The sequence below is a fragment of the Vicugna pacos genome, chromosome 19 (genome assembly GCF_048564905.1).
Source record: "Vicugna pacos chromosome 19, VicPac4, whole genome shotgun sequence".
NCBI lineage: Eukaryota > Metazoa > Chordata > Mammalia > Artiodactyla > Camelidae > Vicugna > Vicugna pacos.
The window spans coordinates 28,901,150-29,189,507 of record NC_133005.1 but is presented as its reverse complement, the minus strand read 5'-3'; the positions used below and the strand labels follow the sequence as shown (position 1 = coordinate 29,189,507).

Here is a 288,358-nt window from a genome sequence, read left to right as displayed (position 1 = left end):
CTGACAACACCCATCCCAGCCAGAATTTCTCTTTCGAGTCCTTTTGTCCTCTGACTTAAAAAGCCAAGAAGATTTCCATGTGATCTCAGTATTTTAAAGTATTTTTCTCATCAACTTTGAAATTTCTTTAAGTTTTCCTTTGAACTCTTTTTAAAAGCTGTTTTTAAAAAATCAGTGGATTCACAGATAAAGAGAACGAACTAGTGATGGAGGAGGGGCAATACAGGGGTAGGGGAGTGGGAGGTGCAAATTATTGGGTGTAAAACACAGGCTCAAGGATATATTTATTGCACAACATGGGGAATATGGCCAATATTTTATAATAACTGTAAGTGGAGTGCAAACTTTAAAATTGTATAAAAAATTTTTTAAAGAATAAAGAAAAGAAAAAAAGCTGCTAAAATATGTTGTTTCAATGCTTCTTAAACTCAGTGACTAGGAAAGCCCTGTCTTCCTTCCACTGCATCATCCTTGATTTCAGTGCTGCTGATTTCAGAGCACTCAGTTTCATGTCTGCAACTCAATTCTGCACCCTAGGAGATAAATATCTAAGGATTTTGTGTTGGGGGGGTTATTGTTTTGTGTTGTGTTTTAAGAAAATTAACCCCCAAAAGAGTCATAATGGAGAAAAGGCACCCCCACAAATAATTGATGATGAACAAATGCCATCGTCACACGGTTCCAGGCAGCAGACACCGAAACAGGAAAGAGCAGCCCTAGAAATGCACCCAGCCAGGCACGGTCTCTAACGCTGCCATCAGACCGTATTTTAATATTAAAACAGAAATGGGTTATATCTGCAAAAGAGGCTTGAAAATGATTTGACACTATGTAGACAATCTAATTCAAATCATGGCCCCTAATCGACATTTAATTGATGCAATAATGTTTGTTCATGATGGTAAATAAACAAAATATATAAACAGAAACATCTTCTTTGATGTTTAATGACCGCTTACCAGCTATTTGGGTCAGAGCTACTGAGCCCTAATAAACAAACGTTTAATAATCAATTGAAACGCATATCTCTGGTTATTGCCTTATTAAATCAGGATCCAACTGTGGAATGTTCCTTCCACTAGGAAGAAAATGGTTAGAAATAGAAGAGGCTGCCACGACAGGTCCCCGTGTACGCTGTGAGTTAAGAGGAGGTTTTTCTCTCTCCCCTCCGACAATCCGCCAGAGCTCAACAGGAAATCTCACTCCAACCTGTATCTACCCTGGACTTTATTGCCCTAAAAGAGAGTCGGTCTCCTTTCCAGGCTTGATTTTTACAGGGGAGCCCACGTCCATCACATAATCCGTGTCAAGGGCTTACAGCAATGCCTGGCGTGCAGTTAAGGGCACAGCAAATGATTTTCATCATTATTATCACCCTAACTTGTCACTGCTCTCTGAACACTTGTAAAATTCTCCCTTGGTCACCTCACCTGAGTTGTTTTTTTGGTTTTTTTCCATCAAAGTCAGTGTTTTCAGACCATACTTTGCCTTCCCAGCCAGCAGCTCCGTCAGGGCCACAGCAGGCTGCAGCTGGGTCTGCCATCATGGCCACCTCCAGCTGGAGCTCTGAGCCTCCTGGTGGCTGATGACATCCTTCTCTGTGTCACCTCTGGCTCTCACACTTCCAGGAGGTGAGACTTGTGTTGGAGGCCCCAAACCGGGCTGCCAGATTCCCATGGGACTCTCATGCAAGCTCTGTTTCCCATTCCTAAAGTTTTCCCAGAGCCCAGCTCCAAATGGCTGGGTCCATGGAGAACCAGGCCCATAAGACATCCCTTCCTTATCACCTCTAGCCCCTTGGCCAGCCTCTAGTTTCTCTCCACTCCCCTCCTCCCCAGCACAGCCAACAGGACCGGAGCCTGTCTGCCGGGGGTAAGCAAGAGACCCAGAGGTCAGCAGCATAGGTACAGAGACCAGCAAGAGGAGAATGGGGGCAGGGGAGGCAGGGAGGTCGACAATGATGAGATAAAGCAGAGACCATTTGGTGCCAATGGAACATTTAAGGAAGAGACTCAGAGTGACAATGGCCCAGAAGCCCACTGGGGGAGACGGGGGCATGTGCTTGGTGGTCCCAGGGCGCCATCGTGTGTCTAGTTCATGTAATGACCAAGAGGCCTCCTTCTAATGATAGTCTCATCTTCTGAGGTCCCTGATCCTTAACCCGGGACTACAGTTGTGCTCCAGCCCTTCCTGAGACCTCAGATGGACCCCTGTTCACCCTCTGGGGGGGATGGGAATAGAGGGAGAGCAGAGAGGAGAAATAGAAGTCAGAGGCTCAGAAAGCGTGCCCAGGGAGTCTGAGAGACCTCACAGACAAAAGCTGATCTGAAAAGACCAGCAGCTCCTGGAGGAAAGGGTGTCAAGAGAAAGAAAGTCTCGTGTGAACCGAAGTACAGTTACAAGGATGGACACCCAGATGGCCTCTGCTGGAGCCCAGATTCCCAAGACACCTTGGTGCTGGGAATCTGGAGAAGGGGAAAGAGAGTCCATTTCCAGAGGAGAGGGCTCCAGACCGCTCTGCGGTCAGAGAGCTCCTCCCCGACCTCCTCTTTTTCCTTATCTCCTTCCCCTTCTCCTCTCCCACCAACCCCACACAGGCTAGCAGGGTACAGCTGATGGGATGGTGAGAAGTCTCAGAGACAGAAAGAGTGTCCGGTCCCCATGGCCCTCCCAGCTCTGAAGAGCCATCACCCCTGCGTTTATCCCCATGATCTTGCCAGTTTGCAAAACTCCATTTCACTGATGTATTTATTTATTTCCTGTGCATATGCTGACTTTGGGGAGGTTGTTATCAAACACTCAGGTTTGGGAGACTGCCTAAGTTTCTAGCTCCACTCTATACCTTTACTGGCTGTGTGACCTTGGACTGGTCAGTCAACCTCTCTGAGCTACTATTTTCAGACCCACAAAATGGTGAGATTATAGTACTTTCCTTCCAAGGTTATCATGAAGGTGAAATGGGATAACCTACATAGTGCTAGATACTTTCACATACAAGAGCACATTCCACAGTGACATGGGTACTGTTGTCTCCCATTTTACAGATGAGAAAACTGAGGCCCAGAAAGGCTAAAATAATTGGCTGGCAATCACACTGACAGTAAGGGGCAGAGATGGAACTTGAGCCCAGCTGTGTCTAATTTTAAAGTCTGAGTGTTCATTGACCGTCTCCCCCATCAGACTGAGCTTGTTAAAGATACTTATTTCATCGCGACTGTGTCTGTTCTCCCTTGCACTACGCTCAGTGACTGGCACGTGGCAGGCACAGGCACAGAGTCACTGAGCACACTCTGTTCCTTCAGGCCGCCCTGAACCTTGCAGCTTCCTGAAATACACCAAGCCCCTTCCGGTCTCCCAGCCTTGGTAGGAACTGTTCCCCCTGCTGAGAATGCCCTTCCCTCTTTTTTTTTAATTGAAGTATAATCGTCACCATGTGTCAATTTCTGGTGTATAGCATAATGTCCCTGTCATGCACATATATACATGTATTCATTTTCGTATTCTTTTCCATTAGGGGGTATTACAAGATATTGAATATAGTTCCCTGTGCTATAGAGAAGAAATTTGTTCTTTATCTATTTTTACACATAGTGGTTAACATTTGCAAATCTTAAACTCCCAAATATATCTCTTCCCTCTTGACTCAGCCTAAAACACAGAGACCCCGGCCAAATCTCCCCTCTTCTGCAAGGGCTTTCTCTGCCCTTCCGGGCCCAGCAAGGCTTCCAGGAGAACCGGCCTGGAACTTCATTAGTGCATAGATCACACAGCAGCACTGTCACCTGTCCACCCACCCAGTGCCCCACGAGGCAGAGAGCTCCCGGGGGGCTGGGGCAGAGTCTCTCCCGCAGCTACGTCCAGCTTGGAGCACTGAGGAGGTCCTTAGTGAATGTGGGCAGGAGGCTGGAGAAAAGGAAGGGCAGTGGGGAGAAGGGGAGAGGGAGGGAGGAGAGGAGGGAAAAGAAGAAAGAGGGAAGGGGGAGGGTAAAACAAAAAGAAGGCTGGAAGATAAAGGTGGGAGGGAAGGAAGGAAAGAAGGGAGGAAGGGAGCGAGGAAGGAACGGAAGGATTCAGCTGCCCTACTTCTCAGTCACCTTATGGGGGCCTCTTTCCTTGGCAGGGGGAGGGGGCCACTCCTGGCGAGGCAGGCGTGTGCAAGCGCGGTGCCAGCCACCTGGTCCTCTCCCAGCGCATCCTTCCCACCAACTCTCTCCTGCACCCGAGGCCAGTGCGTGCACGCCTGACTCCAGATTCTCTCAGAGTCGGCATTTTTCTTCCCATGCTGGGGCACAGGCGCAGTCTTGGGGAGCGAGCACACCTGCCACGCCTGTGCTGACACACAGCTTTTCAGAAAACGAGAGGACTGGATGATGCTTTGGTGGGGGGAGCGGGGCGGGACTGGGTCCTGCCAGCTCCCCTAGGCTGGCCAAGAGTGTTCTGGGGTTGCTCTAACGGTGGCACCCACTGAGGACCCAGGGGGTTTCTGCTGCTCCTGCACATTGAAGGAGGTGACGATGTTTGGGGCGTGGGTGCTGGCAGGAGAGACAGACGGAGGGAGGGGAGCACAGGAAAGAAACCCGCGGCACCCTCCCTTGGACAAATGTCAGGGCAGCCCCTTCTCCTCAACTGCAAACAAACCCTCCAGAAATACTGCAAAGAAACGGCAACCAAAGTTCAGCAGCACTAAAGCAATTTGACAAAATAAAATGTCCTTTTAAGAACATTCTATTAGCTTGCTGGTCCCTCTCATGGATGATTTATTTGGGTTTTGTTTCTGCTAAAACAAAGTTGGTGTCCTATCTTCCTTGAAGAGATGAAGGAGAGCTTAGTTCCAGCAGCTCTAGGGGAGGAAAAAGAGAATGTCCAAGTCCGTACTTTGCACCTCAAGCTGAACCCCAGAACCTCGGTCCCAATCAACAAGGTGGGAATAACCAGAAGCAAGCACAGTCTCCCATCCTGGGCAGTTAGTACTTGCCACGCACTCCTGAGCCAAATACTTAGATCATTTAATCCTCCCAAAAGCCCAGCAGAAGGCTGTTATCCTCATTTTACAGAAGACAGCTCAGAGAAGTGAAGTCACTCGCCCAAGGTCACACAGCGAGTAAGGGATGATTCAGGATATAAATGCCGCCCACACTCGGATTCTGAATGCTTCGTGCTTTTTTCTCTTTTCCTCTGCAAAAAAAGCCCGTTGGTGGGAATTGCCAAAGACAGGTCTAGGGACAAGGTCTCAACAGTAATGAGGAAGGCTGGGAGGAACCCAGGGGAAAAGGAGACCAATTGACTCCACCTGGAGGCCACAATAGGCGGATTGAGGCGATGGCTGGCTACAAGAGCTCTGCCTTTGGCTAGGTCTGATCCCAGCCCCCTCTCCACCCAGCCAAACGGGCAGCCCCACGATTCTGCCACCCAGGGTCTGATTGGAAACAAGAGGTGGGCGTGAAGCTAGCAAATAATGGCCTTTGGGATAGAACCCATGAGGTCAGCACCCATCATGATGTCGGGACAAAGCAGAGCCTACAGACTCGGTGGGGGATGGGGGAGGGAGGGGAGGGGGTAAGCTCAGGCCTCCCCAAGTGGAGAAGCCTCCCCAAATGGAGAAGGGGTCAGGAGAAAGTTGTGACACCCCCCAGAAACTATTCTCTTGGATTTCCTTGGACGCACCACCCAAGAATCAACGGCACCACAGATCAATGGCACCACAGATCTGATGGCCCCTGGGCGTCAGAAGGATCAGAAGAATTGGACTCCCAGGTAAGCAACCCTTCACACCTAGGGCATGAAATCCTGGCTTCTTTGGTCTAAGACAATACAATCTCATTTAAAGTGCACACATGCTACCTTGGAAGGGGGTGTCGTATTAATTCTGGGATAGAAATAAATTTTATTTTCTATGTCATCTGTGATCTATTGCTAATGACTGCCTAGAACAGGGACTATAAAGGGCATGGGGAGTTGCACCAAGATCAATTAGTGATGTCTGCCAAGGATGCAGAAGATGGGCCATCCCTTCACCAGCCATGCATCAATCACCTCTTGCCCATTATCTTATCAGAGGGATGGAAGGAAAGGGACGTTTTGATGAGATGGAACATGAGGGTCTCTAAGGCCAGCCATGTCTATTCATTGGTTGAAAAGTGGCTCCTCTAAGTCCCTGTGTCATCATATCACCAACTTACCCAATATTCTCTCAATAAATTCCTTTGCTGCTTCCAAATTAATTGGAATTCATTTTTTCCTCCCTGAACCTAAGTAAGAACTCTAACTTACATGTTTTCTCCTTCCTTCACTCCTTTAAGACCATTAATACAAGAATACAAGGCAGTTGTATATAGGAGTCTTATTAAAGGCTTATAGATAAGAGAACAAGAAACAACTTCAAATTTAATTCTGAACATGATGATTCCTAAGAGTGCATTTCTCTCTCTCTCTCTCTCTCTCTCTCTCTCCCCCCTCCCCCTCCCATCCCCACGCACATCTTCCTTCTACTCTTTAACAGGGAACACCTGCTTTTTCTTCCTCACGTTGCTTCCTGGGACTGTCAGCGTGCTACCCAAGCTGAGCAATATAATCATCTTTTTCTGCTGCCGTCACCCAACCAGACCTGCCCAGGGGAGGTCTTCACCCATCTCAACCATGAGGACCGCACAAGTTGCTGTCCACAGCCTCCCACATGGAAGATGATGGCACCCCTTCCCTAGAATGCAGCCGTTTTATTTCTAAATAAACTCCTATATAGCTCCTCTTCTTTTCCATCCTGCCATCCTAGCCTGTCACCTGGGATGAACACTATAAATCATCATCATCATTATTATTATTGAGCAAGGGGAAAAGTGGGCTCAGGTGTGACCACTGTCCCAGAAGCACCTCTCTCCACACTGGTGGTTTGAATCTCAGCCACAAGCTACAATCTCCTGAGTGCCGGGGCCCCGCTGCCAGAGATCCTGATATAAGTAGTTGGGGTAGGAACCCAACAGCTGCCCAGGTGGGTCTAATATGAAGTCACAGTACAGAACCTCTGCGCCATACCGTCACTGTCACTCAAAGCAAGCAGCCCATGGCACCAGAACCCATTTCCTCTACGTGGAGGGCATCCAGGTAGACCGTATGTCCCAGCCTCCCTTGCAACTGGGTGTGGCCAAGAACTGACTTCTGGCCATTGGAATGTGAGCGGAGTGACCTGCACGTCTAAGTCTGGCCCATAAAAACCTCCTGCCACGGGCTCTACACGCTTTTTTTTTTTCTTTTTGTATTTTTTTTATAGAAGTATAGTGGATTTATAATGTGTTCATTTCTGGTCTACAATCTCTTTTTACTGGTTGCCAAGAGCCTGTAAGATGGCAGAGCTACTCAGTGGAAGGCACTGGGTCCCTGCCTTCAGTCTATGGGAAGCCACTTGCCACACTCCCAGCTGGACTCCATGTGAAACTCAGACATCTGCCCCGTTAAGGGACTGAGATTTGGAAGGTCTCTGTTACCGGATCTAGAATTACTTCAACTAATGTTAAGGGAATACCCTGTCTGGACTATTCCCTTAGAGACTGGGCCCAGAATTTCATTGGCTCCATGGCAGATATTTTGGTGATTCCTTGGATGTGTTAAGAGCCTTGATCTCCAGACTCCCCATCCTAACACTCTCTCCATGGGAGGGAATTCAGACATGGAGCATAAACGCTGGTCTGGGTCCCTGCGTCCACCTGAGTGGAGCCTCTTTGGGATGTTTCCTGAAGCTTCATGCCCCTGATCCTCCAATTCCAGGGGCATTCCCCTGGCTTCTTGGATGCAAGGTTTTCTTTCCTGCCCCTGGGTCTTTGCATCACTGTTTTTTCCCGCTTAGGACACTCTCGCCCATACTCTTCCCATGGCCATCATCTCCTCCTCCAAGTCTCAACTCAGTCACCTCCTGAGAGTCCTCCCCTCTTTACCTTGTCTCAGTTGACACCCCAGTCCCCTATTTCCATGACAGAATCCTGTTTATTTCTTCATGGCACTGGTCTCAGTTTCTTCCCCCTCATCTGTCTCTTCCCATAGACTAAATGTTCCTCCAGGAGAGAGGGATGTTTTCTTCTCACGGCAGTGCAGCACTGGGCACAGATTTGGGTGCTCAGTAATTGGTTATTGAAAGAAGGAAGGAAGGGAGGGAGGGAGGGAGGTCCTGAAGTCGGCATAGGGATGCAGGCTTCAGAATTCCAATTCTGGAACTCACGATGGCATGACAAGGTCAAGAGCATGCAGACCACAGCGACCCTCCCACTGGCGAGGGCACCAAGGCCAGAGCCAGGGCTTGTGGTCAGAGCCAGGGCAGACCCAGGACCCACACAGGGCATTCCTGCCGCCTAACAACCAGCCCCAGTAGCTCAGTGTAGCTCCCAGGTCTGTGCTCACAGGGCTGGTTTTGCTCCTGCCTGTGAACGCTGTCCAGGTCTGCTCCAGGTGGCTCACACTCCGGGACCAGTGACTAGCTGGAGTGTCGTCTTCTCTTGACGAATGGAAGATGCACAAGACAGTTGCACAGAATAATATAATCACCACAATCCTGAACCCCAACTCCACCTCTGGCCCCCAAGGCTCCTCTCCCGGCTCGTTGGTAGCCCAGTCAGCTCCTTCCTCTCGGCCACCCAGTTCCAGTAAAGATGTCCTCTGCCCTTGACCCAGGTCATCCCTTGTTACCCCTTCCCACGGACCCTGCCCTCCTTCCTGAACTAAAATCCTGCCCCCAAGGCCACCTCAGGAGAAAGCAAGGCCCAGTAGGCTGGCTCTGTTCAGTGAAACCCGTACGTCCAGGTGACAGAAATGAGAAAACACGGTTTACCTACTCCCACAGCACTCAAGGAAGTCTCAAGCATGCCTGGGCCCCCACCCGCAGATCCTGACCCTGGTCCCCGAGCCCCGTGGATCAGTCCTTTGCAGAGTCAGGGCTCCAGGACGGGGCACGGGATGGATGTGCAGCACTGAGAGCCACACGCTCAAGAAAACATCAAGCCAGAAAACTTCTTCTTGATGTGGGTACAAGGTGGGGAGGGGAGGGGGGGCGGGAGGGACCTGCCTGGCTTCCCGGGTCCTTAATTTGAGGCTCCAAAAGAAAGAAATGATAACAACAGTAGCCCTCCCCGCTGCAGCCGCAGCACCTCCTGCCCGTTGAGGCGTCCGAGAAAGTGCTGACGGGGACGCTGGCAGGCCGCGTGCGCTGCAATTCACACCCTAGCAGCGTCTCCAGGGCTCACGGATTTCTCATTGAAAAATTATGTGATGTCTTTTTGGAAACCCAATACTGAGTTATTGACATCGTGAAGGCAGCAGACTCACCACTTCCAGCTTATTAGCTTTATACTTTCTGAAGGACTTTTTTTTTTTTTTTGCCCCTCTAATTTTCAACTTAGTTTTCCCTTTTGGGTTTAAATTGGATCATTGTGCTTGAGTGAGTGTCTGCGAGCGTGTACCTGGGGAGTGGGTGTTCTGTATCCCTGGGAGTGGGTGCCCTTAGAAGCACGTCAAGATGTGTGTGATTGTGTGTGGTTTTCCACAAGGGTGGGAGTGAGTGTGTGTAGCTGGGTGCTTAGCTGTGTGGGGGGTGAGGGGTGGGGGGACTTCCAACTCTGCACACCTGTGATCACTGTCCCACTCAAGACACCAACAGTGCCCCCTGTTGAGAAACACTTTGAGGGACTAACCTCCTTTTATAGCAGGGGAACTGAGGTTCAGAGGTCAGGTGAGTTCTAGGCACACAGCAGATGTTCAATAAATCAATGTGAAACGAACGGATAAACATGACTTGGACACGTCCTTGACCCCTGGAACAGCTCTGTACCCCATCCCTGGTCACCTCCCCAGAGACCCCCAGCATCCAGAGGACACCTGGGCTGGAGTGTCCCTTGGCCCCCTCTATACTAATGATCCTCATCTCCACCCCACAATCACAACTGAACCCCAAACCCCCTTGCCTGCCCACGGCCTTCCCGCTCCTGCTGAGGGTGGAGTGGGGGAAAGAGGTGCTCAACTTAGAATCAGAAAACCTGGGTTCGAATCCCAGCTCCTTAGTCACATAGCCTTGGGAAAAGCTTTCCATTCTTTCCTTCATGCTTTCATTCATTCATTCGTTCATTCACTGCAAACATGAATGTAGTTGACAGCAAGAGTTCTGGGCTGAAACAGCCCTGAATTATGTCCCTTATCTGCCACTTACTAGCCGGGTGAACTTGACAAAGTTCCCTGACCTCTCTGAGCCAATGCGTCCTTTTTCAGAAAACGGGGTAGTAACGGGACATATACCCCTTCCCTGCACTGGACTGAGGGTTCAGTGAGATGCTCTGAGTAATGCCCTGAGCCCAGGGTTCATCCATCAGCCTGCAAGTCAGACATTATTTGGTGGAGTCTACAGTGTACTGTGGGCTGGGGGTACAGCATGAACAAGGTAAGAAATGAAGCCACCCCCAGGGAGCTGCCACTCTAGTCGGGGGGCAACAAAACAGCCCCCACAGTTCCCCACTTACGGCAGGAATGTTGGTTCACACTTGGCCCTCCCTCCTGCTTATCCCCCAGGCATCCTGTGCATGATGGAGGGACCTTCATCACCTTGACCCCTAATGGGAACAATGGTGAGTGGAAATCAGGCTCTTTGACATGAACATGGAAGATGTGTTGAAGCCAGGAGGTCAACAGGGTCCAGAACTCCCAAGTGTGGTCAGCCCTTCAGTATAGATGCCCAGACCACGCTCTGCCCACACCCTACTCAGAACCCAGGAGGGATGGACCCCGACACAGCTCAGGGTCATTTCTCCTTCCCACCCCCCAGGATCTTAGCATCAGGGCTTCCTTAGCAAGCCGGGGCAGCCAACACCCCCAAACATTCCAGACTCAACAGCTGTTCTTACACTCAGATAACACAGCACAAACACCAAGTTGGAAAAAGAAAAATGTCTTTTCCTTGGATTCCCACTGATACCCCAGATGGAAGCGTGCGCACGCACACACATGCATACACACACACACACACCATTTTTCTTTTTGCATCTTACAAAGAGAAAGGCCCCAAGCATTCTGTTCCAACTCCTTTCCACAGAAAAGGTGTTCCGTGCTGTGCCCCAGTGGGTCTGTGTGACTGAGTTAAAATGTGTTCTTTTTTTATTAGATGAATTGCATCATTAAATTACATTATAAAAGCTAAAAATGCACCATTAATTTTCAAAAACAATAGTAAATACATCTCATTTCTAATACATGATTCTGCATTTAATTTTTGCCCGGGGCCTTGCTTTTCTTCCTTTCTAGCCTCACTGTCTCCCTTTATGCAGACTATATAAATGGAGCTAAATTGCCAAAGAAATTTTTGCCAAATGTCCGTAATGTGAAAATAAATGAATTTCTAATTGGCTGTTGCAAAAAGAAAAATTACTTTTTGATCTCAGCTCAGCCAAGCAAAAATCTACCTAGCCAGAGTAATAAGATGCAGGCACATCGCGGGCAATGAACAGAGAGACAAAAGGCCGGCAAAGTGAGTGAAATTTCTTCTCTCTCCCCCCTGCCTCCTTCCAGCCCTCCAGGAGGTCTGGCCTCGAACACACCCGCAGGAGGGCCAGGCCGGGATCCAGCCCTCCAGGAGTCTAGCCCTCGGCCTTCTCAGGGACCCTGGGACCCAGCTGAAGCATCACTCAGCACCCCCAAGTTTAAGCCCCATCTGTTCCCTCTCTGGCTCTGCAACCCTGAGCAAGTTACTTGACCTCTCTCAAGCTCCATGTCCCCGTTTGTAAATAATCATCATTTTTACCTTCTGTGGGCTTGTCAGGAGCTGTGATGGGTTGAATTACATTTACCCCAAAATTCATACATTCATTCATTCAGGTCCTAGCCCCAGCATCTCAGAATGTGATCATATGTGGAGACGGGGTCTTTACAGAGGCAATCCAGTTACAGAGAAGTCACAGGATGGGCCCTAATCCAACACGACTGGGGTCCTTATAAGAAGAGGAAATTTAGAAGCAAAGACACACACAGAGGTAAGACAGTAGGAGAAGACACAGGGAGAAGACAGCCATCCACACGCCAAGGAGAGAGGCCTCACTCCTTTCGCAGGAACCAGCCCTGCCGCCGTCTTGACTTCGGACTGCAGGACGGTGAGAGAATGTATTTCTGTCATGAAGCCACTCGTGTGGTGCTCTGACACAGCAGCCCTGGCAGCCAGACCCACGAGGTTGGAGAAACTGACAAACACCGCAGACACACACCAGCAAGTGTGACACCTGCCTATCCCAGAATGCTCCCAGGACGACCCCAGAAGGAGGATGGAGGGAGGCGGGATTGAGGTTCAAGGCTTCATCTGAACCCCTGGCTTTTTGCCTTTGTCCCCAGGATCAAAAGCATCTCTCGGGAGCTGGATTACGCCTTAGGCACTAAAGCCGTCCAGCTCAGGACCTTCTCCGGTCCCACTCATAAGCACCACACCTGACCACACTGTCCCCCTCCCTGGGTCAAGTCCTCACTGGTAACTAGCTTGACGTTTAAACCCCTTCAGATTCAGGCTCCACCCACCACACCCAGCCCCCTCCTACACGGGCCCTCCCGCATCACACCACAGCAGGTTAATTCTTTTAGATACTGATTTTTGTACATGTTCCCACTTTTTCTTTTTCTTTTTTTTTTTTAATTTTTTCTTTCTCTGCATTTTGAACCTACACCCAGAGCTTTTTGTATGTCCCCTGCCCCCCGGGGTTTTGTAGAACAAATAGTTCCTGCCCATTGCCTTCCTGGCTTCTATAAGGAGCTCAGAGCCTTAAGGAGGCTACAAGGAGATGACCTTAGAGCAGCAGAGGTGGGAGGAGAGGATTTCCTCTCAGGCTGCAAAGAGGAGACAGGTGTGAGGACTCTGATGGGCACCCCGGGTGGGAGTCAGTCATGAGGTTTCAGCAACACCTGTGAGCCCAAAGAGGACGTCAGCTGTGGTGGCCACATGGAGAGTGGATTTGAAGACTTGTCCTGGTTGTCAGTTGCCACCTGAGTCCCCTGGATTCTGGTAAGACCCCAGAAGGAGCAAGAGCTTGGTACTGACTGAAACTGAGTCTCCTGCCAGGTTGCGGAGCCGGGGGGTGGGGGGAGGGATCAGAGTCAGATTTAATTGATTGAAAGAAAAGATCTAATTAAATATTCTCCATACCTGAATTTCTGCTGCAAGCTTCAAAACAACACACCCCTCTAGGGCCACACCTTAACTCCTCGTCCCTTGAATACACAGTTAATTCTTTCCCTCCTACTTTGCACAGACTGTTCTCTCTGCCTGGAATAATATCCCTTCTCTTTGTCTCCACTTGAAGAACTCCTATTCACCCATGAAGCCCCATCTCTAATGTCCTCTTTTCTGTGAATGCTTCTCTGGTTGCCCCAGGCTGAGTCAGCTACTCTCCAGACTTCCCAAGGAGCTTCTAGAAGGAAGAGCTGAGTCCAAGTTACCAAGTTATTCTGCCTTTCCAGTAAGGCTTTGAGGATCAGCAATGCTCCCCACTTCCACTTTCTTACTTTTCCCCTTTTCCATCTTCCTGAGCACAGTCACAATATCCACCTCATTTACATTTGAAGGGGAAAAAAAAAAAAAGACAGGAAGCAGGGTAAACAGGCAGAGGCAACCAGAACAGATCCTGTTTCCAATCAGAAGCCCAAGGTTCCAATTCCCCTCCCAGGAAGCTCCCACCTGGGAGGATGGCTCAGATCACAAGATCTGGGGGGAGTCCATGGGGAGCAATAATGCAGGCGGTGGCTGGAGTCGTAGGCTCAGCGTTCCCGGGGAGGGGTCTGCCCAGGGCTGTGCAGGGTCTGGATGGTGGCTCTCCAGCCCGACAAGGTCTGTAAGCAGAAGGCAGGTCATCTAGGCATGGCGGCACAGTGCTAGGGGAGGGGAGGTGGCGGCGGGTCAGTGCAAGATGGAAAATATGCCTGGATGTCCGTGGGCTTCTTCTGGCCAGGATGGGGTCTAGAAAGGCTGAGCCCCGCCAAGAAACCTCAGGAATAACTATCGTCCCTGCAGGGGAGCTGCCGAGGGGAGAGCAAGTGGAGTTTGCATGCTGACCTTCCATATAAGAGAATTTTGGCTTCCTGGAAAGGCTTCTCAGTAGGGGCAACTCCAAGGAAGCAGAGAGGAGCAGGGCTGAGAGGTAAACCAAGAGAGAAAGACTTGATGGTCCTGAGTGTCCATCCCAACCCCTAGAGCCGAGTTCCTGCAGCATTTCCTTCAATCCCGGGAGATCTGTTTTGAGTTTCTGTGTTCGATGTGTTCTGCCCAGTTCTCCGACGCCCGACTTTCAGATGTGTCCTGCTCACCGTCTTGTCCGTGTAACACCCCCACGCTACTCAGGCTGCCCAGAGGGGCTGTTACCTGCAGCACAGACGCTTCAGGGCGGACCCCAGGCCACCCCCTGCCTCCAGCCCCTTCCCGACAGCCCCCAGCCCTCAGGCCGGAAACAGGCTGGCCACCGGCCTGAGGACCCCACAACAGCGTGGCCCGATTTTGAGCCCCAAGCCTGGCAGTCAGTAAAAACAACCTCTTTTCCCTTTTGTGTGCATATTAACTACCCTGAAACAGGTGCAAAATCAACCTCGTTTATTACGATTTCTTTGAGCCCGTAATGGCAGTTGCTGCAAATAAATCCCGTTAACCCAGGGAAAGGATTTATGGCCCCAAATTTACACCCGCCCTTTAATCATAGCACCTTTGCCGCAGACAGACTTTCTCGAGAACAATTTGCCTCACGATTTGTCAGTGGGAAAATGGCCTCATATAAACGTTTGGAGGAAATAAATGCTAATCCACAGCTCAGTCTCTCATTCTCCTAATTGCCCAGGGAATTTAAAGGAGACAAACTTATTTACTCACAGCAGGAAGTGAGCTGTAATAAACCATCAGCCTTGTGGGCTGCAATCAGTCCCCGACAGGGCAGAGGTGGGCGCCTGGGGACTTACCCGGGGGAGGCCACTGGGCGAGGGACAGCCCAGTGGCTCAAAGACTTTACTGCATTTTTTTTTTTAATGTTTGATATTTGTTTCCTTTTTTAATTTTAACAATTTTTAAAATTTTTTATTTGTACAAAATTTTTAGAAGTTACTTTCCATTTACAGTTTTTACAAAATATTGGCTGTATTCCCCGTGTTGTACAATACATCCTTGAGCCTGTCTTACACCCAATAGTTTGTGCCTCCCGCTCCCCCACCCACCACTGGTAACCACTAGTTTATTCTCTGTATCTGTGAACCTGCTTCTTTTTTGTTACATTCACTTGTTTGTTGTATTCCTTAGAGCTGAGTCAGATAAAAGCCTGGGCCAACACATCAGTCCCTCCCTCAACCCACCGGGCCTCCGTAATCTCCAGGTTGGCTGCAGGAAAGGTTCCTGGGAAAGGGGGTCCGCCAAGCTCTCCTGGGAAAAAGAGGAGGGAGACAGAGACCAACCAGGAGAGCTTGCAGGGAGAGGTACCCACTGGGCTGGAGGCAAGGCCCTGAGAGCCAGCATCCCGGCAAGGAGGCCAAGCTCCAGCTCCCACTCCCAGAACTGGGCATTGGGGACCTCAGCCTCGTGTGCCTGGCAGCGGAGGGCAGACTATCAGTTGCTTCGGAGCTGGCACCGTGGCGCAGGAGAGACCCAGGGTATCCTGCTGGGGGAGACGGGGCTCACACCTCCACGTCATTCTTACTAGGAGACTCAGTGGCCTGCTGTGGGCTGTCCCTCTCTGATCCCTCTCCTCTGGAGGGGCCCAGGGGTCCTTTTCTAGGATAAGAAAGACCCTCTCCACCCCCATGGCATCAGAGCCAGGACTGCTGAGAAGTCCTCCCATAGCGGAGGATGGAAACCACGTATCCTACACAGTGCCAGTCTCATGAACCACAGTGTGAAGGATGCCATCTAGAGCTGTGCAGTGTACAACCTGTGCAACTGTTCACCATGGACTTGTCAGATACTGTCTTGGGACCAAAATATTCAGAAAGTTTCTTGTCAGTCCTCGTCTCCATCCTCTCCTCTTTCCCTGGGCATCAAAGTAACTTTCCAAAGAAAAGGGATGCCAGGGTCCAACCTCCAGACTTCTACCCTCCTTACCCAGCCTCTGGACTTCCCTTCCTTGTTCTTACCCCACCCCTACTCACCCTCAAACCGATTCAATCATATTCTTGTAGATCATCCTTGGAAGGGAAGAGTGCCTGGGTTTGAATTCAATCACAGGCACGAACCAGCTGTGTGGCCGTGGGCACTCTAATCAACCTCTCTGTGCCTCCATTTTCTCCTCTGTAAAAAGAGAATTATGATATCACCCAGGGTGGCTGTGAGATTAAAGCAGATAATGTGTGTGAAGTGCCCAGGCACGTCATGATGCTCGATGCATGGTTATTATTCTGTAAACGAGAACGAGGGGACCCTGGGGCTTAGCGAGGAAGATGAAAAATTCCTAGAGCAAGTGGAGATAACATCTCATCAGGAAAGCCAGACAGCCCACAGCAAAGGGCAATGAAAGGCCAGGATGAAGACTCAGGATTTTGGCTGCTCAGAGCAGCAGTGCTGTGACCAGAGGGAGAAGCCACATCTTCTGAGAGGTCACTCGGGACAATACAGAGGACACCTGGGCGTTGAAGGGCTAGGACCGGGAGGTGGAAGTTAGCTCTATTCACCCGATCCAGTAGCAGTTTCACGAAGCCCAGATATGGTCAAGGCAGTGGGTGATGGCTGCCACCTTCCTAAAGCACCCACTAGGTGCCAGGTGTTTTATTGCTTCATCTCCAGGCTCATGACAGTTCTCTGTACAGTCATATGTTTTATTTCTGTCTTTCCCACTAGACAATCATCAGCATAAGACCATGGACTTTGTCTTGTTCATCACTGTATCCCTAAAACTTAACACAGCGGCTAAGAATAGACAAATTTTTTTAATTATTTTTTAATGGAGGTACTGGGGATTGAACCCAAGACCTCATGCATGCTAAGTGCACGCTCCACCACCAAGCTACACCCTCCACACCCAAGCCTGTGCGGGGACTAGAGTGGGGCATGAGCAGGGGCGGCAGTGGGAGGTGAGGAAGATCATGTAGGGCCTTGAAGGAAAATCAATCATGCAGGGACTTGCCTTACCCTGAACGGGAGTGGGGTAATCCATTTCCCAGGATTCCTCTATGTCTTCCACGCTGCATGGCAGGATCTCCTTGGCTGGGGCTGGGGGCTCTGGTTTAAGGCAGGGAAGAGCTTCCTCTCTGCCCCACCCCAGCCAGGGCTCCCTGGCCCCCACCTCCCCAGCGCACTGGGCTCCCAGCTCTCTCTCCCACCCTCCCTCCCCCTCCTCCCTGGAGTCACTCACTTCCCAAGACAAATGGCAGTTTCTTCCTGCCCATACATCACTGCTCCCGGGCCCATCCATTAGCAGCCGCTCCCCCATCCTGCCCCCAGTCCCACCGTCCTTGCTCAGGGACGGGGTCCATTGATCAGAGGCCCATCTGCCGCTTGTCACATCCTGGCAGCCCTGACAGCAGGAGACAGAGCTGTTGTTGGCCAGGCCAGCCTGAGGCCAAGGGAAAGATGAAACTGTCCCGCCCAGGACTGGGGCGAAGGCCAGGGCCCCGACTGGGAGGGGTGGGCTGGAAGGGTCAGGGGAAGCCCGCCCCAGCCAGAGGCTGCTGTTCGGGGTCCTCTAGGGCAAAGTGGAAAGTGAGCATCACAGGACGGGCTTGCAAAGGCTCCCACCCCCGCTGCACACCTGGGTCTGCTCCAACCTGGATGCACAAGGCCCGGGGGGCCCCCTATCAAAATGTCGAGGGCCCTCCCCTCCTGAATCCAGCCATCCGTCTCATCCTCGGTGACCTCCATCTTCACCCTCCTCCCTTCCATAGCCAAATCCCTGCACCGCTCAGCCCAGAAAGCTCTGCTTGATGATCAACTAGTATCTGTGTCCTGTAAGTTCCTCGAATTTTCTCAGCAAAGCCCTCCAAGCTTCAGGGAACGGGTCAGCTCCCTCAGACACGTGGTCCAACAGGGGACGTGACCACAGAAGCAGCGAGTGATGCTCCTTGAAGTTGGAGGAAGAAGCCACAGGCAAAGGAATGTTCTAGTTGCCAGAAAAGACAAGGAAACATTCAACAGTCTTGCCTAGAGCCTCCAGAAGGAACAAAGCCCCGCTGACCCCTTGATTTTAGCCCAAAAGACCCATCACAGACTTCTGACCTCCACAACTGGAAAAAGATACGTTTGTGTTGTTCTAAACCACTAACTTTGTGATGATTTGTTATAGCAGCAATAGGAAACTCATACAGACTACATTCTTCAAACACTCTCTTCTCCAGACTAAACTCACTCAACTGCCGTAAACCAGGGAGTGTGATCCTGGGAAGGGGGGCAACCTCTCAGAGTTTCCATTCCTTCCCGGTGGTGCCTTTGTATGGATTAAATAAGTTTTTAAAAAAGAGGTGAGCACGTGTGGAAATACTAAGCACCCAGAAACCATTAGCAGATATTATTATCATTGTTGTTGCTTGCTGTTTCCAACCAGGGGTGATTATAGCCCTAGAGAGACATTTAGCAAAATCTGGAGACATTTTTGGTTGTCACACCTGCAGGGACACTGCCTCGTGGGTGGAGGCTATGCGTAATACTAAACATCCTACCTTGAAAAATACAACCCCCCCCAGCAAAGAGTGATTCTTCCCAAAATGTCAATAGCACAGAGAGTGAAAAACTACTGGAGTTGTTACTATTTTAGCCCATCTATGCATCTATCAAAAAAAAAAAAAAGTTTCCAGTTCCTACTCCTGCAACTCAAGTTTCTACCACAAGGTGGCACTAGAGCTAGCGCGTCTCTTTCCTGTACTGTTGGATAATTCAGACCCCAGATTAACAGATTCTTCTTCCATTATACTTTCTTATCGAAATCCATGCCCTGTAAAAAAGCAAACTGTTCAAAGAGCTATGTGGATCTTCCTCTTTGTATAGCATATCACAGAGGACATCTGCCCACAACCTCCTCCTTTGTTCCTCAAAACATTTCTAAGGCACATTATTATTCTTCCCATTTTACAGAGGAGAAAACTGAGACTCAGAGAAGCAGTTCTCCTCACAAACGAAGTGCCTCCCTCCTGGTGGTATCACCTGGTTGTTGTCTGGGGCCTTCCTGGCCTTGAGGTTCTGGCTGATTTAAAGCCCCGATTTCACAAAATCTGAGACTCGACGACCCTCCCTGCATTTGGGGAATCCCCCAGAGCCGACCTACCCTGGCTTCTCCCCGGTGTGTGCCCTGCATTCACCCACCTGGGCTGCTAGAGGCTTAATACCTGCTCCCTGTGGTTCCCAAACATGTCTGCACATTGAAATCTCATGGGGAGCTTTAGAAAGTTCTGGTACCTCTGTCCCACCCTGAGAATGTGAGTTAATCTGGAAAGTTTTAAAGCTCCCCAGGTGATTCCACTGTGCAGATAAGCCTGAAAACTGCTGCCTTCACTGGCATCCTTGAAAATAAATTCATTCTTCCAAGCATTCCACTACTTAGCAATTATACTGAAGAGTTCAAGGGAGGGATGGAGAGGTTTTCCTCCATCTCCAGGACCTGCAAGCTCACATCTGTTTCCGCCCCCCTCCTTTCCCCGGGGCAGGCAGGGGCCCCACCTCGGCCTTGTCCCCACAGAAGCATTCGCTCCACTTTTAAAGTCTGTCATGGTCAGGCTTGTCAAGGAAGTTGCCGTTTCCATAAAAATGCAGTGCTTTTCCTGAAAAGAATTGTGATGCATCAGATTTCTTCATTTTTTCACAATGATTTATAAAGTAAAACACCATCCAGAACAGAGGGCCTCAAACCTGGCTGGGCATGAGCATCACCTGGTTTTAAGGAAACCCTGCTGCCCAAGCCGGGCCCCAGACCAATCACATCAGAATCTCTAGGTTTGTTAAAGCCGATCCAGGTGGGTTGGTGTGCGGCCAGATTGCAGAAACGGTGCTAGTTTAAGAGTGGTCCCTGGGCCATGAGCATCTGCATCGCCTGGGAGCTGCTCAGAAAAGCCGAATCTCTGGCGGTACCCCAGACCCACTGCACCGGAATCTGCACTTGAACAAGATGATTGCTGTGCACATTACAGTTCCAAAAGCATCACTGTACAACCACAAGTAAGTCGATGAACATACCCCTTTACCCACAAGTGGTGGGGCAGAATTACCAGTTAAAAACCGGTGGAAGGGTCTTTGTCTCAGGCCTCCTCTCTCCTCTCTATAGAACCTCACCCATCCGCAAAGGCACCTGAAAGCTCTAATAAGGCGAGGGCTGTAAGGTCCCGCGGATTTTTAGCAGGGCGGCTGTATTTCACAGCAAGGCATCATTCACACTGAAGCCCTTGTGGATGGCGCCCCCTGGAGTTGTGTGACTGTACACAGAAAGAGATGTAGACTAGGACATGGGGTGTAGTGAAAGAAGGCAGACAGGGAAGCCAGGTTGAAGTGTTTGATGACTGGATGGCAAAGAAGGGAGATGCACATCTCGAGGGCAGACTTAAGATGGACTGTCAGAGGGGCCAGAGAGACTGGGGTTTGAGAGAGAGATGTGGGACTAGAGAGAGACTTTCTTTAAGTTGGAAGAGTCTTGAGAATGTCTAAATACTGAAGGGAGGATCCAACAGAATCCTCAAAAGGCTATAAAAACCAATTTTTGTATGTATATGTATGACTGGGACATTATGCTGCACACCAGAGATGGACACATTGTAACTCACTAAACTTCAATTAAAAAAGCGAGAGAGAGTCCTCAATAAATCAAAGTCATAAGAGAAACTAGCAGATTATTGGGATTTAATTTATATTTCATTGACAACTAGTTTATTAGTCAGGGTTCTCCAGAGAAACAAAACCCCTAGGATCAGGAGGTCTAGATATATATAAAACAAGACTTTATTGTAAGGAGTTGGCTCACATTTTCGTGGAGGCTGACAAGTCCCAAGATCTGCAGGCAGCTAGCTGAATGCAAACCCAGGAGAACCAACAGTATTGTTTCCAGTCTGAAAGCCAGCAGCTTCAAGACTCCAGTAGAGTGGATATTTCAGTTCAAGTCCAAAGGCTGGGAGAGAAAAATTATGTCCCAGTTCAAAGGCAATCAGTCAAGAGGAGGTCCCCCCGACTCTCTGGAGGGCCAGCCTTTTTATTCTATTCGGGCCTTCAACTGGCTGGATGAGGCCCACCCACCCTGGGGAAGGCAATCTGCTTTACTCAGTCTACAAATTCAAATGTCGGTCTCACCCAGAAACATCCTCACTGACGCACGCAGGGTAATATTTGATCATGTCTGGACACCCCATGGCCCAGTCAAGTTGACACATGAAATTAATCATCATAGCTAGTATGGTTGGAAATGTTCTCTTGAATTTCAGAGATACTTACATTTATTCCTTGATGAATTGTAGGGTTGTAGCCTTTGCCCATTCTGTTAAGTGCCAGTGATTTTCTTTATCAGTTTCCAGACATTAACCTTTTGCTGTCACCTATGTCAAAACTTTTTTTTTCAGTTTGACTTTTGACCTTTGCTTAGGGGATATATCTTGAAATACAGGCATGTAAACATTACGGAAGCTACATCTGTCTGTCACTTTCCTTGGCAGGTCTATCCAAGGTCATGGATAAAATGCTCCCATTCCAGAGAGCAAATAATTCTCCTTTTATACTGTCTCCTAGCCTTTTTAAGGTTTTATTTTTTAACTTTCAACTGTTTCCCCCATCTCGTTTTTATTTTTGGGAGTCTCGAATGAGATGAAGATCTAAATTGACTGTTTTCCAAATACCCAGATTTACAGACAGCTTTACTGAATAATCGATCCCTCTTCTGTTGCTATGAGATCCTTCATTTCTCACCAGTTCTTATTCAAGACTGTCCACTTCGTTCCATCGATTTGTCCATCTAGTCTCATGCCAGTAACATACTGGTTTTATTATTGTAGCTTTATAATGCATTTTAATACTTGGTAAGGCAAGCCTTTCTCCAAATCGATTTAGCGGTTCTCATCCTGGGATTTTTTTTCACATGCGCTTTAGAATCTGTCTTTATCCTCTTTTTGCTTGCCGTCCCAGGGGTGAGAATCTGGCATCCACAGAGGGCGGTGATTGTCTGAACATCACCAACAGGCTCAGCTTCCCCGACCCCCCTAACGGAGGGGCCGTTCCCCCCGGCTGAGAGCAGCCGGTGTGTGGCTCGCAGGCTCACAGGGAAATACGGGCGATGGTGGCTGAGAAAGTGAGGGCAGACCTGTGTGTTCCTTCCCCCGACTCCTTTAGTGTTTCTCCTAAATAAAAGTCCATTTTTATTCTTATAGGAGGTGAGCGGGGAGATGTTTTACACCCCAGTTCTCACCCACTGTGATCTATGTCCCTTTTACAAACTTATCTCTGGGTTTTTGCTCAGTTTATAAGCGAGGTGCAATCTTTCTTCCCTAAAGCCTCCTTCCACCACAGTCTGGAGGAACCTTGAGATTTCCTGCCGATGATTTAAAGGGCTATAACACTCGCAGGCTAGATTTGTTTTAGTGTCCATAAAACTCAAAAATTTCATAAAACAATTGGTGAAAATAAAATTACCAAAAAATGATATAGTGCCGGCAGACTGTATAATAGTTACGGGAGAAATGGGGACTATGATTCACTGGGGGATAAAAATGACAATGTATTTATTGCAGTGCACTGACAAGAAACTAATTTGTCCCTTTTACTTTTGAGACAGGGCAAGAATTCCGATTTTTCTCTACTTGCTCTGACTCTGACAGGGGAGCAGATGATGGTAGCAAATGGTTTCTCGGCTTCAGGGACTCGTGTGTGTGTGTGTGTGTACCAGCACCAAGGATTTCAATAAAAACAAAACTGTGTTTCTTGCTTCACTTTGGTCTATGTCTTTCTGAGCCCCAGAAGTTTTCTTAACCTAAAATATATGTGTGTGTGTGTGTGTGTGTGTGTGTGTAAGTTTGTGTGTTGCACCTATGTGTGTGAGTGTATGGTGTGTGCAACATGTAGGTGTGTGTAGGTGAGCGTGTTTGTGTCCGAGTGTTGTATCGGACCATTATCTGAGATGGCTGAAGAAGGTGAGTGGTAGAAAGATGAATATTGTTTTGCCAGAGAGATGTGCGCTCTAAAGAAAAATAGAAAAAAGAAATGTACAAGCAAAAATAAAATAAATGAAAACTTGGGCTGAGGGATAAGGATAGAAATCAATCCAGTGCTTGTCTGACAGGGAGTGGGAGGGTAGGAGATTAATTACAAGGGAGCTCGAGGGAAACTTCCGGAGCCCTGGACGAGTTCTGGGCCTTGTCTGTGGTTGGGGTTCCACAGGTGTGTACTTTTGTCAAATGTCATTGACCTATAAACCTAAAATATATGAATTTTATTTTATTATTCCTCAATAAAGTTGAATTTTTAAAATGGGAAGATAGTTGCTTCTAACCTGATGGATAACCGTCACACACACGGTGTGGCACCCCGTGGGGCCCAGAGGGCAGTCCCTGAATGAATGAATGAATGAATGAATGAAGGGCCAAGTTTAATCACCCCCAAAGACAGAGTCCACTGTTGAGGATGCAGTCAGCTGTGGACGGCGGCCTTTGGGAAGGTCTTATTATCCCCACTTTGCAGATGAGGCAGTTGAGGCTTAGAAAGCTCACCTGGCTTGACAGATCACAAAACTAATGAGAGGCAACGAGAGAACGTGACGCGACTTAGATAATTCCCTATCCCAGCGAAGGGGGCTGGGGTTAGCTTAGGGTGACCCCTGCTGGGTGACCGGAGTCCTTCCCGATCACAAAGCCTTGCACAAACTTGCTGGTGCCCAGGGGGCGGGGGAGAGTCAGGACTGGGCCCCCCGCCTGCTCCCCTCAGTTGGCTCCCTGCAGGAAGTCACCCTTGGACGGCCAGGTGGGGCAGCTCGGCTGACCTGGGCTGGCTCCCCAGGCAGGGCCGTCGGCTGTAAGACCGTCTAGGACGGCTCTGCTGGGATCGCTGGGCTCTTCCGCGTCTGGTCGCCAACATCCCTCATCCTCCAGCGGGCTGACCTAGGCAGCTTGGCAGAGTTCTAAGACAGCTAGTGGGAGCTACAAGGCATCTTAAGACCCAGGCTCAGAACAGGCTCTGTGTCCCTTCCACCTCCTTCTATAGTCCAAAGCCAGTCTCGAGTCCAGCCCAGTTCGAGGGGGTGGAGAAATAGACTTCACCAGCCGGTAGGAGAAACTACAAAGTCACATTCAAAGGACCTGGATTCAGGCAGAAACAGGAGTGAGGACCTTTTAACATCTCTCCCAGCTACCAAAATGGGTGGTGGACAAACCTATGAATTCACCCACACCCTGTCTGCTTCTCATGTATCCCTGACCTTGATCTGAGGGTCTCTTTTGTGCTTTTCATAGCAATGTACACGATGTGTCCACATGCAGACATGAGCACGGTCTAGTGAGGACAAGTTCCCGTGTTTGAAACGGCATGTCGCCCATGTACACACAGAGACACATAAAGACACAAACACATTTGATAGCTAGGTAGTCAACATGCACACATGCAGACGAGCAGACACACGCAGGTTACCCTCTGTGCTTGAGATGTGTACACCCCTAGGCTGTCACACGCATGCATGCGAGCAGGCACATCTAGGTTAGACGGCTCGGTATAAAGGATGCACGCACATGCAGATGTACACAGACGTGCACACACAGCTTGAGGAGCTGGACACAGTGAGCACACGGTAGCCGCTGGCACACACGGGTGTCTCAGCTGGGAGAGGTCTGTTTGCTAGTCACTTACTGTGCAAACCATCCCACACTGCGATGCCACACATGTGTTCCAGGTGGGGGACTCCCGACCAGCGTGTGAACACACAGATCCACACAAGAACCGTGGAATTCGTCTCCACTGGGCAGATTTCTGCTTCCAGAAAGACAAATGTCCTCCTCTCAAAGATGAGTTGCCGACCCCACAAATCACTGCTTCTCGGTTTCAGTGCCCTCCCACCCCTCGACCCTCCCCCATTACTCATCCAAAAGGGAAATGCAAAGAGTAATAATAATTAGACAAGGACAAATCACTGGGCTGGGTTGGGGATGGCTCCACTCAATAAAGGGCCGTTTCCCTGGCAACCAGGGCAGGTGCTGGGAGGCAGGGGCAGGGGCCCTGGGGGGCCCGAGATGGGTGGGGGCAGGGAGCTGCAGGCCAGGGCTCAGTCCCTGCACTGTGTCCAGCAGGAGAAGTTTCGGGACCTCAGACTTAGACAGGCAGGCAAGTCCAACCCCAATCCCAGGCAGACTCATCAATTTAGTTTTCAAAGCACACGTGCAGTGAAACAGATTGATGACAGTCTGTCACATCTCGTATTCCACATTAAATGGTGCAAATCTTATCATTTTTTCCAAGAGCTTATCTTCTGCTTCTAAAGAGTTAAAATTTCTAAGAAAAATATTTTAAGACCTTATTACATGCACTAGATGCTTATTTTTAAATTTTTAAATAATATGAAAGAACACAAAATAAAAAGGGAAAGGCCCTCTCTTGTAAGCACAGCTCTACTCCCCTGAGGTAGCACCATTACCCTAGAACTTTCTACGGGCACATCCAGCGATAGATGCATCCAGCAAGGTAATGACAGAGCTAGCCCTTCCATGGCACTGACAAGGCACCGTGCTCTGTTTAAGCATTTTCTGTCCATTAGCTCATTTAATCCTCCTAAAAACCGTGTAAAGTGGATACTACTATATCGCATTTTCAGATAAGAAAGTTGAAGCACAGAGCCCAGTGAGGAGGAGAACCAGGATCCAAACCCAGGCAGTCTGGCCTGGAAACCAGACCCTATCTACCCCGCTCTACTGCACCTCCACAGCCCTTAGGGGCTCCCCGGATTCTGCCCACCCTTCTCGAAATCGTCTCTCCCTCAGATTCTCTTAAATTAAACCCTAGCGCTTTATATACATCACTTTCTTGCCAGGATCTTGACTGTTTCAATTTGATTTCCCCAAAATGGGGGCATGGCGCTCGGGACACCACAAGCAGGGCTGTTAATTGGGACAACCGCTTTGGAAAACAGCCTGGCAGTATCTGGTCCAGCTGAAGATATGCAGCTACTGTGACCCAGATCTCCTCTCCTGGGAATTTGCCCCAGAGAAGTGTGGCCCCTGGACGTCAGGCCACATGTAAGAAAAATGCTCCTGGCAGCATTGTTTACAGCAGCCCCAAACTGGAAATGATCCAAAAGTCTATCAAATGTAAAATGGTTGAACTATAGCCATTGTCATCTTGTTATTATAATATAGGGGAGCCATCCAATGGAGCAATATTCAGGGGGGAAATGAACTGCAGTGGCACACAAACACAGATGAATCCCCCAAAAAAACATAATGTTAAATTTTAAAAAGTAAGATGTGAAAGGACATATATGATTTTATTCCACTGATACAAATTTCAAAACAGGCAAAACGAAACTATTTTGCTCAGGGATATATACTTAGGAGAGAAAAATTATCTTAGAAAAACAAATTATACAAAATTCCTGACCAGGACTGTTCAAAAGCTTCAAGGTGATGAAACGCAAGGAAAGACTGTGAAACTGCCACAGGTTGGAGTAGACTAAGCAGGCAGGACAACTGAATGCAGTGTGGGATTCTAGACTGGGTCCTGGAACAAAATTTTTATTAAAAATAAAAGAACATTAGCAGAAAAAAATGGATAAAATCCAGATAAAGTCTGTAATTCCGTTCATAGTATGGTACCGGTATGAATTTCTTCATTTCATAAGCATGCCATGGTTATGGAAGTTGTTTTTATTAGAAAGCTGGGTGACGGGTATACAGGAACTCTCAGTATGGCTCCTGTAATTATTTTACCAATCTAACGTTATTTGAAAATAAAAAGATTTCTTTAAATCAATAATGATTGCTGTAGAATTAAGGCTAATAGTTACCTCTTGGAGGAACTGCCCGTGGAGGAGAACAAGGAGGGGGGAGGAGAGTGGGAGGGGCGGGGGAGGGGTTGGGGGGGTGGCTAGAACTCTCCAATGTCTTGACCTGGATGGTAAATGCACGAATATTTGCTTCAAACTGGACGTTTCTGTTGTATGCACTTTTCTGTGTATTTGGTATTTCTCACAATTTTTAAAATGTTGAGTGTTAAAGAAAAGAGACCACGCAGAGCAGAGATGTGGATTAGAAACCCACAGCTAGTGAAAGAGGAAAGAACAGTGAGGACCTCTGTCTGGTAAAGAGGTAGGGAGGGAGGGAGCGCGGGAGGTGACATTGCCTTCACCGCCAAGGTCCAGCAAGTTCACACCTGCTCCACATATACACATGTTTTCACACGAGGGGGAGGTGAGACCACGCGTTACTCCGCTCCCACGACAATACCTCGTCAATATCTTCCACAGCAGCGCATGCTCGGACGGAGCTCGTTCTGAATACCCCGCCCCCCATCCCCAGATGGATACCCAGGTTGTTCCCAGTGTCTCGCTGCCGCCACCAGACTGCTACCAGCCTCCTAGCTCATGACCCGGTACACCATGGCGAGGCTTTCCAGACACTTGGTTTCCCTGGATGGAGGATCTGTTCAGGGTGAGATAGCTGTTGTCAAGTATCCATCCATATGGGACTTTTCTGCTCTGTTGCTTTTTTTTTTTTTCACTATTTTTTATTGGAGTGAAATACATACGCCGTTTTGCCCATTTTTGAGTGCACAATTCAGTAGCATTGATTACATTCGCAATCTTGTGGCCAACACTCACTACCTCCAAAGCTTTATCCCCCCAAAATGAAAACTCTGTGCCCATTAAGCAATAGCTCCCCATTCCCTCCTCTGCCCAGCGCTGGTGACCTCTAGTCCACCTTCTGTGTCTAGGAATCTGCCTGTTGTAGATACTGCATATGAGTGGAACACAAGGGGCAAACAGCAGGTGAACCCACTTGCTTTTAATCACCCCGTCCCCCCACGGGGACACACCATCCGGGCACCAGCCAGCCGCAGCGAGGGTGCGCGGAGCAGAGGAAGAAAACCCAGGCGGGAAATTCTGGGTTTTAGGTTCAAGAGGGAAGGTGGGAGGAGCGTGCCAGTGGAAGGAGCTTTTCTTCCTGCACCCAGGGAGTTAAGACAAGGACGATGGTCTGAGCTACAAGGAGGAGAGAGGTCAGAGAGCGGCGGGGAAAGTTAGAAGCCGACGAAGCCCTCCGGGAAAAGGCAAGCGTGTTGCGCTGTGCTCAGGGTCAGGGCTAAGCATGGGACGCGGGAAAGGAGCGATGGTACCTCGGATGAGATTGCGGATCTGAAAGCAAAGGCCACCTGGGCCCCATTTCCTGTCGGCCATCCTCCCTCATGCGAGCAGAGATGACAGAAGGAGATAAATATCAGCCTGTCTGTCAGCCTAAGGCCACAACGTTTCATGGCTCCGGAGCCACGTAAAGGAAGAGTCTAGTGTTTCTGTGCTTTCGAGAAGCTCAGACAAGTGAGCTGAGACACAGGAGGGGGTCTCAGGGCGGCGTGGCCATGAGAAAATTCGAAGACAGATCCAGCTCCGGCCCGCAGAGGCTGCCACAGACACCAGCCTGGTGGGAGGGGTAACAACCCAGCAGAAACTCCATCAGCACCCACCACCCCCAAATACAGTGCCCCCCGAGGAAGAAGGGGGTAAGAGAAGAAATTTTAATTGGCCAGGGCCCCCCTCGAGTGGTGAGTTCATCTTGAATTAACTGGAATTAATTTTCTATCTAATTGGTGAATTTTCTGCCTAATTGGGAGGGAGAGGGAGGTACTGAGACAGAAAACAGCTTCAATGACAATCACTTGCGTGTCCTGCCCAGCTGAGTTCTGAAGACTAAGAAACCCAAAGCCAGAGCTCACGTTTTATATCTCAGTGGCATTTTTGAATTTTTCTCCATAAGCGTTGTGCCGGCTTGTGCTCCCCTAATGAACACGCAGGTGGGACACTTCCCCACACCCACGCCGACACCCATTGCCAATCTGAAAGTACATGTCAAAAAAAAATTAAGTTCACTTCTTTCTGCCTGAACGATGAGTCAGTTACATGCGCCAGTCCCTGGCATGCTGAATTCTGTCCACACCAGCTCTCGGTGCAGAAACGGGGACAGAATATCAAACCAGCATTCATGGATTTGGAACAGCAGGTTTCTGGTTGGGAAAATATTGTGGTTCAGGGAGAGGTGTTGTTGCTTCAGGGGTGGTGAACATTGTGTCCAAGGCAACATCCATATGGAGATGATGTCACCGGAAGAGAGCTGGGAGGGGTCCTTGTGGGATGGTCTGGGAGGCTCCCCAAGGATGGAGCCCTGCAGACTCTTCAGAGCCCGGGAGATGCCAAGCCCGAGAGGTGCCCTGCCCGCCCAGCAGCCAAGCTCCCAGCATCCTCCTCTCCCACAGACCCACTTCTCTCCCAAGGACTGTCACCGTCTATCAGGACACCTCCCCGGGTGCCCATCAGTCTAAATCTCTACCTCTTTCTTTGTACCAATGCACAGATTCTCAGGGCTGGAGGAGGGCTCACAAACGGTCAAGTTCAGCTATGTAACAGAGGCTTAGACGTCTATGGCCGTATCAGTGATGGAGTGCTCCTTCCTGCCCACTCCACCTCTGAAGGCCCTGGCTGGAGAAGGTGCTCATCACTGAGAGCTGGAAGCTGGGCGTCTGTGAGTTCCACATTTCTCCAGGGGCGCAGGTGAGCGGAAGCCCCTTTCACACATCAGTGCTCCTTTCTTCGAGGACAGCATTCTACCCACATATGTCAGTTACCTAGGGCTGCCTTAGTAACGTACCACACACCTGATGGTTTAAAACAAGTATTTTCTCACAGTTCTGGAGGCCAGTCCAAAAGCAAGGTGTTGGCAGGGCTGGTTCCTTCTGGAGGGTCAGAGGGAGACTTTGTTCCATGCCTCTCTCCGAGCTTCTGAGGGCGGCTGGCAATCCTTAGCTTGGGTTGAAGGTGTGTGTCACTCCAATCTGTCTTCAGCCCTCTTCTCCTCTGTGTCTCCTCTTCTTATGATACAAGTCATTGGATTTAGGGCCCACCCAGGTAATCCAGAATGACCTCATCTTGAGATCCTTACCTTAATTACATCTGCAAAGGCCCTTTTCCCAACTAAGGTTATTAGTCTGTTTGGGTGGTTGTAATGAAATGCAGGAGACAGGGTAGCTTCTAAACAGCAGAAATTTCTTACTCTTAGTTGTGGAGGTTGGAAGTCTGAGATCAGGGTGCCAGCATGGCCCAGTGAGGGTCCTCCTCCTGGTTCATAGCCATCACCTTTTCCCATGTCCTCATATGCTAGAAGGGGCCAGGGAGCTCTGTGGGGTCTCCTTTATAAGGGCACTAACCCCATTCATGAGGGCTCCACCCTCATGACCTAATCACCTCCTGAAGGCTCCACCTCTTAATACCATCACCTTTGGGGGTTAGGATTTCAGCATGAATTTCTCAGGGGGGACACAAACATTCAGACCATAGCAGGTCACGTTTACAAGTTCCAGGTAGATATCTCATTCAGGGTTCCATTATTCAACCCAGTACACACCAAGGCTCTTTAATTCTGCCAACAGAACAGCCTCTGTCTTCCTGCCATTCCTCAAATGTCAAGTCCGTTCTAACCCCCTTGGTACTGGCATGTCTACCTAATTGCCCCAAATACCAGTAGAATTTCTCTCCTTGCTTTTTCTCTCCCCCACCTCCTTCCTTTCCATGTCCACACTTTTCCTCTCTATTGTACATATTAGTCTTTTAGGTACAGTTTTCCAGTCTCCACTTCTCTCTCCACTCCCCCCATAATAATTATAACTGTCATTACAAATGTTGCATCTTTGGGGCTATGGAGAGAAAAAGTGGTAATATTAGTAAAAGAAAAAAATGCAGAAAAAAGCATTTGACGCACAAGCACACATGCTCGTCCCTCAAATGCACAGGGCGTAGGCTGTAGCAGGCGCACACGCACACACACACATGCACAGGCACATGTCTGCACGCATGAGTGCTGTAATATGCACATATGTGCACTTATGCCGCGTGGCCATGATACAGCCTTGGTGCGTGCACATGCACGCACAAACACGCCCAGGCACGTTTGTACACGTGTGCTGTAGTGCATGCATGTGTGTGCACACACATGCCACATGTTAACAGTATGTGCCATAGCCAGTGCATGTGCTGTGTGGGCTCCGGCGTCTGTGGTCCAGGCCCACGTCAAGCCAAGAGAGGCAAGCCAAACAGCAGCCAAGCCAGGCCTCCCCCAACCCCAGTCAGTCCTCCCTCCCACTGGCCTCAAGAAACAAAGACAGTTTAGCAAGAACTCCCCAGCTAAGCGGTTTTTTTAAGACCTTCAGCCAGCAGCCGCCTAGCTGAGCTGAACGTCTCACTTTATTAGTGAGTTTGGCCTTGGGTGTCTGGCTGTTTGATCAATCCTGCCGGGGGTCCGTGATATTTCCTCCCGGCCCCCCGCCCCCGCCCCTGCGTCTCCACGCACCTGATGAACAGCGGTGCCCCTGGACCGCTGATCACCTATTGATTTTCCAGCTGGAGGCTGCGTCTGCCGCCAGCTGCCATCTCCAGCCCTGTCACCAGGACCACTTGGTGACTAACGGATCCCCTGGACCCCTCCCCAACCCCCCTCACTTCAGACCCAGCTCCCCTCCCCACAGGCCCATCCTGCCCGTCTGGCTTTGTCTGTGCCCAGGCCCTGCCCTGTGTCTTGGGACTGAGTACTAGGGCCACACACACCAAAGTCAAGGGCTTTTCCCAGTGACTTTCCCCTCCCCCACCACCTAGGCGACCTAGCTCTAAATCCCAGCTGCATGACCTTGGGCAAGTCATTTCAATCCCTGGTGCCTCAGTTTCCTCATTTGTAAAGCCGGGGCATTTTAGAACCTACCCATCCTGTGTATAAGCCAGCAGTTTCCAAAGTAGGTCCTGTGGCCCCCTGGGGGTCCCCAAGACCCTTCCAGAATGTCTGTAATAGTTAAAACTATGTTCATAAATACTAAGGTGGTTTATTCTGCTCTCAATTAAAGATTTTCTTTTTACTCTCGGTGCGGTGTCCCAGAGACGCCACGCGTGAGATCTCACAACCTTCGACGCAGAAGCAGCTATAAAAGCCCAGCTGCTTCCTATTCAGCCTGATCGCTCAGAGATTTGCAAAGGCGTAAAGCAATGCCACGCCTCCTTCTCCCTGCAGCTTTAGGGTTGGAGAATATGGGGTTTTTTTCATAAAACATTTATGTTCACACGTCATGTGTTTCTTATGGTGATTTTAAAGAAATTATAAACCAACATTACTACGGTTTTTTGGTTTTAACTCCTCGGATGGTAAATAGTGACAGAAACAGCCCACATTAACAAGCGCTCTGAGAGTTTCCATAATTTTTATTGAGTGTAAAGTGTTCTTGAGGCCAAGAAGTTTGGGGACTGCTGATACAAGATGCTAGCAGAGCGCCTGGTCACTGCGATATCATTATTATTATTATGAGTAAGTATCATTGGGAGTAATTATCAATGGGAGATGTCCCCACTCGAAATGGGGGTTCTCAGGGGTGTGGGGCGGGAGGGGGAGTTGCTGGAGACCCTGATTGAGGATTTAGTGTCTGTAGCCAAACAGCTAAAGTGGGGTCCCCTCTTCTGGCTCCGAGAGCCCTCCGTCCTCCCCAGGCACTCATTGTTGGCTTGGGGTGCCCAGCACCACGGTCAAGGGACGGGAACACCAGCTGACCTGCGACCAGGCACCTGGCAGTGGCCGTACCTTGTGCTGCAGCTGCACCCAGAGTCACCCAGAGGGTGGCGGTTGGTGCAAACCGGGCAGAGGAGTTGTAATAATAATAACTACTCCTTGCTTAGCATCCACGTGTGTCAGGCACTGTCGTAAGCATTTTTGAAAAGTTAAGTCATTTGATCCCTGCAACAATCTTATGCGGTTGTTTTTAAATGGGCCTGGGATTTTATTGTAATCCCAGGTAGCCTGGCAGACACAGAGACTACTTCCTTGAAAGGGGAGTTTCCTAGTCACAGCTTCCAAGAGGAGACGGTATATCCCCCACCCAGGGTCACATGGAGAAGCACCAGAGTCAGTCGGGAGGAGGAGGATGGGGCGGGCCCTGTATCGTGGTTTGCATGGGAGCCACGGGCGGGCGAGTCAAGGTAAGCAGATCAGGGCCAGCTGGTGTGAATAACTGTAGTGGGCTCCAGGCTCCAGGGGTCATCGCTAGCTGTCTGGCACCTGCACCTGGCCCTGGGGTGATGCAGGGCAGGGGGAGTATTGGCTTGATGTGTGAGGAAGGGAAAGGAGGTGGCTGGGGGCTGGGCTTGGATCGGTGTGTTTGTAGGTGAAAGGTGTGCTCAGGCTGGCTATTTACTTTCCCTAGGAAGTACCCCGCCCTGGGAGAGGCAGCCCCTTTCTGGGCCTGCAAGGTACCAAGATGCCAAGGCATCAACAAACACAAAAAATAAAAGGCATCAGTAATACAGAGATGTACTATGATTATCGTCGTCTTAAAGCAAGGGGCTGAGTGTCCTGCCCGAGACCCACAGCTGGGAGGTGGTGACAGCAGGGCTCGGACCCTGGCACTGTGGCTCAAAGGCCAGGCTATTAACCACCTGCCATGTTGCCTCAGGCCAAGGCTGCCTCCCCGGCAGGGCTGCCCACTGGCTGGTCTCTAACACACGGGGGGCTAGACTGCCTGTGGCCATGGCCTCAACCTCATGGCCCTGGCACAGACAGGCAGTGCTCTGCGGTCAGGCTGGAGAGCTGAGCACCACGACCTTGGGCAATGGTTCCTGGTAGGTGCCACTCCTCCCGTTCCTGGGCCACCTCCCAGGCACTTTGGCCACTTAAGTCTGCAGGAAGGATGGCCACAATGGACAAAATGCAGGTCTGGGGTGCCCTGGGAGGGTCTGGACGTCCCACTGGCTCTCAGATTTACTATGGCCCACCTGTTTCTTCCACCAGGTCCTCAGGTCTGCAAGGGCCCTGACGGTGGAGTAGGGGGCTGTGAGAGCGGCCACCTCCCAGAGGCTGGCCTTACACCCCTCCTCTGCCTGCCCCCAACTCCACCCCAAAGGGTGCCGGCCAGGCAGGTCAGTAACTAGAACTCCATAAAGGTTAGCTGGCATTACTTGATTTCCGTTGTATGTTAGCATCATGAACTGGACCTTAAACTGGGGAGATTCATGCCTTCCTCCAGGAGGTAGTCAAGATTTAAGGACCTGGTGGTCAAGTCCAGCTCGGAGCAGCGTGGGCAGAGCAGGGGACTCAGTCATGAGCAGTGCGGGGAGGCTCCTTCGATTATGGGGCACTCACGCCGGAACCAGGAAAGCGGCGAGCTGAGCACTCGCCTCCTTCAGGACCGGGAGCCTAAAGGAAAAGAGTCCTGGCCGTGCAAACGCGGGGCGCCAGCGCCCCCTGCCGGCCTCCCTGCGCAGCACCGGCCGGAGTGAACCGTCTCCTCGACCTGCGCTTGGGGAGCGCGGGACCGGGGGCTCTGAAACAGGGGACCGGCCTTGCCTCACGCAGGGACCGCGGCTCTGCAGGTTTGCCCACCGCCGAAAACACAGGCAAGCGACAATCATCCGCCGTGGCCAAGGCCCCTGGCCATTTGAGCTTCGATTCCTCCTTGCAAATAACAGAGGGTTGGGGGCTCATCTTCCTCCCACCGGCAGTGTCCCTGCAACCTCGTCCTTGACGGTGTCCCTGCCTTCCTTCTGGCCCAGCCCCACCCGCCCACTTCGCCACACCACACGCCTGACACTTCCTGTGATGCCAAATCTCAGTGTGTCACTCCTCTTCTTAAGACCTTTCAGGCAAAATGATTGTTGGTAACCCTGCTTTCCTGTTAGAATAAACATGGGTCAGACAGACCCAGCCTGAGGGAATAGGGACCTGACCAGCTCAGGGGAGCCAGTCCCCTAGGAATCGGGGGATGGAGGCCCCCAGAGCTCCAGGGCCCCTGTCCAGCCAAGCAACCTATTCTCTCAAGGAAGCAGCCTTACCAAGGTGGCTTCCATTTCCAGAGCAGGCTTCAGAAGCCCATGTAGCCGCCATGGCCTGGATCTCATGTGGAAGCTTGTCATGATGGTCTGGGGGCTGCACAACCATCACCCCAAAACTTGGCGGCATAAAACTAGCACTTTATTACGCCCACAGATTCTGGGGGTCGGGAATTCGGTCAGGGCATAGTGGGGATGGCCTGTCTGCTCTCTGGGGCCTCAGGTGAGGGTGGTTTGAAAGCAGCTTGCAAGACTTGGGGCTGGAGGATCTGCCTCCAAGATGGTGCCTTCATATGCATCCTGGCTCCAGGCCGGGATGGCTGAGGCTGGGTTCCATGGGCTCTTTTTCAGAGCCTGTGCCTACTGGCTGACCCCCCTCCCCCCAGCCCCCAGCATCCTGGCTTCAGGGAGTTTGTCTTCTCGGACGTCAGCTAGATTCCACCTCAAATTCAGGTTGTGGGTCCCTCCAGCAGGAAGTTGGCTGAGAAGGAATCCCCTGGACCAGCTATAGTAGTTGGGGGCCATGAGGATGGTGCCCTGGGAAGTGGATGCTGCAGGAGACGGCTCAGAAAAACATCACAATTTGGTTCAGCTCTCACTTTTAAAATCCAGGTACTTACAGGGAATAGAGGGCATGCAGGAAATGACAAGGACAACGGGGCACTGGGACAGAGTTCTTCACACTGGCCTGCCCCTCCAGATTTGCTCTACCAGGTTGCGGGAAGCAAGGGACCAAAAGCACAGTCTCCTTCCTCTCAGCCCATTTGCAAGGCTGGGACCGCGAGTTGGAGGAGGCATTGCCTCCCTGTGGCCAGCAGAGGGCAGCACAGCCCCACTCTGCAGCGACCGACACTGAGCAGATTGACAGCGGACTCTGCCACACTGAGGACCCTCCCCATCCCTGGCTAAGGACGGGGTGCAGCCTGATGTGCGATCATCTTCCAGCTTGTGAACTCCAGGGAGCAAGGACTTGGCTGTGTTCACTGCTGTATGTCCCAGTGCCTCATATGAAGAAGACGACCACTACGTATTAGCGTGTTGGGGTGAGTGGGGTGTGTTCAGATCTCTGGTAAGTGCTTCTGAGTGTGCCAGATGTCCATGAGTCTGTGTAGGGTCTGTTCCTGGGAGGGTCTGTCTCTGATGCCACCATTCATCCGGAGTGTCCAGCAGCCCCCACGCCTCCAGCTCACACTTGCTCCCCCTGGGAAGCCCCAGGGTCCAGAGCCCCACAGCCAGGGAGGCCCCACTGCAGGCCTCTGAGGATGCTGCCACACACATCCCTCCCCTCTGCTCAGGCTCTGGCCACCTCTGCCCCTCTAGGGGGCCCTCATCACTGCATCCTCTTCTTTCCCGGGGTGTCTTCAAATCTCTTATTTAAGTAAAAGGAGTCTTCCTTAGGAAGGCATGGGGACCTACAGATCATGGCACCAGGGAGGCGAGGACAGGTGTGGGGGCAGCAGGGAGCCTTCTGTGACATAGTCATGCTGAGCAGAGCAGAGGCCCCCGGTTAGTGAGCAACTCCTGGCCCTACGCCTTTCTAGAACCACCCAATGGCGCTAACGCAAGCACCAGTACACTCTTGATTGACTGAACGTTGTAAGTTATTACCCTCATCAGACAGATGAGGAAACTGGGATGCAGACAGAAATCGCATCATGCCAGGAGTCACAAAATTGTCTAATTGTAAGACTGTCTAGTGAGACTGGGGCTTAAGCCCAGGTCTTCGCCAGACACAAAAGAGCATATTTTGAATTATTCCATGTGTATGAAACTCTAGAAAAGGCAAAACTAATTCACAGTGAGAGAAAGCAGAAGAGCGATGCTTGAGGCCAGGGGGTCTGGGTGGGGATGGAGGCTTGGCTACAAAAGATCATGAGAGAAGCCTCTGGTTTTCTGTGCTCGATTTTGATGGTCATTTAGGGTGTATATATTTGTCAAAACTCATTGAACTATCGAAATAAAATGAGTGCACTTAATTATGTGTAAATTATACTTCAATAAAGGTTTTTTTCTTTTTGTTTTTTTTTAAATGGAGGTACCAGGGATTGAACCCAGCACCTCGTGCGTGCTAAGCATGTGTGCACTACCACCAGCTATACTCTCCCCGCCGCTTTTTGCTTTTAATCCGGGGCTTCTGACTCAGATTTCAGTGTGCCTGTCCCCACTACTCAGGAGACATCGAGGCGCGCTGTCGTGAATATGTGTCCTTGTGACCTGCAAGAGTTCTTCGCACACCTGATGGATGTCGGAGTGTCATCTGGGCAAAAACCAGGAGAGCAGTCAGGAGAGAGTCAGGATGGAGGCAGGGCCCCGTCACCCTAATCCCAGCTGGAACGATGGACCCATCCATTGGTAAAAATCAAATGTCAACATTTGACTCCATCTGGGCCCACTCAGAACTGGGCCAGGCATCATCATAGTTCGGGAGATCTGACCTTGGTTTAGAAATTTGGGAACAGGGAACCTGCCCTCTGTCCTGAGAAGCGGGGATTTCCATGAACCCCTCGCCACCGGGACAGGTAACTCTTTCAGAATCTGAGTAACTGAGACAGGTGACTGTTTCTCCTTCTGAGTCTGCAGTCCAAGTCAGGAACACCCAGGATGATTGTGAAAAGGTTAAAGTAAGACAAATTTACTAAGCTCCCCGGTGGCCTCTTGGAATTTCCATGTTGCCTCACTAACTTGGCCCTGATTTCTCCCAACTACAAGGCAATTCTTGGAAACCCAGACGTCAGTGCTCATTAACTAGTTCTAAATAACCAGCAGACCAGTGATAAAAAGAGAGGGAGCCGCACCTCGGGGCAGTAAACTGCTGAAGTTTACAAGCATCTCAGGTTATAACTGAGGGGGACCCTGTGGGACTTCCCCGGGCAGACTCCTCCCCCGTATCTTCTGCTGTAGCTCCTCCCTGAAGGACCCGGAAAGAAGTATCTCCTGCATACTTCCTGCGTGTTTCAGATGCTAAAAACCCAGCACCACGTGGAAGAAAGTAACTATTTGATGATCCTGAGCTCAAAGCGCTCAGACCTTCTAGCAGCCTCACCGATCTGAGAATTAGACACAGCTGATCACAGACCCTGGGACGCCCCTCCCTCACCTAGCCTCCGAAGATGCTCAGCTGAAACCCTTCAGGGAGTTCAGGGCTTTGAGGGCACGAGACGCTCGCGAGTCGCTCATTCTCCTTGCTGGGCCCAGCACTGAACATCTCTCTGCCCAGAACTCCGACCATCCGGTATCGTTTGGCTTCATGGTGCATGGGGCACATGAACTTGCGTTCAGTAATAATTTTGGCAAAACCAGCCCAGGGGTCTGTCCCCGTGGCAGGTCGACCCTGGCTAGGGGCAGCCCCTTCCCTGGGTCCCAGCAGCTGCCGGAGCTCACTTCACTCTGTGGAACCAGCAGGGACTCTACCAGACAGGCACCGTTGCCCCGGCACAAGGCTGCTTGGAGCCGAGAACCACCCGGAGCTACGGTCCGCATCCGTGTCGCCTGGGTGTGAGTCACTCCAGCTTGCACAGGCTGGGAATTCTTTCCATCCATCTGGGCTCATCCCCTTGTGGGAAGTGAGCAGCTCGGGGTCTGCTCTCGAAAGGGGTCCGTTCTCTTTCAGGAGCCGGGCCCATCTGTTTGCAGGCCTCCGTTTGGGAGTGGAAGTGGAATTTTTAGACTACACTTCCTCCGGTTGTCTGATATTTGTAGTTTGTGTTTCTGTGTGTATCCTTTTGGGCTGTGCCAATCCAGCTTGCACAGGATGGGAAAATTCTATCCACTCTACCTACTTCCCAGAAGGGAAGGAGTCATTCTGGGCTCATTGGGAGCCACTCTGGGTCCATTCTTTTTCTGGAGCCAGGCCACTCTGGAAGCCTCCATCTGGGAGTGGAGGTGGAACTTTTTGGCTTCACGTCGCCTGATGTTTGTACGGGACTGTGTGTGATGTTTGTACGGGACTGTGTGTGTTGTTTATACGTGTCAGTGCTTGCACTGGCCGGCTGAGATGGCTTTGGTGAGTAATGGGGCTCGTGTGTGATGCCGCCAGGGTATCCTTCCCTGTTGCACAGGCTTCACCTGCAGCGGAACGTTGGCTGGGATTTTCCCTTTGCGGACTAGCCTTGATCATTTACTCAGTTTCATCTTGGCAGGACTTGGCATCTTGGTTGGGGTTCTCCCCTTTTGGATTGATGGGCCATTGGCTGGGGAACTGTGACCCCGAGAGGGCGTGGTGAATTGTTGTTTGCTTGCTGTTTGGTAGCATTGGCAGTGAATAATTAAGCATGGATGCTCAGAGCTGGGTTCCATCTTACAGTTGCTCCAGGGTGTATCTTGTAAAACTGGGAAATCTTCAGCTACAATTCCATAAATGAAAGAAAATGGTATTTTTTTTTTACTGTAACTCTGTGTGGGCTCAGTGCTCCCTGAGGTCTGGAGAACAATGACCCCAGTGGCTCTGCTATATTAAAGTGGGCCTTTTTCAGTTTGGCTTTTATCTTGCAGGCAGTGGAGAGGCGTGTGTGTGTCTCGGTACCTGAGTACAAACCCGGTTCTCTCTTCTTGTTTTTACTGGAAGTGAGGCAGATGAACATGAGTGAATGATACATATGCATTTCTGTCTATTGCTGTTATTTCTTTAAACTGGAGTGGCTTATTTGGGAACTGAAAAAAAAAATCCCTGAAAATAGATGAGATGGTTCGGTTTTGTAAAAGCAGAGGGGAAATTAACATTCCTTTTCGTGTGCCTTTGAGGTGGAAATGATCTAACTGAGCTCTCAAGGAGGAGAAAACAAAAAACAATTTTTTTAAAAACTCAAGCAGAAAAACTGAGATCTCTGGTTCTGTTTTTACTAAAAATTAACTTGTAAATGAACTCTATTTAATTGACTTAAAAGTAAGTGCTTACAAAGAAAATACATCGAAGTACAAAAGACAGAACAAATTTCAGGTTTATGTGATCCAGGAAATGTTCGATATTGGATTGATACCTGATATTAAAGCTACCCTAAACTTGGTATAATCAATGCAGACATGTCTTTTTACTGTACCTGGGTTTAATGAAGGTCAGTAATGTCATGTTCTTCCTGTTTCAGAGTTTGTCAGCAGAAAAAAAAAAATTAACTAACTTGATATTATAAGATTGTTATAAGTGAATTCAATGCAAAAAGAGATAAGAGCTTTTGGGTGAACTCTTTAGAAATAATTATGTTTTCGGAATGTTTACTTTAAAATGATCTCTCCAGATATTTGTTACCTTGAAATTTCTTTTCCTTTTTTTATTAAAGTGTAGTCTATTTACAATGTTGTATTCATTTCTGGTATACAGCATAGTGATTCAGTTTTGTATATATATATGTATATATATATATATATATATATTCCTTTTCACATTCTCTTTCATTATAGGCTATTAGAAGGTATTGAATATAGTTCCCTGTGCACTACAGTAGGACTTTATTGCTTATCTCTTATATCTAGTAATTAGTATTTGCAAATCCCAAACTCCCAATTTATCCCTCCACATCTTCCCTTCCCTGCCCCACACCTACCCAGTAACCATAAGTTTGTTTTCTATGTCGGTAGGTCTTTTTCTGTTTTGTAAATAAGTTCATTTGTGTCTTCTTTTTAGATTCCACATATAAGTGATATCATATGGTATTTTTCTTTGGCTTTCGGCCTTAGTTCACTTAGAAGGGCTTTCTCCAGGTCCATCCATGTTGCTGCAAATGGCATTATTTTAGTCTTTTTTATGGCCGAGTAGTATTCCATTTATTTATATTGAATGTGTGTATATATATACACACATTATAATGTATAATAAATAATGTGTGTATGTGTATATATATATATACATACATACATACACACACACACCAAAATTTCTTTATCTAGTCACCTGTCAGTGGACATTTAGGTTGTTTCCATGTCTTGGCTATTGTAAATAGTGCTCCTATAAACATTGGGGTACATGTATCTTTTTGAATTAGAGTTCCCTCCAGATATATGTTCAGAAGTGAGATTGCTGAATGATATGGTAAGTCTACTCTTAGTTTTTCAAGCAATCTCCATACTGTTTTCCATAATGGCTGCACATTCCCACCAGAAGTGTAGGAGGGTTCCCTGTTCTCCATACCCTCTCCAGCATTTATCGTTTGTGGTCTTTTCGGTGATGGCCATTCTGCCTGGTTTGAGGTGATACCTCAGTGTAGTTTTGATTTGTATTTCTCTGATAATTAGTGCTATTGAGCATTTTTTCATGTACCTGTTGGCCATTTGTATATCTTCATTGGAGAAATGCTTGTTTAGGTCTTCTGCCCACTTTTGAGTTGAGTTTTTTGGGGGGTTTTCATTAAGTTGTATGAGTTGTTTGTATATTCTGGAAATTAAGCCCTTGTCAGTTGCATCACTTGCAAATATTTTCTCCCATTCTGTAGATTGTCTTTTTGTTTATGGTTTCCTTTGCTGTGCAAAAGCTTATAAGTTTAATTAGGTCCCATTTGTTAATTTTTGCTTTTATTTCTATTGCTTGGGTAGACTGCCCTAGGAGAACATTGCTAAGATTGATGTCAGAGAATGTTTTGCCTGTTTCCTTCTGGAGAGTTTATAGTGTCTTGTCTTATGTTTAAGTCTTTAAGCCACTTGAGTTTATTTTTCTGTGTGCTGTGAGGGAGTGTTCTAACTTCATTGATTTGCATGCTGCTGTCCAGTTTTCCCAACACCACTTGCTGAAGAGACTGTGTTTTCTCCATTCTATATTCTTGCCTCTTACAGTGTAGATTAATTGACTATAAGTGTATGGGTTCATTTCTGGACTTTCTGTCCTTTTCCATTGATCTATGTGTCTGTTTTTGTGTGAGTCCATACTGTTTTGATTATTATAGCTTCATAGTATAGTCTGAAGTCTGGAAGCCTGATTCCTCCAGATCTGCTCTTCTTTCTGAAAATTGTTTTGGCTATTTGGGGTGTTTTGTGTTTCTATACAGATTTTAACTTTTTTGTTGTTGTTCCAGCTCTGTGAAAAATGCCATTGGTAATTTGATAGGGATTGCAATGAATCTGTAGATTGCCTTAGGTAGTATGGACATTTTAACAATATTGATTCTTCCAATCCAAGGACATAGTATATCTTTCCATCTGTTTTTGTCATCTTCATTTTCTTTCATCAGCATCTTATGGTTTTCAAAGTATAGGTCTTTTGCCTTCTTAGGTAGGTTTATTCCCAGGTATTTTATTCTTTGTGATGAGATGGCAAATGGGATTACTTCCTCAATTTGTCTTTCTGATATTTCATTGTTAGTGTATAGAAATGCAACAGACTTCTGTGTATTAATTTTGTATCCTGCAGCTTTACTGAATTCATTGATGAGCTCTAGTAGTCTTCCTGCAGTCTTTAGGATTTTCCGTGTACTGTAGCATGTCATCTGCAAACACTGACAGTTCTACTACTTTTTTTCCAATTTTCATTCCTTTTATATCTGCTGCTTCTCCGATTGCTGTGGCCAGGACTTTTTCAAAACCGTGTTGAACGAAAATGACAAGAGAGGGCATCTTTGTCTTGTTCCCAATCTTAGAGGAAATGCTTTCAGTTTTTCACTGTTGAGTTTGATGTTAGCTGTGGGTTTGTCATATATGGACTTCATTATGTTGAGGTATGTTCCCTCTATGCCCACTTTCTGAAGAGTTTTTATCGTAAACGGATGTTGGATTTTGTCAAAAGCTTTTTCTGCATCTATTGAGATGATCACATGGTTTTTATTCTTTAATTTGTTAATGTGCTGTAGCACATTGATCTGCAGGTATTGAAAAATCCTTGCATCCCTGGAATAAATCCTACTGGATCATGGTGTCTGATCCTTTTATTTATTTTTTTTAAATTTTTGTTTGTTTGTCTGTGGGGGGTTAAGTTTTGTTTGTTTAATGGAGGCACTGGGGATTGAACCCAGGACCTTGTGTATGCTAAGCAGGCATTCTACCACTGGGCTATACTCACCCCCTGTTTTTGACTTTTGTTTTGTTTTGTTTTTTTTTTTTTTGGAGAGGGGGAGGTAATTTGGTTTATTTATTTACTTTGACTTACTTATTGACTCCCTTGCACCACTTTAAATGTATCGTGCCACTCCCTTCCGGCCTGCAGAGTTTCTGCTGAAAAATCAGCTGATAACCTTATGGGAGTTCCTTTGTTTGCTATTTGTTGCTTTTCTCTTATTGCTTTTAACATTTTCTGTGTGTCTTTAATTTTATCAATTTGATGACTAGGTGCCTCCCCGTGCTCCTCTTTCGGTTAATCCTGTGTGGGATTCTCTGTGCTTCCTGGACTTGGGTAACTGTTTCCTTTCCCAAGTTAGGGAAGTTTTCGGCTATTATCTCTTCAAATGTCTTCTCAGGTCCTTTCTCTCTCTCTTCTCCTTCTGGGACCCCTATAATGTGAAGTTCGGTGTGCTTCCTGTTGTCCCAGAGGTCTCTTAAACTATCCTCATTTCTTTTCATTCTTTGTTCCTTTTTATGTTCTGGCATAGTGATTTCCACTACTGTCTTCTAGCTCACTGACCCGGTCCTCTGCCTCACTTAGTCTGCTCTTAGTTACTTCTAGTGTTATTTCAGTTATTGCATTCTTCACCTCTGGTTATTCTTTATGTTTTCTGTCTCTTTGCTAAAAGCTTCTAATTTCTTGCCCTGTGCATCCATTCTCCTGAGTTCTCTGATCATCTTCACAGTCATGACTCTGAATTATTTCTTGGGTAGATTGCTTATCTCCTTGTCAATTCGTTCTTGTGGTATTTTATGTTTCACCTTTGCCTGGAACATAATCCTCTGCCATCTCATTTTGTCTAAATTTCTATTTGTATTTTTATGTATGTGGTAGGTTAGTTATGTTTCTTGACCTTGGAGAAGTGACCCTCTGTAGGTGACATTCTGTGCATCCCAGCAGTGTACTCCCCTCTCATCACCCAAAGGCCAAGGGCCAGCTGGTTCCAGAGGAGATTCTGGCCTGCATTTGCAGGCTCCTTCCACGGTCCATGGGATTGTTTTCTTACTTCTGGTGTCTGCTCCCTAGTGGGTGAGGCTGGACTAGAGGCTTGTGCAGGTTTCCTGCTGGGAGGGGCCAGTGCCTGCCCCCTGGTGGGTGAATCTGGATCCTGGCCCTCTGGTGGGCAGGGCTGTGGGCTCAGGAAGTCTTTAGGCAGCCTGTCTGCTAATGGGTGGGGCTGTGTTCCCACCCAGTTAGTCGTTTGGCCTGAGGCATCCCAGCCTTTAAGCCTATAGGCTGTTGGATGGGGCCAGGTCTTGGTACTAATGACCCAAGCAAGGAAAATTCATGCAGATGAATACCCCTTGAATGTCCGCTGCCAGCTTTTATTTCCCCAGAGTGAACCGCTGCTGCTTTACCTCCTCCCCAGGAGACCTTCCAGGACAGCAAGCAGGTTTGGCCCAGGCTCCTATGAAATCACTACTTCCGCCCTTGGTCCCAGCGCACGTGAGATCCTGTGCGCACTGTTTAAGAGTGAAGTCTGTTTCCCCCGGTCCTGTGGAGCTCCTGCAATTAGCCCCACTGGCTTTCAAAGCCAGGTGTTCTGGGGGCTCCTCCTGACGCCAGACCAGACCTCAGGCTGGGGAGCCCGACGTGGGCTCAGACCTCTCACTCCTGCAGTATAATTATTCTCCAGCTTGTGGTTCGCCCACCCAGGGGGTATGGGACCCAATTATATCAGGCGTGAGCCCCTCCTACCATCCCGCCGTGGTTCCCTCTTTATGTCTCCAGTTGAAGGTTTTTTGGTAGGTTCCATTCTTTCTTATCGGTGGTTGTTCAGCAGTCAGTTGTGGTTTTGTTGTGTTCATGGGAGGAGGCGAGCTCGTGGTCCTATTACTCCGCCATCTTGATGAGATTCTCTCTATTGCTTTTTGTGTGAATGTATTTTTAGTGTCTGTGGATGGAATTGTCACATCTCACTGATTCTCTTCTTGCTCAGCTATATTGAAGGTCTGTGTTATACTTTGTCTGTGGCTTGAAACTGCTCTGTAGTACTCCATGGCTGAGTGGTGTCATCTCCTGAATCTTCCCTGCACATTCCCCTGGGGATGGATATTCCTCCACCCCTGACTCCACCACTACTGCCCTCCCAACCACAATCACACTGGGTGAGCATCCTTATACACGTCTCCTTACAAACCCAGGTGAGACTTTTGTTGGGAACATTTACACAGACATGGAATTTCCAGACTGGGGGGCATACACATACTTCATTTGATGAGTTGTGCCAGGTGGCTCTCTGCATCAGTGCACCGAGGTCCCCATGTCTCTGCCAACACTTGGCATTACCCATCTTTGCAATTTGTGCTAATCTGATGGGTGCAAAGTGATGTTGAATTACTGCTTGATCGTTGATTTGAACTGCTTCCACAGGCTTGGTAGACTCTGGGGTCGGTTCTATAAACTGCTCGCTCCCTGTACCCATTTTTTTTCTGTCGGGCCATCCTTATTATTGGTTCATAGGAGCTCCTGGTCTGTTCTTGATACATAATCCCTTGTTAGTTTCAGCGATTATAAACATCTTCCCTTCTGCTCTCACACCTACAGTTAGGCCTTTTGCCAGGCACGGAAACAAATTAAGCAAACTAAGATATAAGAGAAAGGAATAACTGAAGTAAAATGAAATGAGTAGTAAATTGTTCAGGTGAGTTTAACATTAACAGATTAAAATCAGAAAATAAAACACACAAAAGAAAATATTTACAGAATAAAAACAAAAAGTTGAGGCAGGTGGAGGGTATAGCTCAGTGGTAAAGTGCATGCTTAGCATGCATGAGGTCCTGGGTTCAATCCCCAGTGCCTCCACTAAAATAAATAAATGAATAAATAAACAAACAAACTGAATTACCTCCCCCCGTTAAAAATTTTTTTTAATTTCTTTAAAAACCAGAAAATTGAATGAAGTTTTTCTTTGTACCTAAAGTATAAAACAAAAGTTAAAAACAAGTAAGTAGAGTTTAAAGAAGACCAAGAAGTTAGAATAAAACGTGAAGGTAAAAATACTTTTTAAAAGAGTATCAACATGAGGCAAATCACACCTTGTTCTTTTTTAAACTTCATGGTACAAAAAAGAAATAATGCAGAAGCCAGAGAGATAAGTTAAAGGGACAAAGCAAACGCACACGTGGAAACAAATGAACAAATAAGAGCTAAGAGTAAACACAGTGGCAGCAGGTACGAAGCAAACCCAAGTGCACTTCAAAACCAAAAACAAAGCAAGTGGAAATGGAGAGGAAAAGGCTCAAAGGAACCAACTGAAGGCAAACTGCTAAGTCCTGACCAGCCAAGTCCTGCTCTCAGGGTCCCTGGGGTCCAGATGCCATGGGCCAGAGGCAGGGAGCCTGGGCTACTTCGGATCTGGTGACGGTTCCGCCCCATCAGTCCGGGGCAGGGAAGAGCCTGGCCAGGACCTTCGTATTCAGAGCTTCTGCCCAGGCCATGGTCAACACACAAGCTGAGGGCAGCGGCCCCTGGTGGGCCTTCACCTGGCTATGGAGATTCTGGGGCATCCCCACTGGGCCTCTCACCAGTCCACCAACTCTCTCGTGGACCTTCCAGCCTCGCTGGCTCACTCACTGCCTTTAGCAGAACCCACACAAGAGGCCAAGGCCGAGGCCACATACGCCGCAGGACCAGGGAAAGTGATGCCCTGGGAATCTCTCTGACAGGCAAGGACGCAGCCTGTTTGAACAAGCTCAGTACCTCCAAGAATGCTGAAGGCAGCATCTCTGTGATTCACCGGAGGTGCCAGAACATCCCCCTGGATCGCCAGGCAGAGCAGTGACCGGGAGGACCCCAGGACAAGCCGTCTCCAGGACACCTACCATGCAGACTGGCTACTTTCCCCCGAGTGGCCAGCTGTGTGTGAAATGATTGGCTTGGCTATTTCCAGTGCCAGGTGCAGAAAAGAAATAGATTAAACAGACAAGAAATCCAGAGTTCCAGCATCCTGTTTCAGCACATGTTGGAAGGTGGACAAAAAATCCTGATGAGTCATTGGAGAGTGGAAAAGATCTGATCTTATCTAAAGGTGAGGTAAGGGATCTGGGGGCTGAGTCCTGCTAACTTGAGTCCTTCCAGTTGTGTAAAGACAGGGAGTCCTCCTGCTGCTCCAGAAGTTTGCTTGCAATTCAGTTGCTTGGCAGGGCGGCTCCGTCTCCCCACAGCTATGATGCTCGGTGCAGATGTTGCCAGCTGGCCCACAACCCAGTGGTTCCCGGACTTGGGGATCTCATTAACCAGTTTTTGGCCTTGTTTTAAATTGGTTCTTAATTGGAAGACTGATGTAAGATTGCTGATATTTTATTTTTCTAAGGAAAACTTTTTTTTTAAACTACCAATAACATCACCATCGTTTTCAAAAGGAAAGAACATTTTAGCACAAAAGAAAAAAATTGCTAAAGGATGGGGTGATCTTTTATACAGAATAACTTTAAGCTTTACAAAATGCTAATTATTATATGTTCCTCATTTGAGGAGGGCAGTCAGGAAAACTCTTGGTGGGCTGACACTGGTGACCCGCCCAGAGTTGAATTCGAACCCCACCGACCACAGTGCTTTGGGGGAACGGGCCAGTGGACTCAGGGTGGGATCCAGGTACGTGATAAGAGTACAACTGTATAAAAACTGTCACTCACATCTGATGCTCCTCTTGACTGCCCAGCTGATGACACACCTCCCTCCCTGGGTTTGATGTCCTTATGACCTGTCTCCTTTACCACTGGTTCCCAAATCACTACATCATTAGAATCATCTGGGCTGGAGCTTTCCCAGGTCCCACCACCAGAGATCTGGTCCAGGATAGGGTCCCATGGTCATCTGAATTGAGGCATCTCAGCCTCGTGCCCCTCACCTCCCAACCCTATGAAACCAGAAGCCATCAGCCCGGGGTCCTACAAAGTGGAGCTGAGAACAGGGACAGAAGGCAGGGGACCCAGGACTGAGGGGCAGCACCTAGGCCACCAAGAGAAAGCAGCCCTGGTCGCCGGCTGTGCTGATGCCGACGCCAGAACATGGAGCTGGGGGACTGGGCGACACTCCACATTCACAGCTAAAGTGAAAGGCTCAGCTGGGAGGGGACAGGGCAGTGGGACGTCAGCACGATCTGTAATGGATGTTCACAAGAAAAGGGTCTATCAGGGAGCTTCTTTTGGATGTTGCCTGGCCTCTAACTACCGCCCGCCGTGGCCTCTGCAGTCTCTCTCACTGTCATTCTTGTCCCCTGCCTCCGTGCGGTTCCACTCACCTGGTCACCCATCATCAAACATCTCCACCCACCTCCACGCCATGCATGCGGCCCAGGTGCTCAGCCCACACCTGCTGACTGGACTCAGACCGGCAGGAGCACTGGCTGGACCAGGGACTGCTTGTGATGGCGTCGTCTGGCCTGCAGGGAGACCAGCTCCAGGGCAGAACCGGCAGGGTGGGAGCCATAGGCACACAAGGCGCCCGCTCCGGGCCCACAGGACACCACCACTCACCGCCACCTCCACCCCGTTTCCCAGCGCAGACGCCCCTCCACGTCTGCGCTGAGCACCTGGCTCAGTGTCAGGGAGACACGGCAACGCTGTGGAAATTTGATATTTGAAAACCCAGGTGGAGTTTGAGGGGACTCGTTCCTGTGGAACTGCTTGGGGACAAGGTCTTGTGAGGCCCTGCCAGTCTCTCTCAGCCAGGCCGGGTCATGGCTCCTGCTGAGGTCATCTGGTTCTTCAGACACACATGGAAGGGCCCCTCGGCCAAGCCATGACTGTGCGGCTGCAAGCCTGACCGTGGAGATTCCCCTCCATACGCCATGGGCTGCGATGTAACGTGGGGTAGGAAGCTCGGAGGCCTGCCTGGTGGGGGCTGCCTAAGGGGCACAGGTCCTGCGGCCCAGACGTGCTGGAAGAGGTGGCCAGTGACACGTGCTGGCTCCAGGCTGCACCCCCGACTGTTTCATCTCCTGTTTTTGCTCTGCAGTTTCAGCCAGAGGTGAGGATCCTGCACCACCTCCTCCTTGCATCCCAACAGAAGCTCACTGGGACCAGCCCCGGCCCTAAATTATAAAAAAAAGTATTTCTGATCTTTCTTCACAAGAATGCCAGTTGGAAACTGGCGAGAACTGGCACTTCTTTGGGACTTCGTTTAAACAGCATCCCTTGTTTGCTCTAGTAGTCTTTTTTTTTTTTTTGGTTTGTTTTAATGGAGGTACTGGGGATTGAACCCAGGACCTCATGCACACTAAGCATATGCTCTACCACTGAGCTACATCTATACCCACCCCCTGCCCCCCAATAAGGTCTGGAGGCCATTTGGTCACATGATCTTGCTGTATGGGGCCTCCCATGTCCATGTGACCCCCAAAGCTGCTGTATGCCAAGCATCATTGGAAGAATTAATTGGACCATCTTAAAATACAGACCACGAGAACCATGGGTGGGAGGGAATACGTTTACTTTAGGTATAAAGGTTTATATTATTAACAAGTTATCACTATTATTTACATGTTTATAAAACAGAAATAAAAATGACACACGTTTGGTGCCAAAAGTGGCGCATCCAAACGAATATCAGTACAAAAATAAATTCTCAAGCTACGTGTTTTTAAGATAAACATCATTGAAACAGTTAAGAGGAAACAATCTGTATCGGTCACGTGTTGAAATGCAAATGTCATCACAGCAAAGCAGCACTGGGGGCGCTGGTGAGACCAGCGCCTGATGGGGGAGCCCCCGCCCCGTCCCCGCGTTCTCGCCAGAACCGGGCACACAAAAAACAAACGTACGAGTTACGTTCCTGAGCTACAGAAGTCTAGAGCCTCTCAACGGTGAATTTCTGCTACAGAGGCTCCCGGATGGGGTCTGAGCTGATGAACACTCACTAGTGGCATCAGGACATGGGATCGTATGCGGAGGGGAAGCGGAGCCCACTTGTGAAACAGAGAGACGGACCCTGTGCACAGAGCACACAGCACAGCACACCGGGTCCTCTCCGTCAGTCACCAATCCTTGCAAGTCTCCTGGCTGCCAACAAACAGGGACACAGGCAGAGGGAAAACAGAAGCTGCCTGGTTTGGGAAGCCCTGTGCCCAGCAGGCATGACCCTCGGTGATGCTGGCGGAAATCCACAGTGTTTCAGGGTCTCAGACCTTCGCGGGTACACTCTGCTCGCACGTGGCCACACATCTCACTGGTCAACAGAGCCGCGGCCCCACGGGGAAAGCAAAGCCAGCCCAGCAAGCCCTCGGCCCACCCAGCCTGGTGCTTCAGCTGCAGTGGCCTGCTGTGAACTGGGCCAGGACGGGCCTGCTGGAAGTGGCATGCCAGGTCAGGGAGGGTGCTGGGTGAGCCAGGAGCATGGCCCTTCCAACTCCCACATGGCGGGACGCCCGTCCAGGCACAAACTCCTCTGGGACCCCAGCGAGGGAGGCGGATGCTGAGGGGACTGGGCGGGCAGGGGCTTCGAATGGGCTGCGGAACAGCTGAAGATTCCACACGAGCCGACGCCGGCTCACCCACCCTGGGCGGGGCGTGGCCGCGTGGAGGAGAGGATAGTAGCAAGCCGTACCTGCGGCCGCAGCCCAGCTCTGCTCACTGGTCCTGGACCTTGGCCCTCTTGGCTTTGAGGGACAGGTGCTGCAGGAGAAGAGAAAAACATCATCGTGGGGCGTGGCTAGACAGAGAAAGTGGACCTCCGTGTAATTCCCATGTAAGTGACCACATCAACGCTTCCACCTGGTCCACGCCGTCTCAGTAAATGCCCTGCCCCTCAGGCAAGAGTTTGGAGGAAAAGAGCCCAAGGGACCCACAAAGGAAGTGGCTTTAACAAAGGACCTCTGCTCACAACTGAGGTATCCTCGGTACCCCTTAATAATCAGAAGCCAACGAGCAGGCGCTTGCCCGGGCGTGCCGCCCTAACACGCAGCGGGATCTTCACACGAGGAACCCCCAGCCCCCGGCATGCTCACAGCCCAAACCCCATTTCTTAGCACACCTACAGTGGCCTCAAGACAACCATCCGATCGCTGACAGAGAACTGCAGGCCCTGAAAGAATTCCAGGCGCCAAAGACGACGCAACGCGCCACCAGGCGTGGCGGGAAGGAACTGAGTGAGCGGGACACACGTCTGGACGAGCTGCCCGAAGTCATACTTTCTATCCACTCAGGCCTGAGAAAGGACCAGTATAGATTCTTGCCGAGGCCCTGGTTAACATTTCCCTAGATTCCAAAGGTATCTCAGCATGAGGAGAAAAAATCTTAAGGACTTGCAAGGCAAACCTCTGAATGGGTCCCCCGTGCTTCCTCTTTCCAGCGGCGGGTCTGGCTGGAGTTCTCCAAATTCTCTCCTCCCCCCTCTTCACCTGACGTGACCCCTCTGAGTAACGGGAGGCACTCAGAGCCTTAGCTGGGGAACAGGGGTGAGGTCATCGTGCCCGTGGGACCATTTTTGGTGCTCATTTCTGAGGAGAATGTTGGGTATAAACAAAGCTAACTCTGGATTTTTTTCAGGCCTCTTTACAGGGTGAGAGCAACTCTCTGAAAAACAGTGGTAATGGAAAGTCACCAAAGGTGCCAGGAACAGAGCCGGGGGTGATCTGTGGGCTGTGGACGGTCGCGAGGTGCTACACTGTGTTCAACAAAGGGCCGTCTACCACCCACGGGCAGCCACTGGAGATCCGCAGGGCTCTTGGTGAAATCAACCCATTTTGGACAAGTTCATAGACGCGCCTTTGGGCTGCTTAGTTAAGGAGGGGCCAAGTTTCTCCAGGCCAGGGTGGGTGGGAGGCACAGGGCACAGGGTTTAAGGCCCTTGGCTGTACAGTGAGGCTGTTGAATTAGGTGATTTCTGAGGTCCCGGCTTCTCTGAAACTACTCTGATCACAGGCAGTCATCAGAGTGGAGCTGCTGAGCTGAAAAACAGGCATTTGGAGAAAAGAGGCAAATGCAGACATTTGGAATTATCTTTTTTTTTTTCTTCAAAATTCTAGGGCTATGTGTTCTTTAACTTTGTGGGTTTGATGTAGAGAAAATGTCATTCTGAGCTGAGAATGGAAAATGCCTCCACATCTAGGGTAATTCTGTTCTCCAAGGGTCTACATAATGACAGCACGGGGCTGTAATCCCTGAGAAAAAGGACACACTCAAGGGGAGCTTTATATTCATCCCAGGGCTCTGCACAGCTCTCCAAACCTTGTCACAGGGAAGCAAATCCTATACAGAGAACAACAGTATCACTGGGCAGAGGAAACACAGGTCAGAGCTCAGAGCTGCCGGGCCAGCTGGAGTATGCAGGACAGGGCATCAGAAAGGAGGAGCCCCAGGAAGCGACACGGGCTGAATGCTGAGCTGCGCACGCGCAGGCCAAGATTCCAAACGGCTGGCAGAGAAGACATACCGGAGGGCTGTGCCTGACAGGGGGATTCGGAAGGTGTGAACAGTGCTGGAGACGCTGGGGTTTTGACCAAGCAGAGCGCAAAGACCTCACTAAACATCCCAGACTTTAGGCTGTAACATGAAAAAGCCCGTGTCTTAGGAGCAGGGCTCCTCAAGACCTGCCCCATGAAGAGTGAAATCAGGTCTCGGTGGAATTGAACTGTTTACCAGAAAAAAATTTTCAATATTCTTCAAAGACGACAAAATCAACTTTTCACAACAAAGTACCTAATAACGTCCAGCGCACATCAACAAACCACCACACAACAGAAGCAGGAAAATGTGACCCGGAACGAGGCGGGAAAACAGTCTAAAAACAAAACAGACTAGAGGTGGCAAAGATGTTGTATTAATGGGCATGACATGCTCTTTCAAACAGCTATATAAATATGTTCAAAGACTTAAAGAAAAAGATGAATATATTGAGTGAACACATGGAAACTCTAAACAGAGAAATAAAAACTTAGAGATCAAATGAAAATTTTAAAATGGAAAATATAATATCTGAAATGAAATATTTTCTATAAGGGCTTAACAAAAGCGTGGACACTGCAGATGTACTGACTGCTAAACAAGAAGACAGGTCAAGAGGGAAAAAAGAGATCGGAGCCTCAGTGACGTGTGGGACAATATCAAGTGCTCTAATACGTACATAACTGGAATTCCAGAAGGAGAGCAGAGAAGGATACTGGGATCAGAAAAAATATTTTAACGAATAACAGTCGCAAATTTTCCAAATGTGGTCAAAAGAAAGTCCACAGATTCAACAAGCTCAATGAACCCAGGCAGAAAAAACACAAAGAAAAGCACAGCATAATTCAAAATGCTAAAAAACAACAAATAAAGGAAAAAATCTTAAGAACAGGCAGTAAAAAAAGAAAAAAAAACCAACAAAAACTAAATCAGACGAATAGGAAACAAACAGCACCACCTCTTGATAAGGAACTTACTGTCCCTTGTTGATAAAAGTGCGGAGCCAGCTCCAACAGCCAAGCCGATTCAATAGCAGTCACGTCCCTCATGTAATACTTGGAGGTCTGTATAACTTCATTGTAGATGACCCTGAAACAAGACGAGAACACAAGCTAGTTTCCTTTCTCTTAGGATGAGACTCAGAACCACAACAATTAGAGCTGACAAGATTCTCTCCCCTTTACCTGTAACGGGCACCTGTTCTGTGTGCCAGGCACTACCCTAAACATACGCGTTCATGTTGCTCACATAAGCCTCGTGATCTGAGTGGTAGGTAACAGTGTGTCCATTTTACAGGTGACACTAAGTCCTACGTGATTTCCAGAACATCTCAGTTATCAGGACAGGGCCTTCTGGATCCTTGTGCTTGTATTTACAGGACTCGGAATGGAGCCTAATGACTTTATTAGGAAATGCAGACATAAAAGCAAAGGCTTACTGATTCTGAAAGGAGCTGGGAATTAACTGTAAAGAGACACAAGGGCACTTTCTAGAGAGATGAAAATATTCTATATCTTACTGGAGTATTGGTTACATGGATGCACACAGTTGTCAAACTCTTCCAACCTATATAAAGTATCCTTCTATTTAAAAAAAAAAAAAAAAGAAGCATGCCTGAGGCTGAGGTAAAAGACACCAAAAAGCCAAGGAGATAATTTAAATCCCCACATTTATGGAGTGCACATATTAGATACCGGTGTCAGCTTCCAGAGCCAGTATAGCCTCCTCCCTGAAGCCAGCCCCGGCTCTCCCTGGCACAGAAAGTGCCATCCACAGCCATCTACCAGCTACACTCTTCTGTGAAAGCCTTTCTCCCCAGGTACTGGAATCTGTGTCCCTCTGTCCGGCTGCGGGCTGGGACCTGAATTCATCCCTGCAGAGCTGTGCCCGGCACAAGGATGCAGCATCTAGTCCGAGGGTGAATGTGAATGTCGGCTCAGTGGATGAGTGAACAGAGGAGTAACACCGTTCGCTTGGAGATCGTTGATAGAGCAGAGATTCTGTAGCTGACTCAGAACAAAAGTCAACAAAGGTGCCCCAGGCACTGGTACTCCAGGCGCTGTGCTGGGCGCGGGGGGGCCCCGCGGAGACCAGGACCTAGGCCTCGCCTTCAGCGCACTTACAAGGCTAAGACGCAGGAGGGGGCTTACCAGCGAGGCGGCTTCTCTGCATAGAGGACCGACGCAGGGTGGATGTGCAACTCATGATCGTCACGGATGGTCCTTGGGGCACAGAACAATTCTGCCTCAAGTACACTTTAAGCACTCAGAGTGAGACCTTCCCCCAGACGTGTGTGCCGTCACGACAGTGCACGCAGGCTGCACTTCACACACACACACACACACACTCTCCTCTCCGGCGTCTCCTGGGCCCTTTGTGACCCCTCCCCCGCGGCCGCCCCAAAAGTCAGGAATAAGTTGTGCAAAAAAGGCAGAAGAAAAGCAACATGTGGACATTCAAAAACAACGATTTAGAATATATTGCTCCACCCTATGTTTATGTTTATCTTCTGTGGGTTCTTTTTCAAAAATTTCTTTGGGGACAGAAATATGATTATTTCTATAATCTTTTCTATTAAACAAAGTTAAATAGTAAAGATAAAGACTATGGGGGAGATGATAACGGGAGAAAGAGAAAGCTCAACACTGGACCATCCATTTCTCTCAGATAGTATTTCAAATTCCAACTCAGATCTGATGCAATTTAATAAAAAAAAATGTACTGAACACAAGACTACTGGTAAGATCAGCTCACAAGAGAACAATAACAGACTAGGATGCTGCTGCCCAAACCATAATTAGAGTGTTTCCGCATGTGTTCAAATGCCATGACCCAGCTCCTCTCCACGGCCGGGGTCCTGGCTGTCCTACCGGGCAACTGACACTGAACTTGGTCTGCAAAGGACCGACCATCACAAAGCCTGTTTACGTAGCCTGTATTTCTGCTGAGGACACTGGTGAAAGGATTTTGTAAATGCTAGTAAAAATTGCTAATTAATACTCTTGAGGAGAGTGGGGCAATCAAAATGACGACAAAATAACGGTGCTCACTGGAGAAGCTCACGGGCCTCCCCAGAGCTGCCGCAAACAGGGACAACTCGGTGTCGGGAGGGGGAGTGCATACGATGGGCAACAGACATGCTGCTGACAGGACAGACTACTGGCCTGGAGTGACACAGCCCACACTGGAGATAAACGTAAAGTGCTGTCCATTGGCTCAGACAGTCAGCTACTAGGATACTACATGGAGGAGACCTGGCTGCCAAAAAAAACCACAAAAAAGCTCAGTGCAACTCTGGGCTCATTAACAAAGCCCAGTGTCCAGGACAAGGGACATCACAACGACCTCAGGATCACAGGACTGTAACATTTTCTGAGGGGGAAAAGCTAATGACAGTATATGGAGGAAATGCAAAGAGAAGCTGGGGAGAGAGCCTCCTGAGGGCTCCTGACTGAAGAAGGGCCTGCTGTCATCACCGCACGCTAACTGGCTGCAGGGAAGTTCTGAGACTTAGATGAGCTCAGAAACAGAAACGACAGACCAAAGGTCACAACTCAAAGAACTGGAATGATTCCATTTGGGAAGAAAAGGGCTGAACTCTGTATTAGCTTTTACCGTATTTGAATACACTAAAGGTTCTCAGAGAGCATCAAGGGTCAGTGATGTTTCTGTGCCTAGAAAATGCAGCTGGAGGAGACAGGCTGTAATCTGTAGCAGGAGGAAGGACAGCCAGCTCAAAGAAGCACCTGCCAACATTCAATGTGGCCAAAATGCGTCAGGGTAGGTGGCGGCTTCAGTTCTATAGATCTCTACAAACAATGTGAACTTTCCCAACGGCAAAGGGGACTTCTCTAGGAAAGATCACCTTTAATGGTTCCTTTCAGTCCTATTATTCTATTAGACTAGAAACATCACCAGCCTCCAGACTTTTAATTGTCATCCTTCTACAACATGTGGACAGCTGAACATTTGAGAATCATTTCCATAAGTTATTTCACTTAAAGCTATACAGCTAACCTCAATGCACCTTTAGAAGGAGGCTTGACAATTTTTTTAAATTGCTTAATCTCTTTCTACTTTCCCTCCACATCCACTTGCTCTGGGGTTTGGATCATTTTTAAGATTTCCATGACTTAAATAACTTCCGAAGTATTATGTTACCTATAAGCTCCAGTAGAGTGAAACCTTGCTGCATTGGCAAAGAATCCGGAAACAATGCACCTCAGGACCGGATCTGGATCACCTGCACAAGGGAGCAAACAGAGTGATGGATGAGACCTCGCCTGCCCCATGCTCTGCGTGCTCAGGCCTGTGCTGTGAGGCCCACCCCAGGCTGCTTCGAGCCACCTTGCAACCATCTCCTGAACAGGTCCCAGCCCCACGCTTCCCGGTGCTGGAGGCCTGCCCTGGCGCCATCTGTGGAGGTCCCCACCCTCACAATGGCTGCTGAGGGAAACATGCTGGGCTGTTCCCTTAAGCTGGGACCCCCAATCCCCCCTGGACCACAGATGACCAGACCAAGGCTGGGCACTAGAACCTACAGAGCACCTCACAGGCTCCCAGTGACCCTGGGAAGTCCTTTTTAGGAGAGCATTTTGCAGGAATGATGTTCCATCCATAAGGCACAAACTGGGACACTAACACTACAACATCATTTCTGTGGTTATAAGCTACAGTATGTAATTCTTCAAACTTTTCAAACATCTCATTTTAATTGGTATCTGTGTTGCTATAGTAAACATCTTCCACAGATAAAGCCCGCCCACTTATTGGATGATTTCCACAGGATATATCCACATTATTGAGCCAAAGGATAATATCATCTGTGGCTTATGACATACCATATTTCATCAATTCTAAGAACTGATGAGAATTCTAAACTGTCACTTTTTTTATGCTTTAACTCACTGAAATTAGGACAGCATTTTGTAATTATAACTGGCAGTATTTTTTTCTCTAAATGATGTGTGCCTTACAAATGATGGTGTCTTAGATCCAGCAAACTGCAGTATGTTGGTAAATAAGTTCCCCCGAGGCGGTATAATTTACACAAAGCCGTCAACAACGCATGAGGATGTCAGTTTCACTGTATTCTTACCAGCCATGTTTTGGCCAAAGGGTACCCCCTCTTCTACTGTACATTTATTTGATTACTATCTGTATTTCTTCTTTTGTGAATTTTCCATTCCATTCCTTTGCCCATTTATCAACTTGGAAACTAGTGGGATTTTTTTCCCCTAATATGTTAAACTCATTCTGTAATAAAGTTTTAAAGTTTTTAAAATTTTTATCTTATGTATGCTGAAAATATTTTTCAACTGTTTGCTTTCTTTTTCCTTAACGTCTAGAAGTTTTAAATTTGCGTGTAATTGAGTTTGCATGATTTTCTCTATTGCTCTTAAGCACAGAAATGATAAATCTCAAATCTACCTTTCTAACCACAATCTGATCCTAGATTCAGTCCCCTCTCTCCAACTACCTAAAAGAAATTTCTATGGAGGACGTGCATTCTTATCCGGATGAAACCACTTCCAAAAGGGTGAAAACTGGCCCTTGAGGGTGGGGTAGTGGGCAATGGTAGAGATGACAATGACTATGACCCTCCAAAGATCAACCCTACCTTTCAAAATCTTATTCCTTAGTACTTGATTTCTCTCTTGAGGAAGAATTTAAATTCAATGTAACTTTTCTCCTGGGCGAGGGGTTGACAATGAAAAGCAGGTTAAGAAATGAACATGAAGACGTACGGCTGTCATCCATCAGCTGGGCGACGGGTGCCAGATCAGCCTCTACCCCATCAGCTGTCCCTGCAAGCTTCCTCCTTCTACCGATGACACCAACTGTGCCCGGTCACCCAGGTTCCAACTCCTCCCTCTCTTGTGAGCTCAGTCATTCATCAGCACCCGCTGGGCATCTAATATGCTCCGAGCTCTCTCCCAGCACTTGTCTCCACAGTCCTCCCTGCCCAGCGTGCCCTCTCCCCTCAACTAGATTCTGCCACCCCTCGGAGCCTGCTGTGTGCCCTCCAGGCCAGCCCCCGTGTGATTCTGTCACCCCCGTACTGACTACAGCTGCCACTGTGGTGTCCCGATTCCCAAAGCATCTACTCTGCTAGCTTCTGAGACACGGATGCTCTTGTGTTGTGGTGGTCGTCTCTCTGCAGGAAAGCTCTGGAGAAAAACTGCCTGAGCTCTGATTCCCCTGCACACTCACTGTGGGCCCTTCGAGCCGCGAGCTCCTCGCTGTGTCTCGGCGCACTTTTCTCATCCATAGGACGGGGATAACAGCGGCATGTACTTCACTGGAGGGTCGTGAGCATTAAACGGATTCATGTATGGAAAGCAACACTGCCAGGCCTGCGACACGCACTTCAGGAACGTGAGCGAGTACGAGTGAGGCCAAGAGTGGGACTGAGTGCCCGGCACACACGAGGTGTTCAAAGGCAACTGCTGAGTGAACGAGCAGGTGTGTCGCCTCCTCAAAATGTGGGTCTGAGCCACACAGACCTGGCTTTGCCGGTCACCAGCTGTGCTGTCCTGAACTTAAAAGTAGCTTCTCCCTGGGATTTTACAGGTCCTCTGTAAAACGCGGATGACATCGCCTACGCCTCAGAGTAGGAGACTAAGGGAGAGAATATTTGTGGAAGCCCTGCCGTGGGGCAACCTAGTGTGTCCTCCATTACCAGTAATTGCTGTTGCTGCCAGAGGCCAGAAACCATGCCTTAACCCAGCACTGTCTCACCCCAGGGACTGCGAAGGCTAACCACACGGCACTTGCTCTCGTAATATCTGTATTTGAAAATTAAATGCAATTTATGTGAAATGGCCATAAACACCGCCCACTTAACAGACATTTTTCTTGCAAAATCTACATGGAAAGATTAACCATGTAACGTACAATGATGTGAATGTTAATGATTTTTAAGTGTTGTCAGGGCTTGTTAAATTTTTTTAATAAGAATAGTCCTCAGAAATAGAAACAGACCTCCTTGGGAAAAACTATACTACTTTTCACCAACACAGGCAATTCAAATTGTGGGGCCGGTGTAGATCCAGGGTTCACTGGGCCGCACACGGCGGCCCACATGCGAGCTCGCAGAACGCGGCCACACGGGGCAGAGGGGGTGTCGCTGGCGGTTCACTCTTACCTTCACTAGATTTCTTGGGCACTTGAAACTTGACGAGTAGCTTTTTCAGTTGCTCTCTCACTGTCGCAGCTCTGACGAGACCCTTGTAATTCAGGAAATGCTCCTGACACCACTGAGAGCTCTTATTGTGCTGCAGGACAACCCAGAGAGAGGGACAGTGAGAAAAGCACAGAAATGTTCCTGACTGAGATCACTCACGTCTCTTCCCCATCTGCTCGCTCAGTGGGACAAGATCATCAGATCATAACTGGCCCTTTTTGGCCGCAGCTCTCTAAACAGACGTTGACAACAATACTCGCCACCTGACTGCTCTCCGACTTCACTCTCTGAGCTCAAGGGCAGATGAGAACTTAATAGCAAGCAGAGTCGTTTCCAACCTTTAATACCTACGGGAGTGGCGAACTGTCAAGAACCACTTCCCTGCAGCTCTCTGTGTACCAACTAGCCCTCCCCGGCAGGCTTGAGTTCGTCACTTTATTTGACTACAGGCAAGGAATATGACACTTGCCAATTTAGAAATAATTTACAAATTACTATTCTATATCCCCAAAGTATGACTTTTCTATCAACGGTGCTTAATTTTGTTCTATTTACAATCATTAGGTCTTAAATTATTGCTGTCCTCTGAAATTACAAGCCAGGGAGGAAAGTGTTTTAAATAAAAATATAATTCAAGGAGGACTTTCTCAGATGGCAACTACAGAATAATACACTGTAGCCCTGGGCCTGCTCTCTCCTGGCAGAGGAAGCTTCAGGCTGGAGATGGTACTCTGTGTTTGCACAAATGAATTTTAACTGACTTAACCCATAGTTAATAATCTCAGTAAGAGATGGGGTTTCCTGAAAACTGTTCATTAACTAAATCTCCCATCAAATCTCTGGTAACACAAAAACTTAGTTATTTCTCCTCTTATAAGAAATTATTTGAGAAATGAATACAAGATACTGAAGATCGAAAATGTCTCGTTTCCCCCTTACATCCTTTCCTTTATATAAGAAGTTTCTTTTCGCACTGTTTCCACCATCTTTAGAGCTCTCTTTTCAGCAATTTTTAGTGAGGACTTTAAGCTGTATTATTTGCTCTTCGTTTCACAGACTATTAACAACAATAAAAATGAACATCACCTATGGCTAAATGTGGGTAGGACACGTGAACATACACGAATCATCGCCTGAATGTCTTCCCAGGGCCTGTCTGGAGTGGGAGGAGCGGTGGCTATATGAAACCTCAAGAGCATGAAGACGGCTTTGAAGATTCAAGGAAGTTACTCTCAGCCTCATTTATTTGCAGAAAATATATCAGAACTTCCTATCCAATTGTCAGACAGTGCTGTCCAGCAACACTGTGTGAACACTGGGCAGATATGAGACAGAATGAGGAGACAGCGGGCCGAGGAGAGCTGAGCGCCAGCCGCTGCCGGGGGCCCACACCTCTGGGCCGGGGAAAGCAGAAAACCACCATGGATTAGAAGCCCTAGCAATAAGTGAACAGGAAAACAAAGAGGTCTCCAGGCCATTTTATGGAATGAACTTCCAGAATCCTCGCTCCTAGATCGCTGCTAGTGGACGGGTGTGTGGAGGGGCCTCCGGAGCGGCGCCGTGCTTACTTTGATGAAGGCTTCATACACGTTGAGCATGGTCAGATGATCGCCCTCCTCTACAGCAAATTTTCGGTGCACTCGACTCTGCAAAGAATAAAGCAATGTTTAGAAGTTGACTCCTGTGAGCTTCTTGTCCCAGGAGGCAACACCACATGCTGAACAGCTTGTAGAGTCAGAAAGACTTGGTTTGCATCATTCTGGCTGTGTCATTTCTCGAAAGATCTCATATTGGGCATTTAACCTTTCTCGGCCTCAATGGCCTTATCTGTAAACTGGGATTTTAAACCCACCTATCAAGACCGCAGTGGGATGAAGATAACCCCCTTTTCTGGAACCTGGCACAGGTACTAGGTAAGTGGCAGTGTTCTGTCTCTCTCTTCCTCTATCCAGACAATAGCATCTCTTTGAGAACTCCTCCCAGCCCCTAACAGAATGTGAGCTCCAGGAGGGCAGGGGGCCGACTGTCTGGAGCATGGAAGACACTCTCTATCACTAAGCTACCACTAGGAATCTGAGATCCTGGACAATGACATCTGCTCCCACGGGATCAAGGAGCCACAGATCCAGTCCATACACAAGTACACAAATAGACTTACTGACTTCAGAATTTTCTCCTTGCATCAAATACCACATAATCAATCCTCCTCCCCTTCCATTCACTCAGTAACAGGTATTTCCTGAGCACCTACCACAGGCCAGGCACTGTTCTATGCATCTGGGCTGTAACAGTGACTAAAACTGGTGGGAGAAAAACAGCAAACAAGATAAATAAGCAAAATATACAGTCCTTTAGGTGGTAAGAAGTGCTAGGGAGAGAAATAACGGGGGGAGGGGGGTGGATATGTTGTGACTCTAGACAGAGTGGTCAGAACTTCACCTTCCTCATCAGTTTGCCTGTCCTGAGGGAGGACTATTAAAAAGGCTAATGGAAAAGCAAACAAACAACACAAAAACTCTGTAACCTCTAGTCATATAGCTGTCAGGAAAGATGCTAACAGTCGGTAAGAAAGTCTCTCTCCTCCCTGCTCATTCACCTTCTGCTTCTGCTTCCCTGACCCTTCCAGCAGGAACCAACTCTGGGCTCATCTTGGGCCTCCTTCCATCAGGACGCCTCACCTCCCCGGGGTTCAGTCTTTCCAGGGTTCGCTCTTTGGGTCGTTACTGATGCCTGGACCTTTGGTAGGGCCCTGTCAGCAACCTGACTGTGCCGGGCACTGACTCCTTACGTCACTAATGTGCCCACCAGGGTCACTCCCAGAGCAGCCTTAGTTAAAAACAAAACAAAACAAAACAAAAAAACCTATCTTATGGGAAAGTCAGCAGGACAATGGTTAAGATGATTTAGGGCTTCTGGACTGTGAAAGGCAACTCTAACCAATTTCAGCTATGCAGCCATGAATAAGTTACCTAACCTTTCTGTGCCTCCACCTCTAAAAATGATTATAGTAGAACCTACCTCCCAGGTCTACAGTGAAGACAAAATGAAGTGATGCAGGTAAAATGTGTGGCACAGTGTCAGGCACACAGTTAACACTCAGAGTGTAAGCTGCTCCGTCCCGAGCAGTCCCTGGGTAGTTTAACGAAGGAAAGCCCAAGATGAACGAGACTCGAGACTCATGTGAACAGCTAGGGGGAGGAGTCGGACTCACAGCCTGAGACTTCTGGTTTGAGGGGACCACAAAGACATTCTGGATCTGCATCATGGCTGCAATGCTTAGAATTTCCTGAGAACAGCCAAAATTTCCTATAAAACAAAAAGCATGTTTGATTTCAAACATACAATGCGTCAAAGAGAAGTAAACGACATTTTCTGTTATTTTCCTTACATCATCGGAAACAAAAGTGTTTACTGAATTAATGAATGACACTGATACTGAATCACAAGTTGGCAACATGCCCCCAACCAGACAGCTTTAGATGAAAGCTCCTTCACCCCTTGAACTGTATCATGCCCTCTTCCCTGGGAGCACTGAATTTGAGAAACAACTCCCCTGACCAAATAAAAGTCAATGAGAACTGCTGGTCTCCACCTACCTGATTCAAGCAGCATTTTTGCAAACATGGGATTCAAAGGAAACTCTGCTATTCTCATGCCAAGCGGTTCAGTTAGGTGACAGTCTTTGTCCAGACCTGCCGTAAGAACAACAGCAAAAATCAGAAGGCATGTACTGCTGTGTTGAAGATGTACAGTTGTTGAGAGAATAAAAGATGACGAATGCTAAAAAAAAAAGGTATCCAACAGATGAATCACGCACTCCCAACCTCAATCTGACCCCAAGTGCTTTAAGAATACAAGAAAAGGTCTCCTCAGAGCTGTTGAATATTCAGTTTTGCAAAACTGATACTTCTAATGGCTTCTATTCAAGGACTTGATTATAAGGAAATGGCCCCGCAGCCTCCTCCTGCTCCCACCCTCTCCTGGGCTGCTTACCCCCAGAGACTGCTCTTTTCAAAGGGCTCAGCAACCAGATAGTGCCAAACACAAAAGGCACTTTCCTTGGGGTCTCCAGCAGCCTTTGACCACAGCTCCCTGGAAGCACTCCTCCCCGGGTTCCGTGATCCCCACTCTCCTGCTTCTCTGCCACCTCTCTTGCTCCTCTCTCCCCGTCACTCTGGACCTCTTTCCGGGTCGAGCTTCTGACATGCGTAAACACGTGCCCAGCTGGCTCTTTGGTGCCAGAACCAGGGCTGCTTATCCAGTCACCTCCTGGGCAGTTTGCTGAACGGGGCTGACTCCTTCAATTCCCCAAGTCCCTCCTTGCCTCTTTACCATCAGCCAATTCCCAGGTATTGGATTCCCAAGATACAGACTGCTGTTTTACTGTGGTTTAAACTGTTCCCATTAAAACACATGCTGCAGAGCTCAGAGTAAAACAGAAAAGGCCACTTCTCTTTGGTCCCGATATCATCTCTTAAAAGGTGATAATTCAGCTAATAAATTAAGTTGGGTGTTTCCCTCTAGCTTTTCCAGCTTATTCAGGGCAGTGAAAAATTAAAAATATTTTAAATTTCATTCGTTTGGGGAAAATCAGTCCAAATGAAAAACCTTTGTGTAGTCAATGTTCTGTAATGCTCATTGCAGATTATCTCAAGAAATAGTGCTTTCAAGTTCTGATTACATGCTTGAAAACGGGGGATGGAAACCCACTGTGGCACACGCTCACCCTGGGCTGACTTGATGTAGACCCCAAAGGCCCCTTAAATCACTGAAGATTTTTTAAATCAATAACTGGCCATCCCTTCACAGGACAGTACCATAAATATAATGAATGAAGAAGGACCTCTACCTCACCGTACATAAAAAAAATTAATTCAAAATGGATCCCAGACCTACTAAATGTAAGAGCTAAAACTATAGCAACTCTTCAAGGAAAATCTAAGAGAGCTCTTCATGCCCAAGGATTAGGCAATGATTTCTTAGATAAAGACAACAAAAGCACAAGCAACAAAAGAAAAAATACACAAATTGAATTATGTAAAAAGTTAAAACTTTTGTGTTACAAACAACACCATCAAGGAAGTGAAAAGCCAGCCCACAAAATGGGAGAAGTATTTACAAATCACAAATCTGATAAGAAACATGTATCCAAAATATATACAGAACTCCTTCAACTCAATAATAAAAAGACAACATCCCAAGTAAAAATGGGCAAAGGATTTGAATAGACACTTCTCCAAAGATGATACACAAATGGCCAATAAGCATATGACAAAGTGCTCAACATCAACAGTCATTAGGGAAATACAAATCAAAACCACGAGATACCACGTCATATCCCCAAGGATGGCTTCCGTAGAAAAGACAGATAACAAGCACTGGCGACCTGTTACTGTGTGGGGAAACTGGAACCGTCGTACATGCTGGTAGGAACGTCCACCAGAAACCTGCACACGGATACTTACAGCAGCATTATTTATATGAGTCAAAAAGGGGAGACAACCCAGGTGTCCATCAACTGATAAATGGGTAAGAATAACGTGGTATATTGACACTATGGAATATTATTCAGCAGTAAAAAGAAATGAAGCTACAACATAGATAAATCTTGAAAACACGCTGAATGAAAGAAGCCACTCAAAAAGACCACACATTATGTGATTCCATTTATCTGAAATGTCCAGAATAGGCAAATCTACACAGACAGAAAGCAGATCAGCAGTTGCCTAGGCTGGGGGCAGGAGAGGAGAGGGGACGGGGAGTGAGTGTAATGGTTCAGGGTTTCTTTTTGGGGTGATGAAAGTGTTCTAAACTTGTAGCGATGGGCACAACCCTGTGAATATACTAAAGAACGCTGAATTGTACACTTTAAATGGCTGAACTGTATGGTATATGAATTATACCTCATAAAGATGTTACAAACAACAGAAAAAGACATTATATTCACCGAGGCCACATTCACGGAAAAGACACATACTTCCTGAAGAGGTGCATTTAGGCCACAGATTTCTCTATCTTAAGAGAAATACCACATTTTCAAACAAGAGAATAGAAGTTCCTCTGCTATACGGTGTTTCCTTGCCCCAACACTACCACGGGCTAGTCTTCCACCCAGTTCTCCACAGTGAACTCCAGGAACGGGAGGAAGAGGGGTTAGGCAGGGAACGCTGAGCCAGGTTTCAGAGTTGGGTGGAGGGACAGAGAAAAAGGTCCAGAGAGGTCACACCTGAAATACTGGTAGAGAATCTTGTGGATGTCTCTTAGGAGTGTAGCTGCGGTCAGGGTAATTAACAGCTTTTGCTGTATTGACGTGCTTTGTAAATTCATTGTCACTACTGGACTCTATGATCTAATCATGGCCCCACCTCATTTCTATAAGCTCATTTGTCAGGAAGAGGATTATATACATGGGGAGAACCAATCCCACCCCTGAAGATACTAAGAGCCCTCGGGTGAATACAGCCTGTCTAATATCACATAGTAACAAACAGATAAGGAAACACATAATAAGAGATGGTGTACCTCCCAAAGCATAGAGTAACTCCAACGCCTGAACCATCGACTGTGCCGGAGGGGGCTGTAAAAAACATAAAAAGCCTCCTAATTAATTTCATCAGGTAACAGCCATAACAGTGTGACTACTTCCTGCTCACATCCGCTCTTCCCCCTAAAATGCCCCATACTTCCCAACCTCTAAGCCCCTTGAAAGGCCCTTCCTCTCCCTCCCAGCATCCTTGGTCCTACTTGGTCTTTAATCTCAGCTTGATTAAGCACTTTCTTTGAAGCTTTCCCTCTTGCTCCCCTCCATCAGAAGTGAGGGGTCCCTACGTTGAAATAATCTCCTTGCTTTCCCTAAACTCTCATCAAACATTTCTAATTTTTACTTCATAGCCTCAACTTCCTAAGAAGCTGCACGATACTGCAGATGCTGCAGGGTTAACGGATACTGCAGTACTGATTCATCTCTGCATCACCCAGAGCCCTGCCTGTAGGGGGTAACAGACATAAGTTGAATCTGAATTTCCAAAAAGAATAGAGACTGCAAGACAATCTGAAGTTAAGCAAAGCTGATATTGTCCCCTTCAGTCTGATTCTCTGAATTCTTACTGTGTCTCTCCTTTCATGAATCTTTACTAAGCATCTACTACGTGCCAAGCATCATTGGTGTTTTCTTCTAAATTATTTCACCTATAAGCCACATAATAAAATTACAGTCCCTTTGCAAACTGTACAGTTTTTCTTCCTAAGTGCTTTCACAACAAATGTATTTGAAGTATCACACTGTTTTACAGATGAGGAAAGTGAGTAACAGTAAACAAGACATTCACACAGGTTCATGGGAGGCAGTCAGGTGGTGGCAAAGCCAAAGGCTGAACTAAATTCTCATTCTTTCCACTCTACCCCACCCACTGATGGCCACGGAACAAAGCTGTCCTTTCAAAAGCTGTGCCGACTGCACACACACGCTGATGAGTGTAGGGACTAGACCTGATTCACTACACACAGGATAGTCAATAAATCACTGCTGACTAAATCATGTAACTGATTCACCGGCCCTTCCTCGGTGCCCACGATATCCTACTTTACAAAGAGGCAACATACACAGCACCTAAATGAAGAAGTTCATCCCGCTGGGACCTTTATTACACTGAGATTACATGACTAACAGGAATGGCTCGAGCACTGAATGGGGTTCTGAATAATTCAGAACAAAACTGACAAACAAGCAAAACAAAAAGAACAGAGCAAAAAGTCAAAACTCTTGACTCTTTTCAATCCTTGGCCCTACTTCCAGTCAATCACCAAGCCCTATGAATTCTGCTCTGTGAATGTATCATCAATCAAAATAAACCCAAACTTGACCCATCCCCTGCCCCCAGTCACATCCAGAGTATTTTCACCTAAACACATTTACTGTTCTTCCTCTATGGTCTCATCTGATTCAGGATCCTATGCACCCGTTGTTTTAATGTAGTTGGAAGGACTGCATGTGTATAATTTTAGTTTGTTTTTCTCACTGTATGGTTTTCTGCTTCCACTGTTTCTCGTACTTACAGACACTTCAACGTGATTACTTGGGATAGTAGCACATTATTCCAGCAAGGTCATACTCTGTAAAATCAGCAATTTTTCTTACTACTGGACATTGAAGTTGTTTTCAGCTCTTTACTACTACAATCAACACAGCTAAATATACAAAATGACATGTATCCTGTGATATTAACTGTTAAAAAAAAACAATTTCAGGGGAAAATAACCAGAAGGGAATATATGAAGATAAATTTTGATATATTTTCCTCATTTTTCAGTTGTCCAAAAGTTTATCATTCCCATTATTATCTTTTTAAATTTAATATAAAATGACACTATAAACATTATTCTACATGTGAGTTCTTTTCTTCTTCTGAATTATTTTTTTCAGGAGAAAGTCCCCTGAGAAGAAATACCAGGCATTTCTACAGCTCATAAAATGTCAGAAAGCCCTCCATGAGGACGGAAACAGAATATAAAACCACTTTCCCCTAACTGTGTCAGCTTTGGGGTTTATCGCTTTTCTTTATGTTTGCTCATTCAATTACCGTAAAGTGGTGCCGCTCTCTCAATCTGCACTCATCTCTTCTGGAGAAGCCGAACATGTTCTGTAACACGTCACTATTCATGCTGCTTCCTTTCCTTTACTTTTGCCTTCAGTGGACATTTGATTTACTCTAAAAGATGTCTGAAAACTCTTTTGTAGTTTTTGAGATGTTGATCTGTCATTTTTACCATTATGTTTTGCTTTAATCTGAGACGTGGAGCTTTTCCTAAGCTTTCTATTTCCATAAATGTTCATCTGTTCTGTGTAATTTCTTGTACCACACACCAGTAATCCAAGAGCGTATTTTCCCCATACTTGTGATAACATACATATTGTTTTCTTTGAAAGGGAGGATGACAGTTTGACACACTATTCTTTCATTTGCTTAGTGTGTCATGACATACAACAGTAGGGGCCTTATTATCCAAGAATCTGGACTTGTTACACACATCATATACCAATACAGCTGGGACAGAATAAACAGTTAAAATGCAAGTCTTCAAATCATAAAAATTCAAGAAAACATGAATGAACATTAACTGACCTACCTCTGGGGAAGTGCTTCAAAAGCACAAGGATAACAGAAGAAACCACAGAGGCAAAGAAAAAGATTTTACTGTGGAAAGTTTAGCACGTCTGTCTATATGTTAAAAAAAAGGCCAACATTTAGGCTGTTTCCATGTCTTGGCTATTGTAAATAGTGCTGCTATGAACATTGGGGTGCAGGTGTCATCCTGAAGTAGATTTCCTTCTGGATACAAGCCCAGGAGTGGGATTCCTGGGTCATATGGTAAGTCTATTCCTAGTCTTTTGAGGAATCTCCACACTGTTTTCCATAGTGACTGCACCAAACTGCATTCCCACCAGCAGTGTAGGAGGGTTCCCCTTTCTCCACAGCCTCCCCAGCATTTGTCATTTGTGGATTTTTGAATGACGGCCATTCTGACTGGTGTGAGGTGATAACTCATTGTAGTTTTGATTTGCATTTCTCTGATAATTAGTGATATTGAGCATTTTTTCATGTGCTTTTTGATCATTTGTATGAGGAAATATACACAAAATGTTATGATAACTCACAGAAAAAAGTGAGACAATGAGTGTGTATATGTCCATGAATGACTGAAAAATTGTACTGAACACTGGAATTTGTCACAACATTGTAAAATGATTATAAATCAATAAAAAATGTTAAAAAAAAAGCCAACAAATAAACAGTAAAATAGAGAAAAATTAATGTCTTTAAAGTTAAAGGACTTCTAAAAATCACTAATAAACACTAATTCTAACAGCTAAACGGCTTAACCATTCAGAAGAGATATAAAGTACCCAATAATTTTTTTTTAAAAACTTTCTTATGAGAAATCAAAGAGGATAAGATACAGATAATATTTTTCCTCCTTCCCCCTCCCTCAGTCAAATTAACAAACCCCAAAAGAAAATGTGAGTCAGGCATTCACGCACCACTGGAGTTTATACCTGTGAAGCAGCGTGGCCTTGTACAAGGACCTACGACGTGACTATGGCCCTTTGACCCAATAATGCCACTCCTGGAGACCGGCATTAGGACCTGAGCAGAAATGCAGTCAGCCACAAGGATCTTCCCTGCAGCTCCACCAAGGCCCTCTTGGCTCCCCTGAGTCGTGACACTTCTGCATCTAGGCCTACACACAGGCAGGCTATCCCGGGTCACTGCACCCCTCCTGACCTGCCGGGATCCTACTGGGGTTTCAGGCCTTGCCTCAGATGTGACTGACTGGGCTGTGGGCCTTCCCTGTCTCTGCGAGCACTGGGCACACACACTGTAATTACCCACTGACTTGTCTCTCTCCCCCAGCAAACAGGAAGAGAAATTGTGTCTGCCTTGTCTGGCTGTATTCCCCTGTACCCTGCACACAACACATAAGCTAACTCAAAAAAACCAGAAAGGTGACACGCTCTGTAATAATGTCCTGCCGCTCCCCTCGGAGCACCCCGCCCCCCCCCCCCCCGCCCCGGATGCCGCAGACAGAAGGCAGGACTTACAGACATGAAGTGGAACCTGAGGACGTTGTCGATTCCCAGCGCTTTCAGCTGCAGGATGACGGGTGCCAGGTTGCTCCGCTGCATCTCCGGAACGGTGGACTGAGGCAGCTTCTCAAAGGCTTCCTCTGTGGATAGGAAGTCAGAACTGTTTGGGATCAAATGTCACAGTCACATTCAATCACAGTCCTTCTCTAAGTCTACCAAGAGGCTCTAGGATTCTGGGCTCAGATGCATATGATACTGCCATATTCAGTTGTTTCACCTTGAGGAAAATCATTCTATTTTTTAAATACCTTAGATAAATATATTTGGACAGTATCTCTTTATAAAAGTTTGCCCTTTTACTTTAGATTGCTTTTTTAAATGTGCTTTTTGTTAGCAAAACATCGAATCAAAGCAACAGGTTATTTGCTGAATCACTGTGGACACTCAGTTACCATTCCCTCTGCTTGGGACGGAGTAAGTCAAGGAAGCAAGAACTGCACATAAAAGCAAAGAACAATTTCAAAATGAACCACCAAATATAACCCAAACACAACCAGAGCATCACCAGAATATAAAAAATGACCGAACTGGGGGAGGAGGGTAGAGCACATGCTTAGAATGCACGAGGTCCTGGGTTCAATCCCCAGTACCTCCATTAAAAAAAAATAAATTGTATACAGAGCAAAAACTGTCCAAATCTAATTTTTTAAATCAATGAGCCAGGCAGACATACAACACACCCAGAATCTGATGCTGCCCCCAAAGATTACTGAATGCTTACATGCACCACCAGGAATAAAAGGTGACCTCAAACAGGAAAAAGCACCACAAGGCTCAGAAGTGCCAAGGTGAGGAGGGGGCGGAGAGGGGGACGGGAGGGCAGGAGACTCTGGGAGGCCTTTTTATAAAAGCTAGGTAAAAAGGGTGGGGGAAAAAAAAGAGGGAGGAAGAGATGAAATCCTTCTTGTGTATATTTAGAAAGCTTATGATTACATGCAGAAGGATTACATACAAACTCCTCCCACATCAGTCAACATTTTAACCGTGCACACCCTCCTTTCACACAAGGGTGGCCCAACTTCCATTCAGATCATAAATCTTCAATTAACTAGAAAAAAAATCAGAACAAAGCAAAATGTATCTTGAAGAAGTAGCACTATCACTTAAGGACTTCAAAAAGGTTTTCTTTGAGAAAATAGACAATAAATATTTGGTGGACTGATTGATACAAATTGCCAAATGCATGGGTCCAACTGGAAGTTTCTGGGTAAGAGGCAACAGCAGGAAGTTCCACATGGGATATTCCCTTTGAATTTCAAGAGCACTTGGGGATAGCTTTTTGGCAGGATAAGCACACTCTCCAAGCACACTGCTGACCAAGGGAGAAGCAGCAAAGCTACCAGCTAAGAGGACAATCCTGCTGAGAAGACGACAGGAAGCAGGTGCTTCCTAAGAGTTCAGTGACACTCAAAGTCTACTGAGGACTCAAGCGCACAGGACATTAGGCCAAGAGCTGCAAGGACTATAGGCCAACAGCTTTTTAGAAGCTTCAGTGATATGAAGGGGCCTGGGACCAAGATGAGGAACAGGCTAGGTCCCTTTGAGGGGTCCCCCCACAGAACTGGAGGCTCAGGGAGGGAGGAAGGACAGCTGGTGGAAGAAGGCATTTAAGGGCACTGCCATTTGAGACAATTTAAAGGATAAGGAGCATCTGCTGGGCAGAGGAAAGGGAAAGATACCAAAGAAAGGTGTCAATGGTATGAGAGGTAGATGTGGGAAAACAGCAGGTATGTCCAAGAAGTGTGTAGTTCAGCAGGGATGCAGTGCAGGGTAGGAGTCGGTGGACAGCAGGAGAAGACAAGCTAGAAAAAGTCTTGTAAGGTTCTGGGAAACTTAGTGAAGAGGTAGCACCCTGCTCAGGGCTGCATCCTCTGAGAGCTCATCTGGAAGCAGGTTAGCAGAGAGAGCCTAGAGGCTGGACCCCACTACTGTCAGGTGGCCTCTCCCTAAACCCACCTCCACTAAAACTGCTCATGCTGAGGGAGCCAGTGACCTTTTAACCTAATCCACCTGCCTATCTTTAGTCCAGTCTACTGTTTGATTTCTTTGGAGTATGAGATGATGCTGGCCATTTCCTCTTTAAAAGTAACTTGAGTTCCTCAAGTTAAACAAAGAATTACCACATGACTCTGCAATTCCACTCCCAGGTGTATATCCAGAAGAATTAAAAACAGGTACTCAAACAAGTACATGTACATGCAGGTTCATGGCAGCACTATTCACAATAGCCAAAAGGTGGAAACAACCATCAACTAATGAACAGATAAACAAATGACGGTACATCCATACAATGGAATATTATTCAGCAATAAAAAGGAACAAAGTACTGATATAATGTAAATGAACCTGGAAAGCATTATGTTAAATTAAAGAAACTAGACACAAAACATCTTATTATATGAAGTATCCAAAACAGAAACAATCATCCCTTGGTATCCATGGGAGTTTGGTTCCAGAACACCCCTCTCCCCTATTACACGTACCAAAATCCGAGGATGCTCAAGTCCCTTATATAAAATGGCATGGTATTTGCATGTAACCTACACACACCCTCCCACATACTTTAAATCATCTCTAGATTACTTATAGTACCTACTACAATGTAAATACTGTGTAAATCGTTGTAAATATACTGTAAATGGTACATAAATAGTTGCTGGTGTGCAAGCAAATTTAAGCTTTGCTTTTTGGAATTTTCTGGAATTTTAAAAAATATTTTGAACCTGCAGATAGAGGGCCAACTGTCAATCCAAAGAGACAGAACAACGATTAGTGGTTTCCAGGGGCAGGGAGAAATGAAAGAGAAACTGTTTAATGGGCAAAAGGTTCCTCTGGAGGGGTGAAAATGTTTTGAAACTAGATAAAGGTGATGGCCGCACACTGTGTGTGAACATAATAAATGTCACTGAGTTGTTCAAGTCAAAATGGTTAATTTCACATTATGTGAATTTCACCTCAATAATTTTTTTTTAAAGTTTCTCAACACTTCCTCCCCCCGTATTTCAGTTCGCCTTTTAGGTCTGGTTCTCCTCCTTCCACTTTACTCGTTCTTCTTAGCACCTTCAGGGGAAGACCCTTACCTCCCTGGCTTCAGGCTCTGCCTTCTCACTCCCTCCCATGAATCCTCCTTACCCTCTTCCTCGCCTCCAAGTACTGGTACATCCCTTCACCTGGATTAACTACTGGGCTGCCAATGAGATCAGGCTCAAATATTGAGTGTAGTGCCCTCTCCAGCTCTCTGCTTCCAAAGCTCAGACCCATTACAGAGACACCATAATATGCCGATCTGTGTGTGAGTCTGCCTCCACCCAGGGCTGTCAGCCCTAGATCTCTAAGCCCTGGCTCCATGCCTGGCACGGAGCAAGAGCTCTGTAAACATTTGCTACAAGAATGAATGATGCCAAGGACTGAACAAAGACAACAATCACCAGAAAGGAAAGAAGTAGTAAAGGGTAAAGGCTCTGGATCTGGTAAGTGACTGCAGATGGGTACTGGACAGAGGAAGGAATTAAAAATGATTTGAAAAATAAGTGTGGATCATTGAGAGAAACCTTGATACTATAGCCCATAAAAGAGAAGTACAAAGAGGGAAAAAGCAGCTCTGAGGACATCATTTTCTGCAGGTAAGGCTGTCGTCTAGCTGGAGAGAAAGCTCCTTAAAGGCTGGGACAGTCTTTACTATAATCTCATTTGATTCCCCTGGAGCCTAGCACGGTGCATGGCACAGAGCAGGAACTGACCAATTAACTGCTTTCTATCAATGAGTCTCAGGATAGATCCAGCCACTTCAGCTCGCAGAGATGCTCTGAACCAGGGGTAAAGATGGAACCCAATGTGAGGCCGCACAGGATTCAGGGATCCCAGAACAAGAAAACAGCACATGAAGCTAAGGGAAAGGTAATAAAGACAGGACCTGAGCCGCAGGGCCCTAGCTACACGTCATGTGGCTACAGATAGGCTGAGGCCACGACATTAAGTTAGAAAGGGGATGGCAAATAATTAGTAATTCATGGTCCAGCTTTGGCCAGTGGGGAGCAGTTGCAAAGCAGTGCCACATTTAGAGTGAGGAAGGTTGGGGGTGTGGGGGTGATGACAGAGGGCCTCGTGAGGGAAGTCTGGATCTTATGCAAAGTTCTGTCCATTACAGGTAGATATTTGTTATATTCTCCGACGCACAGGCTCATATAACTATGAGAAAGCCACACTTACCTGTATAAAGGCGGTAACATTTTCCTGAGCGGCTGCGGCCACCACGTCCTGCTCGCTGGTTGGCTGATGCCTGGGACACTGGGACCACCACCAAGCACTCAATAGCTGTCCTAGGGTTGTAGGCTCGGAGTTTCACGAAACCACAGTCAATCACATACACAATCCCGCTGATTGTGATGGAGGTTTCTGCCACGTTGGTGGCCACTATCACCTAGGTTCCCCACAGAAAGGAGAGCAAGGATAACAGTTATTTGGTTCTCTTCACTTTGAGTAAACGAATCAAAATCCTAAGAGACTTAAAGATATTTTCGGCAGTGTAGCATCTGTGAGAGGCAGTTTGGTATGCTGGATAGAACATGATGAGTTTAGGGTCAGAGCACCCGGGGTTTGACTTCTCCCTAAGCATGGGGCCTTGGACAAGTTACTTAACCTCCTGAGCATGACTGCTCATCTACACAATGTTTACCCTCTCCTGGGTTCTTGAGAAGATTAAATGTGAAATATGCCTGAAGTGATTAGATCTTGGTACTTGGCCCAGAATAAAGATTCAACAAATGTCAGTTTTTACCTTTTGCACAATTCAGTAAATCACCACCTTGGACGTGTCTAGTCATTTATTTGCTCCCATTCTAACTGTTTTCTGAGGGTCTGCACTTTGCCAGGGCCTCTTCAAGGTGCCAGGAATGTATGATGAACAAGACAAGCTCCCTGCTCTCCCAGAGTCTACATTCCAGTGTGAGTGTCTGGGTGGGGAAGTACCGAACATAAACCAGAGTGACAAATACTAGGAAGGAAATGCAACAGGGAAATATTTAAACGTTATGGAGTGCTCAGTGCATACATTATTTGCAATATTATAATAGTGGAGCCTGCTACTTCAGATTAGACGGCCAGGGAGAGCCTCTCTAAAAGACGATTTCAGGCTGAGACCTGAGCAACAAGCGGCAGCCAATCCTTCAGAGATCCAGGCGAGGAAGGAGAAACCGCCAACGTGGCCAGAGACCAGGGTAAAAACCAAGATGAGATTAAGAGGGAGGCAGGGACCAGATCATGCACGGTCTCTGGGCCACGTTTAAGGGGTTTGCATTTTGTTCCACAGGCACCAGGCGCTGCCCCTGGAGGGTGTGAAGCAGCAGGAGACATAAATGGCACTCAGAACATTTTCCGAGAACTTTCACATCAATCATTTCATAAAAATCTTCCTACCATTTTTACGTAGAGGAGAGTCAGGATTTTATGCTATAAAACCAGCTATCTACAAGTTATCTTATTCATGTTTTACAGCTGAGAAAACCGAGCCTCAGGGTCGAGTAACTCATCCCGGGGCTTCCGGTGAGTCGGGGTACAGAATCCAGGCCTCTTGACCATTGGCTGCAGCTCATGTTTGACGGGACAGACTTTTGAGTTGCTGCAGCCCAATGGCCAGGAGGCCGTCCCTCACTTGCTGTGTTCTCTGCCACCTGCAAAACAAACAGCCACTCTGAGCCAACTTCGGGTCACAGGAGGGAAAGCAGAGCAAGGCCCAAGGAGACCCTGAACAGGAAGCAGACTCGCTGCCAACTGGCTCCTTCAAACCGATGCTTCTCCCCATGCCTTTCCCCACTCCAGTTTCAAGGTTAAATATTTTTAAGCCACACCTTGAAGTAATTGACTTAAACCCAGCTCTCTAAGCAAACTGATGCTTAAAACAAATGGTTTAGCAACCATTTTGTAGTAACTAATCTAAAGCTCCTGACGAATTATGATTACCCATCAAGACAGTCCTTTAAGCCAAGGTCATGCTGTGTGATGGAGAAACATGAGGCATGAAGAAAGGAAGCAGAGAGAAGTTATCTACTCTGACAATTACCGAACCTTCTGTGGGGCAGGTTTAGAAATCTTTGCAACTCATTATTTATGGCATGCTTCTAGATCTGCTGCACAGAAACATGGGCCTAAAATTCTCAAAGAAACCTTCCTATTTAGCAAGTTTTACTTTGATTTAAAATACATCTTTCCAGCAGATGTCAAAGGGACACCAACATGATTACAGACGGCTGCAAACACCCTCAGCCCTCAGGGTTAGTCTCACCTTTCTGACACTGCGTGACACCCTTTCAAACACCTTCATCTGCTCAAAGGAAGGCAGACCTGCATACATGGGGAGAACCCGGAGGTGTCTCTTCATCCCAGTCCGACCCAGTGCTCGAGCCTGCTCGATCAGCATAGACACGACGGTTTCCACCTCTTCCTAAAAACATTGACCCAGGAACCAAAGAAACCAAGACCAAATTGAAGCATGTCATTTTACCATACAGCAAGAAGATGAAAGCTGGGATCAGGGTTTTAAATGTGGTCAGACTCACGGCTTTCAGAGCCACCACGTTCCACATAAGGGTGGTATTTAATCAAATGCTACCAAACAACGGTGTCAATGGGGTGAAAATTCACAACAGTCAGATTAATTATTGAAATCTATACTATCTGCAGTCAATAGAAGAATCCCCAATAAAACAATGACTATTTTACTGAGCTTTTTTAACGCACTGTGTCAAACAGCGTGTCGTACATATGGACAAGCTGTGGCATATTAAAATCGCTGTAAGTTTTCCCTAGAAAAGATTACTGAACAATGGAAAATGTTTGACAGTGGAAATGATTACAGCTAGAGGGTAATGCTGAACAGAGCTACAACCTTGAGTCAGCCTTTGGGCTGTGTTTTCCCAGTGATGTGCCTACTTGTCCCCCCAGGACGAGCTGTAAAGGTGTCACCGGGAGAAGGGTATGCAGCAGCAACACGGATGCACAAAATGTACCTGATGCAATGTTCAACTCTGGCATCAAAATGGCCCATTGACCCAACTTCCTAATTTACTTTGGAATTAGCTAATAAATTTAAAATACATTTAACCCTCTGCAGACAGAATGGGCAGGAGCTAATGACTCTCTGGCAATTGAGTCACTAGAAGAATGACATCAAACTAAACAACTTTTTATGCAATTAAGTAATCACAAAGTACAATAAAACATGAAATCAATGGCTAATAAAGTAACAGGCCTCTACAAATTTTGGTGCTGTCTTAACATGTCTGTTCATCAGAGAAAAGGCCCAATGGAATTACCTGGCCAGTAAGAAATGCTAGTATGTCTCCATCTCCCTCTGTCTGGTGAATTTTCATCACAGTTTCTACAGTTGATTTGATATAATCTGGAACAGGACTGAAAAGATGTATGAGATAAATTCATCGCTAGAACGTGCTCTTTAATTATAAGTCAATTACCCTAACAATCTGGCAGCGAAGCCTTGTGAAAGGTAGTTTGGGCCTGCCCAGCAGATAATCAGTATAGGAACAATCAAAACAAATATTCATTCTTTTTTTTTCTTTTTTTAAATGCAGCATTCAAAAACAATCCATAATTACACATAAACTATGATTTTTGGCTTCATTGGCTGAGACATAAAAGCAATAAACCCGTGCAAATAGATGTGTTATCTTTTTTGGGGCGGGGTAGTTAGGTTTATTTATTCATCTATTTATTATTTTTAACGGAGGGACCAGGGATTGAACCCAGGACCTTTGCACTCTACCACTGAGCTATACCCTCCCCACCAGATGTGTTATCTTTAGCATGCAAAGATGCCTGGCCCATGAAACAGGGGGCTATGGTCCCAGTGCTGATCCCACGCTCTTCCCAGTCCCCCTCCTGACCGCTGGCAGCATGTCTGAGATGGGCAGGTAGAGCTGATGGGGGTCCCGTCCTGCCAGAACGACTCAGAAGTCAAGCCCACAACTCTCTGGATTTATCCACCACTGGCCCAAGCTCCTGGTCTTTGTCCAATGACTGGGCACAGGAACTAGGATGACCCCCCGGCCCCTGTCTGGGGAGGCTCCTCCCAGAAATGAAAACCAGGTCTTGCCAAGATGTAGAACTGAGAACCAAATGATTCAAATCACCAACGCTGCCCCAGCTGACAGTCTGGAAAGTCCAGTTCTGAAAACTACAGAGCCCTCTTCCCTGTGACCTTGTTAGCATTTTGCTCTTTCCAGCTGAGCTGCTGACCACAGATTCATAGAAACCTGCACTGTCAGTATGGGGAGTTTAAATTCAGCAGTGATACTGAGCAGAGTTCCAGAACATCCTACCAAGGACAGGAAGGACAAAACATGTCCCTCCTCACCAGCCTGGCACATCGCCCTTGGAGCCGTGAGCAGGTGCAGTTGCTTCTCGTTCCACAGAACAGGCCTCCTTGTCTAACTGCCCTTGTTAAAGATCCCAGCGTCATCAAACCTTTGCAGATAAAAGATGTCCACTGGAAATGTTCGCCCTTCCACCGTAAGGATCACACACGTATCCCTGGTTGGGTCACTGGTGTCATTCTGATTAAAGAAATCCCGAAATTTCTAAAAGAAAAAAAAAAAAGAATCAATTCTTCACTCCTCTCAAAAACAACAGCAAAAAAGGTCCACAGTAATTCATGGAAAGAAAGAAAATGATACAAAACTGGATGAGCAGAGGATAGGGAGTAGGGCCTGGATACCTATAATACAGACTAGGAGCTACAAATAATCATTAAAAATCGTATTTTTATTACTGTGATTGTGGAGAATCACATTTCAGTGATGGCCTCTTTACGGAAGATTTAATGGAAATAATAAAGGTTAGACTTTCAAACTGCATTTAGCAGTGTATCTGAGTCAACATGAAGCTGTGGTATACTTACTCTATCCCACACCCCTCCTGTATTTTATTCAACTGAAAATTAGGTCAAAAGGCGTGATTCAAGTTAAAATACACGTTAAATCAAGTTGGTGCGTAGTTCTGATCTGGAAAGCACAGCTCTGATCACACAAGTTATCAGTTTATAAAGGAAACTTGTACGTCTATGAGCAGTAAGTACACTCCTGGTACCACAGCTGCAGAACTATATTGACTCAAACTCTCCCCGTAGATTTCAGGTCATTTGATGGCAGGGATGGGGTCCTCTCCATCTGTACATGCCCTACAGGAGGTAGCACAACACTTTGTATGGGGAGGATCGCCAATTATTCACTTCTCTGACACTCCTACTCACAGGGCCCTGGCTCTTGGCAACTATCTTGAATGGGTGGCCGTGTCCTTGTCTGTGGACTTGACCACCAGGCCTGCAGTCTACAGGGAGGCCTGGCATGAGAGCTCTGGCCAACAATGGGGGAGAGAGGCTCCACCGAAGATCTCTGCTTTGGGGAATGTGACCCCAAGACAGAGAAGCTGAGACCGAGAAGAACTGAGTGCCCATTCTGGTGGGAGAGTGTGTGCTGGAAGGGCGCTGATGCCCAGCTGCGTGGGCCCACACAACCTGGTAGGCGGAGGGCGCCATTATCTGACTCAGTGACCTTCCCGTTCCCGAGACCTGGCTCAGCATTACTTCCTCTTCTCCTAGGAGGCCTGGTTATGTGATCACGTGGCTGTCTTCTTTACTCCCCCAGGTACCTTCCCTAAACATGCCCACAACTGCTCCTGGAAACCAGGAGCCGAGGGGTGTACTGAGGAACTGCATCAAATACAAAGTGAAAGGCTAGGAGGAGTACTTCTAAAAGAGTGGACTGGGTGGAACTACAGAATACTTAAATGCTTGCTACATGTTAACCTCAAAGCTGTGTTTGAGAAGAGGAAGCAGAGACACAGAAGTGCCGCAGGCCAACAAAAGAACCGCGCTGTGCTGGGAAGAGCAAGCACCACACGGCACCTCTCCACTCCTACTTTCGGGTAAATTCCCTTCAACTGACTTCAGCCTTCCTGTGTCTTACGGGGTGCACAGCACCGCACACTAAAAGCACTGCACAGACAGGGGAGAAGAGACTCCACCCCACCCCCCAAAAGTGTGAATAATCCAGGGAGGAAGACGTGCAAAGAACCAGTCACAACATAAACTGAGGCCCAATGACTGGACGACCAGAAAAGAGCTGTGAGTTACAATCAGAGAGAAGGAAAGGCCAGTGCTGACTGGCTGTCGGGAGGGCTTCCTGGAGGCGACAGTCTCCACTGGCTAGGCCTTAAAGACTGAGGAGGATGATCACTGGCTGGGAAGGAGAAGAGGCAGCCCTTCCTAGGATGACAGCAGAGTGGAGACGGAGGTGTAAAAAAGCCCCTGACAGCGGCCGGAGCCCAAGGTCTGAGGAGGCCTGCCTCACCTCGGAGCTGGCCCTCTCACTGACAAAGTGACAAACTGCTCTCTACACCCTGCAAGGCTGTTGTTCCTCAAAAGTGTGGGCGACTGCGCTTGGCACAGGTCTGGCCTCAATGGCACTCAGCAGGCAGTCACAGTGGTCCCGCTGAAGTGGCCCAAACGTCAAGGATTGGACCCCCAGCAGCCATGCCCACCCTCAGCCTGTGCAGAGTGGCCCCAAGTGGGTACCTGACCCCAACAGACCCCAAATTCCTTCTCTAGAAATCTGGAAAGAGAAATTATTCTTTCTTCAAGTAGCTGGACCTGTGACAAAAAACTATGGGCGGTGTCAGCCATCATATTTTCTACCATGTGAATGGAAGCCAATAAAAGAAAAATAATACCATGTGGTGCGATGGTCGATGGTTGACAAATACTTCGAACTTACACCCGGTCACGTTCTATACCTGCTGGCTTAACTGGGCTGACGCTAACAAAGCAGCTCACCCACTCAAGGCAACTATTTGATCGGCCCCCATCAAACTCTGCCTCTACCTCCCAGCCACAGACACTGGTGTCCTCACCTGCAGGCTGGGCCACCTCGCGCTCAGAGTGAAACCAGAGCAGGTGGCATCTATCCCTCCAGGCAGCGGAGCTTGGAATGAGTCTGTCACCCACAGATCCAGCAGCTGGAGGACCGGGGATGAGTTCTGGCCACCCTGGGCCTCTGGGTCAAAATGCTACCTGAGCCACACCCTGCCCCACTCCCACACACACGCTCCCTCTCTCACCCACGGCAGTCCTTCCTCCCTCGTCCTCGCTCTCTTACTCTCATGTGGGAACTCACATATCACGTCCCACTGGCACCCACACCCACCCAGGTCCCCCCCCACACACACTGAGACCTCCCCTCCCCCACAGAGGCAGTGCTGTGTGAGGAAGGATGAGGACATGAGTGGCCTGAGCCCACCCCAGGCCCCGCTGAATGCTGCTGACATCTCAGCAGCCCTTGCGTCCTAGCACACCCAAGGGATGACACGTCAACTCCGTCCCACTTTCCCACTTGAAAAATCACTTCCAGGAAGTCCACCTCTGTCTCCCTTCTGTCTGTAGGCAGAACGGAAAGAAGCTGTTTTTAGATCTCTGTGCCACACCAGAGACAATGAAAGGCAGCTGTAAGCAACAACCAAGTATTAACAGTGACTCTAAGAAAAGATTTGAACATTATAGTTTTCAAACACTATAAAAACTATCGGGAACAATTTTTAAAAGGGGGGGTAGTGATGAAGATGAGACATAAAATGGAGATGTTCTGGGCAACTTGGCCATGGAGAAGGCAACAAGAGATGAGGCCAGGCTCAGTCCTCAGAACAGCCCCCCTGCAGGGCTCCTGGGGAAGAGGCATGGGAATTCATTCAAGGGCGCAACAGAGAGCTTTAACGCAAAACTTATTACGGGCAGACCTAAGACAACAGACTTCTGCAGCCCGTGAGAAGGTCTGAGAAACAAGCCAGGGGACACGTGCAGACACCTCTCTTAGCCATGCTGAGTTTTTTCTCCCTCCAAGCTGCTGTACATCCCAGAAGCCACAGGGAGACCAGGAGCCAGGCCCTTTCAATATCTCAGCTGCATGACAGAACTGGCCTTCTGACTGGTCTTTCCACATCTGTTCTTGGTCTCTTCCACACAGCACCCAGAGTGATCTTCCTAGAACTCAAATATGATCAAGTCACTGCCACACCTCACACCCTGCTGGAGCTCCTGCCCAGGTGCGGGGTGGAGGCCTTCCTCCTTTGTGTGGCCTGTAAGGCCTTCTGTAATCTGACCACTACCAGCCTCTCCATTTTAATCTCCCATTGTTCTCATTCCATCAAAGTTCATTCAAACCAAAGCACCCTCTCTGTGCCAGACACTGTTTTAGATGAAAGGGATAAAATAATGAGTAATACCAACAGCGACCCAATCTTCATGGTGCTCACACTGTAGTGATGGGAGACACACAACAAATGAACACTCGGATATGCATGTAATGCTAGCTAGTGGTAAGTGCTGAACAGAAAACGCACGGAGAGCAAGAATGGAGAGCGACAGTGGCACTGTTTAGGACAGCAGTCAGGAGAGGCTGCTCTGAGAGCTACTGTCTGATCAAGACTGGAATGAAATGAGTGCAGAGCATCTGGGGGAAGAACGGTCTAGAAAGAGGGTCCCCATCCACCCCTCCCAAGAGCAGAAGCATGCTTAGCTTTTTCTGAGGAACAGCAAGCCGAGGCTGCAGGATAAGGAGATAAAGTCAGAGAGGTGACTGGGGGCAGGTCACCCCCCATAGGGCCCTGTATGCGAGGGAAGACGCCCACCTTCCACCCGACTCACAGCCCTTTGAACACACAGTTTCATGCCCCCGTGCTTCTGTGCAAGCTCAGGATGCCCTTCCCGACTCCTGCCCATCTGGTGAACTTTCGTGCATCTTTCAAACCTGGGTAGGATGTCCCTCCTCTGTGAAAGCTTCCAGACATGCCTCAGCTGGCTAGAGTGAAGCACCCCCTCCCTCCTTGGCTGTCTCAGCACCTTGAACATACTCAACCATAAACATTTATTTACGTGTCTGCTTCCCTGTGAAGTTAGGGAATGTGTTTCTGTGCTTGGTGTGTGTGTGTGGGTGGATATATATAACAAGCGGTCAATAGTGTTGAGTTGAACTGCCGTTTGAACTAAACTAATAGTTGTTAAGAGAAAAACGTAATATAAACTTAGCCATAAAAAAATTATAGCCTGGAAATGATTGTATGTACAGGGAAAACTTCAGCTATACCCCAAAAATCTAACTATAAACGCTATAGTCATAAATTCAAGAAATATAGCCTCATTATAAAAAGAGTAATAAAAAGCAGCCGCCTATGTGGGGAGAAACACAGTATGTAGAGAAACAAGACAAGTAGGTAATAATGAATGCAATTAATTACAGGCTCATTTCCACCCACAAGCTGAAAAGGAGTATCCTCTGATCACACAGAATCCAGGACATCAGATGGCCCCATAAGGAAGGTAGGCCATCGTGCCAAAGACAAGCTCTCGCTAGAGGTAACTCCCCAAGGCCACATCCAACAATTCCAGTGCTTACGGTGGACAGGAGGAGAAGGGGAAATGCTCATACCTCTGCATCCAACGTGGCTGAAGCCACAATCAATCGAAGATCCCCTCGCTTCTTCTGAATCTAAAAAAGAAGGCATTAGGAAACAATGATAACAGTGCAGCACTTACAGAGGAAATTATTTGATATCTGAAATTTATTACAAAATAATTCAGTGTATTTTTTTGTGTGGTGGGAAGGGAGCTTACAGATGAAATCAGACTGACCACAAGTTGATAACTGCTAAGTCACTGGTGAAAAGGTAGTTTATTATACTATTCTAATTGTGTGAGTGATCAAAATTTCTAAACTAAAAAGCTAAAAAAAAACCACAAAAAATGTATAGAGAGTATAAAGAAGCTTTAAGACCTCAATTTGAATTTGCCAAAAGTAAAACCATGTTTTCCTGACATTTAGGTCTCTGGAGAGTTGGAATCTCGGTTAAAGTATGAAAAAATACATGAAAAGCAAACAAACAATAAATGATAATGCCAAGACAGAAATACGGACAAAACATATTAACAGTTATTCAAAGAAACAGATGATCAACAGGCATAGGAAAATGATCAAATAAACTACAGCAAAAATATGTAACAATAATGAGATTTTTTTTTTAGATTATTTTTTTCATCCATCACATTGGAAGGATTTATTTTCAGTGTTGGCAAAGATTCAGTCAAACAGGGCCCCTTATTATATTGTTTCTGAGAAGGTAGTAACCTCATGGGACAATTCCTCATAAGTATCAAAAAGTCTAACTCTTTGGCCATAAACTTGGCCACTATTTTGGAATAAAATAGTAATGAAAATAACAATAATGATAGCAGCTAACATATACTAAGTTATATGCTATTTCAGGGTCTCTGCATACAGTTGTGTAGTATGTGCACTGCACAAAGATGCCTGACTGAGGTGGCTATGGGCCTTTGAAATCCAACCCACCCTCCCCTCACCCAGCTGTGCACATCTTCCCAATGGGGGCATCTTTTTCTAATTTGCACAAAGGTACCTAGTCTATTTGTGGCCCTGTGCCAGGCGCCATTCTAAAAATTTTACATTATCTTATTTAAGCCTCACAACAAATTATGATATAGGGCAGCAGCTCTGTCTAAGAGAATTCTCTTCAGTGATGGAGGGGTTCTGTCCAATGCAGTAGCCATTAGCCACATGTGGCTATGGAGCCCTTGAAATATAGCCAGTGTGACTAAAGAACTGAATTTTGTATTTTATTCTATTTTAACTAATTTAAATCTAAGGATGAAACAAAACCGGCCATGGGTTGTAATTGCCAAAGACGCACGGGCAATGGGGGTCATTAAAGCCTGCTCTCTACTTTGGGGAATGCTTGTAATCTTCTATAATAAAAAGTCAAAAAAACAGGTAAGAAAAGAAACGGAAAAGCAACAGATTTAATTACAAGGGCTCTCCATGCAACATTATTTAAAATACTTCAAATCTGGAAGTTGTACAAATACCTAACAGTAATGGAAAAGTCCATTACTGTATAATCATGATTATACAGCCATTAAAAATAATGTCTTCAAAGAATATTTGATGACACAGGAAAATGATCTTGATGTAATGTTAAGAGAAATACGCAAGATACAACTTAGCACATATAGTCCAATCCCCATGGTGCCAAAACAGATGCATGTACACACAACAAACAGACACACAAACAGAAAAGAAGGGAAGGAAACATACCAACATTCCACCAGTGATTTTCTCTGAATGAGTAAAATTATGAGTGATTTTAATTTTTTAATTTTGTTGGATTTTCTAAATTGCTACAATGACTTTCCTAATCAGACAAACAAAACAGAAATACACAAAAGAAGTCTGGCAACAAAGCTATACCTTTTTCAGCAAACCAATGGCAATGTCGGTGTACAAGGTCCTCTCGTGGGCTTCGTCCAGCATGATGGCACTACAGTCAGAAGGAAGATCTCAGTGAGCATCAAACCATCCACCGTACAAGCCCATCCAGACCATCAAAGGGACTGCTGGGTATTCAGCCCCAGCGCGATCACCTTGTATCAACAGTAAAGCTAAGTTAACTTCCCTCTGACAAAGAGGTAACTCTTAAGTTAACAGAAATGGTGACAGCAACATATCTTGGTGAAGAAAATGGTGTATGTATTGCTATTTTTAAAGAGTTTTCCCACTCACACTGGATTCTAATAGTATATAATACATGATTTTAAATTATAATATAACACATAACCCCACAGAGCACATAAAATCAGAACAAGGCCCAACTGCCGGAATATTGTTAAGCTGCAGAAAACAGCACAAAGAGGCACGTGATTGCAGCTGTGTCGCATGTGAAACAGGAGTCAAATGTGACATCCTTTCCCAGGATATCACAGCGCCTGAGTGGGACAACTGTTAACACCATGAGGGGTGGACAAAGACAGTCAAGAAGAGGAAACGGTAAATAATTATTTGGGCTCTGTGTTTTACATTCAACAAAACACTGCCCAGTTCTGTGCTGTGACTCTGGTAACCATCCATCCTGGAGCATAACAGACGCGAGGTAAAAACAAGACAATGGACTGTACAAACAGTGACGGAGATTTGCATGTGCCCAGTTTTGACTGCCTGTAAATTGTGAAAAAAAAAAACATCAAAGGTCACAACAGCCAGAGTCAGGAGAAAAGCTCTGGGAAAGCCAAGCGTGGTTGCGAATCCCAGATATCAACACACCTACTTTTCAACCGATTTGTGCACTTTTGAAACTTTAGAAAAATTATCACAGGAAAAACACATTTACCTATATTTTGTTAACAATGGATCAACCATCATCTCCCTGACCAGCATTCCATCAGTCAGAAACTAAAACACAAAAACACAAAGTTTTAGAAATAATTCATTTACACTGTGTATGAATGATTTTTCTCTTCAAAAAGTTCAAGTGCAACTAAACAAATACAATCTCATCACTAGTGTGTGGGCAAGACAATTCCCACAAAGGACTGTGAAAAAATGCCCCAACACTTTGGTTATCAGCCAATGGAATTGTTCGCAAACAAGATTTCGAACATGGGACCCTCGGCTAGGGCTTGCAAATCTGTTAGCAAAATTTGACCTGCATTTGCTCTGTGAGCATAGACTAAGCCCCATTTCCTCTGAGCTGTACCACTGGTATTGCTGACGAACAGGCAGTGAAGACAAACCTGTCTGCCCAGGGCTATGCTATGAGTCTGAGATCACTGTTCCTAAAAGGTCCCAAAGGTTGCAGACTTGCAGCTCTTGAGGTTACTAACTTCAGTTTCCACTGATGTTATTTCAGGGAGGCTGGATAGGGTTGTGGTTAAGAACACAAGCCGTTGTGTCTGGCTGCTGCGAGTTCAGATCTCAGCTCTACATCTTACTAGCTGTGTGAACCCTGGGCAAGTTACTTCCCTCTCTGAGCCAGATTCCTCACTTGTAAAATGGAGATGATAAAAGCATCGACCTCCCGGGGTTACTGTGAGAATTAAGTGAGACAGGACATGTAAAGTGTTTCGCACAGGCCCCAGCACACAGAGAGGGCTCAAGAATGTCAGCTATTAGCATTAAGGAATAATGAATGTTTATAAAATGCCTTTCAAAAATGCAGTAACAACTAAATGCTGTTACTCTCATCCAAAAACAATTCAGTACTTTAATAAAGCTAAACATTTTCTTCACGTGCTGTATGTTAGTATTTTTACTCTGTTTCCTTTTTTAAAGCAGGATGCATTTCCATCGTATTTTTCTTGGCCCTGACACAAGCTGCCACATATACACGTAGGAGTGAAAGTGAGAACTTGCCACCAACGACAGACCACCGGGCAGGAACACCAGCCAAGAACCGAGGGCCTTGAAATTACCACCCAATGGAATACAACGCTTTTCACGACTCTCTAGAATCATTTGGTTGTGTAATTCACTGAAAATTATCTAAAAATTAGCTAGAGTAAATACATTTGACGGTATAGAATAATCCCTTTACTTAGCAAAATGAATGTCTAAGTTAACAAAATACAGAAATTCAGAAAACAAGGTCCACATGTTTATAAATCAGTATGTTGTTCATTTAGCTCATTTAGTTATTTTCAGCTTTCCTCTGCTGCAAACTGACAGGTCACTGAGATTCTATTGACCAGTGTTCATTTCAGAGCATTTTCATTCATTGTTTACAATACCATCTGAGGAGACCTTGATTCCATCGCAGTGGTAACAGTGGACACTGCTGAGTTGACTGTACACTGATTACTACTGATGCTAATTATTTAAGTAGTAGCGATGAAGCCAAAGAACACACACATAAAACCCATTATCATGTGAAAATGGGAAAGTTCTAATCAGTGAAAATAACACTTGGGAATTCTACACCTTACCAATTTATACTATTTGTCCCTGTTTTTAAGTCTTTTACAGGTAAGCGCCTATATTTAGACAGCTGTGTGGACTGGTGGAAACACAATAAAACACACAGGAGAAAGGATTGCTTTGAGTCCTGGTTCTATATCGCCAATGGGCATATAGCCTCAGGCAGGTCATTCACTCTCCCAAGTCTTCAACCTCTTCATTTGTAGAACCAAGGGCTCAACCCTACTTCCTCTCTGGGCTAAGATGCGAGGACTCCGAAGGAGCTCTGTACTTCCCAGCAGACTAAATTCCCTGAACACCAGGATTTCATACACTTTCTGCCACCATATCAGTGCCTCAGCAGCGACGGCTGCAGGTTTTCAACTCCCCCCTAATAATCTTCCTTATTTACAACAGGAAAAGCAGTTCAGCAATTCACCTTAATTCTCGTAGCCAGCGGGTTGGTGCAGTCGTCAAAGCGGATGCAGTAGCCCACCTCATGGCCCAACACCGCACCCCTTTCCTCAGCTACTCTCCCTGCAACCTTTGGGAAGAAAGATCATGCTGAAAATAGAGACATAGAAATTACTGTCCAGAGCATTTACTATGGAAAATCTAAAGGTCATATTTTTTAAATAGCATGTGAACACAGTGGAAAATGAGAAGAAAAGGGGTAGGTTATTAGAGAAATAGTGTGATAACCTTTGCAATCTATTAACTTTATATATCTCACCCCCTTGGATAATTGACTTGAGGCAACTTATAAGAACAATAAATATGGAATAAAAATGGAATCACGTAAAAATGTTACAGATCAGGATTAAAGAAATTATAGATGAAATTCAAAAGACCAAAGCCAATAAGAAAATTTTAAAAATGTAAATATGCCAAAGTTATTTAAGTTGAGCCACCAATTCAGCTTTAGATTTCCTGGTGGCCAAAGAAAAAGGGAAGCAGAAGAAATTACAAGATTCACCCTGTTCCTAAAGCTTTCTTTAGCATACCAGCTGGGACAGATTTTCGTGTCTTCATGCCTTGAAATAAAACACCTTCCACTGGACCATGAAGGCAAGGGAACAAGAATGATCAAATTCAATACTAGGCCATGCATGTTCATTTTCTCTTTGGAGGCAAAAGAATAACATTTCCAGAGCAAGATAATCTAAAACAATTTACGACAGTGTCCCAGTTACCAAAACTATTGAAAAGGGAAATAAAGACAAGAATGCAGGTTAAAAAAGTGTATAAGGTAGATGAGAAGATTAACAAAGGATCCAAGTTAACAATAATAAAGTTAAAGTAGAAAACAAAATACATATTATGAAGACCACAGACTACAGATACACTTTTTACCTACCAATATTAGACAAATAAAATGTGAGGGTAGGAAAGAGAAAAAAGAATCCAATGGCAAGATCTCCCACTACTTCAGAGAGCCATTCAAAGTCTATTAACTCATTAATAGAAAATGTCTGAAATAATGAACAAATATAGAGGTGGAAGAGCAATACTGCTTATAATTTAGTTCACCTTGAAAGAAGATTAAGAATTTAACGTTCATGATGTAAACTACTTAACTGAAAAGAAGCAAAGGGAAGCAAAATTACAGGCGTTTCCTGGGGGCCTGGCACACCAACCAACCCTCATGCTTCCCATCTCCTCCTTTCACAGGTGAGGTGACCTCCCCACAGAGTCCCTCATCCTGAGTTTGGAACGTGAGCTGACACAGGTGTCCGGAGGCAGAGCTTCCAGCTACAGCCATTGGGACTGCAGCAGCCCTAGGCCCAAAAGCCCAGAGGCTCTCCACACTCAGCTAGTGAGCCTAGTACGTCTGCCATGTTATCTGATCATCAGTGTTTAAGAAATTGAAGAGCAGACGAGGACCAGAAGTGGCTCTGCCCAAAAACCTGAAATTACAGATCTGGTTAGCCAAGACAGACTCAGCCATTGAGCAGCTGGCGTACACCACAGAGTCTTTCAAAACACCTTGTGAAACTGGTAATTCACCCTACGCTGCTCTACCTCTGGAGGTTCTATTTCCCCATAACCAGTATTTCACCGGGACAGTTGTTACTGTTATGTTTCAATTTCAACCCTACAGATCATTAAATTAGAAATGTTGAAAAATGGTACAAATAGAGAATATGGGCAAGAGATACTGGAGCTGATGGGGAAAATCATCTTGTAAGAATGAACTTTTTTACAAACCAGAAAGACAGACATAGAAAACAAACTATGGTTATTGAAGGGAAAGGGGCAGGTAAATTAGGAGTTTGGGACTAGCAGATACAAACTACTACATGTGCAACAGATAAACAACAACTATATTCAGTACCTTGTAATAACCTATAGTGAAAAAGAATATGAAAAGGAATATGTATAACTGAGTCACTACGGGGTACACAAGAAATTAACACAACACTGTAAACCGACTATACATCAAAAAAGTTATCTATGTATAACTGAATCACTTTGCGTCACACCTGAAACTAACACATTGTAAATAAATACTTCAATTTAAAAAATAATAATAAATAAATATAACAAAAAAAAAAGAATGAGCATAAGTGAATCAACCTCTCCATAAAAACATAATCATTTTATGAAGCCATATTTATTCTTATTATTTCACTATTTGTATACCTTTGCTATAAAATGTATTCTATTTTCAAATTCATTTTTAGAAATTTCATCATGTATGTTCACATCACTGGACATCTGAAAGGCCATATTCTTCTGGTTTTTTAAATAGATTTTTACCTCTGTTGTTTTAATTCTGCTTCCAATAACCTATCAATTATACTGGATAAATATTATCTTTTCAACAGAAACAAACAGAAACAGGAAAAAGGAGATCAAAGGCACCTCCTAAGTACAGGTGGTGTGGTCCAAGCCTTCACAAATTATATCTCACTAAACATGCACAAAGTCTGGGAGGTGGGCGAGAGACCTTCCTTTCTACAAAGAAAAAAAACTGAAATGAAGCAGGCTTAGAGCTTGCCCTGAATCACAGGTCAAGGCCGGGCCCGGTCTTGAAGTCAAGCCCGGACCACATGAGTCCAATGATCATACTCGTTAAGGAACTGCCTCTCACGGAGATCAAGCAACGGCTTGTGCAATCTGTTCTTAGGCTCTGAGACTGTTTTCGGATTTTAGTCTGCACACAAAGTGCTTTTTGAGATGTAGCATTTCAAACTTGACAGCTCTATTAATACTACACGGTTAATTTATACACTTTTGTTCTTTAAGAGAAAACATGTGGTTTCATGGAAATTATCCATGGCTACAAATTTGGAACTAAAATGCAAACTGATTAAGAGCTGGGATTCCAAACCTCAAACAGAAAAAATTGTTCAAATGTTTTAAGCAACTGAAAATCATCTTTCATGACATAAAAGGTTAAGTCTAACACTGTAGTCTAGTTGCCATTCTTTCTATTTTTATACACACACATAAGACTTAGGAAGTGTTTATCAATAGTTTCTAACATGAAGACAATTAGAAAATGACTCTGGGGGAAAAGAGTACACAATAATTAAAACTTGTACAGAGTGAAAATAACTCAAGGAAATAGAATTTCTTGTCCAGGTACAGATGGCAAAATAAAGGCATTCTGGCCCCCACTTCCCTCTCTCAGGGCTAATTTAAAACAACTGAAGAAATAAAACATTATTATCAACCAAAAGCTCCGTCTCCAAGGAAGGATGGAAACAGGCACAAGCTCAAACAATAAACTAGGAAGCAAGGCTGCCAAACACCGTGAGGTCCAGGCCTCCCCACAACCAGAACCGGCTGCTGGCTTCCTTCATGCAAGTGTCACCACCCTAAAAGCCAGGGCTGACAAGCCTTGTATTAGGAAGACAAGAAGCGACACTGTGTTCAGGCCCAGGGGGCGCAGGAAATGCCTCAATGGAGGCCTACTCTGACAGCGAAGAATCACAAAGGAAGGGGAGATGAAGGAGAAGGCAGGCAAATTGGACAGCGAGTATAAATCCCAAGTCAGAGCGCCCAGAGCACCTTACCACAAACTACTGCAGACCTCTCAAATCACTGAGGAGTGCTTGACTCGATCCTCAGCCTCTGACCCCTGAGCAAAGGACAGTGAGAGACTGGGGAGAGGCAGTGCATTATCCAGACCAGCGCAGCCAGCAGATGGGCTCACTCAAAGATGAGTAATTACCATAAAAGTACTAACCCAGCCCATTGCATTAAATGTAACCAAGAAAGAAGGAAAGAAAGGAACAAGAGCAAAAAAGTAGTTTAAAAAGAAATTGTAAAAGTATTACCCAAAGGAACCAGAGTAGAATTCAGCCAAAGAAATTCAGCTGCAAAGAAATCACAGGATGGACCTAGAGATTATCATACTAAGTGAAGTCAGTCAGATAGAGAAAGACAAACATCATAAGATTTCACTTATATGTGGAATCTAAAGAAGCGACACAAATGAACTTATTTACAAAACAGAAACAGACTCACAGACCAAGAAAACAAACTTAGAGTTACCAGAAGAGAAAGGAGGGGGAGGGATAAATTAGGAGTTCTGGATTTGCAGACACATACTACTATATACAAAATAGATAGACCACAAGGACATACTGTATAGCACAGGGGATGATATTCAGTATCTTATAATAACCTATAATGAAAAAGAATAGAGATTATATATATATATGTATAACTGAAACACTATGCTGTACACCAGAAACTAACACAACATTGTAATTTAAGAAAAAAAAAAAAAGAAAGAAACTCACAAGCTTAAGCTAAAAACAAGTTAAGGAAGAGACACAAAGTCAAAGGAGAGTCAAAGAGAAAGAAGGTCTCAAATGTATAGGTCAGAAACCTCCAAATCTCACAGCCTGGACGTGAAAGAAACTACAGAGAAGCTTTTCCCAAATGTGAGAACAATTTCCCAAATTTATACAATGCGACAAATGCCAGTTACAAAGATAAAGGAACTTCTCCACAGTATCGATAATAAAAAGTAAATCTGAATCAGCCATGCCAGAGAAACACTAAAATACTGCTCTACTCTGTAGGAAAATAAAAGAAAATTGTTGTCAAAGGAAGAGGTGATCAGTGGGGTTATAGCCAAAAACTGCAGGAAAAAAAGATTTACAGTAATGTGTCAGGCAGTTAATTTTAAAAAACACTATGCTATTTTTCTGGAGTTTAATGTTTATGGTATTATCAGTTTTTAAAATCTGAAATGTTTTGTATTATCTTCTCCCATTCTAAATCGTCACTTCTCTATCTAATAAAGAAAAAAAAATCAAAGAAGTAATTATGAGACCAAGGTAGAGACATAAAGGAATCAAAAGAGAATACGTTTGGCTAAAAACAATCCTGAACATTGTGGATAGGCTTGAAGAACTATCACAAAACAAACGAGAAAAGAGCCGATGATTTCAGAGATGCTGATAAATACTGAAAGGAGACAAAGGAGATCTAGTATACACTTAATTGATGCTCTTAGAAAAGACAATAAAATAAATGGAACAGAAAAGTATGCCAAGATATAATAGACAAAAACCTGCCTGATATAAAGATATTTGAACCTAAAAATTAAAGTTATTCCACATTTAAGAAAAAAATGAGTCAGAACAATCAGCATCAAGACATATCCTGGCGCAAAGATAATCTTACAAGCATTCAAGCAGAAAAAGCAAGCCAAGAAGGCAGAGGGAAAACCCCACTGGACCTCAGACTTCTAAACAGCGATGCTCCAGCCCAAAAGGCAGTGTCTGCACAGCAACTAGGGAAAGGGAGTGTGAACCAAGAATTTCATATCAACAACGACCACAGTCAGACATTCTCAGGTATGCAAAATTTAGCCAATCAAGAAATAAAGTGAAATGAGCAATTCAAGGTTGGCAAAACCATGGAAAATAATTAGTGATTGTTAAATTAGAAATAAACACGTGTGCAAGTTACAATTACAGAAAAGAACCTATCTTTATAAATCTTAACATTAAAATTCCAGTACTGCATTTATCACAAATGGAGGGAAGAAAGGGGGAAAGCATAAGTATGCGACTCTTCTTTTGTAATAGGCAACTACCTATTACAAAGCTTCAAAGACAAATAACAGCTTAAAGCTTTTTTAGTACTTTTCTTAACTTTCAAACTGTAATAAATTCTCCTGTGATGAACAAATTTTTATCCAAAGTTCAGTAACTACTCCTATTTCACTGAAGTTTCCTCTTTTGTTAAATTCAACAAAAAGCAAATATATGGCTACGAACACACTTTTAGAAAATTATTTCTATCCATCCAGCCATTCATCTTTATGTGAACATAAAAGAGAAGCTGTAATGTTCACAAATGTTCACATTGCTTCTGCTAGATGGTGAGATATGGGGGTTTTTTAAATTACTTTTTTTGTTTTGACTTCTTCTGTACTTTATTACTACATAAAAATTTACTATGTACAGGTATCAATTTTACAAATAATCAGATCATAGTTCTTTTTTAAACTGAAGAATTAAATTCTTAAGAAGCAACGTCATATTCATTTGGAGCTTTTAGAAAACAAGAAAAAAATAAGTCACTGAAATAGAAGACGCAGACGGAGCCTTTACAACAAAAGAGAAACTCACGGTCACAGCAGCCACTCTTCGAGGCTGGGTCACTCCCACCACTCTTCCTTCGGCTGTCCAGCCAGCTTCTGCAAGGTACTACAAATAAAAGCACGTCTGAGTACATAGCTGATACCACTTCTCCAGAATCAGTCTCTCCCAAGATGACCCTGGACTGTGTTACAATCACTGAGAAAGGAAATAGCAGGTGGCTCTTGTCCCAGCAGACATTTTAAAAATTATTTTGCAGATGAGGGATGTGAAATTTGGAAATGTTACGTAATTTGCTTAAGTTCACAGCAGAGGTGATAATCAGATGAACCAAAGCACAAATTCAACATTCTGACTCCCCGGTCTTAAATTTCCCCATACTACAGCTGCCCCAAGGAAGGAAAAACCACCCTTGGGTCACTCAGAACAGTGCTAAATCTGTAGAACAAAGAATTTTAAAGTACACACAGAGACAGTTCCATATAAATATCAACCATATAAACCATTTTAGTCAGATTAAATAATCAGATTTTATACACCTGTATATATGCCATTAGATCATATTACTATATCTAAAATTTGACTATATGTATTTATCTGATTTATTTACGTATTTATTTGCCATATGTATTTATGTATTTATTTGATTATATGCATTTTTTAAATCCAAAATGGATAACAGTGGTTATCAGAGTTACATATTTTTGTAATGCCTAAATTCTTTTACAACAAATATATTATTACTTCTATAATAGAAAAAGATTTAAAATGCTATTATATGTATCTGATCATTTGTCCAAAAGAAATAAAGGAAGAGCAAACTGGAAACTAAAGAGAATGGTTGCCCATGAAGGATGGGGAGGAAAGGAGTGGAAAAGGCGAGAAATGGAACCAGGGCAGCAGGGATGCAGAGGGAGGTGCAATTCCCTGACCTCCGACTCACAGAAACACAGCCACGTTTCACACACTCTTCAAGTACCCAAACAAATAAACAAAACCAACCAGGATGTGGAGGGAAACCAAAAGGAGATGCAAACACTAACAATGACCCTTTCTGTATCACAAATGAATAACATGATCACACTGAAGGGGATGGAGAAAAGAACGAACGTAAGTAACTGGAAAACAGTATCTTGACTGGATGCTGTAAGGCCCAAAACAAAAAGAACTCTACCTAAATGCTATACTCCAGTTAGTAAATGTTAGGGGCATGGGTTAGCAAATCTGAAGCTCTTTTAGTTGAGGAGCTAGAATTTAACAATAAATAAATACATTGTACATAATGAGAATGGAGTTTCTCATTGCTGAAGAGTTACAAACAAGGAAAGACTAAATTAAGCCCTATGGTGTTGGACTGGAATCAACCAAGCATCAGTATAAATTCATGATTTTTAATATATTTACAGATTGATACAGACATATAAGTGTTTTTATATGTGCAGGTTAGTATTCATATACAATACATATATATATCTATATTTCCTATGTCTGCCCACTGAGACTCATAGCAATGACACCTTAATAGCAATGCACACACTAACGCCCAAATCTTCACTTTTAAACACCCTTCTCCAATAAAAGGAACCACGGCTCCTTGGAGAAGTGGTTGATCCCAAGGCCAGTGCAGGAAAAATATAAGACAAGCCTGAGACATTTTGTGTTACTAGAAAGTAAGGAAGTGTTCAAAAAAAAGGATGGAGGCTTTTAGAAAGAACACAGGAAGGAGCTCCTAATGACCAAAGCTGGACCATTTTGAGCAACAAAGTAAATGACAGTATTGAATTTTAACTGATACAACAAAATAAATATCCATGAATCCATTCTGATATACAGAAGTAATTGAATGAATAAATAAATGAGGGAGAAAGGATAGTTCTTCCTCACAGAAGATTCCATTTAATAACTGTAGAAAGAAAAAGGAATAGAGAAAATCATCATTCGGCAAACACCTGAGTAGCTGCTGCAGACAAGATCCACCGAGGGAGGCTAAAATTAGTTGGCGACAGTTTGAAAAAGAACAGAATATTTGCAATCTAAAAATATCTCCTCCAAGAGATTTGTCACCCACAAAGGCAAAGACAGTTACCTTCATAGGTGAAACCTGGCACCTTAACAAAGTGATCAATTCAACCTCATCAGTGACAAGACTTCAACACCTCAACCCCCTTGATACGACACACCAAGAAGGACGCATCATTTCTGTGGGATTCTTACCAAAGATGCATAAGCTCATTCTAATCATAAGAAAACATCATACAAACCCAATGTGAGGTACTCTGTATAAAGTAAACGCCCAGGACTCTTCAAAAATGTAAAGGTCATAAAAGACGAAGGAAAGACTGAGGAACTCTCACAGACCAGGGGAGACTAGGGAGAAGTAACAACTAAATGCAATGCAGGACCCTGGATCTTGGACCTGAGAGAGAACATTGGTGGGAGAACTGATGAGCTTCACGTAAGGGCCAGAGTCCAGTTCCTAGTATTGCACCAGCGTTCATGTCCTGCTCTTCATTATTGCAATAGGAGAAGTGGTGTAAGGGGTATAAGGGAATTTTGTACTATTTCTGCAACTTTCCTGTTAGTCTTAAATTAGCTAGAAATAATTATCTTAAAAATGACTGTAAGGAACAAAATGTTTTAGATAATGTAGGTTTTCTTGTTGCAAAAAACTGTGAAGTTTCTCTTTCTTGCCTTACATACACAAAATACTTACATACACAAAATACTTACATACACAAAATACATACACAAAATACTACCAACCACCCCAATCAACACAAATACAGAAACAGAACTACAGGAATAATAGCTAAGACTCACCAAGTACATCACTAAGTGCCAGAAACTGTTTTGCATGCACAACCCTGTTTAATTCTCACAACAAATCTAATGCAGAACAGCATCGTCAACAATTTAGAGATGAGGAAACAAAGAGGTCATCTGACTTGTCCAAGGACACAGATAAAAATCTAAGAGCTGGGATTCAAGCTCAGCAAACCAAAGCCACATAACTGGGACACAGTTCTACCAACCAAAATAGAAATCACACACACTAGTAGTAAATCTCTTAGTTGTAGTGTTATGGGAAAGAAAAATAATTTCCACAATAAGAGACTTGTCCATGAAGGCAGACTCTCAATACACTGGAGATTCAGACTTCTGCCTGCTCATGATTGCTGACAGGTGGAAATTTAAAGATGCTGCAAGAGCAGGTATAGTGTTGACATCAAGAGGCAGAGGATGTCACAAAGGGAAATTGCTGAATTCCATCTCAGTTCTCCCCATTCTTTTCAAGGGTCACCACATCTGGTCTTCTTGTCAAAGACTGGGATTAGGAAGAACTTCACCAAAAACAGTACTAATAAAAATCGTAGTACAGAGCCTGTTTTCGTGGTCCATTGTTCTGACAGAGTGCTAGGGAAAAATATCATCTAGGTTCCACATATAGTTGTGAAATTCCAAGGCTGCTGTCGGATGCGACGGCACGCTGTACTTTTCCAAGGAAAGATATTATATAAATCTAGCAAAACACTTTGTTAACAAAAACCTGCTTCATATTCTTGCCATGACCTTCAGTTCCTCAGCTTTTCCAGTTTCCCTAGGCCGTAACTCACGTTCAGCTCCACAAGAAGTTGGAAACTGTGACTGATCTCAGAGAAGTGGAATTGAATAGTAGGGGGAAAGATGAATAATCCTTCTACAGGAGAGGGAGCAGATATTTGAACCAATAATATAATCCATCACAATCATCCAGTCATTTTCACCAGTAAAGTTTAGGAAATACACTTTTTACCATTTATTCCCTGTGCTTTTTGCATTTTGTACCATGAACGTATTTCCTATTCAGAAACACAATGCTTATCAAAAAAAATCATAGTTCCTTAAAAATAATTAAATTCAAATACATACACCCTTTGACCCAGCAACTCCATAACTATATTTATTCTATAAGTATATCCATATGTGTGCAAAGTGAGATGCTTGCAAATTGACTCACTGCATCATTGTGATAACACAAAACTGGAAACAACCTAAATGTCTATCAACTGGGAACTGGTAAAATCAATCATGTGGAATCTGTGCAACAAAAAAAAAAGAATGATGGGCATGAAGTGGGAAAAAAAAACCCCAAACAAGGTACATAAAGCATGCACAGAGATTTACAGATACCACTTGTATTTTAAAGGGAAAGGAATGTATGTGTATGTGTATGTGTGTGTGTGTGTGTGTGTGTACACATTTCTCTGTAAAACCAATTAAAATCTCTGAGAAACTAATAACAGCAACTGTATCTGCATTAAAGAATTAAGTATCAGAAGACAGGGCAGAAGGGAAATCTTTCTCTTTTTATCTCCTTTTGTGTCTTTTGAATTTTAAACCATATGAATCTGCTAAATTTCCCCTGCAAAATTAAAAATATTAAAAGAAAGCTTAAAATTAAAGCCAAAAATACTGCCTGTGTTTGCTGTCACACTGCCCAGGCCGCCCTATCCCCTTCGGAAAATCCTTTCCCTGGAACTCAGCCCCTCAGCAGGTCTTCTCTGCTCCCTGGCAGCTATGCCTCGCTGGGGGAAATGATCAGACCGTTGTGCTGTATCATATTACTGATCCAAATATCTGCTACGCATCCCTGTGGGAGGGCAATATGCCCCGCCGCCTTGTTGCTATCAGGCCCGGCCATGTAATTTGCTTTGACCAACGACTGTGAGAAGTGTCACTTTCAGCCAGAAGTTTTAAGAGACAGCTCATGACTCCGTCATCTACTACAAGACCCACAAGCCCCAGGCAGGAGCTGCGGCGTCAGCCTAGGTCCCAGTGATCACGTGGAGCAGACCTTACCTTCGGTCATCAACCCAAGAAGACCACAGAGTATGAGGAATAAAAAAACCTTTTGTGTTTTTAAGCCACGGAGATTTTCAGGTTCTTTGTTATCATAACAGTTTATCCTAAGCTGACTAAATAACCATACAGACTAATTCCAAAACAAACTAAAATCATCTCATCTCACATGGCCTTTGACCTCTGCTCTATATAACCCCACCTCACTTCTCTCTACAGTGTCCTCATCTGTAAAATGAAGAGAACTAGAGTCTGCCTCACAAAATCGCTGACTGATATGCGTCAAGTGATCACTTTATGTGCACTTACTATAATTATTACTTAGTTACTTGGTTTGTTATTGTTGTTGTTATTATCATTACTCAGTAATGCAACAGGACCCTTCTCCTGTGTCTCTCTGCAAGAAGTAACTTGCCAGGGTCTTGATACCACCTGCACATATGTTCTCCCTCCAGGTCACCATGTCCTCTGCTGTCCTTTCTCCACCAAGTCATTCCCTTGTGTCTACCTTACCCTCGCTGCACATCAGATCACCTGAGGAAATTTTATGAAATGCCTCTGTCTGGGCCCCATCCTAAACTCACTATTGTGTTGGGCAAAAGCAGCTTTTTTTCTTTATAAGAGTTCAAAAACAGACAGAACTAATCTACAGTGTTAGAAGCCAAAAGAAGAGTTACCCTTGTATTTTGTGGGGGCAGGAAGAAAGGGCTGGAGACCAGAAGGGGAAACAGGGGACTTCCAGGGTTCTGGTGATGTTCTGTTCTGTTTCTTGATCTGGGTGCTGGTAACACAGGTGTATTCACTTGTGAAGGTTTATCAAGCTGAACAATTACGATGTTAAGTACTTTCTAGTATGTATTTTCTGATACTTCAATAAGAATCTATACTAACAAAGGAAAGAAAAATCCACAAGGACTCTTATCCCTGACCGCTGAAGTATTATTCTTTATCCTCCAAGTCGAGGCTCTCAAGACACTCTGACTTCACCCTGTCTTTCCACTCTTGATCCTATCTGTCCACTCTGTCGAGCCCCAAACACTTCTCCACCCCAACATCTCTGACCACAATATTCACTAGATGAGAACATCTTCCCAGCCAGCTCCCACTGATTGTTCAATGTCATTTCTTTCACAAGGCTTTTCCTGATCCTTCTTTCCACTTCTATTCACACCAGGTATGATTTTGCCTTGTAAGAGAGGGTTCTTCCATAGCACTGTGTAATTCTATAAGTCAATTTTTATTTACAACTCAAGTAGTATTCACCTTATTCCTCCTCTTCAACCACAATTATTTGAGGACAAAAACCTATGCGTTACACCTCTTCAAATGAGCCCCCATTCTTCCTTTCAGAGTATGGCTAGTCTGTTATTATTCTAGAATCATAATAGACTGAAGATGACTGTATTCACTACTAATGAAAGAAATTATACACCCCAAAAGTTTAATCAAAAACATCCAGTTGGGTGGAATATTTCCTCTCTGAGAGATTTTAGAAATGCAAAAAATAACCAAGAAGAGTTTTCAAGTTACAAAATCTGTCCAATCAAATCTAAGTACAAAGACACGTTTAAATATATACTCACTTGTGGAATCTGAGTGCTTTTCCCACATCCTGTTTCTCCAACAATCACCACTGTTTGATAGTTTTCTATTAAGTATAGTATATGATTCCTAAGCTGAAAAAAATAGAACCATACATTGTAAATAGCCATACATTTTCTCAAAAGACCTAAACAAAGATATTCAAACATTATGAAATGAGCTGTCAGCCAAAGGAAAGCAAATTCTAAAAAGAACCATCAAAATATATTTCCGATATATATCAAAATATGTCTCAGGTACTGCTGGTGTCAGTACACGGTGATACAACTGCAGCTCAGGGTTGTAACTTACCCAAACATATAAAGCACATACCCTTTGATTCGAGCTTTCCACTGATGAGAAACTACTACAGACATCCTAACACATGGGAATAAAGACGTACATATAGGCATACTCATGGCAATATCGTTCATAAGAACAAAAATTCAAACAGCCTAGATGTTCATCAACAGGGGAGTGGTTCAACAGTTATGAAACACTCCAATGATGGAATACTGCACGGCTGTTAAAAGAATAAATGGCCACTTGTACTGAAATGGAATGGTCAATGAGGTCTGCTATGGTAAGAAAGCAAGGTACTGGATAGCGTGAATGATACACTACTGTTTGTGTTTTTAAAGAAAGGGTAAATACATACATGCTTCTTTATGTATAAGCTCATTTGGGAAAAACAAAACAAGAAACTGGGAACTGTACTGTCTCCAGGGAGTGGAAGAAAGTGGCTGGGAAGCCACGGTGTGAAGGAGATCCTCTGAATTTTGTACAATATGCATGTATTACCCAATTTAAATTTTTTTCACTTACTAACTTGTGAAAACAAACAAAAAGAATATGCTTTCACCTCTACCTCTAAAGCCAAGTTCACGATAAAGCACCCACAGGTTACATCTCTATTTCAATTGGGCCTTCCTTTACCCATTCAATATGAGCAGAATCGCTGGTCTGGCCACTGAAAAGTCACAGATAATTCCAACGTCCTGTGTACTTAGCTTCAGAATGTATTTCTGGACCCACATTTGACTACAGACACCCCTGATGATCAAGAAAGTCATGAAGGTATTCCACAAATTCCTGGTTTGGAATGAAGCAAAACCCCACCAAATTCCCCAACTCTGATCACTGCTCAGCTCATCCGATCCCACACCAACAATGGGTCCGGAGAAGACCGGGGGAGCCAGGGTGCTGACTTACTGACAAAAGAACGTATTGGCTGTTTGTGGTTTTGAATTTGGCATTATTTGGAAGCGAAATATGTAGTTCTCAACTTTTAGTGTAAAAAAATCTCTTGGGATATCTGTTAAAAATGAAGATTTCTAGCTCTACCCTCAGGGTTTCTGATTCAGCAGGGCTAGGGTGGGGCCAGGAATCTGCACTTCAACAGGCACCCAAAGGACATTCTGCTGCAGGTGATCTAATGACTAGATGTTTTCTTGTTGACTGCTTGGACCCTGTGCTTTGTTTTGCGTAGGATAAGGGGAAACGTTTGGGTTCTCTGCAGATATTTCGTAAAATGATAGATCCATCCACTGGGTGGATGGATGGACAGGTGAGTGGGTGGTCAAGGAAAACTTGAAAGACGATTTGAATATGGATAGAAAGAGACACACAGGGCATCCCAGGAAAGGGAAATAGCGTAAGTCAAGGAAAGAAGATGAAAATAAGCAAACCATACGGACTTTATTCAAGGGTCCTATAAAAAACCCACAGAAGGCTCACAGGTTTGGTTTGGAAATAAATAACAAGAGGTGTAGTCAGGGCTTCACTGCGAAAGACTTAAATGTAGAGCTAGAGTCTGGACTTTACCTGAAGGCAGTATATGCTGTGTTCTGAGAAAACGGGGCAGCTCTGATTGATTTAAACATGAAGAAACTGAAGGCATTAATTCATCCTTCATCTGCAAAATGTGAAGCACTGCAGATGGAGACTCCAACGTGTGACATTCAAGAGATGACAAAAAGATGTGCAGTTTGAAGCCTGGGAGAATGACGGTACCCTGGACAGGCGCAGGCAGGGAAATCAAGGAGGGCTGGTGCAGAGGACCAGACTGAGCCTCAAAGAGGTTGAGTTTAACGGAATAAGAGGACAGCTTTGTACAGGAGTGGCCAGGGCCCAAGAACACCAGCCTGTGGGAGGGAGCCAAAGGGAAGCCCACCTTGAAATGCACTGAGGAAAAGCAGGTGAGCCTTACATTTACTGCTGCTTTGGTTTCAACTCCTTTTTTTAAATGGAGGTACTGGGGATTGAATCCAGGACCTCATGCACACTAAGCATGCGCTCTCCCACTGAGCTATAACCACCTGCTTCAGCTTCTATTTGAAAGCTATTTAGTTTCAGTGGGGAAGAGGGTGGTGAATGGGTAACTTTTTATCCTTTTTTATCTTTAACATCTTGAGATCATAACTACGTTTAAACTCTGCTATGATTTTTATCAATAACATATACCTCTTCTTAACATTTTATTTTCATCAATATGTTAACTTCTTGCTGACTTTTCTTTTTCATCTGTTTATATTATATTTTTTAAGTACAGTTGGAGGATGAAGAACAGTCACGAAAACTAAATACTCAATAAACAATAATTATCCTTGTACTTGAACATTTACTACATGCCTTGCTAAATGCTCTCTGTGGATTATCTCATCTGGTCCTCATAACCACCCTATGAGGTAGGATCATTAGTCCCATATTATAGATAAGGAAACAGAAGCTCAGACAGTGAAGTAACGTCACACAGCACATAAATGACGAAGCCTGGGGTTGAACTTTGAAGTCTAGCTCCAGATTCCAGATACTTCATCACAGCTCAAACTGTGTCCTTCAATGCTGAACCTATAATCTTATCTCCTGAGGCTCAAACTGGTGTACATTTACACATAACGGATGAGGTTAATCACCTGCAGAAGAAATCCAGAGACTGTCGGTACATGAGTGATGGAAACCTTGGGGGCCACGTACATCTCTAGTCAAGGTGATTGGGCTAAATGAAGAAGGTGGCTGTTTCATATTTATTTGGAGAAAGAACACAGTAATAGAAGAGGAGTTATTAGCATAGTCTAGACAAAGAAACTCCCTACGTATAAGAACCTGACAGCTTTCACCCAACACTGTCCAGGGGAAAGAGAGAGAGAGATGTGGGTGCTGGTGGCCACACCTACTCAGGTCATTCTAGAGGCATCATATGAGGCAGGGAGAGTTCATCACCCCTCATCAGGGGCTACAATAAATAAATATCTTTCAACTAGACCTAAGTCACCTTTGGCTCTGGGCCTACTTCCTGATTACAGTCTGGCTTCCCATGTGGACTTGGTAACAGGGAGAGAGTATATCCATGGACTCTGTCCACCTGTCCCTGAGAACGACAGCTTACTGCAAATGAGCAGATTCTGAATTCCAGTTTACACTTGGGTCTCTTGTGAGATGAGTATATGCATCCATTTCAGGAGACTAATAAAATCAAGCGTCTGGATGTGCACAAGGTATGTAATAACCACACCAAAATCCCGACACTATCCCAGTGGGAGTTAACCTCTTCAACAGAAACAACCTCGGATTTCTAATTAAACTTGTGAAAAGAAGTATGCCTTTAAAAAGAAAGCAAAAATTGGCCATATGCTGGTAATTTGTTGAAGACGGATACATAAAAATGCACAGTGCCGTTTTCTCTACTTTTTCTGTATGTTTGAACTTGTCCATAATTGAAAGCAGAGAGGGGAAAAGGATGCCATTCCAGTTTTTCCAATCTGTAAGATTAGCCGGAAAAAAAGATCTTATGGACTTTCCAGATTTATGAGGTTAACTAATACACATATTTTGTGGAGTTGATTCCTTCAGATAAGGGTATCCCTGAGCTCACTGTGTTCTAAAGAAGTATTAAGAGTAAGAGGACATTGTTCGCTCCAGTGTCAAGGATAAAGCTACTGCAGGCTGCTCTGGGCCGACGGCTGGACGTGCTTATTCAGTGTACCTTGAACACTGGCAGCTTCTGCCTCTGCTGCTCTATAGAGAGCGCAGCGTAAGGATTGTAAACAACAGTGGTTGCAGAGTTTTCAGCTAGACTCTGTCTCTCTTCAGAGATGCTGACGCCTGGTCCCTCTGTACCTGTAACAGAAATGGGGTTTTTTTTCAGATTCTCTGAAACAATGAGCAGAAAAGTGTGCAAAAGTTACAAAGACAAAGATACACAACAGCAGCAATGAATTTTATCTCCAACTAAGAGGTATTAAACTGTAGGCTCAGGAAGGCATCTAGAAAAGTACCCATGAGAACACAGATAAGCCTCATTGCAGCCCCCAAGAACAAAGGCGATGCGGGTCCCCTTGGGCTCCAAACTGGCCACACACAACCGTACATGACAGAGGACAATGTTTTGAGTTTGGATTCCATGTCAGGATTATAACCAAACTCTGTATAAAAGTGACAAAAACCCAGTGGGAATTAGCTGAGGCAAACGATGAATCCTGCTACCACAGGACGGCAGCACGGCTCAGGGACCACAGGCGCCGGGACTCGCAGGCTGCCTGGCTGTTCTCTGTCTGCACCTCTCGACAGGCTCCTTGCAGTCCCTTGGGCTGGCTTCTCTACCAGAGCCGGGATCAAGGCTGCGGCCAGTGCCAGAGCTCAGGCTCACAGTTCCTCCACCAATCATTCATTCACCACCACCCCCACCCCACCCCCCCGCAAGGATGGAAGCACGAGAGAGAGCAGTGAGCACTACAGAGGCAGGCCCCACCCTCGGAAAGCAGACTTGCTTCTTTTACTCTCCCTCCCAGAAGAACGTAACTTAGTGCACGAAGTGGTAATGGAGAAAATTACAGAGCTGGGAGAGGGACCAGGGGTCCCAGGTGTCTGTGGTCTGCCCGGGGAGTGGAGAAGGCTCTTTCTCTCCCAGCTTAGATCCAAAGCCCAGCCTGATCCAATCTACCACAGCCCTGGGGGTAGTACCGCAAGTGGCAGCCCCTACTGGAATCACAAAACTGGAGTGGTTGGGTGGGAAGTGCCGGTCCAAGAAACCACTGAGCTAAGCAGAGTAAACACCAGGTACCCATGATGGCTTCTTGGTAAGAACAACAACAAACCGGGGCTCCAGTTGGTGAAGAAAGGGGAAGCCATATCCCACCATGAAAAGCTGTTAAAAGTACCATGGATTTTTAGCATGAAAAGGGAAATGCCTTAGGCTCAATTTTTATGATCGGCCTCCACAACCTTTCACGACAAATTGTTTGTGGAGCCCAGGACAGAAGGCAGAGTAGTAAGTAAATGATACAGTGTTCAAAATACAACTCAACATAGGAAAGATATCTCCACAAGTTAGAGCTGTTCAGCACTGGGGTATGCTGCCTTTGTGAATCAACAAAAACCCTCTCTACAAGTTGAGCCTTCTGTTAGGGGAGCTGCAGGGAGAATCCCCCAAACTATCATTTCCCAAGTTTTCTCTACCCAGAATCTGTGATGCTGAAATCTGTCACAGTATAGCAGCTTTGTGATAAGAGTATTTAGCCCAATGATTTATGTTTACATTTTGGAGGGTCCCAGATCCCTTCAACAATCTAATAAAGGCTATGAACTCCACCTCTTGAAAAGTATATCAGAATGTAATTTATCAGAACACAAAATGCTGGAGGTCCACAGGCCCCCTAGAGTGACATGCAGAATCACTCCCATAGACCTCTGATCCCTTTGCCATTTGTTTCTAGGAACATAGTTGTGTTCCAGAGGTCCAAGATTGCCAAAAATCAGGTAAGTGGGGCACTGCTGTAATGTTTTTGCCAAAATGTTGACCTTCCTTTCAACAAGATAAAAGATAGAACAGGACCTGGAACAAAGCCTGAGCTCAAAGAGGCAGGTTTCCTTTCCTTTCTCTCCTTATCAGCGCTACATCTTATTAACTCCTTGTAATCTTCACTCGAGAAAACTTCAGGAAAGAATACCCTATCCTCATCAGCTCTGTTTTTGTCCCTCCTTTTCAAAATGTTTTAAACCTTTACAGCACGTCTAGAGTATTTTTACACTGCTCCTGCAAAGTCTCTTACTTCCTCCCACACCAAGGTTCAATCCACGCAGGTGTCTTCCTGACTACCCCACCCTCCTTGCCCCTAACCCACAGCCAAGTACACTTCAGTATAATTGAGTTATGAGATCTTTTACAAGAACAGCTGCTGCCGATCAATGAGGAGCATGTCTCCTCCTTACAAAAGACTCCATTCAGCCATACCACGGCTGCTTCCTCACTACACGTACATCCCACGGCCCAACCTGGCTGCCAATGGTTTGTTTTTCCCTTGGGAACATTCTCAATGTTTAAGAGAGTAACAAATTTGTAAATCCTGCAAACCACAAAGACCTTCATTTCTCCATCTATAAAGCAAGGCTGATAATAGCACCCTCAACCCCACCCCATTCCAGCATTCCCTCTAACCCAGTTTTTCAGTTTGAGGGAAGTGACCCATTAATGGGCTGTGACATTCATGTAGTGGGTCACGACCAGCACTTTTTAATAATGACCTAGAACTAGAATAGAAAGTATCAGAGTGCATCCCAAAAAGCAACACTGTTTTTGTACACTTTTCAGTTGTGTCTGTGTGCGTGCACACATGCTGGATTACAACACAGTATATTCTGTATACCCATGCTGGATCACAATACAGTTCTTCCTGTATATCAGGTCAAAAACTCTTCTAAGCTGTTGCTATAAAGTGTTTGCCAGGCACATGGTCAAATATTTATTTATCATTAAATATTTGTTGAATGAATGAAAGAAGATGGCCAGGCCTTTCTGATCTACTTGAACTGGTAAATTAAATCAAACTTTTTTCTACAAAAATCTCAGGCAGCTCATACAAAGAGATCACAAACTAGTTACTTGAGGTCCCCAAACATGCCATCGTTAGAATTTTTGAAATAGTTCATTTAAAACATAAAAATTTCCCATTCTGGACATTAGGCTTAGAGGAAAAAAAAAATCTGAGCCCATATGACAACCATGAGGTGGAACCAAGTACAGCTTCCTGCTTTAGACAGCATATGGACGCTCGGGTGTAACCTCCACTGTACACATCTCTGTCTTGCACACTCTAGTTTGTGCACACACAGTTCCCACCGCTCCATATTACTTCCACCCAGCAGCTTCACTTATTCAGATTGCCTGAAAGGCCCCTACAGCTATCTGAGCTTGTAACTCCCAGCATATAGGGTATGTTCATCTAGTCTTACATCCACCCTCAATCAGTTTCCTGACCTTCACCACGTATTTCCCACATCCTGTTTTCAAACCTAAAGGAAACTTTAGTTTCCTCATCTGTAAAATGAGATCACTACCTCCGTCACACAGATATAGTGACTGCTTAGTAAGATGATGTAAGGAAAAGTGACTCACAAAGTCAGGGCTCAGGAAGTGTGCACTAAATCCATTCCCATCTCAGTTGGTGATAACACAGTTTACCTAGACCAGTGGTTCCCAAACTTTGATGCATGCTCAAATCACCAGGGGATCTTCAAAAAAATACTGATGCCTGGTTCCTAGCCCTCCACGTTTCTGAGTCATTGCCATGGGGTATGACTAAACAGCAGGAGTTTTAAAAGCTTCCCAAGTGATTCAACTACACAGCAAAATTTGAGAACCACTCTGGGTCAGATAGTCACCAAACCCAGAAACCTCAGTTATTACTGACTCTACCTGCCCACACATTTGCCTCTAAAATGTCTCTCCCCTCTGCTCACATGTCAGAATTGAGGCTTTCAATATCCCTTCTCTTAAAGGTGTCCCTGACTCTACTTTCTTCCCCCAAACTTTCTGCACACCACTGCCAGAGTTATCTTCCAAAAATACCTGATCGTGTCATCCCCTGCTTAAACAGTGAAATTCAAATACTTTATTTTCTTGTTTGTTTGGTTTGGGGGGGGTTAATGTTTTTTATTGATTTATAATCATTTTACAATGTTGTGTCAAATTCCAGTGTAGAGCACAATTTTTCAGTTACACATGAACATATATATATTCATTGTCACATTTTTTCTCTGTGAGCTACCATAAGATCTTGTATATATTTTCCTGTGCTATACAGTAGACTCTTGTTTATCTATTCTACATTTTGAAATCCCAGTCTATCCCTTCCCACCCTCCGGCCCCTTGGCAACCACAAGTTTGTATTCTTATGTCTATGAGTCTGTTTCTGTTTTGATTTATGGTTTGTTTTTTTTTTTTAGATTCCACATATGAGCGATCTCATATGGTATTTTTCTTTCTCTTTCTGGCTTATTTCACTTAGAATGACATTCTCCAGGAGCTTCCATGTTGCTGCAAATGGCGTTATGTTGCTGGTTTTTATGGCTGAATAGTATTCCGTTGTATAAATATACCACATCTTCTTTATCCAGTCATCTGTTGATAGACACTTAGGCTGTTTCCATGTCTTGGCTATTGTAAATAGTGCTGCTATGAACACTGGGGTGCAGGTAACATTTTGAATTTTTTGACAGCAGCACCCAAAAAAATTCAAATACTTTAACTTGCATTGAGACTTCTTACAATGAGGCATCTACCTATCTTTCTAGCTTCATCTCCTGCCATGCCCCCAAATATAGCCTACCACTTAACACCACATACTCCTCAATTATTTGGGTGCGTTGGACATTGCTGAGACACCGTCCCAATCTGCCTGTTCAAGCTACTCCCTTTGCCGAGAGCGCCATTCTCCTACCACTCCATGGAACAAAGCCTGATTTGTGCTTCAGTAGTCACTTCAAAAACATCACTATCTTAAAAAAAGAATGAAATAATGCTGTTTGCAGCAACATGGATGGACCTAGAGATTATCATACTAAGTCAGACAGAGAAATACAAATATCATATATCATTTATATGCAGAATCTAAATGACACAGATGAATTTATTTACAAAACAGAAACAGACTCATTGACCTAGAAAACAAACTTAGTTACCAAAAGAGAAAGGCGGGGAGGGATAAATTAGGAGTTTGGGATTTGCAGATACTAACTACTATATATAAAATAGATAAACAACAGGTCCCACTGTACAGCCCAAGGAACAATATTCAATATCCTACAACAACCTGTAATGAAAAAGAATCTGAAAAAGAAAATGTATATGTATAACTGAATCACTATGCTGTGAACCAGAAACCAACACACTGTAAATCAACTATACTTCAACAAAAAAAGTAAAAATCACTATCTTTATCAAGTATTTCTTATCCACATATTCAACCTTTCCCTCTCTTCTATACTTCCATGTAATTATAATAGTTAATATGAATCTAGTGCTAAGAGCTTGACATGTATTCTCATTTAATCCTCAAAACAATCCCTTGGGTAGGTGTTACGCCCAATTTACCAATGGGATAACTGATTTTCCTAAATCACCAAGTTAGTAAATACAGTCAGTAACGTCTCTACAGTCTGACCCTTGTGGAGCTCATCTTCTTTACCACCACCTTTTTCTGCCTCATCTTAAAATCTCTTCAAAAAGATACCCAACCTCTTATTATAATTGGGAAAAAGAGTATAAATCTTAAGCGCAGAGCAGAGCCCTGGTCATCCACATCTGTCTCCTGATCACAAGGTTAGGTGTTCAATAAGTATAGCTTCAATGAATGAACTAAATAATGGAATAGCACTCTTAGAATAAGCCCATGTTCTTTACCCAAGAGTATCCTGGTCTGATTTTCAACAATTCATTCAGGCCTTTATTGTACTTAACACTTTGACCTGTTATCAAAGGCTTCAGGAAATAAAATACAGGGTATCTCATTACCTAATGGGATCTTAGTTTTGGCTGCAAATAAAACTCAAGATGAATAATTGGCTGATGACTTGAAATGCTGAATCATAAAATTGTTGTTAAATAACAAATCACAGATTTTGAAAAAGAATTAACACATCCCTCGCTTGGGTTTGCCTTCAGCATCACTTATATTCTTAGTCAGAATTTCAGGGAACCACTCTAAAATTCCCTCCAAAAGCTTCCCTAACATTACCTTCTGTCTTATTTCATTTTTGCTGCAATATACTTTGCACATCCAGACGTGCAAAGGTGCAAGTGGTGCAAAAAAACAAGTTGGTAACTGTTAAGAAACTTTCGTTTTTCACGAGAAACTGATGGAAGGGGAGGAAAGGCCAGGCATGTAAACATTCAATAAAATCCTGACTAATGAGTAAATCCAAACAAAACAAGCAAAGCAATTTGTGGCTGAGATAGGTGCTGGCCTGCAAGCGGGGAAGTGGGTGGCAGCCAACATGAAGGAGAGTGTTCACTTTCTGGCAGACACTTGGGGTGGACAAGAATTACCCTAAAACAGAGTAAGATATTATCCCTTTTAATAAGCACTTACTCTAGGTCAAACAACGCACCGTGCCCGTCGTTTCAGCCCCAGGACAGGTGTTACCATTTTGCCCATTTCACAGGTCAGGAGGCAGGCTAAGATTAAACGACTTGCCCAAAGGAACTCTGCTACTACATGGCAGAACCGAGAATTCAAAACCAGGCAGTCTGATTTCAAAACATGAACTCCGGAACCCGAAAGAGCACCACCTGTCCGGCCCCAGCGTAGCCCCAGGGCGGTAACAGGACACGCGTGGGCGCTTTAGCGTTTCCCCATCTCGCGGGTTGGGCAGGACAGGCATCAAGAATTAGGAAAAGAGGCCAGGGGAGGCTGAGAGACTGACACGAGGTCACACAGAGTTTCTGCCCAGGCGGGAAGCGGACCCCCGAATCCCTCGGGACCACTGTGAGTGCCTAAACTTCCGAACCCACCAGCACCGAGACGGCGGTGGCCAGACCGCAGAGGTCAGGCCTACGCGCAGGCCCGCAAGGCCCAGGACGCCAGCCGCGGGGCTAAGACCAAAGTCAGGCCGTCGTATGTGTCCAGCGTTCCGTCAAGGGCCTTACCGGGTCTCCAGAACTTGACCGGTCCCACGGGCGCAGCCATGCTGGGGTGAAAGGTCACGAGGAAAGCTCCACCCCCTCCGTCGCGCACGAGCCCCTGGAGGGGCGGTGGGCGTGGCCCGCGAGGAGCCTGGGCGCAGGAGGTTTCGCGGTGTTACAGCCACGCCCCCGTGGCCACCGCCCCCTCCGAGCCACGTGACCTGCGTTCCAGCCCCGCCCCCAGGCGTATGTGACCCGCCCGGCTCGCCCGGCCATATTGAAAAGAAGAGCGCGTTTCTTCTCCTCTTTAGGGTGGCGGTTCTGGTGCCAGCTGGCCTTCCTAGGAGCGTGGCGTGGCCCGCATGGCGCCCGCACACCTCCGGAAGGGCGAGCTTTGGGACGGGGCCGCTTGCACGAGGACTTGCCGCGGTCAGAGGCACGCGGTGGACAGGGGGCGTGCATGCCAAACTGCTGTTACAAGCTGTCACAGCTGTTTCTTTTAGTCACCTCTAGATTTTCAAATTGGAGGTTAATGAAAGTAACTTCCTCGTGGGTTTGCTGGCTCAGTAGGTATTTATTGGGCGCCTCCTACACCCAGGTACTGCAGTTTCAACCTCTTCACGGAGCTTCTATCCAAGCGGCGGCGGAGGGGCACGGGGATGATAGTAAATGAATAAATGCTCGATAAAAAGCAGTGTTTGTTATTATTAGTAAATAAGACAATGGAAACGGTATGGAAGTCTTCAGGGGCCTTGAGAGATGCTGAAAAGGCGGATGGGGAATGGGTTAAAACAAGAGACTTAGAAACGAGTAGATCTGTTAGACTAGGGCACTAGCCCAATGTTTTCTCCAGTTTGGCTAACTCATGATTCAAATACTTGTTAAAAATACAGATGCTAGACCCTAATCCAATCCCGAGTCAGAATCTCCAGGGGCATGACCTGGGAACCTGCATTTTAAGAAGCTCCACAGATGTTTCTTTCCAGCAGCTAGCTTGAGAAAGATTCTACTAATCCAAAGGAAAGCTGATGAGAGCTAATAAGCTCAAGTAGAAATGTTTAGTGGGTAGGCAACTAATTGGGAGGAAATGAGAGGCTTCAGAATCTATGCATTTTAGAGCTGGGAAGAAAATTCTGCATTCTTTGAGAGAAATGGCATAGTCCTGAAAAGATGAAGGGCTTTGGAGACAAGGAGACATGATTTGGAATCCCAGCTTTGCCATTTCCTAGCTCCTAGCTGTCATCTAATCTTAGTTGTAAAATGAGGTTTAAAAGTTTGGATTAAATGAAATAACATGTAAAGTAGGAACACAGTGTAAGACATAATAGGCATTCAGTCAACTTTAGCTCTCAATAATTCAAATAGAACAAATCAACCGTGAGAAAAAAATAAGAATTTACATACATACATTCATTTCCAAATATCCCCTTTGATTATTTTCATAATAGTGAAAATAGGGTTCCATACATGAGAATCTCTGTGTAGAATTCTCCATCCATCGTTTAAAATATCCTTCTAAGAGTCAGCTCTAAGAAGACACCTCTAAATTCCCTATCCAACTTAAGCATTCTCCCTCTGCAGACTCAGAACCTGTGTCCCCACTTTTGTGGTAACACTTACTTAGTTGAACTACCTAGTTAAGCTGCCTCCACTATTACACTGGGAGCATCCTGAGGACAAGGAGCATGTCATATTCATATTACAGTCCAATAACAAAGTGCCTATTGAGTAATGACATATGTGAACACCATGCTTTATACTTAGCTTTATTTCTTAAAACAAGGAAGGATCAATGTCATAATTTTTGTCTGATTTTCACTAAGGACCCATGTATACAAAACAGGGTTTATACATAAATACAAGGGAAAATGAAATCACTGCCACTTTTTATGATTTCTTTTTTTTATAAATTACTCTATCACTTACATGAAGAAGACTTCTTATTTACAAAGAGACAGTATAGTGGCTGTGCCCAAATCACTAGATCATAATCTTAAAGCTGGAGGAGACTTTAGTCAACATTTAGTCTAAATTCTTTGTTTCATAGAAGGAAAAACCTATGGTCCATGGAAGTTAAAAGGATTTGGTCAGAATCAATGAGCTAATTTAGTATCAGAACTGAAACTAGAATTTAAGCTTTCTGCTTCCCAAACCATTAGAGCTTAGCTCTCCTAGATGAGAATTAGTTCATCTGCCTCAGAAAGTTCTGAGTCCAACTGTCTCTGATGGGTCGTTTTCCTTTCAAAGACTTCTATTAGAGAAAATACCTAAGAAATTACTTAGATGTTGATGGTGTGGTTTTATTGCCGCAGACTAGGAATGGTCTCAATAGAGTATCTTATCTTTCCTAATTAACTATTTTAAGAAAGAATGGCCTAAAATAACTACTCTAAAAATTAAAACACTATTTCTTGAAATAGCATCCAGAAGTTATTTAGTTCACTGCCAACAATTCCATGAAAGTTTGATCATTTTGTTACATAGGCATACATTTCACAACTTCCAAATGGTAATAGATTCTCCACAAGATATTCCTCAAAATTTTCCATAGACACATTATAGAAGTTTGTCTTTGTTTATGGCGGTGGTTAACTGGTACTTTCTGCTTTGAAATATTTCCAGCCCAACCATCTTGGCCATGTTTAGGAGGCATAGGACTTAGGACTTTTATCTTTGTTCCAGTTAAGGCTTTTATGTAATAAGTAGTGGAAAACCCAATCCATTGTCTCTTAAGCAGAAATGGCTCATATAATCTAAAAAGTCCAAGAATAGTTCTGATTTGAGACACAGCTGCATTGGGACACATAGGACATAATCAGGGCTTGCTTCTGATCATAACATTCTGCATTCTACAGACCCAGCTGTCACATGCTACCTAGTGGCCATGTCAGCTCAGCCACCACATCCTCTAGGCATCAAGGCTCTTTCCAAAAAATTCCTGGCAAAAGTACCTGACTGGCTATATGTCCATCCCTGAATCACTCACTAGGGTCAGGGAATATTGGTGTACCGACTGGCTTAAACCTAGGTCACACACTCCATCCTAAGTCAGGTGTGGTCAGCGTCATCAGGACCACATGGACGGAGAACTGGGAACAGAATGGTTTCTCAGAAGGATTTCTGAGAGTGAGATTATCAGAGGTTGAATGAAGAAAAAATAATAGATCTCCATTATACCATGTATTCATGTGCTAGAACTTTCAGCTTCCTTAGAAAAATCCTGACTGCCCCTGGGTCTCCTCCATGAAGCCAGGTTCGAAAGCACTATGCCCCAGCCTGAAATGTGGTAGTTCTTTGCAGAATTGCCTTTCCTGAATTGTACTCCACTGGGATTTTCCACTGGGTCTAAGGTGCAGCCCTCTGCAACTTGTAACACATGTAAACCTGTCCAGTTTGTTCATTCATATGCAAATGATCGGGTTCACCCAGGTATTAGCATAAGCAAGTGTTCACTTAGCTCCAAGGATTTGGGTACAGAGGTGGAGAGAGAACCACTAGGAAAGAGACTCAGCTAGCTACTAGGGGAGTCTGTCATGTCAGCCTGAGGGACACTGTGCATCTGTGGAACTGGATGAACCGGGGGAGGGCCTCCTCAGATCTGTCAGGTGCTTTCTGGATAGGATGACTGTATGCTTTATTGTTGAAACTGGGACACCGCAGAGAACGAAGGGTGGAATTCACAGGCATAAACTGGACCTCTGCCAGGCAAACTAGGGTATATTTCTAGGTGTCCGGTACCAGTGAACCTAGAATAACAATGCTTACATGAACATACTCAACCTAAGGTACATACTCCATGCTCATGAAATACGTCTGAATACATTCAACTCATTTATACCTTTAAACATCTGCCCTTGTGGAGCCCGGAGTTTGGGCACATCCCGGAACATCTGTCAAGGTGTTTATTATCATGATGGTATTCTCAGAACACTTCACAGTACCATTTTTATAAGAGGATCCCTGTGAGAAATTCTTACCTGATCTTAGTACCAAGAATTGCTCTTCCTGTTCCTGGATTTACTTTAATGGACATTGTGGATGGTAGATCTGACCAGGTTTCTTTCTGCCTCAGCTACTGAGAAGCTTAAAGTGTGCCTGCCCGTAGGAAGTGTGTTGGTCACGGTGACATGTACTGAGAGCCTCCTTCCTGACCCCTTTTTGTATCCCCACCTCGGGTTTCTTTCATGTAAATGTCCACGTGCACCATCTTGTACCCTAGGTTTTCTTGTCAGTTGCTTTAAGTGCCGTTAAGTAAAAGATAGATACTCCCCAACCCAACTGCCTGCAGAGGTGGGGTGGCTCCTTCAGCTTTTCAAGAGAATGTCGACCCTGCAATCTGATTGGATTGACCTTGAAATTGTATGGATCTTTAATTCAAATAAGTCAGGGAGAAAATCATGAGATGGCTGAGTCTGAACACTATTTGATGATATTGAGAAATTTTTATCAAAGTTGTTTAGGTGTGATCAAAGCATTGTAGGTTTTTTTTTAATCTTTTAGAGATATATAATTGAAATATTTACATTCAAATCTGACATTAGACAGATAAGGAGATATAATTCTCTCCCAGGGAGGGGCAACAAATATTTTTGAACCAAACAGTCTGCCATACTCAGCCTCCCCTCCGCTGGAAGTTGGGGCCAGTAAGTCAGCATTTTAAACAAGGACCCCAGCTGACTCTGAAGCAGGTGGCCCTCAGATCTGACCTTGAGAAAATCCATCCTATAATAATATTTTTTCCACACTCAAACGCCAGAAAAGCTTTGCTTACTCTAAGAGACCAGGCCATTTTCTTAGGATTCCATATACCTCTTGTTCTTACTTCTAATCTCTGGCAACACTTTCAGAGAACAATGGTTTTGCATCCTGTTCCACAAAAAGGACGCTGTAATCAGGTAAGTTTGTGGGAGGCCATGTACCTGCCCTCCTCTGAGAAAGTCACAGTGATAATAACCTCATTCAAAAGTCTGAGTAGTCCTGCAGTAAAGAATCCTGTTTAAATTTATTTGATGCATCATTTTCCAAACTAAACGGCAGAGCCTTTTTTAATGAATGCCTATTAATAGTTGCGTAGAACACATTGAGTTGAAATTTCAAACCTACCTACATTTGTTAATGAGCTCAAGTTTTAATTAAGTTTTCAACTCACCATTGCATTAACTGCCATTTCTCAGGGCACATCCTCTAATGCCTCCATACTTCCTGTCAAGAAGCAGTCACATCAAACTGTACTGAACTGAGAATCTGAGAATCTGAAAACCTGTCTTTAAATGCTTGTCTTGCCATTTTTCAATCACATGGCCTTGAATATGCTACTTAATCTGAGCTTCAGTTCCTTCACTTGAAAATTGGGAATAACAGCTGTCCAACCACTGCATTGTTATGAGGGTCAAAGACAGCACAAAGGGAATTATCTAAGTCTAAGTGGATTCAAAGAACAGTATGTTTATGTGAGGCTTGGGCCACAGTTGTTTACAGCCAGACATGAAACCAGCTGTCCGTTCTGCTTCCCAGCCCAGAATATGACACTAAACCAGCCAGTAATCTGGTGACCATAAGGGAATCCCAGTGCACACATGGAAACCTGCAGGCGTGCTCAGGATCTAGGCACATCAGAATCTGCGCATGTGGCAGACAACACCCTCCCCCCTCCCCTATTTTAGATCTTTTTTGCTCTTGTCGGTTCAGGAGAAGGAGGAAACCATCACCTAACTCTCTTCCTTTTGTCTGTCCACAGAAAGGAGACTGGACAAAAACAGGATTCCACAGGCATACCAATCCTGCTTAGCAGGGTGTAGAAACCAGTTGCATTGCCTGCCACTGGACTAGGAATCTGGAATAATTGTCAGTGTCCTCTTTGGCCCCTGCTCCAGGATATTAGATTGCTAAATCACTGTCAATACACCCATCTGATGAAATTACGCCCGTGGGGCCACTAGAGTTACTACCAGGGATAAATCCAGGAATGCACGCTGAGGCTTTCTATGGCAGAGCACAGAACTCAGGTCCTCGTCTGAATAGCTCAAGCTGCTTCTTTGAAAAAGACAAGCTGGAGCACACGAAAAGAACCGTGAGGTCTGGTAGGTTTCCTCATCCAAACTACGGAGCTAGTGACATCCATACTCCTGTCACTAAGGAAGGTATCACCCTATGTGTTCTAACTTTTAAGTGGATATTTTCTCTTTTATAATTTGGATCATCTACTTCTCCACCCTAACACTGCTAAAAACAAAAAACCCTGCATAACTATGTATTAGGTGCATTTACTTGTGGCACACTCCTAGAGTTAAACAGAAAAGTGCAAGAGAGAAAAGTGAACAGACAAAAAAACCAGGAGCCATCACCAAACAAGCGTTGTTTACAACTATTTAATGCTAAGAACAGATATTCTAAAGGAGAGACAGACACTTAAGAAACAGTTTTAAGTTTTTTCTAATTAGGATTTGATCATAAAAACAAGTGATTCAAACCTCTAAAACAGAAGAGTACACATATCTAGAAAAATGCAAAACATATTTTCTCTCTTACCTGAATTGTCTGAGAACCCCGAAACATTCTCTTGAAAGGAAATCAATAATAAAATAGTGCAAAAAACCTGTACCCATAGTGTTTAAATATAAAACCAATACCTGGTTTATACATGATTAAAAATAAAATAAAACTAAAGCACATACAGTAATGAGCAGTTTCTAGAATTCAAAGACAGAGTGAAAGAAAGGCAATTAGGGACAGGAGACATCGTGTAAAGCAGGATGCTCTGACGTCGTCTACTCCAAGCCGGAGGCTGTGCATGCGCAGAGCAGTCACTGGTAGGAGGGATAAAGTGTGATATCTCTGACCGCCAGCAAATGAGCTGATGATCTGGTGAAACTCCCAGAACCAAAGCCGAGGTAGTTTTCAGTAAGGAATGTTCTCCTTGAGAGCATAGCCAGCATGTGGTTGAGCCGGGACCTGATTCCAGCCAAGTGAAACTGCCGCTCTTTGTTCAAGTTTCTGAATGAGTCTCTAAAGCACAGATCCAAGCGGGGGGTGCTCCAAAACGTAGGGTGCCCGGGTGTGATGAGGTCGGTGGCTCGGAGAGAAGTCTGGGAGCTAATGGAGCTGGCCACAGAGCCTTGGGAGGACAGAGAGGAGGAAGACCGCAAACTGGAAGATCTTGACACAGACATCCTTGATACTGGTGACCCTTCTTTCGACTGGGTTCCCTGAGAGAAGAGAAGGTTCTCATCCGTGTCGGTCTGGGTGGTGGCCGACGTGGACTGGACCTCGGTTTGGGAGCTCACCACCCTGGTGGTGACTGTGGTCTGGGTGCCAGCACATGCAGTGGCAGTGCCGGTTTGTGTCCCTGCATCATTCACACTCACAGCCAGAGTCTCCTCTCCTGGCTCCGTCTGCGTGGCAGCATCGGTCGCCTTCCCACTCTCTGGTCTGTCCCTGCGGCTGCCGAGGTAGTCTTCCTCACTGATGGTGGAGGAGCCGGAGTCCCCATGCCTGGCCTCTGCCCGGCCCTCTGCGCAGCCCGGCTCAGCCTTCTTGGGGGTGCTCGAGAGCCTGGCCAGCCGTAGCCGCAGCAGGTTGCCCAGCGTGAGCTCCTTGGACAGTGGTTTCTGGTCGACAAGATGGTCAAACTTGCCACTGCTTCGGAAGTTGGACAGGAGTTTGGAGCTGATGGGCTTTGACTGTGCATACAGGATTCGGAACTCCAGATCAAAGTGCTCCACCACTTGGCCAGACAGAATGACCAAGTTACTGCTGTTTAATTTGCCATCCGTCCATGTAAAACTTCAGGATTAAAAACAAAACAAACAGAAGCTGGTAAGGATGAGCAATCTTCAGGTATTTATTGTCGATCTGAATATAAAGCCCAGATATTCTGTGGCATAAAGGTCACAATTCCAGTGACAGACAGCACACTGACCATTTGGTGTGAATTCAGCCAGCCTTAGCACAGTATATAGCGTAGGGATGCATTAACAGAAAACGTTAAAAAGCCACTGTTTAACCAACACGCTGAAACCTACACACCTCAGCCGCAGAGGTGCTAAAATCTAGAAAGGGTTTCTAAAGCACTGAGGCCAGAGCCCTCATTTGAGGAGTGAGGAAGCCGCCTAGCGTTGTCACAGTGGGAAGCTGGTGGCAGAGCCTAGACTAGGCCCCAGTCCTTAAGAACTGCAGGGACAGAGCTCCTCACCACCACCTCCATGCTGCCACTTTCACAATGGGAGATGTGGTGGTCATTCTAACGATGACACTGTTCTCAGCACACGTTTAGAGCTGAATAGTGGCCATGTGCCCCTAGCTGTCCAGTACCGCTTCTTCTTTCTAGGGTAGCAGGAGCTCGCCCACTTCGCCTCAGAGACCTTTCACTGATGTACCTTCTCCAATCACAATAAGGTGGGCAGGTGACCCAGGCTGGCCAGAGTATCCTAGACCCTGGGATACTGGGGTCTACTCAGGGGGGGCACTGAGCCAGCAAAAGCCAAGTAGTTTTTCAAGGACCGATACCAGTGCAGAGAGAAAGAAAGGCTCTCTATTCCGAAGCTAGCTGCTAGAGGCCACGTGGGTAAGCCGGGATCTTTGCCTGCAAAGGGAGAGCCTGACTGAGAATAAGGATCAACCAGACAAAAGCAGACCCAGGAAACAGTGTTCTGATAAATGCATGGCCTCTTGGTCAAGGTGAGCTGAAAACCAACAGAGCCTTTTTACACCAGAGTCATTAAATTCCAATTTGCATGAACTAGTCTGAGTTAGCTTTCTGCACTTGCAACTGCCCCACTGACAAAGAAATTTGTATCAGAGTAGGGTGTTTTACATCACAAATCATGAAACATAGTTTCAACTCTGTCTCTTGCAACCAAGAACACAGGTCAATGCAAATTCACTTTGACAGCTGCCTTCAGAGCCTGAGAAGAAAGGTCCTTTTGAAAACCCTCTGAGATCATGTAAACTAGACACCTCTCCAACACTACAGGATCATAAAATGTCCTAAGCAAACGGAAGTTGTCATCATCCTCCATCTCAGCAGCAGCATATTTCCTTTTGCAGGGGGTAATTTTTATATTTTATATTTCAGAACAGCCAAAAACCATGTGGAGCTTAGTTTGGTTAATATAGATAAATACCACTTTGGGTGAAGAGCTAGCTTGCTCGTGCTATTTTCAAACTTCTTATGAAAGGATGTCCTGAGAAAGAGTTCAAATTTTGTTCCGAACAATGACAGTAGTTGGAGAAGAAAGACTACAGAGTTTGTTGGTCTGACTGCTCATCTCGCAGGGACACCTGCACACCCCCTTTACCCGGGGCTGGCACACAATTACCACCCTGGGATGGGTGTTTCTTCAAAAATGTGTGTTTCTTTTTTAAACTGTAGAGACACATCTCATGTGAACCATCAGACGATCTAACACCGAGGTGGCGAAACATGCTACCATCCGAGCCACGGGAGTGAACATGGTGGTGTATCTTAGCCTCTGAAGACTGGGGTTTACCACTCGTTATCTCCGCCTGCCTTCAGCTTCCCTGTACTCTACCCTCGGTGCCGTTGCCAAAGTGAGACTTCAGAGGTGGAGCCAGAAATATCATCAGTACTTTCTAGACTAAAGCACCTAAGTCACAGGCTTGAAGCAGCGCGAAGGAGTGACGCTCCGGCTGTGCCCTCCACACGGAGGCCGATGCCTGCAACTGCCCTCCCCTCCAAGCAAGCAGGGACAAGGACGGGTCAAAGGCCCCAAGGAACAGGATTTGGGACTATTCCTGTCACTGTGAAGCCCCAACACATCCACTGCAGTCCTGGCTGAGCCCAGAATCTTGGACCCACTTGCCTCTGGGGCTCCCAGCAAGCTTCAAGCTCTGGACTTGAGTTTTGTGGCCCATGGGGCCGAGGAGGTGACCCTACCCCAACCACCTCCCAGCGGAGAAGGCTCTGATTCACCTACTCTCTCTCACACATACACACACACACACGGATGCACACATCGCAGAATGCTCAGCTGCAGAGGCTCACGTGGAGGGAGACAAGCAGCTGGGACCCCTAGAGCCCACACTTCCCCTAATGAGTTTAGAGCAACAAGCACAGACGGGTTAGAAACTCACCTGTAAGAGCCCGTGGCCACACGAATGCCATCAATCAGTGTGAACTTTTCATGAACCTTGCCAACAATTTTAGTTCCTGACCTGGCGTAGTAAATATTCCCTGTAATCGTCCGAACGGTCATCAGCTGGGGGTGGAGGCGTGGGAGAGAAAGAAGTGAACCATCCCGTGAACACATGGATAAAGAGGGCTGAGTTTACTTACAGCTTCCAAAAGACACGCTTATTGGCAGATGAGCAGCTCACGGTCACCACTCAGTACCAACCCGCACTGTACACGACCCAGGTGATTCTCAGGACTCAAGTAATGCTGCTTCACACTTAGTCCATCTTCTCGTGTGCCTTTTCCTCATAGTGATTTTTGAGGCCCTTAGTTCCTGTGGACGTGTGCTCTAAAGGAAGCCTCACTTTTTGGAGACGATGAACAACAGAATCCAGGAAAGGATTTTGAAACAAAATGTGGGGCATAAAATCGTCAAAGAAAACATGCTAGTAATAAGTAACATTTTAACAAAGGCTTAAAGGAGCTAAACTGATATTTCTCCTCCTCTTTTGTTGAGTAGCATTGCTAGTGAATAATAGGCATCCACACTTACCCCACACGTGATGGGTGTGGGGACAGGAACAGAGGCAGGACTTCTCTGACACAGGACTTCGGAGGCTGAAACACCCCTATCACATGTGGCTTCATGAGCAATGTCATTTCTCCCACAAGCACATAATTAGCAAAATGGTGCTCTGGTAATACACTGGGGCCACATATTGCATGTGTATGCATAATTATCCTTGAAAATGACACACAGAAATGCAAACATAATGGTATGCAAAATACTAAGACAATCATCATTCTTCGGAGCAGATCAGTGGTCATATATCTTTAGAAACCTTACATGTTCAAATTATATGTTTAAGATTTTTTTGTTCGAGTCTCTCATTCATTCAACAAAGAAAGCCTTTACTATGTGCCAAGGCTTGAGACAACACAGATAGAAGGCATACTCCTTATCCTCAAGGACAAAGAGAGAGAAAAGTGATGAATGATTAAAAAACTATAGCAAGATATGACATTGTCCAGAGAAGTGAAAACCTTTGTCTGCACAACAACCTGTACAAAAATATCCATAGCAACTTTATTCATAATAATGAAAAACTGGAAACTGCCCTAATGGCCTTCAGTGGGTGAATGGTTAAACAAACTATGGTCCAACCATAACATATGATACTGTTCAGCAATAGAGAGGAACAGACTATTGCTACACACTACAGTCTGGACAGATCTCAAGGGCGTTATGCCGAGTGAAAAAAAGCCAATCTCAAAAGGTCACATACTGTATAATTCCATTTACATAACATTCTTTAAATGACAAAATTAGAGAGACAGGGCATAAATTAGTGGTTGCTGGAGTGAAAGATCCAGGGGAGGGGAGTGGATGTGACCATAAAGATGTAGCAGGAGGAAAATCTTTGTGTGATGATGGAATAGAGTATAGTCTATTAGGCAGAATACACCACCTGTATTCTGATGGTGGGGGTGGTTAAACATAGGTACACATGTGATAAAATGGCACAGAACTATCGACACACATGGTGCCCATATCAATTTCCAGGTTTTGATACTGTGCTGTAAGTTACGTAAGGTGTAACCACAGGGGAGACTGGATGAAGGAAACATGGAAACCTCTATGTGCTATCTTTGCCACTTCTGTGAACCTATCATCATTTCAAAATACAGACAAAAGACAAAACAAAAAAGCTATGGCATAACATAACATCACTCCTGTGATGTTCTCACCAAAATGAAAAATATGAATTTAACCAGGAGAAAACATCAGACAAATTCAAATTCTACAGGAAACTGGCTAGTATTCTTCTAAAGCATGAAGACCCTAAAAGACAAAGAAAGAGAAAGGAACAGCTCCAGATAAGAGGATGCTAAGGAGAAATGACAAGATATGGTCCTGGACTGGATCCTGGGTAAGAAAAAGGACATTTGTGGAAGGATAGTGAAATGTCCTAGGTCTGTAGAGTAGATAATAGCATATCAAGCTTATTTCCTGATTTTGAAACTTGTACTGAAGTTTGTAAGACATTAACATTTAGGGAATTGGAGTAAAGAGTATTTAGGGATCCCTTATATTATATTATTTTGGTAACTCCTTTGTAAATCAAATTATTTCAAAATGAGTATTAAAAACCCCCCAAACTAGAAGCTTCCATAGAGGTGCACGTGGAGCTGGCAGGGGAGGGCTTCCTGGAGATTCCCGAGCAGAGCGTCAAAGGATCCACATATAACAAGCACAAAGAGCATCACTGCAGGCAGATCTCGGTGGTTTTGTGCATCTTTCCTTTTGGCATGTACCTGGCAGGCCTCTGTGACTGTGGCCAAAGCACTTTTGAGTGCACATAAACGTGTGACCAAGCTCCCAGAGACAGGACACCCAACGTTCTGGACCAGCCATAGTGCCAGGGTGGGAGAAGCCAGGCCCACGAAGTGAGGGTGCAGAGTCAACAGCCCTGACATGCCCTTGTGAGTGAAGCCCCAGGGAAGATGGTGCGTCCCAAGGGAGAAGCTAAGACCCGATGAATAGCGGCGAGGCCAAAGGTAAAGACTTCCTTCTGACCCTTCCTAGACGATCTGAACACCCACAAAGGCAGCAGCCAGCAGTGGGCAGCTGAGTCGGCAAATGTTCCTAGACTTCTGTCGGGCGGGTGAATCAGAGCCAATCACTTCAATGGAAGCAGTGGTCAGACTATTCTGTGATTTTCCTGCTACTCACACGTAACGTCAATTACAGCAACAGCGCCCTGAAATTAAACATCGACACCTTCAATTTCTTCACCAGGCCCCCTGGCAGAGCAGGCATGGGCTGAACCTCTGGCTGGATGAAGATGTGCTTTTCCATGCCTGACTTGCATTTCCCTTGGGTCCACCTGATCTCATTTTTAAACTGACCATCAGATCACACGGCTGGCTGTTCCCTTCGGTCTCCAAGCTTCAATCCTACCTCCATCGTGAATTTGCTTTGTAGCACCAGTGACAAGTTAATAGGCACCTAACTAAAACCAATCCTCAGTTTCCTCATTAGGGAGAACAATCATCAAGAGCTCAGTGGGAGAAGTTAAACAGCCAAAATTTTGTACACCAAATTGCTTGATGATAACGAGGTGTTAAGTTCACATCCTCTATGTGGTAACCTACAGTACCAAGGCCTGAACTCTTCGTCCACTTTGCTCACTGCTTTATTTCCAGTACCTGGAGTAGTGAGTAGCTTAAAGCAGACACTCACATAAGTGATAAACAAAGTTGATGACTTAAGGTGATGAACCAAGTTGATGGATTAAGTTTGGAAGCTCATAAGTTGCTTAATTTTTAAAAAGGGGATAGTGTAATACGTGACTTTTTTCTTGCCTCTTTCCATGAAAGAGAACAAGCTAGCTGAGTTATATAACCTTACATTTAAATACTTAAGCTCAAATTACTTTCATGCTCCAAGCAAAGGACATAATAAGTCTAATTTTATAATAATGAGAAGTGAGAGGCAGCATGTGACAGTGATTAAGTGACAGCGATTAAGAACCCCAGGGCTGGAGGCAGGCAGACAGACGGAGAGTCCAACTCCGTCCCACCACTGGGCTACAGTACTTCCCGATCTGAAGCACAGACATAATGCTGCTTACCTGACGGGCTGGCTGTGAGGATGAAGTTGGGTAACACTGTCAGGAGCCTAGGACAGTGCAGAACCCTGTTAAGTGTGGTTGTTACGATTAAAATTGGGGCCTACTGGTGCAGCTGCCAGCCACAGACAAGCTCCCTATGAGGAGGCAGCACAGTGTGAGGGAGAGGCTGAGGTCTGAGTCCTGACTCTGTCCTTTCTTTTCTGTGAGACTTCAGGCACACGACTTGCTCCCAACCCCAGGTCCCTCCCTTGCAATGTGGATACCACCACCAACCGCCAGGTAGATTGCGGATATTCGGGTGTTATGTGCTCATTGTGGTGAAACTAGAAACAGTGTAACACCAACCTTTTCCTGTTCAGGATGAACTTTCAGATCCATGCACATATCCAAAAACTGAGAGAGTAGAGACTGGTCCAGAAGGATGTATACGGCTACTCCCTGTTTCCGGCAGATTTCCTGCAGGTCTCGGAAGATGTCGATGTCCGTGAAAACATCCATCACCACTGCGATCACCTGAGGCGAGGGGCAGAGGGAAGATCAAGTGGTCAGCCCACAAGGACAGCACCTTACAGCTCTCTGTCCGGACTCCAGACCCCATCTCAGAGCTGCAGAGGGAGCCCCAACTTCTGATATCTTTCCTTCTCCTTCCACAGTATCAGGTTTCCCCTTACTGTGGACCCTTTTCCATTTCCAAAGATGCTCAGGCCACTGTATCCTACAAATCTTGACTTCACCCAGCTAACCTTCCCACCAGCCTCCTAGCCACTCTCCTCCACACTGCAAATTTCTCAAAACTACCTTGCCCTCCTATGAACCTGTTCCAGTCAACTCCTTTCCTTTACTAAAACCCCCATCTTACAGGATCAGCTCAGACCAGCAAGTTACTGAGGTTCTGTGGCTGGCACACCATTATCTTAGGCATATGGCTTGTTTCCAAGTATATAAAACCTTATCTCTGAGGCCCCCTTCTGGGTGTACCATTCCCCAAGTCTGAGTTTGATTACTGTCTGATTTAGGATCATAGGATGATTTTTTACTATAATCTGGAAAGGCCCGCCCCATCTGCCACCAATTCATGGCTCGAAACCAATCAAACCAGGCAAGCTGATGCTCCCATCTCTTGCCTCCATCCCTGCATGTCGCAGAATCTGCATCTCGTCCACCCCCCCCCACACACACACACAGGGTGGGCTCTAACCAAATGACTTCCAGAGCCAGCCTCTCCTCTGTAAAAGGCGATCCCTCTACTTCGGGATGTGTCCACGGCGCAAGCCCGCAACAAGACAGAAATTTGTCCTAAGGATGCTGCCCTGAAGCTTGCACCAGTCCCTTCTTCTCCCCAACATCCTGGCTCCATTTGTGCATCCTGATCAATTTTACACACGCAGCACAGACTTTAATTGAGGGCTGCCTCCGCCCTGTGGCCTCAGGCAAATTACAGCTGCTTTGAAAGTCTGTTTCCTTAGCTGCAAAGTAGGTTTGTAGTGAGAATTAAATGACTGCGTTGCAAGAAGTGCAGGGTACAAAAGATCCCTCGAGTATCGGTTCGCAGATCCACGTGACCAGCCCAGAGTTTGAGCGGTCCAGGCAGTTCAGCGCAGGGGGACACCTGCCAGTTCCCGGCCTTCCTGCTACAGAGAGGCGGCTTCAGCGGCAGAGTCTAATCACACCCCTGCGGGTCTGAGAGCAGGGCTGTGGGGGGATCAAAACATGCAGGCTGACGTGGGGAAGGCGTAGTTCAGTGGTAGACTGCGGGCTTAGCGTGCATGAGGTCCTAGGTTCAATCCCCAGTACCTCCATTTAAATAAATAAACCTAATTACCTTCTCTTCCCTGCCTAAAAAAAGTAAACAAATAGATAAAAACAGGCCAAGTACAAGCCACTGCAACCAGGCCACCTTATGAAAGCACTCTCTTTAGGGCTAAGGCGTGGAGCCCTTTTGCAGGCTGGAGCTACGAGGTGTCTCCCTCCTCCCAAGCACAGCCAAAAAACAGGAATCTCTTTGAATCACATCAACTCCTTTTCTGAACATGAAGCTGCTTTATTTATAGGTCTCACCTCTTCTGTGGGAGCAGAGGCCCTTAAAAGGGATTGGTTCATCTCCGTGGCCCCAGAGGACTCAGGACAGTACCCCAGAATCATTACCCCTTAGCTATTTGGCTGTTAAAGAGGTGCAGAGACAACGAGGAGAGTCTGCTGTTTTTCCCTAAAACCTCAGAGTCTCACCTACCAGGGGAGGGTCCTTGAAACGCAAGCTCCCAGGAAGTCACTGCTGTGAGGGATTCTGGAAGACCAATTTCTCTCTCTGGCTGCCTTCTTCCTTACCTCCCCCACCCCATGTTGCGGAAGCCCCAGCTGTGAGTTATTCTTGGCAAAGGGTACAGCTAAAACCCACTGGAGACAGTGATTTAGAAAATAAGAAGTGTTCTTTCTAAATTGCTGGCATCTTCCAAAGTTCACATCCTCCACTGCATTTTTATACATCCTCTTTGGAGTCATATTTATCCCACTAATTCAGGTCATATAGCTTAGTGGTTAAAAGCTAAAAAGGCCTGGGCACAGATCCCAGCTGTGCAGGTTACTGGCTGTGTGACCCTGGGCAAGTTACTTAATCTCTCTGAGCCTCAGTTTCCTCCTCTGGAAGATATGGATAACAGCAGCTATGTCAAAGGGCTGTTGTGACGGTTAAATGAGACAAAGCATGGAAAGGGCTTAGCGCAGGCATGAAACAGGTGTTCAATTATGCAGCCAGCATCTCCACAGTCTATTGTGGGCTGAATCCTGTACTAGGCAGGAAGATGGTTATAAAGAATTCAACAAACACCTGACTTTCCCACAAAGAGAGGATGTGGGATGCAAGGAAGCAAAATGAGACATAATGAAATCAGGAGAGTCTTCAGGAGGAGGGGGAGACAGTAAAGCATCTCCCTTGCAGTGGTAGGCCCAACACAGGCACTCAAATGTTTACCAAAGAACAGCGGAGAAGGAGTCCCCGAGGAGAGGACATTTGAGCTATTACAAATAGGGACGGTTTGGACGGGGAGAAGTGAAGGGGCGGGCATCTGGCAGGAAGCCACGTGATGACAGAGGAAGAGGAAGGAAATGATGGGGATGTACCAATTCGGCTGGAACGCAGGGTATGCGTGAAAGGGAGCGACAGGGATGAATGGGACGGGTGAGTGAGCAAGAAAGAGCACAGAAGGCCTTGAATGCCGCCCAAGGCTCCAGTATCATACAGGCCACGGAGGGAAGGTTTAGGAAGAGCAATGAGTTCAGTGGTGAACCCAGCAGGACAGGGGAAACTGATGCGGGAAGGCTGGTCAGGCTGGAGACCTGGGCCTCCTTCAACAAAGGGCCACGCACCCAAGTGCCTGTAACACAGCCGGCACTTAGACAGCTTTTTAGGTTCAGCAAATGTTTATTTAGGAGGACTAAAGACTGAAAGAAGGAAAATCAGTGGTAGAGGTTTTGACAATGGGCCAGGCAGGAAGCCATGAGGGTCGCAGAGAAGGGAAAGGGACCAGTGGGAAGGGCAAGCGATGTTCTGTACTGGCTGCGGGAGGACAGAAGGGGCAGGGGGCGAGGGCAGAGGCAGATCCAGGGCCACACAAACAGGAAACAGAAAAAGAAACAATCTTGAGAGGGGGCTTGAAACTGATTTTGTGGTCACAGGAAAACCTCATAAGGGGGTTCTGAATGCACAGGTGTGAGAATGAGAGTCCAGCTCATGAGAGAAAGTGAGAGAAAAACTAATCTAGGGTCAGTCCTGGTCCTCAGGAGAGACAGAGGACGAGCTGGGAGCAACCCAGCGTGATGGGGCTAATGGACGTGCACCCAGGTGCCCCGGGGCAGAGACCAAGGAAGCCAGCCCAGCTGGCCGGCTTACAGAGGGTTGGAGGCTTGCTGGAGGCAGGGCCCCAGGAGCAGGGACATAAGTATAAGGCGCCTGCCAAACTGAATATTGATTTCATCACTTAACAAAACAATTGTACGAACACCACCTTTGTTGGATAGTGAGTAAGTATTTAATTTGCTATTAGTTTCATTGTTTGGTTTTCAAGCCTTAACCTTTCCTGTGTGTGTTGAGAATAATTGGATTTGATCGCTGGCCTCTCACACCCACAGGGCGTTCAGAGGGTGGACGGAGATGTTTCTTCCCTGACTTCTCCTGTACCCAACATCGCCTCCTCTCCTTCTAGAGCAGGACCCTTAAAAGCCACCTGTAGGAGGAACAGCCCCAGGTGTGGAAGCAATCAGCTCCCTGCCCTCCTTCAGACCCCATCCTGGCTCCCCTACATGCTCTGCCCACCCCTTCCCCCACTGCCATTCTGAGTTGAACCAGACCAGGGGCTCCTCAAGCCTCTGAAGGGGCAGCCTCTTCACTGAACTGAGCTCTGGGCTCACTCGCTAGCCCGCCAAGTGCCTGCTTCCGGGCTGGCCGCATCCAGGTGCTGGCGTTCATGCTGCAGGCTGCTGGGCCCTACACGTACACCTGGCCTTGAAAGTGGTCATCACTCCCCAGCCCCGAGGCACACTGTGGGATGGACAAGGGAGAGACACATGCGAAGGTGGCACCCCACACCCGTCAGGGGCCCACACAGTCACTGTGGGCACTGCCCTGTCCCAGCCTGTGCTATAAGGAGCCTGCCTGCCCTCGTAGGGCTGGAAAGCTCTGTGGGTGGTGGCTTTGGAGCGTCTGTTCCAGGGCCGAAGCCCATCTGCAGCCCGGTGCACGTCGGTCATAACATGACAGGAGGAAACACCCCACTGTCAGCGCCTGGATGGCTGGTCGCCGCCCCGTCCTCACGCTGTACTCGCTCTTCTCCAGCCAAATCTAGAACAGCCACTCCTGTGTCAAGTCCCATGTCATCATGAGTGACAAAACCTCAAGCCTTACCTCCGTCACTCCAACTATCCTTTGATGATTTACACCATGGGACCCGGTGATCCACATGATTATGGGTGGCAGTCCCTGGGGTATCTGCACAGACCCCATTTGTGTTACTTTTTCACGTAGAACTGGAATCTCTTCCATTTGCCAAAAAGCTCTAGAGAAGTATCTAGAGATTTGAAAACCCCATTAATTGTTATCTCCAATTTACTGATAAGAAAAATAAAGCATGCAGAGGTGCGGGAACTTGTTCAAGGTGACACTTAAATAAATACAGGAACTGGAATTTCAGCCCAGCCTGGGAGACCCCAGAGCTACCTATTAAAAAGTGTCAGATTAAACATTATCCCAAACACATGTAATGACTAGTCTTCAGATAATTGAGAGCCTGGAGTAAATCCTAAAAGGATCAGTAGAGTACTCCTTAAAGTCCACACACTGAGCCCACCATGGAGGGTGGTCCCTGATAACACACGCTGGCTCACAGAGTGAACGTTAGGGAACGTGCAAGGCCTAGGGCCCCGGGCACTGCTCCCTCCGAGCCGTACTGCTGACTAATCAGGAAACCTCAGCGGCACAGACGCCATGTGAAGAGGCTGCAGAGTTAGACCTGGATGGGGATGCACGCTCCTTCACTTCCGAGCACCATCATGTAGTCTCTGGTAAGTAACTTCTACTCTGCCGGCTTCTTCAACATGCGAATAATGCTACCTCCCTTGTAGTGTTTGCAGTGGGTTTGGACAAGAGAGAACACCTGACAGTTCCTGGCCCAGAGAAAACCCTCATATGGCGGCTAATCATGGTCTCAGTCCTAATTCTGCCACCACCCTGTGCAAGTCAATCCACCTGAGCGGGGCATCCTCAGCCCGACCCCTTGGAGCTCTGCGGCCTGATTCGAGCAACCTCGATGGGCGAGGCGGGGCCCTGACCAGGCAGGTGAGCAGCCTGGAGGGGCCGCTCAGGGTCAGACATTCCTGTTTTCATTCCAGTTCTTCCTCTGCCTGGAGCAGGAAGTTCATGTCACTCACCCCTTCTCACTGTACCTCAGTTTCTCTCCCTTCCCACCCACAGTCATTAAGCGTGTGTGCAAGATGCTTGGAATTCTACCAAAGGTCTGTGCACATGTAAAGACAGCCTGTCCAGTGGTCAGCAAGGGCCTGTCTGCTGAATTCCTCATGCTGATCGCATGACACCCAAACTAGACTTCCTTCAGGTCCCCAGGGCTCCTGCCACTTCTGGCTAAGGACAAAAAAAATGGAAAGCTCTATATATATGTTCGCCCCATTTATTACATGTATTAATAGAACAGAAATTATCTCCTTGAAATTTCTTTTTTAAATCTTTAAATAACAATCTTGATATCTCCTTCAGGGTTTAAAGACAAAAAGAATGTCAGTTTCGACAGTGAAACCTGAATTCATTTGTGCATGCGGTTTTCTCTCCATTTCATGGGCTGCGGTTATAAAATTAGCAATTTCAGTAAGGGACAAAAGGGCTGGTGGAGCCCAGGTCTACAGAGCGGTCCGCAGAGTGGCGCAGTGCCGCTCTGGGAAGGCAGGGGCCGGGAAGCCAGTCATTCACCAGCCCTGCGGCGGAGGGACCGACCTCGCACAGGGGCATTTCTGGGCGGGCTGGGATTTTTAGAAGGGAGGGGAAAGCATCAAGAAGGGTTCTGCGGCGGAGGAAAGGCCTGATCACTGCGAGTTACTTTCATTTTATAACTATGTAAAACATTTGCCTGGCTCCAAAGTCCAACCTACAAAACAAGATACATTCAGACACACCTAGCATCCATCCTCGTCCCTTCCTTTCCTCCGTCCCCAATAAGATAATAATTGCAACTAGTTTTTGATTTACTCTTCCATTTAAAAAAAATACAAACAAGGATATATGTATATACAGACTCATTTATATTACTAAACGAGGATATAGAGGTATTGATATATGTATGTGTGTGTGTGTGTATATATTCATATCCCTCGTAGATAAAAGGTAGCAGATGATACACATTGTTGTAGACAGGTGCTGTCCAACAGAACCTTCTGGAAATGTTCTGTATCTGTGCTGTCCAACACGGTAGCCACTAACCACAAGTAGCGATTCAGTACTTGAAACATAACTAGCACAACAGAGGAAATGAATTTTTTATAGGATGTCATTTGAAGTCACATAAACTTAAACAGCCACCAGTGGCTTACAGCTGCCGCACCAGTCAGTGCAGTTCTAGCCACTTCGTAACAGAAAACAGAGCCAGTCCCCATGCCTCTTCAGAGCTGCCGGGCACTGTGCTGTGCAGAAGGGTCCGTTTACTCATCAAGGGGACTATCAAGTCATTTTTGAAAGTGGTGACCTTTTTAGTGGCAGGGTCAGTGCTTCTGGCATCCACGGGGTGGAGGCCAGGCATGCTGCTCAGCATCCTATCATGCCCTGGACAGCCCCTCAGGACAAAAAACCACCTGGGCTGAAATGTCAGTGGTGCGAGGCAGAGAGAGCCTGCCCTGGGTTGAAATGGGCATCCAGCATAGGATGCTGTCCAGATTCTACTGTAACTCAGAGGAGAGTTGCATAAGATCAGGAGGGCCTTAATTTGGATACATCCACGTACACACTGGGGGCCTCCAACAGGTTCCTCAGCTGCTACTCCTCCTGGCAGGACTCTTCGTCAACACAATGACAGCTTTTACTAATGCTCAAGTTATCAAAAGGATGCTCAAGGGTGAGGCCATAGCCAAAGCACCCCTTGGGACAAAAGCACACAGGGAATGTGTAGCTGGTAAGAATGATGGGTCTGAGGAGTGTGGGACCCCCTAGCAGGGCAAGCTTTGCCTGTGGGCTCCCTTCAGGTACCAGGAACATCCCAAGAGCCACAGCAATAGCACATGGCCAAATGAGGGCACACAGCACTTCCAGGTAAGGTCTCCACTGACACCTGATCTGTGGGGGCCAGTGCCCAGCCAAACACGGATTCACACAGCAACAGAGACAAAGAAATGACTCACCAACAAATACAATAGTATACGGATAGATTCTGGAGTACACGTGCATAAGGGAAAATTCTGTGTAGTTCAGTATTCTCCCACATGCAAACATCTCAGCTCTCAAGAAGTCCAAAGCAAGGGAGGGGTGGGAAGGGATAGACTGGGAGTTCAAAATTTGTAGATACTGACAGGCATATGTAGAATAGATATATACTGCACAGCACAGGGAAATATATACACGATCTTATGGTAGCTCAGAGCAAAAAAAAATGACAATGAATATATGTATGTTCATGTATAACTGAAAAATTGTGCTGTACGCTGGAATTTGACACAACATTGTAAAATGATTATAACTCAATAAAAAATGTTTTTCTTTTAAAAAAAAAAGAAGTCCAAGGCAAAAAAGAAAATGCCCAAAACATATTTCCTCCAGCTTTGGTGAAGCTCAGCTGAGCACCAGGTCAGCTATCAGTTTATAGTCAGAAGCCAGGCTGTACATAAAGCGCATGTTTTTAGATGCTGTACCTCACTTAACCCAGCAGACCCACGCTTTGAAAGGCGCACAGAAACAAGCCAATGGCGGGACTGGTAGGTTCCCAGTCGCAGCTACCCTGGGACAAGTCCTCTCTCTCTTTCCTGGAAATTCATTCATTACTTTTCCCAAGTTCCAAGTGCCCAAGCTCTCCCCCTGGAGGCAATCAATGGGAATGCACTCCTATCCCTAAATGGTGCCTTCTTTCTTTCATCTTTTATATCTTCCCACTGGACCCACAAGCGTCTGCTGCATCAAAAGGACCCTCAGCACACCAAAAGCACTGCAGGATTGATAACAGCCTAGCTGGAGTCCATAGCTACTGCCACAAAAGCAAGGCACTAGCCAACTATATCCCCTACCCGCTGAAACCCCATCATCAGGCAAAGAGCACCCGGCATCAGAAACACTGGCAAGTCCAGGATTGTCCCTAGTTAGGCTACTTCAACCGACTTGATGTACAGATGTCATAACCACAATCATACACACTCGGGTATGAGCCCTACCAAGACTTACCATGTTCTGGGGTTTTACCTGCCATGTCTCTGCCACAGGTAGCCAGCCAGGAAACTGGGCACTGCCAGTCAGGGAGCGAGCAAGGTGGCAGGTGGTGATCAGGGCTCTGGAGGAAGGTGCCTTTTGCCACATCCTCCCTGCCCCTCCCACCTTGTGTGTTGCATTCTTCCTCCCTGACCCCTAGGTACCCAGCACTCTGCTGCAGTCTCATGCTGGCTGGCAGGGAGACAACACCTCTCACTGCACCACAATACCGGTCACACTAAGAGCCAAATCCACAGCTGCACCAAAACCCACTGTGAATAAAGAGACAGCTTGAGGCAAGCGTATCAGTAGTTTTTCCCCAGCCTCTGGAAAAGCACACTTCTTGCTTCACCTATTCCCAGAAGGAGCAACTTCCCCTCCGGGCTGGCAGGAGAGAAAGGGGTCAGGGCTTTCACTTGTCCACTCTAGTATTTGCTTCCAACAACAAAAGGCACGTGTTGGTGATGAGCAAGGACAGCTTCCTATTGCTCCACAGTTGTCTCCGGGACAATCTTTCAGGAATTTTCCCCTAGGTTATGTGCATCTTAGGTAATGCATCCAAGGAGTTCAAGAAGGTGAGACCTAGTGTGGACTGACAGCCAGGACAATCTGGTTTGGTTTTAACTGAAAGTTGGAACTGGATGGATTTCTGGTCCCCACTCCCAGGGAAGGGGAATTTTAGGAGTTGGAACTTGGGCACAATTCGTGTTCTTGGGGACCAGGACTCCTCCCACTCTTGTCTGCCTAGAGGAGTGACCAAGGGATCGGGATCTGAGAGGATACACGCAGAGTGGGGGCAAGTCGGGGACCCTGGGATCACCCGACTAGCGCTCCTAGGAGACCTCATTTCCCCATTTTTGAAGAGGGCGTCTTGTCCGACAGGGGACCGAGGCGACCCGAGGGGCCGGGCCGGACAGCTCACCTCTCGCGCCGAGCGGAGCTGCTGGCGCAGCGCGTCCTTGCAGCCATAGGGGCCGCCTGCGCCTACGCCGCGGGGCTGGAAGTGCGCCTCGACGCGCGTGGCCCCGCGGTAAGCGCCCTGATAGAAGGCGGGCCAGCCGAGCTCCAGCAGCGGCGGCTCCAGGTCCGACTGCTCAGGGAAGTAGGTGCCGGACGAGCAGTCGTGGGACGAGCCGAAGGAGTCCTCGGCCCCCGCCGCCGCCGCGCCCTCCTCACCGGGCCGCTCGGCCGAGCGCAGGATGGCTCGCACCTCGTCGGGGTTCAGAAAGCGGCCGAGGCGCTCGCGTCGCAGGAAGGCCGCGAAGGCGTTGGGGCCGCCCACCACCAGCTCCTCAAGCGCCAGGCGTCGCTCCTCGCTGTACAGCTCAGCCGGGTTGGGCGGCCCGCAAGGCGACAGGCAGGCGGCGGGCAGCTCATCCAGGACATCGGACCTCAGGGCCATGGCGGTGCTCGGAACGCACCCGAATCGGACCAGTGCGGCCGTGCAGGCCACTTTATAGGCACCTTTGAATCTAACCGACCCGCGCCATTGGCCGAGCCGCCCCTCCCCGGCTCTCTCATTGGCTGTCTTCTTCTAACGGCAGAGTTCGGGGGTAGCGTACGCCTCTACGGCCCCGCCCCCTGACGTGCTATTGGCTGTCCCGCGGCCCGACCACGCCCCTCGCCTCCATGTCCACATTCTTGCTCCTGGGTTGCCTAGTAGGATTTAATCTTGGCAACTACGTTCTTGCTCCAAACTAGCATTCCTGCTCCAGCCCTGAGGGGCTTGAGCGGCCGTGCTGCCCCGGGCGGTGGGGCAGGCAGCGGAGCCCGAATTGAAGCCGGAGAGCCCGGCCCCCGCCATCCTCACGCGCCCCCTGCCGCCCGCCCCACGGTGCGGCCCTGGAAGGCCCAGGGCAGTCTGCAGTATGCACAGCGAGGAGAGGCCGGGGCCTGCTCTGGCTACGCTGACTGTGCTTCTTCCCGGCTCTTAGAGCTTGGGTGAGACCAGCCGTTGCCTTTATTTCCCAGCATTTAAATCATTCGCTCATTCGTTCAAAAATACCGGTCCATCATAATAGCCACTCCTTTGATTCCAACTTCAGGTAGCTTTCTCTTCTCTCACTTCATTTTTTTGCCTGGCAAAACCCCAACCCTGGTTTAACCCCCACTCTCCACCTACTTTTCATCTGCCCCCAGGCAGCCATGCAGTGCTGGGGGAAAGAAAACGCAACCGTGCTGATTGGATGTGCCTTAAAGTCATCATCTCAAGTGGGCCCTGAATGTTGCCTGCCAGCCTTTATCTTCCTACTTCACCCTACCTTCTCCTCTCCCTTTCTTAATCTTAGAGTTTGTTCCCTATGTCACTGAGAAAATAGCAGCAGTCAGGGAGGGTACTTCCACATGCTCCCACCACATCTGCCTACTTGTCTGCATCTCTGCTGACAGCCTGGACCTTCTCTTACTGCGGATGACCGTCCCTGAGCCTACCTAACGCCAGTGCTTTCCTTTGGGCACCAGCTGCTAATCCCTCTACTACTAACCTATACTTCTCCAGCAATCTTTCCTCTTTCCTGGATCATCAATTTCCCTTCTTTACTGGTTCATTCTTAGCAGCAGCACACAAACATGCTGAAATATTTTTCATCGTTAAAACAACCTCTCTTGACCCTACATCCCTCTAGAGCTTCCTCCCCATCCCTAGCCTGTTTGTGAAGTTTTTCAGACCCAAATATGGGGCCTTCTATGTGTCCCAACTCTGACAGCCAGAGTCCAGAAGGGCCCAAGAGGGAACCCTTTTTCATCCTCTTCCAAGGTACCAACAACTTCTGTATGTGATGAAGACAAGGACCATAGTATGGGGCTGTGCATTGCCTGAGGTCAGAAGTGGGAATAACCACATTTTCACCTACTGTATTGTTGTAATATGAGCTAGTATGTAGTATTTTACTTCCTCACTATAAACTGTATGAGGAGGACTGGGGTGAAGATGATGGAACAAGTCAGTGCACTCGAAGAACAAACAGAAGAGAGGGGCCTCCCTGCTGCATGTAAATAAATAGGTTATCAGACAAACCTCTGAAAGCGTGGGGGGAAAAGTTATAGGAGCGATTGTGGGGCTCCATGTTAATTCCAAAAGAAACATTTGACAGAGTGAAGGTCATTTTCAACCACCCTTCTTTTCTTGAATTCATCTAGTCTTCTAGTCGAGAAAGATACCTGCTCCATGTCTGAGCTCTCAGACCTCCCTCTGAGGCCAAGTGGGAGAGCCCACCCCTGCCCTCTCTCCCTGACATCAACTCTCTGTGAATTCAAATCACTATATAGTTCAAGGGAGCCCACAGCAATGACCACAGCCACACTAGCAGGTGTTATTAAAAGGAATTTAATAATCTTAATTAAAAACTCTTAACAGCGAATTCTGTCACAGGCCTTGGCAGCTGGAAGCAACTCCAGGGGCACGTCCCTTTGGGATGCAGTGGAGCCCCAGTGAGGAGCTACCTGGAAGTTACTTCAATACAATATCAAAGATCTGCGAGGATTTTTTTTTAAAAAAAGTTTTAAATATATTAGACTCTCTTGATTGCCATTTTTACACAAAGCTGCTGATACAGTATACAGAGTTTTAACTTTTTTTTTTTCACATAAAATACATTTTTTCTTAAGTGTTCTCTGGACATCAGTGGCTTCTGGTCTGGTGGATTATTGCGGAGGGCTGGACGTCAGCAGACTTTTCTTGGGTGCACAGAGCCAGGCTCAGAACTGTGGCACTTGCGATGCCCTTAGGAAGCAAGCCCTCTGGCCAACTGGCCAACAAGAGACTCTGTCCAGGAGAGCTTCTAGCAAAGGCGGTCCCTGCTGTGGAGTCACCCACTGACCACATGACCCTTTGCTCTTAGGTGCCCTGGGGGAGGGGAGGCTGTCCCCAGGCCACAATAGCAAGACTCAAATACAGTCCTCTGGGCATCCTGTAAGGAGTGCCCTTCTGGGAAGTGTTCCAGTATTCTGCTCTGGGAAAGCAAGTGGGAGAGAGAACTCAAGATCAAAAGGAATCTGACACCAATAACCAAAATGGTCTCCTGTTATCACAAGGCCAGCAAACTAGTGGGTAGGACAGGGGACACACTCTTGTTAACTTTTCTAAGCCTACTGAAATTGATCAAACAGTACAGAGAAGTTTTATCAATGCAGCATCTTTAATGGAGAATGACATTCTGAAGTCTTCAGAAGACCTGGGTCTAGGGTTCATTCAACTTCCCTGAGCCACTGGCCAGAAACTCGCTCTCGGGTGATAGCCACCAATTTTCAATTGTTTGGGGCATAGGGTGGGAGAAAGGGCCAGAGCTCACAGGGAGTCTTGTGGCACAGGCTTTGGAAACAGCCTCCTTTAATCTGCCAGGAAGTGAGACCAGACCTGGGTTGAGTGGGAGCTGGGCATCTGGTCAACCTTGCCAGCTTTCTCCCAGCTCTTTGATCCACACCTGCCAGGAAGAGAGGCAGACTCATGAGGAAGGGCTTCCATGTTAAAGGAGAAGCTCCTTTTCCTCCTATTATCCATCGGTGGGGCAGGAAGACTAGATAATAAGTAAGCAAAAATGAGCAAGAGATAATGAGCTTAAGCATATGAGATGCATTTGGCAGCAAATTCCAGACTCCTTGTTCTTCTAGACACTGACTTCAAGCTGCTATTATACAGTGCCTGAAAGATGCTGCCTGAAGGCAATTATCCTTGAAAGTTCGGACTTGGCATGGTGTCTACCTGGAACCCAAGCTCCAGCATCTCCATTTAGTGGCCAGTATTATCCAGGGGTGGCCATGACAGCAGCTTCCCAGCCAAAGGAATTCATACTCTAGGGATTCTAGGAGCAGAAAATCAAAGGGGTGCTGGACCAGGAGGCAGCCCCTCCGTCTCAGGTGAATTGAATGGGGCTGCTGATACCCGTGGTCCTCAGGATGAGACCTGTAAAGTGCAGTCTCTTCCCTCTGTCTCATTCCTCCTTTATCCCTGGAACCATTGTGTCTGGTGCATCACAGCTACTCAACAAACTACATGAGTGAATGAATGAATGACCTTGGCCCCAGCTTGTCCCTCAACACCAAGGAGATCCACAGGGAAAGGTCCCCAAGTACTTAAAGGGAATGATTTATCCCTGACGAAAAACACAACCTAATGACCAAGAGTCTGCTGTTGGCTCCTGTCAGGGACTCAACAGGGATTCCCCGCCTTCGGGGATGGAGAGGAATGGCCCAGGAGACAGGAGGCAAGGAAGAAAGAGGGAATCGCCAGAAGGGCTCAGAGAGGGCAATAAAAGCCTCAGTCTCTAGCCCCTGAGCAAACAGATCAGAAAACCTGCACAGCTCCCTCCTCGGAGTGCGTGGCTTCCCTCGGCTCCTCCCAGCTTGCAGCTTGAGTCAGCTTAAGAGGAATTTCAGTGTCAGTCTGATCTGAAGACTATTTTAAAGCCTAAAGGTATGTATGTTTTTGGATCATCCCTACCCTGCTCCAGCCATAAGCTGAGATGATGGCGAGCTGGCCCCTGTCCCCAGGGATGTGGCAGGTGTCACGCACGCCTGTCTACAGTCGCCTGACCTGCCTTTCCACCCTAGACTTGATCTGTCCCGGAGCTGGGGTGGGAGTGGTCCGATGCTGTGACTCTCCCTGCATCCAGGAGCCACCAGGGGCGCAGTGACTCCCCTGAGGCCCCTGCTCTCTGGCCCAGCTGCCCTGCTCCCGGTAAAGTCTCAGCCAGGCCCCTTGGGATCCAGCTCCACCTCGGGGCGACAGGAGCCATGGAGGCCACAGTGGGGGTCTGAGAATGGGACAAACACCAGACCCCATTACTGGGATTGTGGCACAAGGTGGGGGCTCCTCTAGCCCCAGCCCCTGGCCCAGGTGTCCCTCCGGGAGAATTTCTCAAAGGCTCAGAAACAAGAAGGTGAAAGGGAGCCCATATTTGTCTCCCAAATTCCAGAATGGACCTAGGGGGCTCCGTCAGAGCTCTAAAGAGGTAGTTTTAGGACAAATAAAAGGCGCAAAGAGCAGGAAACAAACCTGCCGCTAGTTAGTTACACCAGTAGGTTTTGGCTGAGCCCGTGAACAGCGCCCAACTCATAGGCAGCAATTTCAAAGGGGCTTATGAGAGAATGCCATGGGGAGGCGACAGGCAGCCTGTCCCTTGTAGCCCTCCCTCCCCAGCATCAGAAGGACTGGGGCTATGAAATTGTACAGCTGGGGCAAGACCCACCTCTAGCCCCACCGCAGCTCTCCTGAATGCAGGGCAGGGTGTTGGGCACCGGCACCTTGAATTTGCAGTCCTGGGGCGTCATAACTCTGGGAGGAGCAGGAAGGGAGCCCCTGGGCCAGACAGGAACTCACACGAGCCAACTGGCTAACCTGTGTCACTTTTCTCATTCCAGAAAAAGCAAAGCTAGGCCGGGAGTCCTGAGTATTCACTCTGGGAGAGGTGGAGCCCCAGCAGCGCCTACTGCTCACTCTGATGGCTCCGTCTGAGGAAGGCTGGCCAAGATAGGCTGGACTGAAACCATCTGAATATTCACAAAGATTGGCCAGGGCGCTGGGCTCTGTCATGGTTACCAGGGATATTTGCAGAAATTAACAACACGTACTCACCTCTCTCCCTGGAAAAGCCCTTCCAACTGAAACTTCTCACTTAGCTTCATTTTTGCATCCAACACCAGTCAGTAAAACCTAGTGATCACGATACTGTCCATGAAAGAGAGCTATTTCAGTGACCCCCACTTCCCCCACAACACCTGGAGTTTTACAGTCCCAAAGAATTCTTTCATCAACGCATTTTTGGAAACACTAACTGAGTTCTCCGTCTCCTCAATTTTATGATATTTCTATCCAAGAGCAAAATTTGATTTGGATTATTCCAGGAATGGAATAGCCTGGTTTTCTACCTCGGCCCCTGGGTGCTCACACAGCTGGCTCCTGGCACAGGCAAGGCTGAAGACAAGCCCTCTAACCTGCTAATCTACCCCATGTGGGTGCATACCTCCCTCTGAACGCAAAGAAGACCTCCTGCTCCTGCCAGATGTGGATTATGATACCAAGCGCTGGTATGATTCTGGGCAGGATGACAGGTCTCAGCTTAGCAGGTCCCCTCCCCTGCTAAAGCCATGGTGGCAGTGGTGATGCAACTCTGAATCTTAACCTCAGTCTTCTTGGGAAGAACCCCCGAATTCTCAGTCCCACCTGCTTCCCATGAGCTCAGCTGGATCATCCCTAGACATGTTGATTGAGTGTGTGTGTGTGTTGATATGTGACTTGCGAGCATTGGTCCAGAGAAGCCTTGTCCAACAACTGAACTAGAATCCCAGCCGCCCTCCCAAAATCTGACACCAGGATAAGTCAGGAAGCCACCACGGGCCTTGTTTTTGATGGCAGACAATGCAGCACAAAGCAGAACCGTGGGAAGTGGTGATGCTATTGACAGCTGGCTGAGAGGTGGGGTCCGCATTCCTTGGGAAAGCAGAGCCCACCTCCCCGCAGCCACCCTCTGATGCCTCCCCAGCCAGGGCTGCTGGGCTGGCTTGGATTCCAGGGACACTCTCCCCAAAGCATCTCTCTGCCCCATCACACGGAGACTAGGAGATGCGGCAGCAGCCATGGACCTTCTCCTCCATCTCCTCCATGGGAGCCTTGAACTTCAAGAGCGGGGGGTCTCCACTGGTGACCGTGTAATACACCGAGGTCCCATTGCTGCTGTAAGGTGAAGTTCTGCCTCCGATCAAGGGGGCCTTGCCTTCACTGCTGCCCTCGCCCGTCCTGGCCATGCTGCTGCCCAGGTGCGTGCTCAGGAAGGGATGGCTGAGCAGCTTGGCTGCTGCCCGCTGCCGCTTCAGCTCCAGAAGCGTCTGGGGGCTCTGTTCCTTGTAGCCACTCCAGGGCGGGGTGGCATCGGCCATGCCAGGGCTGCCGTAGGCCATGTTGTAGTCGGGCACCTCGTGCACTTTCCAGACGTCCCCGTTGGACAGTGCATACTGGTAGGTGCTGACCGGAGCCCGGAGGCCATTCTCAACAGGCACGTCCATTTCACTTCGGGGGATCTTGGTAGGAAACTCGGAGAGCAGCACGGGCTTCTCCAGCCTGGGGTTCTGAGGGTGACAAGGACAACGTTACCAGCTGGCAGGAGGATCTGAACCCACACCCCGCTTGCGCCTCTGCTGAGGGCATGATTGTCTGCGCCTGTCCTCATCTGATTTCCCTCCCTGAGTAACAGGACCTCTGTTTTTGAGGGGGAATTCACCAATCTATGGGTTTTGAGAGAGCTGACCACAGCTCCCATCTTTGATCCAGGAGAGAGACCGTGATGCCAGGCCTGGCCAGTCAACAAACTCACTACAGGAACTCGTTCGGGATGGGATCTTGACTGAAATTGGTTCAACAGAACTCAGTCCTGGGACTTATGCTAGAACAACCAGGAAAGTGCAGACCTGTTTCTGCAGGAACTGCAGTGGTAAGAGTGATGTACTGGGGAGATGCCATGTCAAAGGGCCTGCTTGGCTGTGAAGCCAACATTAAAGAAGACTGAGGGAGACGGAGACAGAGACAGACAAAGACAGACAGACAGAGCTTGCAGCTTGATGATACATTTTGAGCCTCTGGATCTAGCTGGGCCCAGACTTTCCGTTACATGAGCCAATGCATTCTTTTTTTTGTGTAAGTCAATTTTAATTGGGTTGGGTTTTGGGGCACTTATAGTCCTTCCTCTATACCCCTGGGATAGCTCCACTCCAAATGGGAGAGTCTCACCCAGAGATCTTTTACACCCAGCAACTCCTAGGTAACAAGAGCTTTAAAAGTCACTGCTGCCTAGAAACTATAAATAAAAGGTAGATACATTTGACAGTAGCAAAAATCACCATAAGCAAAGTCAAAAGACATGAGAAAAACTGGAAATATATTTGCAACATATATGACAGAAAAGGATTCATTTCCCAAATATATAAATAGCTCTTACAAATCCATTTTAAGAAGCTCATTTACTCAATAGAAAAAAATAGGCAAAGGACACTAATATGCAGCTCACAGCAAAATATAGATCTATATAGCATATAAATATAGGAAAAATATTCAATCTCACTGATAATTAATGACTTAAAAATTAAAACAACAAAATGCCATTGACTATTTTTTTTTAAATAGAGGCACTGGGGATTGAACTCTGGGCTTCATGCATGCTAGGCACGTGCTCTACCACTGAGCTATACTACCACTCCCACCCCCTGACAAGTACTTTTAAAGTTTGTTCTTATTCAGTGCTGGCAAAGGTGTGGGAAAACACGTATGAGTGTCAAATGCCACAGCTTCTTTGGAGGCAGTATCACATCATCTACACACACACAAAAACATTTTTAAAGAAAAATATATAGTTTGCACCAGCAAGCCCATTTCTAGAACTTTGGTTCACAGATAGACCCCCTCAGGGGAGCCAAACCTGAAAACCATCATTAGGCAGGTGGGAAATGATGGCAAGTACTTGGGCTATTCTCCAGCTGGTAGGAAAAATGAAGGAAATTTATATCTGCTGACGATTCCAAGAATCTTGATTTCTTGGAAAGAGCTCCAAAAGATATATAATTAGGTTAAAATATGGTAAGGGGAGGGACGTTTGCCATAGTAAGTCTCCATTTATGTGTGTGTTTCTTCTTTTTCTTCAATGGCTTCCTCTGAACTACGCAGGCAAACTGATGTCACATGGGTGGCAGGAGGGGTGGTGGGGGTGCGGCAGGGAATGCAGATTCTTGATGGTCTAAATCAGTGCTGCGCAAACTTTCATGTGCACGTGAGTCACCTGGGGCTCTTGTTAAAATGTATATTCTGATTCACTTGGTCTGGGTTGAGACCTGAATTTCAGCATTTCTAACAAGTTCCTGCCAATCATTTGAGTAGCAGGGATCTAAGACACGGGTTCTCAGCTGTGAGTGCATACTGGCATCAGCTGGGAGATTTAAAACACACATCCAATGCCGATCTGAAAAGCCCCATACTGTGTGACTCCAACTGTATAATATCTGGGGAAAGGCAAAACTATGGAGACATTTAAAAAGATCAGTTATTGCCAGGGGTTGGGAAGGGATGAATAGGGAGCACCGAGGATTTTTAGGGCAATAAAAATATTCTAACACTTTAATGATGGACACGTGACATTATACATTTGTTCATATCCATAGAATGTACAACCAGGAAAGTGAATCATAATGGAAACCATGGACTTTAGTCAATATAATGTATCAGTGTATATGGATATTGGCTCAGAATGATAACGGAAGTATTACACTAAAGCAAGACATTAATAATAGTGGGAACCGGGGGACATGATAATGGGGGGAAACTGGAACTTCCCACTCATTTTTCTATAAACCTAAAACTACTCCAAAAAAAGTACAGTTTATTGATTTAAAAAAATACATGAATACAATGCCTGAGTTCCATGCTTAAAGAGCCTGATTTAATCAGTTGGGAATGTAGCCTGGACATTAGGCTTTTAAAAAACAAAAACAGAACACCTCCCCCAGGTGATTTTCTTATACAGTTAAGACTGAACCACTGGTTGAAGGGACGGGGCTGTCTTATTACTGCTGTGCCTGGTACTAGGGTGTCAGCTCTGCCAAAACTATGTACCAAAGCCAGCCTGGGGGGCTAACAGGGCAGAGCCCTGGCAGAAACCTGACTTGGGAGCCAGGCTGAGCAAATGTTCCCTTAGATAAGTGGTTCTCCAATGCTTGTGTGCATCAGAATCCTCTGGAGGGCTGGTTAAAACACCCAAGTGCTGGATCCCAGCCCCAGAGTTTATGATTCAGGACATCTAGGGTGGGACCTGAGAACCTACATTTCTAACAAGTCCCCAGGTGATGCTGACGCTGCTGGTCCAGGGACCACACTTTGAGAATCCTAACCTTAGAGACTATCACATCCTTGCCAGCACCTAAAGCCTTGAAAGAGGTAGGAGGGAAAAGGAAGGAGCTTTGAGCTTTGTAGCTGGGTCCTGTGATCTCCTTTCTTCCTCTGGGGCTGGGTCAGGGGCCTTGGACCCTGACAGTTCCCATGGGACAGGACTTCTGGGTACCTGGGAAAGGATTGCCCGCTTTTGGCTACACCATCTCTGTACCCTCTCTTCTCCTCATCAGGCCTGAAACCCCAGTCCCTGAGACCAAGTGGCCCATCCAGATGCCTTCCCCAACCCCAAACCGCAGCCTTGATGAGGAATCCTCAGAAATTAACAACAACAAACACAGGCTGAACTCCGATTGGTTTCCGGCAGCCATAACCCTCCACCCTATTCCCTACAGGGTTAATGGTTTATAAGACTTCACTTCAACTGGCATCTCTGGGAGAGTCCTGGGGGGCATATGTGATCTGAACAAACACAGGGACAAAGCAGATGTGGAGGAGGAGGGGCTGCTTCCAATGAGGGCTTCTGTAAGATTCTCAGTCCCTCCTGTGAATCAGTAGGGAAAAGATAAACAACCCAACAAAAAGGGGATAAAGGACAGATGAAAGCACAAACAAAATAACCAGCTGGGCACCAGGCACATGAAGATGTTGCACATCGTCCACCATCAGAGGAAAACAAATTAAAAATGCGAGCTACACAGCGACCCCAACGGGACGGGTTGTGTATACCAAAAGTTGGCAAGAAAGATGCCTTCACCACTGACTGGAGAGCCGACAGGAACAACCCCTTTGCAAAACTGCTTGGCAGGATCGACAGAAGCTACAAATCGCCTACCCCATGACTCATATCGCATTCCTGGGTAAATACCCGCCAGAAAATGTGTCCACCAAAAGACACGTACAAGGATGTTTTGAGCAGCTTCATTCAAAATAGCCCCAAACTGTTAACAACCCAAATATTCACCAGTGGGAGAACGGACCCGTAAATTGTCGTATAATCAAATCCTAGAACTAGTCTTTAGTGCTCCGGGTTAAATAGTGGCTGCCTCTGGGGTGGGCAGTTGTCTGAAAAAGGGACCATGGGAGCCTTCAGGGGTGACGGAAATGCTCTATACATTCACGAGGGTACACATTTGTACGGGTTCATTGAAAAATTCATTTAAATGATTGGATAAAGGTATGATACACACACACACACACACACATATGTATATATACACAATGCAATACTACTTAGCCATAAAAAAGGGTAAAATAATGCCATTTGCAGGAACAGGGATGGACCTTGAGATGGTCATCCTAAGTAAAGTCAGACAGAAAAAGAAAGAAAAATACCATATATTGCTTATACGTGGAATCTAAAAAATTGACACAAATAAACATTTACAAAACAGAAACAGACTCACAGACACAGAAGACATTATGATTACGAGGTGGGGGGAGGGAGAAATAAATTGGGAGTCCAGAATTTGCAGATACTATTATATATAAAGTAGGTCCTACTGTATAACACAGGAAATTATATTCAATACCTTGTAATAGTCTATAATGAAAAAGAATATGAAAAGGAATATATATATATACATATACATATATATAACTGAATCACCATGCAATGCACCAGAAATTAACACAACATTGTAAACTGACTACTTCAATTTAAAAAAATTCTCTTGATCTGTGTACTTCACACAAGTTACACTTCAATCACAGAGAAAAAAATAATGAAAGCATAGCTGGGAGGTGTCTGAAATGTGATTTGACTGCAATCTACAATTCTTTTTCCTCCCAACCCCGAAGCTTAGGGATGAGGCAGAACAAAAGCCCCACGTGTGCCATCTCCATCCCAGCCTTCCCTTTAATGCAGTTCTCTTCAGTAAACACCTTCACTCCTGCAGGCAAGATAAGCCCTCACATGACCTTCCTGTTCACACGGTGGAGCAGGGTCCCCCCGAGACATGGGGGCACACTGGGTGGCTAACCATTTCGCATCCCTCCAAAGTGATACTTGCTAGAAATGTTGTCAGCTGCTCATTGTGTGACGGATGAACCAAAGAGGCAGACCACTACTGGTACGGTCAGCCCCTCCTGTCTTGTCCTCAGCAGTTCTGCTCTGTCCCCAAACTTGCTTACTCCACTCAGCAAGACTGCAGCCATGCATGGACCAGAGTGCCTCAGTGTGTCAATACTGCATCAAAGAGTGTCCCCCATCAAAAACTCATGTTCACCCCGTGTCTCTGAGTGTGACCTTATCTGGAAATAGGGTCTTTGTAGACGTAATTAGTTAAATTAAGATGATGTCATACTGGATAAGGGTGGGCCCCAATCCAATGACTGGTATCTTTCTAAGAGAAAACAGAGACACAGGGAAGGCCATGTGAAGACAGAGGCAGGGATTGGAGGCACTCTGGCAAAAACCCAAGGAATGCCTGAGCCACCAGAAGCTAGGAGAGAGGCATGAACTAGATTCCCCATCAGAGTCCCCAGAAGGAAACAAGCCCATTGACACCTCCATGTTTAGACTTCTGGCAACCAGAAGTGGGAGAGAATACATTTCTGTTGTTTCAAGCCACCAAGTTTGTGGTCATTTCTTACAGCACTTCTCAGAAACCAGGACAGCATCCTTTTAGGAAAGTAGTTTAATGGCCAGACCACTGGCTACTCCTGGGGTGGGCTTCTTAGATGTCCCATCAGCAGCTTATTCAGTTTTTCAAAAATTTCCTTCCCACCAGATATGTTCTGGTAAACACAGTTCTCAGCATCTTGTTATATCCTGCCCCTCACCCCACAAAGAAGTTTTAGTGCCCTTATCTCCTAGGGTGGCTGCCCTACTGAACCTCTCTTCTGGGAAGCCCTGACCTAGGTCTGCTGGAGCCCAAGCAGGCACATGGGCATCACTTGCTCCCTGGAGATGATGAGACCATCCTATGTGCAAATCTCCCAGCTCCGATGTGAATGGCCCCTACGCTCGCCTCATTAACCACACTCCCATCAGACAAGACCCAGCTGGTTTAAGGCCACTGGCCAGCTGACCTTCCTCTGAGGGCTCTGAGATGAAGAGCCAACACCAGGCTGGGGCCCTGGCCCCCTCCCGAGACGGTGGCCAACACGGGGGCCGGGAGGGAGGTGGGCACTCACTGGGTCCTTATTCTCTTGGTCTGTCCTGGTCTCTCTGACGTCCCCGTTGTAGGCAGAGGTCCTTTGATCCTCGGCTGCGCTCCGCTGCTGCCACAGGATGGCCTCTCCCTCATACTCCTTCCTGTACAGGTTGGTCCTGTCCGACAGGCTGGCTCGACGCACCACCTTCCTGAGGGCAGAGGGGGGATGCTGGGAGGCTGCGTCCAGGCGCCGTGGGTGGGACCATGCACGGGGGCCCCTGGCTGCCCTGCCCCTGACTCACCCGCGGCTGCCCGCGCTGGACGTCCTCCTGCTCAGGGATGACTTGTGCCTCAGCTGCGACTTCATGATCACGTCGTGCTTGTGTTTTAGCTCCAGCAGCAGGACCTTGAACTCTTCTTCCTCACATAGGTCTGGAGGGGCAGAGGAGTCCATCGTGGGGGGCATTACAGGGGCCCGTGACCCCTGAGGGCCTCCCAGGCCAGAGGAACTGCCACCCAAACCCACCAAAAATGCCCAGCATCTTTTGGGGCATGGAGAGAAGGGAGAAAACAATGCCAGCCTGGTTTCCTGGGCTACAACCCAATTCTTGGAGGAGTAAAGAAGAGGAAACCCAGGGCCCATGCACAGTCCCATTCCCAGCTGTGGCTGAAGGATTCATACGCCTTTGATAGCTTCCAAGAAGAGTTATCTATTCTCCACCGATACACAAAGTATCAAGAGAAACAAGCAGGTACCCCATGTAGCCCAAGAAAAAATGATGAAAAAATGCTGAAATCATATTTCCCCACCCACTCATCCTTTAATTCATCTGTCTACTTATTCACTGACCCATTCATCCATCCACAGATTCATCCTCGACCCACCCACCCTCCTATGCATACATACATACATACATACAGTCATCCACTTACCTCTCCACCCATCCGTCCATGTATCAATCAACCACCAATTAATTTATTCATTTATCCATCAATTCACCATCTATCCAACCTTATCTTCATCCATGTATCCTCACTCATCAAAAAATCACTGAAAGCCTATGTACATACCAGGTGTTGCGCTGGACTTACCTATTGGCATCTCATCCATGGATGTCCTAGCACTGAGACTGGCCCCATGGGACACCAAGAGCTCCGCCATCTGCATCTAAAACACAGGAAGAAGGCCAGGTCCCCCCCTGCCCAGGGGTCAGAAAGTCTAGGAGGTGGAGAAAGTGTTCAAAGCTTCTTAGGATGTGACTCAAAGAATGGTAGGGCAAAGTTGATTGCCAAGGAAGGCTCTGCACCCTACAGGCAGGACTCCTGGCAAATGCAATGAGTTTGCCACCTCCTCCAGCATGCCTGGGCCATACCAAAGAACAAAGGAGGAAGGAGTCAGCTGTAATGCCAGAGCCATTAGGCATCTAAGGAGGAACGGTGAAAGCTGCAATCAGAGATTTATAACTGGGAAACAAATGGAGAAATTACTCAAGGCAAAAATGCGGGGAATTTTCTACTTTGGCAAATTTGATTATCATCTTATTAGGACACAGCTTGTCAAAGGCTGTCGCCAACCCCCTAGATCTTTTCATACCCATACGCTAGCCATAGTCAACACCTTACATGGGTTTTATGTTTTCTGAACCAACTTCCAGCCCAAAGGACAGCAGGCTGACCCTGTGCTGGCCTCCCTCCCAGCCCTGTGGGTGACAACTACCTGCCCCCAGAAGGCAGCCGCGTGCAGGGGCTCCCAGCCATCCCAGTCCTTCACATCCACACGCACTCCGTGGTCCAGAAGGAGCTCTGCTGCCCGCAGGTATCCATTGGCTCCAGCTATGTGCAGCTGAAGGAGAGGAAAGACGTGAGCATCTGCTGGGGGGTGTCCCCTCATTTGGAGGCAGGAGAGTCCGTTCCTTGACCCAAGTCCCAGATCATACTTGGGGCCGGTAGAATGGGATAGAATGAGGTGGAAATGCCTGCCACACTGCAGAGGACCATAAGTCTGCAGTATGACCAAGAGGGTAAGGCAGAGAAGTGAACTCCTCTCCCCTGTCTTAGAGACCCTGTGGTTAAGGCAACAGCATTTACTGAGTCCTTACTATGTGCTGAGCCCTGTAGAAGGAATCTCAGAAGTCCAATAGGGTGATTTTAAAATGTGTCTACAAATTCTTTGACACACCTCTCTTTAAAAGATGAAGCTTAATTCCTGCCGCCTCGAATGTGGGCCAGAACAAGTGACTTGCTTCTAACAAACAGTATATAGTGAAGTGGTGGTATGTGATTTCTGAGGTCAAATGCGGCTTCCACCTAATGCTCTCTTGGATCAATCACTCTAGAAGTAGGCAGCCATAGTGCTGTGAGGACCCTTAAGCATCCCTAAGGACAGAGCTTAAGAAGTGAGAAACCGAGACCTCCTGCCAACAGCCAGCACTAACTTGTAGCCACGTGAGTGCGCCACCTTGGAAGTGGATCCTCCAGCCCTACACGAGCCTTCAGATGACTGCAGGCCTGGCTGACATCTTGACTGCAGCCTCATGAGAGACTCCACACCAGTACCACCCACTTAAGCTGCTCCCAATTCCCTGACCCACAGAAACTATGTGGAAGAATATATCTTTATTACTGTTGCTTTAAGATGCTACACCTTGGGGTAGTTTGTTATGCAGCAATAGATAACCAATACATCCCATCAGGGAAAGCTCACATAGAGGCCCCATTTCTTCTACCTGGTGCCATTCAAGGCCTCTGGTGATGAATGCCACCTTGTAGACCTCAGTTGTCCACTTGCTCAATCTCCCAGAAAATACATAAACTACTTACCACATGATGAACACTCCATGAGGGATTAACATTCTCAGAGAGCCATAAGTGATGACAAGACCTAGTATGTGCCTGGTCCATGGGGGTGGAGCCACTGTGAGACCAGCCCGAGAAGAGCAGACCCCTGTGTCTAGAGGGTCCAGCCACAGACCCACAGGAGCTCCAGCCAGGGTGGGCAACGCCCTGGTACCGCCTGGTCATGACATCACACAGCATTCACACAGCGTTTAATCCAACTACCCGACTCTAACCTTGAGTGCTGGGCTGAGCAGGTGATTTGAGTAGGGACCCAGTTCATCAAAAAGGGCTTGAGGCGCAAAAGCTTAAAAATAGAACTACCAACCCCACTGCTGGGTACATATCCAAAGGAAATGAAAACACTAATTTGAAACAATACACGCACCCCAATGTTCACTGCAGCATTATTTACAATAGTCAAGATATGGGCACAACCTAAGTGTCCATCAATACTTGAATGGATAAAGAAGACGCGGCAAAACATACATATATATACAATGGAATATTCCTCAGCCATAAAAAGGATGATATTCTGCCATTTGCAGCCACGTGGATGGACCTAGAGGGTATTATGCTTAGTGAAATCAGTCAGACAGAGAAAGATAAACACTCTATGTTAGCACTGATATGTGGAATCTAAAAAAGAAAACAAATGAGTGTATATAACAAAACAGAAACAGACTCACAAGTACAGAAAGGGAAGTGGGGAGGGGCAAGACAAGGGTAGAGGATTGAGAGGTACAAACTGCGACATAGAAAATAAATAAGCAACAAGGACATAGTTGTACAGCATGAGGAAATATAGCTGTTTTGTAATAACTTTAAATGGAGTAGAAAATAATGAATCACCAAGAGTGGCCAGCTTCTCAGAGCGCCTGAGCCCGGCTCTGCACACTCTCCATATTCCAGAGGCCACCCCGCCTCCAAGGCAGGTCTGGAGGTGGTCCAAGGCCACGGACAAGCCCCAGCTGGATAGGTTTGGCCTCTACCAGGTGCGGGCCCACTTCTGATCCTGACCGCCCTGCCCAAACCAGCCTGGCCCCTCTCCTCACCAGCGTGGCCCCCTGGGCATCTATCCAGTTGAGGTCCTGGCCGGCTGCAATCATACAGTGGATGTCCGAAATCATCTGCTGCTCAGGGGCTGCTCGCATCTCGTTGATCTTCTCTTGGGTGATGCCTGCAGTGGGGGAGGGGGTTTTAGTCAGCACTCAAGGACTGAGGCCCCAAGGGGGAGGGGTGGTGAGAGGAAGGTAGATGGGGGAGGCGTGGCTCCTGTTCCCCGGGGTCTGTCCTACCACCCACCTTCCTGCCTCCAGCTTCTCAAATGCCTGGCTCCTCCTCATCCTTTAGGTCTGGCCTGGATCCCCTCCCTAGCTGGCCTCCCCTGATCACCCCATCTGACCCAGGTCTCTGTTAGTTTCCTCCATCTCGTCCACAGCTGTGTTTGTGGCACCAGGCACAATGCTCAATGAATCTTTGTTACGGCAGTGACGGAATTCACCGAACATATAACTTTCAAATGGAGAGCTGAATGAATCGAGGTGGAGGGACCCAGAAACACATTTTCAAGCCTGACTCTCTGGCTAAAACTCTAAGTGTTACTGGCAGCTACTAATAGAGTTGAAGGAGAGAGTGACATGCTCTGAAAGGAGGTCCATTAGATCAAGCATTCTTGGATAGAATTCAGGGGAGGTCTGTAAACGTGAAAGGAGAAAAGAATGACATGTTTATTTTCATTACCCTTTAAATGAAAGATAGCATTTCCTTCCATTAGAACACAGGCCAAGTTCACAATAGAACTGGCAGTGACTTTGTCACCAGCAGAAACTGCAGATATTTTCATTCTATCTGATTGCTTCCTGAATCAGTAAAATTTCTATATGACACATTTAAAAATATTTGGGGACTTATACTTTCATAGAAGTGGTTTCCGTTATAGTCCTATGGCTTTGATAACTGCGTTTAAAAATATTATTCTGAGAAGGCGTTCACAGATTCACCAGATTAGCACAAAAACCATTAGGAAGCTTTGCAGAAAGTGAATAGGAAAAGTTCCGAGGAATGGAGAAGTCAAATCGGTGGTTTGTGCAGCGAAATGGGGAGAAACACAAGCGTGGGGCCCGGCAGGACCTTGGACTGCAGCCGAGGGTCTGGGTTTGAGATTTATTTCAGAAAAGGAGGCCCTTTTCGTGTGGAATGGGGTGGTGGGGGAGAGGCATGTCTCTCTGATGGCTACATTTGTTTCCTCTCTGAAGCTCACTTGTGAGCCGAGAACAGCCCACATCTTGTTTACCCGGGGCCCCTGGCAGCCCGCGTGGTGCCTGGCACAGAGCAGGCCCATGCCAATGTTCTTGACTTTGTATTATTTTCCCAAATGGGAATGTATCTTTATCACAAATGTTTACTGAATTGAATTGTCACAGCTGACGAAGAGCCCGGGCCAGCTGAGGTGGCCTGCGCGTGTGGGTGACACAGATGAGAGCAACACCCCCATGTGCACAGCACATGTTCCAGGATCGTTCTGTGTCCTCATCTTGTCCATCACGCGGGTAACACCCACCATGGGGCCCTGGCCCAGTTCCTGAGCCCTGACATGCGGGCTAGGGAACTTGCTCCCCTGCATGGATGAGAGATGCTCGCCGCAGCCCCGCCCTGAGCCCACTTACGGCAGGCTGCCCTACCCTTACCCTGGTACGCCATGCACGTCTCGATGACATCCAGGGTGGGCTCATCCTCGCAGAGGTCATAGGGCATGTTCCCATCAGAATTGACGGCAAGCAAGTCGGCCCCACTGCAGAGAAAGGCCCAGGATGAGTTCCTAGGGTTGGTCTGGCTGCCTCTACCCTCCAGCCTCTCATCCATAGCCCACCGTGCACCCCAACACCCACCAGCCCACCACAGTGCACCCCAGCAAGGATAGCATCTCTAGGATCTCAGGGGCCCCACGTGGCAAGGGGCAAGATCCCAGGAGTCTTCTCCTAGCCTCCTGTTCTGTTGAAGAACCAGCAGACAGGCACTTGAGGACAGATGTCAAATAAGAAAATACAACATGAAAATAATGCCACTTGCAGCAACATGGATGGATCTAGAGATGATCATACTAAGTGAAGTAAGTCAGACAGATTTAAAAGACAAATATCACATGGTATCACTTACATATGGAATCTAAAATATGATACAAATGCACTTATTCACAAAATAAACAGACTCACAGGCAAAGGTTACCAAAGGGGAAAGGGGGTGGGAGAGGGACACACGAGGAGTTTGAGATTAGCAGATACAAACTACTATATATAAAGCAGATAAACAACAAGGTCCTACTGTATAGCACAAGGAACTATATTCAAAATCTTGTAATAAACCATAATGGAAAAGAATATGAAAGAGAATATATATATGTGTGTGTGTGTGTGTGTGTGCATATATACATATATATATATATACATATATATATATATATAAAACTGAACCACTTTGCTGTACACCAGAAACTAACAGAACATTGTAAATCAACTACACTTCAGTAATAAATAAATAAATACATACATACATACGTAAATAAATAAGAAAACATTTAAAAGAAAATACAGCATTAACAGCAGGAGCACCGCTTACCAGGAATCTGCTTAGAGCCCTTTACACACATCATCTTATATAATCCTCGTAACAGTCTTCTTGGTTCCGTATTACTGGCCCCATCTCACTCAAGGAGAAACAAAGGCTCAGACAGGTTCAGTCACTTGTCTGAGGTCACACAGCTAAGATATGGGAAAGGGTCAAGACTCAAACCTGGCTCTTTCATGCGCCAGCTCTTTTCACTTCTCCCTGTCCTATTGCAGTCTTGGCCCATGTACTGAAACATCCTCGGCTATTCCCCACCTCCTCCTCTAAGTCCCTGCCCAAAAGGCTGGCCAGAACAGGGACAGGACAGAGCCTTGGGGCTCCGTGGCAGGATCTGCCTTTTGGGCCAGTGGCTCCCATGCATGGTCCTGGGATGCCCTGTGACAGAATTACTCAGGAACCACTGAAATAAAACGCAGCTTCCTGGGCTCCACTCTAGACCTCCTGAAACAGAGTCTCTCAGGAGTAGGGTGGAGGATTATGTATTTTCAACCCATGATTCTGGTACAGATCAGTGCTGGGGACCCTCTGTACTAGACTGACAGCACTCCCTTTTCCTCTCGCACCATCACTGATTGGACTGTGGCTACATGATGCTCCCGCAGACTTAGCCACACTCAGGCTCCCATCAGAGGTGCGGGCATGGGCCCACCTGCCAGTCCTTTGGCCTAACAGCCCTCCACTGTGACCTCTCTGAGCTCCTGTGTGCCCTTGGGCAAGCTAATCCACCTCTCTGAGCCAGGGCAGCAGTACTGTCATCTCCATCCCCCCAGCAGCCACCCAAAGGGCCCCTGCTGCTCTGCTGAAACCTCTGCCAAAGGTCACCAGCCCTCGGCCACCCTCCCTGACTCCCTGCCCTCAGATGCCCTCCTTGGCCTCCTGGGACCCCAACCCACTGGTCTCACTCTGTCTCAGCTCTGGTACTGTAATCGCCTGATTTCCTGCCTGGTTCTTCAGGACTTTTGCAGCCCTGAGTTCCCAGTGCTCAGCACTTGCTTGGCTTGGCTCAGCTCAAGTGGCCACCAATCATTAGATGAATTCAGTTAAATACACTTGAAATTGTGTATTTTCTATGTGTTTATAGAACCTGAGCAAACTAGAAAGAATTCCAGGGTGAGAGAAGACTGTCAGAGCGATATAGAGGGAAGTGGCCTTATTCCTGGGAAAGACATTGCTGCGTGATGTCCCCAAAGCAGATCTTGCCCCAAAGGAGAGCATATGGACAGGATCTGGGGGAGCAGGGCCGAGGAAGTATGTGTGCCTTTTTTCTACAGCAAGAAAAACAAAAATGGGAACAACACATAAGAGTAAAGGAGATGAATATAGACTGAAGGGGACAGACAGAGACAAAGAGATTTTATAAAAGAGAATGATACCCTGATACAAAGCCAGGCAAGGACACAAGAAAACTACAGACCGATATTCTTCATGAACATGGAAGCAAAATCCTCAAGAAAATACTAGCAAACTGAATTCAGCAGCATATTGAAAGGATTATACACCATGACCAAATGGGATTTATTCCTGTAGTGCAAAGATGGTCAGTTTCACATTAGGTGTATTTCACCACAAATATATGGGGAGGAACAAAGAGAATGAAAGGACAGAGAGGAAGAGGAAAAGAGAGGAAGACACGAGGATGGAAAGGGAATGTGAGGAGAAAGAGGAAGAGAGTGACAGGCACCAAAGGAGACAGGAAAAAAAAAGAGAAAGAGAAAATGAAAGTTACCCCCTTCCAAAAAAAAAAAAACTTGTAAAAATCCAAACTCTGAGAAAAGGCTATTCTCAGGGGAGAGAGGGGCACGTACTACTGAACGAGGATTTTCACCAGGTTGATGTGGCCGCAGGTGGCCGCAGCGTGCAGGGGCGTCCACAGCTCGTTGTCCTTGGCGTTCACGTTTGCACCGTGGGAGAGGAGCAACTTGACAATTTCCTCAAAGTTGTCGATGCAGCACTGCAAGGAGGCCACAGGCAGGGTCAGCTCCGGGCAGGGCCCCGGGTGGCGATGATGACACACCAAGTTCCCCCCGTGACACCACAAGAAGGACAGTGGAGCCAAACGACCTGAGTTTGAATCCAGCTGCATTATGTACAATGCTGTGTGGTCTTGGGTAAGCCACTCAAACTTCCTGAGCCTGTTTCTTGAGTTTATAATATACATGATAAAAATGTAAAGATAATATAAAGTCAGCTACGAAATGCTTTGCAAATATTGGTGGAATGGGACAAAACTTTGAATAAGGCTTTAAAATCCTTTCTTTTTAGTTTCAGAAGGCTTTCTTCAAATAAAATGGTATGGAGAACTTAGATAACCAATAAATTCAAGCAGGGCTGCTGGGGCTGAAGTAGGGGTGTGTGTTGGTGGGGGCGGGGATGGGGCGAGATCCCCCTCCCAGCAGTGGCCTCCTAGATCATAGTTTGAAGCCTCTGACTTAGGAATTTCTGACCCAGAAGGGGAGGTCCCAAGTAACCAAGCCTCCCCCAAAGAACCTGGCTCAGCATGAGGGCCCTAGGGCTCCTGGTGCAGTCCCTGCAAGGAGACAGTGTGCTCCTGCCTGTCCACACGTGGGTCAGCCCCAACGAGAACGCAGCCTCCCAGGGAGACTCAGGGCTCCGACAGCCACTGGAGCCCTGAGACTCCAGGGACAGAGAGTGAAAGATTCCACAGGGACAGAGGGGCTTCAAGCCAGGCCCATGAGCAGGGAGAAGGGAGGACAGAGGAGGAAGAAGACAGAAACCTACTTTACTGACTGTGGGATCCATCCCAGGTGACCCCCCCCCCCAGAAGCCAGCAGGGGACAGAGCAGGGACCCGTGCTAGGCCCTACCCATCCAGGGAAGCGCTTTGCCCTCAGTGCAATGGGAGATGCTGCAGAGTTATACTCAGAGGAGCAGCACAGTCAAACTTGCCTTTTAAAAAAAACCCTCCTCTAGCTGCACATGGAGAACGGATTGCAACTGCATGCTTTTAGGGGGGAGAAGAGGGAAAGTGAGGTGCTGTGTTGGAATCACTCATTTAAGAGATGATGGTGGCCCAGCCTACAGAAGTGACCGCAGGAATGGGGAGAAGTGACTGGATATCAGCAGGAGGAGCGGGGGCGCAGGAGCCCATGGCTCCAGCTGGGTGTGGGGATGGGGATGGGGCGGTACCACAGCCCCCACCCCACTGCTCAGCAGAACCGGGGGCTCAGCGCCAGAAAGACATGTGGGAAAGGAGTAGCCATTTGCATGCAGATGGTGCCAGAGACCTAGGTTCTCTTTCTGAAGCAGCCCATCTGGGGTTGGTTGGGTCTGGGGACATCTCTCTGGACAGGAGGGGCACGCGGGACCAGTGGAGCAGGGCACTGCCTCAGGTGGGTGGGAGAACCATGCAGTGGCACGGCACAGTCAGCAGGGGGCACCAAAGGCACCAGAGTGAAGCAGCGGGGAAAGGTGAGGGTTCCTGGGCTGTCCCTGGGAGATGGGTTTGAGATGGCCCTGTCCATAGGAGGAGGAGCTGCCCAGCACCTGGATCAGGGGATAGGAGGGCTAGAGATCCCACCCTGAGGGGCTGCGGAAAACATGAGGATAGGCGGGGGCAGGGAATGGGAAGATTATGCACCCAGAATTGTAGACCTGAAGAGGGACGCCCAGGGCCTGGGCCAGTCTGTACCTGGGAGACGAGGCTGGAGCAAGAGCTGGGTTAGGAGCTGGGTGCAGGAGTGCAATGGTGGGTGGTACGTGGTGGAGCGAGTTGGCCTCCTCTCCTGCCTTCCCCAAGGTGGGCAACGGCACCTGGCAGTTGGATGACTCCTCCCGCCCCCTCACCTCCCACATCCAATCTATCACCAGGTGGGGGTTCCATCTCCTGCATCACTGTCCCCATCCCCATGGCCCTGGTTGAGGCTTCATCCTCTCTCCCTGCCTCCCTGTCACTCCCCTTCCTCACACCCTCTGTCAGAGACAGCCTCCTCCTTAATCCAGCCATGCTGCTCTCAGATTGCAGACCTCTCAAGTTTGCCTGTTGCCAAGAGCAGAAAATCCACAGAAAGCTCTTCTTACTGCGCTCCTTCGCTGTGTTGCAGCAGCAGTGACGATAACAAAGACTGCAGTAACAGCAGCCCCGGCAACAGCAGTAATAATAACATGCCACGTTATCAGTAATCACAGCTAGTGCTTTTTGAGGCGTTACTGGGTTGCTAACCTTCGGCCATGCATTGCCTCTTTTAATCCCCAGAACAACATTTCCAGGGCTCCATAGCCACGTGGGGCTCAATGTCTCATACTGGACAGTGTCGATACACAGAACATTCCATCATCGTAAAAGTTCTATCGGACAGTGCTACCCTGAACCTCAGTTTCTTGAGCTGTAAAATGGGGATAATCATATTTTAAAGGGGTGTGACAATCAACTCACACTTTACATCAATGAAGTGGCTTTGCAGGGTGGAACATGTGACAAATTTTAATACTAAGAATATGTAATATTTATCCAATGTCGTGATGCTTGTAGGGTTTCTACATGTATTCATATAATCCTCACAACAACCTAATGGGCAAGTGAGGCCCAGAGAGCTTAAGTAACTTGCCCAGGGTCACACAGCTAAAATTAGCAGATGCATGAAGCCCTGTGGGACAGGAAGAGAAACCAAGAGTACACACAGGGAGCCACTGGGCTGATGACTGAGGGTGGGGACTCGCCCCTGGCGCTTATGGGTAGGCCAGTCTCTGTCCCCACTTCCCGCTCTCACAGCAAGATAGAGAGGCTCCTGCCAGCCCAGCATTCCCATAGCCTGGCCTCCTGTCCACCAGGCTGCATTCAAGTCCACCCGCTCAAAAACTTGGGCCAGGGCACAGGGAAGTTCAGTGTGTTCACTCATTAACTCAGCACGCACACTTTGAGCACCTACTGTATGCCAGCATGGGGACTGACGCTGGGATACACCAACGAGTAAGAGACACAGGCTCTGCCCTCATGCAGCCCAGAGATCAACATCAAATGATCAGGCTAATGGCTAAGAGGACAGAGGGGTGCTCAGCAGAAAGGCCGTGGATATACCAGCACAGCTCTCAGGCTCTTGTACGCGCGCACCCAGCGTTACGGGAAGACACCAGAGCACTCTGAGTAAGGGTAACGCCAGCAGATGTGGGCCTCGGCATCCCTGCAGCCACTGCATGGAGAATGGATCACGACAGGGTCACCTGAGTGCTGGGGACAAGTTGGGGGCTGTCACAGCATCTGCGCAAGAGATGACAGGCAAAGTAGCCCCTCCCAGCCAAGGGGGACTGGGCCCACCTCGCTGCCCTAAAAAGGATGTATGTTATGACAGCACATGGTTCCTGGCCGTAGGTCACAGCTGTGTGACCTTAGGCAGGTCACATCCCCAACTCCCCACCCTGTCAATCACTTTTGTCACTGGGATGGGTGGATGCCTTGGTGGGTGTAAACACAAGTGCCTCGTAAACTGTCAAGCTCCAAACAAACTTGCTTTGTTTGCCAAACCCTTTGCCAGGCAGTGAAGATGCAGTGGACAAAGGCTCCCTGTCCTCAGAGGCTGTGAGTGCCGCCCGCGTGTGGGCACGGGGGCTCCGTGGGTGTGTCCGTAACCGACACCCTCCTCTCAGAAGCAGACAAGAGCCTTTCAGACGGGGCAGCTGCGGCTCCCCTCCCCCCTCCTCCCTGAAAGCTCTGGGCAGGAAACAGCAGGGAGATGGGGCACCTGTCCAGGGGGAAAGCCCGGAGCCAGAGGCCCCAGGGAGCCTGGCCTTACCTGGTGCAGGGCTGTGAGTCCATCCTCGTTGCACAAATCAGGGCTGACCTTATTCTTCAGGAAGTAGCGCACTGCAACAGAGGGAACAGGAGTGAGTGTCCCTTCACACACCGGGTATACAGTGATGCCAGGGACCCAGATAAGACCCACTCTCCCCCAGGTCCTAACATGAGCAGTCATGTTTACTCCTTACAACAGGCATGAGAGGTAAGTATCAACACCACCCCATTTCACAGATGAGGAAACTGAGGCACAGATCGCCGATCTCTGGTCCAGGATTTCCAAGGGGTGGATGGCACTGCCTGACTTATTCTGCACAATAAGAACAGGAGCTAACTTTTTCTGAGCACTTCCTGTATGTCAGGCACAGAGCAAAGCAGTTTATATTTGCTATCCAGAAGGAGCACATTCTAGTCACTGAAAGCAGACACTCTGGTGTCTGATGGCCTGGATTCCAATTTCACCGCCATTCTTATTGGCTGTGCAACTTCAGTCAAGACACTTCCCTCTCTGTGCCTTAGTTCTCTATTCTGTAAAATGGGGATGGTGTTAATCCTACCTCACAGGGGCATCACGTGGAGTAACTGCGGTGAGCTGTGGCCAGGGCTTGGTGCGGCGTCTGGCCCGTGGTTTGAACATGAGTTCTTATTATGGAGGCTGTTACCATTTTTATTAACACTGCAGGTCCCTGGACCAGGTATTAGCCCACTCACAACTGCCAAATGCCCCTTCTTGGGCCCCACTGAGCCTTGGGGGCCAGGGATAGCAGGGGCTTTAACTCCCCTCCTTCCCTAGACCTTTATCTAGCTGTGTGTGTGTGTGTGTGCGCGTGTGTGTGCTTTCAGGGATGGTGGGTAGGGCAGGGAACTGGGGATGAGGGAGGCCAAAGTGAACTCCACCCACAGCCTCGAATCTCTCTTGCTTAGGACCATGCCCCTCCCCTTACTACTGGGATCCTCCCTCCTTTTCCATCCCTCCCCACCCATTAAGGTCCCAGTTCTCATCCTGAACCCACGTGCAAAGGGAAGGACAGTGGGTCAGCACGCACATAGTGTACAACATCAATTGTACCAATGTATTCAAGTCCACCTGATCAGAAACTTGGGCCAGGGCAAAGGGAGGCTTCTGTGTGTTCATTCCTTCATTAAATCAGCGTGCACATATTAAGCACCTACTGTGTGTCCGCATGGGGAACAATGCTGGGATACACCAATGAGCAAGAGACATGGATTCTGCTCTCGGTCAGCTCAGAGTCTGGGTAGCAGGAGACCAACATCAAATGAACTAGCCCACTGGCCCATAAGGTCCCTTCCCAGTCTTGGCAGCTGGAACCCTTGCCATGGCCTCCCAGCTTCAGGATACCCATCTCTGCACTGCCTCCAGCTATACCTCCCCCACAGAGCAAACAGTCCAGGTAGCCAATGGAATGAGTCCACTGAAGCCCATGGTTCCCGTCTGGCCCACCTGACCCTTCCCTGTCCAGTGGCTCCAAGCCTGAATGCAGAATCTGCAAAGATCTCCTCCCCAGATCCAGCCTCCCCAGGTGGGCCATGCAGGGAGCAAGCATGCCTCCAGGCTGAAGAGGGGACTGAGGGGTGGCTGTTTGCTGAGCAATTAGATGAACTTGGATACACAAGCTGGCTTGTGCGTGAGACCCTTGTGATGCTGAGGAAGGCAGCGATGGAGGCCTGGGTCCTGTAGATGGGAGGTGCAGGCTGGCCTTGCCCCCCTCAGCCCCTCCCACACCCACCCAGTTTGGCTCCCTCCAAAACACGAACCAAAGTCCACATCCCCTGATGCCCATGGCGGGCACCATCTCCACACTACGGCCCACCACCCACGCAAGGGGGCGGCGCACATGGGCGTCCTGACTGATTTGCCTCTGCTGTGGGGGAACAAACTCTACTGAGCTGTGAAGGACAGAGGGCATGCCATCCATTCCGCAGGCTGAATAGCTGCTCAGCAACCCCAGGGGTGCCAGGGAAGAAGCCGAGGTCTCAGGAGCAGCCGGGATGGGGCGGTTCCCCAGCTTGTCCTCATCAGTCCCAGCTCCAGGACCCACAGCCCTGGTGGCACCCTTGGCCTGAGTGTGAATGGAGACTCCGGTGAAGGGGAGGTTGAGGCCTCCACTCAGGCTCCTGACAAGAGGTGCCAGCTCCAGCAGACTTGCCCAAGATGCACTCACGGCTGCTGGGGGCCAGAGTGACAGGAGTTTACACGGGATATAGTCAGGTCCTCTGGAGATGCTCTGTCCAATACAGACCCACTAGCCCCATCCAGCTCTTACAGCTTTTCAAATGTCAGTTCATAAAAATTCAAAACTCACCTCCTCAGTCACTCTGGCCACATTTCAAGTGCTCAACAGCCATGCATGGCTACCATATTAGAAAGAGCAGAAACAGGACATTTCAATCTTCACAGAAAGTTCTATTGAACTGCTCTACTTTAGGGAATTATACGTGGAAATTAGTCCCATCACCAATTGCCGAAACCTCTCCATGGCTCCTGATTGCTTGGGAGCAAAAGTCCAAAACTCTTACTATGGCAGAGAACATCTACATAACGTGTTCCCGGCCTCCAGGCCTCCATCCTGCACAATCCCAGGGGACCATTCACACGGCGGTCTGTGAGAGGCCGAGCAGTGCACAACTTGCTCAGCTGTACTCAGTGCTCCTAACCTACCTACCTCCCCAGTCGCAGGTCTTAAACTCCAAACACCTCCCACAACGGTCTTTTGTCAGCTACAGAGTCACCATATTTCCTTTGGCCTCTGAGCTTTAGCACAGCCTGTTCCCACTGCCTGGAAGACTCAATCATCCACCCATGCACCAACCCATCCATGCATCCAGCCATCCACCATCCAGCCATCCACCCTCATCCATGCATCCCCCCATCCACCATCCACTCATCCACCTGCATCCAAGTATCCAACACTAACACACACACCCCTCACTCCTCATCCTTTACCTCTCAGCCCAAACTCCTCAGATGAAGGCATTGTAAGCTCAGTTTCTACACATCTCATTTACAGCCTTATCACAATCATAATTACATAACTACTTGAGTAATTATGGGCTTTGGGTTTGTCTGCTATAAGACACTAAACCCCGAGGGCAGGACAGTGACCTGACACTTACTGCTCTTTCCATGGGGCCTGGCACACAGTAAGTAAATCCTCAACAACCCTTCCAGGACCCAGACCTAACTGGCAGCCCCCTAGCTCAGTCCAAGGACACAGCCTCTCCATCTCTGAGCAAAGCAATCTACCCTGTAGTGCTGACCCCGCCAGCTCGAGTTAGAATATGCAGTGTTGCCAATAGGTTCCTCCTACCAGGATGACCTGGTAGCTGGTCTCAGCCTCAGGACCATGTGAGAAGTCTATAGCGAAGCCACTGATTACTGAGGCCAGCCTGTCCACAGACCAGGGTTCAAATTCTGTGGGGGTGGGTGGTGGACCAGGCTTCCTGCCCAGGAGACACTCTTTGAGGCAGAAATTAAGCGTCAGCTGCCAACAGCAGCCTTTGTGTGCAGTAATTATTGGGGTGTTCTCCCAGTGGCACGCAAGCCTAAAACATATAATTACTCCAATATCGGGCAGTTATTTTCAGCCCAAGAGGTGGGACAAGTCATCCTCGTCTCTAAGGAGCCCTTAATAGCCATGAGCCAAGGCCCCGTCCGTGGTTCTACTTGCGCTTTCTCTGGGAGCCTGGCTCTGGACACAACTCATCGGAGCAAAGACCCCAACACCCAGTGCACAGCCAGGCTATCCTGCCTCCGGGGTTCAGCAAGAAAAATGATCCTTCTACCAACAGTGTCTTCTCACTGAGCTCGTCCTATGTGCCCAGGTCAACGCTGAACCACTTCTCTTTCATGTGTTCATGTCTAATTACTCCTCTTATGGAGAAGAGGAGATAGAGGGTCAGGGAAGTGCAGCTCAGAGCGAAATGCCACCGAGTGGAAGAAATCACACACCCCCAGCCCCTCCTTTGAAATCCTTCTGACTTCAAAGCCCAGGCTCTTGGCCCCAGGGCTGCTCCGCTCTGCCTCTGAGACCAGAAATGGAGACCAGCATTGCTGGAGCCCTGCTGGGGTGGGAAGGAGGGGGATGGGAGAGTGGACAGAGCGACCTCTGCTCTGTAAGCATCAGAGGCCCTCAGGTCCCAGGCCAAGCCTCTTCTTGTAGACCAAAGAGCTCAGGGATCCACAACCAGGACACAAAAAACATGGCAGCCCCAGAGGAACACAGTCAGACATCTCAACGGCCAAGTTCAATGTTAAGTTGCCTCTTCCCACTCCCTACTTAAAACTCTCTTGTAGTTCCAACTTGTTCTTAGAATAGAGTTCAAAACCCTTCCTTGGCCACTACTGGGGTCAGCAAACTATGGTCCCTGGACCATATCTGGCAGGCAGCCTATTTCTGTAAATTAAGTTTTCCTGAAACATGCCTGCACTCATGCATTTACATAATGCCTGTGACTGCTTACACCCCACGCCACCAGAGTCAGGTCGTGACAGCAGAGGCAGTACGGCCCACACAGCCTAAAATATTTGCTATCTGGCCCTTTCCAAAAAAGATTTGATGACCTTGGTCTTCACAGTCCTGCACGATGTGGTCCTGACTACAGGGTTACCACCCAGCACAATTCCAGGGGACACTGTTCTCATCAGTCTATGGGGATAGCTTGCTCTGGAGTTGTGCAGTGTGCAGCCTGCTCAGCCCTACCCAGCAGTCCTGTCTCCAGAGCTGTCCAGGCTCCCCTCTGGCTCTCTGAGTGCCTTACACAATGGAGGTAGCTGGCTTGGGGGTATGTAAGGGGTTGGCCGGGGCTCAGGGAGGACAAAGACCAGAAGGGCATGCTCTCCTCTTTAGCTGGGCAAGTCCACCACATCAGCCTCAGGTCAGCTCCCACCCCAACACCAGGCTTGGCCATCAGTTTGTCCAAGTGACCTATCTGTCCTCCCACATTTGTTTAAATGTGGCTTTAGGGGAAGTTAATTCCTTCTCTCTGTGCCTCGGCATCCTCATCTGTAAAATAGGGATCAAAACAGCATCTTCTTTGTGGGGATGCTGTGGAGATTAAGTAAGACAATGCCTGAGAGCTACTAATATCATTTATTTGAAAAATAAAAATAAAAAAACAACTACTGAGTTCCTGCCCTGTGCTGGGCACCGGAGATGTAACCATGGACATCTTGCCTGTCTCAAGAGCTCTCGACCTGGTTGTAAAACGCAGAGGCCATCTGTCTCCAGGGAGCTTGGAGCATCGGCTGGTTCAAGGACCACAGTGAGGCCGCAGCTAACGTCCCCATCACCCCTGCTACAGGCAAGACCCCAATGAGATGGCAAAGAGGTGGCTCCCGCCCGCCTCTAATATATTCCTGCTCCTGGCGCCAACCCCGCCGCTCCGCCCACACCTCCCTGGCAATCTGGCTGGAATCTGGGCCAAGCAGGGCCATCTGCTCCCCTCCATCTCCAGCTGTAGCGAGTGAGGCTGAACCAGCCCATCTAGGCAGGAAGCTGGTGGTGACTGCCTTTGTGGGGAGAAATCACTGCTGACAAGCTTGTGTTTTCTTTGCCACCTGACACACTCCGCCCCACAGAGCGGACTGTCTGACCTCGGGCTGCTCAGTGACGTGCAACCACAGGTGTGGGTCCTGCTCCTGCCCAGGGGAACAAGGACAGCAAGGCAGAGGTGCCTGCCCCTTAAAGGTGGACCCTGGACAATCTGCATCTGCGGGGGTGCTGGGGGAGGGCCCTAGGACTGCGCTGCTGCCCCCGGCCACGTGACTTGCACCATCACGTTTGTGGGAATCCTGCTCACTAAGCTCTAGTCCCTTCCCATCTGACTCCCTTTCCCACCCAGCACCCAGCAATGAGGACTTCTCCTCCCACTGCCTCCTAGGCGCCTTGTGATCTAGTCCTGCTCCTCCCCACCCCCACCTAACCCCACTCCCCACCCTCCCCCAATTCCCTCCCCCATTCAGTCATGCTGGCTTCTTCCATTTCTTAAAACAAAACAAAAACTGAGCTCGTGGAGGCCTTTACACACACAGTTTCCTGTGCCCGGAGCCCTCTTTCTTCCCTTACTTGGGCCAGCAAACTCCTCATCCTTCTGATTCCAGCAGAAATTCCAGACTTCCTCACCTCTGAGCGGTCTTCTCTGATCACTCCAACCTCAGTCGAGTTGCCCGAGTTATTTGCTCCCACAGTGCCCTGCATTTCTGCTTCACAGTAGTCCTGCTGCAATTTGTAATTGCAGGGTGATTGGCTGGTATATATTAGTTATATAATTATTTGTTTTGTTTTTTGGGCTCCATGATGGCAGCAAATCCCACTGACAGGTGACCCTGGTCTCCAGCACAGAGCCTGGCTCGCAGCAGGGCCTCAAGAAATCTCTATTGTAGTGAAAGCACCTGAAATCCACTCTCTTAGCAAATTTCTGGTACTTAGTATAGCATTGTTATTAACTATAATCATCACACTGCACATCAGATCTCCAGATTTATTCATCCTCCATAATGGCAACTTTGTACCCTTTGACCAACATCTCAGAAAAAAAGTAACTACATGAGGAGATGGATATGCTAATCAGCTTGGCTGTACTAATCATTTCTCTCTATATATTTAGATAAATATCATGTTGTACACCTTAAATATGTATAATTTTTATTTAAAACTTTTTTGTTTAATATCTGTTGTGTGAATGAACAAAGGCAGGAAGAAACGGAGGGAGGAATGCTCTGGGGACCCACAAAGTGGCTTGTTTGGTCTGTGGGACTGTGGGACTGATCTCCTCCCGGGGACACGTGCATAGCCCTGCAGACACACCACACGGTGTGTGACTCAGGGGCTGGAAAGCAACAAGCATGGATTTTGCACAGAAATGAAGCAGCAAATACACCTTCCTGAGCCTCTGCTGGTGGTGCAGTCAGACTTGGCGGCTGCCCAGAGAAGTCCGTCAGCTCACCCTGAGGCCAGGCACCCATCATGACCCTCCCACCCAGAACCCCAGTCCTCACTCCCCCTGCTCCAGCTTTGGTGTTTTTTCTACAATTCAGCACTGACTATGCCCGAGGCACTGTGTTGCATCTTTATGTCCATCAAATCCATTAGTCCTCCTAATCTGGTTATGAGAACTAATGACCTCTTATTATTAATTCCCTGCTAGTATCACCCCAATTTACAGGTCAGAAAACTGAGGCTCAGGCTTGAACCTGTGAAATGACTTCCCCAAGGGGATGCACCCAGGAAGGGCAGAGCTGGGATATTAAACCCAGTCTGGCTGCCTCCAAAGACTGAACACTTAACCGCTTTGCTAAAATTATGCCAAATAAGGCCCCAGGGAGCAGAAGGTGGGCAGCGGAGAAATGTGTGAGACGGATACAGATATTAGTGTGAAGAGAGCTAGAGAGATGACGAAAAGCAAGAAGGTGAAGATCATTGCCAATAGTTCAGTGTTCAGTACATGATAATAAGGACAACGATAGCTAACAGTCACAGAACCTCCTCGATGGAGCAGTTTAGGTCCAGAGGCAAATGAATGGGGCTGACCCTGGTGCCTGAGCTCCAACATGCCTTCTGTTTGTCTTCCTGCTGCATCTCCATTCTCAGTAGACTCCACCCCATCCCAGATTTCGAGCACCCTGGTGGCCTGGCTCCAGCTGCTACCACCCACCCACTAGGCTGCACCTCCTCCTTGAAAAATCGTGCCCACACTGGCCCTGTTTCCTCCCCCTCCTCACGTCCTAGGTCTGCTTTGCTCAGTCTCACGGGGTCCAGCACTAGCAGCCTGATCAAACCAGCCCCTCTGGCCCTCCCCTCCCCTCTGCCCTCCTCAGGATGCTTGCTGGCAGGGCTGCACAGGACTCGGCCTACTGCTTCAACGATGCCAGAGAGGGCCAGCCCTCTCAGGAAGCAGCCTCTTGACTCGCCTCTCAAGTCAAGGTTGTCCTGGGTCTTCAATGCACCACGCTTCCAAACTCATTCCACTGAGCAACTTCAACCTTTCCACCCACTGCTGCTCCTCTCTGGAGCAGAAATAGCCAGAAATAGCTGCTTCCAAGGAAGCCCAGTCGCCTGGGGCTGGGGGTGGAGACTCAGTCAAATCTAATGGTGGCTTCCGCAGGGGATGGTGCAGCCCGTCCCACTGGTGGGAAGTTCACCCCAGGATCTTGGGCGATGACTCAGCCCTGGTGGAGGGTGGGCCTCCCTCAAAGTCACATCTCCAGGCCCAGGGCCCAGGAGCCAGGTCTTTGTCTTCCCCAGGTAGCCTCCCTCCCGGGTCCATTTGAGAAGAGGAGGGGTTGGACAATAACATGTGTGGGTGAGGATGTGGGGACCTCGGAACCCTCATACTTTGCTGGTGGGAATGTAAAATGGTCTGGTAGTTCCTCAAAATATAAATATAGAATTACCATATGACTCAGCAATTCTACTCAAGTGGAATGACCACGTATGTCCACACAAAAACTTGTACACAGAAGTTTACAGTAGCACTATTTACAGTAGCCCCAAAGTGGAAACATCCATAACATCCATCAATGGATGAATGGATAAATAAAATATGGTCCAGTCACACAGTGGAATATTATGTAGCCATGAAAAGGAATGAATTGCTGACACCCGCTACACCATGGATGTACCTTGAAAACATGACGCTAAGTGAAAGAAGCCAGTAACAGAAGACTGCATATTGTGTGACTTCATTTATACAAAATGTCCAGAATAGGCAAATCTATAAAGACAACAAGGATATTAGCCATTGTCAGGGGCAGAGGGGAGCAGTGAATGAGGTATGACCAAGGGTACAGGGTATCCTTTTGGGGTGATGAAAATTTTCTGGAATGAGGTAATGGTAACAGTTGTATAACCTGGTGAAAGTAATAAAGACCACAAATTGCACACTTGAAAGAGGGAATTTTGTAGTATGTGAATGTTACCTCAGTTTAAAAAGGAGAGGAAGGGGCTCCAAGCTGGCCTTGAGTGTCCTGCTGTCAGCTCATTCCCTTGCCAGCCTGGGGGATCTGTGAGGTCAGCACAGCACCTGTCCCATTCACTGCTGTACCCACAGCGCAGAGGACCTGGTACACAGTAGGCACTCATCCTTACTTAGTGGAAAGGGAAGGAAGGAGGCAGCCACTGGCCACTTGGCCCCTTCTGGGCCCCACATGATCTGGCCTCTGCCCACCTCTCTTGGCATCATCTGACCTAATCACCATGGACTCTTGCCGGACCATCCAGGAACCACCCTCTCTCTTGCATCTCTAAGCCTTCTAGTGTGCTATTCCCTCTGCCTGCGTATTACTAAGTAAAAGTGAAAGGCAGCATTCTGTATGATTCCAACTATATGACATTCTAGAAAAGGCAAAACTATGGAGACAGCAAAAGGAGTTGGAGAGCAGGGAGGGATGAACAGGCAGAGCACAGAAGATTTGGGGGGCACTGAAAATACTCTGGATGGTACCTTAACGATGAATATATGTCATTACACATTTGTGCAAACCCACAGAATGTACAACACAAGAGAGAACTCTAATGTAAACTATGGACTTTAGATGATTATGACATATCAACGTAGGTTCATCAACAGTAAAAAATGTACCATTCTGGTGGGTCCAGTTGATAACAGGGGAGGCTAGGCATGTGTGGGGCCAGGGAGGGTATGGGATATCTCTGTACCTTCCCTCAATTTTGCTGTGAAACTACAACTGTGCTAAAAAATAAAGAATAAATAAGCAAGCACACAAAGAGAAACCAGGGTAGCCTTTGTACAAGATGAGCTACAGTTAATCCTCTTGAAAAATGCATAGTCTTTCTGAAATGTGGGGCTGGAGGAGGAATCACTTCATAATGTAGGAGCAGACATTTACGTGCTAGATTCCCTCAAATGTAGGGAGAACCACATTTAACTCACCTAACGTGGAGAAAACATGGGTCTGCGAGGTTTCCCCACTAAAGCTCCGAAGGCTGTGCCCGTGTACACTGCCCTGTCTCCCTCTCCCTTCCTCCCCTTCTGCCCGCTCCCTCACCCCCATCCGCATCCTGCCTTGAAGTACTTTATCCCAGGGACTCAAGGCAAGGGTACTGCTGGTACACGACCCTGAACTTCATTATCCCAGTCATGAACACATCAGACCCTAACTGTGCCAGGTCCCTGTTCGTCACTCAGTCCGCTTCCAGAATTCTCCCAGCACTTTCCCCTGCAGCCTCCTTGCAGACCCAGAAACCTGAGCTCCATTCTGCCTTGCAGAGACTGGCCTCCAGGGAACTCTCCAAGGTATTGGCTCTTATGCCAATTCTCCTCTCTCCCCAAATGCCCTGCACTCCCCCTCTTGAATTTCTAGTGCTCCCCAACCCCATTTCTTTTACCTCACTTCTCTTTCCACTTATCTCTCCTCAATTTGGGGGGGGTAATTTATTTCATTTATTTGTTTATTTTTAAGTGGAGGTATCGGGGATTGAACCTAAGACACTATGCATGCTAGGCATGCGCTCTACCACTTGAGCTATATCCTCCCCCTTCTCCTCAATTTTTTAAATAGGCCAGTTATTTCATATCTCCAGGCAAGTAATAAAATATTTGAACCCTCCAGGTAGGAGCTGCATACACATAAACACTAAAATGGCTTTACAGCCATCATAATAATATCTAACATTTATTGAATACTTCCCATGTGCGAGATGCTACACTAAGATGTTACCAGTCCCATTCCACTTAATCCCCACAACAGCCCTGTGACTTATGTGCTATCATCAACTGATTCAAAACAAAACTTAATGATTTGCTCAAGCTACTTAGCTACAAAGCGTTGAAACTGAATCTTAGTCTGGGCGATTCTAGGCACAACCAGTGTTTCCAGCATAACTAGTGACAGAAGATCCTCACCCAAATACGACCAAGAATAATACTCATTCTTATCAATATATTGGCAGAGAAAACAAGCTGCCTACAAAGGGGGAAATTCCGCCAGCTCCCACCAGCCCACTTGGAACCTTCCATCTGGTCTCCCTGATCCCGCTCTGTTGTCCCATATTCCCCTCCTGCCTGTCTGCCCGGCTCCCAGTTTTTTCCTGTGCACAGCATTACACAGGACAGGGATAAATCCCACTCTGGGCTTCCTTCCGCCTGTCTGGTCGAGGAAATTAAACAAGATTTCTGAGAATTTTAAAGGTAACCAATGGAGAAATTAAAATCAGGATTTGTATCTTCCAGATCAATGGAAAAGATAAAAGCAAATAAGCGTAGTATTCACGGAAGTCACAAAATGAAAGAAATAACATCGAAACATCAACGCCATAAGGCATGAAACAAGACAACTGAACCCAAACATCTACTATTACAATATTTTTTAAATTTTTATTTACTATAACAGTAAACACAATCATTTATCCTCCCCTATAAAGCAGTAAAGATTTGGATGCCAAAAAGAAAAAAAAAATTCCTCTGTGTGCTGCTTACCGGAGACAAATTCCAACAAAATAAGAGAGAGAACGAAAATAAAGGAAGGCTCAAATAGAAAACAGGCAAATGCAAACACAAGGAAAGTGGGGGTGGCGACATCACTCTGATGTGGAGTGGAATTCAGGGCAAGAAGAGGAGATAATCAGTTTTAGGTTGGTTAAAAAAACATGTTGATTTCAAAATGAAATCATAAACAGAAAGCAGATCAGTGGTTGCCTGGGGCTAGCAGTGGGGTAGGGAAAGTGAAGTCATTATCAGTTAGGAAACCTTATGAAATCAAAATCCGTAAAGCAAAATTCAGTGCAACGAAAATTGTCAGTACATAAGCCAAAAGCACAATTTTTTCCTAGGAATCTTCAGCACAGACACACCCTAAAGAAAGGATTGGTGGGGCTGGGGAGAGGTGCCAAAGACTTATTGACAAGGATGGCCATGGCAGCATTGTTGATGTACACTGCTTATAACTGAGAAATACTAGAAGCAACCCAAATGTCTAAACAATCGGAGATGCATTAGGTAAAATATGGAACAGCCATATAGTGGAATATTCCACAGCTGGTATCTTTGAGGAATTTTTAATGACATAGGAAAATGCTTGATATATAATATAGAATGGAAGAACAAAAACAATCAAAACTATATATTCAATGCAATCTCCATTGGAAAGGAAAAATGCATTGTGTCCACATAGACACACAATTCTTACTGGAAAAAAAAATTAAAATGTTAACTGTGGTTAGCAGTGATTTTTATTTTATGGTTACCAGAATTTTCCAGACATTTACAAATATGCATGGACTACTTTTATAATCAGAATTTTCCAATGTCACCATAAAACAAAAACCCTCCCCAAATGATAGTCAAGTGGTAAGAACAATATTTCTCCTAAGAGTTTCTAGGGCAGAAATGAGGTCCCAAGCTGGCGGACCCCACAAAGGAAATGCTGAAGCTGGGATTCTTGTGTTGAGTAGGAAGTTAAACACTAACAATAATAATACCCACTTTGTTTGTATCATGACAAGGTTGGCAAACTATGGTCCGAAGGCCAAATCCTGCCACTCTGTACTGCTTGCCTGTTAAGAATGCTTTCTGTATTTTTTTTAATGGTCGGGGGTAAAAATCAGAGAATAATAATATTTTGTGACACTTGAAAATTATATGATAGTCAAATATCAGTGTCCATAAGTGAAATTTAGCTGAAATATGCATTCATTTATTTGTGTGTTGCCTGCAGCTGCTTCCTCTGCGGGAACAGACTGTACAGCCCACAGAACCTACAACACCTCTTATCCGGCCCTTTACAGAAAAAGTTTGTTGATTTCTGGTGCACTGCTTTTCTGCTAGCAAAGCATGTTAAAAACCACAGTCGCTTAATTCTCACAACAAAAGTCTCAGGTAGGAGAGGAAGAAACCAACGGATATCCAAGGTGGACCGTGGGCTCTTAGCCAAGAGGCGCATGAGCAGACTAAGCACAAGGTCTTCACGTGCCGAGGAACGAAGGGGGTACGAGCCCCACAAGAGCCAGCTGTCGCTCACCTGTCTCCCCACTGTCTCACGCCGCCCCCACCCCCAGCTCCAACCCCAGCTCAGCCACCTCTCCCCTCTGAAAGCAGCCATGTTTCCCGTCAAGAGTGAGACCTTCTGAAACCTGCACGGTGGAGGCTGCAGCTGCCAAAAAAGACGGTATTTTTATCTGGCCCCTGCTTCCTGTTTGCGGGCTGGGGCTTTTGTTTGCTGGTGTTTGGTCTGTCATTTCTGATGCAGACTATCTCCCCTGTCGCAGCAGAACAGAGATGTCTGTTTCCTAACAGGGTATATACCGCCTGCCACCCAGGCCCACCAGCCCCGGGGAGGCAGGGGGCCCTGTCCTGTGTACTCTCCCTTCCTGCTGCACCATCTCCTGTGACGTCGAGATACCCACCTCCTTCCTGCTCAGGAGCAGAAAGCAGGGCAGCCGGGTGGGCAGCGGGAAAACAGGGGCACTTCTGTGGCAGGAAGTGGAAAAATCCACTCTCTCCTGGCTGGGCTGGGAGGAGAGCAAGTCTGCAGGTTTTCCAGAGCTTCTGGAACCCACTGTTCTTAGCAAGGTCTGGCTGGGGAAGGACCAGGGCAAGGGATCACTAAGTATGGGACTTAATTTGCTGGGAATGTCCTCCTCCTGGGACCTGGGGATCACTTGCTGATGCTCCCAGCAATAGATGAAAATGGACTAGCCTCAACCCTCCTGCCCCCAGGACTCAGCCAGATGCGGGAACAGAGAGCAGATACGTCAGCATTTAATGAGCCAGTGATAACAGGGTCTCACATGTATTGAGCACTTACTGCATGCCTAGCACTGTGCAGGAATAACTCACTGAAGCCCTACCACTGCCCCAGGCAGTCCGGAGGCAGCCTCTCTGATCGATGCTATTTGACAAACGGGGATACTGAGGCACAGTGAGTTTAATGAACTTGCTTCAAGCCACTCACCTGGTAAAAGACTCCACTTGAACTCCATGCTTGCTCTGCAGTGATGATTTCAATCTGTGTCTTAAAGCTACACCTGACCCCGGGTCTCAAGAGCTGGGAGTGTGTAGCCCAGAGCATCCCTGTTTCCTGTTCTGCCAACACACCCAGCATCACGCTCTGAGCCAGAGGGATAAAAGGACTAGTCTGTCCTTTGCTATAATCACTTCCACCCTGGAGAGAGGCCACCACTGAGGGACAGGAAATCTACCTAAGCACTGCATCCGGCCTGGAAACACAGGTGGAGTGGCTAAGAGAATTCAGACCCCATTTCCCAGTGACCTGACCTCAGGCATGTCATGCCTCTGTCTGAGCCTCAGTTTTCCTCATCTGTAAATGAGGAGTTATAACTTCATAAGGTTATCTGAGAGGTAGATTATAGAGTATTGATATTTATAGTAATGGTAAAAATAATAATGATTATTATTAGTTAGTTGGCTCTCCCCCTCTCAGCAGGCATGCCACAGGACTGCGGAGCCCAGTCTCCAAGCTCCAAGACACCAAGTGGTGGCTCCGGTTGGTGGGGGACATCTCTGGAGACCTTGTGGGCTGACGGCAACACAGAGCTAAATGACAGCCTGGGTGCGACAGCCAGTCTCCAAGATGCACCCCTTCCTCCTAAGAGCCGCACTCTTGTGCAGCTGCCTCCCACACTGAACAGGACTGACTGACGGGTGTCACCATAGGGCAGCGTGTGCCCTCGGAGTCTGGGTCATAAAGGGCAGCGCAGGTTCCCTCTTGCTCCTCGGACCACTCAGTCTGGAGGAAGCAGCTGCCATGTTGTGATGACTCTTAAGCAGCTGGTGGAAAGACCTCACAGTGAGGAACTGAGGCCTCCTGCCCCCAGCCATGTCAGAGCCGTCGTGGAGTCAGCCTGGAGCCCAGTCAAGCCCTCTGACGATGGGAGCCCCAGTGACACCTGGACCACAACCTCACGAGAGATCTCGAGCTGGAACCACTCAGCTCCCAGCCCAGGCCTCCTAGATGCCCTAGAACCTGACCTCCCCCCTGCCCTGACAGTTAAATTTCTGTTAACCAGGGAAATTCTTCACTAAACCCCACAGCTGACTAAGGGTTTCTGTTTCCGCCTGGTGACGTGCCAGGTGAAAATATGGCAGTCATCACCTGGGTCTCTTTCTTGTTCCAAGGGCACAAGCCCGTCTTCCTGATGGTGTGAGGATGCGACAGGGTCTTGAGACACCCTCCTGAGCTGGGGGTACCACGGACCTGGCTGGGGAGAGGCCGGGGGTGGGGGAGACAGCGGCCACATACAGTTTGCTGAATCACAGACCTGAATGTGCTTCCCTCCTGTTCAAGGACTTCTCATGGCTCCCCACTGCCTCCACACTGTCGGGAGCCAGTCCAGTGGTCCTCACGGTGCTGCAGCAGCACCTGGGAATTTGCTAGAAGCATAAATCCGGTGGCTCTACCTCAGACCTACTGAATCAGGAGCTCTCAGGGAAAGCCTGGCAATCGATCGGTGGCTTAGCACATCTTCCTGGCGATCCCGCCGCCCCAGCTCCTCCATCCCCGTTCCTTCCTGTGTCTCCTGTGCTCTAGAAATACTCAACTTCTTCCCACACTCCCCCCCTCCACAAATATTCACAGGGCACCAAGGCCGTGCTGGGCGTGAGCACGCAGCAGCGAACGAGGCAAACAGCAGCCCTGCTCTCCTCAAGCCTGCAGCTGGGTCTAAAATAGTCTTCCCTTCTTCCCACCAGCCCAGCCCTCACACCTCACAGGAGACATTCAACAATCCTGAGGTAAACAGTCTGCAAGCTGATGGATACACAACCCAATGCACCGCCTCCTTGACCCTGAATCCAGTGCCCTCGGCAGCCAGCGCGCGCCTCAGCCAGTGCCTGTCACCCCCTTCACGGTGGCCTGTGGGGCACCACCAGCCACGTGGGGCTGAGGGAGCACTTGAGAGGTACACAACCCCAATGGAAATACTTGCACTGTCAGTGGAAAACGCACACTGGACTTGGAAGTTTTGGTATCCAAAAAAGACAGGGGAGAGGTCTCATAAAATGTGTCCTGATTATATGTTGAAAGCATAGATTGAGTTAAAGAAGATATATTATTCCAAATTAATTTCACCTGTTTCTTTCTTTTCTACTTGACGACCATACTGGAACATTTAAAATTAAGTACGTGATATGAAAAAGAACACATATGTGTGCATAACTGAATCACTCTGCTTTACCCTAGAGACTAACACAATGTTGTAAATCAACTATACTTCAATAAAACATTTTTTAAGTAAGTAAATAAATAAAATGCTCTAGGTGAACCTAAAAAAAAAAATAAAGTATGTGGCTTACATTTTTTTTTCTATTGACCAGCACTGAGCTGGACTGTAAACATGTAGTCCCTGGGCTGTGGGCTCTGTGAGGGCATTTCTGTTCATCTCACTAACATCCCTCCCTCCCTCCCCTCTCTCTCCTCTCTCCTGCTTCCCACAAACACTCACCGGACGCCCGCTCTTGAACTCCCACCATGAGACTTGGCACAAAGTAGGTGCCAACAGTTTGCTGAATGAATAAACCAGCGCTCAGGACTCAGACTGACCCGCAGGTGACCCTGAGGGAGTTTCTCTCCTATTTAATTCCCATATCTGCTTGTTTGGGTGTAGTTTTCCCATTTCACTTCAAAAGGAGCCAAATTCCAAAGATGTCCTTACATAACTTGGGGATGGGGTCAGCTTTCCTCTCCCATCCAGGGCTCAGGTGCCCTCGTGTCCCTGGGGCCAGGACTCTATGTGCAGTACACTTTGTTCTCGAAGCTCCAGGAGGCTGGCCAGGGCATGGATCTGGGCTTGGAACTTTAGAGCCAAGCTCTCTAGTGAGCAGAGGGCACAGGAGGGGAGTCCTGCACTGCATCCTGCCCACCCACCACTGGCCCACAAGGGCCTGGGAGAATGAAGGTGCACATGGCTCAGTGAGACACAGGCTTCCAAGCCTGCTTTGGGCCCAGGGCAAGAGTCACTATGGGTATTACAGGTTCCAGAATCTCAGACTCAGCTGCCCTTGACCACACCCCTCCCCACCTCCCACCTCCCAGCCCTCTAGTTTGAGAGGCTGCAAGACACTGGGTTGAGCCACAATATCTCGGAGGAGCTGGGAAGGCAGCAAGAAGGCTGGTACGGGGCGTGGCCTTTCATGTCCCAGGACCCGCAGCTAACACGAGGTTGTGGCCCCTGCATCACGGCCCATCAGCCAGCAGTAACCTCCTTCTTGCCTTATCACTGGTTTCACCCCCTTCCCAACTTATCACTAAACCACAGGAGGCTTTCCCTGCCCCAGGGCCTTTGCTTATGCTGTTATGTCTGCCTAGAATGCACTCCTCTAGCTCAACCCCTATCTTTCCACATGGCTGGCTCCTTCTCATCCTTCAGGTCTCCTCAAGGTCACCTTCTTGGCGAGAACTTCCCTGACTGACCTCCCTAAATATGTCACAGTCCTTTTGTTCTCTACCGAAGCACCCCTACCTATTCCTTCATAGCAGGGAATTTCGAGGTAAGGGAGTGAATGGCCACCTTTGCCTTAAAGAATCTTATCTTCCCCTTTAATAATCTCCATGGATCATGACAGGGTTTTACAGGAACTTCAAGCGCACGTTTCAAATACCCTCACGTATAGGCTGAGAGAAAAAAGCCTCAGACACACGAGTCCATGCTGTGATTCCATTTGCGTGATGTTCTAGAACAAAGGAAACTAACTATATACTTCACCCAGACAGGTGACTGACAACAAACAGCGGGCAGCAGTAAGTGCTCACGAGGACGTGTGGGAATTGGAACCCTCACCCTTTGCTGGTAGGAACTTAAAATGACGCAGCTGCTGCAGAAAACAGTCTGGCGGTTTAACCCAAAAGTTAAATACAGAATCACCATATGATCGAGCAATTCCACCCATCGGTCTAGACCCCAAATAATTAGAGACAGGAATTCAAACAAACATAAGGACACTCACGTTCTTAGCAGCACTATTCACAATAGACCCCCCCCCCCAAAAAAAGCAAAACGGTCAAACAACCCAAGTGGGTACGAACATCCGGTCATAAAGTGCGCTGATACACGCTCTAACGTGCGTGAGCCTTGAAAGCATGACGCTAAGTGAAAGAACTGAGACTTGAAAAGCTACATATGGTGTGACACCATTTACGTGGAATTTCCAGAACAGGTGAGCCTGTAGAGACAGAAAGCGGATTGGTGGTTGCCAGGAGCTGGGAGGAGAGAGTGAGTGGTGACTGCTTCATGGGTACTGAGTTTCCTTTTGAGGGGATGAAAAAGTTTTGGAATCAGACAGAGGTGGTGGCTGCACAACACTGTAAATGGACTAAATGCCACTGAAGTGTTCGCCTTCAGATGGTCCACTTTATGCCACGTGGCTTTCATCTCACAAAGTCCAAAACCAAAACCAACAATACAAGTAATCTGTCTTGGTTAAAAAAAAAAAAAGAGTAATACTGGCCTGGGAGAAGGCAGGAAACTCGCTGGGATGGGGCAGGAGGGGACTTGCTGGAGTGATGGTCAAGTTCTAGACCAGCACTGCCCAGTAGAAAAATCGTAGGTGGGTCACATACGTCATTCAACATTTTCTTGTAGCAACATTAAAAAGGAAACAGGTGAAATTTTAATACTATATTTTCTTTAACACACTATCTCCAAGATGTTATCATTTTAACATATCGTCAACATTTTAAAGTTCTGCACCTTCACTGTGTGTGTAGTGGTCTCCCAAGCCTACATCTGTGATTTAAAAAGACTGCAGAGAGCTAAACACACACACACACACACACACACACACACAAATGAAGGCATGAAAACTGGCAAATTATTATCCAAACATAAACAGGGTTGAGAATTGTATCAATGTCAATTTCCTGCTTACGATATTATGTTACAGTTTTGTAAGATGTGGTTACCTTTGAGGTAAACTGGGTGAAGGGTAGAAGGGATCTCTTATCATTTTTTCAGTCTGCATGTGAATCTTAAATTATCTCAAAATAACAAGGCATGGGCTTCAGCTCCCGGGTCACATGAGGCTTGGACTTCCCAGATAACGGGCAGAAGGGCTGTGGGCGTGAGGCTGCTCACGTGCGCTCGCCAGATGTATACACGGGGTGAGCCAAACCAGACCCAGCCCTTGGGGGTGACAGGGATACACGGTACCAAGATAACCACTCAAAAGGATGGAACCAGGGCAAGGGTGCACAGCAGGGACTGGGCACAGTCGGGCTCAGTACGGCTCAGCACCACAAGACGGCAACTTTAGGACTGAGCCACCTGATATAATCCAAGAATGATAACAGCTGAGAGCCAACACGTACTGCAGTCTTCCTCTGCGCTGGACATGTGCCAAAGCAAAGGCTTCATTTAGTCCGGAACAAACCTTTTAAGTAGGTATTATTATTTCCACTTAACCAAAAGAAAACCTGAGGCACCTAAGGCCAAGTGATTTGCCCAAGGTCACCGAGTAAGTAGCAGAGCCAGAACCTGAGCCAGGACCGTCTCGCTCCAGGGCCCCGGGTCTAACCCCTGCACTTTGGTGACTCCCAGGCTGGACCACACAGGAAGCTGCTCCTCTGTGCCTGGTGGATCTTTAACCATCCCAGCTCCCTGGAACCACTTCCCCGTCACCCCCATCAGCAGCAGGTTGCACGTTTGGATATTAATGCCCTGACGAGGACAGAGGAACCATGACCACAGTGCTCTTTGACCATCAGCCTTAGGGTGGGCTGCAGCCTGTGTGTGTGTGTGTGTGTGTGTGTGTGTTTGTGTCCAGTTTTGCCCTCTCCTCAAATCCCTTTTAAATACAGCAGTTTCTCCATCACCTGACGGACAGATGAACAAAATACGGCATAGCCGTTCAATGGATTATTATCCAAACATAAACAGGAATGAGGTGTTGATACTTGTTATAACATGGATGAACCTTGAAAAGATTACACTGTGTAAATGAAACCAGACACAAAAGCTCACACATTGTATGATTCCATTTATACAAAATATCCAGAATAGGCAAATCCACAGAGACAGAACGCAGACTGGTGTTTGCCAGGGACTGGGGGGGAGGGGACCTAGGGAGTGACGGCTGATGGGTACTGGGTTTCTTTAGGAATGATGAAAATGTTCTGGAACTAGGTAGAGGTGATGGTTGCCCAACATTGTGAATACACTAAATGCCACTGACTTGTACACTTTGAAATGATTAATTTTCTGTTATATGAATTCTACTTCAAGATAAAAAGAAAAATGGTCGTTTCCAGACTGTGGGATGCTGTCACTCGGCAGCTTGTGCCCCACCCGCTGCCTCACATAACCAGGCAGAGCTGTGCTCAGGTCAGGGAGGCCCACCCTCCATGCCAGGCTGCCCCCCTGTATGCCCAGCGGTGCCCTCCCTGTGGGGGGACAAATGAGCCTTGTCCCACACAGACATCCGCAGAGTGAGGGATCCTTTGTGCCAGGGTCCAAGAAGCTAACCGTAAGAGTTGGTGAGCCAACTGTCCTACTTGTGGGACATTTACTAAGCACAAGGTGTTTGGTATGTCATTTAATCCTCACCGGAACCCCGAGATTCGTGCTCCTGTTACTCTATTTTACAGATGGCGGAAAGAGGCTCCGAGGAATCAAGTTCGCTGCTGAAGTTCACCTAGCAAGTAAACGGCAGAACCCATGGGCGCTTTGCACAGCGCACATACTCGGCCAACAGAGGACTGCACTCCCAGGATTTGGGACCTCCTCTGATCTGCTGAGTGATCATCCTCCTTCCAGCCGGGGAGCAGGAATCCAGCCTCATGAGCTTCTGAAACACAGGTGATGAGTGCTGCTCTCAAAATAGAGACAGGCTCTGCAGAGGTAGATTGGCTTTGCACTAGAAGCCAGGAGTCCCAGAGGGAAGAATACAGTTGTTGTCTTCTAGCTGTGTGTCCTCTGGGCAAATGACACCCTCTCTGAGCCTCAGTCTCCTCATCTGTGAAGCTGAAGGGCTTTGGTATCCAGGTGATGCTACAAAGGATGCAGCGCCGTGCAGGGCGTAGAGTTGGGGCACTGCTGGAAGTCAGAAGCCTGTGTTCCCACTCCCAGTGGAGGCAGGGCACCTGCTGAAGGGCCCAAGGAGGCAGAGTGTGTTGGGGCGAAGCTCCTACTTCTTCCTCGGGGCCCCTCACACTCCAGGCCCCACAGCCATCTCACACTTGCCAGGTTCGAGCTGGTGTTTCCCTGGGGTCGGACAAGGGTAGGATTTGTCTCAACCTCCAAATTGGAAACACAGGCCATCCTGAATTCTGGCCTCGCTAAGGGGACAGAGCCTGAGGGACTGAGTGCCTCGCGGGACTGGGGCTGAGGCCACCGGCATGATTTCAGGCCAACCCCGCCCATTAAATGGTATTTTCCCAGCCAGAAGGAGGCCAGGCTAATTAAGTGGAATGCACCAGTCTGTAAATCGACTTCTGCGTGCCAGGAGCTTCCAAACTGGGTCAGAGACTGTTAGTCCCTCAGAGTCACCCAGAAACACCCACTTCTTATCTGCATCTTAGAACCCGGCTCTCTATGGATACAGTCAGGCCCCAAACCCTTCCCACCCTGGTACCTAGGTTCTGGCCACTGACCAAGGTCTGCCTCTCCAACTGCCCTGCCCTCCCCAATGGTCAGTGCATTCCTCTCCAGAGAGGCTGGTCCCCCAGCCACCTCACAATGTTGGGCTCAGAGGTTCAGGGTGAGTGGGGGCAGGGGTAAGGTGGGGAGGGCATGGCCACGTAACGTGGATGGTTCAGGGTCAAGGCCTCTCGGGCCATGAGCCCAGCTCGTGGGCAGGGCCCAGCAGAACCTGCTGAGCTCACCACTGAGAAGAGAAAGAATCAGTTCAAAACAAAGTCCAAAAGTGGCATCTTGGGAGCTAAAAATTACCACCTGGCAGGCTCAGGCTGAGGGGCAAAGCTCAGACAAGGCCTTCAACAGAAGTCGTCAGCCATGGCCCAGGTCTATGCCAGGGGTACCCTAATAGTAACGTAAGATCCTGTTTATTGGTGCTTGCTATGTGCCAGGAAGTGTGCCCACACACATGACCTACATTTCCTTCTTTAAACCTCATAGCTTCCTGTTAGCGCCCATTTTATAGATGGTGAAACTGAGGCTTAGAGAGATGGAGTGACTTGCCCAGGGCCAGGGCAGGGTCAGTGCTAGCCGCCAGGCCTGGCTGACTCACACATTCTCGCCTCTACCAATCGCTGCCCTGCCTCTGGGATCATGGGAAAATCTCACAGCACACCCTCAGTGGCCGACCAGGCTGCCAGGGCTTCACTGAGCCTTGGAGTCTGATGTGACTCTGATGTGAGTCAGCTCTCTGGGGTCACACTGCAGGAGCCTTTGGTTCTACCCTGAGGCTCAGGGCCTTGACCCGTGGGGATGCAATGGGGCAAACCTCCTGGGTGTGTCCCCAGGAGGCAGTGACAAGGAGTCTGGTTCCCAGGGGGCTGGGAGGGCCTCTTAAGTCAAAGGAACCTGGCTGAGCTGGAACTTTCAGTGGAGGGTAACCATCGACCCTGGGGCGGCGGTCACTGACCTGGCAGAGGGATTGCAAGCTGAGGGTGCAGACTGGCTCTCTGTGGCCAACTGGAGAGACTTTGCAAGGCTGTGGGTGGGCATGGTGAGAAGAAAGCGAGAGCTGACAGAGGAAGCTGGAGAGTGGGAAAGGGCAGCCTGAGACCCCGGTTAGGTGCTGCCATGTTAGCACCCTCTCCTGCCTCCCCACGAAACTCTCAGTACAGTCCCCACGGCTTCCCACTGAAAAGGCATGCCAGCAACAACACCGAGTGAGAGCTGACAGCCCCGGCACTGCTCCAGGGCCACAGCCCACCCAGGTCCTGGAAGGTTCCTTGAGAGGTCTTTCCAGGCTGAGGAGGGCCTGTGAACCCCTCTGTCACACACAGTCTGACCTCTGATGGTGGCAAAAGTGGGGCAGTTTAGTGTGACAATTGGGCAGAAATCAGAATGCCTGAGTTCAGTCCCCAGATCTGCCACTAACTAGCTGTGTGACTTTGAGCAAGTTACTTTCCCTCTCTGTGCTTCTGTTTCCACAACTGCAGAAACAAGGTAAGAACAGTACCACTCATAGATCGTGATGAGGATTCAGTGGGTTAATAATTATGAGGCATTTTAGGTGCCTGGCACATAGCAAGTGCTGGTAAGTTTCTTTTTTTTTTTTAACTCCAAGTTTTCATAGCATTAAATAGCTTTCTTGAGGTACAATTCACATACCATACAATCCACTTATTTAAAGCATACAATTCAATGAGTTTTTTGCCCCTGGATCTACAGAGTTGTACAACCATCACCACAATCAATCTTAGAACATTTTATCACCCCAGAATGAAACCCCACACCCATTTAGAAGCCACTCCCCACTGCCACCCCAAGCCCTAGGTAATCACTAATTTACTTTCTGTCACTATAGATTCATCTATTCTGGACACTTCCTACAAGGAGAATCACACAATATGTGACCTTTTGTGTCTGGCTTCTTTCACTCAGTATATTTTCAAGATTCATCCGCATCACAGCCTGTATCATATCTTTTTCTGGCAGAACAGTCCACTGTAAGCATATGCCACACATTGTTTATCCCTTCATCGGTTGATGGACATTTGGCTTGTTTTCACTTTAGGGCTATTATCAATAGCGAGGCTATGAACATTCATGCACAAGTAGTTGTGTGGACATATGTTTTCATTTCTCTTGGGTAAATACCTAAGAGTGGAATTGCTGTTTCTTTATGGAAGCTTTTGTTAAATAAAACATCCTCATCTCATCTGGTACCACCCAGCAGAAAAGAAGGGACTTCTCCTTTCTTGGGCACTTACTATGTGTCAATTAGCGCTCGAGGTAACACTTAACATACACAGCTTGATCTACTTCTCACAGTTTCATTGAGGTGGTTGTTGTTGTTACAGCCACTGTTTAGATGCAAAACTGAGGGTAGACAGGAAAGGCGACTTGCCCAGAGTCACACAGAGCGTGTAGAGGAGACAACACAAACCTGGAAAGCATCTGATTCTTACCATCATCTATGCTAGAGTCAAAGAGGGCACAGGGTCGGGGCTGGGACTGGGGGGAGACAGGAGTGGAAGTGTGGGAAGCCCACATCCTCACCCTCGCCTGGTGCAGTGGAGCCCACGGTCGGACATTTGGGCTGAGGCAGAATGAAACCAGCAAGGTCATGCTCTACAGACCAGAGGGGAAGTAACATGTACATCATTTCTCTGTGGTCAGACCACAGTTGTCTCAGGACCAGGAGGTCAGGGAACTTCTCCATTTCCACACCTTTTGTAGTCTGTCCTGTGGCTGGTAAGGACGAGAGGACACTCGCATCCAGGGAGACCCCCTCAGTGGCGTGCCTTCCAGGGGGTCACTGTGGTTAGGAGGCTCAAGTCCTCAGCCAGGAGAATCCAGAAACACTCTCCTTTATGACCCAGGGCCACGACAGTCTCTAAGCCCCAGGGGACCAATGAGAGCCTAGACACCCCTCTGGGCAACATCAGGGATTTGGTCAAGTTCATTTTCCTCTCCGTGGTTTTGCGGACCTGAATCTTATCCCCCTCCTCAAATCTCATGACCCAAAGAGGGTGTCAGCCACCAGGCCCATTCATTTGCCCAAGAAATCAGGTTTAAAGCCTTCCCTCTGACCAGGATTCGCCCCTCAAAATCATACATCCTGAGCCTGCCAGGATCTAGGGAGTCCAGAGCTTTTACAATCTCAGCAATGAATTTTTTTTCAGCATGGACAGCCCTCTGGAATAGCCCCCTAGCCTTGGGCGGCCTCTGTGTCCCCCCTTGGGGAATCCCTAGCAGCTTCTCCAGCATCGCAGGGAACCCTGGCAGCACCAAGGAAGCCAGCCCTCTGGCCTGATGACAGAAAGGCCCCTGCTATGGACTGAACTGTGCCCCACTCAAACTCATACACTGAAGCTCCAGCCCCCATCACAACAGTGTTTGGAGGTGGTGCCCTTGGGAGATAATTGGGTTTAGAGGGGGTCATGTCATGATGAAATTAGTGCCTTTAGAAGAAGGCACACCAGAGAGCTTGCTGGCTCCCTCTCCCTGCCATGTGAGAAGACAGGTATCTCCAAGCCAGGAGGAGGATTCTCTTCAGAAACTGACCATGCTGGCATCTTGATCTTACACCTCCAAGCCTCTAGAATGGTGAGAAAATAAACTTCTGTTGTTTAAACCACTCAGTCTTTGGTATCATGCTAGGGCAGCCTGAGCTAAGATGTGGTCCCCAAACCAGGGCCACCAGGAGAGACTCATGGGCTCAAACAACTTGGGGGATTCAGGCCCCCATCAGCTATGCCCTCGGAGACACCTGGGTCAATGCCATCATCAGTCGCTGAGTGCCATGAGTCAGAAGCTGTTGATTAGCCAGAGCACACCAAGACCAGAATATACTTGCCAAAAATGGAGTTTTAAGAAATCTACAGCGTTGTGTGGGCTTTAGGAATATATTTTCAGCTGCAGAGACAAAGATGGTATTTGACATGCCCCCAAACCTACCTACCGATCCAGCTGCATAAAATTCTACCCCTTCCATGAATTAGCACTTAACCTTAAGCTGCTTTTTGTGAAAAACAATTTTATCAATCAAGAGCTTCCTGCAGTGAGTGGCTTCTCTTAAGAGACAGCAGCAGGGCATCACATCATACATGACACGGTTGCATTGCCTTCATGAAGTAAGGAGAATAGGCTCTTTAGAACCCAAGTATAAATCTATTTTGAATCAAAATTTTTTTCTGAAGCCTAGAATTATTGCCGTATAAAATGTTTTCCAGGCACCTAGTGTCAGAAAATGGTTTTGAGTAGCCACTACGGAGGACAGTACAGAGATTCCTTAAAAAACAAATAGACTTACCATATGACCCAGCAATCCTACTCCTGGGCATATACCTGGAGAAAACTATAATTTGAAAAACATATGCACCCCAATGTTCACAGCAGCACTATTTACAACAGCCAAGACATAGAAACAACCTAAGTGTCCATCAACAGATGAATGGATCAAGAAATTGTGGTATATATATACAATGGAATACTACTCAGTCATAAAAAAAGAATGAAATAATGTCATTTGCAGCAACACAAATGGACCTGGAGATCATCATTCTAAGTGAAGTAAGCCAGAAAGAGAAAGAAAAATACCATATATCACTTACATGTGGAATCTAAAAAAAAGACACAAATGGACTTTTTTACTAAACAGAAACAGACTCATAGACATAGAGAAGAAACCTATGGTTACCATGGGGGAAAGGCGGTGGGAAGGGATAAACCGGGAGTTCAAGATTTGCAGATACTAACTACTATATATAAAATAGATAAACAGGAAGTTTCTACTGTATAGCACAGGGAACTATACTCAGTATCCTGTAGGAACTTATAATGAAAAAGAATATGAAAAGGAATATATGTATGTATACGTATGACTTAAACAGTATGCTATACACCAGAAATTGACACTACATTGTAAACTGACTATACTTCAATAAAAAAAGAAAGAAAAAAAAAGAAAATTCTTTTGAAAACATCAGCAAGGTATGACCCTTCACATGGTTATCTGTCTCCGGATGTTCTGGAGAGGACAAAAGAAAGGCAATCTTCCCAAACCCAGGAGCTTTTCTCTTCCTACGTCTCCTCCTATGGGGATGATGGAAATTCACCACAGACTATAAATGTCTCAGTGCAAATGAGGTCTGATTGTCAGTGGTGGGTGTGCCCTGGGGAAGACAGGTTCTAAATTGTGCCTTTATGTGACAGACCTTGTTGGGAGTGAGTTTGGAACGTGGCTGCTAGGTGACTGCATCCGTCACGCCGCCGCAGGTGGGAGCCATGGGCACTTGTCTTGTTTCTCAGTCTCCTTCCTCAAGCAGGACGCTCTTCCGGAGCCCTCATTCCTGGCCCAGACTTTGCCAAGTGCTGTTAAATGGCGAATGGGGAGGACTGGCCTTTCGAAGAGGGATAAATGCTCCACATGTCTGCAATAAGGCTTCAAGTGCAGGTTCTGATTCAGACAGTCCTGGCTCAGCCTCTTACCTGGGCAAGTTACCAGACCTTTCTAAGCCTCACTTTATCCACCTATTAAGTGGGCCTACACATAGTACTACCTCTACTCCAGGTCTGGGACTCCTGAATGGTCCCACTGCAGTAACTCCCACTTTGTGCTTCACCTACAGAATCTAGCTACATTCTCCAGCTACTCCCTCATCACTCAGCTACTTCCCCATTTTCCGAGCTGCTCCTTCATTCTCCAACTCTCTCACCCTCTCAGATATCACTCATCCCCAAGTTACTCCGCCACTTATCTCTCTCATCCTTATATTATCTAGAGTTATTATCTTCTAATTTAACACAAGCCTGGAACAACCAAGGGAATCTTGGCTTTTGTCAGAACAAATCTGTCCTAGTCTATATATACGTATCTCTGCAGGAAACCGTCTCTTCCTGGACCAAGCAGCTGATGTTTAGAGATGGAATATTTCCTGCCTATTATCTTTGAGGCCTTTGGTCTGGGCTCCCAGGAGTGTGAAAGCAGAGCCCACATGGTACCAGGTATGGAACACTGCCAGGCAGAGCCAGGAGTCTCTGACACAGACGATGACCCTGGTAGGTTGGCTGGCATAGCCCTGTAGCAGTTCTCCCAGTTCTGGGTGTGATGCTGAGGCAAGAGGCTCCTCCTCCTCACCAGGCCCCTGCTCCGAACTATCCCTGCAGTTCAGGATGCTCTCTCCCCAAAGCTGGGAGAGCTTTACCATGGATCTGATTAAATCATAAGGAATCTCATCCCAAGCTTGCCAGAAAACAAGCTATTTTCAGCATCCGTGGGCAGCAAATGGAGAAGAGAGTCATGAGCCGGAAGAAAATGACTATGTAGAAACCAAGCCCGTTCAGAGGAAGGTTGGCCACCATGTCTCCTAGACAAAATGTTAGATGCCAATAACTTAGGAGAAGTTTTGTGACATAATCTAGCAGGTTTTTTTTTAATGACAAGGGAATAGATCATATTAATTTGGAAAGGTTAGAGAAAGCAATTTATAGAAGCCAATTAAGGTCCCTCTAAAGAGCTTTTGTAATTATAGATGGGTTTTAAACATTCAAATGGCTCAAGCCAAGCAAAATGGATATTTGTGACTGCCTTAACAGATGACACATGGAAACCAGGAAATCCCCAGCACCTTGAGTTCTGTGGTTTCAGTCAGTGGTCTGACAGAAGTTCTTCAAGGGGCAGGTTCTTCCGCTTTAGGGACTCTGAAAGGGCCCCCTAACACAAGCAGGTTTTAAGTGTTCCATTATGTGAGCCAAAGCCTTTCATTTTCTACTGTCTTATAATAAAAATTGCTGTTAAAAAAAAACTTTTTTAAAAAATCTTTTATACTAAAGTGTAAATGACTACAATCAGAATGTTCTCACGTAAATGACTGATAAGAGGCTGGCACTGAGTAAAGAGAGAGAGAGAAAATGGGGGTAATTGCAGCAGTGGGGGTGAGCAGAATTAGAAAGAAAAAGGAAGAGGTATTAACCTTGCCTCTAGCCCACTGTGACAGAAACTAGTGGCAGATAATAGAAATAACTATACTATGTTCACTGTCCAGCCTTTATCTCTCTGAATCTTCACAGTTCCACCACTACAGGCATTATTCTCTCCACTTTACAGATGTGGAATCAAAGCACAAAGAGATTCAGTAACTCACTCAAGGTCACAAAATTGAGATTAAAACTCACTTTTGTCTGACTTCACGTTCTTAACCTCCAAAGTCTACTCACCTCTCCACAAAGCATCTCACCTTTCCCACCAAGGGCCCCCACTGATTGAGTTTCCCCTATGCCATCCACATTTGGAAAGATTTTAGCTATTAAGCACACTGCATTTGTGAACCACTAATTTGTTCCATCTGGCTGATGGTTATTTTTCTGTTCCTGTTTCTGTTTCAACATTGATCCAGACTTTAACCCCAATTACTGGGGGTTCAACATAATATTATGAAGTCACATTAATCACTGTCATGGCTATGCAGCTAATAAGCAATAAAATTAAATAAGCATAAACACCATTCCCCAGCACTGAATTCTGAACTGCCACAAGGTTTTAGCGTCAATGCCAATCACACAAACGTTATACTCAACCCAGGGTCCAGGGTTCCCAGATAGAGGACTCTAGTAAGTAAGAGTTTGGTCTGCCCAGTACATCCTAGGCATTCCAGGGACATCAACAGCCAATCACAGTGTTTGATCTACGCCCGGGGTAATCACACTGAGTTGCTAGAATTTCAGTCTAGAGCAAAGCAAAGTCGAGAATGGGTAGTAGATTAGTAACAGTAACGGCCCCCAAAGAATCATGCTGTTTAGTACCCACACTCTGTATAGACTCCTCCCACAGTGACACTGAGCTTGGCCGCGTGACTTACTTTGGCCAACGAGACATCAACAAACACAGTGCAGGCAAAGGCTTAATAAATGCTTGTGCATCGGCGCTTACCTTCTTGGAACCCTAAGATCACCATGCTGGGTGAAGCCAAGGATGAGACCACATGGAGAGAGAAGCCCAGTCATTCCAGCTGAGCCCAATTGGCGGCCTACCTGGCAGCTAACAGCAGCCTCACGAATGAGCCCAAGTAAGACTGGTGAAAGACTGACCAGTCAATTCAGAGAATCATTGAGAAATAATAAGCTGTTTGAAGCCACTAGGTGGTTTGTTTCAGGGTGGTTTGCTATGCAATAATAGGCAACCAACACAGCACAGTTCTTGATAATGACTCAGCCGGAAGAGTGCCATTACTGTCTCTGTGATGCTCAGGGACCCCAAAAGGCCCATAAGCCAAAAGGCCTATGTCCTAGGGTTTCTCTTGAGGGACTGGGAACCCTGACTCCTTCACCAAGATTTAGGTTTCATTTGGCTTTTCCTGTGTAACTGACAAAGGTGCCCTTTCCCTCTCTCCAGCTTAGCAGGTGTAACATTTATCCTTTGTCTTCCCATTTGCTCCAGACACAAAGTCCTCCATTAAATATGGCAGACAGAGGATGGGGCAGTGGGAACACCTCTATTTGTTGGTACAATCATGGGATGAATCTGTTGGATAATGCAATATGCAGAGCAGATTATGGAACATTCTTCCATTTTTTCAAATCCCAACTTGCCTGCACGTGGTTGATGATTTTGGCTTCTGTGATTTTTGAGAGGAAGGGTTAGGGTTTATGCATTTAAAGAGCCTCTGAGTTTCCTTGACAGAAATACTGACCATTTTCTCACTCCGTTAGAAAAGAAACAGTGGTCCCTACAAGCCGAACAAAAAAAAATAATAAATCATGCTAGAAATACCTCATCTATCTCCTCAACAGGGTCACTAGACTGAGAAATGCCAACGTTAGGAACTGTCTAGACTTCAGTGAGCATTTGACAAGCCACTCATATATCTCTTTATCAACACCCAGGGGAAATGCTGGTTGAGTGTCATGGCGTGTTGGGTTTAAGGAGGTTCCAGGAGAGGCTCAAATTGGCTGAATCTCCCGGACTGGCATCACCTTGGATTCTCAGCCTACTACAAGTGGTTTCTTCTCCCAAGAGTGGTCTCACACCATCCAAGCATATAGGCTGCTGAATAAAACCATGATGCCAGTTTCACATGAGAAAGAGAATTGTCTTGCATGCCAGAAATTCATTTAAGCATGGTCAACTCATTCTGTGTATGTAGGCAGACCCAGCTGGGATGCCAAATCATAATCGGAAGGTTGCAAGGAGATAAATAAACATCATGTTTAATGGCATTACATCAACATGAGTTGAAGCCCTTTTCTGTAATCAGATTGTCTTAGCAACAGGATGATAATGCTCAAAGTTGTTGGTCGTGTTGTCCTCTCTCCTGGACAGTATCTAGATCTTATTGCTCATAAATGATCCCCTAGCCTCCTTTTTCTAGGCATCTGTTCTTGGCAAAACTCTCTTTGTAACATTATCTACCATTAAGCATGTTAAGACTGCGCTTTCTTCAAAGTGACTTTGCTAGATTCTGGGCTCCAACATGGCCTGGCCCAGTCTCTTGTTCACTGTTGACCCACCAGTGCTGGTCTGAAGATGTCCAGACTCTGTTCCATGAACGTCTGTGCATAAATCTCTACTCTGATTCATTACATGTTTTGTAATAATTTAATCCTTAGAGAGAACTCTTATTCCAAGTTTCTGTAGGAAAGGAAGGCAGACTCTTTCTATTGTTCCCACATACCAACTACAAATAACAATATAGTTAAGTTCATTTCTATCTAACAAATATCCCCAGTGGGTAATGGTTGACTTTGACACATTAATATGAAGGAGGACGCTGGGGTTGTGCTTTCCTAAAGGACATGAAAGAATATCTTCCCAACAGAGACATGTACTATTTGCCTGCTTAGAAAAATTCATTATGACAAAGATATCAGTTTAGCCCAAATTAATTTTTTAAATTATAGTAAAATATACATAATGTAAAATTTACAATTTTAACAATTTTTAGGGTACAGTTCAGTGGTACCACATACTTTCACATTGTTGTGAAACCATCACCATCATCCATCTCCAGAACTTTTTCATCTTCCCAAACCAAAACTCTGTACTCATTAGACAATAATGTCCCATTCTCCCTCCCCTCCAGTCCTTGGTTACATTTTTTTTTCAATTTTGTCATCATGGTAAAACACACATAACATAAAATTTACCATCTCCACCATTTTCAAGTGTACAGTTCAGTGGTGTTAAAGATGTTTACAATGTTGCGCCACCATCACCGCCATCCATCTCCAGAACTCCTTTCATCTTGAAACACTGAAACCCTATGTCCATTTATAATGCTAATCAATTCTAGAGGAATCTACTTTAGAGCTTTGGGGGAAAAACGTAACCAAAAGGTCCTAAGTATTACACAAGAAGCTGAAAAAAATCAAGAACATTTTGAAAAGGAAGAGCCATATGAAGGACTTTTCTATCCTACATCAAGCCACAATATTTTAATACAAGGATCAAAACAGTGTGTAACTGGTACAAAAAACAGATTGTTGAAACAGAATCAGTTGAAACAGAATCTTAGACAGTTCTCCCTCATAGGCAAGGCTCTAGGGTATAAGAGTGGCATCGCAAACTCCTGGGGAAAGAAAAGATGCTAGACAAGAGAGAATTCTTTGGAAACAAAATAGAGATAGACAGATTTTTCAGTTATTACTTTACATTCAAATGTATTCCAGAAGGATTATATTTTTAATTTATTTAAATAAGACCACAAAAAATCTAGAATAATGGTAGCTTAGTGTACATCATTGGATGAGGAAACACTTAAGAGCAAGAGTCCTCAAAGTTTTTACTGAAAAGGGCCAGAGAGTAAATATGTTCATCTTTGCAGGCCTTATGGTCTCTGTTGCAAGTACTCAGCTCTGCCACTGCAGTATGAAAGCAGCCAGAGACAATCTGTCAACAAATGGCTGTGGCTGTATACCAATAAAACTTTAATTATAAAAGCAGATGGAGGGAATATTTGGCCTTCCCACCATAGTTTTCTGACCTCTGTTTTAGAGGGATCAAAGCAAAGAACAAAATAATTGGGGGGAAAAAAGCAAATATCATTGAGTTTGGCTACATAAAAATTAAGAAGTCTAGGGCATAAAATATATATACTATAGACAAAAATATTAAAGTAAACACACACACAATCATTGAAATCGATTAAGAAAAAGAAACACACTAGTAGAAAAATGGACAAAAATATAGACAACTCAGAGGAAGGAAGAAATGACCGATAAGCTTATAAATAAGTATTCGACCTTAAACATCTCAACTATAAGCACATTAGGACAACAGGAGTATTTTCATGTAGCAAACATGTCAGCAAAGTGTGTTTTCAGTGCCATGGACCAGTGTGGATGAGGGAGGCAGAGGGGAGGCAGGCCTTGGTACCCACTGCTGGTGGGGGTGTAAACTGATGCAAATCTTTCTGGGGAACAGATGAGCAGTTTATTTCAAAGCCTTGCAGATGTTTATATCCCTGAATCTACTGACCCTTTGGGAATGTACCATAAGTAAAACATCAAAGCCGTGGCCAAATACTTTTATACGATGCTAATCACCATGGCATAACTTATAGTAGCAAAAATTAGAAACAACCTCAAAATCCCACAATAGAAGAATGGTTACATAAATTGTGGTACATTCAGGTAGGGGTGTGTGAGGTTGTTTAAAATCTCCTTTCCAGAGACTACATAACAAGAGGATAAAATAGTCAACTTCTAAGCAAGATTTGACTCAGCTGACAGTCCTTTCTTGTAAAAACACCTCCCTCCCCAGGCTTCTGAGATGCCACACCATCCTAGTTTTCTTCCTTCCTGGCAGATGATTTTTGGTCCCCTCTGTTTTTTTCTTCTTGGCTCAACATGTAGGTATTAAGATGGTCCAGAGCTTTCTCCTGGGCCCCTTCTTTGCTCTCTCTTGCTCCCTAGATGATCTCATCCAGTCCCTTGGCTTTAAAAAGGTCCCATCTGTAAGCTGATGACTCCAAATTTTTATATCCATCCCTGAGATCACCACTGGGATGTTAAAAGGGCATGTCAACTTGGACGGCCCTATAGAACTCTGGGTTCTCTGCAGACTCCAATGTCTCTTCTACCCTAATCTTTCCACGCTTGAAATAGGTCTCCATCATCCACCCAGACGCTCAAACCAAAAACCCAGGAGTCATCATTGAGTCCCTCCCTTTGCCACCTGCCACACAAGCCCTGGAGGCTCTACCTCCCCATTTCTCCATCTCCATGGCCAATACCACAGGCTCTCACCTGGGCCACTGAGCCAGCCTGTGATGAGGCCTCCCTGCCCCCACACATGCCCCGCAGAAGAATACACGCATACTGTCTCTGTAAAGGCTTCTCACAATCTGTATCTCATCATATGCTTCCTTCTCTCAAAACTCACCAGTGGCTTTTCATCCCAACCAGGTTAAATGTACACATCCTACCACGTCTTCAAGAGTCAATGTCCTCCTGGCCACCTCTCAATCTCCCATCTTCTTTCTGTCCTCAAATACACCAAGTTCATTCCCATCCCATGCCCTTTATACCTTACACCAGACTCCCGTGGCTGCCTCTTCTCCACATTCAGAGCTCAGCCCAAATCACGTCCTCAGAGACTCTCTCCCTGATGTCATAGGTTACACGTGGCCTCCCATCCCAATCCTTATTTATACCGTTACTTTGCTTAGGTTCTTCAAAGCACAGAGGAGAAGCTTAATTTTGTGGAACTGACAGATGAATGTTAGGGTGAAAGGTATTTTGTAAATATGCACATACTCACTCTGTGTTTGGGCGCAGATAAAAGAGTGAAGACAGCTGGGTTGGGCATCCCCATCTGTCCCTTCAGATCCACCCTTTCTCAGGCCGGGGGAAGCCCACCCACTCGGACTACACCATAGGCTTCCTTGTGTTCTGCCTTTTGGTTGGGTTCGGTAATGAGAAGCATGGGCAGAAGACTGGAGGGTGCCTGGCAGGAGGAGGAGACCACTGTTCTTGTAAAGCAGCCCTCTCCATAAAGTATCCTCCTTGCGTGTCAGTAGGGTCCCTTCCCTTGGCCTCTTCTGGTCTAGGGGTGGTAAGCGCCTCACTTATACTAGCCCCAGAGTTCTGCACCATTCCTTGGTGGTTCTCGTAAACCAACAGTTCTCAAAGCGGTCCCCAAGACTCTTTCGGGGTATTCAGGTCAAATCTATCTTCATAGCAGCACTAAGATGTTATTTACCTTTTTCAAAGTGTTGACATTTGCACTGATGGTGTAAAAGCAACAGCAGGTAAAACCATGGTCCCTTTAGCAGAGTGAGTCCAGTGGCACCAAACAGTCCGGGTAATCACAGTAGTATTCACCGCTTCATAAGCAGTTTTTTTTTTTTAATCAAGCCAAAGAAGAGATACAGATGGCAAAGAAGCATATGAAAAGATGCTCCACATCATATGTAATCAGGGAAATGCAAATTAAAACAACAATGAAACACAACTACACCCCTCTTAGAAGAGCCATAATCCAGAACACTGACACCATTAAATGCTGGTGAGGATGCGGAGCAACAGGAACTCTCATCCGTTGCTGGTGGGAACGCAAGATGGTACAGCCACTTTGGAAAACAGTTGGCAGTTTCTTACAAAGCTAAACATATTCTTACCATATCATGCTCAAAGGAGCTGAAAAGTTATGACCACACAAAAACCTGCACACAGATGTTTATAGCAGCTTTATTCATAATTGCCAAAATTATGCCAATTATGGTTCTTGGAAGCAACCAAGATGTACCTCAGTAGGTGAATAGATAAATAAATACTGGTATATCCAGACAATGGAATATTATTTAGCACTACAAAGAAATGAGCTATCAAGCCATGAAAAGAGAGGAAAGAACCTTAATGAACATTACTAAGTGAAAGAAGCCAATTGAAAAGGCTACGTACTGTATGATTCCAACTATATGACATTCTGGAAAAGGCAAACTCGATGGAGACAGTAAAAAGATAAGTGGTTGCCAAGGATTAGGGAGTTGGGAGGGCTGGGTAGGCTGAACACACAGGATTTTAAGAGCACTGAAAACAGTCTGATACTGTTTGATACCACAATGATGAATATATGTCATTATGCAGTGCATAATATTCAAACCCATAGAATGGACACCACCAAGAGTGAATCGTAATGTAAACTATGGACTTTGGGTGATTACAATGTGTTAACATACGATCATCAATTGTAACAAATGTCCCAATTCGGCGGGGGGTGTTGATAATGGGGGAGGCAGTACATGTGAGAGAGCAAGAGGGTATGTGGGAAATCTCTGTACATTCCCCTCAATTTTCTTGTGAACCTAAAACTGCTCTAAAAGAAATAGTTTCAATAAAAACACCAAAATAAAACACACACACCATAACCAGAAAAAAAAAATCAATGCCAGTTTCACTTTAAAATGTCCTTGCTGAAGCTGTAAAATGTCTTAATTTTATTATGTCTCAAGCCTCGATCACATGTCTTTAAATATTCTGCATGACAAAATGAGAAGTTCGCATGAAGTATGATCACTGTCTCAATCTGCATTATTTGAATGATTAAGCTGCGTGTGAGGCTAGCCCTTTCTCCCATGGAACATCATTTTTACTTAAAGAATGACTTGCAAACAATGGTAACCAATCTTTTTCTCTAAAATGGACAAAGAGACCCTTCCACAACGAATAGTGTTTATTGCCAATGATAGAATTTGAGGGGGGAGGGTATAGCTCAGTGGTAGAGCACATGCTTAGCATGCACGAGGTCCTAGTTTCAAACCCTAGTAACACTATTAAAAAAAAAAGAATTTAAGATTTCAGACAAAAATCAGAATTTTGTAAAACTGGTATGATCACCATGACCTTACAGCTTCCCAGTACTTGAAGAATTTTTTGGTGAGATTGATGTTGAAAATACAAATTTTTAATTAACGTATAGTTGATTTACAATACTATGTTAGTTTCAGGTGTACAACAATAGTGATTCAGAGTTGTGTTTTGGTTTTTTTTGCAGATTTCCATTACAGATTTTCCATTATAGTTGGAAAATATAAATTTTTATATCATATAATGAAATGTATCAACATTTAGAAGATCTGCATAACTCAATGAACCAATATTTTCTTTTCTTCCTCCAGCTTCACTGACATATAACATTCTGAAAGTTTAACAGCATGTTGATTTGCTACATGTATATATTGCAAAATGGTTACCACAATAGGGTTAGTTAACACCTTCATAATCTCACATAATTACCCTTTTGGCATGTGTATGGTGAGAACATTTAAGATCTACTATCCTAGCAAATTCCAAATATATAATATATTATTGTTAACAGTAATCACCCGTCATACATTCGACCCCCAGAACTTGTTCATCTTATACCTGGAAGTTTATACCCTTTGACCCCCACCCTCACCTGCCCCTAGCAACAACCTTTCTACTCTGTTGCTATGAGTTTGACTTTTTTAGATTCCACATATAAGTGAAAGTGTATATTTGTCTTTCTCTGACATTTTACTTAGCATAGTGCCCTCAAGGTTCATCCATGTTGTTGTAAATGGCGGTATTTCATTCCTTTTTATGGCCAAATAATATTCCATCATGTATATATACCACATCGTCTTTATCCATTCATTTGTTGATGCACATTTAGGTTGCTGTGAATAATGTCGCAATGAACACTGCAGTGCAGATCTCTCTACAAGGTAGTTCTTTTTCATTCCTTTGGATATATACCCAAAAGTGGGATTGCTGGGTCATTGGTAATTCTATTTTTAATTTTTAAAGGAATCTCCATACTGTTTTCCATAGTGGCTTCATCAATTTACATTCCCAAAGAGCACAGAGTTCTCTTTTCTCCACATTCTCACCAACACTTTTTTTGGTGCCTTTTTGATAATAGGCATTCTGACAGGTGTGTGGTGATACCCCACCATGATTTTGATTTGCACTTCCCTGATGACTAGTATGTTGAGCATCTTTTCCTGTACCTGTTGGCCATTCATATAGCTTCTTTAGAAAACTGTCTCTTTGGGCCCTTTGTCCATTTTTTAATTGCACGATTTGGCCTTTTTACTATTGAGTTGATAAGTTCCTTTTCTGTTTTGGATATTAACTCCTCATCTGATGTGTGGTTTGCAAATATCTCCCACTCTGTAGGTTGCACCTTCATTTTGTTGCTCTCTTCTGCTGTACAGAAGCTTTTTAGTTTGATATAGTCCTACTTACTTACTTTTGCTTTTGTCACTTGTGCTTTTGGTGTCATATCCAGAAAAGTGAACCAGTATTTTCTAACAGACCAATATATTATGTTAAAAAAAAAAGTATGCATGGGTAAAGGAGCCATTCAAAATGTAAGACAAACCAATGGATTTTCATGCAATATCCTAAAAAAAGCTAAAAAAAATGATCTAGTTTCAGATGCCATGTTGCAATTAACCTTCAGCAAACTAACACCTGCTGTGTTTGACTGCAGTGTCAAAGAATATCTTCAGTTATCTGAAAAGGCAATTAAAATATTTCCCTCTTTTCCAACTGCATATCTGTATGAGGTAAGATTTTCTTCATTTATTTCAACCAAAATAACATATCACAACAGATTGAATTCAGAAGCGGATGGGAGAATCCAGCTGTCTTCTATTAAGCCAGACCTTTAAAAGATTTGCAAAAGCATAGACAAGGCTACTCTCCTCATTATTTTTTTTTATTTTGAAAAGATCATTTTTCATAAAAAGATCTATTAGGTATGTGGTGGTTTTAAAACATGTCTATAAACTATCTTCCCTTCAAGGGGTGGAGCCTAATACTTCTCTTCCCCTTGAGTGTAGGCTGGATTTAATGAATTATTTCTAATGAATAGAATATGGTATGTGATTTACAAGGCTAGGTCATAAAAGGTGCTGTGGCTCCCTCCTCGCTCTATGTCTTGGTCACTCACTTTGAAGGAAGCCAGCTGCCACTCAAGCAGCCCTGGGGAGAGGTTCACATGGCGAGAAACCAAGGCCTCCTGCCAAGAGCCATGTGAATGTGCCATCTTGGAAGCGGATCCTCCAGCCCCGGTTAAACCCTTAGGTGAACACAAACTTCTGAGACATCCTGAGCTGGAATCACTGAACCTAAGCTGCCCCTGAATTCTTGGCTCACAGAAATTGTGAAAAGAGGTAAATATTTATTGCTTGAAGTTGCTAAATTTTGAACTCATCTGCTCGGAAACAGTAGCTAACTAGTACAACGGATAATGAAGTTATTTGTATGTTTTACTGAATGAATACATATTTATTTCAATTCCTCAGTTTTAATTGTCAATACAGTAAATACTGATACAGGACAGAGTTAAACAAAAGTTCTTAGGGGTCCTCAGTTTTTTTTTTAATAATATAAAGGGGCCTTGGGGCCAAAAAGGTGGAGGACTATTGCCCTAAACTCTTTGCATATTGTCCCTTCATTAAACTTTTCTCAGATTACCCCATGTGAGGGGATCTTTGTTTCCGATCAGGACTCTGACTGATACAATGACACTAAAATATTATCAATGATTGTTGCTCTTCACTGGGAGGATGAGTGATTTTCTTTTCTTCTTGGTGTGTTTTTTTTTTCTGTGCTTGTAAACTTTTCTACAAACAAGGATGCATTAGTTTTATAATTAGGAGAAAAGAAACTTCCCCTTTCATAATCATCAAAAGTGAAAGTTAGAGCTGTGCTTTAGAAGAGTCAATGGTTGAAGGTTGGCTTGCAGGGCCCAGGTGTCCACCAACGCACCTGGGGCTTCGGGAGAGATTTGTGGGGGTGTGGGGGGAGGAGTGGGGGGTGAGGAGCCAGCACCCACTCCCCCCACCTCAGCCAGAATAGTTCTTTCATGTGTTTTACATTTTGGGTTACTGCATCATATTTCATCTAAAGAAAAGTTTCCACTGGTTTTTTTTTTTTAAGTTTGAAAACCTTTACCATAAGAATAACAGTTGAAGAGTCAAAATTAGGCCAGAGAAGAATCACTCAAACTTTTTTTTTTTCCTTTTTCAAACAGTTTCCATAAAAAGAATTCTATATCGTCTGAGGGAAGAACAGAAGAGCTGACAACTTAAATGTTTGGTGGTTTCAAGAAAGGCTGGCTCACGTGGCTGTGGAAAGAAGTCATAGCTAGGACTGAAGGGTTTATCTGGGGACCCCCAATACTAAGGGCCAAGAGGCCAGCAGAAACACCAGCGTCCTTACGGCCCAAAGAGGCACAGATCAGAACCACAAGTGAATGGTTCTCTAATTTTCTAGGGGGAAAAAAAAAAACCAAGAGGTGCCAGGACCGCCGGGAAATTAAAAGTACGCCCTTCAGGGACAATGGGTCTGTGTTCGAGTTCCGAGTCGGACATTAAAAGCTGTGAGATCGTGGCAAGTGACCCAGCCTCTCGGAGCGTCACTGGCCTCATCTCTAAAATAAGGTTTGAGAATGTAAAATGGTGAAGCCACTTTGGAAAACAGGTGAGCAGTTTCTTAAAAGTTAGACATAAATTTACCACGTGACCCAGCAATTCCACTCCTCGGTAACTACCCAAGAGAAATGAAAACATACGTTCACAAAAAGACTTGCATACAGTCTATGTTTAACTGAACTGCTTTACTGTACATCTGAAACTAACATTGTAAACCGACTATGCTTCAATAAAAAATAAGAATTAAAATTAAACATCAGACTTGCATACAAATGTTCTTAGCAGCATTATGCAACATAACCCAAAATGGAAACCACCCAAATGTTCATCAAATGGTGAATGGATAAACAAAATGGATAAAAAACCAAAATGGATTAAAAAAAATCCGTACAACAGAATAGTATAGGGCAATAAAAAGGAGTGAAGTCTTGATACAGGCCACCACCTGGATGCACCTTGAAAACATCATTCTAAATTAAAGAAGCCAGTCACAAAAGATCACACATTGTATGAGTCCAGGTAAATGAAATGTCCAGAAAAGGCAAATATACAGAGGCAGAAAATAGATTAGTTGTTGCCTGGGGAAGGGGTGAGGGCGGAAACTGGGAATGACTACAATTGGACACAAAGTTTCTTTGGGGATTGATGGAATGTTCTAAAGCTGTGTTGTGATGGTGGCCCAACTCTGTAAATGTACTGAAAATCACTGAACTGTACACTTAAAATGGGCAAATCTGATATGCCAATTATACATCAACAGCGTTAGTTTTTTAAAATTGGGGTTTGATGCTCTACCTGTAAGAGATACAAAAAAGTTCAAAAAAAACTTACTTTAAAGTAAAAAAAATGGGGTTTGACTCTAACTCAGAGGTAGCTGTGAGGGTTAACTGAGATAATGTCTGTAAAGTGGGCTATCTGGTACAGAGCAAGTACTTGATCAATAATAATAATGATGAGGGGGGAGGGTGCAGCTCAAGCAGTAGAGCACATGCTTAGCATGCAGGAGGTCCTGGGTTCAATCCCCAGTACCTACGTTAAAAAAAATAAATAAATACATAAACCTAATTACCTCCCCCCACCAAAATAATAATAATAATAATAATAATAATAATAATAATAATGGTGACAATCAGAATATATGCTAACAAGAGATTAAGTAAGTGCAGAATAATAGATAACACAGGATAACAACAATTCACATATATTCTTCTTACCATACCACTCCCACATTCGTCAACCCAATTGGGGTTAAATTGAGGCAGATGTATCATATAATCCTCATTTTTACAGATGGGGAAACTGAGGCACCAAGAAGTTAACTAACTTCCCCAAGGCTGCATAGCCAGAGCTGGGACAGGGAGTCCTTGGACAACTAGTTTTAAAGTCTATGCCTCTCGCCACGACACTGCACTGCCTCTCAGGAAATGGCAGCTGTGTATTGAGTTACTGCTCTACCTAGTGATGGGGGAGTGGGTACAGAAAAAGATCAGAGACGGCTCCCCAGGAAGGTCACACAGGACCAAAAACTGAAGGGTGTAGGAGTTAGTCAGGGAGACAGTGTTCCAGATGGAGGGAACCGCATATGCCAAGGTGGAAAGGTAAGAGGACGCAGGGCACGGGGAGGAAGCTGGAGGAGCTGGAGATGGCTGGAGCACAAGCTGATGCTGGGCAGTGGGAACATGAGAGGGGGCTCAGGCAAGTCCAAGGCCACGGAGGGTCCCTGGTGCCTGGATATTAGCCTGAAAGTGATGCAGAGCCAGAGAAGGAAATGCAGTGAGTTCCTCAGCTCTGCCTTCACTCTAGGAATGACTCACATTGCCCTGGTAGGTGGAGGAGGTTGACTCAGCCACTGCTGTGAGCTCAGGGGAGCGGGGGAGCTGCCACCCCACATTCCCAGCCCGCTGCGAGCTAATGCCCCAGCAGCCTCCCCAACACCCGCTCCACCAGCACGCAGAAGCCGCCCCAGCCTGCTGGGAGCATGGGCTCGGTCGTGCTGCCAAGAAGCTGAGCATAGCCTGGTGACAGTGCCTGCTGGCTGCTGGCAGCTTCCACCCCCACTCAAACCCAGACACCTGTGGACCCCAGGGTGCCTCTCACCCCACCCCACCGCCTTCCACAGGGCATGGTGCTCTGGCCTTCCACACTCACTTGACTGTCCCCAGAGCCAGGGGACCAGCCCCGGGGATTTACTAGCACTTTTCTCATTCAAATTTAATGTCTGTCCCAGATCAACATTTGCATGTGTGCACAAAACATGCACTGTGGCAAAATCAAAACTACTGAAAAAAACTGGTATGTCTAACAAAAAGGAATTAGTTGAAAAAGTCTTGTGAATCCATACTGTGGAATACTACAAAGCAGTTAAAAAGAAAGATGTAGATCCCATTCCATCCTACTGTCATGAAAACGCCTCCAAGATATACTGTTGGGTGAAAAAAAAGAAAAACTACTGAATAGTGTATCCACTATGTCATCAGTTACATAAAAGCTGAAACAAACAAACAAAACCCACAAACTAGCTCTACAGTTCTCCAAGTCTACAAATACATAGCTCAGTGGAGAAAATGCCTGGAAGGAAACACCTCAAATTCAGAGCGGAAGTAATCATGGAAGGAAAAGAGGGAAAGAAGAGGGGAGAGAGGGAGGAGCTTTTTCTCTGTACATTTCTATGTTGTTTGATCTTTACAAGAAGAACATAGTTGGGTTCTTAAAAACATCAAACTCTGTGGGAGGAAGAAGAGGGAAAAGTGTGTTACAATGATCATTATGCTGGTGCAGGGTTCAGGGTCACTTTTTAAAGAGCTGTCACATCCAGGATTTGTCCAATTCTTGCCATATACCCTTGAGGGCTAGTGTTCAAAACCCGTTTTACATCCATTGACAGATAAATGGATAAAGAAGATGTGGGTGTGTGTGTGTGTGTGGGTGTGTAAAATGGAATACTACTCAGCCATAAAAAAGAATGAAATCATGCCATTTAGCAACATGGATGTACCTAGAGATGATCATATTAAGTGAAGTAAGTCAGACGACAGAGAAAGACAAATATATGATATCACTTATATGTGGAATCAAAACAAAATAAGGCAAATGAATTCATTTACAAAACAGAAACAGACTCACAGGCACAGAAAACAAATTATGGTTACCAAAGGGAAAAGGGCAGGAAGGGATAAATTAGGAGTGTGGGATTAGCAGACACAAACTACTATATACAAAATAGATAAACAACAAGATCCTACTGTATAGCACAAGGAACTATATTCAATAGTTTGTAATAATCGATAATGGAAAAGAATATGAGAAGGAATATATATATACATATATATATATATATAAAACTGAATCACTATGCTGTACACCAGAAACTAACACAACATTGTAAATCAATTATACTTCAATTTAAAAAAAACCCTCTTTTACAGATTAAGAAACTGGACCCAGACAGGTGAAACAAGCTGCGCAAGGTCACATGCAGGCCTAGCGGCTCCTGGACCTTGGACCGAAGCCCAGCGCTCCTTCTAACCAGTACCGGTGGGAGCACAGAAGGGGTGGTGGGGGAGGAGGGAGGCATGTCATCCGGCTCACAAGAGCCTCTGCAAAGCCCCTTCAGTGAGGGCAAAGGGCAATCCGTCAGGGGAGAAGGGAGTGGAAAATGAGTGTGAAAGGAGGGCTGAGATACCACCGCCCACGACAAAAATCAGACATCATGACATGCCACCCACTGAGTGGGAGAGACCTGCCGCATTACCCGGCAAATGACATGTGGGAAGGAGCCTCACAGGGCCCTGTCCTGAGCCTGAGATTTCACGCCTCTCTCACAGGGGCTGCTCACCCCACACTCTTTGCTGCACTGCTTCCAGCTGAGTGGCGCCAGAAATGCCTCTCTGCTCAGTTCCTGGAGCACTCTGTAACCAGGGCAGAAATGGAACTGTGCTTCTCAGAAAGTTCTAGAACCTGAGGAGAAACGTTCATAAACCCCAACATCCTGCTGGGTTAAATGCCTCCACCTCTCAGTTCTTCTACTGACTGCTTCAGCACCCAGTATCTGGAGGATGTGAGGAGGCCAGAGAGACCCAGGAAACACAGCTAGGTCCCTCCAAGGACAGGCAGAAGGGATTCGCATACAGGGAGGGACCAGAGCGTGCTAAGGGGACATGGGATGCATGTACACATCTCAGAGGAACAGTGGGCAGGCACCATCCTTCAGAGGACGCTCACAGAAGAGGACTTTGGTCAAATCATGGATCCTCTGAGTCCAGATTTTATGGATATCCTGTATATTTTATTTAATTGTATGATGATGATGATGCACACTATGATCCAGATATCATGACACCCAAGAGGCAGGTATGATGATACCCATTTTACAGATGGGGAAACTGAGACCCAGTGAGATTCAGAACCTTGACCAAGGGAACAGAGCTGGGATCAGAATTCCCAGGATCTAGGCTCTTGTCCCTGGCCTCACGGCCTTGTGGGTTTGCTCCCCATTGTAAGAGTGTACTTACTCATTCCCTCTACAGAGTGAAAATATCCTAGACAATGCTGTGTACATTCATCTGTTTCCAGACTTTCCTGACACCCTATATATTCATTTATATTATATATAATTATATATTACATGTAAAATTGTATGTAACTTTCTATTAATTTATATAAATATAATGAAGTGAAATACAGTCATAATATAATAAAATGAAACATACTAATCACTTACACAGTAGGAGGGGCCATGCCGAGGGCTTACAGGTATTCTCTAACGCTCCCAGAAAGCCCTGGAGGCAGATACCATCATTATCCTCATTTTACAGAGGCGGAAACTAAGGTACTGAGAGCTGAAGCAACTTGCCTGTTTGCCAGGGTCACCCAGGGAATAACTGGCAAAGCCAGTTTTAGACCTGGATCATCTAACCTATGCCGTTAACCACCCCTCTAAACCATCCACCTCTGCCGTGAAGACCAAATAAAACGGACCAGCAGATAACCCTGCCGCGCACAGGAGGGACTCAGGAAATGCAAGGTCCTACGTGTACTGAGCTCTCGGAGGAGAGAAGCCCGATCCCACGGGTTCACCGCCGTATCTGAAACGGCAATGCCCAAGAAATGGGCTGACAGTAACTATTTGTGGGAGGGAAGGACAGTTAGGATTTACTAGCCAAAGGCTGAAATTCTTGTTTCCAAAAAAAAGATAAAAGTCTTCGGATTTCAGACCCTTTCTGAGAAACATCCACCCACCTCCTAAGACGTGTAGGGCTGCCCGAACTTGGGCCTGGGCCAGACGCACCCAGCTCTCCCCTCCACTGCGCAGAATCCGGAATCCAAACCCTGCCCAGGAGGCGCCGAGGTCCGGGCGGCCACCCATCAACAAGGACCTACCTTCCTCGGCGTCGTTCCTAAGCGAGGCCTCCAGCAGGGCCACGCTGGCCTCGAAGGACACCTTCTTCCTGCGGCCGCCGGTGCTGCGCTTCCGCTCGTGCTTGCGTTTGCGGTGCTGCAGGTCCTGCTCGTACTGCGCCCACTTCTTCAGCTGCTGGGCCCGGCGCTTCTGGGCGGCGCGCAGCCGCTCCAGCGTGGGCACCTTCTCCAGCAGCTGCAGCTCGGTCAGCAGGTCCACGTGGCTGGCCATGGCCACCGCGCCTCCCCGCGCCCTGGCTGGGGGCTAGCACGGCGTGCCGGGGGCCGGGGCAGCATGGGGGCTCCGGCGGGGCTGGGGCCTCATGCTGGGGCCTGTGGGGCAGGTGGGGAGAGACACAGAGGGACACGCTTGTCAGGCTCAAAACTCCGATCTGATTACGTCACCCCCGCCTCCCTGGTTACGAACTCTTTTCTCCCCTATTTGTTTTTCTTTAATTGAGATATAACTGACCTAGAACACTGTGTAAGTTTTAAGGTGTACAACGTGTTGATTTGATACACATACATTGCAATATAATTACCATTGTTGCATTAAGACCTCCATCACCATCACACAATAATCCTCACTTTTTGGAGGTTCTATTGTAATTTCATATAAGGTTGTTCTATTGTTATAACACATGGGGGGGTACTGTTAAAAGGGATTTATTGTTATTTTAAAGGAACGAATACTACTATTTTAAATGTCTCTATTAATCTATAATATGATAAATATTATACCAAGATGATCCACATAAACAAAAGCTCTTTGGGATCCTTAATTTTCAGAGTATAAAAGGGTCCTAAGACCACAAAGTTTGATCATTGCTGAATTCTTAGGACTTAAGATATCTTAGTTGAAGTTTTCCTCTTTGGATGACTTTTAAAAAAATTCACACCTCTTGCTCTCATCAATTCCTGGACAACATGAAGTCAACAAAATTTCAGAGTCTTAAGCCAAGTGATCGCTGTCTTCACATAGCACAGACCCTCTGGGCTCTCAGACACTCAGGGAAAGGGTCTTGGAACAACTCGAGCCTTTCTAAGCCTGCTTTCCCATCTGTAAAATGTTGTATCCACCTCCCAGAATTTACAAGGAAGAAAAAGAGCTGGCCAAAAGAGTTATACACCTAACTAGCACAGAGCAACAAGCTTGGAGGAAAAAGAACAGGGGCACAGAAATGCAGCGCATCTGGGAACCCACAGGCGAGGCTGGTGGGTAACTGCAGGTTGCTTGCTACAGGTCTACGTCTGTGTGCTGTGGACATGCTCGCTGTCACCAAGGGGATCAGGATAGCCCTGGGATTCAGCAAGTGATATTAATTTTTCAGGTTCCCCGCTTCACTCTGGGCACCCGTCCTCAGGAAGCTAAAGACCAGGATTCAACCATCATCTGGACCCTCAAGAGCTCAGGCTAAGTCAGAATGTTCTTCAGGTTGCTCCCTGAAGAGATTGGGAGGGTACACAGGAAGAATGCGGAAGGGGTAGGCCTGGCAATATTCAGAGGGCAAAGGCTCCTGGGATCTGAGTGGACCTGATCTCAAGGATAAATGTAAGCCAATGGCAAGGCCTAGCAGGAAACAAATGAACTATACATGGTTTTCCTTTGTTTTGTTTTCTTTTGTTTTGAATATCTTGCAATGCTTTTTAAATTAACTAATTAAACTTTTTATTTGGAGATAATTATAGATTCACATGTAGTTGTAGCAAATACTATGGAACAATCCCCTGCAACTTTTACCTCATTTATCCCAATGGTAACATCTTGCAAAACTACAGTATAATACTGAAACCAAGAACCTGACATTGATACAACCTATCTATTCAGAGTTGCCCAGTTTCATAAGCACTCATTTCTGTGTGTGTGTGTGTGTAGTTATAAGCAATTTCATCACCTGTGTAGGTTTGTGTATCCACCACTACAGTCAAGATACAGTTCACCACGCAAGCATCCCTCTTCCCCTTTACCAACACACTCCTGTCCTTGCCCTTGTCAATCACTAATCTAATTCCCCATCTCCTGAATTGTGTCACTTCAAAAATGTTATATAAAAGAAAACCTTTGGAATTGACTTTTTTCATGCAACATCCCTTGAGATTCACCCAAGTTGTTTTGTGCAGCAGTTGGTCCCTTTTTTGTTGCTGAGTAGTTCTCCACTTTATGTAAGTGTTTATCCATCCACTCATTGAAGAACTTCTGGGTTGTTTCCGGTTTAGGGCTAATACATTCATGTACAAGTTTCTGTATGAACGTAAGTTTTCATTTCTCTGGAGTAAAGGCCCAAGAGTACAATTGCTGGGTTGTACAGTAATTACATGTTTAGTTTTAAAAGAAACTTTCAAACTGTCTTCCAGAGTGGTTGTACCATTTTTCATTCCTACCAGCAGTGTATGGACCATCCAGTTTCTCTGCCAGAATTTGGTGTGCTGACTGTTTTTTAGCCTTTTCGATAGATATTGCTTTTTAAAAGTAAGGAACTCAGAAGAGGTGAATTCACAACCACACGGTATCATCATGACATCAGAACTCACTGGGAACTAGTGGACCACATCTTTACTTCTCCACACTTCCTCAAAGAATCAAACACTTAATGAACATCTGCCCTTTGATGAGTCCTGGTTTAGAGGTGGATCAAGGACCAGCTCTGCCTTCTAGGAAACCCAAGTGTGTCTGTCTGTCATATCTCTAAATTAATTTAATCCTCCTGACCACCTAATGAGATAGGTACTATTTTCACCCCCATTTCACAGATAAGGAAACCGAGGCACAGAAAAATTAATTAACCTATCCAACATCACACAGCTAGAAAGTGGAAGAGCTAGTCTGCCTGGGGTTATGAGGAAAGGCTCCCCAGAGTAGAAGGTAACTGATTTGAATCTCCAAAGATGAGTTCACCAGGTGAGAAGAGCAGACATGGGCTGAGAAGGAGCTTGGCATTGTTCAAAGGCATGCAGAGGGGCTGACCATCGTGAAGGGAATTCTGGGAACCAACACACACCAATCATGCTTGAAGTGGATGGGGCTGCCCAGCACAAACTGAACAGAAGTCTAGGGGGCAGCAGTGAGCAACTGGGGGTTCAGGGCCAGGCAACCAGAAAGTCCCCTGTGGTCCACATCATGTTTGGGTGGTTGGTTGGTTGGTTGGGTTTTGGTCCACACCATGTTTTACAATATTGTCATTCACTGCTAACATTTAAAACTGTAAGATTTTATATCCAAAATCGAAGTTTTAGCTTTTCTTCAAACATCTCAGTACCTGGCCATGCTGGGCTTAATGGCAACGATCAGCAGGTATGGAGTAAAACTGTCCCCCTCAGACAGGGCCCATCCCTCTGATTTCCAAAAGTCCCCACTGTCTCCCATGACTCCCACCTGACCTCCTTCACTAATTGGCATCACTTGCTGGCTCTGGTCACCTGAGTTTGCAAGTCCTGTCTCAGGCAGAATGAGACAGCAGTCTCCAAATACCCAGAGGTCCAATCTGCACAAGAACTATGAGTCTCCTCAATAAAGAACAGGACCACGGTATAGGAGAGCAGTGGTGTGCACCCAAAGAACAGACACCCGGTCTCCAGAGCTGTCCAATAAGCAATTGAAGAAGAACTTGTGGCCCAGCAGCTTTCTCTGGAGACGGCAAATTCTCCCTCACCTCCCAGGCAATAAAATGTCCCCGATGTCAGATCAGTCTAAGTATTCTGTACAATTTATTTCGCCCCTAAGCTTCTCTACACAGATGGTAACTCAATTCTTCATTATTAAGTATCCACTCCTCACCTAATAAATGGGAGTTACCAAAAACATGTTAAAACCAAAGATAAGAATAATCATACCAGCAGCTCTGTTAAAACTCTTAATCTTTTCCAATAACTTCCTCAGCCATTATCCCAGCCAGGTGTTTCCCTAAGTGTGGAAAGAGAACCCCTCCCCCAAGGGAATTTTCAAAAGTACAGGACGCGGCTTAATATAACATGGACTTAGAGAGAGCGAGTTACATCATTTTCACTTCTTTTTCAATCTATCAGATTTTATCCAGAAGCATCAGTTCGGGGCTACTCCTTTAACATCTTTACAACCATGTCAATTTCCCTTGTAAACAAAGAGAACACAGACCTCCTGCTCATAGCCTTGCGCAAGCAATTGTGTCTAGGATAGAATACGATAACACCATTTTTTTTTCCTGTGGATTTGGTTTCACAGTTACTGTTTATTTATGGGAGTGATAGAAAATTTTCCTTTTAAATAAATTGACTCCAGTGGAAAGTTTGCTAAGTGGTAGCAAAAAATAATAATGATGATGATGATGATAATGATGATGGTATTTAGTGCTGGCAACAATTGTAAGTGGTTGGCATTTGGGGAACCACCTGGCCACTGACCCTCAATGACAACAATCTTATAAGAGATGCACTCCTATGAGCTCATTATTTCATCTGACAAATATTTCTCAGATGTCTACCACATGCTAGGACTAAGGGCTAGGGTACAGCAGGATAAAGACAGGTATGGTCCCTGCTTATTGGATGGATGACAAAGCAGAAGCACAAGGGAGTGGGGGACACAGTCACAGGATACGGAGACTGAGCAGTAACTTGAACCCTGGGCCTGACTCCCAGTACAGTGCTCCCTCCTGCAGGCCCCATGCAGACAGAAAGCACTCAACTGCTGTGCCTTCTCTGGCTTGGACACTTTGCTCACATGAAGGAATCAGGACAACTACTCAGCCCCCTGGAGAAAGGTGAGGACAACGCCTCCCAAGGGCCAAAAAAGGGGGCCAGGGCATATTTTCTCCAACTCTGCTCTCCCTGCCAGCTTCACCCGGCTAGCCCCTCCGGGTTCCCTGGAGCTGGGGCTCCAGGACAGCTCCCTCTTGACTGCTGGTTTTCAGGTGACCTAGTTTCCCCCAATAGACCCACACACCTCCTCCCACCCCCCGACCGAGAAAACCCTGCTTGGTCTAATTAAAGAACTGCCATCATGCTGCTAACACAGCAGTTGGGCAGCCCCCAAGACAGGGCACTGGCCTGGGTGCTGGGGCAGCCCTCAGAAGTCCTGGCCCCCTCATGAGACCCGGGTGCACCTGTCCATATTTCCAGAGACACCCCTGATTGGTAACAGGGACACAGCCCAAACTGCCAGGACCCGGAAGAACAATGGCATCATCCACACTTAAAGGGGATCCCCAAGTAGGACCTCATTGGGAGGAAAACCAGCTCCAAGGAGACATATCGAGCTCGTGTGTTGTGAGGGCATCCAGATGGACCAACTTCCTGAGAACTGGGCACGTGGGGCTGCAAGTCTAATGGAGGCGCTGGGCTGGAGAGGCGGTTGGGGGAGGGGTCCAGAGGCCACGCTGGGGGTGACGTTATCCGGAAGTGTGTGTGCTCTGAGAAGAGAAATCAGAAGCTAGGGCAAACAGGGCGCGGTACTTAATTTTTCCAACAAATGGCTGTTTGAGGTCTGGGTGGATGAATCAAAATAATCCGATCGTGGACAGCCCGAAGTCTGAAGCCAAGGAACATTAGCCTCAGTGAGGCAGGAACAGGTTATTGGAGTGAGCCTTGATTCAGCCTCAGGTTGTTGTCTGACAGAGCCTGAGCTTGATTCCCGTTGGTGCCTCCACTGACACTTGCTGCCCCAGAAAGGGAGAAACCAGCAGTGTACGTCTAGGGAAACCGGCTGCGCTCCACAGAGCTGAGCCTTGAGGGGAAGCGCGAGGTGGAGGGCATGGGCAGGGTGCACTACAGAACCTCTCCCCCAAAATGAAAAGAAGGCTATTACGGGAGTGATGTTTGGGGGATGATATGCCTCTGAGGAAACAAGATGAGGAAGAAAGGCACGGGCCCATTGAGAGACAGTTTGGCGGTGGGCTTTGGAGTTCTCCCAGTTATCACTCTGTGCTGGGCCCTGATTGGCCAGAGCCTGTCAACGCTGGCCTAAGTCCCTCCAGCATGATTGGCTGGGGGGTAGGCACATGACCTAAGCTGGTCCAATCAGAAGCTCTCTATTCCCACTGCTTGTGAACCGGAAGCATGAACCGCAGTTGCTGCCAGAAGCCACCATCTTGCCTCCATCTTCCCACCTGCTATGCAGGAGGCTGGCTTTGGACAAAGCCGATACTTGGGAGTCACAGCAGGGAAAGAGGGCCCTTCCATTTGGGGACCTCAGGACTTTAGCTATCCAAGCCAACCAAATCCCTTTTGTTGTTTAAGCTAGTTGAATTGATTGTTGTTACTTGTAGCCAAAAGTACCCTAACAGACATTAATGCTGCTTTTAGGGATTCAGGAATGGAACCCCCAGAGAAAGATGTTGCCTGAAGCAGCATGAGTGGTCTCTTGCTGAAGCATATTACCAGATACCTCCACTTCCCCTAAAATGGCCATCTTGCAGCCGCCAAGCTGAGGCCAGCCTTGAAGAAGGGCTGGAAGGCCAAGGCCCGGTGCCCACAGCAGCCCCGCCCCCTGAGGTGGGGGAAAGAGGCCCAGGCTTTGCGACGCCTCCATCCCAGGGTTGACACATCTTTGGACTCGAGCCTAGTGCCTTGAGAAAAACAATACGAAGGAGGGTAAATTCAAATTGAAGAGACTTTAAAACATGAGTCAGACAGTGTCTCAAAGTTCACACTGTTAAAACGTTAAGATTTTTTTTTTCCTTTTCTACAGCTATTCTTCTCCACACAATATTGGCAGCAGCCGGGAGGAAGGCCGTGAGCGCTTGCGCCTCGCGCTTCCTGTACCATTGAGCACAAGGGGAAAAGGAAAACAAAACGCAGCACTGGCTTTCCCCCTTCTGAGCTCACTTGGGACCCACTTTCTCTGCTAAAGGATGCACACCCCCGCCCTCCCACAACACACTTCTGTGAATAATAGCGTCATTTCCCCCTTCCTGCCAACCCCCACCCCTACCCCCATCCCCCAGTATAAAGATGCTTTACTCATGAGCAAAGAGACTTCTGGAGCCCTTAATGTTCCAAATATTTGAATTAGAAATTAGCCTTGTCCCCCCACCAACCCCATTCTCATGGAGTTTTGTGGACTCTCTGTTCTACCCCTGCTGTAATGAACCTTCTAGACTTCAGGCACAGTCATCCTAGACAGACATCCCGGTTTTAAATCTGTTGTGGGACTCAGGTCCCCGAGGTTCTGCTCCTTAGCTCTGCCTCTCCCACCTGTGCTCCTGCATTCAGACCTCTGAGTGGTGGTCCTGGGCTTGGCCTGGATTTGTCACTGTCCTCTGAAGCCCATTTACTGTAACCCAACTTGGCAAAGACTTTATTGTGGGGTGGAAGGTGGAGGAGAGGGGAGGGTGGCAGTACTCAACAACCACAAGTTCAACAAAAACAGAGTGATCCATCAAGCAACTAATGCATCTTGAGCTCTCTCAGGAAAAGAATCATGGCCAGCATTGGGATAATAGCCCTGCTGACCTCTGCCTGCACTGGTAGGGCCATACTGGGAATACAGGACCAAGCCTTAACAAACGTCATGAACAAAAGGATCAGCTTTGTTCCAAGTCCGGAGGGCAGAGTTGGGATCATCGGCAGGTAAAATGAAAAAGCAGAATCAGCCTAGCATGAAGAAAAACTGTCTAACATTGACAATTCAACAAAGCCCAGCCATAGCGTGATGCTGGGGTCCCTGCCACGAGGAGCTCCATGACCACCCATGAGGCTGCTGAGAGAGACGGTCCATGCCGGGTTGGAGGTGGGACTGGCCTGGTGAGCTCCCATCCTACCCTGGCAGACAGATCATCTGTATTAGGAGCAAACACTCTGGCACCATATTTGCAGCCCAGCACTTCGTAACCACCAGGCTAGACAGCATGGAAGGACCATTCCAAGTATATTGATTGATGATGTTCGGATTCATTCTAGCTGTGAAGGTGAGATAGCTTTCTCTGACTCAGCTCCGGGAATACTTCAAAGGAAGCCACAGCTCGAACGGGTGAAGAAAAACCCATGAACATGCCCATCTTCCACACACTTCTCCCTATAAACCTCAATCCATAAGAGGCCCACATGCCTGTGGGTAAGAATGCCAGTGTGGGGGAGGCTGTAGAGGACAGAACAGAGGTGTCAAGGATGGGGCACATGCAAAGCTGACATGATGTCTCCGAACACATTAGTCAGTCATCGTCACGGTGCTAAACCAAACAGCCAGTCTTCTAAAGAAGCTTATGTAATAGCTAAGCACGGGGAAATGGGAGTCAAATTACACATACTGCTTCTCCAGGCTTGGGGGAGTGTGGTCCACCCCCTCCCTTTGCAGGGAGATGAAAACTCCCTTTGCAGCTGGAGGGATCATTTTCCAAAGGAGGCCACCTGTGGCCAAAGAATGCCCTCCTGGATTAACATTTATTAAACAGGGGATGGCCATTCAACTGGCTAAGCCTGGAGTGGCCTCTGCCCGCTCTGCTGCCCTCTCTCAGCATGACATCCTTGGCCAAGCTTTCCTCTGTTGTGCCAGCCTTAAGGTTGGTGGTGGCTTCTTGGAGCACAGTGATGGCAGGAGTTATAAGACCCCATGTGATAACAGGAGAGATGTGTGCTGTGATCAATTAGTAATGTCTGCCACAGATGATGGCGTGGGATGTGGCTGCAGGCGCTCAAACTGAATATGCAATTCTGTTCTGCATCAGGTTCGCCTAAACTTGGATTTAAATACTTGTCTTTGCTCCATTGTTCTGAATCCTCTTGTCCTCAACACAAACATCTAGAAAGTTATCAGACTGAGTGGAAAGACCCCTCAAATACCAGTGTATCATTAAACCAAGGGCACTGCAGCCTCAATGGTAGACAAGAGTCAAGAATATCTTAGGTTCTAGTAAGAATTTCTCCAATAACTTGCCCTGCAGGGTAGAATGAAGAACTGTCCTCCATGACTCCATCCCCTTAAATTGACTGGATTCCAGTTCTAGAAAGAAGGATGCTAAGCCAGCAGGGACTGCCACCTCGCCCAACCCTGCCCCTGGAGAGGAGGGAGATAAGCATCCTGCTCCTAACTGGATGGGATCCATACTTGAAGAGGGTGGGGCAGGGATCACTGCCTCATCTATAGTCATCTATCCTCATCTATCCTAAGCATCCTGGGTCTCACGCCATTACCGACATAAAGGAGGAAGGGGACTCTGGTTTGCTTCCTAACAAGATGCCTCTCTCCACCTCAGAAACCTCAAAGATATCTCCTCCCCTTTAGCCGGGGGGTGTTCTTAGCCAATTAGGAAGTATCTGATATGGGAATTTTTAAAAGCTTTTCATCTAGTTTGTTCATGGAGTTTTGGAGAATAATTCCAAGGAAACAAGGACACTAAAAAAACAGAGAGTTGGACTCGAAAAAGAAAGCCCTACACGGGAGGAAGAAAGAACTAAGAGCCAAAGGACGAGAGTAATGCAGACGATGGATACCAGTGAACTGCACAGCCAGGAAGTGGTGGGGCTGGGATCCGAAGCCAGGTCTATCTGATTCCACAGTCTACATACGTAAAAGGAGAAAGAGAAAGAAGGAAATGGGAAAAAAACTTTTGAAGAATCACATATGCTTTAAAAGATCTTCCTCATGAAATGCAAGAAGATTTTAGAAAATCCAAGATGTTAATGACCTAGGAGATAAGAGGACATTTCGACTAACAAACCAGGCAGATCAACTTGTAATAAAACAAACACTTGTGCTGGAATCAGCATAGAGTAAAAACACATGCTTAACGAAACTAAAGGTAAGCATCACAGAACCTATAACTTGTGTAGGTGAAATGAACCCAGAGATAAAGAATGCAGGGTAATAATGGGAGCTTCTGTGCACTGCACATCTTCCGTAGGTCAAATTCTTTACACATAACATCATTTGGAATCACTGCACCAACTCTGCAATGTAGGTATTGTTTGCATTTCAAAGAGGAGAAAATTGAGCCTCGGAGAGGTTAAGAAACCTGTACGTCGGGCTGACCTTCCAGCTGTGTGTGGCTGGCAACTCTTCCGACTGGTCTGTGCCTGTGCCATGACAGTTAAGTATTTTTAATATCTCCCCTGCTTGAAAATAAAAGACAAAATGTCAGACAGGGAAGATAGCCCACAGAAGCATGACTAGGAGCAAGAAGAGGCGTCCTTGCAGGAAAATAAATGAAATCTACGCAGAAAGGGGATAATTGATTACAGTCATAACTTCCCTTACTATTGGAGCTGTCATCACCTTCAGAGGCTTAGGCAGGAAATATATGTATCTCATCCTAAATTTCATAAAATCTGCCTTCCAAGCCCTGTGAACTCAGCCCCCGTATGACTAGTGTTCCCTTTCTTGGTGAGCACTTTCTCATTTTCACTTCACCCAACAGCTCCCAAACCAGATTCATAACAGCAAATGTCCTCTCTCCTCTACTTTCCGGGAGATGAAACTGTCAATAGAATAAATCGGGAAGTTTGCAGACGCTCTGAATTTTGGTAAGTGAAGTTTCCACCCAATCCATGGGCTTTGAAGTCTCTCAGTGCTGGATCTGTGCCCTTTAAGTTACCGTGCAGAGAAGCAAACTGTAGTAGACTGCCTTTACATCATTTTTGTTCCTCCCCTCTTTGATCTGCAGCCAAAGTTCCTTCACTTTGAGTCCCTCCTCTTGGCTCCTCTTGGGTGTACAGAACTCCAAGCATACCTCTGCCTCCCCTTTGACCAGCTTTATTTCTGTTGCACATAGTAAATTCTCCATAAGCCATAGATTCAGTCCCATGAAAGTGATGTTACTCTCACGATTGAATTTATCTCCTTGTATTGAAATCTCAGGTTCTCTTTGTTAGCCACTGGGGTCCACACTCACCTATCAGAGGCCCTAATATTATCTCATTCCTCTCACTCATCATTTTCTCCAGCAAATTTCTAAACATCCTCTCTATTTTATGTCATCAGTGAGTAACTAATTTCAGGATTTTCTTCTGGCAGTTTTATCTTCTAATTTACTTCCATTTTAAATTTAAAGCTGCATTCATTTAATCAATAAATAAATATCCACTGCCATCTACTATGTGCTAGGCAGTAAAGTAGCAGGGTTCTGAGGGCCCCTTAATGAACAAAGCTATCTGAAAGGTTCTGCTTCTGGTAATGGCAGAGTAGCTCTGATTGGACCTACTCTCTCACAATATAACTGTTGTGAACTCTGCACACACACACATACACACACACACACAACCTACTGGAAAGCACTAGATTTGTTCAACCACAAGCAGACAGAAACTGAAGGGGAGTTAACCCTTGAAAGAAAGGAATTTGTAGTAGGAAAATTCCATGTTTTTGTAGCTTTTTACCCAAAGGCAGGTCCCAGTCAATGTCGTACATGGTGACTACAACCTGGATGAAAACCTTTGCTCTTGCTGTTTGAGGAATTAAAGGATATAGTTCAGGTAACTACAGTTGGAAAGTGAGGAGAAAAAAATCCCAGAAAAGAGTCACAGATGGTAGCCCCAAATGCTGAGCAGAAATTCTGTCCAAATCTCCCTAAGTGATGCATGTACAGGGCAGGTTCCAAGCAGCCCAACTAAGGCTAAAAGGACTAAAGAAAGATTTCAGCTGCTGCCTATCCCAAACTGAGTTTTGAGTTTGTTTGGTCAAGTTAACTGATTTTTTAAATCATGACTGTTCTGAGGAACATAATAGAATCAAGAGTCTCTTCAAGTCTCATTCATAGTGTTCTAGATGTAACATAAAATTACTAGAAAAAAATTTTAGAAAGCAAACGGGAAAATGTGACTCAAACTCAAGAGGAAAGGCAATCAATAGAGATCTACCCCAGGATGACCCAGCTGTTGAAGTTAACAGATAAAGATTTTAAAACAGCTAGTATATCTTTGCTCGAGGGTATAAAAGAAACAGGAAAAATCAGCCACAGCACAGAAAATACAAAGGAGAGCACAACTATTCATCAGATGGGCTAAATCCCTATCAACACCTTCTGCATCCATGTGAGTTGTGCTTTTCACCAGGACAGTTACACAGTTCTGATATGAAATTCAATGCTCATTTTCTCAAGCATCTTCCAAGTGCCAGGTCTTGGGCAAGCTCTGGGGAGCAAAAATACAACATAAAATCTTAAACTCTGATCCTGAAGACCAGATATTATCATCTGACGACATCGGGATAGACTGCTGCTCATTTCTCTTGTCCTCCCTCCTCTTTCACTTCTTAAATTGGAAGAAGAGATTGAAGTCCTGCCATGGGCTCTTCCAGCTTCCAGATCACTCCTGATGGAACCATTTGTCCCACATAAAGCACAGAGGGACGAGGGGCAGGCTGTCAGGTTTAATACACCTCTACATTCTCCTTCCACAGCAAAAGCATCCTCCTCTGGCTGATTACACAGATCAGATCTATAAAAGACTCAGGGTACAGACGTCAGAGAGAGTCAATGGGGAGGCACTTGTCATTTTTATATTATAACATCTCTTTATACAGTTCCATTAATGGGTGTTTTTCTTTTTCAAAAACTGTTAGGAAAAAGGTTCTCAAATTTGGCTTCATGTTGGAGTCACCTGGAGATGCTGGGAACCTATATTAAGATCACAAAGCAAGACTACTATATATCCACCAGAGTGGCCAATTTTTTTAAGACAGAAAATACCAACGGTTGGCAAGAATTCTCATAAACCGAGTGAGAATATAAATTGGTACAGCCACTTTAAAAAACTGCTCAGCAATATCTTCTAAAGCTGAACATATGATGCCCTATAATCCAGCAATTTCATTCCTAGGAATATACCCAACAGAAATTTCTATATATATTCACCAAAAGGCATTTACAAGAATGTTAATAGCACTGTTTGTAACAGTTGCAAAGTATAAACTTTCCAAAATGCCCACCAACAGTAGTTTGGAAAAAAACTATGGTGTACTCACACAATGGAACATAGCATAGAAGTGAGAATGAACAATACACAATTACACTTGATGATACAGATCTCTCAAAATGTTAACCAAAATAAGCCACAAAAATGCATACTATATGATTCCATTTATGTAAAATTCAACATCAGGCAAAGCAAAACTATGCTATCAAATCATTATAGTGGGTTTGGGGTACAAGGACTTGGAATGGGTATAAGAGGAGCTTCTGGAGTACTGATAATACTGTTTTTTGAGCAGGTTATGGCTTACGTGGGCATGTTCAATTGGTGAAAAAGTCATTCACTTAGGATATGTGTACTTTTCTTTGTTTTACCTTAATAAATCATTAAAATTAAGCAGCACTATTTACAGTAGCCATGACATGGAAGCAACCTAAATGTCCACTGACAGATGATTGGATAAAGTTGTATACATATACAATGGAATACTACTCAGCCATAAAAAAGGATAAAATAATGCCATTTGCAGCAACATGGATGGACCTGGAGATTGTCATCCTAAGTGAAGTAAGCCAGAAAGAGAAATACCATATGATATCACTTATATGTGGAATCTTTAAAAATGACACAAATGAATTTACTTACAAAGCAGAAACAGTCATAAAAAGCAAATTTATGGTTACAGTGGGCAGGGAAGGGGAAAGGTGGCAGGATAAACTGGGAGTTCAGGATTTGCAGATACTAAATACTAGAAAATAGATAAATAAGTTTCTACTGTATAGCACAGGGAACTATATTCAATATCTTGTAATAGCCTAAAGTGAAAAAGAATATGAAAAGGACTCTCTCTCTCTCTCTCTCTCTCTCTCTATATATATATATATATATATATATATATATATATATAAATGAACCACTGTGCTGTACACCAGAAATTAACACAACATTGTAGACTGACTATACTTCAATAAAAATAAATAAATTAATTATTAATATTAAAAAAAGAAAAGAAAAAAAAACTAATGCCTGGGTCCCACATCAAGAGATTCTAGGTTAACTAGTCTGGGGTGCAGCCAGGAATCAACATTTTTGAAAACTCCACAGGTGGGTCTACTGTGCATCCAAGAATCACTGTGTTAGAACTTGGCAACCTTCCTTACTATTTTCTGGAGCAGAAAGTGTTTCTGCTTCTCGAGAAAGTCTAAAGCACATGCTGTCTGTAGGACACTAGGAGCTCCAGAGGAGATCAGTAGGTGTTACATGGGGAAAGGGTTCTGTGGTGAAATAAACAATTTTTAAATTTTTAATAATTTATTTTTATTGAACACTTACTACATTCCTTGAGCTAAGCTAAATGCTTTATCTACACTATCTCATTTAATCACACAACAAGCCTATGAGAAAGGTACTATTAATTCTCATTTTATAGAAGAGTAAACTAAAGTGCAGTGGCGTTAAGTAATTGCCCAAGGTCACACAGCCAGTAAGCAACAGGATTAGGATTCTGTCCTAGGATTCAAATCCTGTCCAAAAGGATTCAAATCCACATTGGCCTTGACACTGAAGCCATACTCTGAACCACTGCCCTGATTTGCCTCCCTAGGCACACTTGACTGCAGGACTTAACAGAGCATTAACTAGGCTAGTGTGAGCTTTGGGTTGCCAAGACAGGAACACAGAAGGCAGCATTTCCCAAAATGTTCTTCTTGCTTCCATCTCTAACCTTCCAACCCACAATCCACACCACTGGCAGAGTTTTCATTCTGCCACAAGTCTGATCCTGTTTTTCCCTTGTAAGGAAGCATTAAATGCCTCCCCATTGCCTATAAAGTCAAGTCTAAATTTCTTAGCCTAATAGTCCAGACCATCCTGTATCTGGCTTTGATATTTTCAGCTTTATCCCTGGCTATCCTAACTCCTTCCCCACCCCCAAGCCACCAAGCACTCAATTTTCCAGCTACACTGAATAGGTCTGATGGGTTCACACCCCCGCAGTGGTACCCGCCATTTGTTGAGACAATCTGCTACATGTCAGGTACTACACGTAAATTAACTGTGATCCCCACGATGAGCCTTTATCCCTCAAGTCACAACTAGTGAGTGGCGGAACTAGGATTTGAACATAGATTTAGATTTCTCTGCTACAGAGCCCATGGAGTTTTCACTCTCCACCACACCGCCTGCCTCACCTTCATTCATGCTGTTCCACTGAGTGGGAATATCCTCCTTTCTCTCCACCTGGCAAGCTCTTCCTGGTTCTTTGAGAGCTCGTGCGAGTGCCATAATGATAATATCTATCATGTCTTAAGTGCTTTCCAGGCACCATGCTCAGCACTTGACTTGCCTTGTCTCATTTACACAATATTGTCTCATGGCTCCTTTTATTCCCTCCAAAATTGCTCTTTATCTGTGCCAAATGGGTTTCTTTTCTCCTCTCTAATTCCAAGGCATTTGACCACATCTCTGTTGCGGCACTCAACACTCCGGAGTAATTGTTAGTTTCAGGTCTGCCTCTTCCATTGGACCAGATGCTCTCGAAAGACAAGAGACATATGCTATTCACCTTTACATCCACCCTAGAGTCACCCAGCATGTGGTAGGTGTTCAGTAGACAGAGAGGGTAGACAGGAGGGTGGGGGACCAAGAGACTGAATTCACTGAGACTATTCTGTCAGTTCTATAGGGAGTGGTCCTCTGGCTTGGAACCAGAACTGTAGCATCAGACCAGACAAAAGAGACCTGGCTGTTGGGGCAAGACAGTGGACACCAGAACCAGACCCAGGATGTACCTTCCCTGGCTCCTCCTTGCCATCCATGAACGGATATGTCAGGACTGCCTCTTGCTCCACAGAATCTTTTCAACTCTGCTTGCTTTGCAGTTGGCTCTATAGATCCCAGCTTAGAAGGTCTGCTGTAAAATGATGGATAGTTTCATCCCACAGCACTGTTTCAGATATTCTCAACCACTGCTTGCCTTGTGTTGTTCTTAAGTTATCCCAAGCGAATGAAGAGCTAGCTGGGGCAGGTGGCCCAAGGAAAATGTATTGCTAAGGCATGGATCCCCACAGGCGGTAAGATCAGGTGATCATATTCTTTCTAAATGAATCTATTCTTTTTGAGGAGGAGGCCCTTTGACAAGACAGAGACACCTTTGATGCTCACTCATTCACTGAACGCCTGTTCTGCGCATCCAGTCTACAATGGGCACTGTTCAGAGCACACCTTGTAACCCTTGCGGTAACCATCGATTCATGCTACCCACGTCCAACCTCTATGCGCTCCAAGCTCATGGATCTTCAAAGCCAGCCCTTTACTCTCTTGCTTTCACTCTTTCTGGACTAACATACACATTTGCCCAGGTAAGTGTGATGGGTAATCAGCACCAGCTGCAGACTCAGCTGCATTTCTGTTCAGCTGCCCTCAAACAAACCCCATTAGTAAACATGGAAACCACCAGAGAGACTATTTCAAAATTACTTATCCCTTTCTAGCTGCCCACCTCTTCCGCTGCCCCCACTAGGGGTGAGCTGCGTGAACTTTGTCCTACTAACAAGTCATTTTCTTTTGACGATTTCAAGTACCCACCTCCCACTGGGATAAAGTGTACACTGTATTTTACAAATTCTTCTGTGATATTCTTGAAGAGTTTATCAAACAAAACTGAGCTGAGACTTTTCTCTAGCACAGCTCGAAGCATACCGCTTTGTTCTTACTTTATTTGTCCGCAGGTCTGCTTCCTTCAGGAGGCAGAGACCAACCTAAGGATAGGAACTGGTTTAATTTAATTTTCTAGCTCAAATTCCAAGCATCAAGCCAGGTAAAACGTAGTTCTTGAATATTTAACAATCTTTATGTAGCCACAGTCTAAAGGGTAATAAAATTTGAAGTACCTTGGAAGCTGACTCAGAAACATGCTTTCTGTTTTATTCATATCTGAATCCGGCAAAAATTAAAGTTACTTAATACTCAATGTTGGAGAAGGGGGTGAGGAAGGGGGCATTCACACACGCAGTCGAGGGCACAGAAATTGATTTGGCTCTTGGGAGAATAATTTGACAATGTCATAGCTCAAACAGCAGGGAATTTTCCTTACAGATAAAATCATACCAGTGTACAAAGATACACGCAGTACAAGCAAGGACGTTACAGCATCATGTGTGCATAGTAGGAAAAATCTGGAAATAATCTTCACTATCAGCAAGGGACTAGAAAACAAATGATGATAAAGTTTTATCACTGGACCATCATGTAGCCTTGAGGACGAGGTGGATCTACATGTGTTGACATATGCTAAGATAAATTAGGTGAAAAAGGAAGTTTCAGAAGAGTGCTGTCTAGATATGTTAAAAAGAAAAGAGGATAAACATGTAAATGAATGTGGATTTGTATTTGCATGAAAAACATATGGAAAGACACATAAAACATTCAGGGATTTCTTCTGGGGAAAAAGAATGAGTGGCGGGGGATGATGACTGGGGAAACTTCACTTTCGATTTTCCACATTTCTGTACTATTTGAATTTTAATAATGAATTTGTCTTTTTATCGTTCAAAAGCATAAGATACAATAAGAAAACAAAAGCTTGATTTCATATGTTAAAAAAAAAAAGAAGAAGAAGAAGAAGAAAACAAATGAAATTCTGGAGAAACTCTTCCCTAGTTCTTTATAAGGCAAGAGGCAAAGACTCCAAGGCAAAGTTTGCTCTCTGCCCAGGCCATGGGGGAGCCGGTGATGACTACAGAGTTCCAGAAAGGAATCTGGGGACAGGGAGAGTCACTGAGAAGAGCCAAGAGCCCTGAAAAAAATGAGTGTGAGGATGTGTGCCTTCTACTTGCTCTTGGATGACAGGAAATAAAGCCAGTTCTGACTGAGACTCTGAAACATTCTGGGAGCCAAGAAATTCTGAGAGCTCACCAGGCTGGCATGGACACTGGGGCCTGTAACCAGCGCCAAGAAGCAACAGCTAGGAATGCCTAGGTAGGTAACAGACATAAGTAACCTGGGTGCACAAAAAAGCAGACCCAGCCCCCAGGGATGTAAGTGACACGGGGCTCGGCTCACCTATGTATGCCCTCTGCTCTGAAGCTGTCTATGCCTCCCAGGGGCTGCCTTTACTGATACTACTGTAAGAACAGTTGTTGGCATGTATCAAGTATACCCTGTGCACCAAGCACAGGCTAAACAGCTAACCCTGTCATCCCATGCTATTATTATTCCCATCTTACACATGGGGAAACTGAGGCTCAACAAAGTTAGTGAGTAACTTCTCAAGGTTACAGGAAGTGGTAGAGGCAGGGATCGAACCCAGGTCTGACTCCGGAGCCAGCCTTTCCCCCATCTGGGGAAGAACTAGATAAAGGCACGCCCTCAGGGCAGGGACAGCTTATGAAGTACAACAGCATTTATGTCCCAAAAGCCCGAGAGGGTAATGATTACGTGCAAGGACTCTGAAGCCAGATGTCCTGGTTTCCAATCCTGACTCCACCACCTACGAGCTGTGTGACCTAGGGTAAGTCATCGAATCTCTCTGTGCCTCACTTTCCTCAGCAATAAAATCAGGGGCATAGTCATGTCACCTCTTAGAGTTGCTAGGAGGACTAAAAGTTAAATAGTGCTTGGCTCACAAAAAGTGCCAAATGTTAACAATTATTATTAATATAAAGAAAAAGATGCCCTTCCTTCCAGGCAGATGTAACACTGCAGGGGTTGGCGAGCAGAGTAGGCTAGCTGTCGGCCCCTCCGTCAGCTGGGTGCCAGCAGGCAGTACACAACTCTACAACCTTACACATCCTGCTGAGCAATTAACTTCCACGTGCTGCCAATTCTTCCTGTCGGCTTCCCCTCCAGCAGCCTGGCTAGGAATCAGAATCGCCTGGCACACTTTTAAAAAATACAGACTCCCAGGGCCCAACCTTGGCCAGTTCTGATGCAGGTGGGCCGGGCTAGGGCCCAGGGATCTGGATGTTTAATAAGCCCCGGGTGACCAGGTGACCCAGGAACAGTGTGTCCCTGGACGCACGCTTCTGGAAGCAAGAGACGCCCCTCACACCGGTTCTGGCTGTTTCCATTGCTCCATGGGAGCAAGCAGACTTTCTCTCATGCTTGGTCCCAGACCCGGGCACAATGAGAAGGAGCACAGTAAGTAGGCCAGCCCGCAGAGCAGGTGGCTGCGTGCACAGGCACAGCAGGCTAATTCTGCTTTTGTGCTTGAGTGGGTGACACCAGGGACCCCTCACCTATAGTCTGGGGTTCCCCAGACCCTTGCTACCCAAAGCGCAGTTCTCAGACCAGCAGAATGGGGGCTTCTTATAAATGGGGATGCTCAGTCCCCAGACCTACTGAATCCAATTCTGCATTTTACAAAAACCCCAAGACGATGGTGAGCAAGTTCGAGGCATATGCCTGAGATCCCTTTCCCCCCAGCAGAGTAAGTTCTAACCAATGTGCACCTCTGACCTGTCCAAACACCCTTTGGGGCCAATCTTTTCCTTCAAATTCCCAAAGAGCCCTGGAAAAACAGTCTGGTCTTTTCAATAGCCCAGATCCACACTCAGCAGCCAGCCTGGGGCTCACGATGAACCTTTGCTTTAATGAATTATTTATTTCAAAGTCTACTTTAAAAGAAACCTTCCTAAATTAAAGGGAGACACAACAACTGAAAGCTTGAAATTGACACAGAGACAACAACTCCAGCCTCTATAAACCCGGGGCGTAAAACATTCCCTTCTTTTGTACAGAGTCGTGACCCCGACTTCCCTGGCCAAAGCCATCCAAAGACATCGAATACCCAAAGAAAACAAGCCATGTCTTCCTGTTGGCCAAGCTTCAAATTATTGGGCAGATTTCACACTGGAGCTTGACCTCATTAATCCAAGGCCTATCACATTGCTGTAAATGTCAGTGGAAAAATAGCCATTCAGTGGGTTTCCTTCATTCCACCAGAAAGGGAAAAAACAGGAAGCTGACAGCAGCTGCGCCCCAGCTCAGCAAATCCCAAGGGCCCAGCTGACAGGGCGTTCCTTGCGAGCACCTATGTTCCCTGCTCCGGTCTGCTTGTCCAGATAAAGGTGGGTCCTGCATCTGTCTAGGCGAAGTGCAGCAGCGATCGGAGCAACACTTCAGATAATTCGGGCCCCTAAACACCTGCTCGGGAAGGGAAATAGCTTGGTCTGAATTTCTTTGGCCTGAATTACCCATTGGCTGTTCATCATTCAGGTTCATCTCAATCTCTTTTTGCCCATTCAAAATGTCCTGCAAGCCAAACCTCTGGGACTCCAAGGGACATAAGGCCTTCCAAGTCCTCATTCATCCCTTTAATGCATATTGATTGTCTCCCATGTGCCAGCCATAGTACTGGGCAGCTGGGGACATGGGGCTGAATGAATCAGACACAGTCACTGATCTTAGTGGCCTCCTGTCCTGTGTAAGCTTTCTTAGCCTCGGCACTACGGACATTTGGGGTCGGGAAATTCTTGTTGGGGGGGGGGTTCCCTGCGCACCGTAGGACATATTGCTGCATCCCTGGCCTCTGCCTACTGGATGCCAGCAGCTCCCCTCCCCCTCCACCCATCCCCACCTGTGACAACCAAAATTGTCTCCAGACATTGCCGAATATCCCGAGGGGCCAAACCGCCCCCAGTTGAGAACCATCAGCCTAGTGGGGGAGACAGTAAAAGAATAATGACACAAATAGCCATATAATCACAAGTATGGTAATTATGGAGGAGAATTTTGTGGATAGTACACCAGTATTGTCTACAACGTGGAAGTCAATTTTATGTATAATTACAAATCCTTGTGACAATTCTGAATTATGTATATATGACCTATATTTCCAGATGATGAAATTTTGGCTTAAGGAAGTGAAGAAATTGCCCAAGGCCCAAAACCCAGTGAAAGGCAGAGGCAGGATTTGAATCCTGGCCCTAAACTTTGCCTCTTGTGGAAAAGGAAATTCAAGCCTTTGTTTTGATGTCTTCTGTACACAGGTGGCGGATGTGGTCACGTGACGCTCTGATCAGCCATCCTAAAAAACTCATTCCTTCCTGGGGTCACCGTGGAGCTCAACCACCAGCTGCTGCATCAATCATGCTGCAAACTGTCTGCAACAAGGCACAGTCGTGGGACATCGGCTGGCCGAGGAAGGCCACCCTGGCTTCTGAAACATATGAGAACACTGTCCCCTTGCCAAGTGCCTGTACACAGGGCCTTCCCTAAAATCAGAGCCGGGAGAGAATGGGGCAGTCCCCAGGTACCCGGAGCACATTCCACTGTGCCCCATCTCCAAGATGCCTGCTGCCCAGCATCCAAGGGTACACAGTGAAAGAAGCCAGACATTGTGCTGTCAGCTTTAGATACTTACCAACAGCATGAGTGAGGGGGTACACTGTAGCACAGAGCAAGTTTGGAGACTCCCAGACATGAGTTCCTGCCAAGGATGAGCCACCTGCCTGTTAGCAAAGGGCCTCACCCTCTGTGTCTCAGTTTCCCCTTCTGTGCAGTGGGGATAAATGTATCTACTTTGAGAAGCTGGTATGAGGATTGGATGGCAATGCAGGTAAAGACCTTGGACAGTGACCAGCACCCAGAAAAGTACTTGGTACAATATGATGGTCAACGAGGGAGCCAGAGTGTGACACTTCCTCCACCCACATCCCCTTCCTTCAAATGAGAGTCCCAGGAAGAAAGAAACAGTTGCGGAAGTAGCAAAAGCAGCTCAGGAGGAAGGAGGGGGGCCTCTGTGCTTTTCAGGTAGAAGGAAGAGGAAGGGACAGTTAATGCACTGGCAAACGGGTACAGGTCAGCCCTTCCCGGCCTGCAGAAGTTAATCCTAGACTGCAATCCAACAGCACTCTGGAAGCTGCAGGGTGGCTGCTTCAGGTGAGTGAGCATTTAGTCATTCGGGATCCCTTGGCAGGATGGCCTCTGCCTCCCTCCCTGGCCTCTACTCCTGCCCCTGCCTCCGTCACACCCTAGGGTGACGCTGTTCCAGCTGTAACTGCTGCCCACTGCTCTCCAGGACACCAGGCACTCTGAAGCCTCTGTGACTTTGCACAAGCTGTTCTCTTGGCTTGGGCTGCCCACCCGCCGCCACCTGGAAAACCATCTCTAAAGGGCTCAGATGTGCTCCCACAGCAAAATTCGCCTGCCTGTTATTGGTCATCGTCGACTAATAATAATAGCAGCTAACATTTGCCAACACTGATTAATACCTAGAAGGCTCTGAGCTGAAGTTTTTACCCACGTGGGCTCACTTTTCTCCTCACATCACCACCCAAGAGGCAATGCTTCTGTCCATCACCTCCCAGCTACGAGGTGGCAGGTTCAGGAATGACACCTGGGTTGGTTAGGTGAGCCCACCTACCCATCCATCTCTCTACAACCCTTTTCGCCTCTTGCCAGTGAAGCTGTTATCCCACGGTGTCCTCACTGTCACCTTTTGCCCATAGATTGCGAAGCCTGAGAGCTGCCTTATTCGTCTTGAAATCCCTTGCTAAGTACAAGGTCTAGGATGGAGTAAACATCCACTGAATGAATCAATAAATCCTGAAAAATGGCAGCCAGATGAGAAAGGCTGAATGACAGACTTCCTGGGGACAGGCCTACACTGAACTTGAATTCCCTGAAATCAGGGCCCCAGGCTGAGGGGCTTTCCCTGCCCTGATAGCTAGAGGCAGAAGAGGTCTGATTTCCCCTGGACTGGAGGCGGTGGGACCTGTGAGAGCCCAGTGCAAAGGAGGAAACCGTGGTGATGGTGATGATAATCATTTCCTGCATTCCTGTCCCTACCGGGTGCTGTACTAAGCACTTTCTATGCATCACAGGCTCACAGAGTCCTCACAACCCCATGAAGTAGGCATTACTGTTATTCCCATTTCACAGATGAGAAATCCAGGACTCAGAGAGAGTAAATCATTTACCCAGGTCACAGAGCTTTTAAGTAGAGAGCGATCATCTGAACTAGACCTGTTTGGCTCCCTTGCTCTTCACACTTGTGGCTTTTTGTAAGAGGAAGGCTTGTCCAAGCCCTCCGTGAATCCCAGTCTCTAAGATGTACTCAGCATAAAGAAGGTCATCCTAGCCTCTGCTGGAAGAATGCCACTTGGGACCCACTACACACCAATCGCTTCAAGTCCTGGGTGCACGTGGCATGGGGGTGGGGGTGGCAAGGCTGGGAGAGGGATCAAGTTTGGGAGAAGCGTCAAGGTTCAGTGAGGTGATTGAGGGTCCAAGTACAGCACAGGAATCTAGGTATGTGCCTTCCGTGATCCACAAAACTAGGCTGGCTGCAACCTCCATGGGTTAGAGAAAGTTGACTCTGGATATGGGGAGTGGGCTTTGAGAAGAACCTGGGGCCCTAGTTTCCAGAGTGCAAATGGACTCTGCAAAAGGCTGTGGCCTTAGGGAAAAACCTACCTTCCAGCATCAGCATCCTCTTAGCCCTGTGGCTCAGGCTCCTGAACAGACTTAACAGCTGGATTAGAACTTATCCTCCACTCCAGCATCAATTATGAAAGACAACAAAGTCTGAGCATGCACTTGGCCTTGCCTGCCACATCCCTCCATGCCAGGGGAGATTCAGAGAGCGTGAGGATGTGAGGAGCCCCAACACAGGAACCCCAGAGCCTGCGGATGAATGGCACAGCAAGAGGAGACCAAAAGAGGGGTAGGAAGGATCAAGCTGTCTTCCTGAGGAAGACATTTCAGAGGCTGGGAAGAGCTGGTACCGGGAGAGGGGTCAGGAAGGTCCCAGGGAGGGGGACACTGTTGGATAGACTCCAGGTGATGGGAAGTTACAAAGCTGAAGGTCCAAAGTGGCCTGGTTGACATCTTGCCTCCAACATCCTGGAGGCAGGTGGGAGATGGGGGGCTGGGGAGGGGTGAGTGGGACGGCCCTGGGAGCAGGCGCAGAGCTGAAAGGATTCACCAGCGCCCACCAGCCGCCTGCAAGCTGCCTCTTTCTGACAGCGCTGAGGGAGGAAGATGAGGAAACTCCCTCAGCCCCTGCAGAACCACCCACCAGGGCTCCACTTCTGCTCCTGCCTAAACGAGACACGCCCCACTCCAAACCATTCCAAAAGGCGCCAGTATTAACCTAAGAGCATTCACACTGCGGTGCCCGCTGTACCCAGCACTTCACAGGGTCCTCTCCGCATCCTCCCACGGCCTGATTAGCCCCACTTCCTAGATGTAACTTGGGCTGGGAGGCCAAGTGCCTTGCCCTCAGGCAGAGAGCTAGTCATTGGCTGAACCAAGAAGCTTTATTACCAATCGAGGAGGAGGCGTCCCAAATGGAGGGGTTTTCTCCCGTGCTTCACCAGCCACAGGAAATGGCAGGGCCCACAGGGAAGTACCCCCACGGGCCCAGGCGGCTAACCGCAGGCCCCTTCCCCGGAGAGCCCTACGGGCACAAGGGCGCCTGGTACCTCGGGCCCCGGGTCCCCCACAGAGGGCGATTCAGAGGCGGCACCTGGTGCCCGGGGCCTCTGGGAGCTGGTGGGCGCTTCTGACAGCGAGAACAGGAGCCCATTATGTGGAATCCAATCACATGGGCGCGCAAGCAGCTCGGCTTTCGGTTCTGAGAAGCGCTTATGCAGCAGCGTCTCTCCCCCTGGGCTCCCGAGATGCCCGGGAGCATCGGGCCTCCGGCTTTACTGGCGGCCGTTCCTTGAGGGCCAGATTCAAAGCTCGTCTCGGCTCAATTATCCGCCCGAGGCTGGGAGCTGCATCATCAGCATCTCCCGCTAAGCCGGTCAGGACTGGGGGAGGAGGTGGAGGGAGGGAGGGAGTCAGCCTCAGAGAAGAAGGCGGGCAGCGAACGACACCCCCTCCCCGCACCTCCTGGCTCTCCACTCGGAACGATCTGGGCAGTTCAGCCGGGGCGCTTCGGGTGACCTTGGGGAGACCCCTCTGCGCGACCTCTCTGAGGAGGGCTGCACAGTTTCTGCCCATCCTAGGCGCTCGGGGGCGCTCCTCTGGCTGGAGTTGATGCGCGGGACTTGGGAGGAGAGGAGCGCTCCTGGCGCAGGGGCCGGAGCAGCGGGCGCACGGCGGCCTTTTGGAGACGCCGGGAACAACCATGCTCCGAGTCTCCCCGGAGCTGCCGGGCGCTGTCAGCTGGATCCCGCGGGAGGCGGGTCTGCACGCAGGAGCGCTTGCCCTGGGGACCTTTCCCGCCCCGGCAGGAGCGCTCCCGCCGCCCAGCCACTGCCTGAGGGGACCAAGCGCCACCACGCGAGGGGGCGGCGCCCCCGTGCCGAGAGCCAGGCTGGGCGCCGGGGCTGTATGGTGCCGGTTGTGGCTCCCACTGCCCGGCATCGCATCCCCCGGCAGACGGCGGCCCAGAGCCCAGAACCAGCCCAGGAGCCCCCTACCCGCCCCAAGATCCGGCCACGGCGGCCCCAGCCAACAACCTGCCAATGCACCCCTTACCCTGGCATCGCCTCCGGAAGAACGCCCCCACCCCAGCCCGACTCCTCGGCCCTGAGCTCCTGGTACCCGCCTTTCCAGTTTCCCCTTAACCCTCAATTATCTTCTGCCGACCGCCCTTCCCCAAAGCGCCCAGCAAACCCCTGGCCAGACCCTCGGAGGCTGGGACAACCTCCCCGCCGCGATCCTTATCCCTACTCTGTCAAGCCGCAGAGCGCAGGGAGGCAGGCGGCGCCGCCGGGGAACTCACCCGCTCTCCCGAGCCCTGCCCCGGGCGGCTCCCGGCCCTGGCTCCGTCTGTCTGTCCCTGAGCCGCAGCTGCCGGTGCGGCGACAGAAGCCTGCTCTGCTCCGCCGCGAGCCTCCGCACCGCCCCTCGGCTCCTCCCCCAAGGCGGGGCCTGAGCTCGAGGGAAGGGGGTGCGCACGCTCGACTAGACCTGGCGAGCGACTGAGCTCCGGGAAGAATCCCCGCCTCTCCGGGTGCGCTCACCCCCCAACTTTGAGCAGCTGGAAATTGAAAGGCGGATGGGGGTCCGCCAGGGTTAGAAAGAGTTTTCCTTACGGTCTTCCTCCCAGCCTCCAATACCACTACCCTGGAAAGAGGAAAGCCCAGGACTGTATTCCTGCTCCCATTTGATGGAAGGGCATCATGAAGCCCAGAAGCCCAGAGAGCTGCAGTAAATCACCCAAGGTCACACAGCATTAGTACCAGTGATAGCAATTCAAGTCTGCTACCTTGAAGGCCTGCGCAGCCTGAGTCTGAAGGCTTCCTAGGGTATCAAGGAGCCCAACCAGGCCTTGCCCTGGGGATGAGCCTGTGGGAGCAGGTCCCCCAGCTGGGGAGCCGGGGCGCGAGAAAGAGACTAGTGGGAGCATGGGGGCCGTGGCCTGCGACGTCGAATCGCATCATTTCCTCTTTCTGGAAAGAAAGGAGGTGAGGCGGAGGAGGAAGGAAGTGGTCGTACCTCCATTGACGTCCGCCACTGAGTGACAGGCGCAGGATCTAGAAAGGGGCTGCCTCCCTGAGATCTAACGCTAAAAATAAAACGCACAACACACCCGGTGACTTCTATCATCTAACTCAAGCCTCCTTCCTGAGGTGACGGCCCCTGCGCTCCGCACCATCTTTCCTTTACAGGACAATGGATTTAACTATTTTTAAATTGCTGTTGAGGGGACCCTTCTCTCCACCCCCACCCTCCAGGAAGAGGAGAGAAAGTTAACAAACAAAAGGGGAAAAAAAATCCATCCCCAAACATTCCCTGGAATCCACACTCGCTGAACACTGGCTTTAGAACAATAGAGTTCTCTTCTCCACAAAGGGCCTTGTTTCCTGAGCTTTCTCGGGCTTCAGATTAGAGCCCTTGGCACCCCAGGGCCAGCCAGTGGGGCACCAAGAAGCTTTAGGTTTGGGGAGTTTGGGGGTGATACCCAGTTAATTCAATTCTTAGCAGTCTTGTTCACAGAACTCCTTTACTCATTATTATGTAGCAACCCTCTTCTGAGTCTGAGGATATAATCTGAGTTTACTGATTTCCTGTTTGCTAAGAAAACTCCGAAGCCTTTCTTGGGGCAGTGAAAACCTCCGGATTGGGCTGACTAGGGGCTCCCAACCCCACCAGTTCCTTTAAAAGCCCCTCTTCAATTTGCCCCCTGGCTTCCTCTCAGTTCATTAATAATCCAGTTGTGCATGACACTGTTTCAGTAAGAGCAATTAGAGAGCAGAACAGGTGGGGAAGATTTTAAGTGATTTTAAAATAACCCAAGGGCCTCATTGTTCTCTGCAGAATGTCTCCATTGATTTATCATGAAGAGCTGTGGGCCGAGAGGGTGGGAATCCATCTCTCCAAGGCATGCACAGAACTTGGAGCCTGCCTTCCTGATGTGATGCTTTGAGTATGGGCCCAAATCCCCATGCTTTGCTATTCACTTACACGGCTCACAACATTTGATACCAAAAGTTCAAGTACCTTCAGAATCAGATGGAAGACTCACTTCCTGATTTCAAAACTTACCACCAAGCTACAGTAATCAGGACAGCATAAGGATAGATGTGGATTAACGGAATAAAACTGCAGTTCCAGATATCAACCCTTACATTTATGATCAATTGATTTTCAACAAGAGTAACGACAATTTAATGGGGAAAGAATTGGGGTTTTTCTTTCCCAACTAATGGTACTAGGACAACTGGATTTCCATATGCAAAAGAATGAGTTTGGACCCCCACCTCATACCATATACAATTAACTCAAAATGGATTAAGGCTGAAATGTAAGAGCGGAAACTATAAAACTCTCAGAAGAAAACATAGCATAAGTCATGACCTTGGGTTAAACAGTGGTTTCTTAGGTATGGCACTTAAAGCACAAGCAACAAAGGGAAAAATGGACAAGTTGGACTTCATTAAAATGAAAAACTTTTGTGCTTCAAACGACACCATCAAGAAAATGCAAAGATAACTGTTATGGGCTGAACTGTGTTCCCCCAAAACTCACATGCTGAGCTCCTAACCCCCAGTATCTCAGACTGTAACTGTATTTGGAAATAAGATCTTTAAAGAGGTAATTAAATCAAACTAAAGGCCCTTAGGATGGGGTCCTAATCCAGTATACCCAGTGTCCTTATAAGAAGAGGAACAGACACCAAAGATGCCTTTACAAGGGAAAGGCCATGTGAGGACACAGGGAAAAGACAGCCACCTACGAGACCAAGAGAGGCCTCAGGAGAAACCAAGTCTGCAGACACCTTGATCTTGGACTTCTAGCCTCCAGAACTGTGAGAAATAAATTTCTGTTGTCTCAGCCACCCAGTCTGTGGTATTTTGATACGGCAGCTTAGCAAACAAATGCAATACCCACAGAACCCACAGAATGGGAGGAAATATTTGCAAAGCATGTATCTGATAAGGGACTTGTCTCTAGACTACAAACGGAACTCTTATAACTCAATAATAAAAAGGCAAATAACAATTAAAAATGAACAAGGAATCAGAATAGATACTTCTCTAAAGAGGATGTGCAAATGGCCAAGAGAAGATGCTCAACTTCATTAGCCATCAAAGAAATGCCAATCAAAACCATGATGAGATACAATTTCCAACTCACTAGGATGACTATAATCAAAAAGACAGGTAATAACAAATGTTGGCAACTGGTCAACTGCAACTCAAGTCAACTCATAGTTACATATAAATTAGACAGAAAGCAGAATTTGGGTGATGAAATGGTTGCTATGATGTGAGGCAAGGCAACCAGAAGAAAGAGGGCCAAGCAACTCCTGAGTCTGTGAAAAAAAAAAAAAAAAGAACTAATTCAGCCTCAAGGGGTTTGGTTTAGAAGTTATCTGATCCACTGTTTCTTGATGCCAGACAGTGGGCAAGTGCTGAGCAGGCTGCATTCATTCATTCAACAAACGCTTAGTTCAGTGCCTGGTCCAGAGTAAGCCTGGAGAAGTGGCTGATGGTGAAGATGCTGGCTCCAGGCCAGGACCAACCAACAGAAGTGCCAGAAGTGCAGAGGGTGCCCTTGGGTTCCAGTGAAAATGACCAAGTGGGAGAAACGCGTGCTGGGTAGGAGCCGGGGCTCTGCCGTGAACTCGCTGGCAGTCATTTCCCCTTCCAGAGTGTTGGTTTCCTGGTCTGCAAAACTATGATTGTACAATACTTGCCTGTCTTTGTGTATTTTCTCCCATGTCCCTGTGCTTCTGAGGGAAGTGACCTTTCTTCGACCTGTGTTGTAAACGCCCCAAAGAGCACACCATGGGAGCCCCATTTTAAGTGGTGCGGAGGGAACACCAGATGTTTTCAGGTAGCAGGTGAGTTCAGCCCCATGTCACTCAGTCCTGTGCTGCAGTTTAAGGGGAACCAGGAGCAGGGGAAGTCGGTTTTCATTTTTATATTCAGGTTAGAGAGAACCCTCTTAGCCCAGCGGCTCTCAACCCTGGCAGCACGTTGGAGTCACCAAGGAAGCTTTTTAAACCTGCTGATGTCCAGGCTGCACCACAGGCCACTTGAATCAGATTTGGGAGGTGCGGCTCTTACTTTTAAATACATACACAAAGATCACAAAAACTCCCTAGGGGAGTGGAAAATGCAAGGTGCAGCCAGGCTAAACTAAGCCTCAGCCCCAAGCCTGTATTTCTCAAACTTTGGGGAGCACAGAATCACCTGGCGCGGGGGGAGGGGGGAAGGAAAGGAAGACGGTGTTAAAATGCTGCTTCCTCTAGGCCTTTCCTTTGCACCCCTCTCTCACTCTTGGGTGTAGGATGGGGCCTAGCAATATGCATTTAACTGATTCTGAACGATTCATCTTAGCTAATGCCTCCAGCTACCTTGATAGCAACACCTCATTCTCCTGTATCCCTTACTTTGACTTAACCAGGGTTTCCCAAACTCCCTGAGTGGAAAAGTCACATGGGGCCCTTATTAAAAATGCAGGCAAGTATCATATGATAGCACTTATCTGTGGAATCTAAAACAAATGGTGCAAATGAACTTTTTTACAAAACAGAAACAGACTCACAGACATAGAAAACAAACTTATGGTTACCCAAGGGAAAGAAGGGGGTTGTAAATTAGGAATTTGGGATTAGCAGATACACATCACTATATATGAAATAGATAAACAACAAAATCCTACTGGATAGCACAGGGAGCTATGGTCAATAGCTTGTAACAACCCATAATGAACAAGAATATGAAAAAGAAAATGTATATGCATACCTGAATCACTTGCTGTACACCAGAAACTAACACAACATAGTAAATCAACTGTATTTCAATTTTTTAAAAAATGCAGAAGCCACTTTGCAATCACCAATGTAATCGTTGATTGAGGAGGCAAGAGTCATCAAGAGATGCTGGAGCCGTTGGGTGAAAAGTTGGATAACAGAATATTCACATGGTTCAAAGTATCAGATCAGTTACTGATTAAAAAGTTACATTCACAACACAGAGAACCAGCAGTCTACCCCTTAGCCAGCGACCAAACCCAGCATCACGGAGAGCGGAACAGCCTGACATTGTGTGCCCCCTTGTGATGCAAGAAGGTGTACTCGACATCTTCTATGTCATATTCCTGCCAAAAATACTTAACCTGATTTTAATCATGAGGAAAATTTAGACAGATCTAGAATGTGGGGCATTCCACAAGCCGGGGCTCTCTTTTAAAAAGCTAATTGTTTTAAGGCAGCAAGTTATTCTAGATTAAAAGAGATGAAAGGGACATAACAACAACAACAAAATATATATATATATATATATATATAAAATGTGTGGACTTTGAATCCTGGATTGAAAAAGTAAATAGCTATAGAAGAAATTTTGTACACCACTGAGGACTGAACCCTTGTTTGGGTATCAGATGACATTACTGATTAATGTTAATATTCTGAGACATGATAATGGTATTACGGTTACGGAGGAAAAGGTCCTTATCTTATTCTTAGGGGATGCTTGCTGAGGAGAGGGTGACAGAGGGAGAAAGAAAAGCCTAAATGTGTCAAGACGTTAACAACTGGTGAATCTAGGTGAAGGGTATTCAAGGGTTCCTTGTACTTTTCTTTCAATTTCTCTGCAAGTTGGGTATCTTTCAAAAGAAAAAAAAAATTGGGGAGTAGGAAGGGATGCAGATTCCTGAGGCCCTCCCCTTGTAGATTCTGGTTCAGTGGACCTGGAGTGCAGCCCGGATCTGTATTTCTTCAGGAGTGCCCAGGGTCTTTTCAGTCTGGCCCAAGCTTCACCGTCCCTAGAGGTGCCCCCAGCAACCGTGCCTCTAGATGCTTTGGGCTCCTCCAACACCCCGCCGGCCCTACCATCTCTTGACACATCGGCTTCCCTCTGCCTGGCCTGCTGCTCGCTCTTCCCCTGCTCACCCCCATCCTTCTCTCAGGTCTCAGCCCAAATGTCACTTCCTCAGAGAAACCTTCCTAGAAACCCCCTGGTTTGGGTTCTCATGGCTTCAGGCACCACAGTGGTAATTGTACACATAGTTGTGACTGTTGGATTCCTGTCTGCTTCTCCCATTAAACAGCGTTATGGGCGGCACTGTGCCCCCCACCCCACCCCCAGATCCATACGTTGCAGCCCTAACTGCCCCCCATACCCCACAGTGTGGCTATATTTGGAGACAGGGCCTTCCAAGAGGTGAGGAAAGGAAAATGAGGTCAGAGAGTTGGGCTCCCATCCAATAGGGCTGGTGTCCTTGTAAGAGGAGGAGATCAGAGGCGGAGAAAAGACCACGTGAAGACACTGGAAGAAGACGGCCGCCTACAAGCCAAGAAAAAAGGCCTTGGAAGAAACCAGCCCTGCTGATGCCTTGATCTCAATACTTCTAACCTCCAGAATTATGAGAAAATGAATTTGTGTTGTTTCAGCCCTGAGTGTGTGGTTGCTCATTACAGTGGCCCTAACATGCTAATAGAGATGGTGAGCGCCTCTGGTCAGAAACCACGTCTGTTTTGTTTACCGCTGACTTTCCAGGGCCTGACAGAGCTTGGCGCACAGGAGGAACACAGGAAGGATTTGTTGAATGAATGAAGCGACCCTTTACAAGGCTGTTGAAGGTTTGAGGGAGAACATATTATGGGCTTCAATGAACAGTGCTTGAAAATGCAGCAAGATCATATTCTGGAAATCATAAACTGAGATTAGGGTTTTCTTCCCCTCAATTTTTGTCTTGTTCTTGCTGCCCCTGTTGCCCGCAGCCCTGCACCCATCTAGCTGTCGTCACTCTGCTTCTGGGGAAGGACAGACACCACCTGGTTCCTCAGTCCTCAGCTGCAAAATAGAGTCTGTAGCATCCACAGCGCAGGGAGTCTCCAGAAAGCTGAAGCACTTTGCACGTGTTACTGCCTCAGACAAGAGAGAAAAGAAAGGTCTTTTGGAATTCTAGAAATCCAGGCCTGGAAGCTACAGAGGCAAAGCCTGAGAAGGAAGGCAAAATGTTTATCCGCAAACAACAGATTGGTTGAAGAGATGGGCAACTTTGGGATTATTAGGGAAACACAAATAAAACACTCAGGAGAGAGATGTCGACAGCTGTCAGAAATGGCAAAAAAAAAAAAAGCCTTTCAGTACTGGAACAGGCTAGGACTGTGAAACAGGAACCTCCTGGGGTTGGAGGACCACTGGTACAACTTCTGGAGAGAGAAATTTAGCATCATGTAGGAAAGTTGGATACGCATGTCCTGTGACCCAGCAACTCCACTTTTAGGAGTTCTTGGCCTGGAGAAAGCCTCCCCCCTGCTCTGGAGGAGCAGATATTCGTTGCAGCTTTATCTGTAATCACAAAGGACTGGCAACGTTCTGAATGCCTGCTGATGGGGGAATGGACATCAATGAATTAAGGGGCATTTTTAATATGATGGAATCCTAAACAACAAAGAAGATGAACTGAAATAAAGCTACCTGTATCAACACAGATAAACCCGGAAAACAAAATGTGAGTGGAGGGAAAAAACAGCAGGTTGTAAATGAATACTTGCAGGGTGATACTTTTCTATTTTCAAACACAATAGCATCCAATTATGAAACATACATATGCAGTAGAACGGCCACTACAGATTCCTTCTCCATCCTTCACCCTGCTCTACACCACTGTGGTTAACTGTAGGATTCCCTTGTCTTCTGGCTTCTTTTAGGTGCCAAAGGGAGGTACCAACAGGAGATCAGAGGGCAAGAGAAACAGGGCCATCTAAGTTGGCTGTGTCTTTCTACTGAAGGCCGTGGCTCCTGGTGGTGGCCCCCTCCAAGCTTTAGCAGTTGCTCACTCCTTTTGCCTCAGTTTTCCCACTTATAAAATGGGCATGATAAAAATACCTATTTCCTAGGGTTATTGTGTGGACTTGGTGAGAGGAGATTTGGCACAGTGCCTATTAGGTTAAAAACACTCAGAAAACGTTAGCTTGGATCATTATTAATCACATTCTTCCTCCACTCCGACAAGGAACCTCTGTCCTCTTTTTAAAACATAAACTCTCATGGCTTCCTTTAATTTTGAAATTTCAAGATAGAGGTCTGCAAGAAATCTCTCATCTGAAACCGTAAGTGCCAAATTCGCCCTGGAAGTCAGAACTTCAGTTTTAGGAATGCAACATGGTGCATATACCCCGTTTCAGTGATTTCCATCCTTGAGCACGAATCAGAGTCACCAGGAGGACTCGGTAAAGCACAGACAGCTGGGCCCCATCCCAGAGGTTTTGATTCAGTAGGTCCAGGGTGGGGCCTGAGAGTTCCCACGAATAACCAGTCCCCAGGGGATGCAGATGCTGCTGCTAGCCTGGGGCCCCCACTTCGAGAACTAATGTTGTCTGCTGTGTAGCAGCCCTAGAGGAGAATATAGGGCAGCACCCCATAATCAAACACTAATATTTCTGCTGTGAAAATGTTAATGAAAGACTATAAACAGCCTTAGGTCAATTCAGATTAGGTTTAGCTACTCAGGGAGCTTTTGCAAACTGATGAAAAATCTTTCAGTTTTCTGAGAATTTTGGATTTTGGGAAAGGGTGTAAGGGGTTGTGGATTTATAAATGAAATCTCATGAGCAAAGGTGAAAGCACAGAAAAAACAGTAATGTTAGATTATGCTTTTATAGACGACACTATATCAAAGTGTAGTTGGTAGTAATCCCTACCACCCTCCTGGATTGTGAATGAATGGAATGATTAAGTCAATGAATGAGTAAGAATAAGGAAAACAGTTTCAAAAAACTAAAAATAGAGTTACTATACGATCCAGCAATCCCACTCCTGGGCATATATCTGGAGGGAACTCAAATTTGAAAAGATACACGCACCCAATGTTCATAGCAGCACTATTTACAATAGCCAAGACATGGAAACAACCTTAATGTCCATGGACAGATGACTGGATAAAGAAGCTGTGGTTTATTTATACAGTGGAATACTACTCAGCCATAAAAAAGAATAAAATAATGCTATTTGCAGCAACGTAGATGGACCTGTTATTCTAAGTGAAGTAAGCCAAAAGAGAAAGAAAAATACCATATGATACCACTCATACGTGGAATCTAAAAAAAAAAAAAGACGACACTAACAAACTCATCTACAAAGCAGAAACAGACTCACCGACATTGTAAACAATCTTATGGTTACTAGGGGAAAAAGATGGTGGGAAGGGATAAATTTGGTAGTTTGAGATTTGCAAATATTAACTACTATATATAAAAACAGATTAAAAATTTCTTCTGTATAGCACAGGAAATTATACTCAATATCTTGTACTAACCTTTAATGAAAAAGAACATGAAAATGAATATATGTATGTATATGTATGACTGGGACATTGTGCTGCACACCGGAGACTGGCATACTGTAACTGACTATACTTCAATTAAAAAAGAAAAAGAAGAAGCTTCTCTTAAAAAGAAAAGGAGAACAGTGCATTCCTTCTGTTGGCCATCGCAGCAACAGCTCTCTGTCAAAGTTGGGGCTGCTCTGGATGGAGAGAGGCATTCTGTGCTGTACCACCACCATCCTGGCGGTAAATACTCCGGAAAAACCGAAGCCTTCGAGAATGACTGTTGCTGTGAAACAAACTACCCAAAAATTTAGTGGGGTAAACAACCATTTTACTGTGCTCATGGATTTGGTGGGTCCCACATTTGGAAAGGGCATGGCAGGGACAGCCTGCCTCTGTTCCACACATCTGGGGCGTCAGCTTGGAAAGACTCAATGACTGGGGTGACTCAACATCTGGGAGCGGGAGTCACTGAGTGGCGTTGCTGTCAGCTAGGATCTCGCCTGGATGGTCAGCAGGAACTTCTCCATGGGTCTCTTGATGCGGTCCCTCCGTGCGGGCTAGCCTGGGCTCCCTCACAGCATGGCAGCTGGGTCCAAGCAGGAATGTCTCCACCCAGCTGCAGGGGGAGAGGACATAGGCCTCCACTGGATGGGGAGAAGGTCAAGGTCACTGGATTAGTTTCCTAGGGTGGCCATAACAAAATATCGCAGACCAAGTGGCTTCAACAATAGAAATTCATTTCTCACGGTTCTGGAGACTGAAGGTCCAGGAAAAGGTGTTGGCAGGTTTGTTGTCTCCTGAGGCCTCTCCCTTTGGCTTGCAGGTGGCTGCCCTCTTGCTGTGCCCTCACATGGTCTTCCCTGGGTGCACACATACTCCTCTGTCTCTGTGTATCCAAATTTCCTTTTCTTATAAGCATGAGAGTCAGATTGGATTAGGGCACCAATCCCTAATGGCCTCACTTCAACTTAATCATCTATTTAAAGACCCTGTCTCCAATACAGTCACGCTCTGAGGTACTGGGGTTAGGGCTTCAGCATACGAATTTGGGGGTATACAATTCAGCTCACGTTGTCACACTGTTGGAAGAGCGTGTGGTATGGGACATGTTCCTGTGGCCATCTTGGGAAAACGCAGTCTTCCACGGCACTCCTTCTCCAGTTGCCCCCCACGCTCCAACGGCATCAGAGTTTAAGCACATCATACTCAACATACCCCAGTGCCTTTCAATATGCTGTGTCCTCTGCCTGGGATGCCCCCACCTGCCTTCTCTCATGGGCCACTCAGTCACCCATCCAGAGCATCCCTGATGCCATCCCCAGCCAACCATCATCATCGTCTTTACCACAAGTCTTGCCGCACTGGCCATGACCACTGCCATTATGGACTGCTTCTTTGTGCCTGGCTAAGTTCTACTCATCTTATGTAATCTTACAACAATCTGTGAGGCCAGCTTTATGAATGAAGAAGCCCACAGCCAAAGTGGGGCAGGTACTAGCCCAGGGCCGCAGGACAAGTGGCAGAGTCAAGACTCGAACCCAGGCCTGCCCATTCCGGAGTCTGCGTTCGTCCCCTCTTTCCTCACTGGGCCTCTGACAGCCTCCTCTGTGCTGCCCCCACCAGGGTTCAATCCTCTCATCAAGGCGTCAGTCCCCAGCAGTCGTTCACACTGCGCCACCGCACCAGCTCTGGTCCCATCTGCTGGTCTCACCTGCTTATGCTTGAGCTGCTCCAGGGAAGGTCTCACCTGAGCTTATGAGTAGGCTGAGGGCCAGGTATGCCTTGCACATTACACTGTACATTACATGGTAACACCATGACGTTAATGGTCCACAAGGAACCACACCTCCTGATGATAGCCACACCTTTGTATAGCCCCCTCCCACATTGACTTGGGGCTTGTCTGTGTGACCCTCTGTGGTCAGTGGGGAATCAGCAAATCAGCAGGAGCTTGAAAAGAAGCGCTTGTGCACTATGCCTGGCTCTCTTGGAACACTGCCACCTTGTGGACAAAACCGGGGTAGACTTGAGGATGAGAGACCAAGCGTAGGGGATGGCCGGGCCAGCCCACCTGGTCCAGGAATCTCAGCTGAGGCCTATGTGTCCCACGGTCATAAGCCAGTGTGCATGTTTTGTCTTGTTTCTACAAGCCTGTGTTTTTGTCTCAGATTTGCCGTCTTCGCTGATCTCCTAATCTCAGGGATTGCCTTTCTTTTTTTAGTTTTTTTCTTTTTTTGTAGGGGGAGGTAATTAGGTTTGTTTGTTTATTTAACGGACCTCATGCATGCTAAGCATACGCTCTACCACTGAGCTATGCCCTCCCTCCAAGAAACGCCTTTCTTTGCCCAAATTCACACAGCTTGTGAGCGGAGGAGCTAGAATTCCAGCCCAGATCTAGCTAGAAAACTATAACAATAACAATAATAATGGTTATTATTAAATGTTATTTATTAATTACCAGTAAATGATTATTTTACTTTCCTGCTATAATCCTGTACTGTATATCGAGGACATTATAGACTTTAACTTTACTTTGATGTATTTTATAATTTTATCACCATATTGCTTTTTATTTTTTCACGATAGCAAACTACTCTTTAATATCCTGGATTTTCTCTTTATGCTAGAATGGCCATGATGTTGCCTCTTTGCAATCCAGTTTTTGTCCTAATATATCCATATAGTATTTTTCATTCCTTTTTCTCTATTTCGTTTGCTCTAGACCCAGTCTCATGGTGGTCTGCGCACGTCTGCAGCAGGTATAAGCCAGGATCCACGAGGTCCAGTCTCAAAACACTGCTGTTGCCACAGCAGCACGATCCAGGCCCCTAATCCCACCCCCACCAAATGCTACAATATAACTCAGCTTTTGTTCCTCAAGCACCATGAAGGGAAATACAGACACCAAATCCCCAGGAACACTTACTCGAACCCTCTTTTATGCCCTGTCCACCTCTGTCACATCTCCAAAGTCCTCCCCTTCTGCTCAGCTCCTGTCTCTCTTCCTCTTGTCTCTCTCTTCTGTCTCTCTCTCCCTACTCCTTCCACTTCCTTCCAGACTCTGCAGTTCTGTGTCTCCCTTTCCCCAGTTCCTGGATTCTACATCACAAGACTTGTTTAATTACTTGATCACATGACACGAAACATGTCTATCATTTTATATGTTAAAAAAATCCATCAGATTCTCACAGACACAGAAAACAAACTATGGTTGCCAAAGGGGAAAGGGCAGGGAGGGATAAATTAGGGGTTGGGGATTAACAGACACACATTAATACATACAAAATAGATAAACAAGGACCTACGGTATAGCACAGGGAACTATATTCAATTTCTTGTAAAAACACATAATGGAAAAGAATCTGAAAAAATATACATATATGTGTGAGTGAGTATGAACGTGTGTGTATATATATATGTATATATGTATAACTGAATCACTTTGCTGTATACCTGAAACTAACATTATAAATCAACTACACTTTAATAAAAAATTTTTTCAAAAAAATACAACAAATTCTCCACTCAGGTCATTAGAACTAACAAGGGAGTTCTTCAGGGGTTAAATGCAACATCAATAAATTCATGATAAAAATCAATTATGTTCCCATATACCAGCAGCAAACAACGTCCTTTAAAAGTCCTTTTAAAAAAGATGCCATTTACGACAGACAACAATAAAATCTACAAGATGTCTAGGAATCAACCTCCATGACATCTTTATGAAGAAAAGTAGAAAACTGTAATGTGAGACTTTAAAGTAGACTTAAATGTTTAACAATTTAATAAAATGAAAGATACACACACAAAATAAAGAACATATACGAAGAAGATGTACCGGTTACCAAAGTAGGCAAAGGGTGGGAAGAGGGAAGGCTCAGAAGAAATATAAATGACCAGAATTCAAAGAAGTATTCACTAAAACCACAGTGTGATATACTTTTCTGATTCCTAGAAAAAGCTTTTAAAATGATAAGTACGGAGGTTTAGTCAAAGTGTGAAAAAATGGGTGGATACCTTTGGGGAGAATGTAAATTGGGATTGTTTTTGGACAGTGATTTGATAACATGTCAACATTTATAATATCCTTTGGCCCTTGCAGTGTGTCCTTCCCAAATACATGTGTTTGTAGGGCTATTTATTGCAGCATTATTTGTCACAGAATAATCTTGGAAACAGATTTATTCAAAAGCCATTCAAAAGTGGATTACATAAATTTTGGCAGGACACATAATGGAATACTATTCAAATGTTTAAACGGATGAGTTGCTTCACAAAGAATGGAAATGCACGAATAAAAATTCTGAAGTCAATTATGTGACATAAAGACCCGAACAAAGGAAAAAGGCACATTCCCATTTCTGGTTAGAAGACTCAATAAAGAAAAGATAACATCTTTCATCTTTCAATCTATAATCTTAATGGGATGCAAGTAAGTATTCCAGTGGGATTACTTTGGAACTTGATTGGAACAAACTGAGCATGCAGGAAAATCAAGAAAAGTCCTGGAGAAAGAGAGAGAGAGAGGAGAGAAGAGAGAGAAATCTGAAGAGGTAAACTCTACCACACCACAAAGTGTACAATACAGTGAGAGTAACAGTTCATTATGAGTTCATAAATAGACAGAGAGATGAATGGAGCAGATGAGTGAGTCTGGAAGTAGACCAAAAAAATATAAGGTCATTTAATAAATAATAAAGGTGGCATTTAAATCAGTGGAGAAAAGATGGATTACTCAATAAATACTGTTAGGATAATTGGCTAGTCAGCTGAAAAGAAATTCCACTGTAGGCCTACCACAAACCTACACGAAGATGAATTCCAACTGGATAAATAAATCATGGTACATGCACACAATAAAATACTATACAGAAATGAGAATGAATGAGTCGTGGCTACGTGCAACATGGATGCACGTAAAGACAACGTGTAGAGATGCATAATTCGGTGGTAAAACTATAAAGCGCACAGAAAGGAATACTCCACAAGTTGGCATGGCGGTTACTGCAAGGGGAAAGGAGATTTTGACAGGGAAAGATCATACTGGGGGCTCCTGGCCAGGAAGGGCAGGGGAAGCAGTGCCGTTCCTTGACCATCGTGACTGCACAACTGTTCATCTTACAAGTTGTTAGGTTGTCCATTTGTATTTTATGCCATCATGCAGGTTATTTTTTACATAAAAAGGCTTAAAAGGAATATATGGGGAAAAAACATAGGGCTTGGTGTCGTTTTGTTTTCTTTTCATTCTCTCAGAGTGAGAAAGGCTTTTCTAAAGATGACATGAAACCCAAAAGCAGTTTTAAAAGATTGCTTGATTTGAGTCTATAACAAATTCTGCACGGAAAAACACCTCAACAAACGTCCAATGACAAACACCCGTTATGGGAAAACGTTTGCAATCGTATCACATTTCTTAGTAGAAAAGAGCAAAGGGGTTGGAGGGTGATTTTTCAAAAACTTGCGAATGCATTCTTCATTAAACATAACATAAAAAGAAAGAAAGGAAAAAAGAATGTGGAAGCTGTCTTTGTACTTACGGGGCGCGGTCGGCTAGGTATGCTGTTACACTGTGTATCGTCTGCTACTGTTTGTGTAACAAGTGTGTGTAACTTTGGATACACGGATGGCATTGGAGTGGACAGGCTGGTTGCATTCTCCTGCTGTTGTTTGTCACGCTTGTGGCATATATACATGCACATACTTTTTTTTTTTGCATATACCTTTTTAAAAGATGAGAAAGAAGCAACTCCACTTGTAGTGATTTTGAATAATATCTGCTACATCACAAACAAAACAAGGCTGGATAAAGTAGTGTTACTTTTGTTTCTTTTAATGGAAAACTTCAGACAAAAGCAGAGAGAGAAGTATAAAGCACCCTTATGTACCTACCCTCCACATTCATGATAATAAACACATGGCCACTCTTCTGTCATCTGTGCCTCCCTCCACTCCCCTCCACCCCCTGGTTTATTCTGGAGCAAATCCCAGACATACCATTCCATCTGCAAATACTTCAGGCTGTATCTCTATAAGCTGCTGCTCTCTCTCCATATCACGATCATATCTAAAAATTAAAATCTATCAATAATTCTTTCATATAATCACATAACACATGTCCAGACAGTGTTCAACTTTCCCAGATTTTTTTCAGGAGCTGATCTTGTTTACCAGTTGATTTGTCAGAATCAGGACCCACAGGTCTATACTTCGTTAACTGTGTTTTAGCTCAAATGTCTTAATTTACAGGTCCCCTTCTTTCTATTTGAAATCTATTTGTTAAGGGAGAAAAAGTCATTTAACTGATAAATCTCCCCCACCCTGCCCCTTCTCCCCTTTCTTTGCAGGTTATTTAATGGAAGGAAGAAAAGAAGGTTGTTTGTCCTGAAGAATTTACTGTGTGCTGGATTTTGCTGATGGCAACCCTGTGGTGTTAGAATGTTAGTGATACATTTTACTCACTTGCTCCCATGCAGATCCTCCTTCCACCCTTGTCCACCCTGGGCTTTGCCCCAGGAGGCTATAGCAGCCAGGCTCGCTTGCCTTCTGGCATCAGCTGGGTTTGGCCAATAGGGAGCCCTGGTAGGAGTGGGAGGGAGGGAGAAGAATGTGATCAGAGTGCTTATTTCCCCGACTCCCTCCCTGCAAGGCCCACCCTGGATGGGCTGTGCTTCTGGACTGAAGGTGACTTCCTCTCAAGACAGCTGCTCCACACAACCCTCTCCCCTTCCAGGTTCTGGTAATGTCTCCCTCCTACTGGTAAAGGCCTCTACACCACTCATCCCAGGATCCCACACATCCTTCACGCTTTGCCTTCACCTTTGTAATAAAACCTCTTCCTGTTTTCCTAACCTGAGTGTACCATCTGCTTCCTGTTGGGACCCTGATTTATACAAGGTTTCTCTGTCCCTAGTATTTCCAATAAAGTGGCAGTTAAATGGAGGCTTGATCAGATTCAGATTAACAATTTTTGTAAGAATACCTTATGGATGACACTGTATCACTTCAGAAGCACACAATATCCATACATTACAAAGATCCCTGCCAGCTTTTCACTAAATGGTTTTTAGCTGTCATTGATGATCATTGTCTCTTGCCACAATCAGGAGTTAGAAAATAATGGTATTCTATCATTCTTTCTTCACGTATTAACGAAAATCCTCTATAAATCCCCTTATCATCTACTTGGTTACCATGGGGTCCGCTGGCACAGGAAAGACAGGAGCAGTGCCTGCTACTTTTTCCTCTTTCTCTTCATCGGTTTTCAAAATTATGAGCTGGATCCTCCAAATGTAACCAATGATGAATTCATGGATTTTAATATTCGATGCTTTAATCCTTCATTTTTATTCCTTCCCATGCTCAAATTGTTCCATTTTTGGGCCAGAGGGTGGGAGCCACTGAGTTCCTTTGATATGATCCCTGGAGTCTTCAGCAGTCTTTGATAGTTTCTTTGCTTTCTGATGCAACAAGATATTCCAGGCTTATCTTGTATATTTCCTGCCCCAGAACTGGAATCAGCCGTTTCTCCAAGGAGCCCTGGTTCCTTTTAATGAGAAATGGTATTTGAGAAGCCACACTAGGGGTGTTCCTTGATACTGGGCTGTTCATTATCTCTAGATCATATTTTAGCTAAGAAATTAATGCTTTTCAGAGAGAAAATATATCCTGTATTCATAATGGCATCTGTAATTCAAATTTAGGACTACAGGACTTTAATTTTTTGATTTTATATTTTTATGCCTTATAACTTAGGCTGAAAATCTTGGTTCCTAACAACATTAACATAATTATTTGCATATACATACATAATACATTTATATCTTCACAATAACTGTACCAGTGCTATTACTAACAACATAATTATTGAACACAGTAAAATTTCTTTGCAGCTCTCTTTTGTTCTTAGAATATATCCCACTAACGATGTCCGTTCAAATACTGGGTTTTTCTCATGTGTGAAAAAAGTCACTTAAAGTCACCTATTTAAAGTCATCTAATTAAAGAATTAAAATAAGACCTCTCTGTGCAAGAGAACTACCAACTTGATACATAGTAATCAGTTTCATTTTTAAACATTCTCCTTTTGATTTTTAAGGATTGTGCTTTCATTTTGATTGAAATTGTTTATTTCATAGTTGTATATAACATAAACATGATTCCAAAGCCAAATACACGAAACATGTACTGTTAATTTAAACTTGTAGTCACAGGAGAAGGAAGAAGGAAATTGCAAAGCTCTTCTGGCCAATACAGATAACTCAAAAACAGTTGTACCTTCATTGTTAAAAACAGAGCTGTCAAATGAAATGTTATTACTAGCGCAACATATAATTAAGCAAGGCTGCCAATTTTTTAAAAGATGTTTTTAAACAGCACATGACTACATTTCTCTGAAACCCAGGTGACTTAAAGGTCTTTTGTTACTTTTACCATTTGCAAACCACAATCAGAACAGGATGAGAGTCCCACGTTAATCAGAACAGGCTCTTTGGACTAGCTGCCTACTGCTCTCAGGGGACAGTCTGCTTTTCAAAACTGGCAGGGGAAGAGGGAACATCTTCTTTCCCTTCTGAGATTCTCTTCATTAGAAATTGTCAGTGAGGAGGCTCTCCATTCTCAAGGTCAAACCCTGGAATCCCACTAAACAGCAGGGAGTGAAAAGAACAAACTCAAACTCGGAACATGCTAAAGAAAAGGGCCGTGAGAAGTTTTAAGATCCTGCCTCCAGAACTCACAAAGAACCAAAACCAAGGCGTTTCACGTTCCCAGGATGCACCTCTGCTCTTCTTCATCCAACCAGATTCCTCTGGAAGCGCTTCTAAATTTGGTCCTATTTCAAAATCAGCCCCATCTTTGTTGCTCCCGCAGAAAGCCGCTAGGTGGCACCAAAGACTCTGTTCCCATAACCTATGATGGCACAGGCAGAGCAGATGCCAGGATTAACTCGGTGTAATTGGTAAGACCCCAAATTTCCCACTGTTATCTCAATGATCTCGTAAGAGATTTCTACTGTCAGATGTAGAATATGGGAAAAGCTGCCAAGAAAAGGGCCAGATCATCCTCCCCCCGGGGGACCTCTGTAAATATTGCAGTCAACTTTATTCAGATTCTTATTTGTATACTTTAGCGTTCGGGTGTACCTTCTGACAATGGCTAAAGGAATGTCTCTGACAAAGGCTGACAGAATCACTATCAACAAAAGAATTAATTCATTCTCTTTTAATTTAAAAGTAAATAATGCCCTTTACTATGAGTAGTGACCATAGCATGGATATTGCTGGATTATAAAGCCTTACAAATTTAAAACAATTACGATGAAACCCAACCCAAATGACTGCTTGTGTCCCAAGCTGGGGGATGATCCAGCAGGTAAAGAGGGGCTTTACCTCACCCCACCACAAAAACTAAAGAGTTTCCAGCAGTTTGTCCAGGCTGGGGAAGGCCCACCAACCCGACTCCCAGGCAATCCGCAGCTGAGGAAGGGCCAGCAAGATAAGATAAAGCCCCCTCCCAGCCAGACGTTTATCAACACGTCATGCAGGCTGGAGCGTGCCAAGCAGCTGAATTCATCTCCCAGTTCCTGTCCAGGTTGAGGACTGGCGGCCAGGAGAATCCCACTGCACTTCATCTGGAAATACTAGGCACCAGCCAGAGGGGAAGCCCACTCCCCTATCCTGTTCCACATTCCTAAGAAGGTGGCGCAAACGTAGATTAGTGGCCAAGTAAATGTCCTCCTCCACCTGATTTTCCTGTACCAGAAAGTCGACATGTAGGTAAATGTAGAAGACCATCTTTTTAGATTTCTCCAAAAGCCTACTGACTAAACAGAACCATATTAACAATGCAATATGGGGTTTATAATACAAGGAACAGCAAAACACCTGACACCAATAGCAAATTCCCAAAGTGGCAAAAGGAGTTTTGTTTTCTAATTGTTCAATTTCTTTTTATCAATTTCCTAGAATTACACGCTACTGTTAAGAGGCTGACGCCATCTACTCTTTATTATATGAGCCATCTTGTCTTTTTTCCCTAGAGGCCAGAGGATTTCTTTTTTTACTAGCACCTTTCCCAGAGTTTGACATAATAATTTTACTAGGGTTTTTATTCTTAAGAGTTGACACTTTTGAGTCAATTTTCCCAGCCGTGCACACAGTGTGTCTTTACAGAATTTATATTCAGGGTGTTTTCCTTTCGGGGGAGGAAATTTTATTGAATTACTATTTTAAATATTAGTTTGTTTCGTTGTTTTTCTCCAGTTCCTCTTCAATACAAAATTCAATATAGTTGTATTTTCTTCAGCTATATCCAATTTGATTCAATTTCCATTACCTCTTTTCCTTAACTATAACTTTCCTTTTTTTTTCATGTTTTTCCCTTTATTTTTTTTCAGTTGAACATCTTCACCCTTGTGTATCTTGAATTTAGGTTTGTGAGATAATTTTTCCTTGTTATTTCATTTCTTTGCTGAGTCCTGCAAAGTTTCCATTTCACATCTACCTCTACGAAATGTTTCATTTGTTCTGTGGTGTCCTCACATCTGCACTGTTTTGTCTATCTTTAATTCATGTTGGAATGTTTGCATTACAGTGGCTTGAATTTTTGGTATTTTTTTTTACTATATCCCCATAAGGATGCTGAAGTTTTATTAATGTTCGTATTTGAGCATGTTAGATTTACCTAAACAACTACTAGCAGGAGGAGATGGATAAAGAGTAGGGCAGGGAGGGGGCTTGGATGGTTTTCCACGTTTCTCAAGGGCTCCCCCTCCTGGTGCTGTGATGAGAAACAGATTCTTGACTGTTCGGCACCTTTATGGGGTCAGGCTTCCTCTGGTCCAGCCTCGCTTTCGTAAGTCTTGGAGGGTCTACCCCTTTTGTGCTTCCCTTCACCTCACCTCTGGTTTCCGAGGTGCCCCCCTCACCCTCCAAAAGGGTGTCTTTCCAGGACTGCCGGCTCCGGTCCTGTGTACTTTCCAAGCCCCTTCTTCCTTCTCCTGCATCGTCAGTGCTTACCTGGGGGTAGACCTCTACGTCTATTATCCAGATTCTGCTATTGCTAGAACTCCTCCATCTTATGGGCAAGTTATTTACTTCTTTATGGCTTCACACCTTCCCCCCTATACTCAGGTTTATTCCCAGATTCAACGCGCCATCTGTGTTAGTTTTCCAGGGCTGCCAAAACAAATCACCACGAACTTGATGCCTAAGATGACAGATTTATTCTGGATACCAAATCAAGGTGTCATGGGGGCCATACTCCCCACGCAGGCTCTAGCGGAGAGTCCATCCTCACCTCTTCCCTCTTCTAGTGGCTCCTGGTATTCTCGACTTGTGACCGCATCTCTGCCTGTCTTCACATGGCTTCGTCCCTCTGTTGTCAACTCTCCCTCTCCTTCCTCTTACAAGGACACCATTCATTGGATATGGGGCCCACCCTATATCCAGAATATCACATCAAGATTCTTAATCTGCAAAGAGCCTATTTCCAAATACGGTCACATTCACAGGCTTAGGACCTGGACATAGCATTTGAGGGGTGGAAGACACTATTCAACCCATTCCACCACCCTTATTTTCCCTATAGCACAGACTCATCTTGACCTCATGGTGACTGGTCAGCGAAAATGTGTGGTATGGGAAATGGCTCTGGTGTCACCAGGACAGTCAGATTCCATGGGGTTCCCTGAGCCTGAGACAGGAAAAAGAGCACTGACAAGTGAGGGGCCGAGAGAAGAGAGCCTGGGACACAGTGGGTGCTCAGAAAAAGAAGCTGAATTGGAGAATAAAGGAGAGGACTTCGTGGAAGGAGGGAACAGAAAGGGAAAAGCTGGTAAGTAGGTCAGTGTCCATCTGCCACTTCCCAGGGCTCAGCTGCCTTTGTTGAGTTGTGATGCCCACCCTGACCTCGGCTGCTCCCCAAGGTGAGGGTCCTGGCCACCAAGCAGATGAGTGATGAAAGGACAGAGGGCAGAGTTGCTGGGGCAGGCTCCTATGCCCCTAAGGTTTGCTGGACAAGAAGAAATCCTGGGGCTGCTCTGTTTGCCAGGAGCTGCAGGAGGGGAAGCAATGGAAAGAATGAAGTGGGGGGCAGGGAGACTGGGGTCCCAGACACCCCCAAGTTACCAGAATGCACTTGACGGAATTATCTGCCTGTTTTTCCTACTGGGTTTTATCCAACAGCCTCCGCGAACGTCTGCTTCTACTCTAAGATTGACCCACAAGAGTTCTGCAGGCCAGAGGGGCCAGCAGAGGCAGGAGGAAGAACAGAGGGGGTACACCTGCTGCCAGAGGAAGAAAGAATGTGGCTTCCAGCTGAAGGTCTCCCTTCCTCCTGAACACAGCCATTCTCAGAGAGGACCGGGGACCATCAGCGCCACAGCCAACATTCCAGTGAGCCCAGGCCTTGGGATGGCCCGAGGGGGAGGCTAGGAGTCCAGGTATAGCTGCAGAGCCTCAAGTCCCCCTTTGCTGCACCGAGGGGACTGGACTTTGCCCAGAGCCCGGATGTGCCAGGCCCACCCGACTCCTGGGTCTCATCGTCGTCGCAGCTCCTGAATCCTGAGCCTCCTGGGCGCTTTCCATTGGTCAGTTTCACTTTACGATCCTGTCAATTTGTGCTTTATTCACTTTGTGGCTATTTGATCCGAGGCACACAGGTTAGGTTCAGGCTTGTTATATCTCTGTGGGAACTGTTTATTACTAAGCGAAGATTCCCTTTTTAATTATATTTTTTTGCTTTAAAGACTGTTTTCCTGATGTCACCACGACTATAGCAGATCAGTTGCTTCGTATCCATCTGCTTGGTTTATCTTCTAGCCCTTTACATTGTTAATCTGTCTACAGCTTACAGCTATATAGTGTATTTTCAATCCAATCTCTTTTCTTTCATTTTTCTTTTGACAGGCCAGTTTTAATCTATTCACATTATGATTAACATACTTGAACTCATTTATGCCACTTTATTTTTTACTTTCGTATTAACTAGGCTGCTCTACCCGCCCTGCCCCCAAACTTTCCTTCTACTACTGGACTTGGCTTTCCCTAGGGTTTGGATTTATTGGTTCTATTTCTAGTCTCTTTGCATTTACTCTTGCTGAGTTAGTATTATTTATTTGGGGAGTTTATTCCAGTTTCCTCCCTTCAGGAGGGCCCAGGCTACATCTCTGGTCCCTGCTTAGGCATTAAAACTTGCAGTCCCTCCCCACCCCAAAGACTTACGTCTCTTTCTGAAACCTAAGGCTTGCCTCGGTGCCAACTTTCAGTTAGCAATCTGGATCTTTTGGTATTCATTTCTGATTTCCATGATTTTTCATGGTATCTATGATTCTAAGTTCAGCATTACTTTTTAAGTTATATTTATCAACTTCCTGTATATCTTGTAGTAGGCGTAAGGGGTCTTTCTGGGTCAGCTTAGTCTGCCATGTTTCCTGGAATCCCTGGGTGATTTCACTTTCTCACTTGATCTTCCTGCACTATAAAAGGAATTCTTCCCATTTCCTAACTAAGGGGATGACTATCTGTCACACTGTTCTCCTTATTTCATATTATTTTAAAACTTTTCCACCTTAACAAACCCTCCTAATTAACATGAAGTTAACGAAATTTTTATTTTTAACCTACAGTTTTAGTTAGAATAATGCTAGCTGCTGTAACAGATATGGCCAAAGCACTCAGTGGCTTCATACAGTAAGAGTTTATTTCTCATGTAGTGAAGAATCTGCAGGGCCTCTGCTCCAAGCAGTCCTTTAAGGACTCAGCTCTTTCCATGTTGTGGCTCCGTGCTCCTCTTGGGTCTTAAGACTGCTCTCTGTTCAGCCAGTGGACAGGGAAAGAGGGGCTCCTGTGGGGGGGGGGTTTGTAAAAGACAGCCCTGGAAATGGTGTACACCTCTTCTGCTGATACTCCACTGGCCAGAACTCCAGTGGCTACATGTATAACTGCAAGGGAGGCTGGGAAATACAGCGCAGCTGCGTGCTCAGGGGGAAAGAAACCTTATTTAGTAAACAGTCTCTTTGCCTACATTTTTAATCTTCTGTTCTCTCATTTTCTAATTTTCTTGAAATGATTCAATCACAAAGTTCTATAATGAAAGACTTCATCTTATTCACTTAATCCCTTAGGTAGGCATAAAATAATCTTTGCATATTATATTTGAATGAATTGTTTTTTTTCCACTTCTTGGTTTAGTGTTCTCTGCCCGTATTTTAACATTTATTTCACTCTTAAATTCTATTTTCTTACCTTTCCACTTTTTTTTTTTGCAGCTGTGGTAAAACTGTTTATTTCCAGAGATGCCCACGGGAGGCAGAAAGGGCAAAATGCAAAGGAAGGCAGAGGCTCCACTACAAATGCAAGAAAAAAGTGTCCTTATACTTTGTCAGATTGTGGCAGCCCAGAATGAATGGGGAAACACAGGGGAAAAGATTTTGCAACTCAGATGTAACTCTGTGAACAGTAAAAGTTTGCTTTAGTCCAAAGGTTGGGGCGGGGGATGAAGGCAGAGCAGGTTGGTGGGATACCCCTACCACATCTTAGCCAGGAAGAGGCCCTGATCACTCTACGTGGCCACCCAACCTTCAGAGCTGCCCTGACTCAACCCCAGAGCTAAGTTAGATCTTAAGACAGATTCTCCCTTCCCTGGGCTACCTCCTCCTGCCACAACCCTAAACAAAAGCCTGAAGCTGGGTTCTGGGTGTCTGATCCTTCACAGCTGCCCCCAGACCACTCAGATATAGTCATATCCACCTCCTATCCTGGAATAGTCTTGGCAGGGTCAAAGGGAAGACTTAAGATGTCTCCATGAGTAACGCTCCTTGGCTGAGGGGACATCCTCAGTATGGTTCCTCTTAACAGAGTGAACAAGCTATTCTCAAATTTTCTTTGTTCAGAGATTTCATCATTCATTTATCTACCCAACCAGCTGGTCATTCAGTAAAAATCCTGTGAGCCCTCAGCACCCTCCAGGTCCAGCACTGGGCTGTGGATTCTCCAGGCTGAATGAAACCAACATCATAATCTCAGGGAACACTTGACAGTTTGTAAGAGACCACCCTGGGGCAGAGAAAAAGCTCACAGTATCATGATGAGTGCTCAGCTGGTGGTTTGTGCATGAGGGGTGTCCTGGGAGGTCACGGCACACTCAGTGTGAGGGGTCAGAGATAAAGTAGGAGAGCTCAAGGCTCAGCCTCATCACAGCCCACTTCCCCAGTTTCAAGCCTAGTTTAACACTTGCTGTCTGACTCTGCTGTGTCTCAGCTTACCTGCCCACCCAGGGTCCTTTCTCATCAAGGCTTGACTTCCATGGCACTCCTCTGCATTCACTGCTGCTGGTCAGGCGTTTAAAAATAAAATGTTGACTATGGGAGAAAGGCCCCCATCTCCCCAGGCCTAACAGTAGTTAGCATCACTCCTCCTCCTGGAAATGTGATATGAAAACCTCTCCTATGGAGGCTGGTCCGACCTTCTTTGCAACTGTCCTTTCTTGACAGCTCATGCTCATTATCACTGTCTCATCAGTCCTTGGGCCCAGCTGTGGATGGCTGAGCGCTCCCTGGCAAGGCCTTGGGAGATCCTGAGTCAGCCTGAGTCTTCCTCCTCCTCCTCCACCACCACTGCCCCTTTCTGGTCTTCAGCATCTCAGCCCTTGAGAACTAGAGATGCAGGCGATCATCCCTGGTAAACTGTATGGGCAGCCTGGTTCTGGGGTGGCCTCATCAGAGGATGGGCTAGAGATTCCATGGGATTTAGACGTATGGATTCTGTGACAAGGATGCTAGCAGCTCAGGGGCCTTCTGGGCTCGATTACTGGGTGTGTCTGAGTTAAAATTCTCACCAAACAATCTCTGTAAAAGAGAGGGGTTATCTGTCCATTTAAGATGAAGCTGCAAAGGTCCAGGGAATGTGAGGTTGTGAAAAGGGTACAGGACCAACCCTTTCCAGTCTGTTTCTTTCTTCAAAAAGGCCTGAAAAAGTTAAGCAGCCAAGAAACTCACAGGGACAGAAATTTCTAAAAACTGTAGAAAAGTCTCATGTGGTGGAAAAATTTCCAGCAAAGAAAATATAAACAATATTTGGGCTACTAGCCCCACATCTGCCCACTCATAAGTGGGCCCCAGGCAGGCCGGCCCCTAACAGAGTGACTTCATACAATGTGATTTCTCTCTTTGGGCCCCTTTCATTCCTAAGCAGAAATACAGGAGAGGGGAAGTATTTCCAGCCCCTGAGACTTCGTGGGTGACTGCTCTTATTGCCATGAACAGTATCCTTTTCCTGTGTATGTGAAAGAACGCCCCCTGCTGGGCATCTACACAATTTTTAATAAATTTAGAAGAATATCTACACTGACAGTACAAAATTTAAAGGATTAAAAAAAAAAAACCAAAAAACAAAAAAGGCTTTAAAATGCAGGGAGGAGGAAGCCTGTGCAGCTCATGCATCCCCGTCCCCCACGCTGTCTTCATTCACAGCTCAGCAAAGCCAGTGGCCTCTTACAGTCCCTTCACTGCAGATGTCCCCAGATGAACACAGTTCTGAAGGGTAGCTCCCAGTGGCTCTTAACTGTTCTCCACAGGAGAAAGAAATCCATCGTGTAGCCAAATGTTCCCAGCCGACTCGGGTCAGGCACATCCGACAGAGTCACTGCCCTGTCACACTGGCTGACATAGCTGAAGGTCCCTGGAGGGGCCCCTCGGCTACGCCTGCTCGCTGGCACCGCCTCCACTGGCCCCCGAGCCTTTGCCTGATGCCTGGGCTTCTGAGGAGCGTGAGGCCTGCTTGGGCAGGCGGATGGGGACGTAAACATTGGAGGCACAGTGCTCCTTGAGGTAGCCACCTCCCTTCTCCTCGTATTCCTTCTTGGTGATCCAGACGTCTTCGTCGTCCAGGTGGTCCAGGGCCCAGTCACGAGCACCGTACCAGGCATCCAGCACGGGGTTCGAGGCCAGCTGAACCTGAAACACGAAGGGCATCTCCCATCAGGGCTCAGGGACTGAGTGCTTGGTGGGTCCAGCTACACTTTACTCCCAGAAACATACACAGAGGGGGGGCTCCACTGATCCCAAGACGGGGTAGGTCTATCTCTGCACCCTCTCTAAGAGAGCTGAGCTGAAATGCCCTTGACTCTCCACAAAAGCACACAAGAATGCAAAGCCACGATCTCCCAGGATCAGCAACTGTCAGCTATTCTATCCGTAGGAGACCTGCCACGTGGGGCCAAGGTGGGGAGTCGGACGTATGGCGGGGACCAGCTGCTCTACCTCCTGATCCCATGCTACTGACCACGAGCTGTCAGGTGGTGTGAGAGGAGCAGCGGTGGCACTCGACCTGGACAAGGGCCTTCCTGGACCTGATCCCTGCACCACATGGGCCCTACCAGCCTCTAAACTGCAACCACTCCAGCCACACTCAGCTACTGCTTAGCCCTCAACAAGCTTTTGGCCCCTGAGCCTTCGTTCCTGCTAGTCCCTGTGTGAAATGCTCTCTCCACCCCACCCCACCCCACACGTTCTACATGGCAAACACCTCATCCTCAGGAGACCCAGGGGTCTGGGTCAAGAGAAGGCCTTATTCTCAACGTCCACGCTTTCGTACGCTCTGAATCTTTATTGGATGCAGGTCTTTCTTTGTCCATTAAAACAAAACAGAGGAGTACAAAAATGTGATTTCCATTCTGCTTTGAAAACTAACCATATAAACAAGTTTATACTGTATAGCCCAGGGAACTATATTCAATATCTTGTAGTAACTTATAATGAAAAAGAATATGAAAATGAATAAATGTATGTAAATGTATGATTGAACTATTACGCTGTACCTCAGAAACTGACACACTAACTATATTTCAATTAAAAAAAAAATTAACCACAGACTAAAGACCAGAAGGAAAGCCATGAAAACGTCAAAAGTGGCTCTCTCTGGATCATGGAAGTATAAAGGAATTTTTCTCATTTACACTTCACTACCTTTGCAATCAGAAAGCAAATAATGCTGTTTTCGGACCAGCCTGGTTGCATGAACAACTGGTACCTGAAAAGAAGACTGAAAGGGTCTCATCTCCAAAAGCTCCTTCTCGATTCTGCCTTTCATCCCAGGGTACATCATGTTCCCGCCAGTGAGGAAAACGTTCTGAACCAGCAGCTCCTGAACGTCCGTTGGGTACCTAGGACAGAAACCACTCCTCCGCTACAGTCCCTCCAACTTGAACATTAGAAGGGACTGTGGATGTGGACATGTAAGCTCTCAGTACAAACCAGAAAATACTACTCACAAAGTTAAAAAAACAACAAAAATCACCTTCCATTTTTCATTGGTGTCTTCACAGAAGGCCAAATAGCTAGTTAAAACCTTAATTTGAGTGGCCAGTCCATTTCCTTCACATGATTAGAATATTATGCCTTTCTAAGACATGTTTTTAAAAAACTGGCTTCATTGAGGATTAACTGAAATACATTTTGATAAAGTCTGACAAACTTATACACCCTACGGACCATCACCACAACCAAGTTACAGAACATTTCCATCACCCCCCAAAGTCCTGCCTCTCCTGAGGACCCATCTCATCACCTGTGTTTTTTTTTTAATACCAGTTTTATCTTATACATGTTTGATCACTTTCCCACCCATTGTTAGACAAAGTTCAAAGCCACTCAAACAAGGTAGCTGCTACAGCTTTTCTTCCTTGCTGTGTTTAAGTTTCCATCCTGTTTTAACCAACAGCAGCCAGAGGACTACAAAATTGTGTTCCCTACTTGTCCAACTTGAATATGAAAACTCACACTGCAGGAAAATGCCGTATAAATGGGTAGGGGAAGGCATGTTCTTATAGAAAAGCAAATTCTTATATAAAGTGTCTGCAAAGAGGGAAAACACTTGTAAGTTCTGCACATTTTTAGGGTGATTTAGAATCACTCATCTTCAGTAATGTGAAGATTTACATGAAAGCCAATGCACATATATTATCACGTTGCCCAAACTCAAAAGAAATTCTTCAAAGCTCCTCGAACTTTATAATTTATATTCATGTTCAGAAATGTTCAGAAAAGAATCAAGGAGCCCCCAACTCCATGCCAGGCCTAGTGAGAGAGAAAGAATACTCTCCGAGCGCAGCAAGTCAACAAGGAGAAAGTGAGGGAGGTTTCCAAATGCCCAGCCTTCAAACCCACCATTCGATGCAAAATTCAAGGAAATGGTTCAGGAAAACAGCCGGAAAAGAAGCCTCAGCCTCACCTGTCTAGGACGTACTGGAGCGTCTCCGCTACACCCGCCTGCTCTTCTCCTATGAGGGACGGCTGGAAGATGATTTCTGGAGCTCGAATTCTTTCTGTCCCAACAAACAGCTGGTGGTACGCTGCCAAGTTAAACACGGGCTTTAAAAACCCAAGGTTTAGAAGATATTTTTAGGCCATAATGACAAACATCCCGGTTGCCAGTTCCCTCAAATTGCATTTCTTATTCCAATACAGCTTCTGTGCTTTGTTCATGTCAGAATGACCTCTCCCCAACTCTCCTGATTTGATCATTCACCTTCTACCTTCTTTGACCTTTGGATTATAAACCACCACGTATTTGCACCATGAGATGGTCCCTGAGATGCAGGGAAAGAGACTTGGTGACAAACGGTGGTGGAAGGCTTGCTCTGGAAGGCTGTGTCCCCTGCCAGGGCCTTGCCCCACGCCCGGGTCCCTGCACAGCCGAGAAAGCTTTCTCCCAGGTACGTCTCAGCCTCAGGCCAGTCTATCTGGTCACCATTGTAATGACAAGAAACACAGGTGCAAATGGGGATGAAGCATTATGACCCCGGCTTGAATTCACATACAACCATGAAAAGCAAGTCTTTGGGTCACAAGTCCCCAGTTACTCGCCCAAATGCTCCCACCAGGCAGGCTATTTCTCACAGATTCAGAGCTTGCTGCTGCAACCTCAATCAGTCACCCGGGTGGCGGGGTGGGGAAATCCTGACTTTGGAAGTTTCCAGCACTGGTACTCTCCTTTTTAGAACATACAACTGGGATTTTGGGGGAAAATACTCCTAAAGACGCAGACTAGACCTAACTGGTCATGTCATCAGGCCTCAAGGCACCAGCGTGGTCGAGGCTACAAGAGTCCAACCTGAACTGTGGCCACTGGCTTCTCCACTTCGGGCGTTTCCTCTGAAAACAAGGGTTCGAAGTCGTTGATGTTTTCCACGTCTTCCAGAGACGGCTCGAGCTGCTCCAGGTCCGGGGTCTGAGAAAAGGAGCACACAACCAAACAGAACCTGTAACTTCGGGGAGCCTTAGTTCTCTGAGTTCACTGCCACCAAAAAGATCTCGCCCAGCGTCCTCAAAGTATGTCAATACGTAAAAACTACGAACATTTGGCTAAACTATTAAAAAAAGAAGAACACACATGAGCACAGGATTAAAAGATTAAAAAGCCAGGGATGGGCTCTGCTCTTATCCCCTACCCTTCCTACTTAGACAACCCTCACTGACTCCCACCTTCTCTCTGACAACTTGGGATGGGGCCAGCACCAAGTCTGGTGCCCCGTGGAGACCTGGCCACCAGTACCAGCCACACCTCCACACACACAACTCCAGGGAGAGGGTATGATAGCTGGCGTCCTACACAGTGGCTTGGACTACAGACAAAATTAAGTAAACATCTTAATAATTAACAAACATATGTGCCAACACCAACAGGCTTAACTGTTAGCCCTTAATGGGCTGGGGATGTGACTAAAGACTCCAAGGTGGCCGAATGCGTCCTATCTGTGCAGTCCTGCAGAACAGGCTTTCCTCTTCATGACAACGAACCTGAATGGGGACTAGACATGCAGGCACTGTCCCCAGTCGAGGATTCAGGACACCTTTCATTTTGACCTGAACAAAGGAAGCTGGGCAGCTGGGGGGATGGTCCTGGATGCTGTCCTCAGCCATCTGTCCTCCCATGTGAAAGGCAGACAACCTGTACCTTCTGGACTGCAATGGGAGAAGTTAAGGGAAGAAATGCTCTGTTGCGTTCTGTGGACGAATGCTGTAACCGTGACGGCTGCTGTAGAAAGGACTGCCTGAAGGGACGGTGTCTTGGGAGGGTTCAAGCAGACTCCATGCCAACCACCGAGGCTGCGCAGGGGGAGAGCCTTACATCTGGTGCGTGTCCTCTGAGTCCCTCCTCCCTCAGGGTCTATGACTGACGTAATTCACAGCACTTAACTACACTTCTCTAGAACCTACTCGTATCAGCTGCAAATATAAAAAGCAAAGTCACTTTTAAAGGCCACACCCGTCAACATGTGCTCTCTGGCCACCCGCCTCAGGAGTCCCTCCTGGAAGCCAGTGGCCGTGCTGAGAAGCTCAGGTGTACGGAGAGGCCGCGTGGTAATCAGGTCCGTGGCCCCGCTGAGTCGAGCCTTTCAGTCATCCCAGCCCAGATGCCAGGGAAGGGAAAACCTTCCAGGGACTGCAGTTCCCAACTGCCCAAGTCGTCCCAGCTGAGGCCCCAGACAGCCCTCCTCCACTGTCTGAATTCCTGACCCTTCAGACTTGTGAACACAACAGCGTGACTGCTGCTTCCAGCTGCAAAGTGTGGAGTGCTTTTTCATCCAGCAGCAGGTTAAGTGAAACAGGCTTCTGGTGAGGCAGGAGTCAAGAAAGCCCCAGAAGGCTACCAGGCCACCCGTGTCCCTCTTCGGCTTCCTTGCAGCCCCCACGGCAGGTGTCTGACGCCTCTCCTGACACTCTTTGCTCTGCCCCCTTTCTAATCTCTGCTCCACCGTTCCCTGCAGGTCGCCTTCTGTGCCTCAAAAAACCAACTCACCTATTTAATCTCCATCCCATCTCCTGATCTTTTTTTCTTGTCCTTTCCCTTCCTTGTCTTCAAAGGCTGAGTGTGTCACCTCCTATCCGAGGCTGAGCCCACCACCCATGGTCTCAAAACGCTCCCGCCCACCCCTCTGCTTCCTCTCTTCTCTGACCGCTCTGTCTCCATCTCTTTCTCTGGCTTGTCTCCCGCCCCCCAACCCCGCAGCGGGGGCCTGCCCGGGCATTCTTTTTCTCTCACTTCCCATGGGATTCCAGGTCCCTCCACAGCTGGGCCCTGGGAAGTCCCAGCTGCTGCCCCACAGAGACCTTAGAGATGAGGTGCTCAGACCCAGCTAGTTACCTCCCTAAGCTTGTCCATGGCGCCATCCTGCACCCTCTGCCTTTCAACCCACCTCAGTGTGACCGGAGAGAACCTGGACCTGGACTGCACGTGCCTGAGTCTCAGCTGCGATCCTTCTAGTGGTGTGACCTGGACCAAATTTCTTCACTCGCCTAAACCTCAGTTTCCTTATTCATAAAATGGGCATGATGACAGTACTTACGGAATATGAAAACTGACCAAGATGATACCTGCACGGGGTCTGGCACGTGTCACAGGCTCTATCATCATCAGCAACTGCCACTCCTACACGGCACCAAGATCGGAGTCCTCCTCCGCCCTCCGTCCCCATGGCTCCTGACAAGTTTCGGGTCCATGTCAGCTCTCTCCTGGATGACTACAGCACACTTTCATCCTGTCTTCCCACCTCCAGCCTTGCCTCTCCCTAAATCCACCATCCCAACTGCCACCAGTTATTTTCCTGAAATAAAATCTCGTCAGGCTATTTCCTTGCTCAGCATCCTGTGAAAGCTGTGTGTGTCTGAAGGCTACTACCCAGGCTGACTGGCAGAGACCTTACAGGCGGGCCACTGCCTCCCTCCCCGGCACCATCGCCCACTCTCTTGTACCCCATGTGCTCTGCTCCCGACATGTGCGGTTCTCTCCATCTAAAATGCCCTTCCTTCCTCATGTGCTATCTGCTGAAGTCAAATAATCTCTCAGGGCTCAGCTGCAATATCCCAGGCCTTTCTCAAAACTCCATCTGTATTCCCACACACATCTGCACTGCACCTGATTAAGTTTTCTTACAGTCTGACTATGCTGCTACAGCCCTATTTTTCGAGGCACCAAGGAGGGTAGGAATTGTATCTTCATCACCTGTGCACCCCTAGTCCCTGGCATCCCATGTCTCGCACGGAGTGGCGGGCCCCTGGGATACTCCCTCAAGCTTCTCTAGAGTAGAGAGGACTGTAAGATGTCGGAGTTTCAAAGAGCCTTCTTGGCTGCAACAAACACATTATTATCCACCTTCACATCTAGTTATATTCAAAAAGCATGTCACCTTAATATAAAATCATAATCACCAACACATACACCCTAAAATAAAAACATCTGAAAGTATACTGAGAGAAAAAAGCTGAACTCAAAAGGCTACAAACCCTACGATTCCATTTATATAACATTCCTAAAATGAGAAAATTACAGGGATGGAGAACAGATTAGCGGTTGCCAGGGGTTAGGAAGTGGGTGGGAGGGTGTGGAGAGAGGAGAAGGGTGTGACTATGAGAGAGAAGCAAGGGGGATATTTGTGGTGATGGAGCAGGTCTGCATCTTGACCATGGAGCTGATGTACAAATCTATACCTGATAAAATTGCCTAGAACTTTAGACACACGCAACGGCATATAAAACTGGGAAAATCTGAGTAAGATTTGTTGACTGTACTAACGTCAATTTCCTGGTTTTGTTATAGTTACTAAGATGCTACCATTGGGGGAAACTGGTGAAGAGCACATGGGACCTCTTTGTACTTCTTTTTAAACTTACTGTGAATCTATAATTATTTCAAGATAAAATAATTTTTTTAAAAAAAAGCATGCCACCTTAAAAATAACATCTTAGCTTCAATAAAATTGGTAAAAAGAAATTTTATTTAGCCCAGTTCACGTGACTCAGGGAGAGCAAAGCTAGTGATTTCAGTGCCGACTATGGACATCCGACAGAGCACAGATTCCTCTACCACGGCTGGCTTCTCGCCCTCCAGGGTTTGCCAGGGTCTCCACGTGTACTGCTTGGCGTTCAGGAACACAAACACGACTGTTCTTTTGGAACTGAACAGAACCACCGTTTGCCAAGCACATCAGAGAAGATGCAGCACTGTTCCCTGGAACAGCCTTGAGCAGCACAAAACAAGCAGAGGCCAGCTCTGGTCTTGGCTCGTCAGGCAAGAGAACTTTCTATATTTGGCCCATTGTGTTTCCCAACAAAGGAAGGTGCTCTCAAATTGTGCTCTCCCCCTCACGCCCCCTTACGCTGCACTTGGAGCGATGCAAAGCAAGCATCTTCTAGGCTAAATACTTGATCAGGAATGCTAACAAAGCCTCCGTACTGCTTTACTACACCCCCATCAAATACTTGCAGAATAGCGAGGGCTGGAATAGATTGGTCTACAGGAAAAAGTGGATTTTAAAAAATGCTGTTGAAGCATTTAGCTATATTAATTCAGTTCAGCCATTACTGCTTAGATGGCATTTCAATATGAACCATGATCCACATAAATCTATGCCCTCCATCCTAAAAGAATTATACTGCTTGAAAATACAGCAAATACTTTGTGAAAGGTAGAACTGGCTGGTCAGTATTGCGGCCAAATTTAGCCCATGAATGTTGCTGTAAGTGATCCTCATCTCTAACAATCACCCTCAACGAACATCTCTGTGACCCCAAACACCGGGCTGAGGACGCCTAACTCAGGAACTGCTCTATCAAACACTCAGGCTCATGGCCGGTCGCTGCCCTCATGTGTCTGCAGCCTGTCAGAGAGGCGGGGAAGGGGAGGCTGAGAGCAGGAGCCCTGAAGAGCCAGCCTCCAGCCGAGACAGTCCCTGCAACAGCAGGCTGCCTGCTGAGCCGAAGGCAGCTCTGAAGTCACTGGTAAGCACCACACTACACGGCATCAAACTGGAGCTTTCCACAGGACTTTCCAAAAATACAGGTTTTAGAATTTAAAGAAAGTTGACTTAAAAACAAAAACCAATAGCTGCATGGGTTAATCCTGCCCCAGAAGTATCACAAGGCAATGAATAAGTTCCTTGGTTTTAGAACTCGAGAGATGACAGATTTGGGAATAACATGTCCACTTATTACCACTTTTGTCCAGTTCTAGACAGGAGAGCCGGCCAGAGACTTGGGGCCAAGGTGTGACCCGCAGGCCACCCCTTCACCACACAGGCCCAGTGCTGGCTCTGAATCACCTAGGGCCCTAGCTCAGCCCCGCCACCCCAGCCACTTTTGGCCACATCAACACTGATTAACATTCCACTGGCAGGGAAACAAAAAGGAGAGACACCAAAGATCAAAGAGTCAGTGCTTGGTAATTAACAAAAAGCTGATCCTAAATAAACCTACAAACATTTTATTGAGCATGGCTATCAGTGGCTGGAAAAAATTCTTGAACTATGTGTGAAGCATACCCCTGTCCTTAGGGAGCATGGAGAAGGAAAGGAGGTAAATGGAAGGGCAACCACAACATATTCAATAAAAGATCAGGGGAAAGTTAAGGGAATGTATGACTAACCACCCAGGAACCATCAGAGTGGCAGGTTCAGGTTCAGGATGGGCTACATGTTTGGTATGTGAATGCTGCTCCCCCTCGACACTTCCTCCAGGGCGCCAGAGCTCTACTGGGTGATATCCCTCGGGTCAGGACTTCAGCTAGCACCAGGTCAGCGCCATCACCGCCCCCATCCATGTCCCTGTAGACATCACACCGCTCTCTTCCCCCAAGTCTGGTCGCAACCCCTTTGATGTCAGCCTTCCCCGGGCACTCCTCCCGCCCTGAGAAAGGGCCGTTCTCTCTACATGACCCGGCGGGACCTCCCTCCCAAGGCCCACGGTACCTCTGGCTTGCTGTCCACCACATCCACCTCAAGGTTGACCTCTGCTTGAAGGATCTTCTGCTTAGCTTGCTCCACTGCTGAACTGAGCTTCTGTATGTAGGACTGCAGCTCTTCTGGGGAGTCCATGTTCAGCTCCATCAGAGCTTTGTGAAACTGATCCATCTGGCCTTCCTCTAGAAGTTCCTACAAGCAGAGCAGTCACAAGTCACCCTCAACGATGTGCATGAGGGCAATCCCACACAGGAAGGAGGCAAGTCGCTTAGATGCTCAACGGAGAACTGCGGCAGGAGAGGGCTCCCTGAGGTCCCCACCTGCCCTTCTACAAAGTCACACCTCCCACCAAGAGGCGCACAGCTGCCCTCCTCCTCAGCCGTCTTGGGGCTCCCACTGCACCACCAACTCAGCACCTCCTGATTAGGCAAAACTCATCTCTGTGACCAATGTCAGAAATGTTAAGCTTTTGGGTGGGAAGAGGTGGGAGAGTTACTGAGAGGAGGTAATGTTTTATTTCCTGATCTGGATATGGATACATGGTGTGTTTCAGTTGTGAAAATTCATCAAGCTGCACACCTAAGATCCATGTGCTTTGTATCACGTGTACTACACTTAAGTTAAAAAGTTAAGGGGGCTGGAGTATAGCTCAGTGGTAGAATACATGCTTAGCACACACAATCCCCAGTGCCTCCATTAAAATAAATGAATAAATAAACCTAATTACTCCCCCAAAAAAGACATGGGGAATAAAACAAATAAACCAGGATAAATAAATGAACCAGCTCTAAAAAGAAGTTAAAGGTCAAGCAAAAGAGGCCAGAAGGATAAAATTAATGAACAAGGTCAAAGGCCATAGCTCTTTCAGAAACGCCTGCGGCTACACCACCCTCTGCGCCGAGGACCTCCATGCGGATGATCCCCCGGCCTCCTCCTTGACCCCAGGGGGACTGAGACAGCTGATGCGCTCTATGGCTGAGGGAGAGTATATCGGAAGAAAACTCTCTGGGCCCACCGTGCTGAGCAAGGCTGGGGACCCGCGGTGGGGCTAGCTGTCACCTGCACGTAGAGCAGCCGGTCCAGCCGCCCCTGGTCGAGCTGCAGCTTCTCCTCCCGCCGCCGGGCGTTGAGCTCCTGCAGCCGCCGCAGTTGCTGCTGCCGCCTCTCCTGCTTCTCCTCGGAGGTCAGGGTGCTGCCCAGCAGCTTGCTGGAGAACGGGAGCTGCATCTTGTGGACGTTGTCTTCGTAGTAATCGGGGCACCGCCATTTCTGCAATTCTTCAAAGGCATGGTTTTGGAAATCAGGAAATGGAAACACTATTAGCACTGAGATGAGAAAGTCAAGACCAGGTTCCAGGCCCGAGTAAGGTGGAGAAAGCACACACCACCCTGTCTCTAAATCTACCCGATCAACAAAATGCAGCTGGAAAACCCAGACATGAAGCCAACAAACCTGTTCTGAGAGAATTGCTAAATAAAGTTCTTCAGACAGAAGTGACACCACTGGAGCACCAGAAGTGAAGGAAAAAGCAACAGAAGTGATGAAAATCTACTGGGTGAACAAAGCGGATTAACCTCTTCTTGGGTTCTTTAAAATATGTTTGACAACCGAAAGCAAAAACTATGACAAGGTCTGTTGGGTTTCCCACGTATGTGGCTGTGACACATACGACAAGCCCAGCCCGACAGAGGAAGGACAGAGGGGCCTCTGGAGGGCTAGCATCTGCACGCTCCACCTGCAGCGGCAAAGCAGAGATTCTAAGAAGACTGTGAAAAGTCTGATGACTGTCGTCTCCAGAGCAACACAAAGACCTACACAAGAAATACACAGCTCATTTAATCAGACCGGCATCACCGGGATCCAGCACAAGACAAAGACAGTACAAGAAACTGTGGATCCATGTCTCTCATGAACATAGACACAAAAACCTCAAAAAATTCACCAAATCAAATCCAGCAATACAGAAAAAAAAACACATGAACAAGTGGGGTTTATCCTCCCCAAATCAAGGTTAGTTCAATATTTGAAAAGCAATCACTATAATCTCCTATATTAACAGTCCAAAGCACAAACACCACAGGATCATGTCAGATGCAGAAAAACCACTTCACAAAATTCAAAATCCTTTCACGATAAAAATGATTAGCAAAACTAGGAACAGAAATAAACTCCCTACACTCGATAAAGGATATCTGCAAAAACACTAGGGCTAACATCATATAATTAATAGTGAAAGACTAAATGCTTTCCCCTCCACACGATCAGAAATTAGGAACAAGGCAAAGATGTCCACTCTTGCCGCTCCTGTTCAATACTGCACTAGAAGGCCTGGCCGTGAAACAAGGTAAGGAAAAGAAGTAAAGGCAAACAGATTGGAAAGAAATAAAACTGTTCGTACTCACAGATGACACATCTACCTAGTAGTGTCTAAGGAACCTACAAAAAAAACTAGAACTAGTAAGTTTTGCAAGGTCACAGAATATAAGGTAAACAAATAAAAATTCATTGCATTTCTATACAAGAGCAATAAGCAATTGGAAATTGAAGTAAAAAAAGAAATAATTAGACATAAATCTAATAAAACATGTATAGGATCTATATGAGAACTATAAAATGCTGATGAAAGAAATCAATGAAGACCTAGATAAATGGAAAGACAAATATTCATGGATTAGAAGCCTCAACACAGTAAAAAAAAAAAAAGTCAATTCTCCCCAATCTAGATTTAATATTATATCTGGATTTACACTTAGAATGTTGTTGTTATATACAATCTGATCTACAGATTCAATGAAATTTCAATCACAATGCTAACAACTTTTTTGTAGATACACACAAACTGATCCTAATATCTATATTTAAAGGCAAAGGAACTAGAATAGCCAAAATAACTTTGAAAAAGAACCTACATATGTTAGTTATCAGCTGACTGAAAAGTATGTTAAGAAAGTAAATACCAAACGGGAAGGGAATGCTAAAAAGTAAAAAGAGTAAAACAGTGCGCAGGAGTCATCCTGGGAACAATTTAAGGAATACCCTAAAGGTAGACAACATCCAAAAGCTGCCAGCAAGCGTCCTCCTCCTCACCTTCCACATAGTCCTCCGCGATGTAGCTATGCTCGTGCAGGATCTCCTCCGTGCGGCTGAGAGTGATGGCCGCCAGGTGCCCAGGGTACTTCAGCTGCAGGAGACGCTGGAGGTAGACAGCTGCTTGGCTTCCTCCCAGATTGATGCGTTTGCAGTTTCTAGCATCTAACCTACAACAAACGGATGGAAAACAGCACTGAAATTTTCGGCAAATTTTTGTGGAGAGAATATGGAGCACCATGGATGGAAAAGGACAATTTAATGTAGACAAACAAGGAAGAAACCAACCAGCTGGGGGAACATAAAATCTTACAGTTGGAAGGGAATTCAAAGTTCTCTTGGTGCAACCTCCTACCCAATGCAGGCACTCCTAGTCCATGTCCAGACAGCTACCTGAACATCTGACTTCTGGCAAGAGTCTCAGGAGGAAACCAGGTTCAATGGGAAGAACACGCACACTAAAGTTAGACCCTCATGGACTCATCATGTATTTCTCAAACTGTGGTCCCAGGGCCACATATCCCAGAGTTAGCTGTGGAAAATGTTAAACAATGCTAATTCCCAGGACTCATTTGCTCTGGGGTGGGCCTGGGGATATGCATTTTAACAAGCTTCCCAGGTAGCTCCAGGGTAGGCCAGAGATTGAGAGCCCCTTCCCTAGACTCTCCACTACTACTGATGCAAACATACACATGCTAGTTTGCTGCAGTCACCTAAGATTAGCGTTCTCTTTCACATGAAGTGAAGGGGAGGAGAACCAGAGTGACTTCATTTTCTTTTCTCAACATTTCTTATTGATTTATAATCATTTTACAATGTTGTGTCAAATTCCAGTATAGAGCACAATTTTTCAGTTATACATGAACATATATATATTGTCACATTTTTTTCTCTGTGAGCTACCATAAGATCTTGTATATATCTCCCTGTGCTATACAGTATAATCTCGTTTATCTATTCTACATTTTGAAATCCCAGTCTATTCCTTCCCACCCTGCACCCCCTTGGCAACCACAAGATTATATTCTATGTCTATGAGTCTGTTTCTGTTTTGTATTTATGTTACGTTTGCTTGTTTGTTTTTTAGATTCCGCATATAAGCAATCTCATATGGTATTTTTCTTTCTCTTTCTGGCTTACTTCACTTAGAATGACATTCTCCAAAAACATCCATGTTGCTGCAAATGGCGTTATGTTGTCGGTTTTTATGGCTGAATAGTATTCTGTTGTATAAATATATCACCTCTTCTTTATCCAGTCATCTGTTGATGGACATTTAGGCTGTTTCCATGTCTTGGCTATTGTGAATAGTGCTGCTATTAACATTGGGGTGCAGGTGTCATCCTGAAGTAGGGTTCCTTCTGGATATATGCCCAGGAGTGGGATTCCTGGGTCATACGGTAAGTTTATTTCTAGTCTTTTGAGGAATCTCCATATTGTTTTCCACAGTGGCTGCACCAAACTGCATTCCCACCAGCAGTGTAGGAGGGTTCCCTTTTCTCCACAGCCTCTCCAGCATTTGTCATTTGTGGACTTTTGAATGATGGCTATTCTGACTGGTATGAGGTGATATCTCATTGTAGTTTTGATTTGCCTTTCTCTGATAATTAGTGATATTGAGCATTTTTTCATGACTTTATTTTCTTAATGTGAGAACGTATTGAAATGCCACTGCTATACCACACTTCACCAGCAGACGGCAGCATAGAACAGGCTATGCTCCAATCTGATCATTCCTTAGCCTTCAGGTAAAATAATTTTCTCTCAATATAACATAAAAAAGAACTATATAATTTTTAATTTCTGCATATTCTGTTTACATAAAATAGATTACTCAGTATATCAGGAGTTTTTGATAATGTCTAAGAATTACTTTTTTGTTCATGAATTTTTTTTAACAACTTCAAGAGAAATTCTCACTACACATAGGGCTCAATAAATTCAACAGCATTTACTTTCATGTAAATATTCAGACTGTTTTACAAAATGCCATCACCCACGTTATTTCATTTCATCCTGAGGGTAACCCTGAGGAATCAGTTTTTCCCAAGTTTATATGTTAGGAAACTAAATGAAGAAGTTAAGTACCTCATCCTTAGCCGGGCTGCAAACCCAGGCTTCCAACTTCAAAGCCAGTGTCCTCTCTCACTTACACACCCTCTCTATGCAAAGAGAAACCTTGTCAGGATAGCACGATGCTGGCCTAGTCTCTTTATCAGACAATGAGAGCCCAACTATGAAACAAACATGGATTTTAAACACAACAGAAACTGTCCCTCACCTTTTATATAACTTGGAAACAGTTATGAAGCAACTGTTAAGTGCTGGGTACTGTACTTGAAAAGAAAGGTCTAAACAAACATGATTAAAGAGCTCTGAACAACAAAATAAGCTCTTAATTAAAAAGTGACTCCCGAATAAAAGACAGTCTAAATTAAATATATTTAAATAATTTACTCAGAACATTTTTCTGAGCACCTACAACCTGCAGGTACTGTGTTAGTTATCTCACCATAAATCAGAATCATAAAATTCTAGAATTATGGATTTGGACCTCAGAGACCATCAACTCCAGCTCCATCCAGATCACAAAGGATGGATGGTAAGTGACTTATCTGTACTCACACAGTGAGAGAGGTCAGAGCTAAGCCCAGAGGCCAGTTCGTGGTCCAGTACTCACTCTTTCCACTCCACCTTTAAAGAAAGCGCCCAATAAATGTTTCCTGAATGTTTCTCAGAACAGCACTCAAATGCCATGAGTTCAACTCACCTCCCTTCTAAGACGGGTAAAATATGTGTACACTGGTATCCAGATGAAATGATGAGCCCGCTGGAAATCAAGCTCTTTGGCTTATTGTGGTAGAAGCTGAAGAGGCTGTCTATTCCGTAGGCAATCTTAGGAATCCCGTAGCACTCAAAGAGAAGCTCCGACATCATTTGTCGTGAATACAGTGGGTTGCACACGGCTTCTGTCAAAACTATGGGATGATCGACACAGCCCTACTTTGAAAGAAAAGAGTAAGTTGACAGGTGATGAAAGAATACTCTTTTTTTAAGCATTTAAAACAAAACAAAACAAAACAAAACCCTCCAAATCCTTATTGCAAGGGCTGAATTTGCTTTTGATCTCCAATCAAAAATCTGATCAGAACCAACTGTAAAACTCTCATCTCTCCTGGATATTGCTTTGGAAAGTATGAAAGTAAGGTCTACTTAAGGTGTTTAAGTAAAGCCCCAACCAAACTGTCAGCCAACACTGTTGGCTCTATCTTCAAAATATCTCCAGAATCCAACTGCTTCTTACCACATCCCCAATTCCTCCATCATCCCCATCTCCTAACTGCAACAGCCTCATAACTGGTCTGTTTCTACACTATGACCCAGGCCAGACCATTCTCCATACAGCAGCTATGGTGATCCTTTTGGAATATAAGTCACTTATATTGGCAAGTCCCTTCTCTGTTCAACACTCTGCAATGGCTTCCCATTTTACCCAGAGTTAAAGCCTGTAAGGCTTGTGACTTGCCCTTTCGGTACCTCTCTGACCTCCTCTTCCACTTACTACCCTCCCCCTCACTCTGGCTGCCTTCAATTAGGATTAGGGCACACTCCTTTTTACTGGCTGATCCCTCTCTCCAGAATAATGCTCCCTCAATCACCTCCCTTAGTCCTTGCTCAAACATCACCTTCTCCCTGAGTCCTCCCCAACCATCTTACTGAAAAGATGTAACCCTCTCCTCTCCTGCCATAGAATCTACTACTGAATTCTACTGTTTACTTTTCATACTAGAATGTCTTTACATACCAGCTCCGTAAGCACAGGAGATTTTGTTTTATGTTCATGGATGTATTTCAAACATCTAGAAAAGTGCCTGACACAGGGTAGGTGCTCCTCACATATTTGTTAATAAATTCATTTATTAACAAACGAGCATTAGGTGCTCCAAGAGAAAAGGGTGTTTTGTTCACTGCTAAACCCCAAGCATCTAGCCCAGGGCTTACACACGACAGGCGCTTAATATTTGATTAAGTGAATGACTAAATGACAGTCAGGACTATTGCAGTCACTATAGTCCCTCAGAGGGCAGAGTGCCCGGAGACACATCTCAACCCACCCGCCTTTCACCTGTGAGGAGACACCCAGATGCTGGAAGCTGTAGTCAAGCAGCAGCTCCTGCAGCTCCAGGTTCACCGGCACGTTGCGGTCGAAGGGCGACCGGAGCATCCAGCGCAGCGGCTCCAGGCTGCCCAGCGCGTTGCCCACCTGCGGGCCTGCTCCGCCACGAGCCCCGCCCCGCCCGCGGGCGCACACGGCGCGGAACTGCAGCCGGGGTTCAGGGCCCGGGTCCGGCCCCGGGCACGCCCAGCCGGCGCGGGCCTGGAACGACCCGTTGTCCAGCACTAAAGGCACCGGTAGTGGTCCGTGTGCCACTGGGCCGGCCTCCAGCACCGGATCAGGCGCGGCCCGCACATCGCGGAATGGGAACACGTTCACAGCCGGTGCGGCCGCACTGGCCACCGCCATCTTGGAGCTCGCGCCCACCAGCCCCGCCCCCGGCGCGGCGTCCACTAAGACGGCGCAAAGCCCCGCCCCCGACGCAGCGTCAGCCCAAACGGCTCGAGACTCCGCCCTCGCGCGTAAATGGGGCTTCCAAGCCTCCTCTTCTCGCTAAGCCCGGCCAGCCTTTTCACCTAACCTGCCCCTGGTGACCCAGGCCACCTTCGGGATAGCTAAGCCCCGTCCACCGTGGCTGTGGCTTAACCTCCCCGCAACATCCAACCTGACCACGCCCCTTCCTCCTAGCCGGGATTCCAGGCCAGTAAGCTCCGCCCCTAACGCGTAACGCCATCAGGCCACGCCCCTCCCTGACTTCCAAATCTGAGCAGGGCCCCCCCTTCCTTTCCTCCTAGCCACACCCTATTTGCCGGGTAACACCTTCAACCGTCCTTGGCTCCACCCCCACATGATTACTTCTTCCTTAGCCTCAATGTCAAGGAAACAAATTCAGGGGAACTGAGTGTTCATTTTCTTGACCAAGGAGCGCCCTGTGCAGGTGTGTTCACTTGGTGAAAATTCATCAAACTATCCACCTATGATTTGTGCACTCTTCTGCATCTTATATTTTATAGTACAATAGAAACTTTCAAAATAGACTTATTTATTAATTCCTACAGACTGCCCTTTCAGATACCTCAAACAATGAGAAAAGGACTGCTAATTGTTAATATGTATATTCTCTTTTTCTTTTAGTGGTATAATTCCCCTGCATGGTCGTCTAGCTTGGTGTGATCATGTGACTAAGTTCTAGCCAATAGGGGTGGGAATGGAGGTGATATGACCACCACCCACTCCAGTTTTAGCACTAAAATTAGGATTGGGCATATTCTTCCCTGTCGCATTTCGTCCTTTCCACCAGCCAAGGGATTGACAAGAATTAGAGCAGCTCCCTTGACTCTGCCCTCCCAGCTCTGGAACATAACTTGGAGAGATAAAAACAAGTTAATTATAAAAGGTGGCTCTAAGTAATCATCCTTAGGAAGATTGAGACCCCCAAAACGTTCTAAAGAACCTCTAGGAACGCTTCTAGGCCAAATCAGGAGCCAATGAAGTGGCAAAGTCAGATTAAAAGTGTTGCCTTCCAACACAAGCCATTATCTCAGACCCCTTCAGGTATCCGTCATTAAACTGAGAAAGCAGGGAGGAGCAGGACACAGTAAATGTAATGAACATAAGTTTAAGAACTACATTTATATATACTTATATGGAAAAATCTCCAAGATAGATTTTTTAAAGAAATAAGAGAAGACAGTGCCGTTTATAGGGAAGTCCTTTTAAGAAAGGGGAAGAGGGAGCAAATATATATGGTTTTGCTTGCATTTTCATGCAGACAGACAAGAAACCAATAAAAAGAGTTTACCTGTAGTAAAATGACTATAACTCAATAAAAAAAATGTTTTAAAAAAGAGTTTACCTGTAAAGAAAAGGGACAAGGTGAGTGGGTCAGGTATGGGAGACTTTCTCACAGCATACTTTTGGATATACTTTTGATTTTTTTTAACTGTATGAAAGTATTACCTTTTCAGGGGTGAGGGGAAGCACTATGTATAGGTGAGGTAGACTGGATTATTGTTCCCAGTTCTTCACTCCTCCATAATAGGATTATACATCCATACCACCTGCCATGTAACTTTGTAGGGCCTGTCACTGTAGGCATCAATATTTGGCTTGGCCGTGTGACTTGCTTTTAGCCAGTGGACTGTTAGCCAAATTTTATCTGAGCAGAGGCTTTAAATGCACTTGTGTGGCTTAGACTGCCCTCTTACTCTCCTGCTTTTGGTCATGAGAAGAACATGCCCTGAGTAAAGATAGTGAGAGTCACGTGGAGGAGACCCAACACAGACTGTAGCAGGAGCCAAGTCTGGCCAACCTGGCACCTAAAGTTGAGCTGTCCCATGGACCCATGAATAAGAAAAGCATTTGTTCTTATAATCCACTGAAAGTCTAGGATTGCTGTGCAGCATTATTGCAGGAGAAAACTGACTGATACACTATACCAGTAGTGTTCAGTAGTACTTCCTGCCTTGATGGAAATGTTCTACAATCCGCTATGTCTAATGCAGCAGCCACTAACCATATGTGGCCACTGAACACTTGCAATGTTAGCGGTGCAACTGAGAAGCTGGATTTTTAATTTTATTTCATTTTTATTTAAATTTAAAGAGCCATATTTGGCTAGTGGCTACTCTGTTGCACAAAGTAGCATCAGACAAAACCCATGGCTGTGATTATTTGCCCATGGAAGTGACTAGAAGATAGATCAGAAGCTCACTGTGTTAGTTTCCTAGGGCTGCCATAACAAATACCACAAACTGGAATGGCTGAAAACAACAGAAACTTATTCTCTCTCAGTCCTGGATGCTAGAATTCCAAAATCAAGGAATCAGTAGGTCCATGCTTTTTCTGAAGGCTCTAGAGGAGAATCTGACCCATGTCTTTCTCTGAGCTTCTGGTGTTGCTGGCAATCTTTGGCTTGTAGACCCATCTCTCCACACTCTGCCTCCATTGTCATGTGGTGTTCTCTCTGTGTCTCTCTGTATCTCTTTTCCTCTTATAAAGATACCAGTCTTATTGGATTAAGAACCCACCCTACCTCAGTATGACCTCATCTTAACTAGTTACATCTGCAACAATCCTATTTCCAGATAAGATCAGATTCTCAGGAATGAGGTGTTAGGGCTTCCACACATCTTTTTGAGAGGCATAATTCAACCTGTAACACTTAGTTTTGAGGGAATTGTATTGGCAAGAAACCACGAGCCTGGACTCCAATTTTCTTTATGTATTTGACTTCTAAGGTAACCGTAGGGTCCCAAACCTGCACCAGGAGGAAGCCAGGTGTGAATGTTGTGCCACCTCGAGGAGGGGGTGCTCTCCTAAATTCTCAAGAGGATCATGGATAAGAAAGAACTCAGAGATCAAAGCCAAGAGCCTTGAGAACGATGGACAAGGGAGTTCCCCACAGAAAGGCAAGGTGGAGAGATCTAACCCAGAACTTACCCCACTGTTCGGGCAGGGAATCTATAAATTCCCACCCAGCACAATTTGATCATTGCTTTAAACTCGTGACTGCTGAGTGGGGAGCTTTGAAAAGTGCTGATGTCTGCACCCCACCCCCAGAGATTCTGATTTCCTTATATGAGGTGAGACCCAGGCATGGGGAACTTTATAATCTCCCCAGGAGACTGTAAAAGGAAGCAAAGTATGAGAATCAATGCTCCAGGGTCTTGCACCACCCAGTGTGGATTGCAGCCCAGATACTGACTCACCTTGCCTGGCACCTGTCTAAGGATAGATATTTGGGACTTACCACCCTAAACTACAAGCACTGTGAATACAGGAGCTGTCTGTGTTTAGCTTTCTCCAAAAGCAGATGCTGCGAGAAAGACTCAGGTGCACTTAATCATCTGGAAGGCGCTCCCAGGAAGGACAAGTGAGGAAGTAGGGAAACAGAGACAGGGAAGGGGGACAAAGCCAAATAAAATGTATTTTGATGAGCTCATGGACATATGTGGTTCAGTCCTGCTGGGAACCATCTGAGATACCTTCTAGAATAGACCGTAAATAATCCCATCACAGGACAGGAGATGTGCAGTTATTGACAATTGAGTATTGGGGGCTTTTAACTCCCCAGCAATTCCAAGTTGGGCTCCAAGGTACCCTAGAAAGCCCTCAGGCAGAGGAAAAGAGAGACAGATGGAGGGAGGCGCTTTGTCATCGTTCACTGTCAGGTTCCTGAGAAGTGTCCACAGCTTCAGGTGAACTCAGATATATGTAAGGACATAGGATGGGGTATTGACCCCTCCCACAGAGGCCAGGTCTATCTTGTTTACTGCTGCATCCCGGGGGCCTAGAACAGTCCTTAGTCCAGTGTGTGGCCTATAGTAGGTACTCAATAAACATTTGATAAAAAAAAATCCTTGTGCCTACCAGAATTTGTGCCAGGTACCAGGAAACAATAGTCATTCCTTTCATTGCACTCTCCCTTTGGACTGTGCTTCCTTCCCTAGTCTACAGTCCGTACCATGCCCTCTGCAGCATCCTCAGTCTCTTTACCCTGTTTTCACTTCACCCCTAGAGGGTTGCTGGGAGCTGCTGGAAGCCCATATGGCTGAGCACTGCTGGATCATCCTGCTGGGTGTTCATGGCCAGAGGACCATCCTTGCCTGGTCCCTCCTGGACCCCACAACTGGCAGAAGTGGCGACCACAGCACCACTGTAGTATCAACTGCAACCAGACTCTTGAAAAGTCTCAATCCAAACTTCCAGGGAGTAGAACTCATTTCTCAAGCTCTACCTCACACCCAGGGCTGGGACTAGTGTAAAAAAGTGAGGCATTTGCTAAGAGAGCAAAATTTAAGAAGTTGCAAAAGTTTTTTTCAATAATCAAGATCAAGATTAAATGTTTATATTTAAAAATTTTTTAAATTGTGGGGGGAGAGGGATAGCTCAGTGGTAGAGCACCGTGCTTAGCATGCATGAGGTCCTGTGTTCAATTCTCAGTACCTCCATTAAATACACACACACACACACACACACACACACACACACACACACACACACACACATATAGAGAGAGAGAGAGAGAGAGGGAGAGAATTCTAAAGGTGGAGACCCTTCTGTGAGTGCCAGCAGCCTGAGCTCTCACCGCTGGGGTCCAGGCAGGGCTAGCTCCCAACTGGGTCAAGGCTTCCACTGGGGGTCAAGGTCTTGGTGGTTCCCAAGGTCCTGGGCTGGGTCAAGGTCAGAAGCGCCTTGAGCCAGGACTCTTCTAATAACAGATGAGAACTGATGGAACCCGGGGTAGGGGGCAGGGTGCACGGTCCTTGAGTGGATTCCTTCCCTCCTCAATCGACCCCGGAATTAACCTTACGGGGCCTATTCACCTCCCTCAGATTGGTACTGCGAGCTCATCACGGACCTAGGAGAGCTCAGGAGTTCTCAGCTTCCACCCATGCACTTTGCTGTTGGGGGCTATGCAGAGATGGGTGCCTTTTTTTCCTGCTCCTTATTTCTCCCATCGGCCTGAATTAGAATCTGGCGATGGGTATCTTGCCCACGAGGGGTAAGAGTTTCCCCTGGGGCGCCTAGGAGCACGGCTTTCCAGCCTCAGCCTTTCTGGACCCGCGAAGAGGGTGGAGGTGGGGGGGACTCAAGCTCCTGAAGCTGAGCACAAAGCCTGGAGCCAGAATACAGTGCAGCGGATCCAGGCGAATCCGCGGAGGTGGCAGCTGCAGTCTGGGGCCTGCCTGGTGTCTCATTTGTCCTTTGAAAGACGGGAAGCACAGAGCTGGTGCAGCGTGACGCTCCCGCTTTCACGTCCACTGCAGAAGTCCAGGCTTTTTCTGAAGGCTACAGACTGAGTTCCGACTCAGAGCGCGCCGCAGAGTGGGTGGACCCGCTAAGAAGCAGTGGAAGCGGCGCTGGAGGATGAACAGTTAGCTTTCCAGGCCTCAGAAATATCAGAGAGCATTAGAGGGGCTGGAAATTGAGAATCCTCTGGCCAGATCCGGATCCTGAATTTGCGACAATAGTGACAAAGGGGTATTAGGCGGGTGACAGGGGACATCCCAAATGGCCAGTTTAAATCGTCAGAGCCTCGAGCGGCCGAAGGGACGGAATTTTATCCTTCTTGCTCTTCTCCCATTCGGTGACTACAGAACCAGCGCAATGAGAGGTCACCTCTGTCGCAAGCAGGCGCTCACAGATACCCTGCACACATAAGCACTCACACACGTTCATCAAGACTTTCACAAGACATAGATACAGCCCCACCCCCACCCTTACCCACCCCTCCCCCCACCCCTCCTACAGGCCGCGCTTATCTTCCAGTAGGCGCGCTCTCTCACACAAGCATATACGCACGCGTGCCGTGGCAGTGGTCAGGGAGAAATGGCCAGGGTACTTCGGCATTTTCCCGATTCTTTCCCGCGCGCCCATCGCACCAGAAGAAATCGTTCCAAATGAGGCCTCTGTCTTGGTGGTAAAGACTAAGAACCTCCCGCGTGCCTTCTCTCGCAGTGAGAGAAAGCCCCAGGAAAGGTCCAGCCTTCCCCGAGTTCCCAGATCCCAACTGGAGAGTGACCACGACCCTTTCCAACGTCCCCAGGACTGGCTCTCCTGGAGGCAGCAGGAGGGCTGCCCCTGGAGTTGGATCTGCCCAAAAAGAATGGGATCCTCTGGGTAATTTAAGCAAACACATTCTCAGACAGGCTGCTCAAGAAAAGAGGAGGCTGGGACGGGAATGATTACGGCTGATGTTTCCAAACAGCCAGATCTCTTCACTGTGGCTGTGTAAACTCCAGCTCAGACTTGGGGGTGGGGTGGGGTTCCTCCAGGGTGAGAGATACCTGGGAGGCCAGGTTGGCATCCATCCTGGGAACTATACAACTCGCTGTTGACTTCTTTTATAGCTCTCTTCACAGCTGGTAGGCATGTTGTAGACTGCTGTGTCCCTGTTTATTGCCTGCTTCTCCTCTACTAGACTGTAAGTTCCAGGGGGGCAGGGCTGAGTTTGTTTCTCCTGGCAGCCAGCACAGTCCCAGCTCTGATGAAACCCTCTCCAAATATTTGTTAAACCACAGTGTAGTGCTTTCTGTACGTAAATTAAAAAATTCGTTTTTTTTTTTAAGGATTGGAACTTGGGAGCATCCACCAAATTTCACATGGATTCAACCTCCCCCTCCCCGGAGAGATTTGGAAATAACCTTGTCCTGGCAACTGGGGGGGCCAAGGCCACACTGAAACCGAAACCTTGGGCGGACCACATGCGCCTTCCCCCGAGTCCTCCCCCATCCCTCAAGCACCTGGAGAGCCTCTCCTTGGTGCTGACCATCCTTCACACTGCCTGGAGTTCTCCCAGGGCTCTCCAGCTGCTTCTCTTCCCCACTTGCTTCACCGGGCGGGCCAGAGTCCGTTCTCTCCGCCGCTCAGCGCGGGGATCCCCGCGGTTTCGAAAATGTAAAACAGACAAGGCCGCGAGTGCCTTTGTTTCTTCTTTATTTGCGGATATAATTATGCACCGCACTATAAATTAGAGAGAGATTTTTTTCTGATATACATTTCATCTTATTCACCACGAGCACACCACACGCACAGTAGAACAGTTCCACAACCTGATGAATTGCACAAGATGAGTTTGGGTTCCTGAAAACCGGCAAGCAAGCCGGCCCCGCCCCGGCTTCTTGCCTCCCGGCTTCGCGCAAGGAAATCGCCCACCCGAAACGGATTTCCCGGCCAGCCTTTCCCGATGCAGGGTTGAAATGTCTCCGAAATGGGAAGCGCTCTTGCTGGAAATGGCTGGACGTTGCAGATTCCGAGCACGGATGGCTATGAAGTGTACCCCAAGGTCAAGTTTCTGAGCCTGGGAGCTGCGCCCCCTCTCCCTCCCTTCCCACCCCTTTCGGTGACAGGGATCAAAGTGTTGGGGCCTCTCCCGGAAGGACAGAATACTCTGCCCATAAATGCGCCCTCGCCTTCCTGGAAACCAGGGTGTTGTGGAAAAGAAAGGACAACAGAAACGCAGACGCGATGGATTGTGGATCCCTATCCCCCCCCCGCCCCCAACCCCCAAAATCAGAAATTAGGAACCAGAGATGTTTAAAGCTTGGCTTCCCAAGCGCGGCGGCAGGGCGCACAGGGCTGGTGGGGATGGGATTGGTCGGGAGGGGAGGGGAGCGCGGGAGTGCAGCCGGGACTCGCTCTAGTCCTCCGCGTTGGTTCGGTAGGCCTCAATGAGGCCCTCCAGTGAGTGCACGAAGCCAGACACGCTGCAGATGCCACCGATGACGAAGATGGCGACGTCGAAGAAGACTTGGTGCCACAGCAGCTTGCGCCAGAGCAGGCGCAGGTGGAAGAGGCTGGGCAGCAGGAAGCAGAGGCCGGCGCCGGTGAGGCTGCCGGTGAGGCCCATGAGCAGCGCGAAGTGCGGCACGTAGATGGCCATGAGCAGCGTGAAGACGACCAGCGCGCAGCGCAGCGTCAGCCCCCACGATTTGAGGCGCCCGTCGCCCCCGTAGCAGGCGGGGAAGAAGGCGCGGCTGCCTTCTTGGAAGAGCGACTTCTCCAGCACCTCGACAGCAGCGAAGAAGGGCAACGGGTAGGACAACAGCGCCTTGGCTACCAGGAAAATGTTGACCACGGCGCGGATGGAACCGGGCAGGTTATCCGTGATGACCTCTTTGGTCTCATCGGCCCAGGTGAGGTAGGCGACGAGCGCGAAGAGGCCTTTGAGCACGCAGGCGGCGATATGTGTCCAGTTCATCATGCAGTGGAACTCGCTGGGCTGCTGCATGTTGCCCTCCAGCGAAGGCAGGAAGATCTGCGACGTGTAGCTGAACACGATGATGCCAATGGAGATAGGAAACTTCTTGACATCGATATAGAACTTGACTTTCTCCCAGGCCCAGTCGCGTGCCCGTGATAGGCAGTAAGCAATGACCAGAATGTTGATGACGAAGTGGGCCAAAGTGCACAGCAGGCTGAACTTGGACACGGCCTTGAGGTTCTTAAGAAAGGCGCAGGGCAGCAGCACCGCTGTGGCGATGATGGACCAAGACTTCTGCGACACCGGCAGCCCTGGGAAGCTGTTGTACATGAGGTTGCCGCTCACCACCACGTACAGGATGCAAGTCATCACCAGCTCGATGATCTGCGCCACGTTCACCACGCGGCCGCCCAGCGTGGGGAAGCGCGGAGCGCAGCATGCATTGGCGATAGCCACATACGAGTCCCGTACGCGCACCACCTCGCCGTCCTCGTTCTCCTCGTACAGGCAAGCGATGAGGATCTTGCCGGTGTAGCAGCACACCACGGCGGCGAAGATGATGAGGAACAATCCCAGGTAGCCGCCGTGCAGGATGGCGTAGGGCAGACCCAGCACAAACATGCCCTGCGGAGCGAAGAGGCAACCAGACCCCGGCGCTTAGTGGAAGCGGTCTCGGGGGAGAGGGTCTAGGGGAGTGACTTAAGGCTGTAGCCAGAAGGCGGCGCTAAGGAGAGTGAGAACCGGGCCCAAGCCACAGCGAGGAGAGGTTAAGGGTAGGCTGGAATGGGGATGTAGAGCGGCCTAATGGGGAGCCTCGCTGTTGAGTCAGATGGAGGGGGAACTGTTTAAGGACGGAACAGAGAAAGAAAGTTGTGCTTAATGGCTGGGAGGTAAGGAGGAGGCCGAGTCTGGGGTCAAGTCACAAAGAGGGAAGGTGTATGAGGAGACCCTTGGGGGTGGCTCCTGGGGACAAAATCAGGAGTGGGGACCAGGAAGAAGATGAGAAGGGGCTGGAGGGGGCTTGGCCGGTAAAAGGCGAGGAGAAAGGTAGAGAGAGACCAGAGCCTCAGCCACTAAGAAAAGGGGGCACGGAGTCTTAGGTGGGGCTGGAATGGGGTGCAAGGAAGCTAACGAGGGAAACGCAGGTGTCTAAGGGCGGAACTGGAGAAGGGACCGTTAAAAGCAGCAGTGGGAGGGGAAGGAGATACAGCAGGGAGGAAGAGGGGCTCAGTGTGGGGCAAGCCGCAGGGAGGACAGAACAGAGGGAACCTGAGGTTGCTGGTGAAGGGCTTTAGGGGTGAGGCCAGAGGTGCGGGGCTAGGGAGGCTGGGTTGGGGAGCCTCTGGGCCAGGCAGGAATTTCATCGGAGAGATGCATTCCTAAGGAAGGGGACGACGTGGAAGTGCTAGAGACTAGCAGGATTAGGGGCCTACGGGGAAAAGACGAGTGCTTTGTGAAAGGCGCAATCAAGCGGGAGTCTGTAACCTGAAGCTGTGGGATCCGGGGTGCAGAACTGTGGAAGGAGGGTTTAGAATCCACACGGGGAAGCAAAGCTAACGAAATCCAGGGCTCTCGAGACTTGCAGGCCTCCAGCCTCCCACCCCGGCCTCCCTCTAGGCCTCCAGAACGGGCCTTCAAAGACGCCCCAGGTGAAGGTGCGAGCGGCAACGGAGACAGGTGCGGTCTCCGGTCCTCGGTTCCGCGTGGCCGTCCCGCCCCGTCCTGGAGTGGGAGGCCCTTCGGGTGGGTCCACTTAACGCGCAGGGGCCCACGGAGCCCTGGGGAGCCCGGGTCCCTGAACAACCCCGTCGCGGCCTCCAGCTACCGAGAAACCCACGTTCTGCGCCCCAATGACCATGCGCTCTGGGGACGCCAGGGGCAGGGGTGTAGGGTGCAGCCGCAGGGTCCGGGGACGCCTAGGGCTCAGGCCACCTCTGCTCCGGGAGCCAGGGCCTGCCCGCCATCGCCAGCTCTCGGGGGTCGTTGTGCATACTTTAAACCCCCTCCCGGCGGAGTAGGGCGCCCCCTAGTGGGGATTGAGGGTTAAGAGTAGGGATGACAGGGTGGCGAGCCGGGCGACCAGAGGCGGTTCAGAGCATCTCGAGGCGGCTTCGCCAGGGTCACACACGAAGGAGCTGGTCCCCACTTTGCGGTGTAACCGGGATTTCGGGCGAGAAGGGTGAGTCTTGTGTGCAGGTAGCGCTGAGGTACTAGTGGCCATATTGTGCTTATGTGGTCACACGTGTGTGTGTGTGCTTGCGTATACTTGTTTGTCCCCGACAGGGCTGCACGTGAGAGCGTATGCATGAGTCTGTGCGTTTATGTGTTATCTTCAAACGGGTTTACGATTGTGCCCTTGGTATGTACAGTTATGTGTTTCTGTAGAGGGGAGGTGTAGGGGTGTATAAAATTCGTGCGTTCGAGGACAATCGTGTGATCTATATATAGATGTATGTCGTGTGCACTTGTGACCAGCGTTTTTTCGTGGGGGAGGGGGCTGTGGGCATGTGGGCCTGCCTATGCATATGCGTGGTGTCTATGCGTGTGTTTCGCGTGTGTCAAGGGAGGGGACTCCCAGCTCAGCGATTCCTCCCTCTCTTTTTCTCCCGAAAATGCAGCTGTGAATCCATTCCGGAGTCCCAGGCGATACTGTTCCGTCCAATCCTGATTTTCTTTCTTCCTCACTCCTCCCCACTCCCCCTTGTCCTGTTTCCCTCGCTTTTGCAGGGTCTCAGGGCTAGAGTCACTGACTGAACCTCAGCCTAGCTGTCCTGCGGCTAGGGCCGCGTGTGGGGTGCCAGATCGAGACATCGCCTGGGGGCATAGATTCCCACGCAGGGCTAGGAGGGATGGGAGAAGGAGAGATCCCGGATACAGGAGGGGATCTCGAGGCCCAGATCGCCAGAGGACTCAGCTGAGGGTAGAGCCTGGTGCACAGAACTTGGGGGTGGGGGGTGGCAAGCAGAGCTGGGAATCCCGCGCTCACCTGGATAGCGTTGGTCACATTCCAACCCGCCTCCCACGCCGTGATCTTGGGCTTGTCATGGCCCCCAAACTCGCCACCAGCTCCCAGGGCCTGGTCCTTGGAGCCCGAGGGTGGCAGGGGCGCGCCGCCGCCGCGCTGGTAATGGATGTCTCCCTCGACGGGCGGTTCGGCGCCCTCGTCCCGGCACGGCTCGCCTTCGGTTTTCAGGATGTCCATCTGCAGGCCCTGACGATGCTCAAAGTCAAGGTCGTCGCAGTGCGCGAAGCCCACCGCCTCCTCGTCCGTGGCCGCCTGAAAACCCATCCTGGCGAACATGCCGCTCATCTTGGCCTGGGACTTGTTGGACACGGACGTGGCCACATTGGACAGCTTGCTGCGGAGTAGGGTCGCCATGGTGGCGGCGGGACCCGAGGAAAGGACAGAAGGGGCTGGGGACGTGGGGGACGCGCGGCAAGGCAGCGAGGGCCAGGGGGACGCGAGGCCGCTATCTTCGCTCGCTTTCCCGGCGGCGCCCCAGGGCGCACCGGCTCATGACCCCCTCGGCTGGTGTCTGAGGCTCGCTCTGGGCAGACCCGGCGGGCGGGCAGGCGGGCAGCGGGGCTGGCGGAGCCGCGGCGGCGAGTGCACTGCGGAGCTGCCGCGGGGCGCAGGCTGGGCTGCGGAGGGCGGCGGCGGTGGCGGCGGCGGCGGCGTCAGAGCAGCTACGCGAAGCCGGCGAGGCGCCCCCACCCGTGCGCAGCCTAATACGCTCCCGCCCCCTGGAATTAGGCGAGGGCGGGAGGAAAGATGGGGAGGGAGAACCTCCGAGAGGCAGGAGGCGTTAGGAGAGGGCAAGGAGAAGAGAAAGGGGCACCGGAGGACTCCGGAGAACTGGGATGGGGACAGGAGAAGGGCCAACAGGAAGGGAGCAGGAGGGACCCCGCGACGGAGGGCGGGATAGCTGCCGGAGTGCTGCATTTCTGGGGGAGGTGCTAAACTCAGATCCTGGCCCCTCCCACTTCTCCGCAGCAGGGAGAGGGAGGGGGATCCAGAGTGCAGATTCTGTAAGTCCCGCGTCCCTTGATACCCCCTCCAGAGTCCGGGAGCCTTTCGGCCCCAGATCCTCTGGCCAAGGACTGGCCCAGACACCCAGAAAGGCAGAAGGACAGTTACCTGTCTCCGGCGGCGCGGGCCGTCTGGGCATCGATCTGTCTCCCTGGCACCCATCACTGGCATTTCAATCGGGTCGCAAGCCCCTCTTGAAGGCAGAAGTATCCGGCATCGAGGACCGCTCTCAAGAAGGCTCAGCCCGGGTCTGAGTCACTGGGGCTGTCTCCGCCCGTCCAGGGACGCCGAGATGGAAGTGATTCTGCTAGTCGCTTGCTACAGTTCCCCAAACGTGTGCGGAACGAAGGCAAAAGGTTGGCTGTTAGCTTTCTTTTCGTTTGAGGGTCTGTAAGGAGGCAGGACTGAAGGTACCTGTCGACAATCTCGATGCGGGTCTTCGAGTGCCTACGCCGCGGAGAGGCGCAGCCGCGGTGTCTCGCACAGAGCGAAAAAGGGCTCGCAGCGGGGCCAGGGCGCGGAGGCGCGCGGTGCGCTCGAGACCTGCTTGCATCGTGGCTGCTGGGGTCCGTGAAATCCTAGGCTGTTTCTGTTGAGTGAGTTGCGTGTGTGTACGCCGGAGAGTAGGAGAAAGACCCAGAGACAAAGACCGACACTGTATCAGATATTGCTATGGGCTAGATCCGAGTGGACTCCAAGGGTGAGATTTGGTAACTGTTTATTCTGTAAATGTGTAGTTTTGCGCTCATCTCAGCCTGCGTGTGCGCAGAGCTTGTGTGCTAGATTGTGTGTGTATGTGTTCCCCGAAGAGGTTGCTTGCGTTTTTGCCTGTATGAGTCCTTTTGTATTTGTGTCTCCCTGCGGGTCTGCCGCTCGGTGTAGGTCCCTGCATGTGTTCCCAGCTGGGCTCCTGCCCTGGACTCCTAAGCCGTAAAGAGCTGCGTCAGCGACCTGGCCATCCCACCCTAGGTGGAAGAAAACTAATGGCTGTGACTGGGGGTGGGATGGGGGAGAATCTGAAGGAAACAAAAAGGGCTCCCAGTGATCCCCCTCCCAAGACCCAGTCTGTCTGAGAACCCTAGTCTCCTCCTCCCCTGTGACATTTCTAGATTAGCTCAAATCAGCGCACAAGTAGGGCGGCCTGAGGGCTTTGACCAGCGAGTTGAGGCTGCCAAGACAAGACAGCCTTCCCTTCTACCCTCTACCCACCCCTTGCCCCCCATCCCCCAGCACCTCACAGTCTCTGAGAAGCTTCTCTCCAGATAGGGAACCTTCACTACACTGGACAGAGATGCTCATAATCCCTCCCCAGTTACCCCCTTAAATTCCCCCAAGAGCCTGCCTGGCAAAAATCAAGACAGAAATCCTCCCCCTAAATGGAAGCACCCCCATTCCCAGCCACTATGACAAGAAAACCTCTCCATAGCACCCTCTCCCAAACACAGACCCTCCAAATCATGATAGGACTCAGAACAAAGACAGGACAGATCCTCCCCCCTCCCCCGCCCCCAAAACACAGAGATACTTTCCTCCAAAGAGGCTTTGAGGAAAAAAAAAACCCTCCTATCTCCCATCCCAGAGATTTATCCTACACAGAGACCCTCCTGCCCCAAACCCCAGATGTTGGGGAGAGAGTCTTTTTGCTACAGATTCCTATACACAAAGATCTCTACTTCCTAATCCTTATCCCTGTCCTGTTTTTGGTGAAATTCTTTAGCTGCACAGGAGATGATCTGGGCAGAGACTAGAGTTCCCTAGTGCCCCCATACACACCAAGATTTGAAGAGGTCATCGATGCCTTCCAACAAGTGAATCAATGACACATAGGTATCAGTTGGTCATTGCCTATTCGTGTGTGGATTTTATGAGGATCCAGAGTATTTACCCTCTCTTTCCTTTCCCCTGCTGACGTTCACTGTTGCAGGACCGAAGATGGGCTGTAAAGTTCTTTGAGTAGTGAGAAATGGTGTCATTCATTCACTCATTTACTCATTCATTTAGCAAACCTCCTCAAAGCCCTGTTGTGCATGGCATTCTCTTCTAGCTGAAGA

At 46.8% G+C, this 288,358-nt stretch overlaps 5 protein-coding genes and 2 long non-coding RNA genes across 11 annotated transcripts; 1 reads left to right on the top strand and 6 right to left on the bottom strand.

Annotated features, from left to right (window-relative positions):
• Positions 1 to 5,560: 5,560 nt before the first annotated feature.
• Positions 5,561 to 6,742, top strand: LOC140687281 (uncharacterized). The gene is made up of 2 exons (XR_012061470.1): positions 5,561 to 5,754; positions 6,500 to 6,742. It is a non-coding gene; the product is annotated as an uncharacterized lncRNA (long non-coding RNA).
• A 12,888-nt stretch (positions 6,743 to 19,630) lies between these two features.
• On the bottom strand, positions 19,631 to 24,944 carry LOC140687279 (uncharacterized). The gene is made up of 3 exons (XR_012061469.1): positions 24,758 to 24,944; positions 20,904 to 21,047; positions 19,631 to 19,713 (listed from the first exon to the last, which is right to left on the bottom strand). It is a non-coding gene; the product is annotated as an uncharacterized lncRNA (long non-coding RNA).
• A 24,449-nt stretch (positions 24,945 to 49,393) lies between these two features.
• Positions 49,394 to 112,018, bottom strand: DHX35 (DEAH-box helicase 35). Of its 2 annotated transcripts, XM_006202541.4 has the most exons (22): positions 111,904 to 112,018; positions 104,965 to 105,098; positions 100,982 to 101,074; positions 94,590 to 94,667; positions 88,430 to 88,534; positions 86,429 to 86,490; positions 85,513 to 85,582; positions 83,680 to 83,739; positions 78,671 to 78,783; positions 77,503 to 77,599; positions 76,473 to 76,631; positions 74,402 to 74,612; positions 70,148 to 70,272; positions 66,070 to 66,124; positions 63,144 to 63,239; positions 62,759 to 62,853; positions 61,116 to 61,193; positions 59,509 to 59,638; positions 56,523 to 56,604; positions 54,512 to 54,583; positions 53,339 to 53,450; positions 49,394 to 50,591 (listed from the first exon to the last, which is right to left on the bottom strand). In XM_006202541.4, the coding sequence occupies exons 1-22, from the start codon at positions 111,941 to 111,943 to the stop codon at positions 50,547 to 50,549; spliced, it is 2,112 nt and encodes a 703-aa protein (XP_006202603.1). In that variant the 5' UTR covers positions 111,944 to 112,018; the 3' UTR covers positions 49,394 to 50,546. The 2 variants fall into 2 exon arrangements, with proteins under 2 accessions (XP_006202603.1, XP_072800314.1); XM_072944213.1 differs by lacking the exon at positions 54,512 to 54,583.
• A 6,213-nt stretch (positions 112,019 to 118,231) lies between these two features.
• On the bottom strand, positions 118,232 to 136,017 carry FAM83D (family with sequence similarity 83 member D). The gene is made up of 4 exons (XM_015237819.3): positions 135,513 to 136,017; positions 125,992 to 126,159; positions 121,972 to 122,096; positions 118,232 to 119,661 (listed from the first exon to the last, which is right to left on the bottom strand). Exons 1-4 carry the CDS (start codon positions 135,990 to 135,992, stop codon positions 118,683 to 118,685), a joined length of 1,752 nt encoding a protein of 583 aa, XP_015093305.1. The 5' UTR covers positions 135,993 to 136,017; the 3' UTR covers positions 118,232 to 118,682.
• A 1,882-nt stretch (positions 136,018 to 137,899) lies between these two features.
• PPP1R16B (protein phosphatase 1 regulatory subunit 16B) lies at positions 137,900 to 231,745 on the bottom strand. Of its 3 annotated transcripts, none has more exons than XM_006202543.4 (11): positions 231,622 to 231,745; positions 206,109 to 206,459; positions 160,761 to 160,831; positions 156,820 to 156,965; positions 154,078 to 154,181; positions 152,443 to 152,567; positions 150,270 to 150,395; positions 149,645 to 149,720; positions 148,855 to 148,984; positions 148,593 to 148,761; positions 137,900 to 142,651 (listed from the first exon to the last, which is right to left on the bottom strand). In XM_006202543.4, the coding sequence occupies exons 2-11, from the start codon at positions 206,356 to 206,358 to the stop codon at positions 142,142 to 142,144; spliced, it is 1,707 nt and encodes a 568-aa protein (XP_006202605.1). In that variant the 5' UTR covers positions 206,359 to 206,459; positions 231,622 to 231,745; the 3' UTR covers positions 137,900 to 142,141. The 3 variants fall into 3 exon arrangements, with proteins under 3 accessions (XP_006202605.1, XP_072800313.1, XP_072800312.1); XM_072944211.1 differs by having other exon boundaries at positions 142,261 to 142,651; positions 148,593 to 148,781; XM_072944212.1 differs by lacking the exons at positions 206,109 to 206,459; positions 231,622 to 231,745 and adding an exon at positions 166,849 to 166,962.
• Positions 231,746 to 254,732: 22,987 nt separating this feature from the next.
• ACTR5 (actin related protein 5) lies at positions 254,733 to 274,059 on the bottom strand. Of its 2 annotated transcripts, XR_012061731.1 has the most exons (10): positions 273,580 to 274,059; positions 272,224 to 272,453; positions 269,454 to 269,623; positions 267,426 to 267,643; positions 266,376 to 266,558; positions 260,744 to 260,860; positions 259,862 to 260,001; positions 258,662 to 258,794; positions 255,898 to 257,586; positions 254,738 to 254,979 (listed from the first exon to the last, which is right to left on the bottom strand). XR_012061731.1 is itself a non-coding variant. In XM_072944210.1 (9 exons), exons 1-9 carry the CDS (start codon positions 273,976 to 273,978, stop codon positions 257,329 to 257,331), a joined length of 1,848 nt encoding a protein of 615 aa, XP_072800311.1. In that variant the 5' UTR covers positions 273,979 to 274,059; the 3' UTR covers positions 254,733 to 257,328. The 2 variants fall into 2 exon arrangements, 1 of the variants encoding a protein (XP_072800311.1); XM_072944210.1 differs by having other exon boundaries at positions 254,733 to 257,586.
• Positions 274,060 to 280,993: 6,934 nt separating this feature from the next.
• Positions 280,994 to 285,656, bottom strand: SLC32A1 (solute carrier family 32 member 1). Its single transcript, XM_006202545.2, has 2 exons — positions 285,264 to 285,656; positions 280,994 to 282,901 (listed from the first exon to the last, which is right to left on the bottom strand). The coding sequence occupies exons 1-2, from the start codon at positions 285,654 to 285,656 to the stop codon at positions 281,714 to 281,716; spliced, it is 1,581 nt and encodes a 526-aa protein (XP_006202607.1). The 3' UTR covers positions 280,994 to 281,713.
• Between the last annotated feature and the right edge of the window lie 2,702 nt (positions 285,657 to 288,358).

Bases quoted from the DNA above. Each gene is read 5' to 3' on its own strand.
- DHX35 (XM_006202541.4), bottom strand. From the start codon at position 111,943: ATGGCTGCGCCCGTGGGACCGGTCAAGTTCTGGAGACCCG. The intron at 94,668-100,981 runs GTGAGTATATAT...TTTTATTTGTAG, and splicing joins AAAGCACTCAGATTCCACAA to TACCTTGCAGAAGCTGGCTG. The intron at 66,125-70,147 runs GTAAGTCCTGCC...TGTTTTTTACAG, and splicing joins TCAGGTTCCACTTCATGTCT to CCCCCTCCGGCACAGTCGAT.
- FAM83D (XM_015237819.3), bottom strand. From the start codon at position 135,992: ATGGCCCTGAGGTCCGATGTCCTGGATGAGCTGCCCGCCGCCTGCCTG. The intron at 126,160-135,512 runs GTGAGCTGTCCG...CCCTCGCCTCAG, and splicing joins AGCTCCGCTCGGCGCGAGAG to GTGATCGCAGTGGTGATGGA. The intron at 122,097-125,991 runs GTTGGTGTTACA...CTCCACCCCCAG, and splicing joins TTCATCCTGAACAGGAAAAG to CTGATGACCGTTCGGACGAT.
- PPP1R16B (XM_006202543.4), bottom strand. From the start codon at position 206,358: ATGGCCAGCCACGTGGACCTGCTGACCGAGCTGCAGCTGCTGGAGAAG. The intron at 156,966-160,760 runs GTAAGGCCAGGC...GCCTCCTTGCAG, and splicing joins GACTCACAGCCCTGCACCAG to TGCTGCATCGACAACTTTGA. The intron at 150,396-152,442 runs GTGAGGAGAGGG...CCTCTCCTTCAG, and splicing joins ATGCCCAGGGGGCCACGCTG to CTGCACATAGCTGGAGCCAA.
- ACTR5 (XM_072944210.1), bottom strand. From the start codon at position 273,978: ATGGCGGTGGCCAGTGCGGCCGCACCGGCTGTGAACGTGTTCCCATTC. The intron at 260,861-266,375 runs GTACCGTGGGCC...TCCTTTTCTCAG, and splicing joins TGGTGGACAGCAAGCCAGAG to ACCCCGGACCTGGAGCAGCT. The intron at 257,587-258,661 runs GTACCAGTTGTT...TTCGTGTTTCAG, and splicing joins CCTTTCAGTCTTCTTTTCAG to GTTCAGCTGGCCTCGAACCC.
- SLC32A1 (XM_006202545.2), bottom strand. From the start codon at position 285,656: ATGGCGACCCTACTCCGCAGCAAGCTGTCCAATGTGGCCACGTCCGTG. The intron at 282,902-285,263 runs GTGAGCGCGGGA...TTCGCTCCGCAG, and splicing joins ATGTGACCAACGCTATCCAG to GGCATGTTTGTGCTGGGTCT.